This window comes from Phyllostomus hastatus, unplaced genomic scaffold (genome assembly GCF_019186645.2).
Source record: "Phyllostomus hastatus isolate PE091 unplaced genomic scaffold, TTU_PhHast_1.1 phas_scaffold_182, whole genome shotgun sequence".
Taxonomy (NCBI): Eukaryota; Metazoa; Chordata; class Mammalia; order Chiroptera; family Phyllostomidae; genus Phyllostomus; species Phyllostomus hastatus.
In genome coordinates this window covers 13,781,226-13,998,481 of record NW_025334013.1, presented here as the reverse complement: position 1 = coordinate 13,998,481, position 217,256 = coordinate 13,781,226, and the positions used below count along the sequence as shown (strand labels likewise).

Sequence of the window (217,256 nt, the reverse complement as noted above, 5' to 3'; positions counted from 1 at the left end):
GAGTCAAATCCTCACCACTCCCCACTAGCCCCAGGGATCCCAGCTTCCTCCCTGGGGCTCAGCCCTGGCCTGTTACCAGCCCCTGCCCCCAGGGGGCAGAGTGGCTCCATGGATGGGAGCGTTAGCTCAACCTTCATCCCCTTGCCTCCCATCGGGACAGGGAGGATCCCAGAACCCCTCTGGCTGCTGGGCTGTCCGCAGGCACTCTGCCAGGACCGCACGTGCCAGCCCCCATTCTCTGTTTCACTTTCACACAGGTCTTGCAGAGCAGGGTCTGTCATGCTCTCCCTGCCTGAATCCCAGGCCTTCGGGTGGACCTCTCCCTGCCCTCCTTGCTACGTCCTCTTCAGACCTCCCCCCTTTAACTCAGGGGCCCCTCCCCCTCTGCCATGACTGTTTTAGCTCCTGGCTTGTTGTCAGGGCCCCAGCCGCTCCAGCAGGACTCTTGACCTCAGGGAACTATGTGGGATGATGCCACTGACACTCTGGCCCTTCTGTTCCTCGACTCCCTCTCTTGCCTGGATCTGGCTGGACCTGCAGAAGACTGGACATTAGAAGTAGCCCCGCTCCCCCAACGCAGGCCTGGCCTTTCCCCACACAGAGCGCAGGAAGCTCGGTTTAAGGGATGAAGCAGGACACGGTGTGCAGAGCACTCGGAACCACGCCTGACAGAAAGCGAGTGCTGGGCGAGTTGTCTGTGGTTGAAGTGTGACACGGGGTGTGTGTGGTTGGATCAGTGTGGGGTGAGCTTGAACACGAGCCTGCATCCGCATGTGCGTGTGTATGCGTGAATATGTGGGCATGTGGGATTTGACGGCTTTGTGAGTGCCTGTGTGTCTGTGTGTGGCCGATGGCACCAATGAGTGTGTATGGGGGTGAAGGGGGCTCTTCATGCACGTGCGTGTGTGGACAGGGGTGGGAGGCCGGGGCAGGCGTCCGCTCGTGTCTTGCTGCCTTGGAACCAGCAGCAGCAGCAGCAGCCGTAGAATCTCAAGTTTTACCATTGTGCCATCCAGGGGCCGGAAGGGGAGGAGGTGCCAGCACTGGGCAGGGGGAGGGCGGCTGGTGGCCCCAGGACTCTGCATGCTGAACCATCAGGGTGTCTGGGGCAGAGCTGGTCCAGCAGACACTTTGGTCTGATGAGGATGCGTGGGGGTGGGGGGCAGGCCATTTCTTACAGTCCCACCTGGAGCTGGGGGAGGGGGCCACCGTGGCCATGATGCCAAACTCAGTGAGAAACTATGGGGAAAGCTCCTCCGTTTCTGTTTGTCTCCTTGGTGACACGTTTTTGGCAGCAACAATGCCTTCGTCCCTGTGACATGGCTGAGCCTGTGGATGTCCACATAGGGCCAGGAGGGACAATGAAAGGTCTCAGCTGCCCGTTGGGTGGGAAAGAAGAGTGAGCAGCAGATTGAGAGGGACAAGTAGGGATTGGTGAGAGAGCTGGGAGGGAGGGGACCCGGGCCAGACCACCGTGAGACCGCACTGGATCCGAGGTGGGCAGGAGAGCCCAGGCGGGGCCCAGTGCAGGCCAGGGATGGGGGCGGGTGGGCCTGCAAGGCACCAGTCTTCACAGAGGCGCTAGACTAGGACGGACTGATGCCGTCTCGGGTGGTGATGGGTCAGCGGCCCCAGGGTGTGTAAGGAAGGCCTTGGGTTGGCATGCTGGGCTCTGACGGTGCTCTGTCCCTGAGAGTGGTGTGCGACCCAGCTGGCTGCACTGTGGGCTCTCAGAATCTTTTCCACCCAGCACCCAAGACCACCTCACAGGGGCCGGCAGCCCTGTTGCCAGTACCTGCAAACTGGTTAAGCTGTCATTTGCTGTTTTTTTTAAAAGATGTTATTTATTTATTTTTGGAGAGAGGGAGAAAGTGAGGGAGAGAAACACTGATGTGTGTGAGAAACATCATCTGGTTGCCTCTCACATGCCCCCAACCCAGGCATGTCCCCTGACGAGGAATCAAACCAGCGACCTTTTGGTTTGTAGGCCGACGCTCAATCCACTGAGCCACACCAGCCAGGGCTGTTATTTTTAATGTGGTAGCCATGTTTACGTCTACTTTACTTACGCAGTAATTCGCAGCACAAAATGCAGGGTCCGGCAGAAGTGAGGCCTGCTCGAGTGTGGTTGGTGGGGCAATAATATGGGTGTGATCATTTATAGTTTTAATTTGAACACTTCCCCCTAAATGTCATATGGTGTGCTTGGGTGTGATATTGTTATGCTACAGAATGATGTGCTTAGGATTTTGTAATAAAAAGGGGCGTTCTTTGTGCCAGACCCTGCCTATCCCTCTTGACTTCATACCTTTGTGTCTGCTGGCCCCTCTACCTGAAATGCTTTGTCCACTTCTAGCTTCCAGGAAAACCCCCAACTATGCTTTAGAGCCCTGGTCGGGGCCTCCAGGGGCTCCCGTCCAGGGTTAACTGCACCCTTCCCAGAAGCTGCGGACACTTGGGTTGTTGCGCCACTTCTGTCTCCCCCGTGGTGTCTGATGCAGCACCTGTTGTGCAGCGGGGCTGTGCTCAGTGCTTTTCCAATGAGAGAGAGAGAGAGAGAGACAGCCTCGGACGCCCCGCCCCTCTGACTTCCCCACCACATTTCCGGGCCCAACCTCCGTCTCAGCCCTGCTGTGCCTCCGACCCCAGAGTGTTGCCCGAGCTGGTGAGCTTCTCCACGTGTGCTCCCGGGGACACGGGGCCCGTGAGGCGCTCCCTCCACAATGGGAAACCCTGCAGGTGATGAAACCTTTAGACTTAGGGGTGTCCAACTGCTGGTGTGTGGGCCGCATACGGCTCAGGATGGCTAAGAATGTGGCCCAAAACAAAATTGTGCATTTACTGAAAACATTATGGGATTTTTTTTGTGATTACGCTTCACAGTATATTTAATGTGTGGCCCTTAAACAACTCTTCTTCTAGTGTGGCCCAGAGATGCCAAAAGGTTGGACACCCCTACAGTTAGAGATTCGCATTGCACTTTTAAAGTACAGGATTTTGCCCTGGTTGGCATTGCTCAGTGGATTGAGTGCGGGCTCGGGAACCGAAGGGTCGCCAGTTCGATTCCCAGTCAGGGCACACGCCTGGGTTGCAGGCCCAGTACCGGGAGCTCGAGAGGCAACCACACATGGATGCTTCTCTCCCTCTCTTTCTCCTTCTCTTCCCCTCTGTCTAAAAATAGATAAATAAAATCTTTTTTTTAAAGATTTTATTTATTTATTTCTAGGGAGGAAAGGGAGGGAGAGAGAGGGAGAGAGAGAGAGAGAAACATCAATGTGCAGTTGCTGGGGGTTATGGCCTGCAACCCAGGAATGTACCCTAGCTGGGAATCGAACCTGGGACACTTTGGTTCCCAGCCCGCGCTCAATCCACTGAGCTATGCCAGCCAGGGCTGATAAATAAAATCTTTTTAAAAATATTTTTAAAATAAAGTATAAGATTTTAAGTATAGTTAAGAAATCTGATCAACTTGCCCAAGTCCAAAATTTGCCTAATGAGCCTTCTCTGAATGCCCCCTTCCTTTTTTTTTTTTTTTTAAGCAGAACTTCAAGTGATGTTTATTTGACAGACAGGTGCTGAGATCCCCTGGTAGGCCCGGCATTGTCCTGCCCTTGGAGAACGTAGCCGAGTGCGTGGCAGACATGGGCCCCGGCCCTTCCCAGCCAATCCCCAAGAGCCAGCGCTTGTGTGTGCTACGCACTCGATGGGCTTCATTTCCTTTAATCCTCGCCCACGTGCTAGGAGTTAGATGTTATTGCTCCATTTTACAGACGTGAACATGAGACCGAGAGCAGTTATGTGACTTCTCCACGGAGACATGGCCAACAAGTGACAGAGTTGGTATTCACGCCCCAGGACCCCTGAGGGCAGAGCTCGGACTCAAACCATTCTGAGCACCCTTGGGAGTTACCGTTCCAGCTCAACGCCCCTCCCCAGCCCAGGCCAAATCCCCACCCCAGCCGCACCCCCAACCCCAGTCCCAGCCCTGGCCCTGGCCCTGGCCTCATCCTCAGCCCGGAACACTCCTGCTCATGCTTCACAGCCGCGCCGAGACCTCCCAGGGCCCCGTGCATTCCGTGGGGAACCTCGGCAAAAACGCCAAACCAAACCAGAAAAACCCTTGTGAGTCCACGTGATAATTTTTACAATTCACATTTATTTTGGAAAAAAAAATGGTTCTGCTAAAAATACTCCTACAAAGGCATTGGAGTAACAGGGCCAGCGGCCTGTGGACACAGCTGGTGAGATTTCCTTGGTCACAGCAGTGGGGGTCCAGGTCTGACCCATGGCCAGTGGGACCACGGCTGCATTGCCTCCCCATCCCCCGGCGTTATCAGGAAAACCCATGATTGTGACCGGAGGAAACAGGGGTCTGTGAGACCTGCCAAACGCCACCCCCAACCCCTGCCAGGTTGAGAGCTCGGGCCTGCATGGCCCAGGCTGGAGCCAACACCTTGGGCGGGGGTGGGGGCAGCCTGGGACAGAGGCTCACACAGTGGCTCTAGGAGCTTAGGACGTCCAAACGCCCCCAAAGAGAGTGCCCCCTGGGGGTCTGGGATTTGACTGGGAAAGAGTCTGACAGTGGAGGGGGGCTGAGTGGGGTCACTGGTAGCAGCTTAGCGCAGTGACCGTGCAGGCAGGTGCTGGGGGTGCAGACCACCGGCTGGCTGTGTGGCCTGGGGAAGCCCCGCGCCCGCCCCTGGGTTTCCTCGACTGTGGAGCGGGCACACGAGCTGCACCTGCCTCCCAGAGCTGTGCGAGGGTTAAGTGAGACGCTGTGTGCAGAAAGGTCAGCGTGGCTCCAGGCTCGTGGTTGGCACTCAGGCAGGAGCAGCTATGGTTAGGGTTTGGGGCTGAGCCCGGCCAGCCAGTCATCGCTCTTCTCTGCACTCCAAAGAGACCAGCTGTGAGTGGGGCTCCTGCCGGGCCGACCCACCCTGGGCCGACCTCAGAGGCCTGGCCTCCTGTCCCCTGTCCACCAGAGTTCCTGCCCATGGGAGGGAGAGCAGACTGGCTGACTGGTGAGCCCTGAGCAATCCAGAGGCACCTGCTCCGCTGGCCTCCCAAATCCCACAGGCAGTGGCCCGAACTAGGAAGGGTTAAAGTGTCCTTGGAACAGGGCAGTGACTGTGCGGTCCTGATGCTGCACCCCGAGTGCCAGCAGGAAGGCTCTGGGGTTTGCAGCAAGACCCTGTGGTTGCTCGGTGTTAAAATAAAAAAAAAGGAAAAGAGAAAAGAAGACCAGCTTTGCCCTGGAAGGCAGTGCACCTGGGGAGATTCTTCAGCAAGTCCCTGGCCCTCGGCCTCCTCTTTGGAGGGAGCGGGGGGGTGGGTCCCACTCCAGATGAGTCCCACCCCAAACCTAGCCAGTGGGGGCCCCACTTGGCTCCTGAGCCGAGCTATTTAGCCCACCAGCCAGGGGGCATCATGGCCTGCGTGGGGCTTTGCTCCGCTGGGACAGTCAGGTGTGGGCAGTGCCGCTGCTCCATCAGGCAGAGAACTGCAGCACCGCGGGAGGGGTCTTGGCCCCCGTCAGGGTCCCCCTCTGACTCCGGTTCAAAGGATGGGGCTGTTGTCAGTGTTTGTTTTCAGCTTTTTAAAAAAGATTTTATTTATTTTTAGAGAGGGAAGGGAGGGAGAAAGAGAGAGAGAGAAACATCAATGTGCAGTTGCTGGGGGTTATGGCCTGCAACCCAGGCATGTGCCCTGACTGGGAATCAAACTTGCGATGCTTTGGTTCGCAGCCTGCGCTCAATCCACTGAGCTACGCCAGCCAGGGCTGTTTTCAGCTTTTGCCCTCGCCATCTCCCTCTCTCTCTCTCTCTCTCTCCTCTCCCCCTCTCTCTCTCCTTTCTCTCTCTCTCTCCTCTCTCCCTCTCTCTCTCATTCCTGCTCTTTCTTTGTGCCAGGGTCCTCAGGTTTGGGGCCAACAAGGAAGCATGGGGCTTGGGGTCTGGAAGCATGGACTCATATGGGGATAGAATGTTAAAAACACGGAATCCTGCCATAAGAATCTTAGAATTATGGGCTTTTGCAATCTTAGAACCTTGGAATCTTTCACCCACGCGGCTGGAATTCTGGGACTCCTGCAGTCTCAGCAGGGTCCTCAGTGCATGTGGTGCTGGCCCTGACCTCCCCCCTCCCCGCTCCCGTGTCCCGCCTCTAACAGGGGCTGTTAGACCTGGAAGAGACAAGGACCTTTGTTCCCTCCCCCTCCCCCAGGGAAAGCCCCGTGTCTTAGTCTGGGCTGGGGGAGGGGTGGGTGGGTGGGGGCATATGAAGCTCCAGGTCCAGCTGGAAGCCCCTGTCTGCCTTTGCCCGGCCCACCTGGCCAGGTGTGGAGTGAGCAGACCCTGGGGCCCCGGGGTCTCTGTAGGGTGGCCCTGGGTGAGCGGCAGGGCTGCTCTGCAGTGTTAGATTCTTGCCTTTTCTCGCTGTATCAGCTCTTCTGAGGCAGCCTTCATGCTGGGAAGCTAAACTCAGACAGACTCAGGGGCCGGGGGTCTTTCCAATCTTCCTGAAAGCTCAGCTCAGTCTGAACACATTCCTGAGGGTCAGCCCCACCCCCCACTGCATGGGCCCTAATCCGTGTCTGAGTTGGGGCGTCTTATCTGACGGTGTCCTGCTTTCTCCTAATCCCTGTCCACGCCAGCCCCTCTCTCTGCAGACGCCGGGGCACAGGTCACCGTGGGGAAAGTGAGGAGAGGATTTCAGTCTGGAGGAATCTCCTGCAAGAGCTTGTTAAGGACAGAGGCTGCGGGGCCTGACCCTGGGGACTCCGACTCAGGGGTTGGGAAGCAGCCCGTGAGCCTGCAGGCTGAACAGGAACGAGAGATTCTGATACAGGCGGGCGACGGCCACAGTTCTGAGAAATCCCAGGAGGTGGGACTCTGCTTCCTCGCCCGTGGAGCGGGGAAGGCAGCCCCCGTGAGATCCCTACACTCAGGGCCTCACGCTTGGTACGTGTCCACCGATTAGTGCGGTCTCCGCGGCCGCAACCTCCTGCAACTGGCCTCCAGAGAGATGTCCCTGAGCTTTCCTGTGCCACAGAGCAAGGCCAAGCCACTTCCTGGGGCCGACACTGACCTTGGTTTCCGTGAAGGGAAGACCGGCCGGCCAGCTTCGAGGCTACTGGCCGCGCTGTTTTATGGCAGGACCCGTTTCCTGGGGGACTGGGTCAAGGCCCGCAGGCAGTGTGTGTGCGCCCGCAGAGTGGCCCCCTAACTTCCCTCTGGGTTTCCCCAGCATAACAGGCTGTCATAAAGGGTGGGACCCCAGACCCTTCCAACCTGGCCCTGGTGGTCCCACCAGGGCCAGGGCAGCTGGGGCAGAGGCGGCGCTCCTAAGCCGTGTGCATGCCGCCACCCCGCCTGCAGCTCCTCCTTGCACCAGGGCTCCGCTCTGTCCCCGCGGGACTCTGCCGTGTCTGCTGCCTGCCGGCCTGCCCGCCCAGCCCGTGCTGCCGCCCGCATCTACTCAGCTCTGGTCTGGGCCCCACAGCTCCCAGAGAGGCCTGGAGGCGCGGGGTGGGGATCGGTCAAACGCAGCCGAGTTCGGGATCAGGGAACGTGAACTCCAACCCTGCTGTTCCGAGCAGCTGAAATGACTCTTCGGATTATCTGCGTCAGTGAGTGAGGAGGGAGAGCCAAACAGCGGGGCCTGGGGTCTCCTGGAATACATGAGGATTTCTCCGGGGGGCTCCTCCTCCCTGGGCAGGGGGCAGCTGCGAGGCATCCTGGCCTCACCTGATGGCGGAGCTGCCTCCTAGAACTGGATGCTCGCGCTGCTGCTCTCCTGCTCAAGCACCTGCTGTGGCTGGACTGTGTCACGTCCAAACGGCCTCACCTCCCACTGCTCTCTCTGGCCCGTGCAGGCACAACTCCCCACTTTGGGAGCACTCCAGCCTCTGCATCTTTGGTTTTACTCTGCCTCCCACCTGGAATGACCTTGCTCTCAACTGCTGGCATTTGCAGGACAGCCTCCCCCATGAAGCCCTCCCTGATAACCCCAGCCCATTTGAGCCTTCCCTTCTCTTACCAGCCAGCATCAGGCACCAAGTGCTCTACACCCTCCGACTGAGTGTGTGGAGTGGGCATTGGGAGCAGATGAACATGACCTCATTCTGGCTGGGTAATCCTGAGCAAGGCACTTCCCCTCTCTGAGCCTCAGTTTCCCCCTACCTATGGGAGGAAATGGTCCCTTTCACAGGACTGTGGTGCATGAAGTATTTTGCACACTCGGCTCACCCAGTCCAACCCTCTCATTTTGCAGACGGGAGACTGAGGCTCAGCGAAGGGAAGTGGCTTGCCCACATCCATGTCTGCAGTTAGTGACAACAGCAAGGCTGCCACTCTGGTGGCAGGATGCATTTTCCCTAGCAACATGTGGCATCCTGTCCTTTGAATGCATGTACCTTACTTTCCCTGACAGGAGTCTCCATCCTTTGGTACCAACTTGGAACTACGGGCGCCCAGGAGAGAGCCGGGAGTGGCCAAGCCCAGCACTGTGGGGTGGAGTGGGGTGGGGGTGCAGGGTGGCCCAGGGCCTGGGTCCTTTCTGTGCTTCAGGCAGGTGTGAGGAAGAGCCAGGCAGAGGAGGGAGCTCCCAGTCTTCCAGAGATGAGCCCCTGATTCCAGAGGGTGCAAGGCTAGGGACTGTACACCAGGGGGTGGCAGAGAGCTCCCTGAGCGGTGGCCATGTGGGGACCAACTAGGAAAGTGGGGAAAGTCCAGCTGATGCCATCTGAGCAGGAAGCACCACAGGGCAGTAAACAGCCACTGCCCCGAGTCCCTGAAGCGTCCCCTATGCTGCCATCATCTATTCTTATGGGTCTACATCCCACCAGTTGGTAGATAATACCACTCCCCAAGGAGGAGGCTGCTGATTATCAACAGTAACTCATTCTGGGGGGCTTCCGGAGCAGTCGGAGGGGATGGCGCGGCTCTGTCACCCAGCCTGGCCCTGTGAAGATCTGCCTGTCACACCCACTTTAGAGCAGCTGGTCCCATTTCCACGGTGCCCTGGCCCGTGTTCACAAGGCAGCTTTCTTTCCTCAAGTACCAACTGTGTGCGGAGCAGCCGGAAACTCCTCTCACACTGCTGGGCAGGTGGGGCTGGCACTTGGGACGGTGAAGCCAGGAAAGGATTAGTAACCAGGCAGCGGGCGGCAGCTCAGAGCCGCCTGGGTGAGCAGCAAGGCCGGCCACTCCCTGCCGGGAAGCCAGCAAGAGCTGGTGGGGGAGCTGCTCCAGCAGCAAGAGGCAGACATCCACCTGCACCCCTAATGGCCACAGTGACATCTGGCGCCCTGAAAGGGAGACGCACAGGGTCGGGGTAGCACCCTTACTGTTGAGAAGTAGGCATGTGGGGACCCAGGACCACTGAGGACTCGGGGCCCCGGAGGGTGGAGGGGCAGACGTGCTGGCTAGCAGACACCAGCCTAGCGGCTTAGGACTGGAAGCCATCTGACAGGAAGCATTGAGTGCCAGCGCCCCCGTGGGGCCCCCAGAGCAGTTGTGGGGGGGGATGGTGCAGGCTGGAGAGACAGAATTAATCTGAAGAGCATCAGGGCAGCTCTCTCCAGAAGGTGACCTTGTGGACTCGGACAGCTGCCACCCGTGCCGGGCATCTTTGGGGCACAAAGGGCGGCAGGCTGGGCCACGGCTGGCCAGTTCTGGGGAAGCCGGCCAAGGCCTTCCCCGTGGCTTGCTCTGCTGCCCCACCCCCTTCCCGGGGAGGCACGCTCTCCTCTAATCCCTTCCCTTTGCATCTCGGGCTCTGGAGAACAAGTGAGTGATGGACGATAGGCTGGTCCATGCTGGCTGCTCTCAAGGACCACTAAGAGCCTGACTCGGTAGCTGGACACTTGTGACCTGAATCTTCCCCACTGGCCGGTCTCCCACGGACAAAGGGAAAGGTCCTGAGATGAGGCATCCCTGTCCTCCCCTCTTCAGATCCCCTGCCTTCTCCTTCTACATAGAGGACCCTGGCTGTGTATGGGTAGGAGCCCATTTGCATGGAGGTCAGTTGGCCAGAATAAGGTAATCATTGCTGAGGCTTTGACTGGGGGTCCGTGAGTACTCTGGCACCCTCACACTCCCACTATCACAGCTCACCTAACACCAGACTCCTGTCCCTGGGCCCTGGTGAGCTGAGGGCACCTGTCAACGCCCTGCTCCTGTGCACCCTGCAAAGGCACCGAACACCGAGTTCTGGGCCACTTCCAAATCACTTCTTTCGTTGCCTGTGCTTTCGGAGCCAGAGCCAGGAAGGCCACGTGGACTTCAGTGTTCTCCATGTGTTTCCTTAGCCTGGACCTTCTATGACCCTGAGGGTGGAAAGGGGTCCCTTAGAAGAGCATCATGGGTCACTCGACAAGTCCCAAGGGTGCCAGCGTCTCTCTCTTGGAACTTACAGAGAACAAGGGTCATTTTATAACTAAAGTGTTTATTTCCATTCAACTCACTAACCGATTGGTCCACTCGGGTGCCTGTGTTCACTCACAGGAGGGAGACTGTGGCCAGACCCCTTGGCGGGTGGGTTTCCCCACGGCCCAGACCTCTCCGATCTGGGCCGAGGTCTGGAGGAGGGGAGGGGCGGGAGAGCAAGCACACACTTTCTCCCAGGTGGGAAAGGAGCATGCCTGGACATCTCCGAGGGTGATGCTCTGGAGGCTGGGATATCACAGTGAATGAGCCGGGCCGGGCCTCCTCTGCAGCCTGGTTTAGGCACCCCGAGGTGAAACTGGGTTCTGGCCATTGGAGGGCACTCAGGAACCTCCAAGGGGCCTAGTTGCCTGGAGAGGACTGGATACGCCGGGGCAGAAGGAGAGTGGACAAGTGGGCGGAGAATTGTGGCTCTGCAGCCTCAGAGCCTGTACTTCCTGCTCAATCTGTTGCTTTCAAAAACAGTCCCGGGGGGAGGGGATGCTGCTCCACCTTGGCCCCCACCTCTGCCCAAATCTTAGTCTATGAATGGCCCAGATGGCCTTGTGGCAGTTGGCTTTGGTGAGGCCTGGCAGCAGGTGGGAACTCTATTCGGGGAGAGGAGGGAAGGGTGTCAGTGAAAACCATATAAAAATCCAGAAATGTGCATATAAAATCTCGCCCTTGGTGTATTGCCTAAGTCAGTAAGCAGAAAGCACCTTCTTCCTGGAGAAGGATCAAGTCCTCAAAAGGTAGGAAATGTCAAAGTGTCACTTCATTGTCATTAAAAAAACAAAAACAAAAACAAAAACAAAAAACCCAACAAACAAACCCCCCCGAAACCAAATTTGCCCCTGACCAAACTATCCCCCGTCCACGGACCGCTGTAAACAAACCCAGGCGCAGGACCGACCCTCCTCGGTGGCAGTCGTGGCTGATGGCAGTCACTGCAGCGTCAGCCCTCCAGGCGGGGTTGTTGGGGGCGGCCGCCGGCGGGCCGCGGACCTGGACCTACAGACCTGGACTGCAGACCTGGGGGGCAGCCAGCCTCGGGAGGGCCGACCCTTCTGGTGTCCCTGTGTTCTCCGTGACCCAGGAAGACAAGAGTCCCTTTTCAGCCCCATGAGCCCACAGGAGAAACGAGTCTCTTTCGTTGGAGTGTCTGAAATATTCTCCAAAGACAGAAAGATTCTTCTGTTTGCCCAGCGGCAGCGGGGCTGGGTGGTCCCAGAGTGGCTCCCGGCGGTGGTCCGTCCGTCTGCCGGGCACGCGGCCGTTGGGCGAGGCCTGGAGGGGCAGCCCGGGGGGTGGGAGGGCCGGGGGGGGGGGGGCCCTGGTCTCTCCCCTTCACATTTGTTTTCCTGAAAGTGTGTCTCGGCTCCGGCCAGGTCGCCTTCCCAGAGGGAGTGGGAGAGAAACGGCTTCTGGTCTCTGACTGGACACATCGCACGGATCTCCCAAGCCCTTTTGTTTGCCCCCAAGAACGATGATCCCTTTCCTTGTGAGAATCCTCTTTAAAAAATATTCCTTGTACTTCCCACCCCCTCCCAGGATCTGTTTTCTTTTGCCCCCCTTTCCCATTTTTTTCCAGCATCTGAGTTGCCCGTGTTCTCGGTGACGCCTGGTGGCTGGTGCGCTGCTTGGTTCTTCCTGTTGCCGTGGCCTCCTGGCAGGCGGCTGGCCCGTCAGTGGACAGAGAACCGGGGGGCCAGCGTGTGGGGTGCAGGGGGCGGGGCCTGGAGGAAGCGGCGAGCCGGGGTTGCTGAACGTCAAACCTCCACAGACTGGATCTGGTTCATCTGTGCCCGCATCACCTGGATACTGTTCAGGATTTTTTTCTGGTGGCCAGCCAAGGTCACTCCAACCCGGAGAATGTCCCTTTGGGAGAGAAGCATGTGTGTTAGGGAAACGTGGGGGTGGGGGCGGGGGGGACTTGGGGCCAGGTGGAGAGCTGCCTGGGCTTCTCCCGGGGTTTCCTGCTAAAGAGAGCAAGAGAAGGGGTGAGAGGCGTGGGGGAGTGGGTGGGTGCTGGGCTGAAGGGAGGGGCTACAGGAGGTGGAAGGAGCACGTGGCTAGGAGTCCGGGCACCTAGATGCGCTTGTCTCCTCCACTTGGGGAAGGGGAAGGCGAAGGGGAAGGCAAAGGGGAAGGCAAAGGGGAAGGGAGCCCGCACTTCCTAGGCACCGTCACTCCCTATCTCTTTGATCTTCCCACGAAGCCCCAGGTTACAGATGGAAACCGGGGCTGAGGGAGGCTCTGTGAGTGCCCAGGGTCACGCAGGCAGTAGGTGGGTGGAAGGCAGACCTGGGTGTTGATCGGAAGGTGACTCCAAAGTTGGCCATCTCACCCCTTGGTCCCCACATGCCTGCCGGGACAGGGTCTGTGTTTCACCCTCCAGAGCCTCCCACTTGGTCGGGTGGGTGGAGGCGGCTGGGCACTTACTCCATCATCATCTGCGACACGACATCGAAGGAGGTGAAGCCGGCGTTGGCGAAGCTCTCCTTGTACTGCCCCATCTTGATGGCCTCCAGCCACTCGTCCACCGTGTTAAAGCTGGTGTAGTCGGGGACCGTGCGGTCCAGCAGCGGCAGGTTGATTCTAGGGGCGGGGCGGGCAACAGAGATGGTCGGCCAGGGCACGCGCTGGCCTGGGGGTGAGGGTGAGGACGGACTGCAGGCGTGCCCTCACGTGTGCGTCCATCTGCATGAGCACGGTGAGGGGGTGTGCATGTATGCATGTATTTCTGTGTGGGCAGGCGTGAGTTTGAACCATGCACATGTGCACATGTGTATGTGTGTGAGAAAGCTGGGGCGACCTGGAAAGTCTGGAGAAGCCTCTGTAGGGGCTGCTGGGAGGCTGGCCCTTGTGTGAGGCGGGGCACACTTCCAGTTCCAGCAGGGGGGGGTTCAGCTGCGCTAACTGCTGATGATTCCCTGTCTCCGCCCCCAGTGCCACCGTCCGACCTTGTCCACCCTGGCTGTGCCGTAGGAAGCTGACCCTGTGAACTGCGTCTCCAAAGTCCAGACAAAGCTGCTTCATTAATGGGAACGGCTTCCTGGCTGGCTCTGAGTGAAACGACCCTCAGGAGGCTAAAAGCTCACAGTATTTGTATCTGGAGAGTCAGGAGCTGCTGACTCAGGGTCAAGGTGAGAAGCCACAGGTAGAGGCAGACACGAAGATCTGTTGGCCACAAGAACTTGGCAGGTGAAGGGCTTAGGCCCAAAAAGTCTCTGGACACCCTGGACCCTGAGGACACCTGCCCCTCAGTGTGACTGAAGGTCCCAGAAGGTGCAGGGTCACAAGTGTGGCCCGTGACAGCACCCAAGCAGGGCCGTGATGGCTACCGGCTGATGCAGCCTGCTATTGGGACTCACGTGTGTGTGGTGAGTGTGTACTGCTGAGTGTGTGCGTGTTCTGGTGCCTATGGATGTATGTAGGTGTGAGTCTGAGAATGGGTGTGCATCCATGTGTAAGACTGTGTGTGTGTGAGAACACAAGCATGAACATTTGTGCCTATGTTCATGCATATAATTAGAACTATGTTCTTGAGTGTGCATGCAGGTAGGACTGTGTTCTTGTGTGAACATGTGGGTAGGATCGTGGTCTCATGTATGCATATGGGTAGGACTGTGTTCTCATGTGTGCATGTGGGTAGGACTGTGTTCTTGTGTGTGCACGTGGGTAGGACTGTGTTCTCGTGTGTGCACGTGGGTAGGACTGTGTTCTCGTGTGTGGGGGGCTGTGTCAAGGAGGATGCAGAGGCGAGTCCGAGCATACAGGTCTCAGTGTGCGGGTAGTTAGGGAGGAAACTCAGTGATGAGGAAGTCTGTTCACCAACCAAACTAACTTTCCATCAATGTTGTCCTACCTGACCATGCTTTACAAGTGCGTCCTCTACCACCCAGCAAGCACTGCGTCCTGCACGCCTCTGCACCCTAAGGCAGCACAGACGCCCCACAAGCTATCTTTCCCCATCCCTGTTTAGGCAGAGCGTCTGCCCAAAGCAGGGGGAGCTGGGGTGGGAGGGCTTGTGGAGAGGGTAAAGGCCACACAGAGAGGGGGCAGGGCTGGGCCATACCCGGAGGAGAGAGGCGCCATGGCTTTGAGGCTGTTGGGGTTGCGGATCATCTTGTCCAGCGTGTTGACGATCTGACCAAACTTGGGCCGGTGGTTGCGGTCCTTCTGCCAGCAGTCCAGCATGAGCTGGTGCAGGGCGCTCGGGCAGTCCATGGGCGGTGGCAGCCGGTAGTCCTGCTCTATGGCATTGATCACCTGGGGACAACACAGGGGCTGAGCGGGGCTGGCTGGGTGGGTCAGAGCACCTGCCCTCTGGCCTGGCCTGTCTTGCCCCCAGTGCATCTCAGAACACTCCTCTTGGGTTGCTCTCCACCTCTTCCAGGCAGCCCCAGGGATGGACCCCACCCGGGTTCCCACCAGGTACAGCCTCAGTCAGTCTGACCTGGCAGCTGGGTGCTTGCCTCCTCCTGTCCCAGTCTTGGGACAGCAGAACTCCAACCCTTACACAGCCTCTCAGGACCCACCCTCCCTCCCATCTCTGAGCCCCCTTCTGGCTTTGATAGCCCTGAGGGCTCCTCCTTCTGGCCCTTGACCCCTGCGTGGCCGCACTCTTGATTCCAGTGCCATTGATGCTCCACGTGAGACACCTTCCTTGTCAGGCCTCACAGCGCAGCCTTGGACCCTAACCCTAACCCAGTCCCACCACCCTGCTGGCTCCTCTGTCGGGGAAGGGAGCGCAGACACCTCTCTCCAGCCTGTCCAGCCACCAGGGTCAGACTCATCTGCCAGCTTGACAGCAGCGAGGGGTGGGGGTGTCACCCTCCCTGCTCAAGAGGCTTCTTCAAGTCCTCCTTGTTCTGCATGGTTGCAGAGTGGAATCCCTCGGGTTGACTTTCAAACACCCCATTATCGAACCTCACCGACCTTTCCGACTAGCTTTCCCCTCCACTGCTCCCCAGCACAGCCCCTCATCATCATACTCTGGCCTCTGCTCACGCTGCTCTGTCCACAGAACCCCTCACGTCCACAAGTCCTGCTGCTGTGTGCATGCCCCCGCCCCGAGAACACTTCCTGGCTGCCCCTGCCCACACTGCTCTTGCCTCTACCGCTGCCTTCTCCCATTCAGCATCCGATGGTAACAGTTCCTGATAACTTTATCTGGGTGAGGGGCAGACACAGTCTCATTCAGGGCTGGCCACAAGCTGGATACATCCTAAAGATTTGCTGCTTTGTAGATGGTGGGCCTTTCCTACTCCTGGCCCCCTGGAGTGTCCAGGGTCCCGGGCAGATATCTGAATCAGCCATTATTGGGCTGGGCGCTGCCCTCGCCCGGGATCTGAGCCCTTGCTCCCACTCTCCGGGAGACCAGCAAAAGGCCAGGATGCTGCCTCTTCCCCTCCGAGATTGGCTGGTCAGAGAGGCTCTCTCGCGGAGACTTACGTCCTGGTTGGTCATGTCCCAGTAGGGCCGCTCCCCGTAGGACATCACCTCCCACATGACGATACCGTAGCTCCACACGTCGCTGGCCGAGGTGAACTTCCGGTACTGGATGGCTTCTGGGGCTGTCCAGCGGATGGGGATCTTCCCACCCTGGGCAACAGAACGAGGGGGGTTGAGGGGTGGGAGGCTGAGCGGGCCGGCCTCTGCTCTTGGCATGCCCCACCTACGCTCTGTGCGGTAGCAGTTGCGTGGAGCTTCCCACTGCTCCCCCAACTCACAGCACTGCTGCAGACCCCCCAGGACTGGCACGGGCCGCTCCTCGGCACGAAGTAAGTGCCTTTTCCCACTCTGACACCTGGACGCCTCCTTCTCATCCTTTGAGTCCCTCTGACAGTCTTTCCTTCGGTCCCAAAGAGTGGCTCACTCTGTTTAATCCTACAACCAGACTCCGCGTCTCTCCATCAAACTGGCACTTCTTACACAGCACAGTCAGTAGGCAGACCATCTGCTCCTCGCCTGGCTCCGACTGCACCACCTCCGAGCTCTCTGAGGGCAGGGACCGTATCCTGTTCCTTTCTGCCTAAAACCCTTCAACAACCCGAACTGCTTTCAGGAGAGACTCGTGAGCACGGGCATTCAGGATCTCCAAGGGCTGGCCACCCATTCTTGCCCGCCACCTCTCCCCTCACAGCCTGTCCTCCAGCGTCACTTAGCCATGAAAACACGGCGTCTGACAAACTTTTACTGGCCTTTCAGCTTTCAGCTCAGGCATCATCATCCCTTCCAGCAAGCCTTCCTCTGCCTCCCCAGGCTGGTGTCCTGGCCAATCTAGCCCTGTCACTCCATGTTGCTCTGTACATGTGTTCCCACCAGCCTGCAAACTTCAAGAGGGCAGGAACCTGGTGTTTCTGTCCCTGTATCTCCAGGGCCCAGCGCAGAGCCGGCACGAGCAGCTGTCCGTGAACACGCACTGCAGGGAGAGATGGAGGTGTACGCCCTCTCTCCTGACACCGTGTGTCCGGTGTTGTCTGCCCCCAGCTTACCAGGGCACTGGTGTAGGTGGGGTCTGACGTGTCGTCCTCCAGAAAGCGCGAGAGGCCGAAGTCAGACACCTTGCAGACCAGGTTGCTGTTGACGAGGATGTTGCGGGCGGCCAGGTCGCGGTGGACGTAGTTCATGTCTGCCAGGTACTTCATGCCGGCCGCGATGCCCCGCAGCATGCCCACCAGCTGGATGACTGTGAACTGCCCGTCGTTTTGCTTCAGGGGGAGGGGAGAAAACGCAGAGTAAATGGAAGGGGCGTGAACTGGACTCTGGGTCATCTTCACAGTCAGAAGCCAGGACCCTGCCACCCTGGCCTAGCTCCTTGTGAGAAGGGCTCAGGTGCTTGGGGACCTTAGGCCCAGGAGAGGCCGGTTTCAGGGTGATGGAGAGAACAGACTGTGCAGCAGACACAGCTGGTTTGAATCTGGCGCTACCCCTCGCTGGCTGTGTGACCTTGGACAAGTGTCCTAACCTCTCTGAGTCTCAGTTTCCTCCTCTGCGTGTTAAATGGGGATGAGTGACATCCACTTCCCAGTGCTGCCTGTGCTAAACGAGAGGGTGCATGGAAGGGGCCTGGCACCCACTGGGTGCTTGAAAAATATCTGCTGGATGGCAGCCGGCCCAATGGCATGCTTCTGACTCCTCACCAGTGCTCTTTGTCTGCCTGGTTGACTGTGACCTTCTCGGGGGCCTGAAACGTTCCTGTTGGCCTTGTGCTCTGAACTCCTCCCCCTGGCCTGCGGTGCTTTGGAGGGATCCAAAATCCGGTGAAAATTCTGGAGAATTCAGGTCAAAAGCCCTGGCTTTCACCTTGACCCTCTGGATGACCCTGGTCAAACGCTACCTTTCTTTGAGCCTCAAGTTTTCCCTTACACATAATGAGAAGGCTGTCTAAGAGTGCAGATGGCAACAGATTTCGGGTTGTATGCCAACTCTGATCAACTGGTGGTGGTTTCCTGGAGATTTGCTTTGAGTGTGGCTGGAAAGACTTCTGGGATTGATTAGTGATGCCTGCTGTGGGTAAGGAAACGGAAAGTGGCAACATGCCAGCCATTCCTGATCTAGATGTTTTCCCAGACCCTTCCAGATTCTGACAGTAAGAAGCTATGTCCACCACTCCTTTTCCCGCCCCGCTCATGGTCCCTGGCACTCCCGGCTTCCCCTACCCGGAGGAAGGAGTCCAGGGAGCCATTCTCCATGAACTCGGTGATGATCATCACGGGCGTGCTCTTGGTGACGACACCCTCCAGGTGAATGACGTTGGGGTGGTCGAACTGGCCCATGATGGAGGCCTCGCTCAGGAAGTCCCGGCGCTGCTTCTCGGTGTAGCCCGACTTGAGCGTCTTGATGGCTACGAAGATCTCTCTCTTGCCTGGCAGTTTCAGGTGGCCACTGCACACCTCACCGAACTCCCCTGGACAGACACCCCGAGAGAGGCAAGGCGTCACCTGCCAGGCGGAAGTGTCACCTCCCTGTTCCCTGTATCCTCCACCCCTGTGGCCTCCTCAATGGCCAACTACATCCTCAGGCACAGAACCCCTTTGTGGTAGAATATGGGGGCCTAAGAAAGCCCCAGCCACCTGTGGGAGTGGGAGTAAAGTCTTCGTGGCTGCCCCGTGGTGACGGGATGGGTGCAGGGCGAGGATGGAGGGGAACATGGAGAGAACAGGGGAGGGACGTGGGGTGAACGGTGGGAAGGCAAAGCACTGGGGACTGAGTCCAGAGCACTGGCTCCAGACCCGGCTCAGCCTCTGATGTGAGGTGCCAGCTCCTCCTGAGACCCGTGCCTCACTTTCCCTAGATGTTGTGGGGGCACTTTTACTGGGTGACCTCTGAGGGCCTTTTCCACCCTGGGCATTCTCAGCCTTCAGGCCCCGGGGTGTTCTCTGAGGCTCCTGCCCCGCACCCTACCCTCTGTCCCAGCAGCATACATTGTGGTGGCCGCCCCACCCACGGCTGAGGCCATAGTACCTTGCGGGGCAGGGGGGGCACCAGCCACCTACCTGCTCCGATCACCTGCTCAATTTTGACACAGGAGATGTCAATTTCCTTGGCAAACTCCCGCACGGCATCATTGGGGTCCTCGTAGGTGAAAGGGTCGATGTAGATCTTCATGCCTGGGGTCACTGGGGGATAAGACCAGGCTTGGTCACATGCACAGACTCAAGATGGGGACAAGTGGAAAGGCGAGAGCCAGTCCATGCATGGAGGGAAATACACTCCCAGAGCCCCCCGAAGAACTGGGCAACCCCCTGCGGGTCACTTGACCTCTCTGGGCCTCAGTGAGCACATGAGCACTGAGTAGAAGGGAGAGGGGGACAGACTGCTCAGCAGGGAGAGCAAATGGGTTCTAGCTTCTCTTCCAACTCTAACTGGTGAGGAAATGAATTCCTGGAGCTGCTAGAAGACTATCAGGATCGATTAGCAATGTCTGTTACGGGTGTGGGCATAAAAGGAAGGATGGATACATTTATCACTCTCGTGACAGAGAATCAGGGGGGCCAAAGGAAAGGAAAAGGAAGTCAAGAAGGAAGGGAGAGAATTATAATGAATGTACAGAGAGAGCAGGCAACAGACCATGTTCTTGGGCTTCTGCTAAGGATGTCTCCCTATATTTCAAGGCCCAATTCAAGCCTCCTCTCCGCTCAGCAGACTTTGGCTGCCTCAGCCCTCCCAAGCAGCCCCAGAGCCTGGAGGGCTGCCTCACTGGCGTCTGAGTACCCATGGCTCTTGGGACCACCTCCTGGGTCCCCCGCTAGGCTAATCTTAAACCTTTCTGGATCTCAGATTCCCAGCTGATCAGCTTTAGGCAGGACATGGATATATTAATTCCTGATCTGGTGCAAAGTTTTATTTTTTGACACAGGAAGGAAGGAGGTGACCTGGATATGAAAGACCTAATTCTGACCCCAGTGTGGAGTCCACAAAAGCTTTGAAAAGAGGGAAAGATGGTCCATCCCTCATCGCCCCTCTCAGATAACTGGTCTTCTGCCGCCCAGACCACCTGGCCCTCTGCCAGCCCAGGCCTCCCTCTTGCTTCCCCAGCTCCCGGCCCACACTCTCCTGCTGCTCCGGGAGCTTTTGGCAACAGCTCTAGGAGTTGGGAGCTGGGGTCCCTGGGCCATAGCCAGGCTTGGCTGGTTGGTGAGTGGGGCCATCCACCCTGCTCAGCTGCGTGACCTTGGACATGTTCATTGATGACTCTCAGCCTCTGTTGCAGTCATTCCAGGAATCTAGGCGGTGGAACCTCTAAAGAGGGGTTGACAAACTGGCCCACTGTCTGTTTCGTAATCAGGTTTTATAAATAAAGTTTTATTGGAACACAACCACCCACATTCCTTTGCCTGTGGCTGCTTTTATACTACAGTGACTGAGTTAAGTAGTTAAAACAGAGACCATATGGCTCGGAAGCCTCAAGTATTTACTATCTGGCCCTTTATGGAAAGATTTCCCAACTGCTGCTCTTACACACATGAGCTTCACTTCGGATCATTTGTCTGTCTAGCCTGTCAGGTCGGGGTTTCTTCATGTGAGTCTGTGAACCACTGGGCATTCCCAGGGGTGGTGGGGGGGTTGGGGGGGTGGACAGGGGGTGGAGTCCGGTAACCTCCTCGCATGGGATGCACTTATTATTATTGCCTTTTTGAATTAGAAAAGTAACGAATGTTCCTTTAGCCTGAACATTCTGGAACTATTGCTGAAAAGAAAAGTTTTCCAAAATCTATCCCCAAGTACAGATTTTTCTGGATTCTCTGAGCTTTTCTGCTGCTTCCGTCCCCGGCGCGCCGCAGAGAGCTGTGCACACAACACTCGGTGTTGGTGGCGCTGGGCAGACTCCAGATGACAGGGACAGAAGCACAGCAGCTGCCACCGACTGAGCCCTGTGTCTGTGCCCGACGCCGTGCCAGCCTCTGGATGTGCCTCATCTCCTCTCCCCCGCCTGACAACTCTGGGAGGAAGGGGTCGTTGTTCTCATTTCACACACGAGGAAACCGCAGCTCAGAGGCACGTCATCCGTCTGCCCGAGGCCACACAGCTAGCAAATGGCACGGCCAGGATTTGAACCCAGTCTGTCAGGCTTGAGCCAAGGGCTTGCACTCTGAATCGGCATGCTCGCTGCCTCCTGGACGAAATCCAGCCAGATCTGGCCCGTGCGTCCTCCTCCCCCAAGTCAGCCCTCCTTGGAGCAGGGACACGGGCTCTCTGCAAATGCTCCCTTTCGTTTGATCAAACTCAGTGACTGGCCTGTGGGTCTTGGGGACTGACTTGCAGCCTCCTTCCTAACAGAACTGGGGGAAGCTCTTGCTGCCAGGGCAGCTTGGGCAGCTGAGGAGAAGCACAGGTAGGAGCTCAAAGCCTGCTTGGGGGCTGCCAGCCGATCAGACGCCACCCGCAGCCTTGGCGAGGAGTGATGACCCAGAGGGCTCCCCAGTGCTCAGGAGAGGCAAGTGCCTTCCCCTGGCGTTCCGAGCTCTCAGGGATGGCCCCACCGACAGCTCTTGGTCCTCTACGTGCCAGCGAAAAGGAAGCATTTACCCAGAGGTCGCAGACACGCCCCATAAGTTCTTGTCTCCATGCTTTTGTTCAGGTGGTTCCCTCCACCTGGAACACCCTTCTCTTCCTCTTTGTATCCAGATCAAATGCCACCTCCTCTGTGAAGTCTGCCCGGATCCCTCCAGTGGAGACCCATGCTTTCTCCTCAGGCCCCGTAGCCCTGTCTCCACACCCACTCCTACAGCCCTGATGTCTTTCTCTCTCTCTCTCTCTCTATTTTTTTTACCCTGTATCGGGGCTTCCAGACATGCATGCCCAGAGCCCACACCACCTTTTTCTGTTCCAGCACTTTGGGGAAAAAAAAAACAAAAAACAACCAGAGTCCTGCTCAGACCAGGACCTGAGGCTGAGCTTCAGAACATGCTGCTCTCCAAACAAACCCCGGAGTCTATTTTTAAAACAAGCCCCTGCTGCCATCTTTCTGCTGGTTACGTACGACTCAAGCTCTAAACCGTGATGTTCCCAAATGGCTCCAGGTGACGGCTGTGAGAGCCTACCTGACACTAGCGCCGTGGGTGCAGACAGCACTGGGTGGCGCAGAGTGAGCCAGACTCCCGGGCTCGCACCCGGCTCCCGCCCTGAGCGGCTGTGGGCCCGCTCGGTGCCTGCGACTCCTGCGCGCGGTGGGACGTTACGGGGATGGAGTGAGTCGAGGCCCGAAGAGCATTAAGATACTTCTTGGCACACGGAACACAGTCCATATGTTTAGCCGCAGCTACGATCATGGTTTCATTGCTTGGGGAACAGGAGGGCGCGATGTGATGGATGGCGTTTAAGGTGCAGGTGATTTTTATAACTGCGTAGTTAACCACGTCTGCCTTTTTCTCACGCTGCTCCCATTGCTTTTACGCTTGGAGAGTCCTTTTCCATCCACAATCGGCTTAAATAGTTATCTAAATTGTCTTCCGGAAATTTTAATGGTTTAATCTTTTTTACATTTATGTCTACAGCGATAGCGAAGCCCACGGATTTATCTTCAAGCTGAGCTTTACCCGGAGGTTTAAAACCTAGAATTCCTTGACTCTGCCCTCTCTTGTACACCCCACTTCCAACCCTGCAGCAAAGTTAAGGGCTCTGCCTTCAGAATAGCTCAGAATCCAACCACCTCCCACATCTCCACGCGGCCACGCTGGTCCAGCCGCCGTCGAACCCTCCCGGGGTCACACTAACGGCCGCCTCACGGGTCCCCCGCTTCTGCCCTTGCCTGGCGCACCCCGGCCTCTCCCGAGCATTTTCTACACGGCAGCCAGGGCAGTCCTGTCAGAACTAACTCAGAGCACGGCAGTCTTTTGCTCAGACCCTTCTAGAAGCTCCTCATTTCACTCTGAAATGAAAAAAAACAAAACCCCAAAATCCCGAGGCCTTGCTATGAGTGACAAGAATCTGCCTGCTGTGGCCCCTCATACTTCCTGCTGCCCCCTCACTCTGCCCCAGGGACACCGGCCCCTCAGCTGTTCCTGAAACCTTCCAGACACACTCCAGCCTCAGGGCCTTTGCACTGGCTGTTCCCTCTGCCCAGGATGCCCTTCCCTGAGGCGTTGCCGCACGGCTCACTGCCCCAGCTCCTCACGCAGCCCCACCCCACCACTCTCCCTCTGTTACCCTGTTCTACTTGCCCTTTTTCCCAACAGCCCTTTCATCTTCTAACGAGTAAAGCATATACCACATGCTTTACTATTATATACATGGTTTCTTTTAAATTTTCTGTCCCTTCACCAGGATGTAAGTTCCATGAGGGCGGGGCTGTTTGGTCTGCTGTGTGTCCCCAGCACCTATAACGGTATCTGGCATGCAGAGCTGGCCACAGCACATACGTGACAAACAAATGGATGTGCTGATGGCCCTTCCTACCCCGTGGCCAGAGGAACCCTAGGGTCCCCACCGAGTACAGTCTGAGAACCTACATATTAGACCCACTGGAATTCCTTGTTCTCTGAGCGAGGCGTTACAATATACCTTCTCCCCGCCCCCACGATGGTTGGTTCTGCCGGGGTCAAATGGCGAGGAGTCTGCACTCTGCGTGTCTCTCTGCTGGGCCCCTTGGGAGGGGACATCGCTCTGGGAGTGTGTGGCCCATGTGCTCCCAGCCCTGACCTAAGGTGGGTTAGGGTTAGGGTTAGGGTGGGGAATGTGAGGCCCTGGGTGAGGGTGAGGAGTCACCAGGGAGGAATGAGAGGGGGCCTCCCACCTCCCTTCCCTTTTGTCTCCCGGGCCAGGGCCCAGGGTCCTCATCTCATTCGGGTCACGTGCCTATTCTTCAAACGTGTGTCTGGCGACTACTCTGTGTGGGAAGTGCGCTGGGGCTGGGGGCCGTGGTGAGTGTCAGACACAATCCCAGGTCCCAGTGCTCCCATTATAACATTGGAGAGACCAGGGGATGGCCGTGACCGTGCAGCCAGGTCAGGAGCGCTGTGCAAACACAGACACCGGCCCCAGGGCCCGGGCGGGTGGGGGTCAGGGAAGCCTTCTCTGTGGGGTTTGCATGCGATGCGGCCTGAGGGAGAGTAAGAGACGCTCAGGTGAAAAGTAGGGGGGAGAGTGCTCAGGCAGAGGAACAGCATGTGCAAAGGCCAAGAGGGGGCAGTGAGCTTGGCACGTTCAGGGAACAGCCTGACGTCGGGTCTGACTGCGGCAAGAAGGAAGGCTGGAGACGCCGCCAGGGAACCGACGGGGAAGGGCCGAGGGGGCCAGCCCTGCCGAGGCATACGTACTGTGGCCGCTTGTGTAGTGCTGCAGCTTGTCCGTGTACTCCGAGTCGGCACGCTCAAACCCCCGTCTTCTGGAACAAGAGCAAAGGGCTGGAGCCACCTGGAGGCGCCTGGGGAGCTGGGAGCCGCAGTAGGTGATAGGAGGGGGTGGGCAGCTCCTCGAAACCACATTCCAGTCAGAGGCCTCCCTGCCTGCCCCTCACTTAGCAGCCCCGCCCTGGCCTGGCCCCCCCCCCACCCCTTTCTGCCTCTCCCAGCTCAAGTCCAGGCTCGCTATTCCCCCTCCCCCCTTCTCCAGCCAAGCCCCTCTCAAAGAGCAAAGTCATCTCCGCTGGCTGTGGCCCCTGGCCCCGGAAACCCTGGGGCTTTGGTCTATCTGACCTCATGACCCAGTCTATTCTAAAGGGGGGGACTCTTTAAGGAAGAAGACAGTTTCTCTTTGCATGTGCCCAGCAGAGGTCAGGGACCCGGGCCTACCTCCTGCCTTTGCATATGCTGTGCCAGCCACTTGGGGTGCCTTCCCTCCCCTCCTCCTGTCTGCGTCCTCTCCACCTTTCCAGCCACCTCAGTCTGGGGGCCCCACCTGAGCTCCACAGCCTCCCATCTGACGCTCTGCTTATGGCCCCATTCATGAAGGGGCCTCACCTGGTGCCAAAGGGGGGTGCCCTGCATTCCTTCTCCACCAGCCCCTTAGCTCCTAGCTCCCTGCAGTCCTCCGGCCCAGTGCTCTGAGACCTTCCTCATGCTGCAGTACTCGTGCCTCAATGTGCCACCTCCTTGAATAGTGGACTTGTCAAGGGCAACGCCTAACCCGAAGGGATGGGCTGCTCCTGGTGGTCGTTGAACGGGTGTGAGGCCCCTGGAGGGTGCCCAGGCCGGCCTGAGCCTCTCCCTGCCCCTGTGTGGATGGACATGCCCCCCACCCTCATTCACAAACGCTGCTCCAGAGTGGCTGAGGGGACGCACGGCCAGGCCCGGAGGGTGGGGGTGGGGGGACGCCCACCCACCTGTTGCACACGATGGCGATGACAACCACGGCAATGAGGAAGACCAGGGCAGCCGCCGAGGAGCCGATGATGAGTGGCAGCTTCTCCTGGATGCTTGTCTGGTACTCGGCTGGGGAGAGAAAGCACAGCACGGTGTTCTCGCCTGGCTCCGGGAGTCCTGATGTCCTGTCGCCCTGCCGGGCCTCCTGGGATCCCGGGCACAGACTATTTCTGCTCCTCAGAGAACCCGTCACGTGCTCAGGTGGGGAACTGGCTGTCATTTGCTCACAGGTGACCTTGAACAAGTCTGTGGACTGTTCCGGCCCTTAATTTCTCATCTATCAAATGAGCATACAACCCACATCTCAATGTTGGTATGGAAGTCGACAACAAACGTGTGGAAAGCACAGACACATCTATAAGCACAGACTCTGAGGCCAGACTCCCTGGGCTTGAGTCCCGACAGTGCCACTTACTATCTGTGATCGCTGGCGAAGGGACTCACCGGTACTCCTCTGTGGCTCAGTTTTCTCATCTGTAAACTGGGGAGAACCATACTTTCCATTTCATAGGACTGTGGTGTAAAGCACTTTAGGCGACACGTGGCGGAAGTAAGCAGTCAGTGCTAAATTATCATCGAGTGTTTTGAGGGTCGGTCACTGTGCTAAGCACATTATGTATCTCGTTTCATTCTCGGAACAGCCCAGTGACGCACCGCCTGTTACCCCATTTTACAGACGAGGAAACTGAGACTTCCTGAGGTCATGACTGGCTTGAGGTCACACAGAAAGGGGCCGAGGCCAGCCGCTGAGCCCAGGCCTGTCTGACCCAAGGCTGTGGGGCTTAAGGGAGACACTGCGTGGAATGCACTTGGCCTTGGCCTGGCTCTGGGAGACCACTCGGTACATTCTCAGTGCCACCCACAGCATTGCTGTACTTCATTTTGTCATCATTCTCACTTGTGTTTGTGACCAGACAGGGGACTGGCGACGTCAGGGACGAGGTCATCTCTGGGTCCCCAGTGCCAGCGCGCCCTTGTTGAGTTAATAGAGAAAGGGTGCTGGGACAGTGCCCACGTCACCAACACTCACCCAGCACACGAGACGGCTTAGTGAGGTGAAAAACGCTGGCTGCGGGGGAGGGGGCCTCTACAGGGGCGGTGATGCTGGAAGGCGTGGTGGCCGCTCGAGGGAGGATTATGGCGGTCAGGCCCAGGCCTGTCCCTGCAGGCCAAAGCCGAGTGCCCTCCCCCGCCCCCCAAGGACTGAAGCAGATGCCGAGAAGGGATGCTGGGGCCCGGTCATAAGCAAAGCTGTCTTGGAGGGTGGCTGGTTGGTGGGAGGGCCCCCAGACTCACAGAAACGACAACCATAACCTTACCTGCTCTTTGGTGAGTGTTATCTGTGCGTGAGACCCATGGCCAACCCTGTGCTAGGTCCTGTACATTGAGCCCCATCCTGATACTAGTTTGATGATGATGATGATGATGATGATGATGATGATATAGTCATCATCCCCATTTACAGGTGACACAACTGAGGCTTGGGGAGGTTAAGTAAGTTGCTCAGTGGGGGCTGAATCTCCACTGTAATTTCCATCTGTCGGGTATCAGAGCCCATACCCTTTAACTATGTTGCCCCTCGAAGACTGTTAGAGCAGGAAGGGTACTTAGAGGCCATGTGGCCCCAGACGGGGAGGCACACAACACGTGGGCTACAACCTCCCCTTCTCCTGCCCAGGGTAGACAGGACTAACCCACCCCAGCACTCCTTCCTGCTGAACTCAGAGGTGCCTTCAGAATTATTCCCCATCCAACTGTAAGTCACTGAAGCGGAGTCTGGATAAAACAGTTGTGCACTCTCAGATTGAATAGGATGCTTTCATTGTATAGATGAGAAAAGTCTGGACCAGGGAATGGGTGTGCTTTGCTCAGGTGGCTCTGAAAGTTCGGGCTGAGCTCCCAGGAGTCGTGGGAAAGGAAGTGGCCTGGCTGACACGATGGTAGTGGTGTACCCTCCCCAGGCCCCAGAAACAGTGCCTCTGTACGTGGCGGTGCAGTCTGTCCAGCACACAGAGGGTCCCAGCCAGGGGCGGCAGGAGGGTTGACATTAAGTAGCAGGGGTGCCTTTTCTAATTTGCACAAAGGCACCTTGTGGGAACGGTGGCCCTAGAGTTTGTGCTCCGTGGAAGCGGCGCCCCCCTCCTGCCCGCTGGACGCCTCTTACCTTCTGTCATGGTCTGGAAGTACATCTTGCCGCTGTAGCGCCCGTAGCCCGCCACGGTGCGTGCCCGCACCTGGAAGACATAGATGGCGCCGGCTTTGAGGCCCTGCACCGTGACCGTGTTGGTGGGGCTTTTTATGGCTGTGGCGTTGTACTCACTGAGCTCCTGCCAGGGAACAGAGAAGACAGTTAGCGAGGCTGTTGCCCACAGTGGGTCCAGAGCCCACTGACCGCTCCTGCCACTTGGGGTGGGTCTGGCCACCCCAACCCTTCGCCCCCTCTCCCAGTGACAGAGTCACACAACCGCAGCTTTTGCATGCGATTTCGCCACGCTGCCCACAAAGGAAGGCAGAGCGTATTTCTCCTCCTCGTGGGTGCTGAGTTTGTCCACATGACGTGCTTTGGCCTCTGGAATATTCTAGAAGAGATGAGGCAAGCAGGGGCTTTACATGTGCTTTTCGTTTGGCCTTGGCCTCTGGTTATTCTGCCGTCTGCCATGAGGGGGGCTTAACCTGGGTGATAGCTGGTTCCAGAATGAGAAACGTGGAAAAGACCTTGACCTAACTCCTAGGGCGAAACAGAGCCACCTCAGCCGACCCACAGGCACAAACCAATGAGCAAGAAAAACAGCCGCTTGTTGTAGGTCACTGGATTTGGGGGGTTGCATCAGTGAACACGCACAGTGAATACACGTGCATGGAGTGGTCACTATGCGCAGACCCTGGGGTCTAGACTGTAAGCTCTTGCTGGCAGCAGGGAGGAGGCCCCCATTGTTCATGTCCGCACCCCTCTCCCTGCCGCACGTCTTAACGGATTGAGTGGAAGGACCCCCTCCAGCCTTAGCACACTTGAGTCAGGCGAGAAAGCGAAAATTATGCTCAAGGTCAGCTGAGATGCTTTAGGACTCGAAACCATGCAGGGGCCACCTCTCAGGTTCATGTGTTTGGGCACCCAGGACCTACTGTTCCCTCCTTTCGGAGATGCAGAACGCCAGTTCTGGCTTCCTGAGCACTGCCGGGGTGACCCGAAAAGCCTGGGACAGGACAAAGAGCCAGCTGCTGCAGCTGGGGCGGAGATGTGCTTGCATTGGATGCAAATGAGCACCAGCCTCGTTGATGCTCCTCCTTGCATCTGTCAGCTGCCCAGCTAACCTGCCCCAAATACCTTCTTTGCATTAGGCTCTGGGCTGGGCACCGGGACCCACAGAGGTTAAGCACAGGCCCTGGCCTCGGAGATCCCAGTTCAGAAAGGCAAACAGTGTGGAGATCTTAACCCTTTGAGGATCCAGAACCTGTCTGAGATGCTAATGAAACGCTATGAACCTTTAAGCGGAAACACACATCTGATTGTACATGCCAATCATGTACATGTCAGGGATGCACAGAGCCCTTGGATACTCTCCGGAAACAATGAAATTCAAGGTGAGCGGTGTGATTACAGACAGTAATTGTAACTACAGAGCTATTGTAGTGCAGAGGCTGAGATCAGGAACTGGAGTCAGACTTCCTGGGTTCAGAGCCTTATTCTACAGCATATTACCTTTGTGGCCTTGGGTTAAGTTCCTTAATTTCCCTATGCCTCCTTTTCTTCAACTGTGAAATGGGGATAATACTAGCTACCTTAAGAGTTGTTTGGAGGATGCAATGAACTAATGTGTATAAAACGCTTATGGGGGTAGGGTAAGCGCAATGGGGTGAGGGCTGTGTGACCTGGCCTGGGTGCGGGATATCAGGTGAAGTCAAGGAATGTTCCCTGGAGAGTGGGGGCACATGCAGCGGAATTTTAGGCGACAAACAGAAGGCACCCAGGCAAAGAACGGGGTGGGCATTCCTGGCCAAGGAGCAGCAGGTACAAAGGTAAGGAGGTGAGAAAGAGCTTGGGATGTGGGGGCTACGGGGGACAGACCTCTGAGTGCTCCCTCGCCCCCATACCAGGAGGCAGTGGCGGATTGGGAGCCCCTTTTCCTTTGCCAGATCACCTCCCCCCTCCTCCAGGAAGCCTCCTTGACCCCCAAGCCGGATGTGTCCCCTCCTGTGAGCCCCGGAACACTCGCCATGGGTACCAGAGGAAGGGGGCGCTCTGCTTCGTCCCCTCGTCCCCTCGTCCTGGGCCCAGGATGTCTCATTTCCTTGACTGTCAGCTCCTGGGGGAAGGGGCTGCGTTTTGTCCCCCTGCCCCAAGCACGGGGTCTCATGTGCAGAGGCCTTCCCGAGCACCCACAGGGTGAAGGCCATCCTCCTCGGCCTGGCATTCCAGACCCCTCCCGACCCACCCCTTGTCCGCGTCCCCCGTGTCCTCTAGCTCTGGCCACGTGCAGCTCTCACGTCCCCTTTCCCTGGGGGGGCTGCCAGGGTTGGCAAACGAGAGGAGAGGATGCTCAGTTAGATTTGAGTTTCAGAGGAATCATTTTTAGTATAAGTATGCCCCATGCAATCTTTGATATATATGGATACTGAAACTTATTTAAAAAAATTCAGCCCTGGCTGGTGTGGCTCAGTGGACTGAGCGTGGGCTGCAAACCAAAGGGTCACCGGTTCGATTCCCAGTCAGGGCACGTGCCTGGGTGGTGGACCAGGTCCCCAGTAGGGGCCCACGTGAGAGGCAACTACACACTGATGTTTCCCTCCCTCTTTTTCTCCCTCCCTCCCTCCCCCTCTCTCTATAAATAAATAAATAAAATATTTAAAAAAATTCAAATGTAACCCTGATGTATTTTATTTCACAGCCCTACCTTCCCTGGACGCCCTGAGCCTTTGCAAGTGCTGCTGCCCCATCTGAAATACTCTTTCCTCCTCCGCCCGGCAGCTCCCTCCTTGTTGGTCCAGGCCTGTCTCTGCTGGGGAGGCTTCCCAGCTACTGGAGCCAGAGGTTGCGGGTTCTTCCTGTCCTCTCCCGCCTATTGTTCTGATATACATGCGTCTCCTCTAAGGACTGTGGGTTCCCTGAGGTTGGGACCTATCTCATTCCTCTCTGGGACCCCTGGGCCCTGCACACTGTAGGTCGTTGCTCATATAGATGCTCACTAACTACTGACAGAACAAATGTTAGACCTATTCATAACCTACGAACCCAGGATGCACTACCAGGCTTGGCCACTAGGTGCCGCCGTCTAACATGGGATCTGCTCCAGCTTGCGAAAGGGATGGATTCTGCAGACTGGGTGTGTGCCCACTTAGGCTGCAAGTTTTAAGTTCCTTATCATGCGAGGGAGCTGGGGAATAGCTGCCAGTGGCATAGGTGTCTCGGGAGGATGAGGGACCAGTCTGAGTGGGTCCCTTCTCTAAGGTGGGGCACGGGACCCAGCAGGGGATTGGCAGTCATTTCAAAGGCCAGTTCTTCCACTTGCTCGCGTGGTGACTTTGGGGGAGACCCTTCATTTCCTTGAGCCCTGTTTTCTATTCCAGAAAATGAAACCATAAATTCCAACCACCCAGGGTTGCTGTGAAAATAAAATTTGATCAGTTAGTCCCTGGCACGAAGGAGCTGATCAAGAGCTCCGACAGTTTCCTTCCCTCCCCACTCCCCTCTCCCACCAGGAGTGTCCTTAAGTGAACACGGATGAAGCACCAAGGGGCTGGAGGAGGAAACTGAGCATGAAACCCACTAATCCATAGTCTGAGTCCAAACCCAGAGACTAATGGCCAAGGAGATGGTCGGTGCAATTGCTTAGGAGCTATCTCAGTTTTCACATCTCTAAAATGGGACGACGCCACTACATGCCGCACACTGTGGTTGTAGAGATTCAACAGGAGAGAATGGGGAAAGCCGTTAGCATAGTCTCTAGCACACAGAGGGACCTAATGAGTGGTGGCTATCCCCGTGGTTGTCGGTTGTCATCACCGACGTCCATCCCGTGGATGAGCGAATGCACGAGTGAACGAATGAGTGAACAGACCTCCCCACGCAGACACTGCTCCACGTACACTGGGCAACACCCGGAACGCAGCCTGGACTTTCACTCACCCCCTCCTGCCCCAGCCTTCGCTCCCTCTGCCGGGAATGTCCTTTCCCTTCACTTCTGCCAAGCAGCAATTTCTGTTGAATACATACATAAGTGGATGTGACCTACAAGGGCCTGTCCGCCATAGGTGGCCTCACAAATGACTCTTCTTCTTGAGCTCTTGGGGAGCCAAAGGGAACATGAATCGGTGCTTCGGGGCAGCTGCCAAAAGAGGCCACCTCCCCCGGGATGCTGGAACCGGTGGAAAAGGCCGGCCCTGGTCTAGCTGACACCTTTTGTCAGCTGCCTCTAGAAGACTTCCAGCAAAGTGGTTGTCAGCTCCGGGCTCCAGGCAGGCTGGGAAATCCCAGTGAAGCAGGGGAGAGGCCAAATGTCTCCATTTGGGGAGCCTGCTCCAAAAGAGCCCTTTCTAAAGAAGGAAAGGAAAAGCAGGGAAGGAGGTAGGAGTGGGGCCCATGTGGGGCCGCACGGCCAGCATCGAGCCTCCCTACTTGGGAAGATCTAGAGCATTCATTAAAGAAATCAATTGTGGGCACCAGGAGGATTCTGAAGTGTTAGGTAAGAGCGGGCTGTGGACTTGTCAGAAATAAATCGCACCGCGTGTAGCCCGGCTGTCCGCCCCTGCAGGTGGGGCTGACCCTGGAAGGTGGAGGTGGTGGTGGCTGGGACGTCAGAGCCTCCCTCCCCTGAGGGGCCAGGGACAGGAGCTGCGCCTGGCTCTCCTCCTACCCCTTTGCCGGCATCTCCTCCGACACTTTGACCAACCGCTTTTGCTTTCTCTCCTTAGATCTTGCCATTCTCTTGTCCTTCCACGCTGTCCTTCCTCCGCACACTCTCCTGTCTGTTCTTGGCTACACCTGCCCGCTCCTGGCAAGCACCACACCTCCCCCTGCAAGTCACGATCCCGAGCTGCCCCAGGAAAAGCCTCGCCGTCTACCGGGAGTTGACGATCACCCTTCCCTGATCCTCTGAGTTTCAGAACAACTGTCTGGATCTGTCGGTTTCTCACCGTCTCTGCTGCCAACTCTCCAGCTCCACGCCGCCAGCATTTCTCACTTGCTGTCCCATGTGAGAGCCAAGTACAGGGTCTACCTGTGTTCCCGGGACCCCTTACAGTCTATTCTCCACAAAGCGAGCCACGGGGATCTTTAAAGTAATCTGAGTCAGAACGCATGATCTGAAACCTTTGATGGCTTCGTGTGGTGCTTTAAATTGAATCCAGCTCCGAAGGCCTAGGGGCCCACCACAATCGGCCCGGGCTCCCTCTCCGAATCCCGCCCCTACCGATCTCCCCCTGGTTCATGTTGCTCTTGCCACACTTGCCTTCTCTGTTCCCCGAGTGCAGCCAGCTCATTCTTGCCCCAGGGCCTTTGCACAGGCTGTTCTCGCCACTTGGAATGACCCTGCTCTCATCACGTGCCTGTCTGGTAAACTCCTGGCATCTTTTAAGGCTCAGCTCCAATGTCATCTGAATGAAGACTCCCTCTCACCTCTGCCAGGATTATGGGCTCCTCCTGAGTGCCCCCACGGAACCTTTGCTGGCCTTTCTGGGGCTTGTAAAACATCTTATCTAATGGTTACTTGTATCCGAACCTGACTTTTCCCCTGGACTGTGACGAGAAGGCCCCCAGGTGTGCCTGGTTACTCCTGGTATTCCTGGCACCCAGTGCAAAGTCGGTGACAGGGAATGTTGACCCAGCCAGTCTCTTCCTCCACCAGGCCCTAGGGGGAGGGGCTGACAGCAGAAAGGCCACATCTCTCCTAGCCAGACCTCAGGCCTGTCATTTATGCTGCAACTCCCTCATCGGAGCCTGGTCCTGTCCACCTCTTAAAGGGTATCCAGAAGCATCCCTGGGAGAACACCGGGAGGCAGGAGACCCAAATGAAGAGTGAGAGCCCAGGTCCAAGCCCCTGCTCTGCCACTGGGCAGGTGGGTGCTCTTGGGCGAGCCACACAGTGGCTCTGGGCCTCAATTTCCCTTCCTGCCCAGCGCAGTGAGTGGCAACGCTAAGAGAACGCATGAGGTAATGGGAGTGATGTGCTCAGTGCAGAGCGAGCGTTCACGAAACGGGAGCAGGAGATCACTGTGGCTGCTGCAGGGCCCGCTGCTCCTCCGCCTCTGGCGTGGGCCTGGGGATGCCCGGGCCACGGCGGAAAGTGGGGCAGAGCTGCCTCCTGGTTCACACCTCCGCCAGCCTCCCCACTTCCGCCCATCTCGGTAGGAAATGGGTCGTGGGCAGGACCTGTGCCGGGATTCCTCATTTCCGATCCTGTCTTTGGGGACAAACACTTTCGGTTTCATTTAATCATAAGGCTTCTTAATTAGGTTTTTTTTTCTTTTTGAATTCTGAGTTGCTAAGCTCTCCCTGCCAGAGGAAGTGGACATGACTGCCCCACAGGGCCTGGGGCGTCCTGGGCCTGGCAGAGGCCGGTTTTGCTGCCTTGGAGGCCCAGCTCCTTCAAGGCCCTGCAGGACCCTGCAAGGGGGTGGAGCTGCATCCCTCCCATCATCCCCTGGGGACACAGCAGAAAAAGGGCAAGGTCTCCACCCCCGAAGAACACGCCATGGAAGGGCCTCATCACTCACTCATTCAACCAACATCTATCAAGTGTCTCCTCGGTGCCGGGCCCAGGGCGCTGGGGAGAACGTGGTGAAAGGGACAGACGTGGTCCTGGCCTCTAGGAATGCATTGCCAAAAGGAGGGGAGGAGCAAGGAAACCATAATAAACCAGTTGCGTGAGGCTGGAGAAGTATGTGATGAACCCCTGAGACTCACCAGGGTTTGGGTGACCCAGCAGCTAGTAGAGGGGAAGGGCCTGGCTGTGCCTCAGGGAGGCAGAACTCTAGCAGGGCTGGCTGGAACTACCTTTACCTCATTTCCTCTTAGCCTTTAGGGAGAGCTTTTCCACCCGTTTCCAGTTCCTGGTGGGCGTGGCCTCAACTAAAGCACTTCCTGTAGTCATTTACACTGTAGTCTGAAAAGGAGCCCAGTGAAAGCTTTTCCAGGGGCTCCTGCAGCCTCTGTGGCTATTTGGCGCCTCAGGGAATAGGTAACAAAAGTCACGAGTCAGAAGACAGTGTTCTGGGCCTCTGATGTCCCGCTGCTCTGTCCTGGTCCCTGTACTGCACAGGTCTCACTTCCAGGGGTGCTTAGCTCACCGGGCCGCCCATAGTGCAGCCCTTGCCCAGTGTAATGCAGGCAGGGCAGAAGAGGGAGAGAGGGAAAGCACACTCCACTTTGCTGGGGCCCAGGCACCTTGTTGGCACTATAGTTGTTTTTTTCTCTTTGACACCCTCCGCCCCATGTAAGAGTGGTGGTCTCATTTGCCCTTGCCACAGGAGGAAACTGAGGCTCAGAGAGGAAAGATGCTTGCCCAAGGTCACACAGCTGGCTATGGATGGAGCTGGGATTTGAACCTACAGCTTCTCACTTTCAGTCCAGGGCTCCTTCTACTACACTAATAGCTTCCAACCTTGGGTCCCTGGCCCTCAGAGCTTCCCGAAGGGAATCGCAAAGGTCTGATTTAAAAGCTCAAAGAGAAACCACTCTGTTTCCATACAAAGGGCACTCAGGCAAACGAAAACAAGTGTTTTAGCCGGAATCAGGGCAACACAGGAGGAAGCTCCACTCTCTGTGCAGAAACTCTCTCGAGCAGTGCCAAATCTCTGCTTTGCAATGGGTGAACGGCCCATTTCATGGGTGAAATGTACCCACGGGTGGGTGCACTACTGCTTAGTAGATGCAGCTTTTTGGAAATGCGCTTCTTTCAGAACCTGAGGACAGCTGAAGTCAAGAGGTGGGGGTCTCGGTGGGGAAAGGGCTGTGAGCACCACATTTCACTGAGACGGCTGGCCTGATCCCCCAGTCTGGAAAAGCAAGGCTCGGAGAGGTCAAGGCACCTGCCTGAGGGACTTGCAGCCAGGGAGGAGTGAAGCCGGAATCAGGGGGCCTAACTCTGAGGCCAGTGCTCTTTCTGCTTCACCGGTGTGTCTCGTCTTGCAGGACAGTAGGACCCCAGGCCCTGCCCCCCTTCACCTGGGAGGCGCCTCAGGGAGCCGGGGGTGGGGAGGGTGCCAGGAGCTCGGGTACCTTCTCATAGTACTGCAGCTCATAGTCCAGGATGACGCCGTTGGGCTGGTCGGGCTGGGACCACGACAGGGTGATGCTGTCCACAGTGCGGCTCACCTGGTGCATGATGGACACAGCCGACGGAGCTGGAAGAGAGGTCAGAGGTCAGGGTTTGGGGTGGGCTTGCTGGGGTGCCCAGGGAGAGCTGCAGGACCAGATAGAGGAAACATCTAGTCGGGGTCACACACCCTGAGGAGCCGACAGGGTGCAGACGGACCTGTGCGGGGCCCCAGGTGTCCCCACTGTGGGACTCGGCCAAGGGGATCCAGGCCCAAGAAGGGACACTGCTCCTCCCTTCGACTCTTTCCCTTTGATTTCTCCTCCCAACGAGGAAGGAAAGCGGTAGACGGTGTCCCCACAGATGACTGCACTTTTCAGACTGAGGGGCACAAGCAGCTTTGTGAAAACTCGCATTGCTGGGCGCCACCCCCCAGGGGTTCTGGCTCTGCAGGTCTGGGGTGGGGCCCAAGAGTCTGCAGTTCCAACGAGCTCCAGGTGCTACTCATGCTACTGGCCCGTGGACCCCACTGGAACAGCAGATTCAGGGCTGGGGGGGGAAGTGACCTGTCCAAGGTCACCTAGCAGGTAGAGATGGGGCGGGGACCAGAGCCTGGACCAGCTAGTCCAGTGTATTTTCTACCCACTGCACTGCTTCTCACAGCCTGGCTTCTGCCCAGGACCGCCCCTCTCACTGCTCAGCCTAACCCGTCCTGGGGGCTTGCAGGCTCAGGGAGTCTTGAAACAGAGGCACAAACAGTCCCAAGAGGCGCAGGGCCAAGGCTGACGAGCAGGTGGGCCCGACCGCCCGGCCGAGGTGCTTGCCCCATTCAGAGGCGCTGGAGAGGCACAGGAGGACGACCTGCTCCCCCACCAAAACACAGCCTGCCATCAAGCTTGTCGTCCTGACAGTCCCTGTATGTCCAGTGACGCCCAGCACAAAAAAAGAAAACCAGAAGCCCCGCAGCTGACACCTAACACTTCCTTGTTCACTCTCCGCCGGGTCCTTTTCTTAATGCTTTGTGTCAGTTAGTTCATTTAACTGTTACGTCAGCCCCACGAGGCCGTTATTATGATGATGATGATGATGATACCCATTTTATGGATGAGGAAAGGGAGACACTGAGGTGTGAAGTACTTTGCCCAAAGCCACCCAGTTAGCAGGCAGTGGAGCTGGGGTGAGAGTCCAGGCTCCCTTGGGTCCAACGTATCCTTTCCCCGCCTGTGGCTGGGGCTGATGCTCGCTGTCCGGGGCAGTCTGCGAAGCAGCGGACCCCAGAGGGCTCCGAGGACACGCTGCTCCAGGCCCCATCCTGTTGCTGCAAGGCTAACCTCACCCGGCTCCTGCTGACTCACCTCGCCCACCACCCACCCGGCCCACCCTGACTCCGGCTCAGCTGTTTGTGGGGGCAGGCCCCCCATGGCCATGGGGGTCTGGGCCTGGAGGGCTTAGCTGGCAGACTTGGGTTACAGGCAGCTAGCCCGGCTCTGATCCTGTAAGCCCCGTGTCCCTGGGTGTGGCAAGGAGGCGGCATTGCTGGGAAGATGATCAAGGCTGGCCAAGGGGGCCCCGGCCGGGCTGGTCTTTCTCCCGGAATCCAGGGGGATTAACGGCGGAGAAAAGGGAACAGCTGGATGTTCTCCTGTCCCTCCTGCCGCCTGCTGCCCACCCTGGGGTGTCGGGTTTCCCTGTAAGTTGGTCTTCGGGGAATTCTGGTATTTTCAATTACCAGCCGGGCATGCCGGCAGGGCAATGGGGTCAGTGATGTCCTGTGACCCCTGCAAGGAGATGGAGCCCCAGGGAGCAAGCACAAAAGAGGCTTGTGGCTGAGAGGGGAAGGGGGAGGCCAGCCAGGAGGGGCCTACTTGGCTGGAGCAGGTGGTCAGGGGCCCTGCGGCCTCCAGCGAGCCCTGCGGGAGCATCCGTCCCTTCATTAGCTGAGACTTCTGTGTGTGCCTCCCTTTCCCCACCAGGGCATGGAGGGGCTGATGAGGTGGTCTCTAGGGCCTTCTGGGACCGGGATCCTTTGACAGGCAGGAAGTCTGGAGGCCTGTGACCCTGGCCCTGCTCAGCTTTGCCTCCCCAGCCCTGAGCTCTGAGGAATGAAGGAGACCCCTACACTCAGCCTTTATTCTTCCTCCAGTCAGAGGACCCCGTGAGCTCAGAGGGAGTGGGAAGTTGCCCAGCACTGGGCAGTCTGAGACCCCTGCCCCAGACTCTTGGATCCCGCATCCTCTCTCAGGTCTTCACTCCCACCGATAGCCCGCAGCGGCTTTCCGCCGCCCCCAGATAAAACACGGATGCTCCTCACGGCCCTCAAGGCCCACCTGGCCTGGCACCTGTCACCTCCTGCCGCTCACCCCCTCGCTCCCCAGTGCTGTCCACACTGGCTGCCCTTCTCTTCCCAATCGTACCAAGGTCATTCCTTTCCCAGGGTCTTGGCCTCACGGTGTTACTGCTTGGTATCCTGTTCCCCCAAGTCTTCCACGGCCAGCTCCTCCTCTTCATTCCGGTCTCAGCTAAACTGCTGCCTCCTCTGAGAGGCCCTCCCTGGCTTCCCCTCCACCTGACTTCCCCAGTCGCTCACCATCTCACACCCTCTCTCTTTTCTTTATAGTGTTAACATTTCTGAGAGCAGGGGCCCGGTCTCTTTTATTCAATCCTGTCTTCCTAGTGCCTGGAACAGTGTGTGGCTCAGAGTAGGTACCTGGTTGGTCTTTGCTGAAGGAAGGAAGGAAGGAAGGAAGGGAGGAAAAGCAGGCTCTCACCACTTCTAGCCCCTTGAGGAACCTGGCTGAGTCCACTCTCCTTGGGGCCAGACCCTGGAGCAATGGCTTCGGGTAGCGGTCAGGGCAAGACGGCGTGGCAGGTATGATAGTCGCTAACAGTTCGCTCTCCCTCAGACCCTTGTGTCTACCTGTGACCTGACCTGCTGCCGGGGTCTGCGGCAGGAACTCGTGGCCCGAGACGGGACTCCGAGAGCTCCTGGCTGGTAGAGGACAGCAGTTTGCAGTGTCTGTCCCTTAGACCTGTAGCAATGCTGTTAACTCCAGTGACCCGGCTGCAGTTCTGGGTGACCCGATCGTAATTCTTACAACGGAATTCGTACAGATAAAACTCTTCCAAATATGAGTCTGGGTTTCTTTCTGGATTGGACCAACGATCCTGGCAAGGTGTGTGGGGTGGGGAAAAGGAAAAGCTGAGGATGGGCGCTAGGGTGGCGCTTTTCTACGAAGAAAAGGTGTTCTGTGGCCCGGAAGGTTGGAGACGCACGGAGCGCTGGAGCTCAGCTTGTGAGACGTGCAGCGCGTGCACTCCGCTGCACGGGTTCCGGAAGGCCTGCAGGGGGCGCCCCGTCTAACCTGGCAGTGTAAATGTCATATGGCTTCCCAGCCCTTTTCTCACATCACAGTTATTCATGTCATTTGGAGCCTATGATCTGTGGGATGCATTTTGGGACAGAAAACAAACAAACAAACAACAACAACAACAACAAAAGGGCCCAGGAGATGTTATATTTTTTCCTTGAACCTGAGAAAAGCGCCCGTCTAGGGCGGCGGTTGGCTCTTCCTCTGCTCATCCTTTCTCCCCTTCACTCGGCATAGATTCACCGGCTGCCACCAGAGCAGGTGGAGGAGGGGCTCATCCCCTCCCTCTACAGAGGAGGCCAGTGAGAGTCAGGTCAAGTCTCTTGCCTGGAGTGCCTCAGCTCACAGGCGGCAGGGCTGGGGTCGGGTCAGGTGGGGACCAGGCTACTTCTTCCCTCCCCGTGATTGCCAGGCCCTACCTGCAGGCGGGATTCGAGCAGATGGAGGCTGGGCCCTGGACTGGGTGCTGTGGGCACATCTCATTGCCCAGCGGGAGGCTGAATGGCCTCGGCCCCACCTGTGGCTGCCGCAGGAGCCCAGTCCTTCCCACCCAGCACCTGGATTGGCAAGACGGCAAGAGCCTGGGCCTCAAATCAGGTAGCCCAGACAACCTACCTCACCCCTTCGTGCCCCGGTTTCTCTGCAGAATGAGGACAATGGCAGGGACGCTGGGAGCTTAAATGAAGACCTGAGTGTAAAGGACTGGGCCCACAGTGAGGGGTCAGGGGACGTCAGCCACGTGTAGCTGTCTGGGCCGCCAGACTCTCAAACAGCCGTGTGAGGAGCTGAATGCTCAGCGGAGGCTCGTGAAAGGGGGTGGTGATGGTGGCACAGGAGAGAGGACGCAGCGTTCGGGGCTCGGATCCCAGTTCTCTTAAGGACAGGTGACCGTGCGACCTCAGGCAAGTTACTTCTGTCCCTGAGCCCAAGTTCCTCAGCTATGGAATGGGGTGTGGCAGACACCTACTCACCGCCTGCCAAATATCCTTTCTTTCTTTCTCAAGCTAACCAAACTCTGGCTAGGCACCTTGTGCCCAAATAAAAGACTACATTTCCCCCCAAACTCTGGCAGCTAGAAGTGGCTGTATTACAAGCTAGAAGTGCTTGCCTATGATATAAGCAGAAGTGTGTGACTTCTAGAAGTCTCCTTCCAAGGGGGGAGTCTGACCCTTCTCATACTCCTTCTTCCATCCTGCTGCCTGGGATGTGGAAGTGATAGCTGGAGCTCTTGCAGCCATTTTGGCCCACAAAGATAAAAAGAGCTGTGTGCCGAGAAGTGTGGATCCCTGGTGACTCCATGGAGCTGTCCTAACTCCTATCTTGTGACGTTCTTTACATAAGAAAACCAAACTTCCCTTTTGTCTAAGCCACAAAGATGGACTCCTTGTGGTAATCACCTCCCTATGTCTACACCCTTTGCGCTGTAACTCGTATAGTCCCTACTGCCTCTGACTCTGGGCTTGGCCATGTGACTTGCTTTGGCCAATGGGATATAAGCAAATATGCTATAAGCAGAGGCTTATGAAAGCCCTTGGCATGTATCTGCCCACTCTCTTGGTTCTCCGTGATTGCCCAAGAAAGAACATGCCCAGGCTGACCTGCTGGAGGCCCAGACACAAGGAGCAGAGTTGTTGTTCCAGTTGCCCCAGCCAGGGCCACTCCTAACCATCTGACAGCAGTCAACCCCGAACATGCCATAAAGCCCTAACAGAATGTAAACATGTGAATGCTCCCCGCCAGGGCCCATCCAGCCCACCCAGAGACTCTTGAGCTAAGTAAGTGCTTCTTGTTTTTCCACCATCGGTTTTATGGTTGATCGTTAAACAGCATTACTGTGGCCGCGGTTACCTGTTACTTTTCTTCCTGTTACATGCAGCCAAACTCAATCTTAACTGACACTCTAGGTCGGCACTGCCTTCCCTGCAGAACGCTTGGGAGGATCAAAGAGAACAGTGCCGTCAGAGGGCTCGGCCCAGGGAGGGACGTGCCCTCTCCCTCTCTCTTCCTTTCCCCAGGCATGGGCCTCACCAGGGGCTTTTTTGGCCCTGTTCTCTCTGATCCCCACCACCCCCGGGGAGAGGGGTAAGTGAGTCCATGCTCATGCCAGTTCCAGAGACAGAGCCACGGTGTGCCCGCCCCCCGGGAGGGCGGGAGGATCAGAGGAGAACACGGTGGCAGATGGGGCTTTGCAAAGTTGAAAGCCTTTCAGCGAGAAAGCCACGTGGACTGGAGTTACCTGGCCGGGCTGCTGGAGGCCGGCTCTGCCGAGGAGCCGCTGTGTGATCTCGAGCGACCACTTAGGAACCTCTCTGGGCGTCAGCTTTCCCCTCTATAAAAGGAGGTGTTTACACTGGCTGAGCTGCAAGGCCCCTGCCAGTGCTGATGGGATAGGCAGAATAATGGCCCCCCGAAGACGCCCACGTCCTACTCCTGGGATCTGTGGACATGTTTGCCTTACATGGCAAAAGGGACTTCGCAGATGTGATTAAGGTGATGGCTCTTGAGACAGGAGATTATCCTGGATTACCCAGGTAGACCCAATCTAATCACTTGAGCCTTTAAAAGAGGGGAAACTTTCCCAGCAAAGGGTCAGAGAGCAGAGAGCTGGAGTGTGAGGAGCACTCGACGCCCCTTTGCTGAGAGGCAGGGGGCCACGGGCAAGGCCCACAGAGAGGTCAGCTTGCAGCCGCCAGTCAGCCAGGCAACGGAGCCCCCGCTCCTCCCACCACGTGGCACTGAATTCTGCCACCACCGAATAAGCCAGGAAAGGGGTCATCCCGTGGGGCCTCAGAAGGGAGCACGGCCTGCCTCCACCTTGCTTTTAGCCCGATGAGGTCTGGCCTGGACTCCGGACCCACGGAACTCTAAGGTGACAACCGTGTGTCATTCCAAGTTGCCGAGTTTGCAGGATTTTGGTATGGCAGCAACAACAAACGAACACACCATCTGATGTCGTTTTAAGCCTAGCTGTCATGTAACTGTTCACCCACTGGGTCCTAGGTGCTTCACGGCATCCTCACTAATCTGGATACCATCTGGCAAAGCTGGCATGAAAGAGACGTGCCCATTTTGAAGGCGAGGACACTGAGGCTCAGAGAAGTGAGGTCTCCCGGTAGAGCCTGGCCACACAGCTTGGAAAGGGCCGTGCTGGTTGATGGCCAAGTTTGCCAAGGCCGGAACTGATGCCTCTTCTCCCATGTGACCCACTGGCACGTGACAACAGGGGAGTGTCCTAACTGGTCAACGTACTTGCTCAGTGCCAGCAGCCCCGAAGGCTGCACCTGCCCCACCAGGCTGTGGTGGGGACGGGCCCATCCACGCAGCCCGCCTGACCTCCGCAGGAGGCTTGCACCGGCCATTGCTGAGCCCTGGATATGCAGCGACATAATTATTTAGGCTCTGCCGCTGACTGCCTGGCGACCACGGGCAAGTCCCTGAACTCTCCACGCCTTGCTTCCCTTGCCTAAACGACAGGATAATAATAGGACCTACCTCACAGTGTTGTGAAGATTCATCACTAAGGACTTGGAACGGCGTCTGGCACAGAGTGAGTCCTTGGTAAACGTGAGCTATTATTAAGACACGAGTGACTGTAGAATGATCTCTGCTTTTTGAGAGCCTGCCTGTGCCCAGCCAGCCTCTGAGGCACCTTGAGCACGGGAGCTCAAAGCCTCGCAGCAGTGCTGCAAGGCGGGGTGATGAAACCCACGAGGAAGACGCGGGCTAAGTGACTCGTCCACAGCTACGTGCTGGTGGGCAGCCAGGCTTGATTCAAAGCCAGACAGGTTGGCGAGGCGCCAAAGCCCAGACTCTCCCTGCCCCTTCCCACCGGCTCTGGAACCTGGGCAGAGGTGCGGCTGCTCACAGCTTGCTGGGGGCGGGTGGGGGGGGGAATCGTGTCCCGTGCCGCCCTGGAGGGCAGCCAAGGACAGGATGCGGCCCTGAGGACGAGCCCCACGTGACTGGCACGGTGCACGCAGCCAGGTCTGCACGGCTGTCTCTGCTTTCTCATTCGGCTCTCAGCTCACACGCAGCCTCCTCCTCCTCCTCGGAGAGTCTCCCCCGACGCCCACCCTGAGGCTCAGCCTCCCCTCCTTTCTGGTCTTATCTGTGCGTGTGGAGGGCCCGGGGCCCCGGACAGCCAGGCTGAATTCCGGGGTCTGCTCCTTCCCAGCTGCGTGAGCCTGGGAGTCTGCTTGACCTCTCCGAAGGCCTGGGATACACAGCCCGGCCTCCTTGCTTGGGCGTCCCTGAGAGGATTCGCGCATACGGGGCAGAACGGTGCTCTGGAACGGCGGAGTATGGTTCAGAGACGGTATGACGGCTTCACGGAGTCAGGAGACAGCTCTGACTTCAACCCCAGCTCGGACAGCTCTGGGATTGCAAGCAAGGCCCAGTCATTTGCCCCAAAGAAACACTTTTTCCTTTTAAGGCAACGAGCTAGATATTTATATACTGAATTTTGGGGTCTGATTAAAGCCTACCATTGAATGCATTTGTCTGGAAATCAAGTCCCCAGTCTTGCCTTCCAGCCTGGCCATGCTCCTCCACACCCCACCTTGCCCCACGCTTCTCAGAGCCCTGCTGCCAAGGGCCCCCGAGCACTTGCTGGGGTGCGCCCCTGTCTGGGTGCCCGGAAAACCACGGCGAGGAAAAGCAGCCCCACCGTGACCACCGAGTGGCCATGGTCAGGGAGACAGACAGGAAGATGATCTAAGGCATGAGGCAAACACTCAGCCCCAGGAACTCGAGGGCCTTGGTGCTGGGGCATGTGATCAAGTCAGGGAGGTTGGTGAAGGTGCGTGAAGGTCTGAAGGAAGGCTCGGGGTAAAGTAGGGGAGCATTCCCGGTGGAGGGTACGGCACGTGCAAAGGCCCTATGGCACAGGAGTCTGATGCTTAGGAGGCACAGGAAGAAAAAAATATTTAAAAAAGGGAGAACTCTCCTTCTGGCCGCCTCCTGTACGCCCCTTTCCCGGGACACCTCCCTCCCTGCGTGGTTAGAAGCCTCTTCCTTCTTCAAAATCGAGCTCAAATGCCTCCTCTTCCCAGAAGTCTTCCATGACGTGCCTTTCTCCCATTCTTCAGGAAGAAGGGACTTCCGCTGCCTGTGACCTCCTGCACCTCCCTGACCCCTTCCTGGGCGCTCACTCATGCCATCTTGTATGCAGACCATCCGTGGCTCATCTTCCCAACCAGGACACAAATCTGCAAGGACAGGAACTGTGTCCTCTCCAGTGTGGACTTGGAGTCCCATCACGCTGGGTTTAAATTCTTGTTGAGGCCACTCAGTGGTGGGACTGAGCGTAAAGGACTCGACTTCCCCGGGCTCCCATGTCCCCACCTGGCAAAGGGGGACTGCGCGACGAGGGCGTGGTGTGGCTACACAGACCCCAGCCGGGCCCTGGGCATCCATGGGAGTGTAGCTTGTCCAGGGGCGTGAGGGGCTCACAGGGGCTTAGACTCCCTTAGACCTGGGTTTCCCAAATGTGTCTGAGGGTAAGAACCCCTTGAGCCACTTGATAAAAAGCAGATTCTCAGCTTACTGCTGGGGTTCTGATTCGGCAGGTCTGGGGCAGAGTCCAGAGCCTATATTCTGACGAGCTCTCCCATAGTTCTGATGCACAGTCCGGTAGGGAAGGAGGGGCCCGGGGGAGGAGGTGATTTCCAGGGGTGTGATAAGTCTCATCGGTTATCTATTCTTCCTCTTGGTGCCAGGGTTACGCCCGCACACCCTCTGCTGAGGAACTCCACAGGGCCCACTCACTGTGGGCGGGACAGGTGTTTGAGTGGCATGGCCCGGCCCGGCCGGGTGTGTGCCCACCATGCACCATGAGAGCAGCACGCCTGGGTGTCTGCTGGTCCGACGAGAGCGAGGAGACACAGGGAACAGACTGAATCCAGTCCACGTCCTGGAGTCCTGCCCAGCACAGCCCGTGCAGATGAGCTAAACCCTAGTTGACTCGCAGATGAGTGAGTGAAAAAAAATTAACGTTTCCTGCTGTAAACCACTGAGTTTTGGGGGCGGTTTTGTTATGCAGCGTTATGGCAGCAAGGACTGACTAATACACTAAGGTCAGCCAGCAAATGAATGGTAAAGCTGGAGTTCAGACTCAGGTCCTGTTCCTAGCCCAGGGCTTGCTTCTCACAGCCTCTGTCCCTCAATCCTGAGGGCTCCCCCCCTCCGCCCCTGGTGTCTCCCCTCTGAAAGCCCCTCCCTTCCACTCGGTGCTGTCACTATTCTCCGGGAGCCTCCAGCTCCAGACAAGAGGGCTCCACGCCACAGCCCAGACTCCATCCTTGCTGCTACTACTACGCTGAGGCTTCTGGAGCAGGCAGTCCCGCCCCAGGGCTCCCACATGGATGCTGGGAGGGCCCTCCCACCCCCAGCCAGGGAAAGAAATCCAAGGGCTCTGGGGAACTCCAGCTTCTCCCCGTTGAAAAGAGTTCCCACCCCTCCGCTCCCCCTGGGAGCCTGGCTCCCTTGCCTCGGGGCCTTGTCAAGCTGGAGAGGCGCGCAGCTGCCACGTCTCGGTCTGTTCGGTGCCTCTGCCAGCAGCTGCTGTCTTTGGAGGCTCCTCGGGTGGCCCACCTTGAGGCGGCTCCATCCGCACCCCAGGCCGAGGGGGACTTGAGTGCATCCTCGGCATCTTCAAGAATGGCAGGCGCACGCTCAGACGCTTGCCCCCTCGGCCACAGCGACGCCACAGACACTCACACACAGAACCACACTCCTCCCCAGACACAAACACACTGACGGGCAGACCACATTCAGACACATGAGCGCGTGCTCACGGACGCACGTGTTGGTAAGAAGCCACACGCCAAGGTCACGTGCAGTCACACACACACAGTCACCCAAACAACAGGACAGGCGCACACGTTCCCCAAACACACTCACTCACACACACAGTCAGACCCACAGCCACACCCGAGGTTCCCTGGACGCACCCTGGGTTTAGCCCGAGCACTGGAGTCTGTTAGACCTGGTGAGTCCCTGCCTCTCGTCCTGCCTGCTTTGTGACTGCACTTGTCTGAGCACCGTCTGTAAAATGGGGACACAGATGCTCCCTACTCAAGGAGGCCAGGGGGAGGCAGTGAGGTCAAGCGTGGAAAGCCCCCCTGAACCAGGTCCCCCGGATGCCCTCTCCCCTTCTGCGCTCTGTGCACGCCCTTCCCGCCTCCTGAACTCCATTTCTTTCTATCACTCCCTTCAGATTTCTGCTGGGCCTGTGCACGTGCCTCCTCTAGCAGGCCTTCCTGGACCTGTGTGGGCTGGATAGCTCAGCGCCCGCTTTCCTGGAGCCTGGCCTCCCTCGGCTCCCCCCCCCCGGGCCAGGGCCCAGGTCACACCCGCCACGGGGGCTGGGCAAGGCTTGTCACGGGAATAACTGAGGGGTGTATTCACAGTGCCAACCAGAAGGTTTTCTACCCACAGGCACCACACAGTCCTTCAAAACCTCACGTGGCCATTGGTTGGGGGACGAGGCTGCAGTCGTCTCCTGGACCTGGCCACATGGAGGTCTCAGGTGCCCCTGAGGACAGTGGTCTTGGAGGAGAGAAGGGGCCGGACACCTAAGTGGAATGGACTAAAGAGGGACTCGGGGGAGGAGGTGAGACTCCTGGCATGGCAGCTTTTGCTGCTGTGAAGGCAGGCTGGGGGACCGTGGAGGGTGGCGCGGGATCACGGGAAGGGCGACTGAAGGTGAGCGTTGGGGTGGGGGGAGTTCTGGTGCAGTTAGGCTGGAGCGGGCTGAACGTTCCAAGAAAGCACCTGTGGGAACCGCTAGACGTCCACTGGAGTCTGCCTGCCCACCGTCCACGGAGACGGATTTAAGCCAGGCCGGGAGAGATTTTGCTTCCCTGCCTCCTCTGCGGTTCGGTGATGCCACAGCACCAAGTTCCTTCCAGTGGAAGGTGCTCAGAAGTGATGGGCGCCACCTTGGCCTTCCCGGCTTAAAGCCTTGTCACTGCCCGGGGTCCTCTCTCTCCCGCCCTTCCTGCGGGCCAGGGCACAGACACGCCCGCCACCGGCTTTGACCACGGAGGGCGCCGAGACAGCACGGCGGAAGGAGCCCTCCTGGAGGGTGGGTCAGAGCCACCCTGCTGGCCCGGACAGTGCACCCCTGGACTCCTGCACGAGGGGGCCAGGCACTTCTGTGTTCTCGAGGCCCCCCAGTACCGGGCCCTTTTGTTACAGCAGCTGCACTGTCCCCTTCGATAACACCCGCTCAACAAGGGGCGGCAATGACCGTAAACACCACCACAATGGAGCACGCTCCCAGGTGGCTGGATCACACACACACACAGCCTTCGAAGAGAGGAAACCGCAGATGTGAGGGCGTCTTTAACGAGGGCTGGCAGGAGACCCATTTGGCACGGCGCGGCGCTGCCCCTGGAGCCTGCCTGGGAAGCGCTCACCTGCCTGGTTGGTGGTGATGTTCACGGAGGCGAACTGCGGCGAGAAGGGGCTCTGGTCGGTGACGCCGTTCACGGCCTGGATCTCGAAGGTGTACTGGGTGTGGGCCAGCAGGTCGCTGATGTAGACGCGGGGCTCCGTCAGGCCCAGCTGGCGGGGCGCGTACTGCACGTTGTCCCCGCAGCGGGTGCAGGCGCCCCGGCCGGAGCCGCAGCTCTTGCAGATGATGTTGTAGACGAGATCCTCGCGGCCCCCCGAGTCGCGGGGCGGGGTCCACTCCAGCATGAGCGAGGTCTCGTTGACGCTGGAGATCACGGCCTGGGGTGCCGAGGGGATGGCTGGCGGGGGCGGGGTGTCGATCAGTGGGGGCCGTGGAGCTGTTTCCGCCCTGGTTCCAGCCCACGCCTCCCAAAGAGCTTCCCGCACATACTGCCTCCCCTCCACCCACCAGAGAGATGTTTCTAGAAGATAATGCTCATCCTGCTGCACATCTGCTTAAACCTTTCTCCCTGGATGCCAGCCTTCTTGGTGTTTGGAACTATGGACCGTCTCTTTGTGTTGGGGGTCATACCCACCCAACAGCTATTTCCCTAGTGGAAGGATTTTTTCTTAAAAGGAGACAGCTGTAGGACATCCCTTTATCCCTCTCCTTTCTGCTGCCTAGAACATGCGTGATGGCTGGAGCTTCAGCAGCGACGTTGGGCTATGAAGTGACCTGACAGATGGAAACCACACACCACGATGGCAGAGCAGAGGGAAGCAGCCGGGCCCCAGAGAACTCCATGGATTCACCACACTTCCCCAGGACTGCCCATCTGTGGGCTTCTAGTCCATGAGAGCATAAGTCCCTGTGGTGCATGCCACTGGGGTCAGCTCTCTGCTACGTGCAGCTGAATGCCCCTCCTGTGTGACACAGCGGTTGTGACCCTGCCCTCGTAGTCACCCTGTCCTCGCAGTCACCCTGTCTTAGAGAACCTCGGCCTGGGACTCAGGCAGCCGCTGCCCGGTCAGGACACTGGGCAGCCTCTTCCACCACAGACACCCCCTGCTCTGGTTCTTCCCCTGCCAACCCTGCCATTCTCCATCCCTCTGTGCATCCAGGCCTTGACCTCATCCTCCATCCACGTGACTTAGCAGAAGGAGGTAAGGAGCCAGATGCCTGCTCCGTGGTACCTGTGCGCTGGCTGCATAACCACCCCGGAGACACCCCAGGATGGTCCTTTGGCCACCAGTGCTCCACTCCCCTCCCCCAGGTACTGGCCGCTCCTCTCTCAGGAAGGACTGGCTATAGCTGGACAGCAGCCCAGCCCTCACTCTGGGCGTTTCTACAGGTGACTGTGGACCCAGACGTTGCCCTCAGGGGCCCCGGACGTACTTGTGCAGGGCATGTCCAGCGGGTCCAGGTCTGCTCGGTAGTAGCCATTGCGGCAGACACAGTTGGTGGCCCCTTCTGAAGTGGTCCGGCTGTTGATGGGGCAGTGGGTGCAGGCCTCATCCCCTTGGTTAGCCTTGAAGGTTCCAGACGGGCAAGCTAGGAGAGAAGACAGAGGAAGTCACTGAGCAACCTGGGAGCCACAGAGAGGACCATGCAGCCTCACGGGGGCCCTGGAGCCCCGGGGAAGGCCACGCCGTGTCATGGAGGGGCCCTGCAGTGTCCCTGCTGAGAAACACTTCCTCCTGAGGTTGTTAGGGAGCCTCCGCTCCCCAGTGTGGCAGTCCTGGCTGCGCCCAGGACGTCCCAGGCTGCCTGCTTTCTTGTCTCTACAGTGGTCCGTGCATCTGGCCGGGGCCCGGGCGAGCCTTCCTGACCTGCTTCGGGCTGGCTGTGCCGCAGCTCCCAGGACCAATCCCGACTCAGCCTGAAGGCGCTGAGGAGGCAGTGCCCGTGGCCCAGGCTTGCTCACCAATGGCTGGCTGGGCCCTGATTCTGGAACGAGAGTGCTGGGTTCCAGATGATTGACATGATGACATTACAGTAGGGAAGTCCTAGCCCAGGGCAGGGCGTGCAGGGAGGTGATGTGGTAGAGCAGGCGAGAACTCTGCCTTTGCAAGCAGACAGACCCGGGTTGGAGCCCTAGCTTGGCTCTGGGCTAGTTGTGTGGCCCTGGACAAGTGGCTTAACCACACTGAGACCGTTTCCTTGTTTGTAAAATGATGATTCCAAAGCCCATTTCCACAGGCCCTGGTGAGCATGTGGCATACGTGTGTAAAGCACATGACATGGGGCTTTGCACAATATGGGTGCCCAGTGAATAGTAGCTGTTACAATAGTAGGTGTTCGATCAATTTATTAAAATAAAGGGGTGTGCAGTACTAGGGACAGCCAGACGAGGGCAGTGTTTGTACTCGGTGGGCATTCAGCCCTCCGGGATCCCGCAGGATCTTTGCCCTTCTCTCCTCTGGGGGATGCTCAGGACTTGGGTCCAGGCCCCGCAGCTCAGGGCTTAGGCTCTCCAAGAGGGGACCACTCCTGTGTGTGGGCCTGTGTGCCAACCCACCCTACGCTTCCCCCTGGTCCCGGGCTGGGAATCAGGAGGCCTGGGCTCTAAGCCCTGCCCCTTTCCTGGCCTGTTTCTTCTTCCGCTCACCGGCGTTCCCAGTCCCAGCTCTGCTGCAGTGCCTGGGGGGAGACCATGCCAGGCGCACGTGAGAAGGCGGACCAGGGAAGAGCTTTGCCAGGGGCAAGTTCCTCTTTGGGATGGAGGGCGGCTCAGCTGCCCCTGGGCCAGGGGCTCTCGCCTGGATCGCACTCCTGCTAGGGCACCGTGTGGCCTTCGGTCAGCCGCTCCACCTCTCGGGGCGTCACCTTCCTCCCGTACCAATGGCTCGTCTAAATTTCCCAAATCGGTTTTCCAGCCCCAGTCTTGGCAAATCTCCTCTCCCCAGCCCCTCAACCAGCTCCCGCCTCAGAGACCCTGTTCTCCTCGGTGGTGCCAATGGGTCCTGAGGTCAGAGGGCTTCCCCCGCCTCCCTCCCACAGTTACTCATCAGGTGGTCTCCGGCCATCCTCTCGGCTCCCCAAGGACTCCCCAAGGACAGGACCCACAGCTCCTTCCCTGGCGCCCGGCTCAGACCCGGCCCTCCGCAGACACTCTGCATAAACACGTCTGGAGGCCGCCTGCTGAAGCAGAAAGAGCTTAGGCTTCGGAGACCACGCAGGGAAGGGTGGTCAGCCCGCAGGCTGCATGGCAACTGCCGGCGCCGTCCGGGCCAGCAGGGCGGCCTTGGGGAAGCCACGTACGCTGTTCCCTCACCTATGAAACGGGGACAATAATCTCTACCTCCTGAGCCACGGCGAGGATGACATTTGGCTAATTTAGGGAAAAATGCCTAGAACAATTCCTGGCATTATTCAACTATCGGGTTCAACCACCAAATCCACCGCTGGGTGTCCTGCAGCCTCCTCACTGGTGACACAGCATCTGCCCCTTCAAGTGGCCGCGAGAATCGCAACCGATGAGCAGCCCTGGCCTGCGGTTGGGCGGGGCCAGGGGTTGTAGGTACAGCCGCAGGGCCTGTCGCTAGAAATCCGCACCCCTGCCCCCGGGGCAACCCACGTGGTGGGCCTTCGGAGGAAGCTTCTGGAAAGTGGACACCGTCCCAATCGACAGCCACCCACCGATGCCACGCTGAGCAGGCCAGAGCGAGGACACCGGCAAGGACGGCGAGGGGCGCCTGCGGGGAGCTGCCGGGGGTGGGGGGGGGGTCCACGCACGGACGGGGAGACGGCACTGTGGAGCTCGCAGAGGAGCCGCCGACATTTACCGAGCACTGAGGAAATGCCGGGGCTGCCCCGAGGACTTAACTCATCATAACTCACCCGGGCCGCCCCAGGCCCGTGATGGGTGATGTTATCACCCCTGTTTTCAGGTGGGGGGGGGGCGAAAGCACCGAGGTGAGGAGACTTTTTACAAGGGTGTGGGCTTGGCAGGGGCAGAGCCAGCGGGATTTGATCCCAGGTGGTCCGACTCAGGGGCCCCTTCCCTAACCTCCGCCGACACCACCTTTATTTTCATTGTGTCAACGGCCCGTGAGTGCTGCCCCGGGGGTGGCAGCTTCTGCTACGGGCGCCTGTCCAGGGCTCGCTCCACTCTGCTGCGCTGGCTCTGGGGCCCCCGAGCCTCTCGCCCTCCTCCTAGGCACCAGCCTTTCCCTGCAGGCTGGGTAAAGGGGCGGCCCCAGCTCCAGTTGAGCCATTGGCCTCCCTGAGCCTCAGTTTTCTCTGCTGTAGAATGGGGCCCAGGGCTCCGGTGAGGGTCTAGGACCAGCATGATAGGTGCCAAAGGGTTTTGGCTCCAAGGCCAAGATCCTCCTGGCTCCCCCTCAGGTGAGAGCCCGCCCAGCTCAGCATGCCTCTTCCATCTGCTGGCGATGCCCGGGCCCGGCTGGTGGGTGGCTGCCCACTCCCCCCTCCGCACCGTGCCAGCCCCTCCATCTGGACCGCTTTCCCGGCTGTCCTTCTCCATCACGGTGTCCCGGCCCCCCTCTGAGACTCCCTGGGCTGCCTCCTCCAGCAGCCTTCCCTCCTTGCGTGTGCCGCCCTGCAGCCCCTTGGCCCTCCCCTGGGCTTTCTGCGGTTTCCGTGTCTACTGGCACTGGGCTTCATGAAACCCTGTCCCCTGTCGTCCCTCCCCCTCCCTCCTGCAGCTAATCAATTACTGCGTCCTCCTCCCCAGCAGTGCCCCACCCTGGCTCTTCTCTGCTGCCCTCCCACCCTCCCACCCACGCCTCAGCTTCTCCTGGCCATCTGGCCTCCCCCCCCCCCCACCCCTCGCCGTCCCCAGCCAGCTTTCCAACGTGCCAACCTTTCTGTGTCACGTTAAAAATCCACAGTGGCTTACAGTGGAATATTATTTGGCCGTAAAAAGGAACAGGGGGCTGGTCCCTGCAACAGCTGGACAAACTGGAAAACAGTGTGCTTTGTGAAAGCAGCCAGTCGCAAAAGGCCACACGTGGACTTGCACGGACACGCCCAGAACAGGCACACCCACAGGGAGAGGGAGCAGATCGGCGGCTGCCAGGGGCATCGGAGAGCAGAGGACGGGCAGTGGGTGAGGCGGGGCTTCCTCTCGAGGTGCCCAGAGTGTTCTCAGGTTGACCGGGGCGATGGCTGCACAATTAGGAATACGCCAAAAACCCCCAAACTGTACAATTTAAATAGGGGAGTTGTATGGTATGTGAGTTATATCACAGTAAAACTGCTACTTAAAAAAATCCACAGTAGCCCCCCCACCCCCAAACTCCTCAAGGCCCCCCAGGACCCCAGGGCTGGCACAGGCCCCTCTCAGCCTTGTGCCGGAGGGTCCACACCGTCACCGGCATACGGCGCCCGCCCCCGGGCCCCTCCACACCTCCGGCCCCTGTCGACGCTGCCCCTGTTGCCTGGAGTGCCTCCCTTCGCCAGAAGGCGGACCGAGACTCAGCGCGGGCGTCGCCTCCTCTGGGAGGTCTTCCCTAAGACCCCATGCAGGGTTGAGGTGACTATTTAATTACTCACTTGTGAACCTGTAACTACCTGGCTGGACAGACGCCTTCCAACACGATGCCAGGTGCTCAGGGGGCGATGGGTGGACGTAGTGGGGAGCTGGAAAAGCACCCAGTCCAACCACCTTGTTTGACCTTGGAGGGAACTGGGTCCCAGAGAGCGGCAGACACACTCAGTTCTTTTCTGCTTTCAGCTCCCATCAGCCACACCCTCTGCCACGGACAGAGGTCTGGGGTAGCTACCGTCCTCAGAGCCCAGTGGCCCAGTGGCCCAGCTTCCCAGCTGGGGACGCGCCTGCCCTGCCGACCTGGGAGTCTCGCACAGAAGTGGGAAGAGAACCACGAGACCCGAAGACGCAGTCCTGGGCGGCCGCACCTCTGCCAGGTGTGTGGGCTCAGGCAGGGCCCCGCCATCCCTGGGACGCAGTCTCCTGCAGGAAGGGGGCGGACGACACCTGGGTGGTAGAGACGCAGCGAGGCCTCTGGTGGGTCTGGCCCTCGGTGGTCTGTCCAGGATGAGTCAGCCCCACCGCACCCGCTTCAGCTCAGCGGCAGCTCCCCAAGGGGCACTGGGATTAATCCACACTCCTCGCCCGGGCCCACGGGACCCGCCAGGCTGGCCCTGCCGTCTTCCTGTCACTTCCCGCCACCTCTCTCTCTCACCGTGCTCCGGCCCCACTGGTCATCAGGAGTGTCCCCACCCTGGGCCTCTGCTCACGCCGCACCTTCTGCCGGGACCCCCGCCCCTGCTCCCCCCACGGCTGGCCCCTTCCACCCTCCAGGGCCCAGCTACATGTCAGCTCCGGGAGGGGCCATCCCCGGCCACCGGGCTACAGCGACTCTCTCACCACACTGTCTGTCTTTGTTTCCTTGTGGTCCCTCATCATGGCGTCGGTAACGGGAGGTGACCACTGAGCAACGCGGGTTTGAACTGCGCAGGTCCACTGATACGTGGGTTTGTGTTACAATAAATACGGGGGTCCTTCACATCCCTGGGTTTCGCTCAGATCTGTGAATCCAGCCAGCCATGGACGAAGAGCCGTTTGTCACATGCTCAACGCGATCAGAAATACTGTTTTCCAGCCGATGTTGGTTGAATGCACAGATTCGAAGGGCTGACTGTTGGTCGGGTCAAATGGTATAGGCGGATTACCCACTGCGCGATGGGCTGGTGCCCCGGTCCTGCATTGTTCAAGGTCAACTGTGTATCAGGAACCAGCCCGGAAACGTGCGTGCTGTCTTTCCCCCGCACTGGAGGGCCTGGGGAGCGGCCCAGGAACCGGGTCAGTCTGGTCTCCTTGGGTCCCTGGCTCGTGACAGAGTGGTGGGAGCACAGCAGGTGCTCATATGTGTTTGTTGAGTGGACAAATGCACCCCTTACAGGGTGTTGTGGGCATCAGATGAGAACGTGGGTGCGGAAGTGCTCAGTCGAGTGGATGCCAGGTTTGGGGCCACCATTATCGTCAGGACTTCGTCCGGCCCCGTGGACGCTCAGACCCCTCTCTCCCCACGGCCCATTTGCTCCCCCCGCCGATCCTCCCAGGGGCCTGCCCACCGGGGCGACCTGCTCGTCCTGGTTTTCCTCATCCTCGTTTTCAAACGGCAAGCCTGGAAACGCCCGAGTCTCAGGCAGCCACCCTGTATGCTTCTCCAGGCCCATCTGCCCCCTCTCATCTGCCTGCAGTTCCCTAGATGCCCCCGCTGCACACGCACTGGTCCCTTTGCCTGGATGCCCTTCTGCCTGCCTGCCCTGTCCCCTGGGGCCGGTGGGTCTGACACGGGCACCTCTGGGCGGCCTGCCCCCCCACTCCCCACTCTCTACAGCAGGCAGCCCAGACCTCTGCCACAGCACCCCAGACGTGTGCTCCGTAGGCGGTGGTGTGCTGGCAAACGGCCAACCGGGGGCACGGGGTGGGGGGAGCCCTGATTGGTTGTGTCTGCTGGTTTCTGGGCTGTAGATGCTCCCAGCTACCCACCTGAGATAGCTGAGCTGGGAAGATGTGCCCACAGTTGGCGCTTGTACGCCAAGCTGGCGCCCACCAGCTCTAGCCCACCCCCGACCTGACCTGGGTGACTTCTCTGTGTTCTGCCCGCTGGTCGGTGAGCCCTGGTTGGGGCCGGGGCTGGGTCTTTAATCTCCACATGTCTATCACCGGATACAGGATCTGGCACGGAGCAGGCGCTCAGTCAACTCAGTTTTCTGAATGAAGGATGGCCTGTCTCCCCACCTGGACAGTGAGCAACCTGAGGCAGGGCTGTGGGTTTGACAGGTTCACGTACACAAAGCGCTCAGCACACCTAGCTAGCGCTCTATACATGTTAGCTGTGATGACTCACCCGGCACGCAAGGGCAATAATAATTCCCACTTATCACGTGCTTTCCAGGTGCTGGGCCCAGTACAATTGATTTACATAGATTGTTCTCACTAAATTCACATGACCGTCCACTGAAGTAACATTAACACTCCCTGCCCCAGTTTACAGATGAGGAAACTAAGGCTCAGAGTGGGTGAGGGACCACGCCAAGGTCACACAGCTTCTAAAACGGCAGAGCCGAAGTTCGACTGCAAGTCATTGTTGTTCCAAAGACCTCGTGCCCAGGTGCTGCCAGACACAGAAATTATCAAGTGGCCGAATGTCGGGGCTGGAGGCCACCTTGTCAGGCCTACCGAGAGGATGGGGCTTGAGGGGGCCGCTCAGAAAGGGAGGGGCAAAGCCCGGGCCCCAAACAGAGGACTTGAGGCCAGAGCAGCCAGCCAGCACCCGCCTTCCGCTGATGCTCGGAGCCCTTGGCCAGGCAACCCCAGGCGGGACGGATGGCAGCCGGCCGGGCAGGGGGAGGAGGATTACAGGGAAACAGATTTTCTCCAGCCTGCCCCCTGGGCTCCCGGGGTAGGTGATAATTGACCGAATGAGCCCTGAGTCAGGCCAAGGCAGGGCTCCATCTGGGCCTGGCACGGAGGGGCTGCTAATTGGCACGGGGTGATCCTTGGAGCCTCCTTGGTTGGTTTGCTGCTCGGCTCCCCCCGTCCTCCCAGAGATTCTGGCTCGCTCCCCAAAGTGACTGAGGCCACAATGAAGTCAAAAGCTCGCCGGCCCAGAGGGGCAGGCCTTGGGGGCGGGGAAGAGCTGCTCTGTCTTCTGGGTGTCTGGTGGTTCTAGGCAGAGGAGGGCTCACGCAGTTCAGCTCCAGCTACTGAGAACCTGAGCAGGAGGTCTACTGGCATTGAACCTGGGCCTGAACTGTGGAGCCGGCTGCCGAGGCTAAGTCCCAGGCCTGCCTCTTGCTAACAGTGTGACCACGGACAAGTTACTTAACTCTGTGCCTCAGTTTCCTTGTCTGTGTAATGGGGATAAGGATAACACTGACCTTGTATTTGTTGTAAAGATTACATGAAGTAATATAGTGAACACACTTGTCCCGGTGCCCGACTGGTTCACATTAAATGCTATACACGTGTTTGCTGTTGCTGTCTTCATTCATCCTTGGCCCACCAATGGCGATAGGGACAAAGATGTAGCCCTCAGGACTGTACGTCCGGCTAGGGAGATGGTGAGTGATGAATTTATTCAATAGGCATTTATCAAGCGCCTACTGTGTGACAGGCACTGGGACACTGCAGCAAAAGGCCCAGGCCCTGCCTGTAAGAGGGGCTGGAACGCCCTCCTTCAACCAGCCTGAGTGCTGGCCGCTGTGGGCAGAGGGGCTAGGGACTGGGTCCTGGGCCCAGCAGTGCCAGGTACGAAGGGCAGATGACACACTTTCCTGCCTCTGGATCTCCTAGAAGTTCTGGGTTTGGGCCAGGGAGAGAAATCTGACTGAACGGAGGAAAGAGCCCTGGCCCTGGAGCAGGGAGGCCTGGGCTCAGCGGCTGCCGAGGCCCCTTGCTCCGTGAGCCCGGTCTGCGCTCGGGGAGGACCACCTCTATGGCCCCCACCAGCGGCAGGACTGTGGCTGTGGGCAGGCTCAGAGACCCAGCCCTGGGCCCTGCGCTCTCCTGAACTGTGCAAAAAAAACTAATCTGTGTTATTTTCTGGGGCTTGTGCCGTATGTACATCAGGGCTGAGCTTGTGTTGTTCTTGTGGTCGAGTGGGCGGGGTTTGGGGTCTCCCTCATGCAAAGTGGCTTTTGCATTTTGCATGCTTCTTGTTTTTGCTGCTGGAGGTTGAGCCAGCGGAGTCAGACCCCCTGAGCTGGGCTGGGCAGGGTGCCCGGTCCTCTGTGCCCTGGGCAAAGCTATGCTGGAAGCAGGCGGTGAGCTCCTGGGCTAGAAGGAGCTGCTGATCCCTGGGGCCACCACGCGCCTGCCCGGTGCTGGGCCTGGAGCTTCCGTAGCTCATACCTTGTCCAAAGTCACTCCGGGAGTTAGGGGTAGAGCCTGTGCCCCCACAGCCCGCGTTCTCTCTAACACCCACCTCCACAGCCTCTCCAGTGTTCTAGCCTGATGAAAGCACCCCTCCTTGCCACCCCCCACCACCCCTGAAAAGAGGGGCCCTGCCTGGGCTGATTAAGTCTGGAGAACACCTCAGGGTCATTCTCCTGGGGTGGCAGCGCCCAATGGGACCACCCAGGGCATGTCAGTTGTCTCACACCCCTACCACATGCCCAGATCTCTCCTGCCTGCCCCAGTCGGGACCCCGGCTCTGCGGTCCCCTGCCAGCGGCTGGCAGGACTACAGAAGTCAGAAGGCAGCGGCGGAACTGTGTCAACATGCCTCCCCTTTGCCTGAAGGGGAAAATCCAGGGCCTCCCCAGACCAGGCTCTTCTACACAGGCCGTCTGTGCCATCCCTCTTCTGCTCAAGAACCTTCAGTGGCTCTCTGTGCCTGTGGTGAGCACGGAGCTCCTAGCTCCTAGCACCCCGCGGCCGCGCCCTGAGGGCCCGTCACAAGTAGGTGGTGTCCAGCTCCCCAGCAAACTGTGCTCCGCCTCACCTCTGGGCCTTTGCTCAGGCAGTGCCCTCTGCCTGACTCGCTGCCCCAGCTCCAGCCTGGCTAACTCCTTTTTACCCTTCAGACCTCAGCTCCAGCTCACATCGCCTTGCGTACGTCTCCTGCTCCTTCTCCTAGGACTCTCTCCTGGGCTCCTGTGGCCACACCACTTTGCATCCACCACTGCACGATCACACGCCGGTGATTCTCTGCCTCCGGCACCAGGCTGTCAGCCCGGTGACAGCAGGAGCCCACAGTGGCCGAGACAGGATGGACAGGAGGTGTCCAGGAGTGTTTGTTGACTGACCAAGGCTCAGAGAGGTGGACTCTTGTGCTTGAGGTCACCCAGCCTGTGTGTGGACTGGAGATGTTGTTCTAGGTTGCTGGAGTCCCTCAGCCCATGTCAGAGCCCCCGGAGCTCCTCCCTGTGCCCCCAGGAATAGCTCTCCATGCATTCCACCCTTGTCCTTCTTGGCATTTGGTTAACACGGGTCTGCCCATGTCCCACCTTCCCACCTGCCCAACTGTGAGCGCCATGAGGACAGCCGCCACACCTGCCCTGTTCACCGCCTGGCACAGAGGAGACCTCACGACGCTTTGGCCCAAGGCCAGAGTAACCAGAACTTTCACAACCACTGTGTCTCTTGACAGCACCTCCCCTGCTGTAGGCGGGTGTGAGGGGGTAGTAGAGCTTAGCCTCCCGGGGGAGTCAGACCCTGCACCCCACAACCTGCAAAGGCAGGTGAGGGTGTTCCACGCCCGGCCCTTCCAGCCCCGGGATCCTGTGTCAGGCCCCTGGCCCGGCTCTGGCCTGCCTCCCCTCCTGCTACCCCCACAGAGGGGCTGGGAGCTCCCGCCCGCCCGGCAGGCAGCCCCATTCCTCCAATTTCCTCCCAATTAATCAAGCTCTGAACTTTTTAATTATCTGCCTGCAGGGTGACTCCCCACTCTGGTGAAGCAATTAAGGACATTTCTAAGTGCTGTGTGGCTGCCGGCAGGCAGCTTTGACCAGGCCTTGATGGAAGAGGTGAGTGGAGGGAGGGGTGGGTGACAGGAGGGGTGGACAGGAATCCCCCCGGGCCACGGAACTGCTGGGAGGCTGTCCCCGGGTCCTGGCCGGGGCCAGTCCAGTGAGCTGGGCCACGTTATTCACTCAAAGCCCCTTCTCTGCGGCTAGAATCTGGCTCCGAGGATCCCAGAGAGTTAGTTACCCAGGCACTGGGTTAGGTGTTTTACAATCCGGCTGCACCCTCACCTTGACCCTGGGAGCAGGAAACAATCATTAATCTCTATTTCACAGATGAGGAAACAGGGGCTCAAAAACACCTCCAGAGATGCCGCTGGGATTTGAAGCCAGCTCCGAGTCTCCACATCCGCTCCATGCTGTTGTCTCTGAAAGGTCCGTGGGGCCCGCCGACGTGCCCGGGAGCACCGCGGAGGAGCGTGGGTCGGGGGAAGCCTCCGGAGGAGATGCCACCCGGACCCGGGAAGAGCACCGGCTCTCCACGTGCAGGGCTGCGGTTGGGCGAGGGCGTCGCAGGCTGGGGGACTGCCTGTGCAAAGGCGCAGAGGCGTGACACAGCGTAGTATGGTGTGCGCCTGGGGAGCTACAGTGAGTTCAGGGTCACCGAAGCCTGAAGTTCGAGGCTGAAGGAGTAGGAGATGAGGCTAGAGAGGCAGGTGGGGTCTGAGTCGTTGGAAGTCGAGAGATTTCATGACCTTCCGGTTCAAGCTTCTCTTTTTATGACTACGGAATAGATGAGCCGGACGTGGACGGGGACTTGCTTAAGGTCACACAGCCAACCAGTAGCTGACGGAGCCGGGGCTGCAGCCCTGAGTCCCGATGCCCAGACCGTCAGGGAAGGCAGAGGGGAAGAGGGGTGGTAGCTGTCAGGCCCGGCAGCAGCCTCGGGACTCGGGACTGCAGCGTCCGAGCTTTCGCCCTTCCACCTCCCCGCGGTCCTCTGGTGGCAGTCCGCTCTCGACCCACCAGCCACAAGGGTCCTGCAGGACAGGAGTCGGCTGTGGGCGGCTCCTCTGCTCAAAGCCCTCCGATAGCTCCCGTGTCCCTTGGAGTACAAACGCCCCCTTTACTGCTCTGTTCAATTCATTGGTAGGTATTTTATTCCTTTTTTTGTAATTGCATCCCCCTTGCCTCTCGGAACTTACCTGCTACTGCTACCCTCCCTTTTCTCTACTCCACTCCAGCCACACTGGCCTCCTGGCTGTCCTGGAGCGCTCCAGGCCAGCTCCAGCCCCAGGGCCTTTGCACAGCCAACTTCCTTTGCCTGGTTCAAGCCCCAGCTCAGCTACTTCTTCCCTGTGTCCCTCTCTGAGCCTCACACCTTTCTTCTATAATTGAGGTTAACCCTGCACACTCCAGCTCCCTCCCTGGGCTAACGTGAGATCCTTAGCGAGAAAACGGGGAACAGACAGAGCTTCACGAAAGCCCTCCTTCCAGTTCGAGGTTATCGCTGCACCCGGGCTTGTAAAGACCCTTGAGGGGGATCAGCCTCCCAGCCTGTGCTCCTCTGGCCTCACAGATGCTGGAAAAGCGAGTGTTAAATAATAATCACAATGTGCCTGAGGGGAAGCCGGATGTGTTGGGAAAGCTCCACACATCTGGCAGGGCCAGGCCAGGCCCCCAGCACATCTGGCTGCTGTATTGACAGGTGGCGAAGTGGGTCACTGAGGAAGGGCCTGGAGGGCCCAGTCCTGCTGCCACCAGGGGGTGATGGCCGGATGGAGCTGGGCAGCATCTCCCCGAGCTGCTACGGGGCATCGCCCCGCTGTGGGTCCTCCCTGAAGGCCATCCACTGGGCTTTGGTGGCTGTGCTCTAAGAGGCCCACGTAGGACTCAGAACTTGGGCCGCCAGATTCCCAAATCCCCCCCTTATTTTGTCAGCACCAGCCACCCCTGCTGGGGCGTGGGGAGCCTGGGAAAGTCTCTCCCTTCTCCAGCTGGGGGGGTACATTTTCGGGGTCACCTCATGCAGTACTTCCGCTTCTACGGGATCCAGAGATGTGGTCATCAGCTCCACCTGAGGGAGCCCCGTACGTAGGCTGAGACTGGCCTCCTCCCTCCTCCCACCTGCCCCGAGAAAGCCATGGTCATTAATAAAGGACACAATTAGCTGTCAGCAGAAAACATGTCTGGAATTTTTTACCTGCCCGTGAGCTCGGTTAAGGCAACAAACCCTGGACCCCCCGGGGAAGCAGCTGCCACACACCTTTCAGGGGCCCCGACGCCCGCCCGGCCCGGGGCAGGCGGGGGCCTGTGACTTTTTCAGTGCGGGGTGCGCAGGCCCAGGCCTGTGCGGGGCAGTTTTTTCCAGCCCAGTGGAGAAAGTGACAGAGTAGGAGAGATTTCCTGGCAGAAGTTGTTTTTCTCAACCCAACAGGCAATACAAACTCAATACAATCTTCTCCCCCTCCCTGTGCCGGCTTGAGAGTCTTTCAGAGCTAGGAGGACTTTCGAGAAGAGTTTGTTCAATCGCTCACTTCACACCTCACTTTACAGCTGGGAAGCCCGAGGGCTGGGGTGGGGAAGTGGCCTGTTTGTGGCAGAGGGAACTCAACAGGCTTCTCCTTCTGCTCCTCTATGGGCCCTGGCTCGCCTAACACAGACTTCGTAGCTGAAGCCCGAGCGAACGCTTCAGTCCCCGACGGTCACTCGGCGCAGGCACACACCGCTGAGCTCTGACTCTGTGCTGGGGCCGGCGTGGGGGGTGGGAGGGGCTGTCGAGAACGAGGAGGCATGGTCCCGGCCTCATGGAGCTGAGGGTCCAGTGAGCGCGACAGAGGGAAAGAAGCGATGGATGGCACGGACACCTCCACACAGCCTGCGCCTGCCTTTAGGGAGTGTGGTCGGGACGGGGAAGGCCTTTCTTTCCGCCCGAAAAGGTGGCATTGAAAAGGCAATCCCTGGAGAGAAGAATGTTCGGCTGCGCAGGAACCATATTTGCAAAGGTGGTACCAGCCTTTGTCCTAACAATGCCGAGAGGTTGGGATTTGCCACCTCTATTCTGCAGACGAGAGACTGAGGCTCACGGCACTGAAGCGCCTTCCCCAGGGAACATGGACCCCGGGAGTCGGGGCCTCCAGCACCTGCCTGTCTCTCCTTGCCCTTCTGGGTCATTGCCAGAAGCACTGCTTCCCCCAGTAACCTGCAAGGTTGGTCTGCTTGAGCCCTGGTAACCTGTGACTTGAATGCTAATGAAAATCCCATTCGAGAGGCGCTGGCACTTGGCGCCTCAAAGAGAAGGGACCGGGAAACACAAACAGAGAGAAGGGGAGCTTGCTCACATGCACACTGGGGCTTGGGGGCCTGCAATCACTCTTCTTCCTAGGGGCACAGAAACCGCTGCCCTCCTCCGGTCGGCTTCTGGGGAGCAGGCACAGGCCTCGGCGAACCCAAGCCATAAATCAAACGCACAAGATGTGGCTTTGGCAGACGTCCCAGAGAAAAAGATCTGGGGGTTTGAGTTGACCACAAGCCAAAAGCTGCTGAAAAAGCCAATGTGGCCTTAGAGCGTCAGCGTGGAGGGAGAGTGACAGGCCGGTGTCTTCCCTGCTGCTTGGGCAAGGTCAGGTTTGAGCTCCGCACTGACAGGAGGTCCGATGGGCGGGAGCGGACAGCGCGTCTCAGGCCTCCAGCGTGTTTCCCATCTGTGGCCAGCTCTGGGAGGGGCTGTAGGCGCTTGGGGTGCGGTCTTGGGGACGGACGGTCCCAGGGAGCGTTTTGGGGGCGCACAACGGAGTTCCGGAGCCCCACTTGCCCTGGAGCAGCCTCTTGTCTGGATGAGTTCTCTCCTTAAAATGTAGCTCAGCTTCTGCCTCCACAACCTAGCGCTTCTAGACACCGGGTGGGGTGGGGGGGCGGGTCTGAGACCACGTGTGTGGTCTCACTAGGACCTGCCTTTGACTCGAGGACAGACTTACTTAAAAAAATAAAAGCCCCACGAGGTTTTCCTAAGTAATATGTTTTGCCCAGCTCTTTGCCAGGCACTAGACACAGAGGAGGTGAGAGCACAGTCCCTGGTCCTGAGGGCCGCTGCAGAGGGGACCTCAAAGAAGGCTTTCCCAAGCAGGAGCCATTGGCACTGGGTGTTAAAGGACGAGTAGGAGTGGGTCAGGGCCAGAGGAGATGACGGACATTTCAGGCAGACGATCGGTGAGAGCGGAGGAGGGGAAGGGCACGGCAGGGTGGCTGGGGCACGGGATATGGGGGGGGGAGAGCAGGACACGCAGTCAAGAAAGGTGGTCTCAGGCTCTGTCGCAATGGGCTCTGTGTGCTCGGCGATGGGGTCTGGGGTTTTACCCTCTAACAGCGGGGGGTCAGCGGTGGGCCGACACTGGTGCTCCAACGGCCGCCCTGGTACCCCCCACCCTCTCTGCTGAGCAGCCCGCCCGGGACCTGGCCTTCTCATGCAGCAGACCCCCTGCTCTGGCCTCTGCTGGCCGGTGAAGTGACCACGGCCAAGGGCTGCACAGGGAAGGGGGGGACAGGGGACTGGGCCTGGACACCCAGAGCAGGAGGCTCAACATCGCTCTTTCTAGAGCGGGTGACACTTGAGCTGTCTTGACAGACAAAGGAGGACTGGACCAAAGAATGAAAGGAGGGGTGTGCCGGGCAGAGGGAGCAGCCTGGGTCAAGGTGCGGTGACTCGAAGCTGCATGGCAAGGCCGAGGACCTGCAGCGGGGGCCCCCACCCCGAGTGAGTGTGGGGGCACGGGACGTGTGGCTGCCCAGGCAGACGGGGGTGGGGGCGGACAGCAGCGAGGTCCCACCCAGCACTGGACGGTGGGCCGCTGCCCGGGGCCGCTGCCTGCAGGTCAGGCGGCTCTGCCTGCGGACGGCAGCATGTGAACCCGCAGAGAGCCGGCAGAAGCCTGCTCCGCCCCTGGACGGGGACATTCTTAGGTCGTAAAGAGCCCCGTGGCAGTGCAGGGACCTGGGGAGCCTCGCCTCCTCTGTGGGGCTCTTTTGAGCCTGATCCAGAACTTTCCCAGGGACAGACGGTTTCTTAAAAAGTTACTTTAAAAATAACTGGATCCCAAAATCTTACAAAAATCCCACACCCTCTCAGTTTTGAAGAGCTGGAAGTTGAAAACTATGAGCTAACAGCAAGATCGGTGGAACGAGGGGTCTTCGGCCAGCAGCTGGGGCACCTCGTGACAAACTGCCCAGACACGGTCACTTTAGAGCGATCGCCTTTAAATGGCACTTCAACCTGGCCCTAAATGTCTCCTTTATTTGGACAGTGTGTTTATGGGGCCTAGGCCTCTGCCGTTCCCAGCTTGTGCACGGGCTCTATAAACAGAGGAGGGAGGTGAGAGAGAGGGAGACAGACTTCAAAGCCGAAGTTGATGACAAACCTCTAGTCTCGTAAACTCTTCTCTTATCTCGGTCTTTATAAAAACGGGGAGGCCTGGCTGTCGCTAAAAGCGGCTCTGAAAGCTCATAAACTTGACAAGCACTTAGCTGCAGCACCCACGGGGAAGGACGCCCCTCCTAGAGAAACACGAAGAAGTGGGGGGGCAGCTGCTGGTGAGGGGTGGCCCCTGGTGAGGGGAGGCCTGCAGAGACCCTGTCACCCAGGGAGAGCTTGTGGGCACAGCGTCCTGGCTTCCGCTCTCTGACCTCACGGCATCCTTGTGTGAGAGAGTCTCCCTGGTGACGAGAGAGGCCAGAACTAATGTTTTTAACATTGGTAATCTTCGGATAAATAACAGCTCACATTTAGAGCTTGCTCTGGGCCAGGTACTATGTTAAGGGCCTTATGTGGATTAATTACTGTAATCTCACATTATGCTGTAATTAATCTCGACACAGGATGCAGGCACACAGAGGTAAGTCACTGGCCCGATGTTGCCAGTGCAGTGAGTGGCGGAGCAGGGATTAAAGCCGAGATGGGAGCCATGTGCTTTCTGTCACTGACTGCTCACTGCTCGCTCATCCTGCCTGGGCTGGGGCTCCGGCCCCGGGCTCCGGCTCCGGGCCGGATGGGGCGTCACTCAGCTCCGTCTCCGCCCCTCCTCTCCTTACCACCTTCTGGGGGACTTCTGGCCCTGTTTCAGGGGAGGACTCTGAGGCTCCGAGTGGCTGAGTAGCTGGCCAAGAGCACGCTGTACAGGGTGGCAGAGCTGGGACCTGCCCCAGCTGCCTGGTGGCACCAGCCTCCGGACCTGACCGCACTGAGAGCCCCGGGGGCTGGGATCAGCTAGGGTCCTGAGGATCAGAGTCTGGTGGCCCTGGGCGGCAGGCTGTGTTCACTCTGCTGGACTCAGGGTCCCTTCCCGAACCTGAGAGCTCTGAAGCCATGCCCGCCGGCATCCGCTCCGAGAGGCAGCACGGTGCAGCGGTCAGTGCCTGGGCTGCGTCCAGCTTCGCCACTTCCCAGCTGGGTGACCTTGCACCAGTCACAGGAACTCTCTGTGCCTTAGTTTTGTCATCTGCACAGCAGGGGTAGTGATGCTATCTCCCTCCTGAGGTGGCGGAGAAGACGATTCATACACATGCAGCACTTGGAACAGCGGTCCCCCCACTTTTTGGCACCAGCGACGGGTTTCGTGGAAGACAGTTTTTCCAGGAACGGGGTGGGGGGCATGGTTTCGGGATGACTCAAGCACACTACATTCAAGCTCAGCTCCTGCTGTGCGGCCCGGTTCCTAACAGGCGCAGACCGGTACCGGTCCTCGGCCTGGGGGTTGGGGGCCCCGGACTCAGAACACTGCCAAATGTGCAGCCACAAGCGTTAGGTGTTAGCATCACTGTGGTCTCCTCTCCTTGCGGGCCTGCCCCGCCCCCTGGACCCTGCTGCCAGACCGGACAGCCACCTGACCAGCTCTAAAGCCCCTCACAGTACGGACGGCGGCCTGGGCCTCTGCCTTCTCATAGACAAAGCAGCACTCTGGTTCGAATCCCAGCCCCAGCTCTTCCTGGCTGAGGCCTTTAGGCCCATGAACACCCCTCTTCGAGATTCTGTTCTCTTGTTTATAAAACAAGGGTGATAACACCCGTGTTGTTAACACAGTGGTAAGAGTGGGGACTTAGGCTCAGGCAGACTGGGTCTCTGCTTCTTGCCCTCTGCATGACCTTGGGACAGTTGTCTGAATCCCTGGGGCCTCAGTTTCCTCAGCTGTAAAATGGGGACACTCCTTTGTAGGGTTTTATACTGCAAGGACCAGATGAAATTATAGCTCCATGATGTCCCACCCTGCTGGGGTTCAGTAAGTGGCTGTTAGGATTACCCATTTCTCCTGGTAGAGATCATTCATTCAACAGACATGAAGCCCTACTATGTGCCAGGCACTGTTCTAGCTGCTGGGGACACAGCAGCAAAGAAGACAAGTGAGGAAGATGAACAATAAACGGATAGCAAATAAATACAAAGTAATGTGCCAGAGGGGCCTGACGGGGAGGGGGAGCTACTCTAAATGGGGTGGTTAGGGAGGGCTTCTCTGAGGAGGTGACGCGTGAGCTGAGACCCGAAGGATGAGAGGAGCTACTTGTGGGGAGAGCCCGAGAAAGAGGATTCCAGGTAGCGGGAACAGCTTGTGCTAAGTCCCTTCCTCGGGAGGGAGTAAACAAGCCCAGAGTGTCTGAGGAGCAGCAAAGGGGTCTCAGTGGCTGTAAAGGAGTGAACGGGGGGGGGGGGGCCGGAGAGTGGGGGGCGGGGCAGAATGGGAGGGGAGAGCCCGAGTCCAGCCTCTCGAGGGCACAGATAGGAGATACAGACCGACTCTAAGTCTATGGAAACCACTGGAGGATTCTAGGCAGGGCAGAGGAGTGCCCTGGTGTTTGAATAAGTCACTCTGTCTGCGGAGCGGGACACGGACTAGTGGGGAGGCTGCACACTGTGGTCCAGGCAGAGACCACAGTGGTGGATGGACACGGCGGTGACAGTGAGGGTGGAGAGAGGCGATCGGATTTAATGAGGACCCACGAGCAGCTTCTTCTGCCCACAGCAGCCCCCCACTCGAACGTGAGGGGTGAGAGGTGAGATGCCATGTTCTGCCTGTGCGAAGGGATGAAAGCGTTTCCTTCGGAGTATTCCGTGACTTCAGCAGCGCCTTCTCCCCAAGGACTCTCAATCAGTGAGCTGACTGCCCACTGAGAGCCGGTAATTAGGCTTCTGGGACAGGTGCCCGGGGGCTGGCGGAGCTTCCCCTTGGGGCCTCGTGGAGTCTGTGGCCATGCTGCTGCTCGTTGGCAGAAAGTTCAAAGGGAAGAAAGCTGCTCCAGGCAGCTCTCTGCTCCCTTCTTAGGGTTCTCCTGTTGCTCCTCACCCAATCCCAAGCCTGTGGCCTCCCACGCTGCCCTGAGGCCCCATGGGACCCCTGCTTGAGGTCTTGGCTCTTGCTCAGCTCCTGGTGTCTGCCCTCTGCCCCCAGCCATGTCTCCTGCCCTCTGAACTGAGCTCATGCTGGGAGAGGCCAAGGACGTGTCTTTGCCAGGGACTCACATGTCACACTGTCTGTATTTGGTGTGCATTAAAACAGGTTCCTACCCAAGCCACCAAGCCTTCCTGCCAGGAGTTAATCAAATGGTGGACGTTTCAGGCATTGTGACAGGTAGGGGAGAAGTGACTTGGGGGCCGGCAGGGCACAGGGCTGCCTTTCATATTTCTGATGGCCTCCTGCTGGCCCCACCTTCACGACTAAGCCATCTGCTCCTGAAACCAGCCTGTAAATTGCAACTTTCCAGAAGAACCACACCTCTCGCTTCTGCTCCCTGAGCAGTACGTTTCCTGGCCACAGGTGCACCTCACAACAAGGAAGGTATTACTATTATCGCCCTTGTGCCGACGGGGAAGTGAGGCTCAGAGAGGGAAGGGACTGCCCGAGGACGCATGGGTGTTGGTGGCAGGAGAGGGCCACCATCTCCACCTCCGGCTTTGAGTTGAACGCGGTCTCCTTGGCACCAGGTCTGCTTGCTGCCCAGTCCCCTCCTGCTCTCCAAGGACTGGAATGACAGCAGGAGGCTCTGGTTAAGATCAGGGGAATAGCCAACAAGGCCACGTATGGGTAGTGACAGCAGGAATGGGCAGCAAAGCGTGTATCCTAAGAGAGCTTTCAAACTGACCGTAACCATCACGGAGATACGACACAGTCATCGTTGATGATTTGGGCACGAGCCCCTGCCCTTTGTCTACTGAGACCATTATCGGAGCCTGTCGCACTGCTCGAAGGGCTGCTCGTGTGCAGGTTTGCTCATTCACTTGTTTGTTCATTCATTCATTCCGCAGATACTGACCGGGAGCCCGCTACTTCGTGGCAGGTACCTCACTGGGGACAGACAGACATCAGACACAACCCTTGCCCTTGGTAGTGCAGCTGTCTCTGGGAGCGTCTCACGTGAGTGGGGAGAGAGTGGCCTTGGGAGTCAGGCCACATCCTGACTGTAAGACCTTGGGCCACTTACTTCACCCCTCTGTGCCTCGGTTTCCCCATATGAGAAGTGGGGATAATGACAATGCACACCATATCAGGTCACTGTGGGGTCACATGAGTTAACACATGGAAAGTGCTCAGAATGCTTGTGTCTGCACAAAGGAGGTGTTTAGCTCTGTCCTTCCTTGTTCTAGAGGACTTACAGGGTTTCCCAACCAAGGGCTTGCTGTCTTCATGGCCACTGCTGGGTTTTATTTCTGACAGCTGTGTCCTAGGCTCCCTCCTCTGCTAAGCATCCTGGCAGAGAGTAGGCAGAACTCATTTGTCAGGGGCTATCTATCAAGAGTGTCTTTCCCCTTGTGCTTAAACAGTCATCATTTATCCTTCAGTAAATATTTTCTGAACGCTAGCCACTATTCTAGGGGCATTAGCCACACCATTTCATTGCATCCTTACAACACCCCTGGGAGGCTGTTACTGTTTCTCCCACTTTGCAGAGGAGGATGCAGGTTTAAAGAGGCCATGTAACCGTCTGTCCATCCATCCAGGATTTACTAAGTACCTGTGTGAGCCAGGAGGCACTGTGCCAGGGCCAGGTTCAAGTCCCAGCTAGTAACCAGGAGACCCAGTACCTGCCCAATCAAGGCTTCCGGTCTAGCCAGGAAAGACCAGCCTACATTTAACAAGAAGCAGGATGGCAAGGGCCACCAAGGAGGCGGGCCTGATGGGTAAGTTCAAGGGCAGTGATAGGTGCAGGGCAGTGTATGTCACCGGGCTTCAGCCCGACCAGGAAAGCCAACCTGGAAACTTCCCTTCCACCCCCAAGCCACTACTCCTTTGAAATCCCATCTTTGCTCCTTGTCAACACTGCAAACTTCTGTTCACCAGGGCCGGCCGTCCCCTCCTGTGACATCTCTCATCCTCTCGCGGGCTACAGATGTCATCCATCCCCAGAGGAGCCCAGTGTGCTTGCGTCCTGTACAACCCCTCACGTCTGACGTTTGTTTGCTGGCTGAGGGCTGACTGTGATGCTCCCCCGCTTTAGGAAGCCTTCCCTACCTGCCCCAGCCTCCGGCCCTGTGCGTGAACAGCCAGGCCTGAGCTCTCGGCTCCCACAGGACCTCGCGTGTGTCTCCAGCCAAGGCCTGCATCGTGTTCCCTTTGACTTCCTTCCCCACCAACGTGAGCCTTATTCAGGTCTTATTTGGCTCTGAACCCCATCCAAAGCTGAACACGTGGTAGGCACTCACTAAAAGTTAGTTTCAGGAGTAAGTGGAAAGGTAACTGGGAGAGGACACCCAGGTCTGAGCCCCATCATTGATGGGACTCGGTTCTGGCTTAGATTATCTTGAACAAGTTCAAGGTTAGGATTTTGGGTTGGTATGCAAATAGTTTCATCTCGGCAGCCACTTTTATTCTGTTGGTAGCCACCTGGAATGTTGTGTTGAGAAGGGTCCTGAAGTACCATTGGGTTTAGTGAGAAGAGGGTTGTGATTGATTAGTAATGTCTGCCTTGGATTCCGGAGGAGTGGCAATGGGTGCTCCTCATCTCTGATACCCCGAGAAAGTCATTTTCCTCTTTGTTTTTTTTTCCCATCTGCAAAACGAGGAAACTAGACTCAATGATATTGGATACTCTAGGATTCTGAGCCCCACGTGACAGCCTAGCCCAGGGCCTGGTGCCCAGAGGTGCTCAGAAGATGCTGGTTGGATGAATACCCTTCCTTGGTCATGAGACTCTGTAGAAAGAACAGATTTATTACCCCAGTGTAATATGAGGAAACTGGGGCTAAAGAGAAATGAAGATCCGTGCCCATGGGCACACAGAGCCTGCACCAGTCCCAGGTCTTCTGACTCCTTGGCCAGTGCTCCTGCCCTGGTTAGCTGCACGCATGTACCTATCCGAACAGCTGTCTCCTCTTACGTCAGTCAAATAACGGCCCCCATCTCTAGCCGTCTGCATTTGACTTCACACAGCATTTTTACATGCATTATTGCACTTGAGTTTCACTAAGGCCAAGAGAGGGGCCATAGAGGGGTGAGCACTACCTCAGCCAGCAGACTGGCACACCCAGTGCTCAGAGAGGGCACGTGATTTGCTGGGGCCCCACAGAGCTGGGACTTCCGGTTCCAAACACCATGCTCCACGCACCTGCCTTACTAACAGGCTTCTATGTCCCGTGGCCCATCCTCTTCCCTTATGGCCACTTCTGCCTTTTCAAGAAAGATGAAAGACTGGAGACATAAAGGGGCTGTAACAGGAGCCAACCTCCCCTCTTCCGAGAGGTCAAGCCCCACCTTGGACCACCTCGTTGAGGGAGGGGTCTCCAAGGGGAGAGAAAGGGTCATAAGACCTGAGCAGTGGGGCGCCAGCTGGACGACAGGCTTCTGAGGTTTTCCCTGTGACCCTGGCCTGGGCTCACAGCAGCTGGGTAAACAGGAGCCAGCCCCATCCAAGGGCCGGGGGGGGGCGGCAGTGTGTGGTGGCATTCCTGCCCCTGTCAGACTCCCTGTCTGTTGCTAAGGATCCTGGGAAGGAGGTAGGAAAGCCAAGGTGAGCAGCTAACCTGAACAGATCCGCAGAAGGACTGGTCTGGGACTGTGTTCGGGAAGACAAGGGTGACGGGAAACAGATGCGCACGTGGCCGGACCCGGTCTGGCATCCAGCCGTCGCCCTCTCCACACCTCCACACGAGCCTGGTTTCGTCTCATTCAAAACATGCTGCAGCCCGGGCATGTTACTTGGTTACCTGTGTCTCAACTATACCACCCGTACAATGAGCCTAGGGACAAATATTCAGCACTAAAGAAACTCTTTCACCTCTCCTCTGGAGGGACCAGAGATCCTGACCTCCACAAGGAGCAGCTCCTGAAAACTTGTGACTCAGCAAACGTCACAGCGTCCCTGTGCCACACCGCAGAGCAGGGAAAGCCGGCGTCTGCCTGTGCAGGGAATGGCGCCGGCGAGGCTCTCGCCCGACTGTGGAAATGGCCCTGGACAGGGATGTGGGGAGTGGGGGCTGCTGTGACAGTGGGAAACCCGCTTCTTCTCCCCAGGCCTTGGTGGCTTTCTTTGTAACACCTGGGAGTTGAGGATAATCCACCCTTTCTGGCGGGGACACCTTTGGAATGCTCCCTTCCCTACCACAGGTGGGGAGGTTCCCTACCTCTGTGCCTTTGCACACCCAGTGTCCTCTCTGTCTGCACGTTCAAATCAAGCTCAGAGGAGCGCTGCTTGGAATTCTTCCCTCGGTCTTGCCCCAGCCCTCCAGAACCACAAGGCCTCTCTTCCCTCCTCGTGTACCCCCAACGGGACTTTGTCTGCATCTTTCTGCCTTTCTCATCAGCACCCTGGCTGTCCACCTCCTGGGACTGCTGGCTCTTAAAGGCAGGACCCTGTCTTGTCCTTCTCAGACCCCTCAGTGGCTGACATGGGGCCCAGAGCACAGCAGGCACCCAATATGGGTGTGTCCCACCCCTCCCTGGCCCTGGGTGCAGACCCCAGAAGGCCAGTGGGCCCTGCAGCTCTGGAACTCGCGCATTTGCTGGATGCATGCAGAAACGGTGAGACAAAGCATGAGCTCAGGCGGAGAGGGCTCAGATTTACGACCGCCCGGTGGGATCCGACGCTGCAGGGCACACGGGGCCCCTAGAAGGTCACGCTGGATTAACAGCTGGCTACAAGACCCTGGCTGGTTGACCCCTGCCCAGCGGCAGCCAACACGCCTTCCTTCCTGTTCGCAAGGATGAAAACGTGCAGGGCAGAATATTCTATGGATGCGTGTACCACGGAGGCACCTCTTGTAAAACCTCAATAGTGCCTTCCCTCCATGGTGTTTTCAAATAAGGGGAAAACGGGGACGAGCGAGGTCCCCTTGTCTGGGTCATCTCTGCACCCTGAGTGCCGAGTGCCGCGCAGGGCTCGGCCGAGCCTGGGGAGTGAGCGCTGACATCGCCCCGGCGCGCGAGCCGAGCTCTCGGCACACCTCCCCTCGGACACACGTGCTCTGCGGAGTGTAGACATCAGAAGGCTTCGGGGAAATCAAAAGCAACCACTCAGGAAAGGCCGGGGCCCTGCTGCAGAGGCGGCTCCGCGGGGCTGCTGGGCCCCCGGGCCGGTGATTCATGTCTCGCTCGCTCGGGGTGGGAGCTCAGGCCGAGTATGAGCTGAATTCATAAGACCTTCTCTGTTTTATCTCACAGATGTTTCTGGGATGGATGTGTCAAGGGGAAAAAAAAAGGCTGAAGTTGAAAAATTCCAACTCAACACATGTCCTCCAGCCCTAGGAGACGTGACAAGGGATTAAAACGCCTTTTCTTCTCATTTGCCCGCATCTCGGGGGAAAGCTAAATTGCATCCCTGTCAGGGCGACTCCGGGCACCTGCTGGCTGCGAAGATGACCTCCTTGTTAGCCCGGCTTTCGTGGGAAATACGCTTGCAAAGGTCGCACCGTGGGCCCATGCGTGGATGTGCATGGTGTCACAGACCCCTCGCTGTGCCTCAGGAACCTGTCCCCACCCGTAAGAAAAGCTAACTTCTGAGTGCCTACTGTGTGCCAGGCAGCGCCCCAAGCATCATCACACTTTATCCTCAGCCCAGCGAGGCCCACGTTCTTCTTATCCCATTTCCTAGGTGATTTGTCTACATGGATGAACACACACTCATACATGTGCATGCCTCTTTGTGTGCACATTTGCTCATGTGTACACCGCAGTCTTTCTCTATGCAAACATATGCAAACAGATCTCCGTGTCTGGGCATCTCTGTACACACATGTACACACACATGTGTACATGCCCTTCTGCTATGTTCTTATTCACAGTAGGGACCATTTATCAAGCTAATTCTGGGTCACATGCTTTATTTATATTACTACTCTTTATGTTATCACTAATCCTGGCCAGGCAGATAGTACTGTCTATGTCACGGTCGACAAACTACGGTCAATGAGCCAAGTTCAGCCTGCCACCTGTTTCTGAAAACACAGTTTTGCTGGAACACAGCCGTGCCTGCTTGCTTATGTGCCGTCTATGGGTGCTTCTAGGCTGCGGTGGCAGACCTCAGGGGTATAGTAATTCTTTGGATCTTCACAGTCTGCTGACGGCTAATCTACATTTTTCTCTTGGAAACTACGATTTGGGCAGGGTATGTACCTGCCCAAGGTCGAGGCGCACCGGGCGTGTTTAGCTGGCTAACTGATATCCCCATACACCCCCCCAGACCATCTCAGCATGTTTAAATTCCAACCTTCTTCTTCTCATTTTCCACTGTATGGCTATATTTGTGTTCCGCCTAGTATTTGAAAAAAAATCCCCTAAATTAAAAAAGTCACATGCAAAAGAATGGAGCCAGACCACTGCCTTATAGCACACACAGAAATTCACTCAAAGTGGGCCGGATCTGGCCTGCCACCTGTTTCTGTAAGAGACTGTTTTATACAAAGACCCGAATGTCTTACATAAAGCTCCTAGAAAAAAACATTGGCGGTAAGCGCCTTGACATTGGTCTTGACAATGATTTTTTGGACTTGACACCAGAAGCAAAAACAAACAAGTGGGATTACATCAAGCTATAAAGCTTCCACACAGCAAAGAAAACCATTGGCAAAAAGAAAGGGAAGCCCACTGAATGGGAGAGTGTGTTTGCAATTCATATACTTGGTAAGAGGTTAATGTCCAAAATACATAAAAAACTCATGCAACTCAATACAAAAAAACACACCAGATAAATCTCATGAAAACATGGGCAGAGGACCTACAGGGATAATTCTCCAAGGAAGACACAAGGTTGTCTACCTTATGAAAACAGATACAGGAGAAGATGCTCAGCATCACTAGCTATAAGGGAAATGCAAACCCAAACCACGATAAGGTGCCATCTCACAGCTGTTGGGGTGGGTATGCCGGAAGGACCAGGAATATCTGTTGGTGGGAACGGACAAAAGGGAGCCCTTGTGTGCCTCTGGTTGGGGGGGACGTAAATCGGTGCAGCCACGATGGAACACAGGGCAGAGGCGTCTCAGAAAACTAAACTACCACCTAAGCCAGCAATTCTACTTCTGGTACTGGTCCAGAGAAAATGAAAACGCTAACCTGGAAAGATATATGTACCCCTCTCTTCACTGCAGCATTATTTACAAATCCAAGATACGAAGACAATCTAGGTGTCCACCGATGGACGAATGGATAAAGAAGATGTGATACACACACATACACACACACACACCCAATGGGATATTATTCAATCATAAAAAGAATAAAACCTTGCCACTTGTGACAACATGGGTGGATTCAAGGGCATTATGCTAAGTAGAGTAAGTCAGCGAAAGACAAATGCTGTGTGATCTCACTTCCACGTGGAATCTGAAACAAACAAAAGGCAAAACCCTAAAACCAAGCTCAGGCACAGGGAGAGCAGATAGGCGGTTGCCAGAGGCAGGGGGCAGGGGTGGGAGATGGATGGGGGGAGTCAGAAGGCGCAAACTTGCCGTCGTAAATAACTGAGCCGCGGGGATGCAGCACACAGCACGGCGGCCATAGTTAACAACGCCGCACTGCATTCTGAAAGTTGGCAAGAGAGTAGATTCTAAAATTTCTCATCCCAAGACACACAAAAAATCTTGGTAACCATGTAAGGTGATGGGTGTTAACCGGACCTATCGTGGTAGTCATTTCACACTGTACACAAATACCAGACCACATTGTACACCTGACACTAATGTAATGCTGTATGTCAAATATACTCCGTAAAGAAAACGTCACCCAAAGATTTTCCTTTCTTCCGAGCTGTGTCAGTATCGTCTCCCGTGTGACTGTGTGTTTGTATGGGTGTGGGGGGGGCAGGGGCACCCCCGTTAGCTCAGTCTACCCTGCTCCAGAACGCACACCCTCTTATCTGTGCGTGTGCACTCACCCACCCACCCACATGTGCATAACCGTGTACAGGCACGACTAGCGCACACGGACTCCTACGTGAGTGGGTGTGCACCTGCATTCCACCCTGCGTGGGAGCAGCTGCAGTATTGAACACAACATTTATTGTGCTCCCTCCCTTTCTATAGAAAGCATCGGCTGGGCCCTCAGAGTCTGGGGTAGGGATACCTAATAATTGTGACATAAACGCTCTGACAGAGGAAGTTCAGCAGGCTGTGGGACAACAGAGGAGGCCTCTTTCACCAGACTGTATGGTCAAGGAAGGCTTCCTGGAGGAAGGGCACCTGATCTGGCAGAGGAACAGGCTGAAGAGGAGTGGCCTGGCTGGGGCAGCCCACTGTAACAATTACTGGGCTTGCATCCCAGCCGGAGGATTAGAAGCCGTGGGCTTCTGAGTAAGTCCGTTCACCTCTCCGATAAGAACTCTCACACATCTTAAAGAAGTATTGTTGGGCTCCAACAAGGAAATGGATGTGGCCCTGGCCAGTGTGGCTCAGTTGGTTGGAGCATCATCTCGTGGACTGAAAGGTTGCGGGTTCAATTTTTTGTCAGGGCACATGCTGGGTTGTGGGTTTGGTCCTCAGATCAGGGCATGTGCGAGAGGCAACTAGTTGATGTTTCTCTCTCACCTCGATGTTTGTCTCCCCCCTCTCTCCTTCCCTTCTCTCTTTCTAAAATCAATAAGTATATCCTTGGGTGAGGGAAGGAAGAAAGGAAGGAACGGAGGGAGGGAGGGAGGGAGGGAGGAAGGAAGGAAAGAAGGGAGGGAGGGAGGGAGGAAAGAAGGGAGGGAGGGGAGGGAGGAGGAAGGAAGGAAGGAAGGCAGGAAGGAAAGGAGGGAGGGAGGGAGGAAGGGAAGGAAGGAGGGAGGGAGGGAGGGAGGAAGGAAGGAATGGAGGAAGGAAATGGATGTGAACATATCCAGCAAGCGGAGAAGGGTCGAGATTTTACGATCATGGCCATGGTAACAGCCTCCAGGTCTTGAGCACCTACTGTGTCTAACCTGCCCAGCAACAGAAGAGGCAGCACTGGTTTGCTCTTCCTCCTGAGGAGGACCCTAAACATCAAAGGTGCTGTGACTTGTCCAAGGTCACACAAGGGTGGGGACAGGCGCAGCGACTCAGGGCTCTGTGCTCTGACGGCTCCTGCCCTGCCCCTGCTGCCGCCCCAGCCTGGATCCTCTCGCCCCAGGCCTCTGGCTCTCCACCCTTCCCTCCACTCCCTGCTTGAGGAGCCAGGGGCCTTGCAAGGAAACTGCACCGCTGAGTGCTCCATCTGGGGCCTGGGGAAGTCCAATTCTTCCCTCCCCAGTTCCCCTCCCTCCCGGGGCTCCCTCTGCAGGTTTATGTGGGGCAGATAATCAGGTTAATGGAATCCTGGCCGCCTCTGGCTAGGGGGGCGGGTAGCCCCCCTCTGGAACCCATCATGGTCAGCCTTCTGTCTCCAGTCCAGCCTAACTCGGCTCCTCCTGAGCCTGGGGGGCGGGGGGAGAGTCGGCATTCCTGCCTTCCTGAGGGAGCCCCGGGTCAGCCTCTCCCAGTAATAGCCACTGTGGGATTTGATTTCAGTATCCATTTTGGACTTTCCCTTTTAAGTATCTCAGTCAGCAGTTTCTGCCTGGTGTGGTGTGGGGTTTAGGTTCTGGATCTGGAAGGCCCTGGATTCCTGCCCTGCTGTGGGACCTTAGGCAAAACACTCCCTGAGCCTCAGTTTCCTCATCTGTAAAATGGAAATAACAGTGGACTTGCTCATAAAGGTTGTTGGGTTTAAATGAGATGGTTTATGCAAAGGGCCTCGCAGGCTGCCTGGCACATAGTAGGAACACAGTAAATATTTGTTGAATGGATAAATGTTACTATAAATAGAGGGTGGCTAGTGCCTAGAGCAGAGTTTCTGTGCAAAACGCCGTCTCTCTGTGGGAGTTGGTCAGGGGGATGGGTCCTTCCCATCCCGGTTTTGGGTGTGCCTCCAGCGCCCACTTACCCTGACCATAACCCTCTCCGGGCCGAACACCTACTATGTGCAAGACACTCTGCAAGGCACTTTACCGAGGCCTCTCTGAACACCCACTCCCAGCCCTGCAGCCAGTCTTCACCCTTTCTCTGCCCCCTGACCACATGGACAGGCTGCCAACGTGGACCTGCAGGGTCAGTGCCCGCTGACCTTAACCAGGAGCCCTTGGGTCTGTGGCCTGTCTGGTCACCCCGGGGCCAGACGTGGGGCTTCACCCTCTGGAGTCAGCGCTGGGCCCTACCGCTCTTCCCTCGTCCAGCCCCCAGCCTGCAGGCAACCCTGAGGTTGGCCGTCATCTCTCCGAGATGCCTGCTCTCGTTCTCAGGCCTCTGTTCGCTGAGCTCTGCGATGGGGAGGTTAGACCGAACGTTGCTTGTTCCCTCTCCCACTCTTCGCATAAAGGGGTCAAGAACGACTTGCAGGCCTCTCGGGGCCAGGCGTGCGTTCCCTCCTGGCAGCCCTGAGAGGGAGGGTCTGCTGCTAGCCCCGTGTTACCGATGGAGAAACTGAGGCTTGGGGACGGAATAATGTCACTTGCTCGACTAACGCGGCAACGCCAGGCCAGTCTGGGGTTTGAGCGAGGGCCTGTATGGCCCTGTTTCTGGTGTGGATGGCCTCCTGCTCTGGGCACACGACCGCAGAGACTGCGCAGAACTGGAAGGAACCCTGTGGTCCGCTGGGGGCCCGATCGATGCCTGGGCAGCTCCCCGCCCCTCCCCTCAGAGCGTGGGGTCTGCTGCCAGCCTCCGGGACAAAGGCTAAGCAGCCAGCACCCCTGAGCCCGGCCCTGGAATTCCCGCTAAAGCCCTTTCTCTGAGTTTTTGGAGCCCAGCCCAGGGTTGGCCCACCAGTCCTGGGAAGGAATTTGCAGTTTCTCGTTTCTGAAAGAAGGAGAAGCAAATTGTAAGCTCTAGTCCTCCCTCCCCACCAGTCACCCTCGGGCATTGTCATGCACTTGCACAGCCATTTACCATGTACAAACCCAGCCGCCTGAGCCTGGCACTCAAACCTACTTCTCCTGCCCCATTTCTATCACTTGGCACCTTTCACGTGGCCCCAGCAGAAGCTCTCTGATGGCTGCTGAACCATCCCACGCACAGCTGTCTCTGGGCCTTTGCTCCTGCTGCTTCCTTTGCCTGGAATGCCCTCACTGCCATCCCTATGTAATACATTCAAATTCTGCCTACTTCTAAGACCTACCCCCTCTTCCAGGAAGGCCTCCGTAATGCCCGGGCCATTTCTAAACCCTCTGACCCCTTTCTCTATATCCCCAAATAGCTTCACTGTGTTATTGAGGGCAGGGGACTATCTGGATTTGTATCCATCTCCTCCATGCCCAGAATAGGGCCTGGCCCTCAGCAGGCGATCTGAAAATGCAGACTGACTGGGTGGATGACTGGCTGATGGGGGAAGGGTGTTCAGGGAAAATCAGTGTGGTCCTCTGTGCACCAGACAGGCAGGTGAGGGTCAGGGCAGGTGGGGGAAGGCCTTCGGGAATCAATCACACACCCTCGGCCCCTCACACCCTGGCTCGGAATCTGGGTGGGACCAGACCCCGTGAGGCTGCAGGTTTCCAGCCCACACACGGGAAGCTGATCTAGCAGCACGCTCGAGCCACAAGTTAACAAGAAGAAAAAACACTGCCCCGTGCTTCTCTCCTCTGGGGACGTGTTCGGGGTGGGGCAGGGCCGAGGGCAGGCCCAGACAACGGCTCCCACCTTCCCTGCCAGGACTTCAGGGCCTGGGGGTCTTGCGTCCCCGCCCTCCCCAGCCCGCCCTGTGAAGAGCGCCGAGTTCGTCCGAGGACCTGGGATCTGGCACACTCCATGGAAGATGCTTTCCCGGCTCTCTCGTTCTCTGATTCTTTTTTTTTAATTTTTAAAAGATTTTACTTATTTATTTTTAGAGAGAGAGAGAAAGAGAGAGAGAGGGAGAGAGAGAGACATCAATATGCGGTTGCTAGGGGCCGTGGCCTGCAACCCAGGCATGTGCCCTGACTGGGAATCGAACCCGTGACACTTTGGTTCGCAGCCCGCGCTCAATCCACTGAGCTACGCCAGCCAGCTCGTTCTCCAATTCCTGAGGGGGACGGAACACCCGAAGCCTGACACACCCTGCCGTCCTTGATGGTGATATGCCGCTACTAAAGCATTCCAGAGCCCCTGCCCCCGAGTCCACCCGTGACCATTCCACGTGCACGTGTGGGTTCGCTGCAGCAGGCCGCCGCTCCACGCTGTGACGTTCCCGAGTCCCCGCCGAGAAGGCTAAACTTTTAATATTCTACGGCTGTAAAAGTCTATAATTCTATGATTATGCCCCTTTCATGCCCGCGACATTCTAAAACTGTGCCTTAGTCTTCTGTGTGCTTAGCCTCCTTAGTGCTTCTGTGATTACATGATTGCAACATTCTCTAATGCCATGATTATAACCTTTCTGGGCCTGTAACAGTCCAGGGTTCTCACTTGACTGCGATTTTAACACTGCCCCATTCTGTGGCCATAACGGGGGACGACTGTAACCTCCTGGGTTGCCTGACCTCACGCCAGCCCCTGCTGCCAGCCCCTGGCTGCTGGCCCTTCGGCAGGGACTCGCAGTTCCCTCAGAGAGGTCTCTCCCACAGTCTGGACCCTCTGGCCTTTTCCTGCCAGGGTAAGGATTGGGTCAACTCCATGTCATCAGTGTAGATGCAGAAGGGGCCCCCGGAGCTCCTTGGGCAGGGGTGGGAGGGGCGAGGGGCTTCTGGAGGAGGCCTGGACCCCTCGCTGCTGTCCTGTCCCTATTGTTGGGAGGATCTCTCTGTGCCACCAGGGTCCCCGGAGAGACACGTGCACTCCCTCACGAGCCCCACATCAGAAATAGCCAAATCGCCATGCAGTCCCCCAAATCTCTGGGCAGCCGAGACCCTGGGGTTCCTGGTGCTGACACAGACCTAAAACAGCCATAACCCCAGGGGGCTGGCTCGGCCCAGGTGGAACTGAGCAGGTGTGGGAACCCACCCAGGAAGGTGGACCGAGGGAAGTGGCAGCCTGGAGTTCTCTGCCCTCCCCTCTCCGGCTCAGAAAGGTCGGCCTTGGCCTGGCCGCCACCCACAGTGGTCTCCTCTCCTCATTCTGAGTGCACACACACACACTCAAGTGTGACCATGAGTGCCCGTGTCTGCAGCTCTGGTCTGTCCCTGAGGGTGTAGGTCTCACCACCTTTGGCTGGTGGTTATCTTGCCATTGCCTGAGCCCTGGCCCAGCTGTTTGTTGGCAGAGTGAGGAGGGTCAGTAGGTCTCACATGGAACCGGCCCCTCCCCTGAGGAGGAGGCCTCTTTTAAGTCCACTCTGGGTCTGCATGGACCACCCTGCCCCAAGATGTGGGGGTGCTAGGGCACTGGCTTGGGGCTCTTGCACTTCATCACCACCATCACTGTCACCAGCTCTTTTTACTGAGCACGTCCTATGCCCCTGGCGCTTTATATGGATTTCCTCCATCAGGTCCTTACAGGCACCCTCCAAGGTAAACGCTGTCATTACCCATTTTCCAGGCGAGAAATCTGGGACTTCAAGGGAGTCAGCCCAAAGTCGCCAGCTGACTGGGGTAGAGCTGCAGTTGAGACCCAGGCTTGATGCCTGGCAAAGACACTGCTGTGACTATCAGCCAGGCTGGCAGCCACAGGCCCCCGTGCCGAGAATGCAACTCAGAAAGGTGTCCATCCACCAGCCTGAGGATGGGTGTCAGGTACTTCCACCTGCTTCCGAAGGCCCCTGCTGTGAGCCAGAGCGTGGAGGGGAGTAGGGGACATGGATGCCAGCAACCCCCTGTCGTGAACACAGGTCCAAGTGGACTTGGGCCCAGGGAGGGGCTCCAGGGGCTCCAGCGTCTGACCGACATATTCACCTGGGGAAACCCAGGAAGGCTTTCTGGAGGTGGCATAGTCTGAACAGATTGCCATGAGGCACAGGAGACAGGAAGAGTAGAAAAAGTGAGGTTTTTTTTCCTCTTTTCATACGAGCTCAGAGGCAGGAGCTCTGAATTCCACACTAATTTACTGAGAACTTCAGGAAAAACTGGTTTGACTCTGCTGGACGGAAAACAAAGATCAACTGGAGGTCAAAGGCAGGGGGAGGGGCCTGTGGGCATCCAGAGAGAGAATCCACCTCAATTTACAAACCCTCCCTGGGTTCAGGCTTGTGTCAGGCCATGGGGACACTGACACGCGCCAGAGATGGATCCCGCGTCGGAAGAGCTCGCCGTCCTGGGGGAAGGCGGGCCTGACAGCGTTCCAAGGCGCCAGACGAGGCTCGGGCCCTTTGGAAGAGGAAACGTCCCTTGGAGACCGCCTCTCCAGACCTCAGATGGCAGGCTGGGGAGCCGGCAGCAGGCCCTGCCATTGTGAGAGACCACTGCGAAATTGGTGTTGCTTTAGAAGTGGTCAAAACAGCTTTGGTTTGTTGCTTTGGGTCAGCATTAGATCGAAATACAGAAAATTTAAATTCTCTTAGAATTCCCGGGCCCCCGAAAATACACGTAGGATTTCCCCGTCTTGGTGTTTGCAGGCTCTGTTGGAAAGGGTGTGAGACACAGCCTCGGAGCCGTTGCCACAGAACAAACGAATGTGTTCGTTAAGGCCAAGGCCACGGGGGAGGGAGGTGCACCCCCGTCTTTCTAAGGAGCACTCCCTGTACGTGCATCAGCTCACCGTCTGGAAGTCTCCCTGCGCCTGCTCCACCTCCGCAAGGCTTCCCTGCCTTGAGTGAGGCCGCAGCCCTGTCACAGCCACCCCTGCCTCCTGTCCCCTCCCTCCACTTCACTTGCCCCCTGCCAGTGGCCCATCACCCGACCATGCCACACGCCTGCTCTGAACCCTGCCATGGCTCCCCAGGGCCCTCAGTTCCAGAGAGGGCCTCCTCTGTCCACGAGCCGCAGTCCTTGTCCCCTGCCCTGAACGCCTAGCTCCTAGGCAAAACCAGGTGGACCAGGAGGGTCCTGCCGGGTTACCCTCCTCTGCCCCCACCCCCACCTTCCCTCACCTGTCAGCGTCCCCTCGGGCGATCCTCATTTGTCTAACTCTCTTGGCAGGTGCGTCTCTGGCTCCTGCCGTGGGGCAAGCATGTAGATTTGTTTTCTACAAGGCCCTACAGCAGAGCCTTGGAATCGAGGCAGCTACCTCCTCCCAGGTGGCGCCTGCTTTGCTTTGCAAAACGCAGAGGCCTCACCTGATCCCCAGGGTGGCCCTCAGGTCTGGGGGTCCCCGAGCCAGCCACACAGTCATTCTCTAACTCCAGCTGGAGCATGAAGGGGCGTGGAGAGCATCCTCCCCGCCTCTTCCAGCGTGCGGACGGGAGTGGGCAGGAGCCACGGAGGTTGAGAGACTTGGGGCAGTGGCAGAGCTGGACTGGGACCTGGGCAAACCGACTCCCCATCCAGGGCCCTTCTCACCCTGAGAGGGGCTCCGTCCCAGTCCTCTCCACTCCTGGGAAGGGTGACTGTCCTGGGGTGTGCTCTGCCCCAGCCACGAGGGAGCTGGGTGTGCGGATCACTCATGAGGAGTTGCATCCCTGGGGAGAGCAGGGCACCGCACCTCGTTGATCCGCCCTGTGTCACTCACAGGGGCCCCGAAGCCCAGTGCCTTTCCTAAGGACACATAGCCAGAAAGTGCCAGAACCGGGACATGAGTCCAGGTCTCTCAGAACCCAGAGCCCATGTCCAGGAAGTGTGGTCAGTTTACGGGGCCTGCTTGAGACCGAGGCGCGGTCACAGGCTGTGCTCCTGACTGATGGGTGGACGTTCTGGGAGCTCCTGGCAACCTGAGAACCATCCCTTGAGAGAAGGGGGAAAGCGTCCCATCCCAGGGGTTTCTGTCTGCAGGGCCAGGGAGGAGCCAGGTTAGTTTACAAGCTCAGCCCGACGCTGGGATGCCCGGCAATACCCCGAGGGACCGGACTGCGGCCAGCCCACCCTGCCCCGGCCGCCGGCGCCCTGGGACGGAATGCTCAGAGGGCTGCCATCCTGGGCTGGAGCTGAAAATTAAATTAAAACCACGACAGGGACAGTTAATTAAGGCAGATTAGCGCGAGACTAATTAGGGACACTGACACTGGAACCATCGCACTCCAAGATGTTAATTAGCTGTTCATTAATGTCAGCTCCCTGTTCAAGAGAGAAATATGAACAGTCCTTCTCCCGGGCTTCATCCCGGAGCTGGGTAAACAGGGGTGGCTGCCCAGTGGCAGCCCCAGCCCCCGCCGCCTCCCCCGCACCCCGGCCCTAGTGTCTGCCCACTCCCTTTGTCTTCCTCCTGCATCCGCTTCTGAGTACTGCCACCGCCAGAGAGACCCCGCACTCAGGGGAAGCAAGAGCTCAGCCGGGGCCCACCACGCAGAGACTTCGGAAGAAATGTGCGGCGTCCCTGCCCCACAGGCCAGCGTGACACACAGGGAGCCCCGCCCCTGCAACGCACTCTCTGGTCGGGCCAGACAGAGGCCAGTTTTCTTCCCTCCTCTCCTTCCTCCTACTCATCGACCAGCAGATCGATCGATCTATGGATCCATCTTATCTGTCCATCGTATCCCATCCATCCATCCATCCCTCCCTGCCTCCTTTAGTGCCTCCATCCAAATATTCTCCACCTCCCATATGCACACACACACACACACATTTTGTGTACAGTTTCTACCTATCCATCCATTAGTTCATCCTGTCTTCAGTCTATCCATCTACCTGTCCATTGGTTGGTCCGTCCACATATTTCATAATCCCCTAGACGCACATATAAAAATTTGGTGTACAATTTTCATCCACCCATCTATCCCCACCCCCACCCTTCTTCCAACCACCCATCCATCCGTTTACCCATCCATTTACAAACCCATCTGTGGTTCATGGTCATATGTGAGTCCTTTGTACCCATCTCCTCAATCTCTTATCAAAAACCTCCCTACTTCTGCACTGCCTCCCAAATACCTATCCTTTCCTTCGCTGATCCATTCATCTAGTCATCCATCCAGACACTCACCCATCTATTCACTCTATTAACCCATCCATCAGCCAAATTCCCTGTCCACTAATTCATCTGTGTATTCATCACTGGGCACGTACCAGTGAACCCAGTACCTCTATTGAATCTTCACGCGAGGCAGCCACTCACCCGTTCACTCACTCCCCAACACTCATTCATCTAAACACCGATTCCCCCTCCCACCCGCCCTCCAAATCACCTGCCCACCCGCTCCTCTCATAAATACCTACAGAACGTGTGCTGTGGGCCAGGCGCTACGTGAGGTGCTAGAGTGGAGGAGGAACACGGAAATGAGGAGAAGCTTAGACGGTGGGGTCCCCGCTCGCCTCCACTTTACAAATGTGAAAACCACGCTCGAAAGAGGTGAGGTTACTTGCCTAAGGTCATCCATCACATGACTCATCCAACATTCTTTCAATGGATATTTATTGTGCTGCCTGCCTGTGACATGACACTCGAGGGTACGGTGACTGACGCGGTTCCAGCTGTAAGAGCATCGGAGTCTACTGCAGGGGTTCTCAGGAGGGCCTGATGAAAGTCGCTGCTGCTGCCTCCCCACGATGCACATGCGTGCACACAGAAGCCACTGTTCGGAGAACTTCAGTGAGCTCACAGACTGCTTTCGAGCCCACCCACACTCCTCAGGTCAAGGTCCATGTGCTGGTTGGGAAGACATGCAAGTACAGAGACCACCAAACCCAGTGTTCTACACATCGTCATACAGAAGTAGGAGGGGTCAGTGAAGGCTTCCTGGTGGGGGCGATACTCAAGTTCAGTTGTGAAGGATGGGACAGATTAGCTGAATAAAGGCTGGCCGACCTCTGCCTGCATGTTCTGTTGTGTGCGTAACGCTTAGAGGAATGAGGCAGCCGAGGGTGCTTTCCGGGAACTGTGTGTGTGTGTGCGTCTGCGAGGGGTGGGCAGAGGATCTGCCTGGCTGGGGTGGGACTGGATCCTACTGCGTGCAGAGGATGCGCCAGGGTTAAGACTTGGACCCAGGATACCCCTGCCCTGTCCTTTCTAGGAAAACAGTGAGGACCTGCTTCTGGCCCCACTTCTGCCCCTGCTCTGGGGTGGGCCGGGGCACTCATAGGTCTCCGAGGCTTGCAGCTTGGGACTGGGCCCTTACCACTGCCAGACTGTCCCCTGGGGGCCTCCAGGCCTGCTCTCCTCTGCCAGGCAGAGGGAGCTCCCTTCCCGGCATGCGCTCAGCCACGGGGCTCACCCTCGCCTCCATCAGAGGGTGGGAACTGGGAGGAGGGGTAGAAGCCTTTGTGGGTGCTGGACCCGGAGTTCTGCTGGAACCAGCTGGCCAGAGTAGGGCCCAGCAGGCACTCTGGGAGCCGGGCCGGGTGCTGGCCCAGAGGCTGGTGCATGCCCGGCCCAGTGCTGGTCCTGATGGGCCAGCTCAGCCTTCCCTCCACTCTCACCCCCTCCGGCCCTGCTGTGTGATGGCACGCACCTGGCTCCAGATCAGTGCCCCCCGCCCCCCAAATGGAGGTTATGACACTGGTCAGCTTTACTGGAGGCAACTAGGCATTCCCAGAGGAGCCTGAATTCAGGAGATAGGAAGACCTGGGTTCAGATCGCCCCTCTGCCCTGTGGGGGTGACACGACCTCCAGTCAGTCACCTTGGTGTTCTGAGCCTCCGCTGTGAAACGGGGAAGGTCATCACAGTGCCACCGCAGCTTTCTTTTCCTGCCTTTATTTCTAAATTTCTTCTCAGGGCTGCTCAGCAGGCCTTACTCCACCCCTTTACTTTGACTTTATTGTTTTGCTTTAAATGTGTTTTTTGAAAGAACACATTGTTTTTGAAAGAGCAGAAAACTAGAGCAATTTTATCATTGACCCTGTCTAAGAGCCACTGTCATTAATGAGGAGGTATGACCTATTCATATTTACCGTAGTGCTGCACGGGGCACATGGTCAACACCGAACAAGGGTCATTCTTTCCTCCCAGCATCATCCCAGGACCTTACCGTTACCCTCCCCACAAGCGCCCTCTCCTCCCACAAGCCCCAGCTCAGAACCTCGTACGCAGAGGAACACACAGCTCTGTGGGCACCAGGGTCACATTTGCTAAGAAAAAGCTACCCTTAGCTTCGGAGTATCTCGTAAAGAGACTGTCAGAGCAGGGAAGGCCTTCAAGATCCTTGGATGAGAACACCAAGGGCCAAGGTCAGACATTCGTGGATGTACAGACAGACGTACAGATGTCGGGAACAGAGTTGAGTCCTCTGTTACTCAATCCAGGGGCTAAAAGAAGCCCCAAAGTGCCACCAGCCTAAGTCCCAAGCAAGGGAGAGGGAAAACGGGAGAGTGAGAGGGGACAGCCCAAGGACCAGAAGGAAGGCCCCAGCGTGTTGGAGGGATAGTGGGTGTTGTGCCAATAGCGTGGGTTTTGTGACTAAGACAGGCTTTTGAACTTGGGTCTGCCCCCATTTTTTTTCAATCCTGGGTAAGTTACTTGCCCTCTCAGGGCCTCGGGCTACTCTGTCGGGGGTACGAGGAGGTTGGGTTTGATGAGTTACTAGGCTACATGGTAAAATTCAGTCTGAACATCGAGGGATGCTAATAGAAGTCACTGATGATTGTCCCAGTATCTGGCCTCCTCTTGTTCCTAGGAGCTGCTGAATTTTAGCTGGGCAGACGGACTCCTGGAATCCACTCCACAGTTTCTGCCTGTCTTGCAGATGGATAGCATCATGTGATTTAGTTCTGGCCAATGAGCTGTTAGCAAAAATGGTAGGTGTAATTTCCGGGAAGTGTGCTTACAGGAAATGAGCATGCCTGTCTCCATCCCTTTTCTCTTCTTTGCTGGCTGGAATGTGGACGTGATGCCTGGAGCTGCAGCAGCAAACTTCGATCGTGAGACCAGGAAAGGAGGATCCCGGCACCTCTGTGTGCATGGAGAGGCCACACCGGCCTTGACTACTTCTCTGGACTTTATTTAGTTGAGAGAGGAACGAACTCCTATCTTGTTTAAGTCGATATTATTTGGCTTTCTGTCAGTCGCAATCCAAACGGGAAAAAGCTGGTTAAAAACGCATGTGGTGGACTCAAACCTACCTCGTTTGAAATCCTAGTTCTACCCCTAACAATGAGAATGACCTGACGCCAATCACTTGACCTCCGAGTCTCAGTCTCCCTGTCTGCAGGATGGTTCTTATAGTGCATAGACCCAGCACGGTGCTAAGGAGGAAACGAAATATAGACTCTCGTTCACAACGAAAGGCTCAGTGAACACCAGCTGCTATTGTTATTGTTATTATCATCACCAGCTAACCCTCTCGCTGGGAGCTGCACGAAAGCAGGGACTCCTGTAGCTCTCTGGCTCCTAGGGGAATCGTCACCACTTTACGTACACGTGACACTTCGGGGAGGCCCCTGTGAGGACGGGAAGAGCAAGGCTTGGATGCCAGGAAAAGCCAGCTAATGGCAGCCAAGCCTTGCCACCTTTTTGAGCCTGCCTGTGGTTACTCGTCTTTTCCTGGGGATGGCGACACAAATCCCATTGTGGTTGTGAGGTTGCAACCTGGCAACCCGGAGAAGCCCCGGGGTGGGGCTACCGCCAGCGAAATGGGAGCCGCGGCCGTGCCTTCGGGAGGCGTCTGCTGAAAGGAGGGGACACATGCGTGGTGTGGGTAAGACCAACCTGGTCTCAGAGCTTCCGGAGAGCGAAGTCATGCTATCACTCATCTTTTGGCCTAACTGTCCCTGAGGGGGTAGTTAGACTGCAAGGAGGAAAACCAAAGCTCCATTTAAAAAAAAAAAAAAATCCTAATCAATTTGCGGCAATCCAAATAAAAGCCATTAGACATAGCTTCCCCACCGGAGACACCCAAGGGCCTCCTCCCCACCAGGATCCCAGGAAATTGATTGGCAATTACTGACACTAATGGGGGCCAGGGAGGCCTGGTGATTTACCCACCCCTCTCTGGGGACAGTGATGGCACATCAAGATCTGTCAGGCTGAGTTCATCCTGGGGCAGTCGAGACCCCAGATCTGGCCAGAGACAGGCAGCCAGCTGGGGTCAAGCTCCCTCGGAGCCCTCACCCCTTTACTTATTTATAGCTTTGTTTGACTCCTGGGGAGTTAATGGCCCTACCGGGGCTGTGCAGATGGTGGGTCCCACGGTGGGAGGAAGGGCAGGGCGACCAAGGAGGCTTCCAGGCCTGCCCTTCGACCTGGATCTGGAGACGCATAAAAGAGGCCTCGGTCCTCACGGGAAGTCTGGGGCAGAAAAAGTGCGGCCAGAGAGGCCCACATGGAGGCGGTGAGAGGCGGCGGTTGCAGACGGAGTGAAAAGGCGCAAAGCCCAGCAGAGAGCGGGGCAGCCGCTGTGACACCGAGCTGTGGGGCTGTGGAGCCAGTGGGGCCCCAAGAAGTTGTTTGGTTCAGCCTCACCTTCCTGCAGACCCTTGGCAGCTACGGCAGAGAGGGGAAGGCACTGGCCCGGAGTCTCACAGCGCGGCCCTGGGGGAGCTGGGACAAGCTGGCCAGTGAGCTGGGAGGTGAGCTTTACCTGGGACAGAGGGCCTGGGCTGGGCTGGGGGACCCCTTTCTAGTGGGCAGGGAGAGGATGCAAAGAGACACTGACAACTCAGAGGGACAGCTGTTATGACAGGGGGTGTGAGAGCTCGGGGTGGCCCACTATCCCAGCTTTGGGTTCAGGCAGAGGTTCAGGAAGGATTCCTGGAGGAAGCGATGTCCAAACCGAGGCCGGACGGATTAATGGGTGTTAGACGAATGGGGAAGGAGAGGGCAAAAGAAGGGAATCCTAGGCCAAGAGAGCAGCATGGGCAAAGGCTTTGGGTGGACCCAGTGCACTGAGCTGCACAGCCTGTGTGGAGGCGGAGCCTGTCTGAGGGCGGAACCTGTCTGGAGGCGGAGCGGTGGGAAGGGTTGGCCGGGGCCAGGTGGCCAAGGGCGTGCTTGCGGGATGGGAGCAGGCTGCAGAGATCCTGTGTGCTATCGGGATGTGTCTCAGGGAGACACAGACCGTGACCAGGTTTCCGCTTTAGAGAGATGGCTCTGGAGCTGCCAGAGGACAGTGAACGGATGGGGAAGGGGCAGGCGGGGAGCAGTTAGGAGGCTGCTGCACGAATCCAGGGAAAAGCCAGCAAGGCCTGGGTAGGGATAGGGAAGAAGAGGGTCCCGAAGGGGAGATGACCACTCAGATCTTTAGGGGGAAAACAGACAGAATTTGGTGTCTGACTGCAGGACAGACGCAAAGGGGAGGGAGGGCTGGAGGGTGACTTGGGGGTGGCACTGAGGGAGGAGGCTGGCCAGGTGTAGGGATGGAAAGGTAAGTACAGGGCCCTGAGCGTGGGCAGACCACCTGACTGAGGTAAGGTGAAACGGAGATGACAGGCTGAGGCTCAGAGAGGTTACGTGTCTCATCCAAGGTCACACTGCCAGGATGGGCCCAACTGAGTTGAGCACCAAAGCCCACACTTTTCCCACCACGTGAGCTGCCCTTCAGGGAGCGGATCAAAGGGCTGGGCCCTCGCCACTCAGCAGCCCCACGTCTTGGGCCCGGATTGTCCGTCCCACCTTCTGGCCTAACCCCAGGAAGCTTGAGGCTGGGTTTTCCCTGCCTCACCTATGAGGGGTGGGGGTGGCAGAACCTCAGGCCAGCCCCTCTACGGCCATGGGTACGCCGTGGCTTTGGCAGATGGGCAGTGAGACCAAGACCGCTCCAGCCCAGGGTGTAGGCCCTTGAGAATCCATGCCAGCCAGGAGGAGTGGGGAGGTCTCCCACGCCCAGAGTGGCCGTGGGGACCAGGACCCCCTTGACCTGCCCGCTCTGAGCTGTAGCGCGATGAAGATGAGCAGGAGCATGTGCTGGGGAGGCGCCTCCCCCATCCTGTCAAGGGGCACGTGGCCAAAGCACACTCTGTGCCCTGAAGATGCAGCTCAGGGGCCAAAGCCCAGAGAGGCCGGAGGTGAGGCCTGGAAGAGGCATTCTGAGCAGGAAGGGGCCCGTGGTTGTGTGTGTGTGTGGGGGGGTGGGGGGCGAGTGGCCACAAAGCTGCAGAATATTCTACAACGGCAACAGCACGGGCTCCGAGCCAGGCAGGTGTAGGTTCCGGTCCTAGCTGGGTTCTAGCTGTGCAACCCTGGGTGAGTCACTAAACCTCTCTGTGTGACGTTTCATCTGTAAGACGGGGGCTATATCAGCAACTGCCTCAAAGGGTGGTTGTGAGGATCCAAGGAGTTAACATACGTTAGAAACGAACGACCAACTGAGAACAGCGCGTGGCACAGCAACATTGCTCGGAATGATGATGATGATGATGACGGTGACGCCACAGGTGGCCACATCAAATCCACATCATTCCAGTCCGGCCCGGACTGACCCTGAGCGGGGAGCAGGCCCGCTTGTATTTATTCTTGGCTCATTCACACCCGTGGGGGCTGGCCGTGCCGTGGTATCGAGCGAAGCGGCGCGTCCTCCACCGTATCGATCTTCCCGTCTCCCGGGACGGCCTGATGCCTTTAGCGCATCAGTCAGCTGCTCACAGGTCGCCCCAGCTGGGAGCCGGCCCGCCTGCCTGCAGCTCCGCAAGTGGGTCAGGGAGTTGCAGAAAAGTAAAACTTCTTAGAGGCCCCAGGATGCGCTGGGGCTCCACAGGCAGAAGCCTTCACCCATGCCCCGTGGCTGCCCTGGACGGAGGTCCTGATTTGGCACCAACTCCCCTGAACGACCTTAGGTAAACCACTCAGCCACCATCAGCCTCATCACTTCGGAGCTGATACAAAACTTGTTCCTGTCCCTCCTCTCACTGGACGCACACAACGACCTGGGCAGAGCATGACATCATCCCCACTTTGTGGGTGGGGCGGGGGGGGGGACTGAGGGGGGGGGAGCTTCATCATGAGTCCGCTCAAGATCACACAGCAGTTAAGAGGCCTGGCCAGGCCTTGGGTCTGACTGACTCCACACCCAGGCCCCACCCAACAGCTGCTCTGGAAGTCACTGGGTAGCAAAGGTTTTACCCCAGAAGCGGGCAGCCCTGGAGAGTGGGCTGGACCTTCCCAGTCGGTGCCAAGAGGGAGGCATGGGGACCAGAGGCGGAGGGTGCCCAGGAGGGCCACGGTGTGTGTGCGTGCTCGAGGGCGCAGGAACAGGCATCCAGGCAGACGGAACGGCAAATTCAAGACACGAGGTGCCGGTGGGTGTGGATAGGGTAGTTGGGCCGAGGACACGGTTGGAGAGAGGAATACTGGGGAGGGCAGTGGGGTGCAGAGAGGGCCAAAGACAGCACTGGGGCTTGGACCAGAGAGAACCTTCCATGGGGGCAGGGGCAGGTACGGGCCTTCCCGATCCTCCAGGGCCTTTGGCCCAGCCCACAGCTCCTCACCCACGACAGGACATGGCCGGGCTTGGCCTCAGGGTCAGGGAAGCCTGGTTTGAAGAGCACTGGCAGGCCAAATACTGCAGGTTGGCTCCCACCCTGGATAGAGACCCCCACATTCACACCCAGGAGCGGCCAGAAAAGTGATAACCAGCCCTTGGGCTGGGGGGTGGTCTCTGTTTTCTGACTGAGATGAGGTGGGAGGGGGACAGCCAGATCTGCAGAAAACGTGGTATCACCCCACTTTACAGATGGGAGAAGGAGGCCCGAGGCGGTAAGCAACTGGCCTCGGGTCGCACAGCCTGTGAGTGGTGAAGCTGAGTTTTAAAGTCTGTCCCCCTGCTGCCAACGCCCACATGCCGTCTGCTGCTCCGAACAGCAGGTGCCCCGATGGACTTGGCGCTTCACAGGCTGAGCCCGAGCCTGGGAGAGAAAGCGGAGAGCTCCCACCGCCAGGAGCGCCACCTCCAGCGCTGCCCGGGGCTGTCAGCACACTCCGGCCCCAGAGCCCCACGCCTCCTGCGGGATCTTTGCCCAGGACCTCAGGCCACTCTGGAAGCCACGAACAACGAACAGCCTTTGCAAATGCAACAGATTCTGGGACATTTACATCGTTTTTGGAGCCTCTAAACAGCTTCCAGGGCTGACAAATTGCTTCCAAAATGTTCAAATGCCTTTGGAATCTTTGAACAGGCCCTGAGACTTGGACCAAGACTGAGAGCCAAGGAGGGCCTGGGGCCAGCGCGGGGCTCAGGCCGCCTTCCCAGCCAGCAGGCCCTCCCCCATGTGTGGGCTGCTGCCCGCGCCCGGCCGCGGCCTGAAGCGGGGCCCAGCCACACCTGGGCCCTGACTGAGCAGCTTCAAGGTGACCAGAACAAGCCCCGGACTCAGTAGGAGGCCACAGGCTTTATCTGGCCTCCACCTTGATGGATGACCTTGGGCAAATCACTTCTCTCTCGACCTTGATTTCCCCATTTACAAAATGCCATTTCAGGGCAAGAGTTTTAGGATGGGTGGGTGTGCGGCCAACCTCTGGGATTCAAATCCAGCCCCCCTACCCCACCACGCAGCTTTAGCCTGTCCAGGTCCAAGGGCGGTGGGCGGGGGGAAGGCACTGCTGCCAGGGAAGAGGACTCCACCTTTTCACTTTTCATGAAAGCTGGATTTAATCCCTCACCTCCTGGCCCTCAACAAGTGTCTCAGGAAAGGCCTCTAGGGTGCCCCACCCAGCGCGGCGCTGGCCCCGGCACCTGGCAGGCTTCACACGTGGCCACAGAGGGCGGTCGGTTTCAGCCACCCAGAGCCATCACCATGGTGACGGGCATGGAGCCGAGCTAGGCTTTTGAAGAACACTCATAAAGGCGCAAACTCACCCCAGATGAGCCGGCGTGCATTTGTGAAGCAAAACATCTCAGGCCGGCCCCAGGCCTTGTAAACCACAGCTGCCAGCGGCTTCGGCTGGCCTGGCAAGGACTCGGTTTCTGCGCTGCTAGGCTTGGCGTGTCTGCCTCCTTCCGCTTTCCTTGGGCTCTACCTCTGTCCCCCCCAACCCCACCTTGGCCTGCCCACCCCACCTTGGTAGCTTCGAAAGTAGATGCACCTCAGCTGGACTTTGCTTCTTGGCTGTGTGACTTTGAGCAAATTCATTCACCTCTCTGGAACTCAGTGTCCACATCTGTAAAGTGGGCACAAGGCCACAATGACACATGGCAAGAAGAACTGCCCGACGGAGAAGTGGACAGGAAGGATAGCATGGTACAAAGGAGGTGCTGGGTCCCCTCCATCTACCCCTCCTTTTCAGCAGCACCCCTGCAGAGGGGCACGGAGCCTCCACCTCCTGGCAGCGTCTGGGGCCCCTTCCTCCTGGTCCCACTGTGCCCTGGCTGTCTACCTGCATTAGAGCACTTAGCACATTGAACTGCAATAGGCTATTTACCTGTTTCCCAGGTTAGCTTGAGTAATCGGCACAGTGCCCAACTATGTTCACTACGCCAAGCTCAAGGTCAGCACTCCACAGATCCTCAGGAACTAAACCAGAGCAAACAAATACACGTGATGGCTGTTGACGCTGAGCCTCAGATCTAGGGGGAGGGGCGGGCAGCGCCAGTGGAATAGACATTGGTAACTGACCAGGAGCCCAGCTACGCGCCTTGAGTGTCTCTGTGCAAAGGGCTCTGGGGGTGAAGGCTCCTGACTTGTCCTGTTGCAGCTTCTATCTTGCAGAGGAAGAAACCGAGTTTCAGAGAGAAGTCGCTTGCTGGGTTCGCACGGCCAGTGGACAGTGAGGCCAGCACCCGTGTCCTTCATCCAGGAACATCTGGGCAGGCCCACCCACCTCCTGAGGCCTGTGGTGCCTGCCGATGACCCTGTCTTCCAGCCAGCTCTCGTACCACCAGCCCCCACCTCAGACGCCAGTCTCGAGGTCAACCTCCTGTGACACCGGCTCCTCGTGCCCCCACAAGGAGCTGGACCGCACCCTTGGATAGGCATTGAGCTGTCCCCATCCTCAGCCTCTGACCCCTGATGCCCATGTTCCTTGCTCCCACCCCCAATGTCTCCCTCCCTCCCTTTACATTTTCATGTCAGCCCCCACATTTCCTGAAATGTTCCACCCAGAAGGATCCACTCCAGTGGGCCATGCCCCACAAAGACAGAAGACCCAGAGTTTGAACTCTGGTCCTGCCACTCATGAGCTGTGTGACCCCTGACAAGTTGCTGAACCTCTCTGAGCCTGGATTGCCTCACCTGGAAAGTAGGAGGATAAGAGGACCTGCCCGACAAGTTGTGGTGAGGACGAGGCAGGTTGGTGGGTACGGATAAGCCCCGGAAACCGACAAGTGCTGGGCGGGTGGTGGGCTTTAAAGAACTATTAACAGATACAATATCGAACCATAACATAAGTACCTAATAGAGGATAATATACCTAATTATAATAAATCACAAATAATCAATTACAAAGGGTACTAGATGTCAGCTGCTGGCTTATGGGTAACGGAAGAGAAACATACAATGCAGACTTAAGCGTTTGCGCCCAGAAAGTGTGGTCATCAGTCATTCATTCGTCCCTGGGTCGGTCCCGTCCGTCCATCCGCCTGTGTGTCCATCCAGCAGTCCCTCCACCTGGCCAATCCACCCACACTCACCGACTCCCGCTGCTGCACGCCCGTTTCACCGATGAGGACACTAAGGCACGGAGAGGCTGCAGCCAGGATGCGGAGACCTGGCAGCCCCTTCCTAACCGGTGCCACGTCCCTCTCCCCCGCTGGCTGGTGGCCCCGGAGCCCCCCACTGGCTTGGCAGTCATCTCCCTCCCCACAGCCCCGCTCCCCATTTCCTTCATCCTGAAAGGCCCCCGGTCCCCTCCTCCCATTTGATGAGGGGGGTCTGGCACCTCTGAGCACCAAGCCCGCCCCGCGCCCCCTCGGGTTTCCAAGGGCTCATAATTTCCATCTCAATCCGTTCCTTATTAATTTTCGAACAAAATGTGTTCCATGATTTCTCTGACATCACTGCTGCCCACTATAAATGGAAACCTAGTGGAAAATCCCCAGGTGGCCCCAAGAGGCTCTGGGCACCCCACCTTCCCCCCGCCCCCGCCGGCAGGACTGCGGATTCGCAGTCTTCTCTCCCGGGCCAGGCAGGACATCTGGGGCCAGGTGGCGCTGATTGGCGGTGCCTAAACTCGCTATTATTTCATATTCCTCCAATGTCCGGAGAGGCCGGTGCCACACCTGCATTTTGTGACAAAGGTCCAGGGCCACTGAGAAGTGGACTGACTTGCCCGGGGCCCCGCAGCCAAGCAGGGCTGAGGCTGAGGTTTTAGGCCCGGTTTGCTGAGTAGGCTCATCCCCCTGGACTCCTTCCTGTACATGCTTTGGACCCTCCATTCCCAGCGCCCATGCAGGGTTATTTTCAGCCCCTCGTCCCACCCAGGCCACCCACGAGGACGGACCGGCTCAGGAACAGCCACACTGAGAGTGGAAGTGGCGGGGGGGAGGGTGGGGATGACATTTCGGCCTGGATATCCCGCGTGTGGTGGGCTGGCGGGGCTGATGCTGAAGGGCTCTGTGGTCCTGGTCATCGGGGTGTGAGGGGTCAAACCTGGGTCAAAGGAGAAGCGGAGTTCACAAGTGATGGAGCTGAACTTGGCCCTCGGGGGCTTCCTAGGTGAGCAGTGCTCGAGCACAGGATGGCTGGGCTCCTATCAGACCAACAGCATGGGGGCCTGGGGCTTCTCATACACACTTGGGGCCAAGCACCATTCATTTATTCAGCTCTCCTCCTTGGACAGATAAGACACATGGAGGCTCAGAGAGGGTAGGGAACTCACCCAGAGTCACACAGCAAGTTTGTTGTCAAGCTGAGACCAGACCCTATTTCTTCTGACAACCCTTCTCACCTCACCCCAAAAGCAGGAACTAGGGCATGTTAATAAGGGGCTGCTCTGAGGCTGCTAGTGGGATGGGGCTGGGGAGGGGGACTTGGGGTACAGATATCTCTGTACCCTAGCCTGCAGAAACACGTGCCCTCTTTGGTGTATCAGGATGTCCGAAAGTCCCCCATTGAGCTTTCCCAGCCATGGGGTGGGGTGACAGGCACTAAGGGACACTTCAGGGGAGATTAGGTGGCAAGGAATACGATGAGGCCTGGACCGGGGTGGGACTAGGAGGCAGAGAGGCTGAAAAATAAACTTCTTGCCTCGACAGCTCTGCTGGAGTTGGCTGTCACGGGAGGCCCCCCGGCTCCCCGCCCCCATCCCTGCCCACGGGGAGACTCCCAGGACGCAGAGCTTCCTCACTCATTTTCTCAGAGAACTCTGGGAGGCACAGGTTGGGGGCCATTGGAGACCTCTGGCTTAGTTCCTTCCTTGACCTCTGGGGAGACTGAGGGTCAGAGAAAAGTGACTTGCCCCAGGCCACAGAGGGCGTTAGTCATGGCCCATTTGGCTGGGGGAAGACAGGGGGATCTAACGCTCCTGGAAGGCAGCCAGGAGGAGGTGGCTCAGTGGCCAAGCAACCAGCTTGTCCCCCTCCTGTCCCTCCTCACTGTGACCAGGAGGCGCCGGGGACAGGAGAAAGGGCCAGAGGCTAGGGAAGCCCAGCTGTGTGACACTGAGCCTGGGGAGTTCCTGCTGAGGGTGGCCTTGGCAGCACCTGGCGCCCTCTCCCATCTCCTCCGCCTCTTCTCTCGGGCCAGTGCCCAGGTCTCTGGCATAGGAGCCGCCCGGTCCAACCTGCTTAGCCAGGCCTTCAGGGCCCTTTTCCGTCTGTCCCAACTGTTCGCTCTCTTCTCTCTGCTGCTCCCACCCCACCCCGATGATCTCACCAGATGCTACACTAGACGCTGGGCTACTTGCCCAGCCCACAAAGCACTGTGGTGTCCGTGCTGAATCCCCCCCTGGGATGCTCTTTGGCCCACCTTCACCTGGCAGACTCCTATTCAGCCTTCAAAGCCCCAAACAAGGTTTGTTTCCTCAGCGCAGTGTTGCCCCACCTTCAGGGCTAGCCAGACCTTCTTGGGGTCAAGGTATCACACAGCAGATACCCCTCATTCGGCACTTCCCAGGGAAGGGAAGAGGTCTCATTCTCTTACTCTTCTCTGCCTGGCATAGCGTAGGCGCACCACACACACGGGGTCTCCTCTTGCTACTGGCTCATCCTTGGTGCCTAACACAGTGCTCTGTACTCTCAGAGACCAGGGAGGAAACTTGTTCTATGGCAACAAGCAGACGCTTGGAGTCAGAGAAACCTGCAATCAAATCTCGGCTCCCCCGTGCCGTCTGGGAGACGTCTCCTAACTTTGCTGGGCCTCAGTGTCCTCATCTGTAAAGTGGGAACAACTATGCATACCTTACAGAGAAAAGGTAAGGATTCAATGAGATAACTCGGGTAAGGAGCCTGGCACGTAGTAAATGCTAAATAAATGAATATACATCTATGTCACGTGTATCAACATGTCATATATTAATAAGAATGAGTAAAGGCCGCGGCTCCCTGGAAACTTGTTCGCAGGCCCTGATCCCTTGGAAAACGTCTCCGGAGGGGCTCCGTCTGACCTGCAGCCATGTCTGCACCCTAGCCTAAGCTCCGCTTAATTGTCTCGCTCCGAGGGTGCCGAGTAAATACTCCAGGCCAGCTGGTGCCTGGAAACCGCCAATTGCCAGGGAGCAGCTCGTTAATTTTCCCGTCTCTGCACACAGACCCTGCAGCTTCTGCAACTCATCTCGAGAAATTGAGTGGAGCGGGTCAGACCCCGGCCAGGGGTCGCAGGAAGTGGGGCTGGGAGTGCCAGGGGACTTGAAAGGGCCTGCAGAGGCACCACTGGGAAGCTGTCCAGGCTGAAGGAAGTGGGCCTGGAGCTGCCGAAAGGCAGATGGATCCCAGGCCCAGCCTGGCCCTGCCGGCTCTAACTCAGCTCTCGGGTCTCCACTGTGGGGAGGAAGCCCGGGGCCGCATAGCAAGGCTGGACGCACGCCAGCCCTTAGGGTGGCCGGCTCTGGGGGCCGGGAGGTCCCACACCGATAGGGGAGAGCCGGTGTGGCACCGCGGTCAGCAGCATGACTCCGGAGCACGGCTCCTGGGGTTCGAACCCTGGCCCTACAAGTTAGGGACGTGTGAGCCTCAGCGTACCCTCCTGTAAAATGAGAAGAAGGCCCATGTCCCAGCAGTGACAGGGGAGTTAAATATACTTAGAAGTGTGTCTGGTGTATGGAAATGGCTCAGTGAATGTTCCGCTGTTACTGTAATCCCTTCCTCCTCATTGGGAAGCATCCTGCATGGAAGTCCCCGTCTGCACACTGTGACCCTGGACTCGACTCTGCAGGCACACCTTTCACCACATCCGCCAGCTCCGCGCAGTCTGCCTGTGGCCCTTATGGGCTGGGTGGAAGAGCGTGGTGAAGGGTTCACGGTGTCTGTCTGGGCCCAGGAAGGGACAGTGGCAGCTGGCAGGCCTATCGCGTGCCCTCACTGGGACACTTCATTCACTCAGCAGATCCTGACTCAGCAGCCCCTGCTCCGTGCCGGAGCGGGGCTAGGCGCTGGGATACGAAGGTGAACCAAACCAGACGCCGTTTCCCTCTGGCATCGAGAGTCCCGGGGGAAAGGCCCTCATCAACAAATCGCAAGGGATGCCGACCTCGAGCCGTGCTGAGGAGGAGTGGCGGGTGCAGTGCTGCCATCAGAGGGCGGCTGGGCTCCCGCTCCGGGACCGTTTGCTGTGTGACCTCACAGTCACCCCGCCCCCTGGGCCTCTGTGCCCTCACCCACAGTGGGCACACGGACACCTTTCCTGCCGGAACCGCTCACCTTTCTTGGGATTTGCCTTCCTTTTATGCCTCTGGCCTTTGCCTGGAATGCTCTTGCCCACTTCCTCCTTTTGGAGAGTAACTCGTCATCCCTGAGTACTTGCTCAAATGTGCCCACATCTCCCTGCACGCACCACTCCTGCCTCTGTGCCGCCAGGAATTCTCCAGAGCACCGTGCTCCTACAGGGCACCGCCACTGTGCCCGCTCTGTCCCTTCGGCTAGGAGCTCCTGGGGGACATGGCTATACCCGTGCCCTGGTCAACACCCAAAGGTGCCAGGCACTGCCTGGCCCATGTCACAGACAGTCCACAGGGGCTGAGGCGGACAAGGAGCTGGTGCAGGTGACCTTCTGACCTCTAAGAGGTTGCGCTCCTACTATGCTTAGCTCCAACTAGTATGACTGGTCTGAAGGCCAGGCTTCGCATGCCATTTCCGCTCCTTCCTATGTGTACTTGACCGAGTCGTGAGCCTTCCTGAGCCTTGGCGTCTCTGTCCGTGAAATGGAGATGCCTCAGACCCAAGCGTGCAGAGCCAGGGTCCTAGCATTCAGCAGGTGCTCAATAAAGGCCATTTCTTCCCTCTCCTTCCTTTTTAAGGTGGCACTCGAGGCCAGCATCTGTGCCCTGCACTGCCCAGATCACGTAGAAGGTTCTTGAAGAAAACACATGGGCAGCTCAAACTCTGGGCAGGACCCAGATGATCAAGACTGAGGAGGAAAGGAAGGTGGCAGGTCTCTCTCCAAGCTACCCCAGGGGGACATGGTGCCCACAGGCTGTTCTGTTAAGAGGGGACCCATGGCTCCCGTGTGTCAGGCCACCCGGGATCCCTAGTTCCTGGTGCTCCCCCGCCTCTCTGGGAAGCGCTCCATCCTCCCTCGAGCCCAGGCGCCCGCCTCTTGGTGCTGCAGCCTGAGCGCTGATAATAAAGGCACCTCTGTGTGTCTCTGGGGAAGCGGGGCTGGGGGCGGTGGTGAGGGGGGGCCCACAAAGCTCCCGCAGCTGTGTGTTTGCAAACAGGAGAGCTGAGCTGTGCAGAGGGGCTGAAAGCACTAATTGTCTTTAATTAAAGGAGGTTGGAGGCAGCACAGGCTTTGACAAAAGAGATTTCCAGCCTGTTAGCAGCTTCAGCCTGCACTGGAGCTGGGCCGCCCAGGCGCGGCCCTGGCTTTGTCCCTGTGGGGCCTGGCCCTGTGGAGGGCACGGCCAACACCTGCCTGGTGGGGGTGGGGACGGGGGCCAAGCACTAGCGGTAGGACGGTGCTGGGAGAGCCAGACTCCTGGAGCCTGGGAAGACTCCTCTGGCGAAGCCCCCCTCTCCCCTGTTCATTCCTACGCTCGCTCAGCAAGCACCACTGAGCAGTTGCTATGTGTCCGGCCAGTGCTCAGAACCAGGGGAGCAGAGATGCGGCAGCCCCTGGGTCTCGAGGACTTCTCATTCTGAGTGGCTGCGTGGTTCAGGGGCTGTGAGCGCAGGCTAGCGCCAGCTGGCCTGGGTTTGAACCCTGCCTCTGCCTCTTCCCAGCTGTGTAATCTTGAGCGAGTTTCTTCACCTCTCCGTGTCTCACTCTTCCCGCCCATACATGGGGGACGACCAAGAGGCACACATTTGCAGGCTGCATGAGGATTACTAAGCTATCATAAAATGTTTGCCTCCAGCCCTTTACAAATATCAACCGGTCATTCCTCCCTTCCTTTACCCAACTCTCCACCTGGCTGGAGGCCCCAGAGGCACTTCAGTGCCGGGAAGAACCCGGGTCTATGGAGCTGGCTGGGTTCCAGTGCCAGCTCCGCTGCTCACATGCTGGGGGGCTTCCCAGCCTCAGTTTCCCTGCCTGCACAAGTAGGGCTGGGCCGGGTGGTGTGAGGGAGGGCTCTGCAGGCGTGGGCGTCGAGGCGCTCCCTCCTGGGCCTTGGGAATGGAGACGCCTCTGAAGAGCCGCCTTGCTGGGCTCCTGCTCCTGCTGCATACAAATGGGCTCAGCCTCCCAGCCGGCGGCAGCGGCAGCGTCTCTAGCTCCAGCTCGCCCCCGTCTTTTGTCTCTCACCAGGCGCACCCTCCCAGAGCCTCAGACACATCTGCAGCCCCCTCGGTGCAGGGACACATGCACCGACGATCCCGCTCTGTCCCCCTCACACACACGCCTGCCTCGCCCGCACCCGCACACTCCCAACGGAATCTCGGTCTCTGTCCCCGTCCCACGCTGGGAGGCTTGCTGACCCCGGGGTCCCGGTGGGCGGGAGGGAGGCTGCTGCTCACAGCTGGCTGGGCTGGGTGGTCGCAGGATGGCGGAGGAGGGGGCAGAGGGAGAAAGCGTCCTGGGGCCAAACTTCTCGGGCAGCAGGAGGGGAGGTTGGCTGCTGAAATGGAGGGCCCGAGTCGGGCTGCGAGGAGGGGGCAGGCCTGGGATCTTCACTGTGGGGGGCATCGCGGGACATTTACTCAATGCCCACTCTGGGCCGCAGCCCCTCGTGTAATCTATTCAAAGGCCCTGACGAGGAAACCGAGGCCCGGAGACATGGGTGTGGCTCAAGGACCCCGAAACGGGTCATGCCAAGCCAGGGTGCCACCGTGGCCCTTCAGAACCCATATTCTGAACTCCCGTCAGAATGAACAGGCTGGGCCCCCTGTGGCCAGCACGGGACGGAGAGGACAGACAGGTGGATGATGTGGACTCTGGGGTGGCTCCTCCTATACCTGCAGGGGGCGCCGATCCAAACCTGCGCGCTTCTAGCCTTGGCGGAAAGGAGCAGGGCGACCGTGAATGCTCGAGACCCCCTGCACTGACAAACTCTACACCAGCCAGGCCCTGGGCCTGATGCCCAGCTAGGGCTCCCGCTGAGGCCCAGCCCCAGCAGCACGGGAGGACTGAGGCCCTCCAAAGCCCCCCTAGGCCGACCTCTTCCCCATGACCCCTGACCCTCAGCCCCATCATCCGCCCTCACGCACAGACCTCAGTGGTAAAGGTGCTCCGATCGTGGCTCTGCCAGCTCCCCAGAGGCCAAGGGGGGTCAGTCCCCCCCGCACTGGGCTGTGGGTCCTCTGAGGGCAGAGCCCCATCTCCCGTCTTCCATGGCCACCCTCGGGCACCGCACCTACGGTGAGTCAGGCAGAACACCGGGTGCTCTTCCCGCTTTAGATCATCTGAGCCTCACTTGGCCCTTCCAAGCTAACGTTCCTGTCCCCAGGTCACCGCTGAGGAAACGGAAACCCCAAGGTGGAGGCACCCGCTCAGGGCATGGCGGGAATCGAACCAGGGCTCTGGGAACCCGGAGGCCCTGCTGGCCTCGAGCCAGGCCTCTGCGGGCTGGGAGTGGGGACGGGGCTGCTCAGTAGAGGGGACAGCTAAGGAAACCACCTCAGCCCGGCGGATGATGCTGCCGGCTGGATGGCGAGGAGACCGAGGCAGCTGCCCCGGTATGTGTGCACCCCCACTCCCTGCACCCCGAGGAGACGGGGGTGGGGGCTGCTTTCAAACTGGCTGGAACCTCTGCTGCAGTCTAGCTCTGGGCCCTGACCCTCCAACCCTCCAATGGGGAACCCCTGGGTGTCTGGGTGGAGGGGCCCACAGTTCACCCAGGGCCGCTGATGTGTCCAGGCCCCAGACGGTTGCCCCTTAGGGCCTGAGGGAAGAAGGCGGTGGGGAAGGGGCAGGGAAGGGGTCAGAGGGGAGAGAAACACAGAGGGGACGCAAGATGGACAGACTGAGAGAGTCAGCCGGTGGGTGCGGCACAGAGGGCAGTAGAGTGAGGACGAGACTGGACGCCGATGGTGGCGGAGACACCGAGAGAACACAGGAGGGGGAGGGGAGGGAGAGACAAAAGGAAGGAGGAGAGAAGAGGAAGGCAGGACGGCGAGGAGGAGTCAAGTTCAGGGGGAGTAGCCGGGCAGGAAGGAGTGTGCACGCAGTGGTGGGGGAGCTGGCAGGGCCAGGGCTGAGCCCAGAGAGGCCTCCGCCTGGAGGGGCCCCGGCTGGGAGTCGGGGGCCGAGGTGGGGGGGTGGGAAGGTGGGGGTGAGGTCCCCAGAGAGGGCCGTCGTGTGAGCTCTGGCCAAGCTGGGGCACCAGCTGTGAGGGAGGGTGTGAGCGTGACTGGGTCTGTGACTGAGTGTGTGTGTCAGAGTGTGAGTACATGTGTTCGGGCCCGGGCAGGTGTGGGAAGCAAACTGGGGTGTCTTTTCTTGCTCTCTCCGGTTCACACGCCCCTCCCACTTGTGTGTCTGAGGACTGAACTGAAAGATTAATTCATATTTCACACGGCCTTCACTGGCAGGATGGGGGTTGGTGATGACTTGTTTTCCTTTTTAAATATTTGTTTATTTTTAGAGAGAGGGGAAGGAAGGGAGAAAGCGAGGCAGAGACACCTGAACATGGGAGACAAACATTGATCGGCTGCCTCTTGTACGCACCCCGACCAGGGACAGAACCCGCAGCCCAGGTATGTGTCCTGACCAGGAATCGAACCAGTGACCCCTCGCTTATGTCCAACAAACTAGGCCACAGCGGTCAGGGCAGTTCTTTGTTTTTAAAGGCACCAGGTAAGGAAGAATAAGTCAATTGGTTGGTTTTCTCCCTCCATCCACTCACCCACCCACCCACCACTCACCCACTAAGCACCTACTGTGTGCCAGGCAGCATGCTGGGACGGGAGAACCAAACACACACACGTCAGGCACTGGCTGTGGCAGCCCGGAGTGGTGGCAAAGGTCTCCGGGCTCCTGGGTTTGGATGCTGGCTCCACAAACGAACACGCTCTGTGGGTCTGGGCGAGCCCCTTTGCCTCTCTGAACCATTTCTCACTTGGGAAGCCGGGGCGGCAGGGCCTGTTCCCCAGGCTCGATGTGGGATTGGAGAAGCCTGAGTAGGTGCTGGAGAGATGCTGGGTCTCTGAGGTGCATTTGCAGCCGCTGTGGCTTCCTCATCACTACGACGGGACAGGCACAGCCAGGGGACTCCCAGGGCTCTCCAATCCCAGCCCTGGGGTGCTTCTTTCTAAAGATGCCGAGCCTCTAATGGCTGTCAACTCCCCCAGGCCGGGGAGGCGGCCACAGCTGGGCAGCCCTGCCCAGCCCAGGCAGCTGTGGAATGAGGATGGGAGGGGGGTGGGTAGGTGCCCCACCCCTAGAAGCCCCACACTAACTACCCCAAATATCTAAAGCTATTTCCGCTTGTCCTCTAGGGGCTCAAGCGCCCCTTCCCCCAGGAAGTCCTCCAGGACTCCCAGTCTGGGTGTGGTGCAGTCCCCATCTCCCAGTCCCCCTTGTGGGTCCTCATAGTCGGTCCTCAGCTCCCCGATTCACACACTGCCCCCTGCCCCAACGCATCAGGGTCTCCTTGTCTCTCTCACTGTGAGCTGCCAGAGACAGAGGCCACTGCAGACCCCCTCTGTGCTCAGACCCAGCGAGGGGCCAGCCAGGCTCCAGCAGCAGGCTCCAGCTACTTCCTGAGGGGCTGAGAGTCAGACCCTGTTCTGCCCTGGGCTCCTGGGAACAGGAAGAGGCTGCTGCCTTTTCCCAGAGGGTCCCAAATCCACTTGCTCGGATGCTACACCCTGCCTTGGGGAGGGGGCTTCGGGCATTCTCCTCACTCGGGAGGTGGGGAGTGGGTGATCGGGGGGTAGGGCAAGGCGACGAACCACCCCAGCTCTGCTGGAAACCACCTTACGTTTCTGGGAGCCTCAGTCTCCTTAGCTGTAAAGCAAGAAGGAGACTTTGCGGTGGTGGGTGAGGAAGAGCGTGGTCTTGGCCTTGGTCTGATGGCCATGCCAAGGAGTGGCTGGTTCTTCAGACACTATCTCTTGGGGGCTGCCCCCTCCCCATTCCTCAGTGTCCCCAGCCCATCATATGTAAAGCGTTTTGCAAAAGAAGTTTCAACACAGCAGCCCAAGCCTGCAGTCAGTTCAACCCCTCAGAACCCCCGCTGGGTGGACACTCTGGCACTGTCCCCCACCCAGTAGGCGGGCAGTAGTCTGGCTGTGACCTCTGCGGCAGTCTAGCTTTGGGCCTTGACCCTCCAAGCCTCCAATGGGGAACCGAATGATACGACTGGCTTGTCATTTCCCAAGCCCTCCTATACGCCAGGGTGTGGCCCAGTATTTGCCAAGGCCAGCCTGCCTCCCTCCCCGCTTCCCGTGGCCCCAAGCTGGATTCTGCGGGGCGCAGGGTTCTACTCCCCCCAGGGACGTGACACTCACCAGCATCACTTCTGGTCCCATCTGCAGTGTGCCTCCCCACCCCCGAGCCCAGGCGGCTAATCCCCATAAAGCCCAGCGCAGGGCCCGGCATGACAAGCAGGCCCACGCGGCCTGCAGCTCCACCAGGCGTGCTCAGAGGGGCCGGGGCGGGATTCGGAGTGGCTGTCATTCTCCCCGTCCGCTCCTCTAATTGGATTCCCAACACGCAGGGGTCAGCCAAAACGCTGGGGAGAGGAGAATCAAAGGGAAGGGCCATCCAGCAGATAAAGAGAGGCATTCTTCCTGGGCCACAAAGACTGCAGCGTGAGGGGTGGGAGGGGACCCCGTCGAGGAGCTGCCCATCTGGAGGGGGAAGAGGCAGGGAGAGCCCGAGCGGGCGGCAGAGGCTGGAGGGCCCGCTTTCTTCCAGCCTGGTGCGTCCCCACCTCTGCTCACACGGTGCCTTGGGCTGGGATGCCCTCCTGCCCCCTGTGGGGGGTCCGGGCACCCCTCACGGCCTGGCCTCTCACTCCTGCCTGCTCCAGGAAGCATTCCTGGAATGGAGCAGGAAGGCTCAGGACTCAGCCGGACCTGGGTCTGGGTCCTGGCCTGCCCCCTGCCGCCCCTGCGAGGTTCGGGCAAGTCCCCCACAGTACTCTGGCCTCAGTTTCCTCCTCCGTGGGCTGAGGATAATACCAGCCGCCACAGAGGGCAGGGGCTGGGATGAAAAGAGGTAACATTAGCCAAGTGCTTGGAGGACAGGTCCAGGGCTCAGTAGGGTTGCCCAGTCCACGCATGTCCCTCCCTTCCCCCGAGAAGCACCACCCACTGCCCCTCTGGGGGCCTGACCACGCCCCCTGTGCTCTGGGGCACTGTGTAGACATGGCCTCTCTCCCTGGGAAGAAGGCAAAAGTGCTGCGTAAGCATAACACCTGGGCAGATGTGGGAGTTGGCCATCCCCAGCATGGGCGGGGCTTCACCACCACACCTTCACCACCCGCCCTCTTCGGCAGACAAGAAACGAGGGGTTGGGAAGTGAAGGGAAATGCCCAAGGCCACACGAACAGAGAACAGTGGAGCCTGAACGAAGAACTTGACCACTGCCTGGCGCCCCACCGCACCCCACCAGGGCCCCCCACGCTTTCCTGTGAAGGTTAATCAGATTCTGTGTGTTCTGCACACAACCAGCAGGGGAGGTGGGCGGGCCAGGGCCAGGCCTTGCAGTACACGGGGCCCGGTTTGCCTGTAGAGCAGTGGGCCCGCTGACTCTGGTTCATGAAAGAGACATGAAGGGAACCTCAAAAGGAATTTCTAAGAGACAGAAAATCAATGGCCCTGACATCCTGCCCCCTGGAAAGTGTGTGTGCGCATATATGTTTATCCCACACACACACACACTGCAGAGTTGATCCAGGGCACATACGTGCACACACGTGCTTGTGAATACCCACTTTAAAGGGCATATGAGCATGGCTTAATACGACATACAAATGTACTAGTGAACACATACACTCTGGCTTGATCTCCTTGTGGGTGGGTGTGCACACAAGCACACACACACAGCCACGGGACCCAGCGCACATGTGTCCCAGGACACAGGCAGGGAGCCCCACCCCCAGGGTAGAAGCGCTTGTTTGGTGTGGGACATGTGCTCCTTTACAGGCGCGGGTTCGACTGATCCGCCATCCACACTAGTTGCTCCTCCCTGTGCACACGGCGCTGGGGCACGTCAGAGAGAGAGAGGAGCACACGAATACAGGGACGGCACTGACTTGCAGCGGCTGCAGGGTGACCCCACGGGCGAGGGCATGTGCACGACCGACCCCTGCAGTGCACGCGCGTGCTCACACGTCCAGAGCTCTCTCAACGGCACTCTCAATGCGGGTCAGTGGGCAGCCTGTGCACACACAGGCACACAGACACACTCCCAGCAGGCCCAGTTCACACTCTCACACTCCTCATGGGGCCAGTGCACACGCACACACATGCGTGCTGGGGATGCTCTGCATCGAACTGGCATACGCGTGCATGCACATCCCTCCCGGGCCTCCAGGGAGCTCCCACAGTCAGACAGCTCCGACAGCAGGGTGTGGGGGGAGGGCAGCCCAGGGCCCGGTTGCCAGGGATACGGATGTGGGGCTCCCAAAGCTGCACAGCCCGCCCAGGCAGCGCAAAAAGGCCAGCGACCACTCTTGGGTCTTTAAAATGTTGCTAATCAGATGGTGATGCCTTGAAGGGAGGAAACTTGAGTCTGGTTTCCTGGAAAGAGCCAGGGTAACGTGAGGCCCTGGGCCCAGAATTTGCGGGGGACATGGGGACAGAGGAGGGAAACAGCTCTGACTGGCTCCCAAGCCCCAGCCAGCCCCTGCTCATGCTCTACCAGACGACAGGGGTTACGTGGCCCTACTTGCTGTGTGGCCTGGAGCAAGTCACTTGCTCTCTCTGAACCTCTGTTTCCTCATCTGCAAAAGGGGAGGGTAACAGCCCTGAGCCCCTAACCTCCACGGGGCTCTGTGGAAAGACTGGGAAGGCCTGGAGAAGGAGCAAAGGTCCTGAGATGCCAGAGAGGGTGGGGGATCCGAGGCCAGCCCACTCCTTGGGGGAGCCCTGCCCCACCCCCACCCCCGGCCAGTTCATCCGTAGGGCTGTTAGGGGCTGGTTCGCCTCCCACCAAACCCACCCACACGTCATTGCATCTCACACAAACCATTCATTCTCTGGGCCATGAAGAACTCTTCCTTGAGGGAGCCCACCCCTTCCCACCCAGGATGGAGACTCAAGGGGTCCCTGGAGTCTCAACCTTGCAGCGGTGGAGGCCAAGAGGGCGTGGGGAGCTGTCATCTTCGAGATGACAAGCAGTTCCAGAGAAAACCCAGGCCTCAGAGGCCAGAGCACTGGGTTCCAGTCCCAGCTCTGTCCCCGAAGTCCATGTGACCCCAGGAAAACCAGGTCCTCTCTCAGCTTCAGTTTCCCTGGTCTCTAAAGTGGCGATAATAACCTCTGCCTCGCTTCTCCCGTGTGGGTATCCTTCAGATCAAAGCATCTCATGGGGTGCGCCCAAAGCTACATAAATGCAGCCTCTAAGCTCTTCTGGAACGAGGCAGGGTGTAAGTAAATAAATACTGTACATATGTAAGACATTATAATTACAAATGGCATTTCCACCCCGAGCTATGAAAACACACGGAACAAAACAGTTCGGTGTAGTGTGATGCATTCTCATGAGAACCTCGGGAGGCCTGAGGCCTCTGAGGTCGGCTCCGTACCTGACAAGGTGTGTGAAGCCGGGCACGTCGCCCCGCCCTGCCCTGCCCCACAGCCCTCGCAGGGATCAGAGGTTGGTTTTAGAGAGGCTTTGTACGTTCTGCCAGTGAAACATTAACAATGTAACGCCCTTCCTCCCTCCCCCCAAGGAAGGCAGCCTGGGTGGGAGACGCAGGCTTGGCCAGGCAGGCTGGGCACGATCCCCTTGCCTGCTGTGTGGCCACGGGCAAGTCCCTTCCCGCTCTGGGCCTCGGTTCCTCCTCTTCCTCCTCTTAGGTTAAAGTTCATACCTGGAGGTTTGAGTAGGGGGCAGGGAGAGAAGCAGTCGGATGGGGGCAGAGGACAAAGGGCCCCCACGGGAAGGAGGCGCTCCAGCAGAGTGGGGGGGGGCGGGGTGGAGGCCAGAGTGGGGCCTGTGAGGACCGAGCCAGCTGCCGCGGAGCAATGAAAATCTCTTAACCACACAGAATTGTTAACGGCTCCCAAATCCTGTTGTACCACAGGCTTAGAAAGGCTTAAACTGTTAAATGCATAAACTTCCTCATTAAACGGGCCTCTCTGCCAGATCCCGAAGCCCAGCCAGATGAAAAGGCAACAGCTGGAGGGAGGGGAATTTCCCCAGCTGTTTATGGTCCTGCCGGAGTGTTCTGGAGGCAACCTGCGACCCTCAGCCCGGTGCGTTCTGGGGTCTGAGGCCGGCCTCGGGCTGAGAGAGGACAGCGCAGGCGCTGCAAAGCTGATGGTCTCAGTTCAAATTCTGCCTTCTTGTGTCGCCTCGGACAAAGCTGCTTACCCTGTCCGAGCCTCAGTGACCCCTTCTGTAAAACGGGCATGACACTGAACCCTGACCCGAGGCCGGCCAAGAGTCGCTGAGACCCGGGGGCGAGAGGCTGCCTGGTCCATGTGAACTGAGTTCCTGCTGCAAAACCTTGCTGACACTTCCGAGAAGGGAGAGACATCAGCAGTGGGGGCGTCAGAGCACGCACTGGCTTCTGACACCGACAAGGGGCGTCACCGTTGTCCCAAGCCTGTCTCCTAATCCAATGCGGGGGTCAGCACGGTTACTCTGCAGAGAGGGAGCGTGAGCTGAGCACTCAGTAAACGCTGTGTGGGGGATGAGGGACCTCCCCCCTGGCCAGAGGTTAGCCGGGGTTGCTCGGGCCTCCTTCCCGGAGGCCTGTGTCCCCTCAGCACAAGGAGGGACTTCCCCACGGCTGGGCCTTCGCTCGGGGACCCTGCTCCATCCCGCCAAACCTCCCTCGATGTGAAAACAACTCTCTCCTCAAGGCTCTCAGCCCAGGCCTCTCTCCTCTCTCGGGAAACCCCTGTGGTTGTCCCACTGGGGCGGCCCCCCCACAGTCCTGCTGGTGAGCCCCCCACTGGTGCTTTGTTGGACTCTCACCGGCTCCGGCTCCGGGCTGCCTTGGCATTCCAGGCGGTGGGCGGAGCAGAGTCCGTGCAGGCTTTGGCCCACGCCTGCTTAGTCAGTTGTCTCAGCCAGCTGGAGAAAGCCAGGTTCACGTTCTGCCTCGGCTGCTTACTAGCTGTGTGGCCTTGGGCAACTTGCTGACTGTCTCTGGACCTCGGCCTCATCACTTGTCAAATGCAGCTAATCCGATCAGTAGAAGACTCCACGAGCAAAGGGAGCAAACCTAGCATAACACGGGAGTGGGCCCACGGGAAGCCCCTTCCCCCCAGCCCCGGCCCTCTCCAAGCCTCTCAGGATTCCTGCCGGCCTCGGCCTCACTTGGCCCCTGGCAGCGCGGAACTGAACCCCAGTGGCCCCTCTGTCCTCCCCCCTCGGCCAAGAACTCCTCTCCTCCACCCACTGCTCCCATTTTGTCTGAGGGTCAGCGAGAGGCCAGAGTTAAAAAAAAATCAGTATCATGTGTGACCATCCTTTTCTGAACTGATTCCTGCTCTCGGTTTCTCCCGTCCTCCGAAGTCCCGGGACAACAGCCCGAGGCTGTAGCTGTGGAGAGAGCTGCCTCCCGGCCCTGGCTGGGAGCTCCTTAAGGGCAAGAAGGGTCTTCCTGGTCTCTGTGGACCCTGCACCAGGCCCAGGGACTGGTGCGCAGTAGTGCCCGGGAGTGTGGTTTGAGTGAAAAGTGCCTGGAGCCCAAATTACCCAGGGTCTCCTGCCTCTGAGAAGAGAGACCGCTAAAGTCATCCTCTCACCCTTCCCAGGAGCGCCCGCTCTGGCTGCTCTGGGCCTCTGCACCTTCTCCTCTCCTGGCTGACTCCCCACTTAGCTTCCACTCGAACAGCCCCTTTCCCTGGGAGCCTACAGGTGACCACTGTGGCCCTGGCTGGCCCGCCCCTGGAGGGGCCGCGTGCCTCTGTCCACTTTCACTGTCTGCAGAGACATCTGTCAACATCTCTAGGTGGGGTTGTCCGTCCTTCAGGGCAGGGGCCGTGACTGACATTTCCAAGGACCCGATTGCTCACAGAGGACAGGCACTCAATGTGTGTTAGCTTCCTAGTCCTCCTTGAAGACGTCACCAGCCACTCCAAGGAACCAAAAATGTCAGAAGCTGCTGTTCAGTGGATGTCTAATGGCTTGGATGGCTGGGTGGACAGATAGAATGCCCAATGAATGGATGGACAGGTGGATAGTTGTGAACAAGAACAGATTCTTTGAGAGAACGTAGGAAAAGGGGAAGAGGGGATGGGGTACTTCCAATTTTTACGAGCGAAGACCCAAATAGCCTGAGTGCACTGGCCAGGGCCCTCCTCCTCTAGCCCCCTTCCCCCAAGGCTGGCCTGGGCGGTCTCAGCCCTGGCCTGAGCCTCGGGGTCTGGAGGGAGAGTCTATTGCTCCTTCTCCCACCCCAGCCGGGACTCTACCCAGCCTTTGAAGAGAAGCTGCAGAACTTTCTATGGCAGGGGGCGGGCCTGGGCCTCTCCTCCCATCCAGCATTCCAACCTTCACACCCTCCCCCCAGCCAGTACAGGCTCTGCCAGCTGGCGGGCTCCTTCCTCCTCACCCCCGAGGCTGGCCGCACCCCACCCCCACAGACACATCTGGGCCACTGGTCCAGTCTCCGTGGGAAGGGCTGAAAATGAGAACAGGGTGGGAAGAAGGCTGCCCGGGGGGCCCAGAGTGCACTCCTCACCCTTTCCTTGGCTGGGGAAGCACAGGATTCTGGGAGAAAACAAAGCCACTGGCATAACATCCCATGCTGGTGAGGGTGCAGGGAGACAGGCATGCTGGAAGTCCACTGCGAGGGGGGTAACGCAGCCTGGCCTTTCTGGAGGCTGATCCGTGTCAAGAGCTCTAAAACAGGTGCCCTTTGACCCCACAGTTCCACACCTGGAGACGCATCCTACGCAAACACCAGCAGCAGCACAAAGAGACAGAGGGACAATGACATCCATCCCAGAGAGTAAAGGTGGAAAAAAATGCAAGCAGCGTGCGTGTCGATCACAGAGGACGGGCAGATAAATTACGGCGCACTACGCTATGGAATTTTAAGAGCCTCCCTAAACGATACTGTAGATGTAACATGACATGGAAAAATGTCCATAAAATATTAATAAGTTGAAAATCCTTGTGTATTTTTAGCAGGAACCCATTTTCCTTGTTACAAAGAGCTCAATATGTAGAAATGCACCTAGAAGGATCTATACCCTCCCATTAACAGTGGTTATCCAACTTTAATTTTAATGCCATTTTAACTTTCTCCTTTTTGCTTACCAGTAATTTCTAAAGATTCAACAAATAACCTGTATCATTTTTGCAATAAGGAAAAGTTATTTTTTTCCTCAAAGTAAAAAGCTCATCAGGAAAGGAAAAAAAGCATCCACAGGCAAAAGACAGTGTCCATAAAAGTCCTTATTCTTGCTTTTCTAACACCCTTCCAGGTATTTTCTCGTGTGCTCTGCTCCGTAGCCCCTGTTCATCCTGTTTAACAGATGAGAAAGCAAAGGCTGCCAGAGGGTCAGTGCTTGCCCCAGGTCACACAGCTGGTAAAAGGCAGAGCTGGGGGGTTTGAAACCAGGCCTGCAAGGCCAAGGTCAAGGAGAGGCCATGGGTGGGAGCGAGAGTAAGGCTGGGGGCTGCCAGGAAGGGCAGGGAGGAGGAGAGGGAGAGGCTGGGAGGAGAAGCCCAGCAGCTGGGAGCTGGGAAGCGCGAGCTGGAGCCAGAAGATAGACATGTGCCTTCACCTTCCCCCTCCGCCACCCCCACCCACCCCCTCCTGGCTCGCGGCTCCTCTCCCGGCCCAACTAACCATTACTAACCCCTCGGCCCCCACAGTGTCACAGCCGTCGTGCTCACAGTGGAATTGCTTCTAGATCCCTTATAGATGTGAGTCTGCCATGGGAGAAAGGAGGGCAGGGCCCCCAATAGTGGCCAGGCTGAGGCTCCTGACGGGCAGAGGTGAGGATACGGAGAGAAACTGGGAGGAACGGAGGCAGGGGCGCACTCACAACCAAACCTACAAGTATCTGGGAAGAGGACAACAGGTTTGGGTGGGAGCAGGTGCTGCAGAGAGGAATTTGAGGGCTGCACTCCCGCCACCCGCAGCAGATCTCCTGGTGGCAAGCCCCATCGGGGACAGTGATCCTGAGGAGACTGGGGGCTGGAGTTGGGGCGGGGGGCAGAGTTCTTCGGAAGGAAGTCTCAGGAACCCCCACCTGGCAGGCAGCTGTACGGCCGGCGCAGGCCCGGACTGAACACTCTGCAGGCAGTGAACAGACGGATGAATAAGGGGAGGCCATGCCCTGGCCCCTGCACCCAGGAAGCCACCCGACACCCAGCAAACGTGCTCTGTGCTCTCACACCACAGGGCCTTCATCCACTCAGGTCCTCGACCAACAGGGCTGCTTGTTTTAAAATGCTGGTTCTTGGCCCCACCTCGGGGCCCCAGAACCAGACCTGGGGGAGAGGTTTGCGCCAGACCCAGGCATCTGCACTTTAACAAATTTCCTAACAAATTCTGAAACAGAGTGAAGGCCGAGAATCCCTGAGCTAGAGGATGAGAAAGCATCTCGGATGTGAGCCGTGACCACCATTCCTCCACGTCCTGGGCCGGCAGGGCGCACGCCTGTGGGACTGGGGCTGCAGCAGCCGCACATCTGGGTGGCTGCAGCGCAGGCCACTGCAGCAGCTGGTGTCCTTCTGGATCCCGGAGCTCATTAATCATGCTCTGACTGGCCTCTGCTCACACCCCGAGGTTGGCGGGGCCTGGGCCTTGGGCAGGCTGTAGGTCCAGGGGAAAGGGGCAGGTAGAGGGGAACCGGGGCTGGGTGCACGCCCTGCCCCGGCGGGGTTACCTCGAACCCCTGCTACTTGCAAGAAGCCGGGGCTGTAACAGGCAGCCTCTAGGACGGGCCCCGGCGAGTGACCACACCTCCTGGCATTCACGCCCAGTGTGATTTAGTTCCCTGGAGTGTGAGCTGAATTTGGTGACTCGCTTTTAATGAAGTGAATATGGCAGAAATAATGTCACTTTTGAGATGAGGTTACAGCATAACTGTCACTTCTGTCTTGGGCACTCTCACACTCTCTTGGATCCCTCATTCTGGGGTACGCCATTGCACATAACACCTAAGGACACGGGGTGGCAAACTGCAGCCGACACACAACCAGGTGCGTGAACACGGGAGCAGCCCCCCAACCCGATCCAGCCTTCGGATGAACCTGCAGCCCCAGCTGGCAACCTGGTCGTAATCCCAGGAGCAGCTGAGCCGGAGGCAGCCACCTAAGTCTTACGTGGATGCCTGACCCTTAGAAACTGTGAAATAACACATATTTACTATTTTAAGCTGCCACATTTGGGGGGGACTTGCTATGTGCAATAGACAACTCACACACCTCCCTCTGGGCACCCTTCCAGTGAGTAACAGTTCTTCCTGCCTCCTGGCTTGAATCCTCAACCACATCATACCAAACAGTTTACCTGTCCCCCTCATGGCCCATGCTGATTCATGTCCCCAGGTCTTTGGTCATGCAGATCCGTCCCCCAGGGGGCCTGGGCCACCGAGTCAACTTCTCTCTCTCCCCAGATTCCCAGCTCCATCGTCATCTCCTCTGTGAAGCCTTCCCTCTTTTCTCGTTCCCATTGCAGCTGGAGCAGCTCCTACTAAAGCGAGTCTAGCACATCACCTGCCTTGTTCATTTACAGTCTGTCTCGGCTGGGAGGTCCTGGAGGACAGGGCCACCGTCAGAGTCTTCCCCGTCATACCTGGTGCTTAGCGCACGGTCGGACACAGAGCAGGTGCAAGGGATCTTTGATGAGGGAATGAACAACAAGCAACGAGTGACCGATCCCATCCTCCCCCACCCCGCCCCCCAGGTCCTGCTGTCTCCCGAGGCTGCGCAATTTCACACTCAGGTACAGAAACCCGCCTCAAGAAACCAGCCTTTCTCCCAACGTCCCCATTTCTTTTCCAGGACCACCGCCTCCCTGCACGCTGGAATCCCCTGTTCTGTGTGATTCCTTTCCCTCCCTCTGTCCTGCCCGTGTCCACCTGCCATCCTGATTCACGGTCAGACATCCCTTGACCCTGCTTCTCCTCCTCCCCAGCATGGCGGATGGTCAGTTACGGCGGCGGCTTCCCCACAGGCTACTGCTTCTGCCTCCTGCACCTCCATTCACCCTCCCAGGGGCCTTCAAAATGCCCAGAGGGTGGGAGTGGGGGAACTGTGGGGAGGGTGGATGCGACAGTATTTTATGAAGACGAGAATCATTGCACCCACCCCTGGCTACACTTTCACGGGCTCTTCAGGGCCCCCGGAATAGGGGTCCAGACTCGTAGGCTGACACCTGGCGCACTCTGGGGTCTGATTCCAACGGGCAGTCAGGCGGAAGAGGCACGAGTAGACTTCGGATCTGTGTCACCGGCATCACCATCACAGCCCACCCTGTGGAGCACCTGTGCCAGGCTGGGTTTTGTATCCATCACCTCATTTATTTAACACTTACTAAGCTCTTTCTTCCGGTGTACTAGAGGCCATAATAAGTGCCTTACAGGTGTTAAGTTGTTGCCTCCTCACCACCCTCCACAAAAGAGGCTTTCATACTCGACCCAGGACAAACAGCTAGTGCCTGGCAGAGCTGGGCTTTGAACCCAAGGCTGCCTACCTTCACAGCCTTCTTATTACCATGCAGGACCTCTTACAAACTTCTGTTTACAACCTGCCTTTGTGATTCTTTGCCATCATCAAACACCACCTGGGCTATTGTTTATTAACGATTCTCCTTAAATTAACCGAAGCGGCACAGCAGTCTGGGGGAGGGGGGTTTGGAATCCCGCTACCTGGGTGCAAGGCTCCTAGTCCCTCCACTTCCAAGACAGTAAGGCTCTCTGAGCCTCAGGTTCTTTTTGGTTTCTTTTTATATTTTTACATTTTATTTATTTGATTTATCAATTTCTTAAAGTGGCATTTCCTCCCAGGGTTCTTGTGAGGACTGAGTTAGACATGTCGGGTGTGCCCAGCACCCAGTAAAAGTGGTGCCCGGGAGGCCGGGCTCACAGTGGGATGGTCCTCATCCATCTCTTTACGCTGGAAGTAACCACGTGACTCGGTCTGTGGCCGTGTGGCCGTTGAAATGTGTGCGGAGTGATGTGGGGGCCGTTCCAGGCAGAAGCGTTCGCGCCAGTGCACAGCCTGCCGCACCCGCTCCCTCCTTCTGCCTGGTGACCATGACATTCCAGACACTGCCTCCTCCGTCCGGTCAGCTCCCAGAGGGAGGAGTCATCCCCAGCTGACCCCGATGGACACGTGGCCATGAGAAATAAACTATTATTTTGTCATTTCAGCATAGCCTGGCTGATACTGACTGTTAGAAACAGTGAAATAAATGTCAACTTATCGATGTGATGGCCTATACATTTTCTTAGGAAGGGAACTGTATCACTTTTGTACACGAAGAAACAGGGCACCACTTAGCATTGGATAATATTCGTATAATAATGAAAACGAGAAATATTCATCCTCATACGACTAGAATCACCCTGCAGCCCCCTGCAGTACCTACAGGGACCACCCTTGCAGGACCATCCTACAAGGAACCACCATCAAGAAGTGCTGTCCAAACGCCTCCCTCTGAGAAGCCGAACCACGTCCGTGGCTGGGAAAGTCTTGCCAGGGCACCTCACGGTCAGGCCCAGGCCACCGCCCTTGCCAGCCTGGCCTCCCAGCTGCCAGGCCCAGTACCCATTCCAGGCATTCGCAGGGACACCTGCCCCCCCCCGTCCCCCCAAGGCCCTTACCTCGGCAGACGGTGCCGTTCTCCACGGCCTCGAAGCCCGCCTTGCACATGCAGCGCCCGATGGGCACCAGCCACTCGCCGTCCCCGTTACAGTACAGCTTGATGGGCACGTCCACCTCCTCGGCGTTGGCGATGCAGCTGCCCCGCGCGGCCACCAGCGACGTGCTCTCAGCCCCCGACAGGGTCTCCTGGAAGACGGCGCCGTTCTGGATGACGCGGGGGCACTTGCGGTAGAAGACGCGCACGGCGATGAGGGACATGCAGCCGCCGTAGTCCTGGAAGGCCAGGTAGAAGCCGCTGCGGGACACGGGCCCGAAGCTCCTCACCTCCGTGTTGATCTTCATGACCCGGCCACCCAGATCCACCTGGGAGAAGCTCTCGTCCGCGGCGATGGTGTCCACCTTCACCCACGGGTTCTCCATCCAGTTGGGGAAGGTCTTGGTGGCCACGTCGGAGTCAGCCTCGTAGTAGTAGAGGTTGAAGGTCTCCTTGCAGGAGCCGGGCACGCTGGGGATGCTGCTGCAGTCACGCACCGAGAACTTCATCTCCACGTGGATGCGGTGGGCGCCGCGGCGCCGGATGAACTTGGTCCGTAGCCAGTTGTTCTGGCTCGATTCAAACACATTGCATACCTGGTACGTGCGGATCGTGTTCATGTTCTCGTCGTAGCCACTCACCTCTTCCCACTGTGGGCGAAATGCTAGTCAGGTGGGGCAGGCAGGGGCTGGGCCCCGGGGGGGCAACCAACGAGGAAGGACATGGACCCCACCTTGGGGAGTCCTCCAGGCTGACTGGGGGTGCACAGGACTCCTAGCATCTGGGGCCTCCCAGTCTGACGGAGGAGGCACAGACTCTACCTTAGGGACCATCCACTTTGACAATGGAGACACCATCCCTCCCATGACAGAGCTCCCCAGCTGAGATGGAGATGTGGCCTTGGCCTTGAGGAATTCCTCCGTCTGCGAGGGAGACATGCCCATCTGACAGAAGGGCACATACTCTGCTCCTGGTATTCCCCTGGTCAGTGTGGCAGAGGTGATCCCTCCCCCCAGGGGTTCACGGAGAGCAGACAGAGCTTCGTGCTGGGGGACCCACCAGTCTAACGGGGCAGACGGAACTTCTGACTGATGGAATTCCCTGCCTGATGGGGACACGTGGTCTGTGCCCTTGGGGACTCCCGTCCAATGGGAGAAGAGCCCTTGCCACTGTGACTGGGAAGACAGGACCCTTCCCCAAGACAGCAACCTTGCTCTGGGGCAGCGAGTGGCTGTGACGGTGCCTGGAGGGAGGCCTCCCACCCTGCCCACCCCTGCCGGAGTGTCAGCACCCCCTTGGGCCCCAGCTGGGCTCCCACACAGCCAGCCGAGAGTTCCCAAGCCTCATGGCTGGCGGGGGCCAAGTTGAGCCACGAAAAGTTGGGACCGGAAGGGCACAGGACCCTTACTCTCTCCTCACAGACCCTTGGAGGCCAAGCCCCCTCGCACCGCTGGGCCTTTATTCAGCTTCACGCCCTCCTCAAGCACCCTCTCATCTTCTCTGCCTGTCCTTCCGGAGCCTCTCGCAGCAGGCTCTCCCCCGGCTGCGTGTCTGCCTTCAACGGGACCATCTGCCTGGGTGAGCGCCCTCTGGGTCTGCTCTCCCCAAGGAGCTGAGGGCTTGCTGAGGGTAGCTACTGTTCCCCTCCTTCTCTCGTGTCCCCTTGGTGGTGGCTGGCTTCCCCCGGAGCAGAGAGACTCCGAGAGGATGGTAGACCCGAAAGAATTCAACAGCAGAATCCACCACCCGTGTCAGCCCAGGGGCTGGGGGGCTGACAGGATGTCATTTATTGTATCATGTTTATCACACGTGGTGCTTATGGTTATCCCCACTTTCCTGGCGAGGGAGCAGAGACCAGAGAAGGAAGATGACCTGACCCAGGTCACACAGACCCCGACCAGTTCCAGTGGTGGCCCCCACGGCCACAAAACACGAGGACCCAACAGCACCCCCGGAGGCCTTCCTGGGTTTTGTCCTGGCTCTGCAAATTGATGCGTGGCCTTGGGCTGGTCAGGTTCCCTCTCCAGGCTCTATTTCCCCAGCTGCCCCATATGACTAAGGTGGGCGGGGGAGAAGTGTCACCCTCAAGTGGGCGTTCTTTGTCCCTCCATCTCCCTCCAATTCTCTGGGCCAAGTCTGCGCTGGGCGGAGCAGTAGCAGCTGTGAAGGGTGAGTGTGCGTGGGGAAAGCCAGGCTGAAGCCTGCTGGCCCAGTCTCTACTTCAATGGCGGCTCTGAAGCTCCTTACATTGCATTTAATTTTTTTATGGTACCATGTGACAAAGTCAGCCCCTTGTTACAACCACTGCTCTTCTTCAGAACTTAATTAGAACACTTAATTAGAGCACTCTGCCTTTCTCCCCTCTCTCTAATTAACATGCGGAGGCCCTGCAGCCTAAACACCCCAAATAATTGCGTCCGGGGGCCCTGCAGCCCAGCCTGGCCTCATTACTGGCAGGGTGGGGCTGTGGGCCCTGCCGCCTTCACAGATGGAAAATTGGTGACAAGAAAGAGCTACAGAAAGAAGCCTGACCCTGGGCCCTGCCTATTGAGAGCGCAGGCCTTGGGGGGTGGGGGGGTTATGCAGCTCCACGGGGCAGCAGCTGAGTCCCAGCACAGATGCTGAGATGGGGGGAGGGGAAGGGACAGGCTGTGGGAGCCCCGTACCCTCCCCAGAGACCAGGGGGATGAGGAGGGAATGATATGGAAACGGATGACGGGGACAGTGACGATGGCGACAGTTATTACAACCCCTCGTTCCTGGGAGCCTGCTCCACACCAGCCGCCGTGCTGGGTGCTCTGCAGGAAGACCTCACAAGAGTCCTGTGAGGAGGCGTCATCGGCACCATGTTATAAATGAGGCAGCCGAAGCTTGGAGGGGTTAGAGAACTGGCCCCAAATCGCTCAACTGGCGAGCGGCTGAACTGGGAGAGGGTTTCAGGAGTCTGACCCCACAGCCTGGGTGCAAGTGCTGGGCTCGCTGGGGCAGGGAGAAAGAGGGACCTGAGACTGGGCCTGACCTTGCCCTTGGGGAGCCCGCAGACTGCATGCGCTCAGAACGCTGCGTGCAAGGAGGTGTGAAGAGCTCAGGGCGGGGAAGCCTTGTGTCACAGGGACCCAGAAAGGGGGCCCGGAGGACAGGGTCACAGCCCTGCGTACAAACCTGAGCCCTGTCCCTTGCTAGCTGCAGGGCCCCTGGTGAGTGGCTACAACTCTCTGAGCCTCAGTTTCCTCACCTGTACCATGGAGGTGATTCCTCCTCTTGGGAGTGGAGGTGATGATCGGAAAGGTGCTTGATGCGGTGTCAGACATACCCTGGGTACTCAGGAAATGACAGTCCACTTTCCTCATCTCTAAAAGGGGACAGTGCAAGTACCTACTTCTGAGCCTCACCCAGAGGATTCCATGGGACAGCTGAATGCATCCAGCATGTTGTCATGGTAACTGGCACTCCACCAATGGCAGGGGGCCAGATGGGTGGGTCAATGAGAGGCTCAGCCCTGGGCTCTGAAGGAGAGAAAGGGGCTGGAATGTGAGGGGGCATCCAGGCCCTGCAGCAGAATCCAAGGTCCCCGAGGAACCCTGGGAACCAGGCAGGGTCTAGGGACCACTGACTCACCCCTGATGGAGGATGCACGGTCCAGCCGAGCTCTGCCGTCGCTGTGGTTGAGTCCATCAGTGTTTCTGTGGGGAGAGCAAAGAGTCACCACCCAATGCACTGAACAGATTTAAATTGGCCCCTTTCAAGCACTCACTCAACAAATATTGATATATCCTGATACCTGGTCTGTACCCGGTCCCTGTGCTGCGTGTCCTGAAGAGAAAATGAATAGGAAGACCCCACTGTGAAGCAGATCAGTCCGATAGTGCAGATGAGGTGTGACTGCAGCTAGCTATGAGAGAGTAAGTGGAGAGACGTAGATGGTCACAGGGGGCCCTTCCACGCCCCCTAGTTCTGTGACAGTGGGCGAGAGGCATGTTTGCTGCCATCCTCCCCTTCTGTGCGCCGGGCAGGCACCACCAGCCGATCCCCATGCACTGTGGCTGCAAAACGTGTCTCCCCACAGTGCTCTAGGACACCAACACCCAGCACTTCAGATCCTACCCCTGGGGCAGCCCAACCACCCGGTTCTGTACGCAGGGCAACTGAGGTACAGGGAAGGGGAAGAGGCTTCCTAAGGATCTCATAGGAGATGGTGGCTGTCCCCGTCTCCTACCCTGTAAACTTGTAGATACGTAGTTTAAGGGTCTGGAAGATCTACAGAGAGGAGTGTGGGGGCAGGGTGCTCCGTGTCCAGGCTGCTCTGAAGATCGAAATGGGAGAAACAAAGTCTTGAACCAGGGCTGGGGCGGTGGGGATGGAGGGTGGGCAGGGGAGGCAGCATGTAGCCAGAGGTGACCCCAGTCAAGACCAGCAAACTGACAAGAAAGGATGCAGCAGTGTCCTCATGACCATCAGTGGCTTGTGTTTCTGGTCATTGTGTCCCTCTGCACTGGGGGCTGGCGATGGGGGAGGGAAGGTGCCAGGGACGGTGGAGTCCAGTGCCAAGGGCGTCTTTTTGATGGCAAATTGGAGGGAAGCTCTATTGTGCTGCTTTAGGGCTGAAAAAAAAAGGGTTCCTTTTCACACTCCGAATGCTACAGATTTTTCTTCCTGGAGAGAACAAGGGCTGAACTTTTAACCTGTTTTCTCTCATTGGCTTCAGCCAGAGACGCGCCAAGCCGGGCTCTCTGCCTGGGCCGGAGGAACAGCTGCTAGGAGCTGTGCGGAACAAGGGAGAGGAGAGACTCTGCTCGGGACAAAAAAGGGGTCGGGTGCAAGCCCGCCAAGCAGGTGGCCCCACCCCTTGGCTGGATTCCTGGGCTGACCAGGAGGCCAGACCCTAGAGGATTCCACAGCCCAGAGGAGGGACTGTGAGCGGACACCCTCACTGTACGGGTGGAAACTCAGGCCCAGGGAGCACGAATGACTTGCAAAAAGTCGTACACTAAAAGCTGGCCCTCAAACCTTGGACTTCTAGGGAGCTCAGGCCAGGGGCCCCCACTGCTCCCTCTGCACCCCACATCCGGAACAAGCAAGGGGAGGATCTCAGAGGCATCGTAAGTCCAGGGCTGCCTGATTCACGGGCGGGAATGGACGAAGGAGTGTGAAGCTTGCAGCCCCTCGGACGATGCGGCAGGCAGGGGCCTCCTGGTCCCCCTTCCCACCAGGCCCGTGCTGGGCTCTGCCTGGAAACCCACCTTCCTGGAAGCTGTTCCCCCACGGGGCTGCGACAGGAAGGGTCACATGGATGTGCTCCCTGCAACTTTGCTTGGCCTTTTGCTTGTTGGTGCTGACGCCTCCCTCCGCCCTCGGAAAACAGGGCAGGTAAGCAGAGCGGATACACTAGGGGCCGGGAGGTTGGAGACACTTCGATTCCAATGAACCTGCTCGGCCACCTTCTTGCTTTGTAACCTTGGACCTGTGACCTTTGCAAGCCTCCATTCCCTCACCTGGAGAACAGCCACGGTACCTTCCGAGCGCGGACAGGAGGACTAACTGTGACGGGAAGTGTGTGCGCGCGGAGCCCAGCACAAAGCGGGTCCCCGGTGAGCGGCAGCGGGCTATTCTTCCGCAGACCGAGTGTGGTGCTTTCTGGCTGACCCAGGGCCTGCACACACGCCATTTCCTTTGAGCTCATTAGGTGGCCCCGAAAGTGAAGGCGGGTCCAAAAGGCTCCAGCTTAGGCCATCCTCCCCCAGCCGCACCCCAGGCTGCGCTTGCCAACATCTGACAAACATCAGCCTCTTGCCTGATGGCCACAGCCTCTGGGGAGCCCTTTCTGGCCTGTCTGATGCTGCTTTCCCGGGATGTCAGGCATTTCCTTTGTTCCTCTCAAACCAGGCACAGAAGTCAAACTCGGCTCCCCAGGGAATGGAATTAGCAGTTCTTGTCTCAGGAACCCGGTGGGTCCAGGAAGTCAAACCCTGTTTTCCCCACTAACACTTCTTCCCAGAACACCCCAGCCCTCTCCCCTCTAATCCCCAAGATCTACAAAGGGAGGAAACTCATGTCCTCAGAGATTTTATTAGGAGCCAGGGACCCTCACCATCCTTCTCACTACCTTGCAAAGAGAGAGTTGATACTGTCCCATTTCACAGGTGGAAAAACTGAGGCTTCCCAAGGCTTAGGATTTGCCCAAGGTTACACATCTGTTCCATTCATGGGCTGCACACCAGTGTCACAGAACGGGCGGTGCTCTCTCCCACCCCTGATCCGTTCCTTCTGATCTTCCCCCATGCCACGCCTTCTTTGTCCTCTCTCATGCTCCTCTGCCCTGAAGTCTCAACTCAGGTCACCTCCTCTGGGAAGTCCTTCTGAATCCATAACACCTCACGGCTGTGCCCCAGCACTTGCAAGCAGATATTCTGGGTGGGAACCACTCCTGTCTGCTAGGTTTTTCCAATGGTCTATGCTTCTCCAAAGGGTGGGTGCTAGGTCCTGGTTCTGGGGTCCCTGAGACCCAGCACAGGGCCTGGCTCACAGCAGCTCTTCCCTTGCTAGGTGGGAAACCAACACGCCCCGCCCCGCCTCGCCCCGTCAAGCCGCAGGATTTGAACACAGGCTAGTGGAGTTCTGCTTCTTCGGGGCGACATCCACGGCTTCAGCCCTCTCCACCCACAACCTGTGCTTATTTACTCTTTTTCTTCCAGTTGCCTCTTTTTCCTTGCGTGCTTTTTAAAGAGGAAAAAGCAATCATTATTATAAATGGAAAACCAGTATCGCTTGCCATAAAAAAGACAGTAAACACCAGATTATAATAATTAAAAATGCCTGCAAACCACCTCACATCATTTCACTCCCCAGCCTTTGGGGACCACTAGGCTCCATCAAACTGCCTCTGAAGTGTTGGAAATGTCCCCAACCCCATCCCCACTGTGACAGTGCAATCCCTCATGCCAGGGACGCTGTTTTCACTGTACACAGATAATTAATCACCGCACTACGTGACAAAGACGGCAATGTGGATGTGCGGGGGGGTACTGTGGGTTACAGGAACTGGGGGTGGAAGGCAAGGAAGAACATGCCCCATTTAGGGACAGCTTCCTGGAGGAAGTGACTCGGAGTGGAGGCTTGAAGACTGGGTTAGGAGGAAGTCAGGAGAGGCCGCGTGGGCAAGGTGCGGAGGGCAGAGGGGACAGCAGAGGCAAAGGCGAGGTGAGCAGTAGCGTGGTTTCTGGGCATTGATGGAGGGTGAGGAGCGGGGCAGGATGTGCTGGGAGCTGAGGGTGAAGCCCGGAGAGGTGGAGCTGGGGCTGCCCAGGACATGTCAGCAGCTCTCCAAAGCCCCCTTGTTGGACCATGTCCACCTGCCCACATCCTTCCCAGGCCCCTGGTCCCGTCCCATCCTGCCTAACTCTGCCCTTTGGCTTGCCTCTGGGCACTCCCACCTTGACTAGCCCTACGGAGATGCCCAGTTCCCAAGCCCTGGAGGCTCTGCTGCACAGATGAGAACACTGAGGCTGTGGCACAGATTCTCAGCATCCAGCCGAGGGCCGGAACCGGGGCCTCCAGCCACCAGCCCAGGACGCTTTCCTTGGTGGGAAGCAGGGTTCGGGCCATGGGAGCTGCCTTGGCCCTGGCCCCACTGCACTCGCACCCCCTCTCCTTCCTGGAGGCTGCACAGAAGAAAGCAATCAGGAGGCCCTGATTGCACAGGCTGGGGAGGCCCCCAGGCCCCTCCGGCTATGTGTGAAGGAGCAGTGTGCATTTCAGAAATATTTGAGCTAAAAGGGGAGACACACTGAAGTCGTTAGCGTCGGGCCCAACAGGAGGGTGGCTGCGCGGGGCCCTGGCGGGCGCTGCCACAACCCTGCTTTCAGGCTGGGGGTGGGGCTGGTCACCCTCTGTTCCCTGGTCCACCCCTGGTCAGCTCTGTCTGACCCCCTTCTTGGACCATAATTCCCCAGAGCCACCGATGCTCTTTGTCTGCACTAAGGACAGTGTGTCAGAGTTGCAAAGGAGTGAGAAAGAGCTTTTATTGAGCACCTATTGTGTGCCAGGCATTGAGCTGAGCACTCTAAATACCATTTCAGGCTTACGACAACCTGGAGGGGGGTATATACTAACAACCCCAGTTTACAAATGGGGAAACTGAGGCCAGAGAGGTGAAGAGCCTGCACAAGGGCACACAGGCAGGGCTAGGATTTGAACCCACATCTGTCTCATCCCACATCTGTGTTATTTTTAAGCGGCTGCAGCTACAGCCTTAAAAACACACACACAAAACAAACAAACCAAGAATCACCGGGGCCTTTTGTTTGTGTTTACTCTCTCCCTGGGTGGCCTGTGTGAGGACAGGAAGGGAGAGCGGGAAGGCCAGCAGGGCACAGACTGGCCAGGCCAGAACCTTGGCTCTGACGCTCCCTCGTGTGTGACTGCGGGCAAACCTGTGTGCTTCTCCGGGCCTCAGTCTCCCCATCTGTAAAGTGGGCCGTGTAAGAATGAAGGGACATCCTGCGGATACTATGCCTCCCAGGCCCCTCCCTGGGGGCAGCAGGCAGGAGGTTCCATGTCTGACTCCTTCCCCACTGCGTCTGTCCCCAGCACAGGCTGAGCGCACAGTAGGGGTGTCAGACCCCCGCACGGCCGCCGGGGGATGTTTCCAAAGCCCACGTCTGATCATGACTTCACTGAGCTTGATGCCCTTCACAGCTTCCCTGCCAGCAGGATAAAGTCCTAGGGTCTCAACAACACACTCCAGGCCGCTGCTGCCCAGGCCAGCTAGCGACATCTCAGCCGCACTTGCCTGCGTCCCTGCTGTCCAGACATCCTGAATCTCCTTCTGCTCGCAGAAGGCGCTACGTTTCCTCGGGCGCTGGCGACTTGACCATCCCAGATTTTTCTCTGTGGAAGGCCTGGCCCTTCCAGCTTTGTCAGCCTGGCTGACTTCTCTTCCAAAACTTTGCTCAAAGGCTCCTTCTAGTTGGCAGCTGGCCCTGAATTCTCCTGGGCTGAGTAACAAGGCCGTGGTCATTCTCGGAGTGTCTGCTCTGCCTGATGAGTGCCAAGCCCCGTGCTGGGCAATGGGGACACGGACACAGATCAGCAGGTCTTTCCCCGGGGACCTTCCAAGTGAGCGCCTCCCGCGTGAACTTTCTACGGGGAGGGGGAGCGGCAAAGGGAAAGGCGGGTCTGGTCTGGGAGCCAGGAAACCCCGAGGAAGAAGGGATCGGCTTTGACCAGGGAATTAGCAAAGGCACCTTGGAGGAGGTGGCGTTTGAGCTGAGAGAAGGGGAGAAGGGTGCACCACGTAGGCGCAGCTGAATCAAAGCCCAGAGGGATGAACTTCCGGGGCAGTTTGGGTAACAGTGCAAGCCTGATGCCTGGGGGAAGCAGCTCTGAGCAGAGGCTTGGAGTCAGAAGGAAGTCAGGAGTGGCTGAGTGGGAAAGGCACGGTGGGCAGAGGGGACAGCAGAGGGGTCTCGGGGGTGGGCTCTGGGCGAGGGGTTAGCATTCCTTATCCCATTTCACTGAAACGATCTGTAAACTAGGTGTTTTATTATCTCCCTGTACAGATGGGAAACTAAAGTTAGGAGAGGTTGCCCCAGGTTTCCATGGCCAGGAGGTGGTGGAGTTGCATCTGCCCCACCCAAAAGCCCACGCTCGTAACCACTGTGCCGCGCTGGAATTCCTGCCCCAGGAGGAGGGAGCAAAACGCTCCTGGAAGGATCTGGTAGCCCAGGAGGGGCCAGAACACGTAGGACCTTGGATGCGGGGCCGAGGAGTTTGGGCCTTGTCCCAAGGCCATGCAGAGCCATAGAGGATCCCTAAAGGGTGTAGTGATGCGGCCTCTCCTGAGAACATGGACATGAGAACACTGTCCGTCCGGAGCTGTCCCCTGTGTCTTTGCTCAAGACTGGCCAGCAGCCCACAGTCCAGGCAGCAAACCAGCCTGGCGTGTAACCCAAGCAGATGCCACTCTGGAGCCTTCCCAGCAGCTCCAGTTGCCCCCTGTCTGGGGCTAAAGAGGCTGAGGTGGCTCACACACAGGCCTGTCTAGAGAACCATGGCCTGGTGAGAAGCCAGCCGCAGCCTGGAGGCCAGACCCTGGCTACCAACGGCTGGGAGCTGGGGCATGCATTCCAAGGTTCAACTTGGAAATTCCAAGAGGAGGCAACAGTCAGGAATCAGGAGATGAAGTTCAGGGCTATCAGCAAGCGAGGTGACTTGAAAAAGTCACCTCTCTGAGCCTCGGTTTCCTCATCTGTAAAAGGGTGCGTCACAGGGTCGCCTGAGGATCCACAGAGGCTCTGGACACAAGGGGTTGTTGTAATATGCACATGGCTGAAGATAACAGAGAAAATCGCTAACACTCGTGGGGGCCAATGGTGGGCAAGTGCTTCATCAGCCCTGTCTCATGGACACCCCAGAGCAACTGCACAGGGAAGCCAAGGCTCAGAGTGATCAAGGACTTCTCCAAGGCCACAGGGCCAGTCCGGGGCAGGGCAGGATCTGACCTCTTTGGTCTGACCCCAGGGATCTCCCCACTCTGGGCTATGCTGCCTCCCAAAAGGAAGGGGGAAATACCACAGCTTTCATGGACCTTGCCCTGGTGCCGGCCCTGAGCTAACCCCTCTGCACACTCTGCAAGGCTGGCACCGTTATCCCTGCTGCACAGACGCGGAGACCGAGACCAGGAAGGCTCCGAGGCCTGCCCAGAGTCACACAGCCATAAAGAAGCAGAACTGATATCTGAACCTGTCTCAGCCTGACTGGCTTCGGGGAGGCCTCTCTTCCAAAAACCAGATGAGGATCAGTGCCTGAGAGGGCCTCGGGGTCACTGGCCCCGAAGTGGGGGGCGGCAGTGCCAGAGAAGCCCGGGGCAGCTCTGGGAAGGCTGCGGCTCTTCTAAGGTAACAGGCAGCACGTTGTTTTTCCAGCTCGGCCCCCTGCTCCGTCCTCGGGCTCACGGGAAGGGGACCCAGCTAATGTAAAATCCTTCTGCCCAGAACTCTCGCACACATACCCCTCCTTGTCCTCCTGCCGCCGGAGGCCCTTTTCGGCCTCGGTTGCCTGCCTGGAGCCGGCTCTTGTTTTCTCAGGCCGGGGCGGAGGAGTCCCGCGACGCCGGCTCCTCCGCTCTGTCCCCCGCCTGCCCGCCGCTGGCCTGGGCATCCGCCAGCGCCGACCGCCTGGCTGAAACCCAATCCTCCGGGCCAGCCGGGCTGCTTGCTAACAGCGGGCCGCATTGTGAGGCCAGGACTTCGGGAGAGTTTGGATTCGCTGCTTGGGGACCCACTTAACCTCCGCAAAGGACAGGATGATGGATGGGGGTCTGGGAAGGGGTTGCTGGGGGTGGGGGGTGGGCGGTAAATGAACACCAGGGCTTCCTGGGGAAGGAAAGGAAGGGAGGCAGGGCCGGGAACAGCCCTCTATACATAAGAACTCCGTCAGTCCTCAGGACATCCCCTAGGGACGCCTGTTACTGGTCCCATTTTGTACATAAACAAGCTGAAGCTCCGAGAGGTTAGGTGACTCGGCCAAGGTCACACAGCCAGTCAGAGATTGAACCCAGGCCTAATGCCCTCGAGCCTTCCTGACACATGAGGCTGCCTCTTGCAGCCAGCAGCTGCCTGGTGATTTTTAATCTTTAAAGTCCTTTTATTTCAACGAATCCGCCACAGACCAGCATTACAGAGGCTGCGGAGCCCTTTTTGACTTCATCTCGCGAGATCCTCCCAGTGACCAAGCGGCGGGAACACCAGACGGAACTCAGGCGGTCACTGTTGAGAGGTGGCAGAGCCGGGAACCACTCGGGCTGGCTAATGGAGGCAGGAGGCCTGGCACCCCAGGTTTTACAGTCGGTACCCCTTCTGAGCGGTTGCTAAATATTCTGCATCTCCTCTCTGCCCGCTGGACAGAGCTCCCGCTCAGCAGTCCGGCCCTCCAGGGGTGGTTTCTTCTCCCTGCAACGCTGCTCGTCCTCCTGACCTGCCTGGGACACTCACCCACGTCCTTCGAGACCCATCTCAAATGGCAGCTCCTCTGAGAAGCCTTTCCTGATGACCCCAGCACCCCGGCTTCCACAGTCCTATGTCCGTCATCACCCTTGCCACCCTGCCCTGTGACTTGTTTTGACCCTCAGCCCTTCGACTGGACTGTGCGTGCGGAGCGGGCAGGCTGAGTCTGGTTCACTGTGCTGACCCTCAGCCTCTGTCAAAGCCACCTCACTCCCCACTGTGCCCCGCCACCCACAGCCTGCTCAGACAGTGAAAGCTCCTTCCTGCTTATCCCGTCAGCCACGTCGGGAGGGCTGCATACACTGTATAATTCAAAGCACTTAGTGCCAGTCGCTGTGCTGAGCTGTCACGTACATCATACCATTTGATGCTCGCAACACCCTGTGAGCTAGAGCTATTATTGTGCACATTTACCCACCCACCCGTCATCCATGCACCACTCCACTCACCCAGTAACGCACCACCCCGCCACCCACCCACCCAGACACCTAACGTCCCACTCCGGTGTCGAGTCATCATTCGCATGGATCACAGCAAACCAGCTTCTCTTCCTTCCTTCATCTCTTCCTCCCTTTCTGTCTATAGACGGGGGGAATTGCGCCTCAGAGAAGTTAAGCAACCTGCCCCATGTCACACAGCTAGTAAGCGGCAGATCCAGATGAACCAGGTACCCTTTTAACCCCTCTGCCATTGTGGCCTCTTGCTTTGTGGCTTTCCTTTTCACTGCCCTGTGGTGTGCGGGTTTAATATGATAAGTCACCGCAAATCCTTTTGGATGTGCGTGGGTGTGAGTTACAAATCGATAAGGCACAGGCCGCTGGAAGTCCGAGCCGGGGTCTGCCAGGTTGCAGTCAATTAGCCAGCCTGCTGCAGGACCTGCTGGGGCTGGATCCATTTGCCTAATTGGCACTGGTATCTTCGGTGAAGGACAATGAACTCAAATCCCAGAATCCAGACCACCCTTCTGCTTCTGGGCAAGGTGTCAGGCATTTAGCCACATGAGATTTCACTGTTCATTCATTCCCCACTGACCCACAGACACATGCGTCCATCTACCGTTCCAATGACCCAGTCCTTGCAATCACCCATAAACTATCCTGCGTCTACTCACGCACCCTCTTACCTATTTGCCCACCTGCACACCTGTCCTTCCTCCCTCCCTTCCACCCATCCACCTATCTACCTGCCCATTCTCACACTCATCCAACCACTGAAGCACCCAGTCCAAGCAACTATTTATAAAATTGCTCTGCCTTCTTGCCATACATTCACCCGTTTGTCCACCGGCCTACCTCTCTCCCTATCCATCCACCCTGCCAGTTATCCCGTCCATCGGTCATCCCACTCGCCATCCCACACATCCAGCGTCCCACTTAGGTGTCCACTCATCTACCCATCTTCCCACCGAAAAAACCTCCCTCCCCCTTTTTAATTTTCACTTGTCTACCCACCTGGCCTCTCATCTACCTGCCCATCCATTTACACCACTCGCTTATACATCTAAAAAATCTGTTGTCTATCTACCTACCCCTCCCATCCAGTCGGCCTGCATTTATTGAACACCTACTATGTGCCAGGCCCATGCTAGGTACCAGAGAATCAAAACAGACATGGTCACGGGCCTAAAATAAAAATGTGCTGATCTGGGGCAAACGCTAAACCCTTAATTTCTTCCATCCCCAGTTCCCAAGGACTTTACCCTTGGATTTGGCCCCTTGCTCAGGCTGGCACCCCGGGGTCTCTCTTTCTGCCTCTAGATAACTTGTTTCATGGGGTCCCCCTTGGCCTGCAGACCTGGCTTCCCCATCGTGTCAGGCGTGGATGCGACGGAGGCCCATTACGTCCCACAAAGGGCCCCGTGAATGGGCACGTGAGCCCAGATTCAGCCTCGCCTCCGCTGCGATCCCCCGTTGCACGGTCCGAAAGGGGGTCTCAGGCATACCCAGACGTGACTCCCCTCGGCAGCGTGGGTGCGGCGACAGAACCACCAGGGCACGTCTCTGCTCAGCGTGCCTCCTCCCGCTCCCTCTCGCTCCCCGGGCTCGCTTGCCTACCCTGCCTGGCGTCTCAGGCGGCTAGGCAGACGCGGCTCTGCTGGGGTGCGTTCTCACGTGTTGATGTTTCACAAGAGTTGCCCAGCAATTTCCCATCATCGTCTGCATGATCAGAGAACCTCTACGTCGTCATCCTCAGGGACTGTTCACTCCCCACTGTCCTTGAGACCCAGAGAGCCGACGCCAGACAAAGCCAGGCCCGAGAGCTGTCGACGTGAGCTGCTGGGGCTCGTGATGTGGCTGAGAAGACACAGGACACACATGTGGGGCCCTTAGGGTGGCGAAGACACTGGGGGGAAGGGCCTCCTGAGCCGGACGCAGGCAGGAGGAGGCCGGCCAGGAGGTGAGGGAACACCTCCCACTACCCGCCACAACCCCACCATCATGGGGACCGTCTACTGAGCGCCTCCTTTGTGCCAGGCCCTGTGCCAGGCTATGGGTTTCTAGGGTCACATCTAAGCTCATCTAAGCCTCCCAAAACCCTTTAAGGGATGTATCACTGCTCCCACTTTGCAGATAAGTAAACTGAGGCTCGGTGAGGACACGTTAGTGAGCCAAGATCCCCTGCAAGTTAGTGGGGAAGGCAGACTCTGATTTCTGGGCTGTGTGACCCAAATTCCTTGGTGACCCTGAGGAGATTTTTGGGAGTTCAACAATCTTTTGGGGTCAGGACGGGTGGAGGGGCTTCCAGGCCCGAGGGTGGCAGCACAGCATCAGGGAGTAGGTATGAGGTGACCCCAGAGGTGGCAGGTGGTCAGCAGGAGGAATGGGCAGGGAACGAGGCCACCGGACACCCCGTCCGGTGCCCCTCCACCACAGCCGGTGGCTGCCTGTGCAGCCTGCAAAGTGTCTGGGGAGGACGCCGCCTGCTACAGGAGGTGCTCGAGGTGAGCCGTGACAGCCACTTCACCTGCAACGGGCTTCCCTGGGCCTCGGGTGGGAGATGGTGCAGAGGAGACATCTGCCTGTGCAGGAGACCGTTCCATGAGGTCACGGAAGGCTCCCCGGGGAGGTCAGCCACCGTCCTCAGAGGGCGCGGCCCCTCTTGCTCACCTGGGGTTTTACAGGCCTCAGGCCAGCGCTGCCCAGGAAACCGACCAGGTGCGGATGGGTCAGGCAGAGATGCGTCCATCACCATCCAGGCCAGTCTGACATTCAAGGCCTTTTGTGGGCTGACCCCGAACTCTGACCCCGACTGTACCTCCCTCTACCCCGTGAGGCCAGCCTGCTCACTGTCAACCCACACCTTCTTGTCTGCCGCTGCCGGGCCTTTGCTCTTGGCCATCCCCCTGCTTGGAACACTCTCTCTGAAAAGGTGGGAGTGCGGCGGGCAGGCAGGGGCTCAGCCCGGGCAGGGAAGAGGAGTTCCTTAAATCTGCCGGACTCCCCTGTTGCCTCCCTCACTCCCCACCCAAGCCGCTTCCTCTGTCCAGGGTGCCCCCCTTCTTCACCCAGAAAACTCCTCTTTACCCTTTAAGATTTAGCTCAGGCACCTCTTCTTCCAGGAAGCCTTCCCTGACCACCAGCTCCCTTGTCCAGCTTGGGTTAGATGCCCCTTGACTGGGCCACTCCTCTCCAGAGTGTGTCTGACGCCCTTTTCTAGACTGGCATTTGGATGGGGGCAGGGGTCCTACAATGCTGGCTGCTGAGCAGAATGTGGTGAGCCCTGGTGTCCAGTGTGACCAGGAGACAGCTCCCCTGAGGCACAAGGAGGATGTAGGACGGTGAGCAGGTGGCCTGTGCTAAGTCCAGAAACACCCCGGCCGGGTCTGCCTCAGAGCTCAGCTAAGAGCAGCCTTCTCAAGCAGCTGGCTGTGCCACTAGGCTGGTCCACCTAGGAGACCACAGGACCACTGGCCACAGTCAGGCCCTGACCAGCCCTCAGCCGCCCAGGACGACACTGGAGCGCCTCCTTACCAGGAATTCTGTGGGAGTGGGGGCAGCGGCGGCAGCGGGAGCAGCTGGGGGTGGCCCCAGCAGACCCGCTGACGCTGGGAACAGGCTCAGGAATTCCTGCTCTAATGGAGAAATTGGATCTGGAACCTCAAGCGTCTCACCATGCTGGTGTGCACCCCCCTGGGGTGGGCTGCGTCTTTGAGAGGGTACGGGTGTTCGGTGGGGGGTCCTGCCCCCTCACGCTGACTGCTGTTCCTGACCTCGTCCCTGCTGGCCCTCTCCTCCCCACACCCACCCCAGCCCTGTGGCCTCAGTGACCTCATCTCGGGACCAGGAGCACCAAACAGGCCTTCCTCCAGGAGCGGATGCAAAGCTCTTCGCACAAGGCCTTGCACAGTCGGCTTAGCTCAGGCGAGGTTAGTGCCACCATTTTTACCCAACCGATCGAGTCACCCGAGACCAACGGCCCTGAGAGTCCTCTGGGAGGAGACGGGATGGGCAGCGGCATTTGAACAGGGACGGCGATCCTAACCCTGCCTCCCAGCTACTGAGCACTTGCTGTGTGCCAGGAACTGTGCCAGCTACTCTCACAGGTGCTACCGTTTGGTCCCCTTCCCACAGACCAGGACAAGGCGGCTCAGGGAAGGGCAGTGACTTGCCTGGGGTCACCAGGGAGTTGGCGGCAGCACTGGGATTCTGAGCGCCGTCTGGGGCTTCCCGCTGCCTCCCCCTGACGCTCAGCAAGTCCCTGGTGCTGGGCCTGGCAGGGAGCATTAACTTGGCCTTATTTAAAGTTGCAATTATCTGTCCCATTTCCCGTTGGTTACAACTGAGCTCTCTGGGGAGGCGGGAAGACCCTGACGGAGGCTGCCGGGAACAGGGAGTTAGTTGCTAAGGAAGGAATCGTCCCTGAGCCAGGAACTGAATGAACGTGGCGGACGTGTGCTCCCTCCCGTCCCTGGGCCCATCGCCCCTCTGCCCCTGCCCCAGGGGGCTGACCAGGCTAGCTGGGAGCCGGGAGGGGCTTCCCCGAGGTGGGCAGGCTCCTGGTCAGTCCTGCAGAAGCTGTGAAGGGGTCACGCCAGGGGCAAAGGCATAAAAATAGCCCCCGGTGTAGAGATGGGAAGACTGAGGCAGCCTGGGGGTTGGTCCAAGACCCCATGGCGAGGCAGCCGTGTGTGGGGCCTAAAAGTCAGCCACACGGACCTAGAGAAGGGCCCCAGGAAGCTCTTTGAGGTGGAGAGATGGAGCTGGGGAAGGGCCCTGGGGATGGAGCAGAGAGTGGCAGTGTCCACGGGCGCTGACGCGGGGTCTCTATGGGCCAGTGCCTCCCGAAGAGCCTGAGAAGGGACAGCACGCAACGGGAGCCTTGTTCTACAGACAGGACACAACTCTGAAAGAGAGGCTCGCACCAAGGCTGTGTGTTGGCTACTCAGTGGCGTGGCCAGAATCAGTGGCCAGACTATCTGGCTCCCAGCCCCGCACTTCCCCTGGGGACAGAGAATTCTTCAGGCGTGCGTACATCCACTTCCCTCTCCCCCACGCCACCCATCTCCTCTCCTCCGATTCCAACACCCTCCCTCGCTGAGCACCTACTGTGCGCCCAGCACGGCCCCAGCCCCTGCCTGGAGGAACCCCCAGACTGGCGAGGGCAACACCGGATCCAGGATCCAGCAGCTCTGGCTCTTGCCGCCGGAGCGAGGGGCAGGGGTGGACGGTGGGACCAGAGGGGCAGGACAGCAGGAGCCTGGCGGCGGAACACAAGGGTAGGGTCCAAACGCCAGGGAAGCAGAATATCCCGTGGTGTACCCCAGGGAGCCGGGAGTGTGGGCTCGGCAGTCAGATCTGCATTTGCACCCCACTTCCTAGTCCAGCGACCTCAGGCAAGCCACCTCCTCCCCTTCCCGAGCTCGGAATGGGAACAGCATCACCGGCGCTCGCCTGGCAGGCAGCTGTGACCATGAGGTCATGCCCGGAGAGCCCTTAGCCCAGGGCCTGGCTCTAGGACGTGCTCGGTAAAACTCTGGCTGTCGTTACTATAACTCGCATTCCTACACAACCAGGCACAAAGCAGTCAGTCACTCAGTGGAGTGGAAATCACGGTGTTGTTATCATCCGCATCAGCCAGGCCCCGCTGGTCCAGAGAAGGCTGACGCCAGCTTCCTCGTCTGTGGTCGACGGAACAGTGCCCCCCACCCACTCCGCCCTGTCCCCAGAGATGTCTGCATCCTAACCCCCAGAACCTGGGACTAGTAGCTCACCCAGCAAAAGGGACTTTGCAAATGAGATTAAGTAAAGGATTCGGAGATGGGGAGGTTAGCCAGGGTTATCCAAGTGGGTTGAGGCCATCACAGGGATCCTTAGGAGAGAGGGGCAGGAGGGGAGTCAGCGAGAAGCGAGGATGGGAGCACAGGTGCAGTGGTGGGCTCTGACGACCGAGGGGGTGGGGCTGCAAGCCCCCAAATGCACGCAGCCCCCAGAAGCTGGGGAAGGCGAGGACCAGACACTTCCCTAGAGCGTCCCTCTGCAGAGCCTGTAGCCCCGCTGACATCCAGACTTCAGCCCAGGGAAACCCGTCTCGGACTTCTGACCCCCAGGACTGTAACAGAATGAAAGTGTGTTGTTTTAAGCCACTAAGATGTGGTAGTTTGTTACAGCAGCAATAAGACACTAACATATCGTCCTTAGCAGAGAAGGTGGGCATCTCCGGCGCACCAGCGACTGCTCCGTCCTCAAGAGCCCCACCCGCTCACTTCCACCGCCGAGGACAAGCCCAGCCCCTCTGCTGACAGAGGGCAGTGGTGGGGGTGAGGGGTTGAGGGTTCGAAGGTGTGGCTGAGGAGAGCCCTCCCTGCGTTTCCAGTCCTGCTCGCCCCTGTGTGTGTGTCCCAAAGAGGCTTGGGACTGGCAAGGCGGATCCTGAGCCTGTGTGATGGGCACTGGGGGGCCCAGCAACAGTCTCCGTCTCTATGCTGGAGGGCGGGAGAGCGGGCTGGGGGTGGGCTCCTCTTGGGGCTACTGTCTGTCTAGTGTTTAGCACGGGCCAAGCCTGGGAGACCCCAGTCTCCCCAAGGCCTGGGAACTATTATCAGCCCCATCTTACAGGTAAAGAAACCGGGACTCCCACTTAAAGAGAAGTGACATGACTTGCCCAAGGCCATCCGGCAGGGTGTGGTCTGGCTTCTGCTCGTTCAGGCCCAGACCCGGGGAGCTCTGGCCCTCCCTGGGTGCCAGGCGGACCTCTGCTGCAGGCCAGGCCCTGGGGCCCGGGGCCAGCCCCTGCCCCTGCCCCGGCACTCTCTGGGACTTGGGGATACGAACCATGCTCCCCCATCCACCTCACAGAGGTCCACATGGTAGCTGAAGTCACAGGTGCAGGGGGCCCCTGCAGAGGGCGGCACCCCTGGGGGAGGAAGGGACCCTCTGAGAATCACAGCACCAGCACCCCTAGTGATGCCAGCCCTTCCTCACGGTGAGCGGCGGCAGCCTGTGCAAAGCGGTCCCCAGCACGACCTCCCTCAGGCTTGCGGTCACACTCCCATTTCCCAGAAAATAACCGTGATGAGAACGAGCGTGACCTCGGCCATCCATGAGCTCCTACCCACGCCAGGCACCCCGCTGAGCGCTCGCTGCTGTCCTCTCACGCTGCCGTCCCTCATGTCCCCTCGGAGGAAATGCCAGGATCAGCCTCCTTCCCGACTGGCACACTGGGGCTCGGAAGCCCTCTCATGTGGCATCCTCGGGAGGTGGGAGCTCTAGCTGAAGGCCCTGGGGACCCGGGGGCAGGTGAGTCCAGAGTCCACTCAGTGGGGCAGTATATGCCTCCAAGTCGATCGTCCTGTGCCTCTCGTGAACCCCAAGACGCTGGACACCAGCACCTGGAGCTCCCCAGTGCGCACCCCCCTGCCCCCCCGTTGGTGTTATCGGGAACACCGCGCCTGCGCCCGGCCCCTCCCGAGAGACGCTGGCCTCAGATGACTTCCCGGTGGTGCCGGTGCCAGGCGGGGAGGAGCGGGGAGGCAGGCTGGGCGTCTCTGTCACAGCCGGCTTCAGAGCCTGCGAGGAATCCCAATTGAGCTATTTTTAATGTGCTTCAATTTTCATTTTCTTTTATTGGAAAACACAGATGGTGACTCACTGCCCCTCACACACACTGAGCGAGGCGCCGACAGGGAGAGCGGTGCGCAGCCAGCACGTGTCCGCCCCTCCGGGGCCTGGGGAGCCGGAGCCGGCAGCCCAGTCCTGTAGCTGCCTGGGGCCTCAGTTTCCCCAGCTGTGAGCGGAGGTGGCCCGAAAGCCCCCACTGGCTCCAGAGTCCACAAGGGTCTGGGCTGGAACAGGGGAGGAAGCTCCAACTGGACAGTGGCCGCAAAGGGCATCCTGTGCAGTGGACACTGTTACTGGTGAAAGAGAGGTACAGGCAGGGGAGGGACCACTGTTGGCCACGGGGAAGGGAATTATCTTAGTGACACCTCCTAAGGTGTCACTAAGGCTTTTGCATTTACAGATGAGGAAACTGAGGCTCGGGAGATGGGGTGCCCTGCCCAAGAGCCCAGTGGCTGCGGGGGGTGGCGTGGGCGGGGCAGAGCTGGGCGCTGACCTGGGCGGCTTCAGCACGTCCCCGATCCTCATTCTCACCCCCCTCCACATCGCGCCCGTCCGGTCCTCTGCTAGTTATCGCTCTCATTATAACAGCAATACGTGCTCATTAAAGACAATTTGGAAAATGTACAGAAGTCAGAAGGAAATAAGATAATAATCATCTGCCCCCTATTGGCCCTCCACCCCTACGGGACCACTGCCAACAACTTGGCGTGTTCTTTCCACTCTTTGTTTTTTTCCTTCACATAATTGGTGATGCTTTTAACATCACTTGGCGGTGGTGCCGGGTAGCAGCTGGCTGCGCATCACGAGGGACTCGGGTGCCTTTTGAAAACAGCGGTCCTGGCTGTCCCTTAGCCCGTAAGATGCAGAGACTTAGAATCTTTGGAGCAAGCTGGCCATAGCGGCTGGGCATCTGTGCTTTTAACAGGCGTCTTAGGTGATGCTCAGGCAGCCAGCCTGGATCAGCCCACGGACCTGCGCTTGGCAAGACCACCGGCTCCAGAGACAGCCGAAGCCACCTGGCCGGGTCCGTGGTCTGTGCTGGGCACCCTGGGTGAGCGAATGCACCTCTCGGAGCTGCAGTTTCCTCACCTGGAAAACTGGGACCTGCCTATGAAGGGCTGTGGAGAGGATGAGAGGAAAAGGCTGGGCAGGATCTTATACCCACTCAAGACACTGCCACCCTCCCAAGGCTGTCATCCTAACTGTCCCAAAGCCACCATCATGAGGGTGCCAAGGCCACTTTGCTAGGGTGTGGTTGGTGCGGCGGAAAGGCCTCAGGAGCGGGGAGAAGTGGCCACGCAGGCCCTGGGTGTGCTCGGCTGGCCGGGACCCCCTCTGTCTCACCTCCCCCAGCTGCACCGGCCCTCTCGAACACGGGGCCTGTGTGAGCCACACGCACACACGTGCTGCCCCTCCTGTGGCCAGGGACAGGAGGCAGATTTTTGAGAGCTCGAGCTTTGGGAAAGGTGGGAAGCTGCTACCTAAGGACAGGGGTGGAGCCATCTGGAGCCAGACAGGAGGGCACAGGTGGGGCAGCAGGAGCTGTGGGAAGCGAAAGCGTAACAGATGTGGATGAGGACCCCGCCGGAGCCTCCCCAGTGTCGCTTCCCAGCTCACAACTCAGACCCTGTCACTCAGGGACTGGTGGCAGCTCCCCCATCCCCTCAGGTGAAGGTCCAAATGAGACTGGCGGTCATTTCCACCAACACATGCTGAGAACCTACTATGTGCCACGCTTCCAGAGTGCATCTCCAGCCACCCCCATCCCCTCTCCTGCCTGCCCATCCGACTCCATTCTCCAGCCACTCCTGACAGTAAAAAGCAGGCCCCCCACTGGGGAGCCTGGAATTGATCTCAGCCAAAAATCTCCTCCAGCCCACCCCAAATTCTGCTCAGCCCTCAGGGCATGGCTCCAAGGTCACCTGCTGGGCTCCCTCCACCCGCCTTTCTAGGTGTGCCCACCCCCGCACTCACACTGGGATGTAATTGTTTCTCAGTACCGCACCCCTACCAGACAGTGGGGTCCAACAGGGTGGGACTAAGTCAGATTGTGCTGTATCTGAATAAACCAAAGCCTCAGTTTTCCTGGCTGTAAAATGGGTGGGCTGTGTTATCTGACTCTCAGTGGTTTGGCATCTCTAGCACTTTAGAGGCTGTGGGTGCATTTTGAAAACTGAAGCATGTAAGCCTTAAGTTGATGGGCAGAGAGCGTTGCATGGGTGGGATCCGGGGCAGACCCTTGAGGGTCATCCTGTGCCCCCAACACCCAAGCCTGCTGTCAGCTGGGCCCACAGCCTGGCCCTGAAGCCTTGGCGGTGAGCTGCAGGAGCCACCGGGTAAGTGTGGCTGTGGAGAGCAGGCCCCCACAGCAGGTGGCACTGTCATCAGGGTGCTGTGGCGCTAACTGCCCCGGTGAGGACACGGCTGGCACCTCCTCCAAAGTGTGTCACAAAACACAGTAGGGACATGGGGGGTGTGGTGTGGTGGTGAAAACTGCTAGAATTCTCTGCCCAAAGGCTCAGAGACACAGAGCGGGGTGGCTCAGAGGCATGGGGCAAGTGGTCGGCGTGGCCATGGGCTGAGACCCCTTAAAGATGCCAGAGCTGAGCTTCACAGTTTGCAAGGAACTGTCCCCTTTCACCGGCTCACACTTTTCTCACACCGGTCCTGCCAGGTGGACTTTGATTCACTCACCAGACCTTCACTGAGCCTCTCTATGCCGCCTCCTGCTGGAGGAGGAGGAACCAGCCCCGGGGCAACGCAGATAACGGGGTGGGGGGACAGGAAAGACAGGGGGCAGACAGACCCCCCTCACGTGCAATAAACGGTAACAGCCCCCACCACTGCGGGTACATGGGGCACACAAAGACATGGGTAAGCCTCCCAGTCCTCACACCACAGGCGACGTACCTGTGTGGTTCCGGGAGACAGGGTTTTGCCCAAGGCTCCGGGGTCAGGAGGTTAGTGGCTGTGCGGGCTCTTTCAGAGCACCTCAGAGCAGGGGAGGAAGCGAGCCAGGGAAATAGCTGGGGGAAAGCTGTTGCAAGCAGAAGAAAGGCAAGTGCAAAGCCCCTGAGGAGGAAATAGCCCTGATCTGGTTCCATTTCCTGAGGTGCTCATCAGCTAACCACCTTGGTGTTCGGCACTGTGGATGTCCCGGAGCCCCACTCGAGAGGCGGCACCCACGTGAATGACTGCTGGTCTCCAGGCCTTGATGCAAGAGCTGCTGGTGCCCTTACCAGTTTTCCTGTCCCTGCTCAGCCACCTAGGAAGCCCCCGCCCAGTGTGAACTGCAGCCTAGGAACTGCCCCGCCCCCCACCCCCGGGGCCTCACGCAATCCTCCCTGGCCCTCTGCCTCTCCAGGTTGGGGGCCTGGACATCTGGCGGGGTGCTTTACTGCTCTCTGGGGCCGTCTCCTAGCCTGTGGGATCCTCACACCTAAAAATTAACAGCCCGCACATAGTGATCACAGTCTGATTCTTAGTAATCTCAGGATCCCCATTACTCAGATGGGAAAACTGAGGCTCAGAGACATGACATGTGCTCAGGTCTCTCAGCTGGAAGTAAAAAAGCAAAGATTTGGGTCCTCATGGAATCAAGTTTGCTCACAGCTTCGCTTCAGCCCCTAGAGCCCGTCTGCTAGAGGATCAGCAGGGTCTCCCCAGGAGGCCGGGCTCTCCTGGGGGGCGGGGCTCTGGGCAGAGGGAGAATGACTCAAGCCCTGAGCATCCTCAGGGCCCACACCAGCAGCCCGCCCACCACCCACCGGCATGGAGACAGCCTTCCCTTCCCCTCTACCATCACCCCCTTGCCATTACTCTGAATTCTAAAAACATAGTTTTTAAAGTGGAAAAAGTATATGCTTCTTACAAGACATTATAGAACAGTAAAAAGTGAAAAGTTGAAGCTCTTTCTCCAGAAGTAGTCACAATTAGATATCATTTAGCACTTCACTGTGCAGAAAATGCATATAAGGAGGCACACATACATATTTATTCCTTCAAAAGCCACACAAGGAATCATACTCCACGTCCTGTTTGCAACCTGCTCCTGACGTCTCCCAGGCATCTCTGACCCTGGTACAGAAGGTTCCGGGGCACTCTCCCTTCCTCGTGTCTCAGATTCTTGTATGTGGCCCCTCTCTGCTCACCTCTCAGGGCGTCTGTGGGGAGAAACTGAGGCAACAGGTGCCGGGTTCCTGGCCCGGCCCAGGGCAGGCTCTCGGGAATGGTGAGTGCTGGCCCGGGGTCGTGCCATCACGGGGCCAGCTGGGTTCCCAGGTGGAAGTGGGGTCAGAGCGCGTCCGTGGGCTGGGGAACATCCTCCCACTCCCCCTCTTCTTACAGGCATGTCTCATGAGCCCACCACCCCGCCTGTCTGCCCGGCCGATTCCCCCACACCTCATAAATCTGCAGGCGGCCAGCCTGACACCCTTCCGGAGACTCCCAGATAAAGCCAAAAACTGGCAAAGGGAAGGAGGCTTGGGGTCTCTGGAGCCCATTCAGCACTTCAGGCCCTGGGACCGGACCCTCCTGGGCCTTGCCAGGGGGGTCCTGGGAGGTCAGTGTGACCGAAGGCTCCCCGTGCCTGTCTCAGAGGACCCTTCCCGTCCAGCTGCTCAGCTGAGCTTCCTGCCTCCCCTGCGGACCCCTCCACTGCCCATCCATCCCCAAACCGCAGCCACGCAGACCCTTCCCGAACACCCCTTTTATCATGTCACTCCCCGCTTGTGGCCTGCTGGTGGCTCCCCAGCGCCTGTGGGAGAAAGCGCAAACTCCATCCCCCGGAATTCCTGCGCCAGCCCCAGCCGCCCCTTGCAGCCCAATGTCTCCCTCTCTCGTCCCAGAGCCCCAGAGCCCTCTGCGGCTGTGGTTCGGATCGTTCCGCCGCACATCCCCACCTCCCACCTCGCCTGAGTCCGCGTGGTGGGCAGACGTATGTCCAGCATGTGGGCTGCACCCCAACAGTGGTGGGACCCTGGCACATCACTTGTGCTCTTGAAACACTCCCTTCTTCTCTGCTAAAGAAGCAGCTTTCTAGGGTTGTCCTGAGGATCGCACGGGGTGAGCTCTGCGAGGCGCAGGGACAGGGCCCGGCCCTTCCCGAGGACCCAACACCGCGTTTTGCCCTGTGTGAAGCGCTCCTATGTATAGTGCACGCCCACGTTTGTGGCCCAAACTTTCAGGGAAAAAACCTTCCGTTTTACGTTTTTAATTGAATTATTTATGCATTTATATTTAGAAACAAACCCGATCATCATATTCCAGGATATTATTTTGCATACAGATATCGTTATTGCTTTCTAGAGTTACACTTTTAAAGCAAAAGCACACATGAAAGAATTAAAAACATTTACATAGATGCGGAATTAGTACTATCCTTGTATGTATAATGAGTGCCCTTATTTTTCCCTCAAAAATGTGGGCAAAAAAGTGTGCGTTATACACAGCAAAAGTATGTTACGTGTGAGTCTCCTCCTCCCCTCCCTGAGTGGAGTGATAATAATAGCAGCACACAGTCCTTGTGCCAGGTTTGCTTGCAGGCATTTATACGTATTACCTTATTTAATCTTCCCAATGCTCCTATGAGAGAGGCATGCTTTATCCCCATTTTACAGATCAGGAAACTGAGGCCCAGCAGTGAAGTCATTGTCCTAGGTCATGTGACCAGCAGGGGGCAGAACCAAGATCGGAACTCAATGTATCCAGCTTCCCCAGGAAGCCTTCTCGAAGCCAGTGCGATGGCTCTCCTCTCTGCCCCGCGTCATTCCTCTGAGAATAACAAGGACCTGGGGAGTCACCCCGAGGGTCCCATACTGGGGATGGGCGGAGGGTGGGAGACCTCCAGGACGGGGGGGGCTCCTTTCTGAGGTTCTGGCTCTTTCCACTGACAAGAGCTTGGCTGAGGGTAGCCTCCTGCCCATTCAGCTTGGGGCTCCCCTCTCCTGCATCCATCCACAAATATTAAAAACTGTGAAAGTGAGTGAAATGAATTTGGGGACGGCAGGTCAGTGCAGTGAAGGGACAACCACACTTTGCAGTTGCCACGTGCCTTGGACGAGTCCCTTCCCCTCACTGGACTTGTTTTCTCACAGGGATTTTGAGAGGATTTAGTGGGACCTGCATTCTAGAACACTATACAGTGAGAGTGTTCCCCGCTTTTTCATTCTCTTCAGCCCCCAGATCCCTCCGAGAGAAACTCTTCACCGGAGACTTTAGCACCTCTCTGAAACACCATGCAGCTGCAGCCACCGCAGTGGCCACAGCAGCCGCAGCCGAGCCTTGGGCTCAGGGCGTGTGCAGAGCCGCCCCTGGCGCTGCCTCCTCACCTCACCCGCTCCTCATCCCAGCTGCCTCTCGCTTCCACCTTAGTGCCTGCCCAGCCTCTATGCTGTCACCAACAGCAACCAGGACAGTGCAAGGGAAGTGACTCCCCATGAGCAACAGTGGCTGGTGAGGACAGAGGCGGTGCTGAGGTCCATCTCCAGGGTCCCGCACAGGGTCCCGGTGCCACCGAGCCTCAGCTGCCACAGCAGTGACCAGCTCCGTAACCTGTTCTTGCATCACCCCTTCCTGCTTCCCCCGCTCCTCTGGTCCCCTACACCCTGTCACAGGCTCCCCTTCTTTCTGGGGAGCCCAGCCGAGAGAGCAAGCCTCAGTCTCCAGGTGGACCATCCCACCCTATCCCATTTCTGCTGCATTTATAGTTACAGGCACCTTCTGTTTGTGTCCAGAGATACTGGTGTTTTATTTACGGCAAGGATATGGGTTCCCCTTAATGTATTTACTGACATCCTTCTTAAATTGGCAGTTGTGCTTTCTGCCGTTACAGTTACCTGTGGTTGACCACGGCCCGAAAATTTTACATGGAAAATTCCAGAAGTAAACAGTAAATAAGTTTCAAACCGCACCCCATTCTGTGCAGAGTGATGAAATCTCAGCTCCGTCCCACCCGGGACGTGAATCATCCCTCTGTCCAGCGTATCCGTGCTGTATACGCTACCTACCTGCCCAGGAAGCCCCTCAGTGGCCACCTGGTTAACAGACTGACTGCGGAGGTACCACAGTGCTTGGGTTCCAGTGGCCCTTATTCTACTTCCCGGTGGCCCCAGAGCCATTCCCATAACATTTGCTACAGCACGTTGTTATAACCGTTCCGTTTTATTATTAGTGCTTGTTGATCGCTTATTGCCCCTAGCTTATAAATTAAACGTTGTCATAGGTACGCAGGCCCAGGAACAAACAGTCCATGTAGGGCTGGTGACTGTCCACGGTCTCAGCACCCACCGTGGGTCTTGGAACACGCCCCCCAAAGCTAAGGGGGGACGACCGTACTCCAGGAAATGGAAAAGTGCGCCATTTCAAGAACAACAGTGAGAAACGGCTCGAGACAATAGAAATTGAAACTGACAACTGGAAACCCCAGGACAAAAGGTTTCTGAGCCGCCTCAAGCCCTAACATTCTGGTTTGGTTGGGGGATATTTCCACTGTCTTTGTAGGTTGAAAGGCCTTCCTGGCTGGCCCGCCTCTCTCCTGGGGTGGCCACAGTGGGCTCGGTATCTGTGGGGTACCCCTTGAGAAGCCCACAGAAGTCCTGGCCTGCAGAGTGCTCGGGCCCAGGGTTAGGGTCTGGCAGTGCCCTGGGGCCCCCAGAGACGCAGTGCCCACCCTAATCTGGGTCTTGGGCCCACATAAGGGGGAAGCCAAGGTTGGGGAGCAGGCTCTCGGTCTCTCCCTTCGTCCCCCCAATCCCAGCACCCTCTGGGCTGCAGGCAGAGGTTTTGGGAAGGCCCCCTCAGCACATCTGGAGCTCATTACGCCGAGAAGCTGGAGAGGCTGAGGATATAAATGGGTCCAGCAAGGGTTTAGATAAATACAGGGATGATAGATCCACGCCAGGTTATTGAGGGGAAGTGAAAGGATGTTCGGGGAAGATCCTTAACCTTGTCAAGCTGCTCCGACAAACGGTCCCCGGGGGGCCTGTCTACTCGGCAGCCTCTTCCCCTGCCTCTCCCCCACACACCGCCCGCGTGAAGCCAAAGGCAGAGACGGTTCCCTCTCAGGACGCCGAGCCTGTGCCTGGGCCGATCCCTCTGCCGGGCATGCCCTTTCCTTCCCTTGCTCTCAGCTCAGGGAAGCCTCCCCGAACCACCCAAGCCGGTGTGGCACCGGGGCTCCAGCACCAGGATGTGGGACTAACGGATCGGTAAGTTCACGGAGCCTGCCTGCCTGAATCGGCCACGAGAGCCTAGGGGAGCGCCCAGGGGCTGGCGTGAGACCACAAAGTGCCGACCAGGCTGTGCGCCAGGCAGTTCACAGGCACCAACTCATTTAATCCCCACAGCACCCTGGTGAGGCGGGTCCTCTGATCATCCCCGTTCTAGAGACAAGGAAGCTGGAGCTCAGAGAGGTGAAGCAACTTGCCCAAGATCACACAGCCAGAAGGTGGGGGAAGCCGGGGTGCAAATCCAGGGTGGGCAGACTTTGGAGCTAAGGCTCTCTCCTGCACACCACGATGCTTCCCCTGGTAGTGGGTGAAAACAAGACTGTTGACTGGAAGAATGAATGAGAAGCAAAATATCAGCCCAGCTCCAACTCCATCAGGCCCTTTCCAGAGGCTCTGGCTGGAGAGGGGGTTTCAGCCCCCCTGTGCGCCCCATCTCCGTGGTGGGAGTGCTGCAGGGTGATTTTTCTGTCTGCAGGAGGCACACAGACAGCCATAAATAACCTCTGCAGCGTGCTGCAGACATGACGAAGGACATTCATCAAGTGTAAGCCTCGCGGTAATCCTGCCTGTAGGTTTCATTTGACAGATGAGGAAACTGAGGCCAAGACGGGAGAAACAACCCACCCGCGGCCAGGGAGCCAGGAATCGGCCAGGACCCAGAGCCTGTGAGTGGAATTCCAGACCAGGACCTGATGTGAGGAGATGCTGGCCTTGATTTTCTCATCTCTGTGATGGGGACAATGACCCCAATTTATTCTCCTCTTCACCGGAGCCTTATGTCCCCCCAGGACGAGGAGGTGGCCCTGAAGATCTATCTGTGACTCAGAAAGGAGCTGGGCAGTGACGTGTGCTCCCACCTTTCTGGGCAGCAGGCGTACCTCACTCACTTTGTGTCCCTCCAGCTAACTGTCCCTGGCCTTGCTCCTCCTCACTTTACACACGGGGACAGCAGAGCTCAGTGGGGCTAAGTGACCTGCCAAAGGCGGGGACATGGCAGAATCAGGATGTAAGCCCAGCTCATGTCTCTCTGCAAGGCGGAGAGGTGGAACCTTCTAGAAAGGCATGAAGGTGGGCACTGTTAAGCAACTGAGGACAACTCCCTGCTCGGGCTGCACCCGGGAGACCTGGGGGAGAATGTAGAGAATGCGGGGAGAGTCAGCACAGCTGGTGGCCAAAACGCTGCTGTGGGCTTGGGCCCGGGCTGAGGGCCTGCCCGTGCAGGGAAGCAGCAGAGATAACGGGATCACATTACACACGCGGGCACTTCCAGGCAGGTGAGCACACCTCAGCACCCCTCCTTCTGGGTGCCCCATCAGCCCAGAGTGCAGGAAGCAGACAGGGTGTGGCCGCAGGTGAGATCACAGCCCCATCCGCCCCGGCAGATTACAGGTTCACTTGCTGTGTGACCTTAGGCAGATCCCATGCCCTCTCTGAGCTTCAGCCACTCCACTGGCAAATGAAGGGCTTGGACTGGACCAGAGTTCCTCAAACTTCAGTTCTTCCCAAACTGTTTCTAGGACTGGAACATGTCACCACTGGAATTACACTCTTAAAGTGACTCACCCTTTTTTTTTTCTGAAGTAAAGTCATTAGTAACGGGAAAATCGGGTTACTTCTTTAACGGTAAGAAAGCCAGTACTGATTCCTATAACCAGAAGTCGTTTGGCAGGATGGTTAAGAACATGGTCTGTGGAGCCAGCTGCCTGGGTTCATGATCCTGGCTCAGACACTCACTGTGTGACCCTAGGCAAGTGACTCAACCTCTCTGTGCCCCAGCGTACTCATCTGTGAGATGAAAATCATAATAGAGCCTAGATCATACACTGGTGGTGAGGATAAAAAGGAGCTAATATTTGCAAAGTAGTGGCACTTACCAAGCGCTGTCTCTGTGTTTGTTCAATAAAAATAAAAATATATAAATTATGCACAATGAAAGCAAGATGGTGCTCTGGCATTCCAGCTCCCTAGCAGGGTCTGAGCCTGAGGCCCGCTTTTCCTTATTGAAAGGGGAGATTAGGGGCTGTCGGCAAGGTGTCGGAGACATGTTGGCAGGAAACAGAGACTTTCTCCGTGAGTAATCAGCAGGGGTGGAGGAGAAGGCGAGGGGAACTTTCTTACCGTGTGATTCAGTGTCACTGAATGCATTTCCGTGTTCCTCCCCAAGTCTGCTCTGCTGGGTGCCCTGGTAGAAGTGGGACTAGCGCCCATCTAAAGTCTGGCTCTGGTGGTCCAGGACTCCAGGAAGAGATGAGAGCAAATCTTTGATGCCACGGAAGGGTCTGGACCACGGCTCCCGCTCCACCACGCGTCCCTTCCTTCTGCTGCCCCTGGCCTGGCAAAAACCCGGCACTGCGGTAGCCCCCCCTGCCCTGGATTTTCTCGGTCAGCCCTGATATACATTCTCCCACTCTCTTCTCCCGCTCCATTCTCCATCTCTTCCCACAGGGAGGTGGACTTTAAATGCCATTTCTGACCTGCCCGCTTTGGGCAAGTCACACTCTTGCTCTGTTCCATGTCCTTGCCTGCCAATGAAGGACAACGGTAACCTGCCCACCTCAGAGGGCGGCTGGGTGGCAGTGGTGCCAACACCATAATACATGCGAATAAGGGCTTGGCGCGGCTCTGGGCACGGAGCTAGCATTCGGTGCATGATGGTTGCTACAAATAAATCCGATCCGAGGAAAACATCCTTTGTCAAACCGTATGTCTCGATGACGGTAATTGTAGCACGTTATGTGCTCTTCCTCTCGCACATCCTCCCGTCTGCCTTTCTGACGTCCCCTCACCTCACTCGGCCCAGGCCGGGGAGCCGGCGGAGGCCCAGCTGGGTCTGTGGGATGTGCGGGTGCAGGAACGGCTCAGGCGGGCCCCAGCTACCCGGGGACAGGGGTGGTGGGAAGGGGGGAGCAGTGCCCTCGGCTCCTGTTTCTCCCCCCTCCCAGAGCAACGGGATGAGACAACTTTCCGTGGGGGGAACTGGCGTCGTGCTGAGATGTGTGACATCAGACAACCAGAAGCACTTCTTGCCGCGACTGTGGGATCGGCACCTTGGTCCGAACGGCTCCGTTCAACCTGGGGTCTCTGCAGGGTGCATATGGGGTGCCCATCGCTGCGCCGGGCCCGAGTGAGGACAGCACCCCACGACCCATGTGCATCCCCGTCCCTGCCCCCACTCCTGTTCCCAGGGCACCGGCGTGTGCTGGGATCCACCGAAGCCACAGCTACAATGGGATGGGATGGCCCCTGGTGACGAGGAACCCACGGACAAAAGGCTCCGCGACTTGTGTAGCTCACACTGTTGGTTTTCATAAAATACTATGTCCTCTGTTCTTTCCAGAAAGAATTGGAGAGCTCATTATCTAAATATACGAGATATTTAAATTCCATTTACATTTACAAAGCACTCAGCAAGCCCTCAGAGGTAAGGGAAAGAGAACTGTTCCACGAATCTGGGATGAGAGAGAGACTCTCATCAGGAGACCGTGTCTGTTCTGAGTTTCCCGGCAGCCACAGTGAGACCAGGAGCAGGGTGAGCGGGGACGGTGAATGGAAAGAAGAACAGCAGTCAAAACTTACGGGGCACTTACTCTGTGCCAGGCATTGAGAGCTTAACGTGTAAAAGACACGTTGAATGTTCCCAGTAACCAGTGAAACAGAGAAGACTTATTTTCCCGTTTTACAGACGGGGAAACGGAGGCAAGAGCGGATAAGTAGCCTGACCAAGTGGCTAGCAGGGTTTTAGCCGGGAAATGTGGCTCTGGAGTCGCACTCTCACCCTCTGTGCCGTTCTGCCAGCCCCTCTGCCTGTGCTTTGTCATCGGCCTTGCACAACGCTCCCGGGTGGGCGTCATTGTCTTCAGGGGCCACATGATGTAACAGAGGCACCGCGAGGTGACGCGGCTTGCCCGCAGGCTCCCAGCACGTCCGTGGCAGAGCGGGGCCTGCCAACATCCCGGTCCTGCCCCTCTACGGACGAGCTCGGCTCGGCGGCACTGACGCAAGGAAACAAGTTCATCCCAGGTGACGAGACAGGTCACGCCCGGGTGGCAGCGGAATCCGGACAGCTCCCCCACAGGCCGCCCTTGCTGACAAAGGTCCCGATGACTGGGGGTCTGGCAATGCCAGCTCACAGGCCGCAGGCGCTCCGAGGTGTTTGCTTTGCCCCTCCGGCTGCGTGAGTCATCTCAGAGCCCTGGCCCCTGGCCCCTGGCCCCTGGCAGGTGGGGTTTGGGGGAGCTGCCGGCACGACAAACAGCCCCTGGAAGAGCCTGGTGGTCCCGCACAGGCCTTGTCGGAGTTGGACCTCAGGCAGGTCCCTTCATCGCCGGGGGAACAGTGTCAAGGACTAAATAATTCAATTCAGCAAAAGCACTTAGCACACAGTCTGGCACGTAGAAAGGACTTAATACGTTTTAGCTGTTTATTAATGCGATTAGCCTGGCCTGGGCCTATCTGTGATCCACCGCTGCTCTGCCCAGGACGGACAGAGGCGGCCCTGCCTCACTGGGCCCCGGCCGCACTGGGGCCCCAGCCCAGTGCCCAAGGTTGGAGCTAAAGGCTGTCAGTTCTGCCCTGTCCACTGCTCTATCCACGTTCTGGCCTGAAGCAGCCGGTGCAAAGGCCTGAGCTTCAGTCCGAGCCGTGCCTCTCCCTGGCTGTGTGATCTGGGGCCGGCCAGTCCTCGTCTCTGCGCCTCAGTTTCCCCTTCTATGAACTAAGAGGCTTGGACTGAGGGGCTCAGCCACTCTGACTGGCTGTCATGTCATCCTTTCTCATCTTACTTGGCAACATCCCCTAGGAGGGAGGGGGGATGGCCCTAACCCACTCCCAGAAGGAGGGAGGCGGTGCTGAGAAGGCAAGGGATCTGCAGCCCGAGGCTGTCGCAGACCAGGAGGCGCAGCAGGACGTGTGTGGACGTGGCCTCAGACAGAGCTGGGTTTGGATCCCAGCTCCTCCACTCCCTCGCTGGGAGGCCATGAAGAAAGCACTGAACACCTTCCTGACTCGACTTCTCTGTCTTGAAAACTGGCAGTGAGACCCCCTTGCGGGAGGGGGTCAGGAAGAGGAGTGTGGCACCCAGAGCGCCGAGCGTGGCCCGCCCGGTCAGTCAGGAGGCTTTGCTGATCTTCACGAAAGGCCAGTCTCGCCATCGCCTCTCCCCCCTGGAACGGCTGGCGTTCTGTTGCTCCGAGTGTGAGGACACGCGGCGGGGGGGGGGGGGGCCGGGCTTGACCAGAAGCCCACAGGCCTCTCAGCCTCACCCCACTCCCTCCCAGCCTCCAAGTTCCAGCCTCTCCGGGTCCTTTCAGCCACCAGGAATCCAGACTCTCGCTGAGCTTTGGCCCAAGCTACTCCCCCTTGGTGGCGCACACTCCCTTCCCTTTGAGCCCGGTCAACTCCCAACTCATCTTTCAGGCTGCACATGTGTGCCACTTCCTCCAGGAAGCCTTCCTTGGCCTCCCTACCAGATCCCACCATCCCTTGTCAACTTCTGAAGAAGTTGTCTTAAGACGCGGTTGTCTCATATCTGCAAGGTTCTTTGATGACTGTCTGTCCTGCTGCCGGCCTCTTAGTTCCCCGAGGGCAGGCACCTAGCGCGGCCCTCCCACTGCCCCTCCCTAGCCCAGGGCCTGGTGCACAGCAGGCACCGGGTCCTTACTGGATTTCGATCAGAACCGAGGTGACCACTAAGGGGTCGCAGGTCTTCCTCACCAAGCCTTATGTCACATGAAGTTAAACCAATCCTGCTATCACCCTACTTTGTCAGCTGGTTGCGGGGTGTGGAGGGGCACAGGGGCAAGCTCTGGAAAATAGGCTAGAGAATGTCACGGAAACCAGGGGAACGCCAGCTACACACACCAGTCACACCTGTGGGCCGACACCAGGCCCCTCCTGTGCTGCTGATCTGTCCGAGGCCAAGCCTGGGCCCCACCGGGCAACACTGACACGGGTCCTGCACCGACTGTGATTACCTCGAGAAATTCTTACAGCCCCATGCTGCAGGGGTTGGCCCGCAGATGAAGGAAGTTGAGACTCAGAGAGGTGAAGCCACTGGCCCAAAGTCACACTGTGAGAGAGCAGGCAGGGTGTGGTCCGAACTCTTTGTTTTTCACCTGAGCTACGACGCACAGATAGTGGAGGACACCCAGCTTCAGTGTCCAGCTCGATGAATTTCCCAAATGAACACCCGCCTAGAAACTAACCCCCCCAGGAAGTTCCTCGCCTCCTTCCCCGCCTTCCCGTGCATGCCCCGTCCTGACGTCTATCCCTGTGGGTTAGTTCCGCCTGCCTTCGAAGTTCCCAGAAATGGAATCGTTCAGGGATCCTTGGTGTCTGGTCTCTAGCCCCCAGCGTGATGAATTCGGGAGGTACCCATGATGCTTTGTGTTGCCAGCAGTTTCTTCCTTTTTTACCGCCCAGTGGTCCTGCACTGTGCGAACCCGCCAGGTTAGTTACTTTAGCGATGGGCGTTGGGTGTTCTCCAGTTTGGGGCCACTGTGAGCAAGGCTTCTGTGAACATTCTGTTCTAGTCTGGTACCTGCCTCGGTGAGCGGGCACGCTCATGCGTTTAAGGAAATACTAGCCAGGGAGTGGAACTGCTGGGCCGTAGGGCAGGCACACATTTTGCTTTGTTCGAAATTGCAAAACAGTTTTCCAAAGGAGTTACACAACTGATTTTATTCACATTATCACCCCAATCTGTTTCTCAGGGAAATCATGATGTGAAGTGATTTTATTATTCTGGATCAAAGTGATTTATTGTGTTAGTAATAAAATGTGATTTCAATCTTTTTAATACTGTTGGGTGATTTCCATCAGAAAAAGAGTCACAGGTCAGTGATGGACCCTTTGTCAGACCCCCTGTGTGCCATTTGGGGGTTCAGAGAAGCGTGGCTCCATGAATGGCTGCCTTGGACACCAGGCCAGGCTTCCGGACTCAGAATCTGCTGACCCCGGTCCAGAAGCAGGCGGAATTACCACTGGCGGGCGTGCAGTAAGAGACCTACTGCGTGCCAGGCACTGTACTGAGAGCTCATCTTCATCTCCTTTAACAGTCCCAAATGTACGATGAAGCTACAACAACCATCCCACTATATAGAGAAGGAAACTGAGGCTCAGAGAAAAGTGCTTTGGTCTGGTCTCACGGGAAGCAAGTGTGTGGGAACCGTGCCCCCTGGTATTGGAGGTCAGCAGCCCTCCGGACATCGGGGAGGGCCTGGGCCTTGCTCAGCCCTGCGTTGATGTGATGATTGATGGCAAATGTGTCCCCAGGAGTCCGATGCCCAGCACAGAGGGTGGCTCAACAAAGACGCAGTGGCACCTGAGTGACCAAGGGAGAGCTGCTAACGTTGATGTGCAAACAGGACAGGGCTCCTGGACTCGTCTGGGGGCTGGACTTCTCTGCCCCGAAAAGCAACATCAAAGCACAGGGGAGAGAGTGGGTGAAGCCCGTTCTCCTTGCGCCCTGGGTGAGGCCGAGGAGCTGGGAGCCCTGCACGGAGCTCCAGCTCCGCGCTGAAGCCCCAGCCCTGTCCACCGACATTCCCTCCACTACCCCGGCTGGTCCTACGCCCGCCCTGCGCGCAGGAAGTGCTGTCTACCTCCAGCCTGTCTCGATCTGGGCGCCCTCCTGCATCACAGCTGGGCAGTCCTGATGTTAGCGGCTCTGTGCCTTGACCAGATCACGAGCCAAGCTTTCAAACACATAACAGCCCCCGGCTCTCATGGGCAAGAAGGGTGACGCATATGAGCCCACAAGCAGGGGTCCGGGGTCTGGCCCCGGTGTGGCCCCCCACCCTCCCACCCACTCATCCAGGGGCGTTGGGCAAGCCCTTCTCTCTGAGCCTCAGCTTTCCATCTGCAATAGGACACGTTTGCAAGGAAAATAAAATGGTGCAGAGCTGTGGGGTGGTGATGATATGCATGGCCCTGGAGGCTCGGGCCAGGCTCACATCCCAGCTCTACCACTTCCCTGCTGCAGGCAGCGGCCTCAACTACGCGGAGCTTCAGCTTTCCCATCTCCGAACCGGGGAGAACAGCAGAGCCCGCCGCAGAGACGAGACGGGCAAAGAAGGCGTGGCAGGCTTACACTCTCGTGCGGGTTAACTACTCTTGTTGTCCTTGTCGTGAGTATGGTCACACTGAGCCCGAGCCAGAGCGAGAAGCCGGTAGTTTTCTCGCTGGGAAGAAAACCAGGCTGTCCAAGCAAATGTGTCCTGCCTTCCCTGAGCCTTTCCACTCCAGTCTCCACTCGGGAGGCACAGACCCGCCCCAGTCCACTCGCTCCCTCAACGAGTATTTAAGTGCCTACTAAGTGCCAGGAGTTATCCTCAGTGTCAGGCAATGGGCGCCTAATGAGTAACTACGGTATCTGCTGGGGGCGCAGGGCGGGGAGTGGGGGGGGGGCGGGAATCCCCTTATCTCCCAAGGAGAGACAAGACGCCTTGGGATTTAGATAAGAGGGAGACTGGGGGGCGGGGGGCTGGGGGGAGAGCAGCCAGGTGTCAGCAGGGGAGGGAAAACAGACAGCTCCAGGAACGCGGTTTTAAGAAGTTTTACTTAAAAGGAGGATAAAGTGGAGGGGACGGACTCTTGAGATGTCAGGTTAGAGAGACAAGTCCCAGCAGCCCCAGGGTGAGAAGGGAGATGTCTCCCAAGGCTGCTGCTGGAGGGAGAGCCTCAGGAGGCAATCAGATGGAATGACAGGACGGGGGGCGGGGGGGGGGGGCAGGTCACCAAAGCCAGCCCCACCCCCACTGTCCACCTTTAGCTTGCACCCACCAGGCCACATGGCACCCTCCTTGCCAACGTAGCCAGGCTAGTGTTTAGTGTTGCCGGGTGGGAGGAGCCCATTGAGAGTGGGGCTGTCCCTTCCACCACTGCAGGGGAGGCCAAGGGCATGGGGAGCAGAGGTGGGAGCAGGGTGGACCCGCCGGGGTGCCAATCCTCACTTTCAACAAGGAAAGGCTTGGCCAGGCAGGAATGCCTCGTACTGACAAGGCATTCACTCCACTGGCACCAAGTCCAGAGGTTTACACGTACGGCTCACGACAGGGGAGGAAGGTTCTGCTGGGCTCCCCATCTTACCGACGAGGAACAAAGGGCTCAGAGGGTGGAGGGACCGAGTCCAGACCACTCATCGGTGACAGTGGAGGAGCCGGCATGGGGCTGCTGTGCCCTAAACGGGGGGCCTCCTGGGCTGAGAAGGGTGGGGCTGGGGCAGCAAATGGAGGCCAAGGGAATGGCAGGAGCAAAGGCAGGGTGGCATGAAAGGGTGGGGAGTGCTCGAGGAGTGGCAAGGTGTTGAGGGTCGTGGGACACCAGGCTGAGGTGGGATCAGGGGTTCTCAGCTAGGCACAGTGCCCCACCCCCACCCCACCATGGGCGTTTATAGGAGTACGGAGGCTGTTTGGTCACTGTGACGACAACCTAGATTCACGACCACGCTTGCTCAACACGGACGCCAAAGCAGGGCCATCTGCCACCTGCTAGGATGCAGGACCCCAGGGCCATGGGTCCGACCTTCGGAGGACTGTCACGAGGCGCTGCTGGCATCTCACAGCCTGGAGCCTGGCATGCGAAACACCCCACCATGGGCAGGCCGATGATGCCACAGAAGGAAGAACTGCCCTGACCAAAATATGAACATTGACCTTGTCTTTTAAATACAGTATATTAGGCTAATCATAATGCCTACTCCCCGAAAGAAGAAGCCTACACCGGTGACTTCCAGCGAGACCACAGGATGGGACGTCCCCCGGTGGGAGAGGGCCTGGCTGCACCGGCACCACTGAAAAAGCTCTCGGGGTCACGGGGGACCTCAAGCTGAGTACGAGGAAGCAACAAAAGGCTCAGGCAAATCGTTTGGACCTGAAGCTTCAAAAATGGGTTTATTTAGATAATCCCTCCCCAGGCCTCCCTGCCTCAGCGCCTGGTTTCTCTAAGGATTTATTTTGTGAAAATGTCTCTCTCAACAAGTAAGTTATCCTACCCTGAGCCGACGAGGGAATTCTTCTCCACGTTCAAAACCACAAACCCTGGGCAGCCCTTCGGCGGCCCAGCCCCGCTTTCTGCAGCGTCAGGTTATGAATCACTCATCAAATCCGAGCCTGACTCCAGGCCAGGCTGGGTGCGAGGGGGAGGGGCCCGCCTTCCCCTCCCCGCTCAGGGGCTGCTGGGCCGGGCCGTGCGGGCTCGGGCTCAGGCCGGTTTCTCCCGACTCTGACTGCCCAAGGGTCATCTCTCCACGGGAAGCCAGAAATGCCCGGACCAGGTTAGGTCTGGTCTACCGTGCCAGGCCCTCCGCCCAGATGAGCTCTTCGAGGCCTCAGAAGAGCCAGGTAAGCTGAATCTGGTGAGCCTGTTTCAGGCATGAGGCTCGGGCAGGGGGTGACGTGGTGAAAAATAGGAGTTGAAGGACTGAGAGAGGCTATAGGGGGTCGGCTCCTGAACCCTGAGCATGCCTCGGTGTGCCCGCCCAGAATCCTGAGCGTGCTGCTCGCTGCTGATGCCCCTGTGGTGCCGTTCCCCCCTGCCAGGCTGCAGGACCCCGAGGTCTGACCTTCTGGGGAATGTGGGGGCATCTGGACCCTGGGGGTTCCTCCATCATGGCTTGAGAACACCTCTCTTCCTCTCTGCCAACGTCCGGGCCCAGCGCACACTTCATCACCACTGGAAACCTCTACGGCAGCGCCCTGGCACATAGTAGGTGCTCAGTAGACATTGAATGCAAGGAATGAATAAATGATCAAACTGACAAAGTACAACAGGCACTCTAAATGGCGACTGAGAGAGTAAACGAACAGACTGATAGGCATGATGTCGTCCTAGAACAGGAAGGGGCCGGAAACTCAATGTAGATTTGAATCCTGGCTCTGCCACTGACTAGCTGGGTGACTTCAGGGAAATTACTTTGCTGCTGTGAGCCTCAGTTTTCTCATCTGCCATGCGAGGATGGTGGTAGCACCCACCCCAGGAGCTGCTAGGAAGATGCAATGGGATAAGGAACCGGCAGAGCCTGGCCCAGCACCTGGCCCCTGGGCAAGCTCTGAGATGAGAACTGTTACTCTCCCGACCATCATTATTATGTATAACCGATGCCTCAGGGCTTGGGACCAAGAACCTTTGAGGTTTCCTTGCTTCGAAAAGATCAACACCAACACGAACAGAGCAAGCATATTTAGAAATGAGAAAACGACAAAGGAAAGAGAGGAAGGGAAGCTAAGACCAGACTCCCGAGTGAACAAAACCATTTGTGCTTCTCCGTAAAGCATTCCCAGAGTGGGGTCAGGGCCCAGCTGAGTCCCCCCAAGAATCCTTCAGCCCCAAAGTGGGGAGTTCTCGTCTCTGAGATGAGTTGGTGTTTTTCCCCTTTAAATGGCTTCCTTAGGTCCTGCCTCAAGAAAGGAGTGAACTCACTCAAAGGCCTTTCCAAGGCTGTCTGGTGGAAGAGCCTCCCTGTCCCGGTCCAAACCCATCCTGGGTCCGCCTAGTTTTAGATGCATCGGAAAGCCTGGGTGTTGTCGTCACTTCCTCCCACTTCCAAAGCCTTGCGGGGGCATCGTGCTTGAGTTACAGAAACTTCTAGGACTGAGGAGGAAGTTATTTTTATGGCCAATGTACTCATTCATGAAACATTGGTTTGAGAGCATGCTGGTAACGAACTCCGTGCTAGGCACTAGGGGCCCAGTGACGAGTAAGATAAGAAAGTCTTCCCTGGCTGTCATAGCTCAGTGGATTGAGCGCAGGCTGGGAACCAAAGTGTCCCAGGTTCAATTCCCAGCCAGGGTACATGCCTGGGTTGCAGGCCATAACCCCCAGCAACTGCACATTGATGTCTCTCTCTCTCTCTATCTATCTCCCTCCTTTCCCTCTCTAAAAATAAGTAAATAAAATCTTAAAAAAAAAAAAAAGAAAGTCTTGCCCTGGCTGGCATAGCTCAGTGGATCGAGCGCAGGCTGCAAACCAAAGTGTCGCAGGTTCGATTCCCAGTCAGGGCACATGACTGGGTTGCAGGCCACGGCTCCCAGCAACCGCACATTGATGTTTCTCTCTCTCTCTCTCTTTCTCCCTCCCTTCCCTCTCTAAAAATAAATAAATAAATCTTAAAACAAATAAAAAAAATAAAGAAAGTCTCCGGACTTCCTGTCAAGATAAAGGTGTAGGTAAACATGCTTTGCATCCTCACACAACCACAGAAAGGATTACAACTAGGCCTCAAAATGAATAACACATGGAACTGTCAGAAAATCAAACTGTGTGGAAGTGCAGCAACCAAGGACTTGAAGAAGCCGCACTCATCCAGATGGTAGGAGGGGCAGAGGCAAGGAGGCTGGAGGAGAAGCACAGAACAGGTGGTCCCGCATTCACGGCTGGTGAATAAAAACCAGGAGGGATATCTTGGGAGCGAGTGATCCCAGGCCCAGGCCAGACTGAGCGGCCCAGGGTTCCAGCACCAGGAAGATAAAGCCCCATAAATTCTGGCTGTAAAAACCAGTGCGTATTGGGGCAGCAGAAGAAACTGCTAGATTTTCAGGAGACCCCACTTAAAGGGCCCTCACAGACTTAGAACATACGCAGACCCAGCCCCTCTGGAATTGAGCACCAGGGCAACATCTGGAAGGGCACCAGTTGCACATGGGGAGTAAGTGAAGTGAGTGGAAACTGAGTGAGTACCGGGCAAACCTCCAGAAGCCAGGCAGTGGCACTGTCCCCTCTTCCAGCCCTCCCCCCACACAGAGCCACGAAGCAGTGAAGCAGGTTGCCCCACCCTGGCGATTACCTAAGGCTTTGTCCCACACGATTTACAGCTGCCTTTTCTACAATAGGTCCTGATACTAAGACAGGGAGTCAATGCACAGAAACAAACCCAGGGAGGCTGCCAAATTGAGGAGACAAAGCAACATGGCCCAAATGAAAGAACAGAACAAAACTCCAGAAAAAGGGCTAAATGAAATGTAGATAGGCAGCCTATCAGATGCACAGTTCAAAACACTGGTGATCAGGATGCTCAAAGAACTCCTTGAGTACGGCAACAACATAAAAAAGACTCAGGAAGAAATGAAGGTTACGCAAGTGAAGTAAAAAAAAATCTACAGGGAATCAAGAGTGGAGGGGATGAAGCTGAGATTCAAATCAACGAGTTGGAACATAAGGAAGAAATAAGCATTCAACCAGAACAGAAAGAAGAAAAAAGAATTTTAAAAAATGAGGATAATATAAGGAGCCTCTGGGACATCTCCAAATGTGCCAACATCTGAATCATAGGGATGCCAGAAGGAGAAGAGGACAAGCAAGAGACTGAAAACTTGTTGAAAAAATAATGAAAGAAAAACTTCCTTAATTTAGTGAAGGAAATGGACATACAACTCCAGGAAGCAAAGAGAGTCCCAAACAAGTTAGACCCAAAGAGGACCACACTGAGACACATCATAATTAAAATGCCAAAGGTTAAAGATAAAGAAAGAATCTTAAGAGCAGCAAGAGAAAAGCAGAGAGTTATCTATAAAGGAGTTCCCATAAGACCGTCAGCTGATTTCTCAAAAGAAACTTTGCAGGCTAGAAGGGACTGGCAAGAAGTATTCAAAGTGATGAAAAGCAAGGACCTACAACCAGGATCACTCTATCCAGCAAAGCTATCATCTAGAATGGAAGGGCAGATAAAGTGCTTCCCAGACAAGATAAAGCTAGAGGAGGTCATCATCACCAAGCCATCATTATGTGAAATGTTAAAAGGACTTATTTAAGAAAAAGATCAAGACTATGAACATTAAAATGGCAACAAATTCACAACTATCAACAATGGAATCTAAAAAAAACAAACTAAGCAAATCATCAGAACAGAAACAGAATCATAGACATGGAGATCATTTGGAGGGTTATCAGCTGGGAGGGGGAGGAGGAGGAGGGGGGAAAGGTACAGGGAATAAGAAACATAATTGGTAGGCAGAAAACAGACATGGGGGTGTCAAGAACAGTATAGGAAATGTGAAGCCAAAGAACTCACAGGCATGACCCATGGACACCAACTGAGGAGGTGGGGGCTGCTGGAGGAAGTGGGGGTGCCAGGTTGAGCAGGGCAAAGGGGAAAAATTTGGGACAACTGTAATAGCATAAGCAATAAAATATGTTTTTAAAAGATTTTATTTATTTATTTTTAGAGAGGGAAGGGAGGGAGAAAGAGAGAGAGAGAAACATCAATGTGTGGTTGCTGGGGGTCATGGCCTGCAACCCAGGCATGTACCCTGACTGGGAATCGAACCTGCGACACTTTGGTTCACAGCCAAAATACGTTTTTAAAAAAAGAAAGTTTCTACATCCCAGTCTAGTGGGGGAGGCCAATGTGGATGAAATTGGCCCTACCTTCGTGTTGTAAGGGCATCTACACGGAGTTGTGGGTGAAGAGCTGAGGGCTGGGCACGGAGCAGGATGCACTGGGTTGGCCAAAAGGCTGGTTTGGTTTTTTCCATAAAATGGCTCTAGTAGCACTTAGCTGTTTTTAACTTTGTTTGAAACAATTTTGTCAGATTGTACTGTCACAGCTGTCATATCAGCATGCAATAACACAAAAAATTGATCAAAATTGGTGAATTTTGGGGCAGCCGTTTTAATACTGAAGATAGAAGGAAATATACAACATTTTCTGCATATTATGCTTTATCATTCCAAGAAAGGTAAAAACACAACTGAAATGCAAAAAAAAGATGTGTGCAGTGTAGGGAGAAGGTGCTGTGACGGACCGAATGTGTCAAAAGTGATTTGCGAAGTTTCGTGCTGGAGGTTTCTCGCGGTACAGTGCTCTGCTATTGGGTAGACCAGTTGAAGTTGATAGCGATCAAATCGAGACATGCACTGAGAACAATCAATTAATTGAGACATGAATTGAGAATATACCACGCAGGAGATAGCCGACATGCTCAAAGTATTCAAATCAATAAAGTTATTGATGCAAATGAAAAATCTGTCCTTTATTTTACGGATAAACTAAACAGACTTTTTGACCAACCCAGTACTAAGGAGGGAACATCTGAAGTGGGCCTTGGAGGATGCCTAGGAGTTCACCAGACAGAGAAGCGAGAGAAGGGCAATCATTCCAGGCAGCAGCCAAGGCCTGAACAAAGGTCTGGGGAACAGGAGTTGATGACATATAGGTATAAAACCCAGAGCCTATGGATGAGAATGACAAGGACGGGCAAGGATGTCAGGGTGGGCCAGGTCACCAGACAGCTGGGTTAATAAACTAGAGGAAGGGGTTTGACTTTGACTTTTTAGACAGCAAGGAGCCTGTGGTCCGAGCGGGGCAGTACCACGGGCTGAGCTGCAGTGTTGAGGGCTCAGGGCTGATGCTCCGTGGGGTCCCGGGGGACTGAGATGGTGCAGGAGAGGAAAGCGAGGCCTGGCGACTGTTGGGCTGGACAGGCAGAGAGTAGTTGGAGGGGCCAGAGAGAAAGGGAGGCACAGACGACAGGGCCGTGCTGGCTCTGGCCCGGGCACAGTCTCCCGAGATCCACAAAGCAGCCAGATTAGGAAACTGAGGCCCTGGATGGCTGCCCAAGATTCCCAGGCAGCCCAGTGGTTGGGTTCAGATACCCAGAGGCCTCTCGGGGGAGTCCCAAGTTCTTGGTTGTGCTTCCCCTTCAGACAGCACTCAGAGCCATTGCCAAGGTGGCAGCAGACATTTCTGAGCCAACCAGCAGCCCCCAGCCTCCCCCTTCCCCCAGCTCTGATGGGGGGGGGTGGAGGGGGGACAGGCTCGTTTCTGTGTCTCCGTCAGTGAAGTTCCATTATCCTCCGAGGCCGGGTGACCCCCTGCCGCCGCCCCACAGTGCACTGGGAAGAAAAGCTCCTCTCTGACAAGAAAGCCCCATTCCCGGCTGGGCCCGGGGTCTGGGCAGCGCCTTTATCCAGAGTGACCCTGCCGCAGCGTCAGCGGCACAAACGTGTCGGGCTGCAGCGGCCGCCCCCACCCTCAAAGGGCCTTGTGCTGGAGCGGCGAAGGGGCCTCCTCCTGGGGCCTCTGGGAACCAGACTGCGCGGCCTGCAGGCCCCATTGATGCTCCCAGGCCCCTTCCCCCCCCCCCCGAGGAATCACACTCTGGCCGGCACAGTGACCAAGGAGGGTTTGTAAGGGAGGGGACAGCTAAACGGAGCCCCTGTTCATGCACTGGGGAAAGGGGGCCCAAAGAACTCTTTGTCCGGCCTCCAGAATTATTTGGGAGGAAAAATGGAAGAAGGGTGGAGGCGTTTGTGTCCCTGGGCCCAGCTCCTGGGCCTCACTCCCCACACCAACCAAGTAAGAGGGGCCTCCTTGTCCCCAACCTTCCCCTAGACCTGCCTGCTTGCTCCTCACCTGGTCCCCCTCCACGCACAGTCACGCCACGGAGGAAAGAAAGGCCTAGCCCTGACCGGCCTCCTGCAGACGCCCCTCTGCACGCACTTCTAGAGGCTAGGCGATGCGCTTCCTTCTGCCCCCACTGACAGCAACAACAACGACGGCCAACTGTTATCACCTATCTTTACTGCATACTGCCTCTGTGCCAGGTGTGGTGCTAGGTGCCTCTTTGTATGATAGACCATTGCCATTTGACTGACGGAAAACTGAGGCTCAGAGAGGGGAGGCAGCCTACCTGAGGCCACAGAGCACAGAAGTGGCTGAAGCAGGATTTGAACTCAGGTCCATCGGACTTCAGAACCCACACTCTGGACCCCGGAGGCTACTAACAAGGGACGAATAGGCAGAGGCTAGCTCCGGGCCTTGTGCTAAAGCCGTGAGGGGCCTCCTCCTGGGGCCTATGAGAACCAGACTACGTACGGCCTGCACGCCCCGCTGATGCCCCCAGACCAAAGCCCAGCTCCGGGCCTGTCAACCCTCCAGTCCCAGCAGCAGACTGGTTTCCAAAGAGCTCTGCGGGTCCTCCTAGGGTGGGAGAATTATGAGGCCATCCTAGGGTGGAAGACAATTTCGGGGAAGGTAACCTCCCCTCATTTAAGCCAAACAGACCAGCTTAAATGGTAGATTTCCTAGTCATACAGAACTTTCCAGACAAATGCCTTGGAGAGAGGGGCTCTCGTCAAGGCCCTGAAATCAGACCCCGAGGAAGTGGAAGAAGGGCCGCTGTGCTGGGGGTCCCTGGGAGCCAGACGAGCCCGGTGTTCGGTGCTCTCCCTGCTCCGGCCCTGCAGGGAGAAAGTCAGCACAGCCTCCTCTCCCACAGGCGGGAACTAACAACGCACTCGGAACTTGCTCAGAGCCTCTGGCTCTCCGGGACCACCTCTGAGGATGCTGCCACACTGTGCGTCCTCCCCAGGACGGGGGCCAAAGAGCACAGCCTTCAGAGTCGGGCAGAGCTGGTTCGAATCCCTCCTATGCGAGCCTGGTGAGTGCTTGCCTCTCTGAGCCTCGCTACTATGAGGATTAAAGGAAATAAGGTACATCAAGCATCCAACACCCTGCCTGCCACAAAGTAGGTGCTCAATGAAATGATGCTGGCATCAGCAGCAGCAGTGCTGCAGAGCGGGAAAACACAAGCGTTTAATTTGTGAGTCCCCTGAAATTGTATACAAAAGCACGTGTGCCCGTGTCTCTTTTTTGTGGGAGGCGGGGAGTTCGTAGCATTTGTCAGCTTCTCATGACTCAGAAGAACCACAGCCACAGCCGACAGATAGTGACATTCCTGGAGCGCTCTTGGGGGGAGTGCACACCTATCTCCAAGCTTCGGTTTCCCCGCCTGAAGACTGGGGACCCCGGCTCTGCCGGTCTCACAAGGGTGTTTCACGGCCCATGTGAGACTGTGGAGGTGAAAGGACCCTGTGAGCCGTACAGGAGTGCGCGAGGGGAGGGTCACTTTATCCTGGAGAGCCAGCAGGGCCAGCTGCCTACAGGCGGGGCTCCGGAACCCCCACGCAGAGGGCCTGGCAGAGACGCCAGCCCTCCACCGCACCCAAGCGGGTCTCCCAGTGGGGGCCCTCCCCGACTCAGGGGCTCCGATGAAGGCAGCTTCTCGCCTGCGCTTTTGTTTTTGGAAACTAGGAGGCCAAACGTCGGAGTCCTGGTTTAACTCCTGGCTCTGTCCCCACCGACTCCAGCCAGCCTGATGTCAGAGCCATGAGCATGGGCTTTGGAGTTGAAAGATCATGGGTTCAAACCCCAGCTCTGACATTTACTGTGTGTGTGGCCTTGGGCAAGTTCCTGAATCTCTCGGATTCAGTTTTTTTTTATTTATTTTCTAAAACAGAGATAACAGTCCTGCCTCACAGTGGTCGATCCAACAAGGCAGTATGGCCAGAGCAAGGCTGCAGTACATGCCAATCACTATTAGCGTGAACCCACTTCGTAAAGCCCACGTCGTACGAATAATTTTTGTCACTCTGTATCACTCGTTGCTCTGTAACCTTGCACGAGTCCTTTGTCCTTTTCGGGCCGCGCTCTCCCATCTCAAGGGGTGAGCTGGAAAGGAGAACGAGACGCACAGAGAGTCTGGAGAGTCCTGGGTTTGAGTCCAAGAAAAAGAAAACTCGGGCAAACCCTTCCACCTCTGGGAGCCTCAGTTTCCTCCTTCGTATGACGGGCCTCATTCTTCACCCGTATTCGACGGACACTGGGTTTGAACCTGTAGCGGGCTAGGTCCTGGGCCTGCTGCTGCCAGTAAAAACGGGGAGGCGGTGTGGCCCTCCCTCCAGGGTGAACCACGGTGACCCAGCGCTCCCGCACCTGCAGAGACGCAGGAGGAGCCCCGTCTAGTGCTGTGGGTGCACCTTATGACCCGCAGGGAGCTGCGGGGTCAGCTGTTGCTACAGGCCCCCAAAGGGCCTCCAGCTGCAAGTCAGAAAGCAAAGGGGGAACCCCTAAATATTTACCTGCTATGCAGAATAAGAATTTAAAAAATCCGAAAAACCAACACCCACCCCCACATACAACCCTCTAGCAGAAGCACAAAAGGCAGCTTAAAATCTAGTCTCTGTGTGTGTGTGTGTGTTGGGGGTGTTGAATGAAATGAGGTCATATGAAAATGGGCTATTTTTGTTTCAACACAGCATTTAAAAACATAATCTTAATTATATGAATGGGGGGAAAGATTGTTTCAGAAATTAAAGAGAACTGCTGGAGCCACCCTCGGTTCCTCTTCCCCCAAGCCCAGCCCCAAATGCCCCTGCCTCCCACCTCCAGGCAGCGGCCCCCCACCCTCTCCACGCCCCCTCACCTTTCCCAGGCCCCTGCAGCACGTAGCTCCCATCCCCAGGGGGCAGCTGGCCCACACATCTGGACGGAAGGGAGCCAGGATTTGCTGAACCCCGCCCTCTGAGACCTTTCCAGATGGGTTCTTATTTCACCCCTACAGCAACCCTGAGAGGCAGGGCTTCTTATCATCCCCTGTGCAGGAATGGGGAAGGGAGCTCATCACCCCTAGGGCTCAGAGAGGCTGTGTCCCCAGTCTGAGGTCACACAGCCTAAAACACGATCTATCGAATGAGGAAGCAGAGTCCTTTCCTCTAGAGGGCGCTGCCTCCTGGGGCCACTGCTGCTGGGCTGTGCGTGAGATCCAGAAGGGAGACCTAGGATGGCCTGAACCAGGGATCAGGCAAGTTCTGACTCGGTGTGGTGGGAGCAAAGGCTGGACACAGGCGTTCCCAGGCTGGCTTCTGTGCCCTGCTTTCTACACCAGGATGCTGACCATTTGTTAAGCACTTACTATGTGTCACAGCCTAACAAGGTGGGGATTATTATTATCCCCATTTTACCGATAAGGAAACTGGGACTCCAAGAGGTGAAGCAACTTGTCTATGGTCCCACTTGGGAAGAGCTGGCACCAGGACTTGAACCCATCTGGTGTGGGTGTGAAGCCCCTTGGTCAGCTGGCCCGCACTGTGGCCCCAGCCCTGCTGTATTGATTCATCGTGAGCCCCACATCTGTCTTTTGTTTAACCCGGTCTTCCTACTGAGACTCTGACAAAAAGGCTCAGTCCTCTCCATACTAGTCTAAATAACCCAGCATACAGCTGGTGCTTAATGGATGCAGGTCCAAAGACGCTGGCCATGAGGTTGTGCAGACGAGGGCAGAAGTCTCACCCTCTCTTTCTGCAGACAGATGACCCCTGGCCCACAGAGCGGAAGACGCCTGTTCAAAGCCACCCAGCAAGTCCCGGCCAAGTGGGACCTGGACCCCCAGCAGGCTCGCCCCTGCTCCTCTGCCCTCCGGCCCCCAGGATGCTCCAGCACACACTGGCATCGCCAGCGCAGCTGCCAGGAGATCAGGTTATTAATAAATTATTAATTCATGTTAGAAACAAAAAGATAGATGCTTCCATATCCCAAACCCCAACAGAGCCTCCTGGGGTGGGAGGAGGGGTGAAGGGACAGAAGAAACGCAGGGTGCACTCTTCCCCCTCCTCCAACCGAATGAAGGAGATCAGGGAGCAAAACCAGGGCCACCCACCAACGGGTCCGCCCCCTCAACATCCCTCTTCCCCAGCCCCCTCCCCTCGCTGCCACCCCAGTCCCACTACCACCCTCTCCCGCCTGGACTCAGCAGGATTCTTTCCTGTCCCCTGCTTTGCCCGTGTCCCCTGCTTTGCCCGCATCCCCAGAGTCATCAGAATGGCGCTTTATAAACACAACTCAGACCCTGTCGCCTCCTGGAAACCCTCCACCACTCCCACCGTGCTCAAGGTAGAAAACAAGTCCTGACCACAGTCCCCTCCCCTCTGAGGCCATTTCCCGCGCTCTCCTCACCCTCTGCCCCACTGGCCTCAGGGCCTTTGCCCTTGTCTGTTGCCTCTGCCTGGAGCACTCTCCCTCAGGGCTCCCTCTCTTGCTTCCTCAGGCCTCTGCGCAAAGGTCCCCTCTGCTGAAATGACCGTCCCGATCAGCCCTGGCCGCTCGCCTCCAGCTGGCCCCCCGGCCTTTCTTTCTCTGTCCTAGTTTGCTTCTGGGCACTAGGACCACCTAACCAGTGCACTAGACAGCGTCTTCAGTCTTGCCCACTAGAAGGAAAGCTCCACGGAGCAGGACAGTCCACCTTGCCCACTGCAGTTTGTCCACAGTCGCATCGGTAAGAGGCTTGGATATCGAGGCACCGGGATGCAGACCCCCAGAGGACAGGTCCGCCACCCCCCCACCCCCCGCTGCATCACCCATCTGAGTGCCAGAGAAAAGTAGGAGAAGGTTCAGCAGACCAGGTGTCCACTGGATCTGAGTGTACATCCGTCCACCCTTAGCCACTATGTGGCCCCACCAAGCCACTTCCTCTGAGTGTCACAGTGTCAGAGTCCTCACCGGTCCGCCTAGAAGAGCAAGCCCTGGGGGCTGCCTGCACCGTCTAGTGTGTGAGCTCCCAAAGGCAAGGCCTGTGATGCCTGACTCACTTCGGATCCCCCACCCCCACCCTGGGGCCTGGCCTGGTGCCAAGCCCCTGCAGACTTCAATACTAGTCTGTTCAATTAAAGGGAAATGACGGATGTCACAGCACTCTGCCAACTGTCACGAAAAAGAACAAACAGAAGCGTATCTCCCTTTTGCTTATCCCAAGAGCCGTTCACTCAGTCGTTCATTTATTCCTCCAACTGATACACATTTACTGAGCACCTACTATGGGCCGGGCGCTATGCTGGGCCCAGGGAACCTAGTGATGGAGCAATTCAATCATGGTCCCTGCTCTTGTGAAGTTTATTCACAAGAGAAAGAGAAGTTTATTCACAAGGGAGGAGAGTGAGAGAGAAATAATCAAGGAAACACTAATTATTTTCATATTATGACTTTGACAAATGTTGCAAAAGACGGGCCTGTGGAGCTCTCGGCAGCTCAGGGAAAACATCCCTGAAGAACTGGAGAACGGGTGAGAGGTAACTGGGGTGGGGGGGTGAGAGAGGAGGGGCCAGCCCGTGCAAAGTCCCTGTGGTGGGCGGAAGCCCAGGGGGTGTGCGGGACCAAAAGGCCATGGTGGCTGGAGCTGCTGGGCCCGGCAGACGATGGAGATGAGCCGCAGCAGGGGCCGAAGCAGGGGCCGCAGCAGGGGCCGCAGCCAGGCCGAGCAGGGCTTTGGGGCCGCAGGAAGGGTGGGTCTTTGTCCTGAAAGCAATGGGAAGTCATGGAAACGATTTAGAAAAACAACATGATCGTATTCAAAATGCAATCCCACATCAAGTTCTCCTAATATAGGATTGCGTGTCTCTGTGGTCCCAGCGTGGCCAGGGCTGGGGACTGTCGGGCTCAAATCTCCCCGTTTGGCAATTTCAGGCAAAAGTCCCTCTCCTCCCAGCATCTCACACCCAGTGGGATCACCGACCGCTCTGAGAACTCGGCATCTGCAGAGGTCCAGGTGCCCACTGCCTGAGGTCTACTCGCCGGCCAAGGTCTGCTCCATAGCACACTTGGAACAGAGAATGAAAATCCACCCAGAAACTCAGGGAATTCAGTGTGGCTCCCCCTGTGATCCTAACTGGGAGGCATTACCCCGAGTGAGCAGATTATCGGGATGTGTGATTTCTGGAATAAACACAGCTGTGTTTGTTTCTCCACGCAGTGCTCCAGACAGAGCGGCAGCCTGGCCCGCCGCGTGCAGCTGGAGCCTCGCACCTTGGGACCCGCGCCATCGGGGTGCGGAGAAAACACCCCTCCCAACAGCCGCCGGGTGCTGCCATCCGGGCAGATCTGTCTGGGGGCCAACTTGGGGCCCCTCGGGAAGCTGGCGGGGAGACCACGGAGGGGCGGGTGTCCCAGTCCCAGGGGGGGAAGCGAGTGCCCAGAAACCCGCAGGCCTCTTCCCTGTGGAACGGGGTTGGTCACAGCTGGCAGGACCTTGTAGAGTTGTCAGCCGTGGGAAGTCCGGGTGCCAGCCAGGACGCGGAGGAGGTCAGAGGCCAGCCCTGGAGCTTTCCCGGGGGAAAACTAGGATGCAGAGAAGGGGAAGGAAGAGAGCAGGGCAGCCGACAGGGTCACGCAGAGCAGGGTTTCAATCCCAGCTTCGCTGCCCAGGAGCCCTTCGATCAGGGGCACGTCACGTGTTGCCTCTCTGAGCCTCGGTTGCCTCGTCTGTAAAGTGGGGACCATCCTGTCTATTCCACAGGGCCGTTCTGATGATTGAGCAGGACTTTACAGGTAAAGGGCTTCGTGCGGTGCCCGGCACCTTGTAAGAAAGCTACTTCAGTGTGGGCTACTCCTCATCCATTCATTCATTCATTCATTCTCTCCCTGAATACCGAGCACCTGCTACATCCCAGGCACCGCCGCGCTGGACGCTTGCAAACAACCACCTTTACGAAGCATCCATTCTCACAGGGAGAAAAACAGTGACTAGATGTTTTCATTTTTACCATTATTATTCCCGTTTTACAGAAGGGTAAACTGAAATTCAGAATGGTTAAGTCATTTTTTAAATGCCCATCGTTTATTTTTATCCCACCTCCTTCTCAAAAGGGCTAGAGGCAGAAGTTAAACTCTTTGCCCAAGTCCCTAAAGCTAGAGAAGGGAGCCATTGAGTTTTAAAGATTTTTATCGCCCATGGGGGAAAAAGTGTTAGTAGCCATGAACCTAGCCCCAGGCCTGCAACTGGTTTTGTGTGACCTCAGACTGTGGTTGTCCCTTTCTGGGCCTCTGTTTCTCCACATTTCCGGCTCTGGTATTTTCATGTGGTGACCCCGGTGTGCTGCTTGGGCTGTTCAGGCTCTGTGGGGGAGCTGAGCCCCAGCAGAGCGCCCACGACCTCTCCCTGGCACCAAGGGGTGAAGTGGGTGGGGTGGGACAGGATCCCAAGGAGCTCTCTGGAAGCCAGAGGGCTTCGGCAGGGGAGAAGGGGTCCAGGCAGTTGCCCTTCCCTGACGTGCTCGCTGTGCCATGGTCCCCACCACCCTGACCCACACTCCCAGCACCGTTGCTACATCCTGGCCCCTCCTGCGGCCAGAGTAGCTAGCTGGGTAGGACCAGCTTGTACCCTGGGTCTGGCTGAATCAAGGCCAGACTCATGCAGCCCACCCGACCTCCAGCTGCCTCTCTGTCTTCTCCACACTCCCCCGATGCCCATCCATGGCCATCTTCCTAAACGCTTCCTTGCTTTTGGTTTCTTTCAGAGGCTCCTGACTACTTCCAGCATCCAGTCCAGACACTGGAGCTTGCCCTCAAAGCCTCTCTCTCCCGGCTGCAACCTCCTCTGCCAGCCTCCTCTCCCACTTCCCCCTTTCGTTCACTGCGTCTCCTACAAGCCTACCCCTTCCCAGCACCCACGCCCTCGCTCGGGCTGCTCCCTCTGCTCAGAGGGCCCTTCATTCCGTCCACAGTGCGCCAAAGACCCTCCCGGCCAGCGTGCCTTCCCCACCGGCCCGCGTGCCTTCCCCACCGGCCCTTTGCACGCAGCAGGTCCCATCTTATACACGAGTCGTGTATTTATCACGTCACCAAACATTTCTGAGCCTGCTGCTTTTAAAAATCCACCAAACAAGTGTTAATAACTATGATACAGGGTTGTTGAGGGGAATAAATGAGGGAATAAAGCACTCCATAGGAACTCGGTGGTGCAGGGCTGCTGTGATGATGTTGATGATGTTGATGATAGAAGAGGAAGAAAAGAAAGAGAAAAGGAGGAGAAGAGAACGAAGAGCTGGAGGAGGAGGAAGGGGGGAGAGAACTTGCCTGTCCCTCTGCTGGTATATAATGCTGTCACATCCGGATGTCAGTTCTGTTGGACTCCTCTCTAGGTCCCGCAGCATCCTGGATGCTGTCATAAACTACGATCGGGTGGTTGGGTGGATGGATGGGAGGAGGAGAGTGGGACCATGGGAAGGAAGGAAGGATGTATGGGCAAATGAATGGAAACAGATACGTCTGGAGGAGACTGAGCGTGCTCTCCCGGAAGCCTAGCAGCATAGCAGCCCACTGGCAGCTGAGGCTTCTGGGACCAGATGCCAAATCTGTTTCCCTTGGCTCCAAGCTCCCGTGTTTGGCCAGCATCAGTCCGCTCTCAAGGTTGAGTGAGTGGAGGCTCAGGGCAGCTGATGCCCGGGGGAGTCGCAGCTCTTCCCCCACCTGTCACCCGCCTCCGAGAGCACCGGCCCCCGACAGCAGGAGCGTATCTCCCCGAGTGTAAGCCAAGTCAGTGGAAAATAGGATTTACTTCACAGAAATTCACTTTGGGGGCCAACTTCTCCAGCACGCCCCCGTGTAGAATCTTTGGCAGATCCACAGTCAGTGGCTCAGAAAGTTTCTCCAAACCCGGGGAGCGTGCTGCTGGCTAACCCTTTCTAAGTCCAGAAACTGGAGAAATAGGAAATAACTACAGTTCAGGCAGCGAAGGGACTCCGAGGGGGAGAAATGCGTTCTGATTTTTGGTGTTTGTTTACTCTCCCATCCATTTATCCACCCAGCTGCCTAACACAGGCAACCATCTTGCCATCAGCCATCGATCCATCCACCCAGCCACCCAATCCACGCAGTCCCCACGAAACCATCCTATCCATTGACCCGCCCACCCACCCACTCATCAATCCGACCAGCAGTCTCTCAAACCACCCAAGTACGCAGCTGCCACCCACCTATCTAACAGCATCGCCCAGCACGGCTGCGGGGAAACCAGACGTGTTGACACAGTGCATGGCGGGGTCTAACCTGGGAAACAGAAAACAAATAAATACAAGGTGCCACCAAGAACACGGAGGCCACCAAAGACAGAAGGGTCAACACTGCACACACAAGGGGTAGGACCGGACATGGAGGCCAGGGCAGGAGTCAGACCGGAGGAGGTGCTCAAGCTCAGTCTCAGGAAGCAGCAGCAGGAACCAGCCAGAGAGAGGAAGCGAGACGGGCACGCAGGCAAGGGGCGACAGGAAACGGCACGATGGGTTCGAGAAATCCAGCGACCCGCCCCCCGGTTAGCTGAGGACCCTGGGCCAGTCCCCAGGTTTTACACGCCCACCAGCCTCTAGAGGTGCCCCCTGATTTACAGCGAGAAAGGGCCCTGTCCAACTGCCGCTGGGGGTGAAGGGGCCGTCTGCTGCCCTGGTGGCTGCAGTACGTACAGGTAAACCCGGAGGGGCGAGAAGCGGGTCCCCCACGTTTTGGAGGAGACCTTTGCTGTCAAGCAGACACACGTGGAAGTCCCAAGTTCATGCTTCGCTGCAAGTTACTTCACCTCTCAGTCTTTCTTCCCTCTTCTGAAAATGAAGATGCCATGAACAGTCCCCTCCTCGGCCACAGCGAGGACTGAGTGAGATAATGGGGGGAGTGCTTGGTGGGCTGTGGGTGCTAGCTGCTGTTCTTCCTAATGGCTGCCAATATTCAAGCCCTACTGTGTGCCAGGCAGAATGGTGTGAAACAGTGCTCAGGAAAGTGGGCCTCAGACACACATGGATCTCAGCTAATATTAATTCTTTATCCTTGTCTATAGCCTATGTTCAAATGGTTTAGAAAAATATTTGTATATACGTCTACACACATGCATACACCATACAAAGAGAGAACAAATGTGGCAAAAATGTTCACAATGGTTGAATCTGGGTGAAGGATACGTGGGTATTTATCTTGCCATGCTTGCAACTTTCTGTACGTTTTTTTTAAGTAGGTATTTTTTTTAAAGAAGTATTTTTTTTTAAAGAAGGAAAAGAAAAGACACCAGCTCTTTGTGGACCCATCTTGAAGTTAGGCTGCCTGAGTTTGGATCCAGCTCCACCATTGTGAGCTGAACGGTTGTGGGCAAATTATTTCACCTCTCTAAGCCTTAATTTTTTAATCCAGAGGAAGCAGGTAAATTACCCCTACTCGAAGTTCCTGGTCTCCAGCAAGCCCTCAATAATAAATGCTGGTTGCTGCTGCTGTTACTATACTACTATTACGATTCTCATAGAAAAGCTAAGAGACAGGACAGGAGAGGTTCCGTTCACATCTGCTTTGCATACATGATCTCTTTTAATTCCCCGAACAACAAATCAGGGGACATAGTCCTCACTTGACAGATGAGGAACCAGGGCTCAGGAGCATGAAATGACTTACCCACGGCAGCGCGGCTGGCCGGTGGGGAAGTCGGGGTTTTGAGTTTGCCCGTCTCCAAAGTCCAAGATCTTCCCCCAGGGTCTCCTGCCTTTTCTACGCCCCAGGGCCCAGGCCGAGGGGACACTGGAACCTTCTAACTCCAGAAGGGGCCGGTCAGAAGGGAGTCCCGAGCGTTGCTGGCGTGGCTGGGCTTCTGGGCCAGCTCGGGGACACCCAGCATCAGGGCCTCCTTGGCAGCTCAGAAGCCCTTTCGACTATTCTCCCGAGAGCCGCAGGAGCTGCCATCTGGGGCCATGGGGAGTGACAGCTGACACTGATGGGGACAGGCAAGAGGACACACAGGCTGGGGCCCTGACTTGAACAGACTCCCTGGGCCACAGGCTTTCGTGGGCTCCAGAGAGGCCCCGCGGGCTCTGGCCGGGGCCGTTCCCAGGCTTCGCCTCCCTGAGAGAGGCGGAGAAGCCCCATTCAGGCGGGACGCATCCCACTGTGCGCTAAGCCGCTTTCTCCCCACTTACACGTTTCAGATGCTTTTTGTCCTTCCGGCTTCCCATGGACTCGGGCCAAGTGACAAGTTGGTGCTGTGGACATATGTCGTCGCCATAATGGGAATGTTGACCCCACGCTCTCTCCCCGCTGGGGCCGGGCAGCTTGCACCCCGCCCCAGTGCTTGGCACGCCTTGTTCTCAGCCACACAGGGCTCTTCCCAGCGCCCCAAACACGCTGTACCCGCCCGGGCCTCCCATTTGGTTGGGTCTTTGCAGCTGCTGCCCCGTTGCCTGGAACGCCAACCCAGTGGCTTCTCCGTCTGGCTACTCCTTGACGTTCACCCGAGAAGTCGCCTCTTCCCGGAAGCCTTTCCTAACCCCATTTCACAGCGGGAGAAGTGGAGGTGCAAAGCGGTAAGCTGGAAGGGCCCAGGCCACGCTGTGCGTAAGCGTCAGAGCCAGAGGCCCACCCCGGCGGGGTTCGAGCCCAGGACCCTGTGCTTCCCATCCCTCCAGCTCGGCCCTCGCAGCAGACACTTGAGGACAAGGGGCTATCTGCCTGCAGATGGGACAGATGCCTGCAAGAAGGAGCTTCTGTTCCTGGATTGTTCTGGAAGGTGGGAAACAGAAAGTGTGGAGGGAAGTTCCAGAAAAAGACTCTCTCCAATTCCAGGTTGGGAGGCATTCCTAACACCTTCCCCGCCTGCCAGCTGTGTGACCTTGGGTAAGTCCCTTCAGCTCTCCGAACAGCAACTTCCCCACCTGTGAATTGGAGAGAGCAGTGCCTTTGCTACCTACCTCCCCCGAATACCTACGCTAGAGCCTGCGGGCTGCTAGCCCGTGAGCCGAAATCCAGCTGGCAACCAGGGTTTGGCGTGGCCAGATTGTATTTTAGAATAAGTTGAATAAAAAATGTAAAAGCTAGCTTTTCCATAAATATCAGAACTTTGCAAAGCAGAGGATCTGGCAAAACCGAACCCAGATACGATCAGGAGTGGGTAGCACCTGCTTCTTCAAACAGGACGTGTGCTCTCGGGGAGGGGGGGCGAGGGGGGCTGTCCAACACCCTGCTCCTTCCCTCTCCCCCAGTCCAGGCCCGCGTGGGGGTCTGGGGTCTCCAGCCAGGACTCTTGTGACTTCTCACCTGTGCTGGGGCTGGCAGGGAGAAGCCCCGTGTCTTGCTCACTGGTTTAACACGTACAATGTGACGGCATGTTGCCCCTAGTCCCCACCATGTCTTCGAAGGTGATCTTCCACCCGCCCCCTTCACCATTTGCATAAATTTCCACGCACTCTGAACCAACCTGTGGTCGAAAGTTAGATATGATGGCATTTGGCCAATGCTTTTGGACTTTTAGATTTCTTCCATTGTTTTCCTCCTCCTTCCACAGTGGCCCCCGGCCAAGGCGGGAGAGACAAACCCCAGGCACACCTTCGCAGGTTCTCGTCTAACTGAGCGAGGAACACAGGCGCTCCCTGGCACAGCCTTCCTTGGTGGCTGAAGTCATGTCCCCCAAGGTGCTGACGAGAAAGCCAAGGCCCAGAGGGGTGAGGGGACCTCCCTCCTCCTCCAAATTCAACCCTGCCCACCCAGGGCCTCCTCCTCTGACCTCAAGCCTCATGCCAGGCCCTAAATATCTATGGTCCGGGCAATGGTTTTAAATAATTTGTAGCTTCCTTTATTGCGCAAACATCTATTTAGTGCCGTTCATGAGCCAGGCCTGGTACCAGGCATGGGATCAGGGGAGAGGGAGGGTCCCTGCTCTCTCGGAGGAGGCAGGTGACACGGGGAGCCGACACTGGGGTGCAGTGGGAGGGAACGGAAGGTAGGGAGTGAGGGTTCTGTCTCCCTGTTACCCCCACCCTACGAGACCATCAATCCCCTGGGGCAGAAAGCCTCCCACCACAAAGCCACTCCTCCCACTGAAAGGGGGAGGGGCCCAGTCTGGGTTTGGACCCCAGGTGGGCCTGGAGCACGTGGAGACGGGTGCACATGGTGAGGGGGCAGGTGGGGGCAGGGAGCTCTGGGCGCCACCTGGAGACTCCGGGCACTCCGCAGTCAGACGCTGCACGCTAAACCACTGGGCAGAGGGGAGGCTTTGCCTTTTACGACTGAAAGAGAACATCAAGCCCAGCGTGCTCTCCCTTTCCCCGAACCCAGCGAAGAAGCCTGGGCTGAATCTGGGACGGCTCTGTGACACGCTGTCACTGCAGGGGCGACGTTGTGTGGCCTTGCAGTCTAGACCTCAAGAGCTCTGGCAGTTTCCACTCTACCCTCTCGGGAGACAGCGGCCAGGGAAGACAGTTCAGTCTAGACTCCCGACAGGTAAAGGGCCGTGCGGAGTGAGAGAGGGGCATCGGCCTTTCGGCCGTGCACACCAGGGCCTCCGCGTTGCAGGTGGGACCGTGACGGGCCTCGCAGCCAGCCTCGCTGAGGGCAGTCTCACGAGTGAGCCCGGCTGACGCCCTGGAGCAGCAGCATGATGAACCCAGGCAATCCACTGAGTCACCGAGGTTTTAAGCCAATGCATTTTGGGTCGGCCTATTATGCAGCCATAGATAACCAATACGCTTTCCAGGGACAGAGCCCCGTGCTTTTTATAGCTCTCCCCTCCCTGCGTGGAGCCCGGCGCTGGGCACTGAATGCCAGAGCTGGAAGAGGTGCCCAAAACTCCTGAGTCCCACCCCCTCATTTCAGAGAAGAGGCAGCTGGAGTGCAGGGAGGAGCAGTAATTACTCCAGATCACACAGAGACAGGGCAGATCTAGAAGGCACACTCGAACCCTGCAGGGGCCAGACAAGTAACACCAACGTGTAGCTCGAGTTGGGGGCGAATTCCCCCTAGCGCTCCCAAGTTCTATCTGAAGAGCCCGCTACCATTCAGCTCCAGCCAACTGTGGCCATGTGGGAATGTGGGCCCAGGGAAGCCAGATTGTCTGACTTTTCAGAGAAGCCAGGAACAGAATTTCTCTGTGAAAGCTCTTGATTTTTAAATGGTGGCTACGAATTCAACCTGGATTGGTGATCTCTGGGCCATCGAGACTGGCCTCAGGTTTCAAGCCAGGACTGGCCATGACCTTGGGCGAATCATGTTACCCACCCCCCCAGGCCTCAGTTTCTGCATCTCTAAAATGGGCCCCATGGCTCCTGCCCCCTTACTGATGAGCTAATGGATTTGGAAGGAGACGCTACAGAGGGCCCCGTGACTGACTTTTCCACAGTCTCAGCTCTCTGCGGAGGTGCCCCTTACAATGAAATGAGTTAACACCCGATTTGTCTAAGTTAGAACAACATTATTCTGGCCATTATGACAGAGATTGCATTTTTATGGCAGGTTTGTGAGTTCCAGAGCCCTCCCGCTCGCATTATCTCAGGATGCTGATGGAGTCAGAGGCTGGACGGCTGCCTTGGAGACCCTGGCCAGAGCCAAGCCCTTCCTCGGAGGCGGGAGGCGCGTTCCAGAAGCTGCCTGAGTGGCAATGGAAGGGGATGAGTTTTGAAGTCACCCAGACCGGGGTTCAAATGCCTGCCTCCCTGTCCCCGGTTAGGTGTCCTCAGGCCACTCACTCTCTGAGCCTTCGTTTCCCAATCTGTAAATGGACGCGATAATAGAGCCGCCTCGTGGGGCTGTCGGGGCAATCACGAGAGACCGCAAGGCCCCCAGCAGAGTGTCTGGTGCGGACACTGACGGCGGGGATGAGCATCGTGGCGTGGAGGCTGGCGCGGGCCGGCACTCAGCCGGGAGGAAAGGCAAAGCCGAGGAGGACCCGAGGATCAGGGAGGACGCATTGGGGCCTCAGAGAAAAACCTGGATGAAGCCCAGAGAGGCAGCCAGAGGGGCCTGTCCACCACCCATGAGTCAGAGAGACTCAGAACTCAACTCTGTGTCTTTGGTTTTCCCGCAACTGAGAGAAGAGGAGGTGGGTGAGAGTTGAAGACAGAGCCCCCCGGTGCAGTGGCGCCCGCGCTCCCCGACTCTGGATCCAGCTTCCTGCTGGTATCAGGCCGCGCCAGCAACGGTTAACATTTCCCGCGTGCCCACCGCACTCGGAGCACGCACCCAACTTAGTCTTCGGTGGGTTAACACGTTCGTTCCACACGACCGTCTCAAGAGCAAGGAATGATTATTGAGCCTTATGAGCCAAGGCTCAGAGAGGGTAAGAAATTGGCCAGAGGACACACAGTAAAGGATGGTCTGACTCCAAACACCCCTCTTTACAAGCGCCAGACTGTGCTGCTTATTGAAACGGTGAAAGGGGCCAGGGCTGTGGGGTTTCAGAGAGAGGACCGAGGACTGACAGCGCTGGCATTGCATACTGATGACAACGAAATGAATCCTGGCTACAGCCACATTCTGTTAGTCGCTGTAGCTGGGATCGCCTTTAACCCTCACCCTGAGCCTCTGACAGGCCAGTTTACAGATGAGGAAGCTGAGGCTAAGAGAGCACATGGCTTGTTCTAGGCCACAGGGCAAGCAGAGTCTCCCTGGGACACCTCCACCCGCATGGGGCTGCAGCAGGGCAACAGATGGCTCCTAGAAGCTCACCTAGCAAGGCCCCGGGTACGGCGACCTAGGTAAGCCCCCAGGTGACACAGGGGCGCCAGGAAGACAGGTTGCCTGTCTTCCACCTTTCGGAAGGCTCCCGCTTTAAAAGGCCCTAAAACGCTTTCAAGGCAGCTTATCAGGCTGAGCCGACCCCAATCAGGAAGCTGCCAGGTGCTGTCACCATCAACGGCCGCCCCACCCCGAGAGCTGTGCAAACATTCTTCCCGCCCTGCCCTCCCCCAGCCCAGCCTCTCTGTGTACACCAGCCGGCAGGCCGCCCAGGCCAGTGGGCGCTAACTGACTGAGTCCATTTCAGTCTTTTCCAGTTTCCTGCTGAGGTTTCTCGTTCTCTTCCCCAGGAGTCCAGTATTCTATCTTAGGCCCCTGGGGAGCAAATTTGCTTGCCCGATGGAAAAACCTGGGGAGTGTGTTAACAATACAGACCCCCAACCTCCCCAACCCTGGCCTCATTACTGATCTACCAAATCTCCAGCTAGGCCAGGCAAGCAGGCCAGGACACGAGATGGGACAGGGTGGTGGTCAGAGGTGCGGGCCAGGCCCACCTCTGCCAGGAGGCCACCCTGATCTCCCCTCTCCACTCTCCGAGGGAGCACAGCTCCCCTCCCTTGCCCAGCCCAGGCCTCCTGTTACCAGCTGGCTCCATCTGCCCCTTCCCGCAGGGGCCTCTCTGTGCGCAGGGACCCGACCTTCGACCTAAACTAATAGGTGAGCTCTGGCAGGCAGGGGTGCTCGGCACAGCTGCCTCCACCCCGCCCCCACTGAGGCTGATGCAAAACCTTGATGGAGGGGGACCCAGTGTGCCAGGAAGGACAATCTCCTGGGACAGCCTGGGCGAGACACGGAGGGATGATCTGTTGCCTGGACAACCCAAATGCCAAAGAGGAGGCCAGATCAGAACACAGCCATCACTGACCACACCCGGGGGTGCTGTGAGGGAGGGGACCTCAAGGGGCCGAGGACAGCCTCTAATGTACACGCTCGTGTGCCTAACACTTCACGTGGCGTCCACAGGAATCCCCGAGGAAATGGAAGTACAGGGACACCGAGCTCCTTGTCCAGGGCACACAGCGACCAGGCCTGGGATTTGAACCCGGGTCTGATTGCCCCCATGGCTGCTCCTTTCCTACCCCATGCTGTCTGGGGGAGTCAGCGGGGCCTGCTCCCCACCAGAGCCGGAACCCCTTCTCCTGGCCGGCACCTGACATACAGGTGCCCAGTGGCTCTTTGAAAATATATGGCTGGGTGGAGGAATGAAGGAACACATCGACTTGCCTTTAAATACTGCAGCACTTGGGTTTTAAATCTAAGCCCTGATTTCCTGGTTAAGATGAATATAGGAAAGCAGCCTCCTTTAAAATGAGAAGCAGAAGAAACAAACATGAAAGGAAAGCCAGTTCCAAATTAATCCCACTGAAGGTCACTGGGCCTTAGATAAAGGTGGGCCCAGCAGAGGGCTGGGATGGGCCTAGGAGGGGTGGGGGGGGCAGGCAGGCTCCCTGAACCCCCATAAGGGAGGGGCTCGCCCAGCACATAGATACTGCTGCTGCTGGTCCATTTGAATCCCTAACGCTGGCTGGACCGGTCTAGCCATCGGTTTTTCCTGCAAACCAGCCCCTCGGCTGCTCCCTCCAGGAACGCTTCCTCATCTCCATCTCTGGGTGGCTCGTTCCCCTGACGCTGCATAGCACAGTGCCGCTCAGGCCCTCGCTCGCTCCCTCAACGTCCATTCACTCGCCGTTCCCCGGCTGCCCGCGCCGCTCGGCTACTGGGCACCGGCGCGGCGGCGTGCAGATCTGGGTGCCAGGGATGCCATAACCAACATGGCAGGTACAGCCCTCCGCCCTCTGGGAGCGCGCCGTCTGCGGGCCAGACGGACGCAGAACGAGGAGAGAGCAAACCGCGGGGCGAGTTCAGGTGGCGGTGGGTGTCAGGAAGCAAAACAAAGCCGGTCGGAGAAAAAGTGGCAGAACTGGGTCTGTTTCGGATAAGGCATCAGGGGAAGGCCTCTGGGGAGGGGCATTCGAACTGAGCTCTTTTTATCACGCGGTGGACACGGGTGGGGGGGGCGGGGCTCGCAGTCTAGCCGGGAAGGACGAGCCGGCCTTTCCGGGGAGCGCAGGAGTGGGTCTGGCCCCTCTGAACCCTAACCCTAACCCTAACCCCCACAGTGAGAGTCCCATGATCTTTTCAAACGCCAACCCGGCCAGGCCCCACAGTGACTCCAGAAGCCTCAAAGGCTCCCCACGACCCTCAGCATCCAGTCCAAGCCCCGCAGCCTTCCACCCCAGCCCTCAGCACCTGCCCTGCCCTCCACTCTCAGCCTCCTCCCCCATGCGGCCTCCCTCACACCTGTCAGATACACCCAAGTGAGTATCTATCTGATTAGCGTGCCTCCACGTCTTTACACACGCTGTTTTTTTTTTCTTAGGCAGAATTCTCCTCCTCCTGTAAGCCCCAAAGTCAACCTCCTTAACTGGGAGAACGCCTCGCGTCAGGGTGGCAGGTGGCCGAGACGGCTTCCCTGCAGGAAGAATGGGCAGTGGGAACGCGAGGGAAGAGGGGAGAGGCACGAACGCCAAACACCGCTCTTCCCTCCCAAACCGCCTCCGCGGCCCCAGGTGGTTCCCGACTTCCTCCTGGTGGCACTCCGGGACACACTTATCACATCACGTCTTGCCAACTGCTTTTCCTATCTGCTTTCCCCCCACCTCCCTGCCCGCCCCAGGGTCCAGCGCCCCACCAGCCTGAGAGGAAGCTCCAGGAATATTTGGAGATCAAATGAGCAAATGGGCAGAGGAAACCCGATTTCCTCTAAACTTCAACCTTTGGATTCCATCTAGTGGCTGGTTTGCCACTGGCCTCCTCTCTCGTTGGGCATGTCCCCAGGGCACTGCCATCCCCCTCCAAGCCCTCGCTTCAGATGCTGCAGACTTGTGCTTCCCATGGGGGTCTCACGGTTTGGGGGAGACACTAAGCTCACCGTCCTGACCCAGGAGTCCTCCCCCACCCCCACCCCCCCACACGCGCTCTCTCCTCTCACATTCCACAGGCTGGGGATTTCCTAGGACCTTGGAGCTCGGAACAGCCTCGTTACTCCAGGGAATGAGGAGGGAGAAGGTCACAGGAGCGGAGGCTGCATGTCTCTGGGCGCCGGGAGCCCCAGGTGCTGCCCTCCCCCCACCCCGAGCTTCAGTCCCGCTCCACAGACTGTGCTGCTCCCTGGAGGACCCTGGCATCTTTGGGAATGTGCCACAGGCAGCGCTGTCCATCCCTGTCTTCCATCCCCCGCAGCCTCACGCGGCTCTTCAGGGCGGACTTCTCCCACTCACTGTCTGGTCCGAGTCCCACAGGCACCCCAGGGAGACAGGCAGGACGGGCATCGTAAGTGCCCTCATTGGACAGATGAGGAAACAGGCTCAGAGAGGGGAAGCAGGGTGCTTGCCATCTCTGCATCCACTCGGTCAGCTCCCTGTGAACCCCTAATGCACTAGACTCCTTAGTGTCCAGGGGGCAAGGGAGGAGGAGTCTGAGATGAGGTCTGGGGTGCCCCCTGCAGCCCTCCTCCCACCCTGTCCCCTAGTGGCAGCCTGAGCAACCAACCCTCCTGTTACGTCAGCAGCCGACCAGCCCCGTATCCAGGGCCCGGGGTCCAGCCTGGGTGCAGCCTACCAGATACCAACGCCCCCTACCGCAGCCAAGGCCGGACAGACGTGGCCCTTCCTTCTGGCCCACGGTAATTAAAAACACGCCCAGGCTTCTTCCAGTGAAAGAGGGGCCAATTTTCTTCCCCTCCAGCACCGCTGACTGCAACCTACATAGCAATATTTATGCCAAGCTCCCCATAATACTGTAAACATCCCAATGTACAGTGGCCAACACATGAGTCATTTCCCCAAAGCCAGAGTTAATAAGTGGTACCTCAACCATATTCCAGGGAGCTCCCACCCGTAGCCAGGCCCAGGGCTGCCCTCCACACCCTCGGTCTCATGGCTCCCTCGGAGCCCCAGTGGCCCAGCACCAGGGAACCACTGCGGGCAGCCTCCAAAACCTCCAGGGGCCAGGAGCTTGGGCGCCAGAAACTGTGGCTGCCATCCAGGGTCACCCCTTCACCCCCTGAACTATGGTCCCTAATGCACTCATCGCTGAGAGAGAAACTAAAGTCCCAGCAGAGCATGACCCCCACTGTGCCCTTCCCAGAGGCTGCAGCCCCCAGGCCTGGTTGGATCTGTTCTGGGCTTCTTTATGTTTTGTTTCTGATTGGCAAGAGGGGAAGGGAGCTTCGCACCACCCCGGAGTGGACGGTGAGAAGTGTACATGTCTCACCCCTCCGCCCGTGGTGGCGGAATCCTGGAAGAGGTCTAGGAACAGGAAGACCCAGCAAAGTGAAGAGAGCCCAGGCTGCGGAGAGCTCAGAGCTGGGCTCTGCTTGTACCACCCACTGACTTCTTAGCCTTGGTGTCCCCATCTGTTCAAAGGGAGCAAGAATCATACTCACCTGGCTTCTGGGGAAAACTTATCTTGGGAAACCCAAGAACACCGTGGGTGGGAAAGCACTTTGCGAATCTACAGTACCTCGTCAACTGTGCAGCACGTTGTAAACCACAGAGAGTGTAAAATACTTCATAGACTGTAAAGCGGTTTGAAAACTGTAAAGTGCGGCACACACGAGAACCATTATTCCTATTCATTCCTTGCCCTACAAGCTCGGCCATTTCTGGTGGGCACACCCAGACCCCACTAACTTTCCCTCCGGAGGAAGCTGGCTCGGGAAACCTGGCAGCCCGCCTGTCCCTTTGGGGGTCAGTGGTACCATGGGGAGACGGCCCAGCGACCCCGGCCAAGGCCAACACATGGCAAGAGCATCTGGTCCGGCCCTGACGGCAGCTGGAAAGTTCCCGGGGCTCCTGCGGCCACCGCTGAGCTCTGCCGCCAGCGGGGCGGTGGCCGGCAGGGGTGCTCGGAGACCCCGCGCAGCGGAGAGATGCCCACGAACCCATCCCCCCGTAGTCCTTTCGGGGAGGGGACCCCATTGTACGCCGCGGGCGATGGGCAGGCACGGACGCGAGGGGCTGGCGCGCTCACTTCCACTGTCAGTCCCAGCTCTTTGGGGCGCCGACCCCATCCCGGGGGCGCGGACCCGGAGCCCCCACCCTGGCCAATCGCGGTGCCTCCCTCCTACTGCTCCCTGCCAAACTTTCCAGCCCCGACCGCGCGTCGGGTCCCCCGGCCGGCGCCCCTCAACCTGGTGCCGAGCAAGGCCAGGCCAGCGCGAAGGGGGTGCCCGGGCCAGGGGCGGCGAGCGCGCGTGGGCAGCCCCCGGCCCTGGGCGGCGCTTGCCCGGCTGGCTACAAAGCCTCGGCAAGATGGTCCCTTCGCCTCCTCCTGGCACAGTCAATCAGAGCCCGCCGCTCCCCGGGCGCCCGCGGGGCCCGCACCTCCAGGCGCGGCCGGACACACCTCCTCGCGGCCACCTGCGCCCTGTGCGAGCCCTGGGGCAAACTTTGCGGGTCGCGGGGTGGAGATGGGCGCCGGCGGCCGCCCGTGCCCGGCCGCTCCCCACCCCCATCGCCCGCCCGCCCGCCCGCCCGCTCACCTTCCACGGCGGCGAGCAGCGGCAGCAGCAGCAGCGCGGCCCCCAGCCTCCGCAGGGCCATGGCTGCGCTTCCCGGGGCCTCGGGCCGCGGCTCCGCGGGGCCCGGGCGGCCCGGGCGAGAGCGCGCGCCCCGGGCTCGCGGGGCCGGGGGGAGCGGCGAGGCGCGGCGCACACACAGCCGCCGCCACCGCGCAGCCAGCAGAATGAGCCATCCAGCCCGGGCAGAACGGGGACCCGGGCTCCGCCAGCGCTGGGCACAGCCCACCTGAGCCGCGGGCGCGGGGGGAGCCCGGCTGGGCCGCCGTCTCCCCACGCTCGCCCTGGACCCCAGCCGGTCGCGTAGTCCCTCCAATCCCCGGTCTCCCCGGTCCGCAGGGTCACCTGCGGGCAGCGCGGGCGCTGGAGCGCGAAGACTTTTCGCGCTCGTGCGACATAGACACCGGGCTCCCCCCGCGCAGCAGTGGTCTCTCCCGGCGCTGTGGCTCCTCCAGATAAAGCAGCGATTTCAGCCCAAATGTTTCTGAATTTTTATTGAATGCTGCAAAGCCGGAGAGCGTCTGGCGCGGCTGACAGGGGCAGGGAGAGGGGACCCAGGGGGAGGGCGGAAGAAGGGGCTGCCCAAAGCGGGCTCTAGCCCTACCTGTCAGGGCCGGGAGTGCCACCCTCTCGCCTCAGCCCTGCCACCCAGTCCCTGCGGCTCCGGAGGGGACCGAACTGCAATGAATGAGAGAGAAAGGGGGGTGGTGGGTGGGGGGAATGGGAACAAAACAGGCGGCTTTCCCAGGCGCTGGGACTGGGCTGGGGCCTCCGCCTGGGAGAGTGGGCCTTGGCTCTAACAGAGGGGCCTGGGGGGTCACTCCTGCAGTGGCGGGCCGGGCGCTGGCAGGCACACCCCAGTCCCACCCTCCCCGCCTTGTTCTGAGCCGGAGCAGGAGCCCCTCCCTGCAGACCCATCATCTATCTGTACATTGGATTTCTCCTCTGTTCATCTTTTCCCAGTGCAGTTTGGGGGTGAAGGATGCCGACTGGGGGGCACCTGGGGGAGCCCCCTCTTCCCCTCCCCCCACATGTGGAATGGACCTGTCGGTGCGGCCACTGTTTTGTGCATGGCTGTGCCTTCAGGGAGGACACAACCCCTTGTTCCCTCCCTGTGGGCCCAGCCCTGCTCTGACAGCCTTCATCACCATCATCATTAACAGGCTTTGCCGAGGCCGGATGGTGGGCGGGCTGCAGAGGGCCTTCGGGAATCTTCCAGGCAGGGCCCCTGGCCTTTGGGAGAATCACTCCTGACAAACAAGGCTTAACCAGGAGCTGCCGCCTCGGTGGCGTGGGTGTGAGAGCCCAGTGGAGGTACAGACCATTTGAATTTAGTCTATGCCACCCAGACCTCTCCTATCCCTTTGTCCCACAAAGTATCGAAATATCCCTGCCGTCCCCTCCCTTCAGGGCCCACTCTACAGTTCATACCAAGAAAAGGGCACCACAGCCTTTGAGACCCCATCTAAGGTTTGGAAAATTGGGTCATCTTTTGAGGCTTCAAGAGTCCAGCTGAAATGGTCCTCATCCTGGAAGGCCACCAGGAGGAGGTGAGGCTCAAAAGCTGGGAGAGCCTGCCTGGGAAGGAGACAGAACAGCAGTGAGCAGAGAGAAGGGAAATGGAGTGTGTGGGAATTCCCCCCACCACCCTTAAGCCTGCAGACTCCTCTTTGACCAAGGTCAAGATCCACGGGGGTGGGACTGCCTTTATTTTTAGTTCCTGCTTCTCAGACTTTCCGGAGGACCTAAAGTTTTAGAGACCCTGAGCTTGGCCCATCCTGGGGCAAGACCCCCTCTCCTGGGCAGAGCAGCTCGAAGCTATTCCGCTCTCCGTGCCAACATGCAGTGCCTGGCCACTTCCCAATGCAAGAATGATTTCTTGAGCACCTATTATGTGCTAGGTGGATTCAGCTTTTCTTCTGTTTCTACTCCCCATGCCCTTGGGACCACCCACCCATCTCTAATGGTTCCACCCTCTTTGGCTCAAAATAGGAACGGCAGTGGCATTCATTCAGGATCTGGTACGTGGCACTTGGCTAAGCTCTGTTTATACATTGTCCCCTTTAATGTTCAACCCTGTGAGGTAGGTGCTGACCTTTTTGGACAATGAAACTGAGGACCAGATAAGTCTTTTGTCCAAGGTCACACAACAAGTCAGAGCTAGAATTCACACCAGGCCTGTCCTACCCCAGTGCTGATGCCCTGAGCCTTTCATGAATGAATGGATAGAACTCAGGGAGTCATATTACCCACTTCCAACACCCCCATGTCACAGATAAGAAAACTGAGGCCTAAAGAGAGAAGTCACTCACTCAGCATTATATAACCCAATAGACTTCAGTCCAGGGCCTTTAACTGACTAAAAAGGAAAAAGGTGATACATTCCCTTTCGTGGAGCCTGGGTTTTGCAGTCTGGCCAGACCCCTCCTCACCAATCTCTGTGACAACTTCCTGCAGCTCTGCCTTTGTCCAGGCTGAGCCCTCTCCACTCTCAGGGCCCCACCCTACCCCCTACAGAGAGCTTTAACTGACATGGGACTCACCCCCTAGATAGATAGTGTTTGCACTTACTATCTGTTTCCTGAAGGATGGGCCATTGCTGGTGTCTTGATTGTTTATTTCGGTTTGCATCTTGTCTCTATCCCCCCTGCAGACTGTGAGCTACCTGCAGGCAGTGCCCAGCTCAGAACGATACTCTCCCAGGGTGGGAGGCCCCCGCAGCGCCTCTGACCCCATCCCCTCCTCTGCAGAGGAAGAGGCGGCTTGAGCTTCATTTGTCTAATGACAACAGCTACTCACATTTGCAATCACACTTTAACAGTTTACAAAGCAGTGTTCACACCCATCAACCAGACTGATGCTAATTCAAACAGCCTACCCTGCCAGCCAGCCTGGCAGTAGTAGGAGTTCCATTTCTCAGAAGGGGAAACTGGGGCCCACAGAGGGGAAAAGATACTTGCCTAAGGACACAGCAGATTGTGGAGTGGGGGGTGGGGAGTGGGGGGCTGGAACTAGGCTTCAGTGACCTGATTCGTCCACTTCTCTTTCAATCAAATTTGATTTGACAAACATGAATTGGGTAGTTCCTACATGCTGGATATTGGGGAGGCTGGGACACAGCTGTGAATCTGCCTGATGAGGCCCTGCTCTTCTAGAACCCACATTCTGCTGTAGGAAGACCTATATATGTATAAGATTATTAAGATAATGTTAAATGCTCCTTGGCTGGGTAGCTCAGAAGGTTGCAGGTTCGATCCCTGACCAGGGCACATAGAAGAAGCAACCAATGAATGCATAAATAAGTGGAACGACAAATCGATGTTTCTCTCTCTCTCACACCCTTCCTCTCTCTCTAAAATCAGTAAATAAAATTTTTTGAAAAGATAATGATAAATGCTAGCAAGACAATAGAACAGGGTGATGGGATTATGGGACAGAGAGTGAGTAAGGGAAGGGGCCACTCTGGCGGGGTGGGGGGAGAGAGGGGCGGGGGGTCATCAAAAACCTCTTTGAAGGGGAAACGTGGCAGATGGAAGCTGGACGACGCGAGCCCACCTTGCGAAAGTATGGAGAAAGAGTTCCTGGGGGAGGGACTGGCCCGCAAAGGCCCTGAGGTGGGAATATGCTGGGCACGGTCTAGGAAAAGCAGCTGAAGTACCGTAAGGAACTGGAGCGTGGAGGAGATAAGGTCATGGAGGAGGAGTATGCGCCGTACTTTCAGCACGGTGGGAAGCCCTTGATGGAGAATGAACTCATCTGAGGTAGGGGAAGCAGCGTGAGCTTGGTTTAGCAGGGTCTGGGAGCAGCCTGGGTACCAACTGGTGCCACCGTCCTCCTTGACTATGGGCTTGGCCTGGCCCCTGTAGCCCTGGCCTGAGATTCCAGGGTATGTCCCAGCCCTCCCTAACTTGCTGTGTGCCCTTGGGCAGGACACTCACCCTTTCTGGGCCCCACTTGCCACAAATGCAAAAGGAGGGTATTGGCCAAGCTGATGCATCTGAGGCCACTTTTATCCATGACTTTCTTGGTGTTGTGAATTCACTGGGGACAGTGGGGCCTGTGTCCTCATCTCAGCCATAGCAGGAGATGCTAATGAGCTCTCTGCCCTCTCGAGGCCTTATTCCTGAGAGGAAGGTGGAGGAGGTTCTGACAGGGACCTGTGTTATGCAGACAGACAGAGTCTGGAGAACGCGTAGAAGTCACCTCTCAGCGCACCTGGGTCTCTGCCTCCCACCCTAGTGCCCTCTCTCTGCCCAGGTGCGGGGCTGATGGGGGGCATGGTCAGTTATGGGTCAGGCCACACCTGGAGCCAGTGCCAAGGCGGGAGGAGTTTCTTAGTAGACACATGGCTCACGTGCTAGTTCTGCCACTCGTTCGCTGTGTGTCCTCACACAGGGCCCTTTCCCTCTCTGAGCCTGAGCTGGCAGAGTCACAGATCCACCTCAGGAAGCTCGTGGACCAGGGCCATATACAAGCCCCACGTGTAAGTTTTTACTTTCTCATAATACAAGCCTCATCTGTAATTTTTGATTTCCTAGTAGCCACATTAAAAAGGAACAGGTAAAGTGAATTTGAATATACTTAACTCAAGACTCAAGATATCCAAAATATTGTTTTGACGCATTATTAATAAACGATGTTATGTTCTTTTTTTCATATTAAGTATTAGAGACCTGGTGTGTATTTTATATTTCCGCTCCTGTAAGTTCCCTCTAGTCACGTTTCAAGTGCTCAGTAGCCACACATGGCTAGTAACTCGTGGTTACCAGGTTGAATGGCATAGATTTAGACACTGACAGCTGTAACTACCACATAGAGTAAAAACTGCTCTTTAATTGAGGCTGCCCACACCCTCTCGGGACACAGAGGAGAAGGAGGAAAGGCTTCCTGGAGGAGTTGGAAAAAACATTTTAACAGCTAATAGTCTTACTCCCTCTTTTAAGAAAATCCTGATACAAGTAGCACACACTCGTCGTTAAAAATAATGAAGATATAGAAGAGTTGAGAAGGAAAACAAAAACCACCCCTGATTTCCCCAGCCCGAGAGCCACAGCTAATGCTTGGATCCACTTCTCCCGGGCATGTTTCTAGGCACACGTGTTTTGCACACAGCTGTAATCTTGCTGCACGCACCGTGCTGTGTCCTCTGTCCCCCCACCCCCACCCCTTGCGCTGTGGCGTGAGCATTTCCCTGCGCTGTTAAGAACTCTCCGGTAACAGCATTGCTATGGGCTGGGTGCTACCCCAGAGAGGGATGGCCGCAAAGCCGGCGATTCTCTCCTGTCTTCCTGCTTCACCTGAAGGTACCTGCGAACACGGCTCTGCTTTGGACGCCCCTCTGAGCACAGAGGCTGCGGGAGTTGTGGAGGGGAGCAACCAGGAGGGGAGGGTGCCCTGAAAGCCACCCTGTTCCTCACTCTTCGAAGCCGGCCCTGGGTCTTTGTGACTTGGAGCTGGAGGAGGCTGGGCTGGGCCGCGGCTCTGAGGGACCAGTCTCCCCACTGCCACCTGGCGGCCTTATAAGTGAATGCACCCTTAAGAGCATCAGACGAGTGGTGGTTGTCCCCGCAGGAGGGGCTGGGGTCCTGGGTTTCCATGTTTGACCGCTGGTCTCCACCCCGTTTTAGGACTAGCTTTCGGGGGTGACGGTCATCTGAGTTTTTATTCCATAAAAGGCCCTCTGTCTGGCTCTCACTCTGAAGGGCTGTAGCGTCGGGAGAGGGAATGCCTGCATCCACATCTAGCTCCTCCCCCTGGTGAGCCCTGTGACCTTGAGGTAGCCACTCCCACTTTCTGTGCCTCAGTTTCCTCCTCCAAGGGGCTAATGGTAGTGTTTATCTCCTGGAGTTTTGAGGCTGAACCAGGATAACACGTGAAACACTTGGCACGGAGCCTGGTCCAGAGTTAGTGCTCGATGTTTAATTATTTGACATCAGAGGGAAACCGAATGCAAAGTATAGCGGATGGATCTTACTTAGTCTCATCTGCTTTCTCTAACTCTTTGCTCTTAACCATCCAGCCCCTGCAAGGTTTTCCTGACACTCTCCACCTCCAGCTGAGCCGCCTTCTTGTGCAGAAATCTTCAGTGGCTCCCCAATGCGCCCCGTGATAAATACAAACTGCCTCACTTGGCAGGTAAGGCCCCTCAGGAAACGGAACCCAGCCCACCTTCCCAGGTACGTCTCCCACTCTCCTCCTCCTCCTCCAGGTCTCCCCTGCTCCAGCCAAACTCCTGTCCCCAGAGCCTCAGCAGCCTCCCCTACTCCCACCTCCAATCCTGTCCCGTACTCAGCTTCACTGTGGACCGCATTCTCCCTATCCTGTCTTCCAGAATATTCCTCAGCTGCTGCATACCTTGCCACATACCACCTGCTCTAGGAATCCTGCTGGAGGTCAACCGCTGATCTCCAGACTCCCCAGCAGGCTGACGTCACACACCTCAATTTCCTTCATTGTGTGTTCTTGCACAGCAGCCTCCGAAGGCGGCAGGAGCCTGGGCTTCGCAGGTAAGGGAGGTATGTGTTCAAGTCCTGTGTGATCTCGAGCCTCAGTTTCTTTATTTGTACAATGGGCTTCATGCTTACAGGCATGCTATGCATATAGAATGAGAGGACACAGGCAGAACACCTGCCGCTAGCAGATACCTGTGAGATGTCGGTTCCCTTTCCCTGCCAGTCCACGGCCCCTCCCGGCGGGAAGCCCCGCAGGCAGACTGCATCCTGCTCACCTTTGAATCCCAGAGGGCCTGGCACGTGGGTACTGAGCAATTGCCTGCTGTAGTGAATCAAACCTCCTCTCCCACCATCACAAAGAACCTTCGCAGCATTAGAGACAGGGGCGAAGTCCTGTCCAGTGTCCCGGAGCCATGGGAACTGTCACTTAGAGCCGGAGAGTCACGTCCTTCTGGGAGTCAGAAGCGCCTGGATTGTGCAGCTTCTACCTGAGGGGCCTGACAGAGGTGGCTGGGTGCCTGGCTTGCGACGGGCAGCCTGTCCCCACAGCCTGTTCCCACCTGTCAACGGCTTTGCTCCTCACAACAGTCTCATGAGCTGGGCAGCCTTTACAGAGGAAACAGCAGCCAGGAGAGGAAGTGACTTCGCTAAGGTCACTCAACAGACTCGTGAATGCTGGGCTGGGAGCCAGGGCCTCCAAACCCCAGGTTAAAGCCTTTCGGAGGCTGTAATGTGGTTGAAAAGGCACTGGATGAAATATTAGGAGACACGAGTTCAAATCCTGATGCCACCATTTACTTTTTGTGTGGCTGTGGGTGATTGCATCCCTCCGTGAGCCTCGGTTTCCTGGTGGCAGAGGGCCTGCTGGGAGATGAAAGGAGCCAGGCACTGGGACGTGCCTCTGTACACGGCGGTGTGCCACATCCAGGTAAAAGGTTGTTATCGTTGCCCACGGTGCTGATACAGGGCGCTTTGATCTTTGCGTCACACGGGGATAAACAGGATTTTTATGGCCACCTGTTTCCCAGTGTGCCTCTCTTCTGGAGTTTGAAAGAGCTGCTTGGATGGCTGCCTGGTAGCAGAGGGGCAGGGTGGGGTTGCTGAGCTGGTGAGCTGGGCGCAGAGGCACTGAAGGCCAGGGGAGCTGCCCCCATCTAGGCGCAACTGGAGAAGACCCAGCCTGGGGTGGGCCCTGGGGCTGTGGAAGCAGGGAAGGAGACAGTCATAGAACCAGGTGTAGCTGAGCGCTCCAGAGAGGTCCCAGGGTCAGAGTGAGCTCTAATAGCCAAAGATTATAGTCACATTGGAACAGCACTAGGCACAAGGCAGTGTTCTGGAAGTATCTACCACATAGGCGAGTGAATGAATGGATGGTAGAGGATGGATGAAGAGAAGGGAGAATGACAGACAGGCCGGCTTCCAGGAGGTGGTGGCATAGGAGCTGTGACAATTCTCTGGGTTGTAGGAAATTGACTCGGGAGTTTTGGGAAGGATGCATTTGGCATTTAAACACCAGGAATCCCTACTCTGTGATCAGGACTTCATGCAACCCAGCAAAAGCCTTGGAGGGCCTGACCACGATTTCTGAGTATTTGGAATCTAGGGAGTCTCTAACCATTGAGTTCATCATAGCAACAGGTGCCAGGGGCTGGGCTGAGCAGTTAGTTGACACATGTTCTCTCCTTCACCCCTCAGAATATTCTCAGGTTGCCTGCTGGAGGCTTCTGAGACTTCCCTGTGGGGACTTTCCCCCTTTCTCAGCCCCCTCGAGCGCCTGACCCTGTGCCTCTCGGGAGAGACGAGACTGGCCCCGCCAGCATGCCAGCCCCGTGCGGGCAGAGCATCCACGCCACCACATGGGCCGCCAGCCAGTCCGGAGTCCCGCTGCCCCGGGCCTCGTGGGGAAGGGAATGGCCCCGCCCAGGGTCAGGACTAGAACTCAGCTCTCCTGGTGCTTTCCCACCACATCTCTGCGATCAGATGGGAACGAGCGTCTGGGGAGCAGGAGAGGTTCCGAGAAGAGGGGAGGGGAACGGCTTCGAGGTGGCGGGCCCACACTCCCCCAGCCCGGCCAGCGCTCCCTAGGGCAGCTCTGCCCTTGAGACGTGGGCCCCGAGAGGCCGAGCCTCATGTATGTGTTTGATATCGAGGATGACAGAAGCCTTGAATTTTTTAATTTGGAACAGCCCCCCTGTCAGCTTCCCTACCCCTCTCATTTTGTAAATGAAAAAACTGAGTCTCAGAGAAGGAGAGCAACCGACTCCAGGTCACACAGAGAGGCGGTGGGCGACAGCGGCGAGGCGGTCTCTGGGTTCTCAGGCAGGACCGGCTACGGGCCTCAGACGCCCCCCTCCCGGGCTGGGACAGGGAGCTCCAGGGGAGCCCACGGAAACCGGGTGGGTGGTTCTTGTCTCTCTGGGACCATCCCGACGCCTGGGCAGAGTTCAGCCCAGCAACTGCCTGGGATGACCTTGGAAAGCAGCCAGCGTGTCTCTTCCACCTGTTAACTACGTGTCTATTACTTTCCTGTGGGATTAATTTTTCAGTGTGAACAGTGCGTTGTATCACACATGTGAACATTTAACCTTCACCATGGCTGATCTCTGAGCAGGGGCCAGGCCTCCCTTCCCGCCGAGGTTCAAGGGGCCCAGGCCGTCCCCGGGGGGAACACAGGAATGGGAGACCCATGGGGCTGGTTCAAACCTTTTGTTCCCGAAGTCCACTTGGGCACCACAGCCAGGGTATGTGTGGGAGGGGCCAGCAGTAGGAGGGGCGTAAGGGAACAATGACTGACAATCAGGAGCCTGTTCTCCTTCCCCAGGACGTTTTCCTCCGCTTAATTAATATCACAAAGGAAAGCTGAGTCTGCTTTGGATTGTGGGGATTATGCAAATGAGGCCATGGAAAGGGAGATTTCTGAGCTCCTGGTTGTTCTGGCTGCAGTAAAGGCCTGTCCAGAAAACACCCACCCAGGCCAGCGCTGGGGCTAAGACTTTGGCGGGAGCCAGTTGTGGGGATCCTGCCTTAAAAGGGCCCAACATGGGGCCAGAACTTCCAGAGGGACCCTGGGGGGTAGGTTTTCCCAGCAGAAAGGAGCTTGGACAGGCTGCTGTTATAGAAACTCAGCCATAGCACCCCGAGTTTAGTTCCTCTCCAAGGAGCCACAGACAGAGGAGAAAGGGAGAAGCCTGTGGAGTCAGAACTGTGTTCGAATCTCTGCTCTGTCTCCCGCTGTGTGTGTGAGCCTGCCTGAGTGGTCTCACTCCTCTAGGCCCCAGTCTCCCTGTCTGTGCGGTGGGGTCAGCGACAGCCCCGCACTCTGCAGGTGCAAGGACAGAACAAGGTGAAGTCCACCAAATGCCCAGGATGCATCTATTGTGCCGCTGCTCCGTCCTTTTCCGTCTGCTTCACATGAAGTCCATGTAACAACAATTCACACGATGTCACAGAACTAGTACTGTCAACAGTGTAATAATATAACCTTGAACTGTATGTACACACACACACGTAACAGTGACAAGTAAATGGCACCTGTGAGCACTAAAGACTGTTCTGAGCACTTCGCCAACATTCGCTCATTTAGGGCTCACCCAGCCCTACAAGGTAAGTGCTAATACACCCATTTTATGGATGAGGAAACTGAGGTAAGTTGAAATGCTAAAAGTCACATAGCTGGGGAGTGGCTGAGAAGAGATGACAAACTGGTTTCTCTCACCCTCCTCAGGGAAGGGAAGGGGGGTGGCAGGTACTTTGGGGTCAGAAGACCCGGGGTTCAGGCCTGGCTGTCCCTCAGCGTGCAGGGACAGGGTGTTCTAATAGGGTGCCCCGGAACCATATGTGTGAGGAGGGACACATCTCTCACGCTCCCTCCTCTGAGCGAAGTCTGGCCAGCTGGAGGCCTCATTACCAGCCGTGCAGGTGCTGCTGGAGGGCCTGGATCTGCCCATTTCCAGCAAAGGGAGGCCCGGGGAGGGACAGCAGCCCCGCCAAGGCAGCAGGTGGAGTCATCAGCAGGTCTCCTGTCTCCCAGCGGAGCTTTCTTCCTTCCTGGCCCCCACTCCCCACAGGGGCATCGATTTCTGAACCAGCAGCCTCATGGGCTAAAAATGTTTGCTGAGCTTGAGTCATGAGCTCCGCGCTAGACGCCGGGGTGGGGACAGGCACAGAGGCTGGGCAGCCTTCACACCTGTCTGACCACAGAGAAAGGCCCAGACGGAGGGGCGGGGAGGTGGGGTTCTGGGTCAGGGGCCGGGGGGCTGAGGGGGGAGGGCAGGGGGAGGGGGGACAGATATAAACAGATCCTGGCCCTTGTCACCTCCAGGAGCCTAGCCTGATGGGTGACTGGCCTGCAGTAGCGACAGCCACCCCCACAGGCGGCACTTGCCAAGAGCTCACTGTGTAGCCGGCAAGGTGCTACAGAGATTCATTCTTGTCATTAATCTTTGTAACAATCTCTGCCTGGTATAACAACATGTAAGTTAATGATAGGACAGTAATATAATGATAGCACATGTGGAATACAACGGTGTCACCTATATAATAATCTCACATGTAGAATATCACAACCAGTTTACAGAGACGGGCTCGGAGGGACTGACTTCCCAAAGTCACACAGCACTGCAGCAGGCAAAGAGGGAGAATTCACACCCAGCCCTGCAGGTCCCCAGGCCTGGGCTGGGCGACCACTCGGTTCCATCCTGCAGCCGCCGGCCAGCCACGTGTGGCTACTGGGCACCCGAAAGGTGGCCGGTGAAACTCAAGGTGCACCGTAAAGGTAAACCACGTGCCAGATTTCAGAGGCTTAGTAACAAAAAAGTCAGATGTCTCACTGGCAGTTTTAAAAAAGCAAATCAGTGAGTAAACCTGAAACTAGTATAATTTTGTATCCCCACTATACTTACATTAGAACACACACAAATATTGGCGACATGTTGAGATGATATTGGGGATGTATTGGGTTAAATAAAATGGTATTAGGATTAATCTCACCTGTTTATCTCTACTTTTCCCCACTGGCTACTAGGACACTCGACGGTACGCGTGTGGCTTGCGTTGCCTCTGATGGACAGCGCCGCTGCGCACCGGCACCGCCCCGCAGAACACTCCGCGACGACGGAAGTGCTCCTCGCTGAATGGTCCGACTGGGTTGGCCCCTGAGTTGCATGTGGCTATCGAGGGTGTGCAATATGACTCGCAGCTGAGAAATGAATCTCTTTGATACTTCATGTTCATTAAGTTACATTTGGATCTAAGTAGCCCCAGGAGGCTGGTGGCTGTGGCTCCGGACACCGTGGCTCCAGACCTTTGCGCCTCCTGCCCCGTGAGGGTGCATGAGTGGCACACGCGTGATGGGCTTCCCGATAGGTGTGTCTGTTTTGGGCAAAAGGGGCACAAATACCAGTTCAGTGGCTATTATTGTGTCTGCTGTCGTTGCAGAAACGTGACTCAGAGAGGTTTAGAGATTGTCTAAGGGTGCACAGCTTGGAGATGGTGGAGTCAGGGTTTGACGCCAGGGGAGCCTGGCTCCAGATCCCCGGTATGTCCCCCAGGTTTGCCTTCTCCTCTGCTGCAGCGACTGTCTCCAAGGAGCCCCTCCAAGGCTTATACTGGCCTGCACCACCCCACCCCAGAGCCCACCCAACCTTCCAGCACCCTGCTGGAGACCCTCAGATGTATGTGGTCACTTGCGTCATCAATCTGTCCTTGGATACTGCTGGCACTTGCTCCCGGTCTCTCTCCATCACCCCTTCACTGCTTGGGTCCCTCAGCACTTCAAGCTCAAAAGGCATCTTCTCGGTTCCAGCCACGCCCTGTCTGCCCCACCCTGTCTCATTCTGTCCTACCCGCACACTCCTTCCGCCCCTCCCCACCCTCTGCTCCTGGGAGAGCAGCTGCCCTTGCCCGTGGCCTGTTGGATTTCTGTGCTTCTCCGACTTCTCCAGGTGCTTTAGAAGGCGATCCCAGAAGCAGCCTGGCTTGCTGCTATGCTACAAGGCTGACCGTGGCCAGGGTTCCAGCCCCAGCTCTGCCGTCAATGCCTCTGTGACCCTAGGTAAGTCACTTCTCTCTGAGCCTCAGTTTCGTCATCTGTAAGATGGAAGTAATTCACTGATGGATTCTCATGAACATTAAATGTAGCAAGGGATGCAAAGAAGCCTGTTAACTGTCCAACGAAATACCAACGTGGGGAATAATTATGGCACTCGCCGTGAGCACTTACTTACCAGATGCTCTGCTAAGCATTTCCATGCTGTGGTGGTTTTAAAATATGTCCCCCAACTCTTTGATCCTCCTCCCTATAGGGGGTGGAGCCTAACCCCCTCCCCTGAAGGGTGGTCTGGACTTAGTGACTTGCTTCTAGACTAATAGGATAAAGCAGAAATGATGGTGTTGACTTTGAAGAGCAGGTCATAAAAAGGTACTGTGGCTGCCTCCTCGTGCCTGGATTGCTCATTTGGGGGGAAGTTAGCTGCTACGTCTTGAGGGCACTTGGGCGCGTATTGTGAAGCCCAGGTGAGGGATGGAGTCCTCCTGCAAGAAGCCATTGAGGAGCTGAGCCCCCCGGGAGGGGGCCATGGAGGAAGCCATGTGGGGCTCGGATCCTCCGGCCCTCGCCAAATGTGTGCACAATGCAGCCCCTGACGACGTTCTGACTACAACCTGGTGAGGAGCCCGGAGCCGGAGCACCCAGCGCAGCCGCCCCCGAACCCCTGCCCCAGAGAAACTGTGAAACAGTAACTGCTGGTTGTTTTAAGCCATGAAGTTGGGGGGATAATTTGTTATCCAGTAATAGATAATGAAAATACACTGTTAATCTTATTTAACTGTCATAACATAATGATGTTGGTATTGGTATTATCCCCATTTTACAGATGACAAAACTGAGGCTCAGAGAGAAGGAGACACTTGCCTCAGGCCACAGTGAGAACCTGGGGGACTCAAGACCTCGGCGCTGGTCCATCTGAATTAAAAGCTGATATGTGTGTGGAGCCATGGCCCGCACTCTTCCTAGAGGTGTGTGATGGCTGGACACAGGCCTGTCTGGCCTCCACTATGAGTGGGGACCCTCCCAAGAACAGGGACTGTGAACTACATACACCTCTTGGCCTAGTTCCCACGCTCTGCGACCAGTAGGTGCTCATTAAATAAATACACACTTTTGTTACGCAATTTGAGGGCTAATTTGTTCTTGTCACGCAAGGTCCCAGGCATGTCCCTCGGCCACGCCCATCAGCGGTTCCAGGGCAACACACAAGTGGAGTTTCATGTGCCACAGACCCAAATATTTAGAAAGCATAAATCAGATTAATCAGCAGTGGAGGAGTGAGGACAAAGATATGCTCATTATAACAAAATAGCAAATACATGTAAAGCTCTGGTTGTTATGTGACTGAAAGTCAGCAGGGGGTCAAAGATGACCAAATCCCACCATCTCTGCACGTGCCCGGTTGTCTCTTGTGGAGCCCACGCTGTTCAAGCGAGAGATAAAAGAAAAACGTCCGTGACTCGTAAATTACTATGCAGTTACTCCACCAGTTTTGTTTTTCTTGCCTTTATTTCAGCAGAATCAGTAATTGGGGTGTTATAATCAAGACTTGCCGGTAATTGCTGTTCCATGGAGAGCAATGTGAGATTAGACAACCTTTCTCCAAACATTGTATTTCTCAGATAGTTTTTAATTAATTCCAATTGGGAAACACTTGCTCTGTTGAGGATGCAGCAAGACATTGTCAATAATATTCTGAAAGGAATCAATTTAGAGGAGGAAATGAGGCATGGATTTTACACAGCAAGCGTCAATGTTGTTATGGGGGTGGTGTGTGATAAATTATGTTCATTGTGCAAAATGTTACAAACTGTTTAATTCTTCCCATAAGTCCTGGCAATGGATGCCTTGAGTTTTACCGTCTCCGGATCCAGCACTCATGTGTCTGGTGTCATGCTGGAAGCATGTTCCACCTGGACCGACACATAAACAAACGTAAGAGTGCTGTGAATTATTTAACCTCGCGGAGGTTCCTCCGCCGCCCTCTGCGCGACTCACACGGGCCCACGTCCTTTCGGGTACCTCCGGAACCCCAGGTGGGAACGTGCGGAGGAGCAAGGCCACGGACGCTCGGCGCTGCTGCGGGCTCACTGGTCTGGGCTCGCTAAGAGGAAGGATTTCACAAGTTAATTTGTCTCTTCTCTTACCAGGGAGCAAAGGCTTTTTGTACGTGGTTCAGAGCCTGTCTGTGCGCCAAACCTGCATCCATCTGCATTATCGGCCGCCGCGCAGCCCGCATGCGCAGTGGCTTGGGAACCAGCCGTCCCTCCCCTGGAGGGCGCAAGGCAGGAGATGAGCAGCGGTGTTTCCCTCCCCTTCCCTGGGGCCTGGACAGTGTCCGTCAGGACAGCAGACGGTGATGGCGATGGCTGTGCTGTGCCAGGTGACCAAGGCTCCCCGCATCCCTATCAAAGAGTTTGCGTTAGCGACATGTGGGTCTCTGTGTTCCTCACGTGTGGTCTGGTGGGATATGGCTGGTGCATGAGCTGTGCAGAAACTGAGTGTTTAAAAACTTCCCTAGCATGCCCTGCCTGGGTAGCTCAGTTGTTAGAGCATTGTCTTGATACGCCAAGGTTGTGGGTTCAATCCCCCGTCAGGACACATACAAGAATCAACCAATGAAAGTCTCAATAAGTGGAGCAACAAATTGATGTCTCTTTCTCTCTCTCCCCGTTTTTCTCTCTAAAATAAATAAATTAATTAATGATTAAAAAATAAAAACTTTCATCGCAAAGTAGCATTGCTGCTGCATGCCAGCTTATTTTTTCTGGTAATTCATCTTTTTATAATTATTTTACAAAATGTCCCAAGACAAATATAATATGTTTCATTTCCTGCACAATTTTCCTACCAATGTTTGATGAAGCATTGACTGTCATTTCAAAATAGCATTTTATACATTTTTATATAATTATGATTACAAAAGTATCAGTCTGTAACAAATTGGTAATTTAAAAAGCAAAACGGTCCTTTGCAATAGATAGTTTGAGAAACACGGCTCCCGAAGTTCAGGGCCTAGGACAGGGCCCCCCTCGTCCAGGAAGGTCCAAAGGCACTTGTGCGTTGCTTTGCCGGCCCTGCAGGCTCCCTGACCGTAAGAAGGGGTGACCGAGCAGCAGTGCTCTGCAGGCTGTGCAGGCCGGTCACCCCAGGATGCTCCGGCCGTTGGAATCCCCTGAGTCAGGACTGCCTGTCTGGCTGGGCAGACCTGCTCTGTCCCCTCCCAGCGGGCCCTGTGCCAAGTCCCATTTCACGCGCCAAGGACTCCTTTGTCTCCCCAACACCTGGTTTCCTGCCCGTGCAGTCACCGACAGGCCTTCTCCTGGGTGACACACACAGGCGACTTCCACTGCTCACGTCCTGGCCCAAGGCCCACGGCGTTTGCCCACCGAACCCCTACTCCTCTCTGGCTGACCGTTTCCATGAGTCACGCTACGGCTGATGGGGCAGCCAAGGTGGAGTCCCACCTTGGAGGATTTCAGAGCTACAAGGGACTTGATTCTGGACTTCCTTCTCTTACTTCACAAGTCACACACAATCACTGCAAAACCACCCAAAAAGACAATATGCTTACATATTTTTAAAAATCACCCATAAAGACTATACTTCCAGGGATCATTTCTATAGTTTGTTAAAAATCACCCATAATCCCAACACCTAGTGATAACCACCTTTAATATTTTGGTAAATATACCACCTGTTTTCTTACATACATTTTTAAGCAATAACAACATTAATAAGAATATCCTACTTGAACCTGCTTTTTCCATTCAATAATTTTCCTACTTCTGTAAATGCTGCATCCTCAGTTTGGGTGGTTCCAGATTATTTCATCGTGTGTGTTTGGCAACGGACAGGACCAAGGTCCACTTATTCTCTCTCTATCTCGTTCCCTTGCTATTGCAAACAAAACAACATTCCTGTAGTCAAATTTTTCCATGATCCCCTCAGCATGAAATCCCAGAAGTGGAGTTGCTAGGCCAAAGGACATACACACTATGTTTAAAAGACCTTGACTACAGGGTCTGACAGTACTGATGCTGCCATCACCGGGACTGAGTGCCAATTTCAGCTCATGCCGGCCAACACTGGCTATTACTACTTTTTACTTCACTGTTTTTGTTTTTTTATCCTCACCAGAGGACATTTTTTCCTTGCTTTTAGAGAGAGAAAAAGGGGGTGGAGAGAGAGAGAGAGAGAAACATCAATGAGAGAAATATCGATCGGTTGCCTTCTCATACACACCCTGACTAGGGATTGAACCAGCCACCCAGGCACGTGCCCTGACCAGGAATCGAACTTTGGTGGATGTCGCTCCAACTAACAGAGCCATACCAGCCAGGGCTCACTGTTGTTTTAGGTTACATTTCTTTGTAGGATGTTGGGCGTGTCTTCCTAATGCTCACTTGCCAATTACATTGAAACAGATTTTGGAGCTTATCCATCTGAGGCAGAACAGTAAGAGGCTGGGAAATTCCTGGGCCAGTGGAATGGGGAAACTGAGACAAGATAACCAAACAAGGTCGGACAATTTGACCAATTCACAGCCAGCTAGTCAATCATAAGACCTTATCTTCCTTAACCAAGGACGCTTGAGAACAAATGGTTTAAACCTCTCCTCCTTAACCAGGGTGAATAAATAGCTTAAATCACCCTGGTCAGAGAGCTAGAGGAGAAAGACCCAGTCAATGCCCTGTGCGCCAGCCAGACCCAAGGACAGGGGAACAAATGACAGAAACCCGATTAGAGCCAGGCAGGCCCAAGATAAAAGTAAAGCAGCAAAGCCACCCAAAGAGTAATCCCACACTCTCCTGTATGCTCGCTTTGATGCATCAGCATATTACAAATGCGCCTGGAAAGCTGATGAATATTCTGCTGAAACCCTTTCCCAAGACACCAGCGTGGGCTCTCTCAGGAGCACGCCCATGCCCCTTCCAGAGCATGAAGTTCAACACCCTGTGTCCTAAACTCTGAGGGTCCCCAGGAGACTTGCAACCAGAGGAGCAAAGGGCCGCAGCAGCTCGTCCTGGGCTCACCCCCGATCCCGTCTCCAAGGCAGACCTGCTCCGGGCCCAGTCCCCGTCCACAACGCGTCCAGTTGTGAAAACAGGCACAGAGGTGAGGGGCTTCTTTCCCCAGCCACGTCGGGACAGGCCGGAATAGGAACCAGGTTTTCTGAGGTCTGGCGTGGAGGTTGCCCCGTGGTTCTGGGGCCCCTGGAGTGGACAGGGGGAGTCACAGGGGATGCATCAAGAATGGGAAACGGCCCTCCCACGTTCCATGTCACCGGGCGACATCAGGTGGGCAGTTCCTCCTGCGCGAGCCTCTGTGTCTCAGCCGCAAGATGAAGAGGCTGGATGAGTCCGTCGCTCAGACCTTTCTCAGCACTAACGCTCAGCACTTCCAAGTCCCCTCCCAGTTCTGATAGTTATAATAAAAACCTTGCATGTGCTCAGCCCTTCATGGTTTACAAAACACTTCTGTGAAGTAGACAGGAGAGGCGTTGTCATCAGCGCCATCTCCCAGACAGACAAGTGGAGGCCTTCACCTGTGTGAACCTCCACAACCTCAGGCAAATCCCCAACCATCCTCTCAAACACCTGCTAACGAGACGGCTGCCCGGAAGGCCCTCCTGCATGGAAACCTTGGGCCCATCAACATCTATCCCCCGGGCGCAGGCTATTCTTTCAGCTACAAAATTCCCTGAGTGCCTACTCTGTGCCAGGCTCTGTGCCGGGGCGGGGCATGCAGGGCTGAGCACGGAACTTGTGGTCTGGTGGGAAGACACCAAAACAGACCATTTCAATAGTAGGTGATAGGTACTTGGAAAGGGGGCAGTGTCAGAGTGGTTTCAGCAAGGGGGGGTGGCGTCAGGCCAGATGAGAGGAATCAGGGCAGGCTTCCTGGAGGAAGTGGGACCCGTGGGACCTGACTCTCATCTTGAGGAAGGATTAAGGGATGGCCAGATGAAAAAGGACAAAGGGGTTTGGGGCAGGAGCAGAGGAAATAGCCTGGACAGAGACCTGGAAACCAAAAAAAAAAAGGAACGGCACCTTCAGAGTACTTTCAAAGAGGCCACAGGGCTTGGACACAATCCAACATAGGAAGAAAATGTAAACATGTTTATTTATTAGTTCATTTCCAAATAACAACAATAAACCCATTTTTTTAAGATTTTATTTATTTAATTTTAGAGAGGGAAGGGGGGAGAAAGAGAGAGAGAGAAACATCAATGTGCAGTTGCTGGGAGCCGTGGCCTGCAACCCAGGCATGTGCCCTGACTGGGAATCGAACCTGCGACACTTTGGTTCGAAGCCTGCGCTCAATCCACTGAGCTACGCCAGCCAGGATAAACCCATTTTTTAATGAAAGATAACTATTTTGCAAAATAAAAGTATTTTGGGGGGAAGTGGAATTGTTTTACATTTTTTGCTGATCTCTTTTTTACGTTTGGCTTATTATCTAGCACAAACAAATTTTGTCCTTGTGGGGGGTCTTGGGGATCTCCAGAGCACACGCTGAAGAGGGTGAACTGGCTGAGGGGATCCTGGAAGCGGAGAGGCCAGGGAGGAGGCAGCTCTTGCCTCCCATGGCCTCCTGGGAGTGGGGTGAGGGAGGGCCTGGAGGGGAGGGTCTGGGCTAAAAGAGGTCAGTGGGGTGGGCGGTAGAACCTGGGGCAGGGTTTTGGCCGCAGGACTGGGAAGCAGGCCCAGGGCGCCAGTGTAGGTCTCTGCTGGTTACTGAGCCAGGGCTCTGGCTGGGGAGCAGGTTTGGGAAAGATCTGCCTTGATTCCTGTCATTTGGCCTGACGCTAAATCATGCTTAGAACTTGCCAGGTTTAAAGTGCCTGTGGACCCCCATGCAAAGCTCCCAGAGACTGGCACCGGGGCCGTGAGGAGGTGGATTGGTGCTAGACAGGGAGTGTTGCTGAGGACAGAGCTTCTAGGGTGGGGTGCACTCTCCACTGTTGTGAGACCATCAGGGGGATGGTGAGGGGGGTGGGGCCTGGATGCTGCATGCCAGCCTGGCAGGGCCAGGACCTGAGGGTCTGTCCCCTCCCAGACTTGCTGAGCAAGCACTGAGTGATCCGTGCCAGCTCCAAGGAGGAGGCTCAGCAAGTGCTCAGCCTGGAGGAGAGTGGGGGCCATGGGGGAGCTGCGGCTGGAGGCCCAGGATCTGGGTGAAGGTTCTGGGGGTGAACCAGGTACCCAGCCAGGGGTGGGGGAATTCAGGGGAATAGCATGTCCAGAGGCTGCAGTGAGAAGGGACCAGAGGGGGTTCTCCTTATCTTTGCATCCCTGCTGTGTTTTGAAACTGTGGACATCTTGCCAGGTGCTGGGTTGGATGACTGCACCGTGGGCCCTTGCAGCATCCAGCTGGAGGCCTGACCTCAGCCCTCTGCTCTCATACTGTTCAGTGAAGTCTCCTGGGGTTGATTAGGGCTGTAAAAATGCCAATCCCAGGCTGCCCTGGGCCTTCTCAGGCGACTGGATGAGCTCTGCTCATGTTCAACCCCACGCCAGCATGGCTGGACCCGGGCCCTCAAATGATGTCATCGGTCACCCACCTCTTCCCTCCATTCTCCTCCCCAAGGGCTCTGTTCCTAAGCATTCTCTCCCCATATGTTGGCACAATGGCTTCCTGCATAGCAAATCCAGTAAAGAGAGGGCTCTCTTTTCTCAGGATTCACCCACGAAATTCCTGGATGGACTCTCAACGTGAGTCACATGCCCATTTTTGAACCAGTCACCATGGCCAGAGGAGAATGGGCTATGCCAATTGGCCTGGCCTGGGACACGTGCCCACTCTTGAAGCTGGAGGTGGGATGGGTGGGGCCGGCAGCATCAGCAACCTCCCCACATTGCATCGGCAGCAAGTGAGGACAGGGGTCCCCAAAGGAAAACCAGGAGGCTGCCAGCAGGGGAAAGGACTGGCCCTCGGGTCCCATAGGTCACAGCCCTTCCCTCCAGGCCAATACCTTCGGGGCTGAGGGTCCTCCCTGCGTGGAAGTACCAACCGCCCAGCCCCACCCTCCCGTACAGGTAGGAGAGAGCCGGGGAACGCACACCCTCACGGCACTCGGACATCAATCAGGCTTGGCTCCCCACCCCACCCCTGCTGTGTGACTTTGCCTGAATCATTCTTCCTCTACGAGCCTCAGTTTCCTCCTCTGCAAAATGGAGTGAGTCTCTGTAAGAAGAGGAGAGGACACAGAGGAGAGGCCGTATGCAGACGGAGGCAGGGATCAGAGAGACGTCGCCACCGGCCAGGAAATACCAGGAGCCACTGGGAGCGGGGAGAAGCGAACCCTTCCAGCGTGGCCCTGCCGCACTTGGATTTCAGACTTCTGGCCTCCAGAACTGCGAGACGACAAATTTCTGTCGTGTTAAGTCAGCCAGTTTGTGGTATTTGGTTGCAGCAGCCCTGGGAGGCAAATATACCAACGGAAATGGTTTTATGGATTTATGTGTTTATTCTCCATCCTTCTCCCCAAAGGATCAACGCCATGAGGCCAGGCACCATCTGTTTTGGTCACCGCTGTGTCCTTACTGTCTGGAACAGTGCCTGTGGCGTAGTAGATGCCCATGAAATATCTGGTCCCTTGAAGAATGAGCGCATGCACGGACCTCTCAGCCCAGCACGCTTGCAGGGCCTTCTCTGACGGTCCTTCTCAGCCTGTGGTTCAGGCCAGGCCCGTCCACACCACTCCTCAGCCGCCTGGATTTTGACAAATTGCTCTGGGGACAGAACATTTTGTCCTCTTACTCTTAGAGACACACACTCTCCCTACAGAGGCAGCGCAGCCAGGTGGTGACACAGAGTGGTGACCCCAGACCTGGTTTCACTTCTGGCCCTGGTGTGTCCTATGGCATTGCTCAGTCAAGTTCCTCATTTCTTAGTGTCCTCCTATGAGAAATGGCGACAGGGTCCCCACCTTTCAGTGTCCGAGACACAGCAGGCTCTCAATAAATGGTGGCTGATGTCAACTTTCCTCAAACGTCTTATTTTCCCCAAGAGGCTTGCCTGCACCCCTTCCTCCTACAGGAAGCCCTCCCAGACCACCCGAGCCCAGGCCCTGCTCACCTCAGCTCAGAGCCACTGAGGGGCTCCCTTGCCACGCAGCACAGTCTAACCGGGATCATTAATTCCCCTCTGCGCAGCCGTGGCCCGTCGCCCCATCTGCCTCAGCCGTTGGCCATGTTTTAATGAGGGTTTCTCTTTGTGAATACAGAAGCAGGCCTTTGATCTCCCTTCTGGAATTGGCTGTCTTTGATAGTCGGCACTGAGTAACTGCTGAGAGCCAGGCCAGGATTCGAGTCTGGGTGCTGCTGCTGCTTGCTGTCGGACCCCTGACAGGTGGCCCCTCCTCTTCCAGCCTCAGTTTCCCTGAAGTCTAAAGAGCCCGTGCAGAGCAGGCATCCCGTTACATATAAAAGAGCCAATCTGTGAGCTCAGCAAAATGTCACCTTAGCCCCGGTTTCTTTATAAAACACTATAAATATTTCCTTCTTTAATTTCAACCACAAACCAGCAATTGTCCCCAGCTCTCTGATGAGGAGCGACGAGGCCAGGAGATGGAAAGTTGCTTGTCCGAGGTACGAGTCAGAGGCGGGATTTGAACCCTGGTTGCCCGGCTCCTGGTCTTGCTTATTCTCGTGACCGTCAAGGCCAAGGTTAACTGGGAATGCTCTGGTCAGCTGATGACGCCTCGGGGTGAATCAGAGTCAGGAGGCACAGGCCCACTGTGCTCTGGGAGGGGGCAGTTTGAGAGCTTTGGGCGACTGAGATGAGGGTCCCCGGGGGCACAGGGTGTGGGAGGTTTGTCAGGGGAGGAGTGGAAGAGACCCTAGGGTTTGGAGGAGGGACTACTTCCAAAGCTGAACAGGTTCTTACGTAATTCCTCAAATCACTCAGCAGCCCTGGTTCTTGGGGACGGGAACATTTGGGGGGCCGTGTGCCCTTTGTGTGCCCTGGACATGGGCACGGAGGAAGAAGGAGGCTAGATGGGGGGGGTGGTGAGGGGGAATGGTGGTCCTGGGGCTGGTGATAGCGCTGGGACGGTCCCAAACTGTGACCTTGCTCCCCCGTATCCCGGAGGGACATGGTTGGCAGAGGAAACTCCCAGGAGAGGCCCCGGTACCTGGTGTGGGGAGGGGGGGCACACAGCCAGGCTCCCTGGGGACAGCGTGTCATCATGGGCAGGGGCAGGGTGAGGAGAGCAACCGGGAGAGGAGAGACAGAGTGTGAGAGAGCTAGAGAGAGACACGAGGGGAGACACAGAGACAGAGAAGCAGAGAGAGCAGGGAAAAGAAGAGCCGGAGGGAGGAGGGAGGGGCAGGAGGGAGAGGGAGAGAGGAGGGAATCGGGGCTCAGTTCCCTTTTCTGAACCGAGCCATCCAGGGGGAAGGAGGAGCAGATGGCTTCCTCAGCCGGTTTTGACAAGGCCATAAAAACGTGGGCCACCTTGCCCCCTGCCTGTCTCCTCGGTGAGCAGACATGGAGGGAAGCTGGTGGGATTCAGGGCCAGATCCTCTCAAGGGACGGGGGTGGGGGGGGTGGGGAGGACACCGCAAGCCTGGGCTGTGCTCAGCAGCTGGTGGTCTGCAGGCAGTCACAGTCCCCTTCCTGAGCTTCGGTTCAGGAATCTGTGAAATGGTTGGAGTTGACGCCATGGCTCCCACCCCCACCCCGCCGTCTGTGTGTGTGTGCGTGTGTGTGTGTGTGTAGGAGTCAGCATCTGGGCTCCGATATCCTGGATTCCACCACTTCAGGGCTCTGGGCCTCACCCAGGTGGGGGTTGGAGCAGCTGGGCCAGAGTCCCCTCCCTGGAAGGGGTTCAGCCTGGGCCCCAGTTTCTGCCTCTCCCTGCTCATCCCAGCGCCTCCCTCCCCCCCGCCCCCCAGCTCCTTCCTCACTCGGCCAGGCAAGCCCCAGCCACGGAAAGAATGAGTGTCTGAGGCCAGCTGTTCATGGACGGAAAATCATTGTTCTCTTCTCTTCCTGTTCTGGGATTCACCCTGCTCCAGGCCGTTAATACTAAGAGTGGAGCACCTACTGTGTGCTGGGTCTGGAGCTAAAGTCTTTAATAGATCATCGCATCAAGGCCTCTTCACTGATGCCCCCTTTGCATATGAGAAAAGTGAGGCCAACCTGCATCGGAACCAGAAGACGGGAGGGCTGGGCCTGGGACCCGAGTCCCGGGGGTGCTGGGCAAGCCGTCAGAGGGGTGAACTCAGGTCCCGGTTCCCCTACTACCTTTAATAAGTCACCTCCCCACTCTGAACCTCAGTTTTTTGGTCAACGAAATCCGTCCACTCCCCTAAACTGCTGTGAACAGTTCCACAACTGATAGGTAACATTTGGGGGCTTTTAAACATGACCTTGGGCACCAATTTCAGTGACCTCGACCTATGACTTACTGAATTTATTGCTTGCAGCAACCCCGCGGGGTGGTCCATCTCACCCTCCTTTTCCAGGCGAGGCCCCTGGGGTCCCCCCCCACCATGCTAACTTGCTCAGGGCTCCACAGGGAGCTATGGGGGCTGGGACCAGAATACAGGGTCGAACCAGGACTTTACCAGCTCAGTGACCTCGGGCAAATCACCTTCTGCCCTGGACCTCAAATTCCTCATCTGTCGAAGCTTTTGCAGGAAGAGACAGAGAGGGCAGAGTCCTGATTCAGTGGACCCCAGTTACACGGGTGACCATGGGCAAGAGACTTAGCCGTGCTAAGCCCACTTGTAAAATGGGGTGCCGCTAGGAAGAGACAGGGGATGCATATAAAGGGCCCACTGAGACGTCTGAGGGAGGACCTTGGACCCAGCCTCTCCCTCACCACACCCCACCCTCCCGCCCCAGCCGGGCCCAGGGGTGTGGGAAGGGAAGGCGAGGGGCAGGCGGGATTAGCCCCGGGTCCCCCTCCTGGCGCGGTGCTTTTAACCACAGGCTCCCTGGGAGCAGCCCTGCCCCCTCCCAGGCCCCGGGCCAGGCCCGTGTTTGCCGTGGGGATCTGGGCTGGCCTGGCTGCCTTTCATTCGGGGGCAGCTTTGCTTGCTTTCCCTCCGCCTTGAAGCTGGGCGGCCGCTCCGCCGGGCTCCCCACTCCCAGGGAGCAGATGGGCCGCAGTGGGAAAGCCGGGGCGGCCCTAAGAGGATTGGCGCCTTTCTTCCCACCCTTTGTGCCGCTCCCTGGGGCCGCTTGTGCCCAGACCACAAAGGCCACTTGTTTGGCTGCCTCTGGGGGCGCAGAGGTCACAGCCGACAGCGGCACCCTTGGAGACCGCCACACCCTGCGAGAGCAGGAGAGCCCAGAGCACCCAGGCTCCTGAGAGCCCCGGGCGACACCCCGGGGGGTTTTCCAGGAGGGCTCTCTCCTGTGGGACTTGGATACAAACGCAGGAGGGACATCTAGGGTTGCCGTCTATTGGGGGGGGCAGGCTCAGATAGGGTCTGTACCCCCTCCTGTCTGTCACCTTGCTCAGAGCCTGAGGCCCAGAGAGAGGCAAGACCCGGCTGAGTCGGACAGCAAGTTAGTGGTCCGCCCGGACGTGGTCCCGACACCCAGCACAGGGTGCCGACTCCCAGCAGGGCTCCCTGTGGCCTTGGAAGTGTGCTCTCCCTTTCCTTGGCTTCTTCCTCCTCCTGACTGTGGGGACCTGGAGGATCTGAGTGAAAGAAGATGGGGGCAGGGGCAGCAGGACCCGGAGGGGTTTGGCGGGCTGGAGCCTGGAGACCCAGGAATAGCCCCGGAAGGAGCGTCTGACGACACCGTTCGTTCGAGGCCACGCTCCAAGTGAGAGGAGGCAGCTGGGAGAGGAAAAGGACAGGAATTATCTCACCAGTGAGTTTATTTTTAAAAATTGCTGATTGAGTGCCTGCTCTCCAGTGGGTGCCAAGGAAACAGCGATGTGAGATCAGGTTCCAGCCTCGAGGGTCCTCACTGTGCTGGGGGGGGCGGGCAGATTTATGTGTGACGAGCTCTAGACCAGGGTTCCTCAGCCTCACGTCTATTGACATTTGGGGCCCAGCGGTTCCCGTCGTGAGGTCCCGTACGTTGTACGATGCCTGACAGCACCCTCGGCCTCCCCTGCTGGGTCTTGGCATCACACCCCCACCCCCAGCTGTGACGAATGAAAATGTCTCCAGACATTCCCAAATGTCTGGAGGCGAGGGGAGGGCAGCATCGCCTCGGCTGAGAACCACCGACCTGGACTGCAACCCTGGTCACTCGTCTGTTTGCTCACTGGACACATGTTCCCTGAGTTCGGCGTGTTCACTGGGCTCTGTTAAGGGCCGGCTGGGGGGTGCAGCTGCAGCGTTACAGGTGCTGAGTTCATGCCCACTGAGTGAGTTCACACCTGGAGCAGAAGGAGAGCTGTTCCATGCAGGGGTGAGATGGGGACCAGGGTTCTCAAAAGGCTCCTGGAGGAGGTGACACTTAGCCCAGCCTGGGAGGATGAGTAGGAACTGGGCCCAAGAAAGTGAGGAAGAGAATATTCTAGGCTGAACAGGGCAGAACGGCCATCCTGGGCTTGTTCCTCAGAGGTTCTCAAGGGGCCCGCTGCACGCTGGGGGCATCTCTGGGGATCCAGATGGCCTCAGACAGGCCCCTGCCAGCCCACAGAGTTTGAGGCATGCAAAGAAAGGGCCCCATCCTCTCTGGAGGTTGCAGGGGGATCAGCAACGGCTTCCCAGAGAAGGGGAGACAGGAGTCAAATCTTGAGGCTGAGCAGGCAGGAGCCAGGCAGGCAGGGGAGGGAGGCTGGAGGTGCGGGCCGAGGGAACAGCCCCTGCACAAGCCACAGAGGAAGAGAGGGTCCGAGGCTCTGGAGGAAGCCAGAGAGGCTGCTGGGGCAGGGGCACAGCTCTCTGGCAGCAGAGGGGAGAGGATGAGGCTGGAGAGGCAGCTGGGGGAGAGGCGCTCAGCTGAAGAGACTGGGTTTGATCTGGGGGTGCTGGGAGCCACGGCGGGCATTTAAACAGGGAAGTATTTTTATTTTAGAAAAATTGCTGTGGCTAGACTGAAGGGACGGTGTCTGAGGGGACAAGACACCCCAAGACAAGAGGCAAGACATGAGGTTCAGGGGTGAGCGCAGGGTGGCCGTGAGCCTGGAGTGGAAAGGACGGATCCCACAGACACTTGGGAGGTAGAAGCGTGGGGTGGCTCCTGGGCAGATGATAGGCGTCTGGCAGTGCAGCCCCGAAACGAATCACTAGATTAGAGACACCAGATAAAAGATGGAGCAGGGGAGGACAGGCCTGTGGACCTCAGAATACAAATTATGTTTGCAACTTTGCTTTCATGCATTATCTTTAAATATTAATAACCAGCAGTTTTTAAGAGCTTAATGCCGTGCGAGGCCCTCTTCTAAGCACTTCATGCTCATTAACTCATTAAGTCCTCCCGAGAACCCGGTGAGGGAGATACTTTTTATCAACTCCATTTCACAGAGAAAGAAACAAAAGAGCAGAGTTAGTAACTTGCCAAACTTGCACAGCTAGCAAGTGGCTGGGCTGGGATTTGAACTCGGGCAGTCTGGTTCCAGAGACTATGCTACCTGCTGTTATACTGACAAACTGTGCAGTTTGTTCAAAGTCTGTTTGACACCTTTTATTTATAAAGTCCTGTGAAAATGTAGCAGCAGAAAAGTAAAGGCGTTGTATTTTATAGATGGTGGTAGAAGGACGTAAACGGGAAAATCGTCTTCTGGACCCTCAGGGAAACCCTCTACGGCCACCTGGGGGCGGTGTGCCCACGTGGAGGAAACCAGGGGCCAAGGCAAGCCCAGTTCCTTCGGGTGTTGAATTTATGAGCCCGCAGGCGGGATGGTGAGCGCTTGCTCCTACGGGCACTACCGTTAAGAAAGAGAGTGCTCCGTGGGACGGGAAGAAGCAGGCGAGGCTCTCAGTTCCCCGGGGCCGCAGGGCACCAGCAGTTCGGAGGGTCCGTGACTGTGGGTGGGCCTCGGGAGGGGTGGCCGGGCCCCATCCACACTCCTTTCCCAGTTCCCTAGACGACCAGCATCCGGCATTTCTGAAACAGCTGGTGGGAGCCAGGGTTCGGGTGGGGTGCTGCTCTGCAAACACGGCTATACCCATGACCCCGACCTTCTAATCCTGGGGCTTAGCTGACTTCATTAACTCCAGGGAGCTCAGGAGAGACCCTCCCAAACCATTCTCTGTCAGATCACATTCATGAACGTCCCATTCCCGAGACCGGTACACGAAACCTCCCTGCCAGGAGGCAGGAGGAGGCTGGAGGTGATGGCTCTTGGGTGTGAACTCTCTGGCCGGTGACAGAGCAGGATCAGCCCCACCCCCCTGCCTGCCCAAAGGGTAGTGAGGGAGAAACTGGGTGAAAGCAGAGCATGCTGGGTAGCCTGGCCAGGAGCTGATAGGTCCAGCCTCCTACCCCCCACTGTGGTTGCCATGACAACTGAGTGGGGAGAAGGAGGAGGAGAGGGGATACCACTTGCCCCTCAGACAATGGGGACTTATTCCAGGTCACCCTTGGCCTTGTCCTGAGGGACTTGGTGGGGTCAGGAGTTCTGGGTTCCCCATATCCTGCAGTATAGAGACCTGGGGAGCAGCCCTCCGTTCAGGCCAGGCCTGGGGACCCCAGAATGGGGGGCACAGATGGAATCCCCTCCGCTGGAAAATCTCAGTCCTACCAGAGCCTCCTCTTTTCTATGCTCCCTGCTCCCCCAGTGCAGGCTCGTTCCAGATGAAGTTCGGTTCATATTCTGAGCTCACCCCTCCACTGAAGAACTTGACCTTGTAGTGGGAGGTGAGCCGTGGGTGCGGGGAGGAGGCAGCAGCCACTTTGGGGACAAGCCAAATATTTTATGAGTAATTTAATATGTGGAGCTCGAACCACTGAGCAGAGAACCCGTCAGCTGCCCGGAGCAAGAAGCTGGTCTGGTCCTCATAATGCAGGGGAGAGGACGGGGGGCTGACAGGGACGAGAGGGGCCACAGGGAAGTTAACTCTTTCAGGGCCCTGGGAGGGGGCTAGGCGGGGACAGGGCAGGCTTCTAGTGATGTGCTCTGCACCAGATTCCATGCTGTGCACATTGGATGGGTTGAGCACTTGAACTTGGGAGGGAAAGTATGGCCCTTTGGAAAAGGCACTGACGTTGACACATGCAGACCTGAGTTTGGCTCCTGCTCAGTGTGTGACCCTGGACCAGTGACTCCACCTGTGTGAGCCTCAGTTTCCCTATCCATAACATGGTGGTGATGATAACAATACCTACATCACAAGCAAGAATCCGGTGCGATAAACACAAAGAATTTAGTGTGGCTGCCCAGGACACAGCCCAGTAAAGCAAACTGACCTCATGAGAACTTCACGGCAGCTCTCCAAACCCTTAAACATCCTTTGTGGGGGTGTCCCCACCACCTAGCTATGCCCTGGCCCCTCCTCCCCAGTCCCAGAGTGGGGAGTGAAGGGCTCTGGTCACATTCTGCACCAGCCAGGGTTCTGCTTCTCCCTGACGCCTGCTGTGGCACCCCCTCAAGGTTTCTGGGGAGGGGTCCTGTTCAGCCTGGTGGCGTGAAAGGGACACGGGCCCTGGACTGAGCTCAGTCACATTCTAGCTGTGTGACATGGGCAAGCACTTCATCCGGTTGGGACTTCCATTTCCTCATCTGCAAAATATGATCAAACGAAGCTCCTTCTTCAAAGGATGCTGTTGTAATTAATGAAGATCATGCTGTAAAGGGGCTGGCACAGAGCCTGGTATATAGTAGGTGCTCATTAAACGATTCCCTATCATCGATACTTTGAGAGAGCTGTTGAGGGGCCACACAGTGTTCATGCATGTCCCCACTCTGCCATGTGCCAGCTGTGAGGGCTTGGCCAAGGTACAACCTCCCCGTACCTCAGCTTCCATGTCTGTGAAATGGGTGTCATGGTAGTGCCTGCCTCATGAGAATTAGACAAGATGTACAACGTGCTTAGACCAGAGCCTGGAGCAAAGGAGGAGGCCATGTTGACTGCTATTATTCTCTTCTGAGGTTAAGGAGCAGCTCGTGAAAAGGAGCCTCCCAGCCCTCACCCTGCCGTTCCTGGGTCTAGGAGCAGGTCTCCCCGAGACACCTTGTGTGGGGCTTGGGCGTGCAGCAAGGTGAGCTCACTACCTGCATCTTTCGACCGTGCAGGGGGACTCCAACAGGGCCCGGGGGCTTCTCCCCACAGGTGACTCTGCCCCTTTGTTAATCATTAAGCCGCCCCGTTCGTCCACAGCCCAACCATCTCTTCACTTTCTGAAAGCAACCCAATGCGCCTGAGCTGAGGTGACCCAGAGACCACGTGGTCTCGTCTTCTCCTTTTACAGATAGGGAAACTGAGGCTCGAGAGGAGAAGGGTGGTTCCCAAAGCCATACAGCAAGTGGATGCTCAGGTTCGAACTTGAACCCAGGTCTTCCGGCTCCTAGTCCAGTGCCCACCCCTTGCACCAGGCTGCCTCTCTGGGCCTGGCCGTAACTACTGCCCACTTCCACCGATGGACCTCCGGAGGCCTGCAGATGTGAGGGGACTGGCCCACAGTCCTGCAGCCGATGGCGGGAGCACCGGAACCTGGGCAAGCTCCACGCTGCGTCCAGTGGGTCTCTGGCCTCATCACCGCGCTCCAGGAGGAAGAGCCTGGGCAGGCCAGGGGTGAGCCCCCCCCCCCCCGTTTTACAGGTGAGGACTCCAAGTTCCATGGAGGAGAATCCCTTCCCTGAGGCCACACCGTGAGTCAGCGACTCTGGGACCAGCGCCCCCTCCTTGGCCCCATTACCTATGTCTAATGTCCTTGCACCGAGGATCCCAAAGTCCCCACCAGCTTCGCGCCAGTGACAGGGACACTCATCGAGCACCGATGTACACGGAGCATGAGGCTCAACCCCCCACGGCGTCTGCTGCGTTGTTTTCCCAGGGACAGCGAGCGCCTGCCCCGTGAGGGCACCACCCGGTGCCTTATAAACGTCCTTTATCACCTTCACAGCTGGGGCACACAGATCACGGTCCCCACCTTCCAGATGAGGAAACAGGCTCGAGGGGATGTGTGACTCCAGATCACACGACTACCTGCCGGGTGGAGGGTGGTCGGTCCCCGTGCAGGCTCCCAGCCCTGAGAGCTCCCCGTGTTCAGGCTGTCCCTGTCCTGAGCCGTAATGCAGACGGAATGAAGACACATTTTTCCGGTCTCCTTCCCCGGAAACCAGCTGGGGAGGGTCCCAGCCAGGCTGACATTTATGTACTGTCTTGAATCACATTAGCCGACGTGTTCCAAACAAGGTCTGCAGACGCGTCTTTAACGAGCGCCTGGCTGAAACCCGTGCCCTTGGGGAGGCCGCCCCGAGGAGCGCTAACTCAGGACCCGGAGCGCAGAGACAGGCCGCGCCCGGGCGCCGCTGCAAACCCGTGCTGGAGGGGGAAGGGCAAACTTTCCCCAAGAGGGGCACAGGACTTTCCAGTGTGCAAAACTTTTTTTTTTTTTTTTTGCCTCTCACAGCTCAGAGAACGAACCTCCCAACAACCACTAGTCTCATTTCACAGATGAGGACACTGCCATTGTTGGGGGCTTGCCATGTGTTAGGTGTGCCATGTGGGTCTCTGTAGCAACTGCTCTGGCTTGTGTGCCTACTAAGCCCCAGGCGGGCGCTCTACATGCACCGCCCACCCATTCAGTGCTCACACCAGTGTTAGCCAATGCTGCTTCATCTCACAGCCGAGGAAACAACCAACCGCTCAGAGTGGAGGGGCTTCCCTGCCCACGGCACCCAGCTAGAACGTGGCCCGACTGGATTTGCACCTGTTGGGGCTTGTGCGAGAAGCTGAGGAGGGAATGCCCACCGAGCCCTGTGCACCCTGCCTGACACATAGTAGGTGCTCCCTAGGCCACACTTTGCTTCTTTTGCCCTCTTTCTCCTGTTGGCTCATTTACATTCTCCCTGTGCCCCAGATGCTGTAAGAGCTGATGGGGACAGATACGAGACAAAACGGCACAGAGCGGGATCTGGGAAAGGCGATGGGAAAACCAGGTGGGGGAGGCAGGAAGCGAGGAAGGAGGCTGCCAAGCCCATATGCGCCACGCAGGCTGCACGCTCCTGCGTCTCCCTGGAGCTCAGGGGTCTCATTGTCTATTGTGTCCTTGGGGAATGAGCCTCAGTCCCCTCGCCTCTGCAAGGGGCGACAATGCCTGTGTGTGTGTGTGTGTGTGTGTGTGAGAGAGAGAGAGAGAGAGAGCTGGGGCTGTGGCAGGGAGGGCATGTCATGAGGATTAAATGGACGAATGTCTGTATGGCCGGCACCTTCCTGATCTCAGTTGAGTTTCGGTCTGCCTGCCTGCCTTTGTTTCACTTGGAAATGCCAAACCTTCCCGTGGAAATTGTCCCAAGGGCCCGTGGAATATTATTCCGTTCCCCTCTTCATGGCAGGACATCATTTTAACATTCCTTCCATCTTTCCTCTCTTCCTTCCACTCAACAACTGTTTCCTGGGCCTGCATTATGTGCGTCCACCTCCAGGTCCTGTGCTCTCCGGAGTAAGACGCATTCACCCACCCGTGAATTAACTAACATCCATGTTTTCATCCATCCATCTGATAAACATGAGTCTTTGGGTTCTCTGGGGCATGAAATGTCCAGTCCTGGCCTCCTTAGGTCCCTCCTGGGTGCCAGTTACTTTCTGTATGGGTGAGGAAACTGGGCAAGTGCTGTGTGATGGGGACTTGGCCATGGCCTCCGCCCTGGTCAGTGACCGTGTAAGAACTCTTCGCCCTCTTCCTGTGTGTGTGCTAATCAGTAGGCTTGGGGGCAGGCCTGAGAAACCTTTCTGTCACAGTGAGTCTCATGGAGCCGACTAGTTCAGCCCACTCCTTCTGTCGGGAAGTCTGAGGCCCAGAGCGCAGGAACAACTTCTCTGAGGTCACACAGGAAGCCAGGGTCCAAGACCAGCCTAGAACCGGGAGCTCTCGACTCTCCATCCAGGGTGCTTCCTGCTCTGCCAGGTCCCCCCACTGCGGTGGGTGTCCCTCCCTGGGTGGCCCTGCTGGATTTCTTGAACAAACACCCCCTCTCCTCCTGCATCTGGTCCACCGGGTTGTCTATGAGAATGCCTCCCGGCTATGTGCAAAAATAAACACAGCCCACAGCTTGCTGTGAGAGGAGGGCATGTGTCTGTGTGTGTGCTGGGTAGGGGGTGGCTTAGGGCAGGGCACCTGGTGCCCCACTGTCCGCAGGAGACCAGAGAGATGGGGACATGGAGGAGAAAGGGGAGTGGGACCCGAGGTGCTCAGAGCAAAGGGTGCTCGGCACTGGGGAAGCGGACCACCCGCCCACTGCCCTTCCCTCTGCCTCCTATGAGCTCCCTCACTGTCGCCATCAGGAACATAGTCACGGCGACCACAGTGGCAGCCATCACAGTGGAGGTTAATCACCGAGTGCTTGCCCTCATCAGCCCCTGTGCTACCACCACCCACGGAGGAGAGAATTCAAGTTCATAACAGATCAACTGCTGAACCAGTGTCCCTCACCCCGGCCACTTAACATGTGGTCCCGGCCCAGCAGCACCAGCTCCTCCTCGGCCCCAGCTTGTTAGAAAAGCAACTTCTCAGCCGCCTCCCTGCCCCCAATGAATCAGAACACACATTGTACTAAGACTCCAGGGGGGTTTTTGTGTACATTAAAGTTCGAGGAGCCCTGCACCATCACAGCGCCCCAATTCCAGTAACAGCCCACCACGGACAACAAAACAGACACTTGTGGGGCACTGTCTGGGTGCTGGGGACTTTGCACACAGAACCCCATTTTAGCCTCATCAGCTTTCTGGCGTGGGCTTGATTATTACTGCCATGTTACAGGTGAGGAAACCGAAACCCAGAGAGGTTAAGTAATTAGCCTGAGAACACACAGCCTGTAGAGGTAGCATTTTGAATATAGCCTCTCAGAGACCACTGTCCTTCCAGTTCCCGGGCCCCCAGCTTTGCCTCCCTTGCTGCTGCATTTCGCATCTTGTGTAGGTTTCAACAGACATGAAGTCTATTTCCCTTTCTCCCCTCAATCCCATGAGCCAGTGGACTCTTGAGGGCAGAGGCTGGGCTACTTCCAGTCACAACTTTTCTGTCTGTTAACTCAGCCCTCCCACTTGGAGGCTGGGAGGTACAGAGGACCACCTGCACTGTTTAAGAAAAATGCAGATTCCTGGGCCCTTCCAGGTCTCACAGAGCCAGAGCCGGAGCCTCTGGGATGGGGCCCAGACACCAGCAGCTTCCCAGGGGTTTTTCTCGCCCACTAAGATTGGAGGCCAGGTGCCCGGGGTTGCAATGCCTATGTTACGGTCAAGGGCAACGAGGCCCAGGGATTTTTTTGGTCCTGTCCCAAGGTGGGAACCTGGCCGGCGGGCACCCTGGCTGGGGAGTCAGGCAGCTCTGGGCGCCGGGCCCGGCCCCTCTCCTTCCGAGCCTAGAGCCACACCCGGGTCTGGAGCAGGTTGGCAAGTGCAGCCCACAAACTGTGTGCTCCCTGCTGGATAAAAATGGCTTTTATATTTTTAAATGGTTGGGGGAAAAGTCAGAAGAAAAATACCTCGTGTTATATGAAAATTATGTCCGGTTCAACCTCCAGTGTCCACAAACGTCCGCTGGAACACAGCCACGCTCATTTGTCTCCATGTTGTCCGTGGCCGTTTTCTGGCTGCACGAGCACAGGGGAGTGGTCACGAGAGAGACGGCATGGCCCACGAAGCCTAAAATAGTCCCTATCCGGCCCTTTCCGGGGAAAGCACGGCAACCTCTGGTCTAGAGCAGTGATTCTCAGACTCCGGCTGTACCCAGATCATCCCCCGGAGGGCTGGTTAGAACACAGATGGCAGGGCCGCGTCTTCAGGTTTTCTGACTCAGCCAGTCTGGTGCGGAGCCTGAGAACCTGCATTTCTGACAAGCGCTCAGATAGTTGCCGACACCTCAACCACACCTCGAGGACCCTGGTTTAGAGGGACTTGGGTCTTCAGAGCTGACGATCAGCCCACCCTGGAAACTCACAGCCCACCCAGGGAGTGGAGTGGACGTGGGGAGGAGAGAGGGAGGACCGGCGAGCTCCCACCCTCCAGGCCCCATCCCCTCCACCCGGCCGCCAGCCCCTCTTCCCGGCCGGCCTTCTCCTGGTGTCTGCTCCCCCCTGGTGGTAGCTCGCCTGGGCCTCGCCTGGCAGGGCAGCCGCCAACGCCCAGCCCTCCCTTTGGAAACGCATTTCAAAGCCTTCCAAGTTTGTACATCCTTTCCCCTAGGGAGTCCACTTCTAGGAATTTGACCCGAGAAAAGAATCGAGGATGTGTAGCAGGATGTTCACGGCTGCGTTGTTTGTTTGTAAGAGGGCGAAGTAGGGGCAGCCACGTGGCATGGTCACACAGCCAGTGAGAGAAGCCCAGGCAGGACTGGAAGTC

The 217,256-nt window shown here is 57.3% G+C and overlaps 1 protein-coding gene and 1 long non-coding RNA gene across 4 annotated transcripts; one reads left to right on the top strand and one right to left on the bottom strand.

Moving 5' to 3' along the window:
* Positions 1 to 10,426: 10,426 nt before the first annotated feature.
* On the bottom strand, positions 10,427 to 182,506 carry EPHB2 (EPH receptor B2). Of its 3 annotated transcripts, none has more exons than XM_045858814.1 (16): positions 182,293 to 182,506; positions 120,005 to 120,069; positions 116,352 to 117,036; positions 48,646 to 48,801; positions 47,273 to 47,608; positions 35,448 to 35,572; positions 27,399 to 27,561; positions 25,195 to 25,303; positions 24,191 to 24,258; positions 18,929 to 19,051; positions 18,092 to 18,339; positions 16,925 to 17,140; positions 15,882 to 16,031; positions 14,503 to 14,696; positions 12,867 to 13,022; positions 10,427 to 12,302 (listed from the first exon to the last, which is right to left on the bottom strand). In XM_045858814.1, exons 1-16 carry the CDS (start codon positions 182,351 to 182,353, stop codon positions 12,194 to 12,196), a joined length of 2,964 nt encoding a protein of 987 aa, XP_045714770.1. In that variant the 5' UTR covers positions 182,354 to 182,506; the 3' UTR covers positions 10,427 to 12,193. The 3 variants fall into 3 exon arrangements, with proteins under 3 accessions (XP_045714770.1, XP_045714771.1, XP_045714772.1); XM_045858815.1 differs by having other exon boundaries at positions 24,191 to 24,255; XM_045858816.1 differs by having other exon boundaries at positions 27,399 to 27,468.
* LOC123831698 lies at positions 42,750 to 48,331 on the top strand. Its single transcript, XR_006787948.1, has 3 exons — positions 42,750 to 44,824; positions 46,290 to 46,464; positions 47,935 to 48,331. It is a non-coding gene; the product is annotated as an uncharacterized LOC123831698 (long non-coding RNA).
* Positions 182,507 to 217,256: the final 34,750 nt, after the last annotated feature.

Bases quoted from the DNA above. Each gene is read 5' to 3' on its own strand.
- EPHB2 (XM_045858814.1), bottom strand. From the start codon at position 182,353: ATGGCCCTGCGGAGGCTGGGGGCCGCGCTGCTGCTGCTGCCGCTGCTC. The intron at 47,609-48,645 runs GTACGTCCGGGG...CGCCCCCGCCAG, and splicing joins GCTGGACATGCCCTGCACAA to CCATCCCCTCGGCACCCCAG. The intron at 35,573-47,272 runs GTGAGCGCTTCC...CCTCTCTTCCAG, and splicing joins CATCACCACCAACCAGGCAG to CTCCGTCGGCTGTGTCCATC.